Here is a 288,358-nt window from a genome sequence, read left to right as displayed (position 1 = left end):
TAATTGCATTCATCGAGAGAAAAAGCACAACTGGTATTCAAAATGATTAAGTATGCAGATATATACAATAATTTTATATATTGAAAATCATATAGTTGATTATATTTTAATACCTGGATATTATTTTTGAATGAAGTTTTAACAAAAACCAAAGAATGATATAAATGCATAAAAGTCTAAAGAAATACAGATATATACAAAACTGGTTACCTTGCCTGACCTGTGATGGCGCAGTGGATAAAGCGTCGACCTGGAAATGCTGAGGTCGCCGGTTTGAAAGCCTGGTCTTGCCTGGTCAAGGCACATATGGGAGTTGATGCTTCCAGCTCCTTCCCCCCTTCTCTCTCTCTGTCTCTCCTCTCTTTCTCTCTCTCTCTCTCTCTCTCTGTCTCTCCCTCTCCTCTATAAAAAAATGAATAAATAAAAAATTAAAAACAAACTGGTTACCAGTTATATGATATTTTCAGCTATAGAAACAAAAATTTATTATTAGTATGTTGAAATGACTAATATTTATAATAATGTAATTCAATATGACTTTAGGAAAGTAAGGTTATCTCTAGAATAAATTTTCAGCATATTCTAGGCCAGCAAAAACAAACAGTTTTTATTAAACCAAATATGTACTTTTCACTATACTATTAAAATGAATATTTTTAAATAACCTGAAAGGATTATTTTGTCTAAAAGTTCTTTTTTTTTCTTTTTCTTTTTCCTTTCCTTTTCCCTTTCTTCCTCCCTTCCTTTTCCTTCCACCCTTCTTCCCTTCCTTCCTTCTCTCTTCCCTTCCTTCCTTCCTTCCTTCCTTCCTTCCTTCCTTCCTTCCTTCCTTCCTGTGGACAAGTCCTGCCAGGGGTGAGGACAACAGAGACGCAAAGACCCGACTCTGGGAACCAGGTTCAGTGACACAGATCCACTTTATTCAGGAAATAAACTAGCTTATATACATGGGTTCAGCCAATAGGGTGTTACAGCATGTCCTTCACAGCCAATGGCTGAAAAGATCAGGGAGCTGAGTGGTTAACACTAAGTCACTTCCTTAAAGCAGGTGAGCTCCCTTCGTGGGTGTGCCCAGGAGGGTTCTGGGAGCTGGAGTATTCTCACAGTATTGCATCAGCCACAGCTGCTAGGAATGCGCTCTATGCTCCACCCACACCTTCCTTCCTTCCTTCTTTCCTTCCTTCTTTTTTTTCTTTCTTCCTTCTTTTTTTATGTGGTCATTAGTTCACTATTTCAAAATATATTAGGCGTTCATTATGTACCAAGTACTGTGTTAGCATTTAAGAAAACATAGATGAAAATATTAAAATTTGTAGGAATTTACAAGGTAGTTAAATGTATGAATTATCCTGTAATTCAATTTCATGAATTATCCAAAACAAAAACATCCATGAGACATACAAATCAAATAACATTATCAGCCAAAACCCAGAAGATCTTTTCTAATCCTGATACACCTTTCAGTAGTTTACAGCTTAAATCTACTAGGACTCATGCTACTACTTGAATTCACTTTAATATGTTTATTTTTGTGTGTGCATATATGTTTCTAATTCTGTTTATTATATATCTAGTCATAAAATTACTGGTTCATAAGTATACTTGTGTTCAATTTTTACTGACACTGTCAAATAATAGTACTAAGAGATGCATTAATTTACATCCCTTGTAGCAGTGTATTAACTATTCAGTTCAATACTTTCTATACATACTGTCTGCTATTTAAACAATGTCAGATATGTTAAATGTTACAGTATGCAATATATTGAGTGGAGTTTTATTTATATAGCATTCACTGTTGATATTTATCCTGAATGTGTCAGTAGTACTTTTTTTATATATTCTCATATATATAAATATATGTGCTATTCATTTTATAGATATACTATGATATGGTTATCTATTCACCTCTTGGTGCAGATTTGGGCTGTTTACAAATTTGAGCAATTATAAATTAAGCTGCTACAACTATTCATACACAGAGTTGTACACATATATTTTTTATATATTTTTCTTTCCCTGCATAAATATCTATGAGTTAAGTATCTGATTCTTTGAAAATGTGATAGTTAAGAGTTTGATGTTTTTATTTTATTTTATTTTTTAGATTTTATTTATTGATTTTAGAGAAAAGAAAGAGAGAGAGAGAGAAAAGTAGAGAGAGGGAGGAATGGGAAGCACCATCTCACCGTTGCTTCTTATGTGCTTTGACCGGGCAAGCCAGGGGTCTCAAATCAGCAACCTCAGCATTCTGGGCCATTGCTTTATTCACTGCGCCACCACAGGTCAGATTAAGTTTCTGATTCTTAAAGCAAGTACATGATTAACTTCATAAAAACCTACCAAACAGTTTTCTAAAGAAGCTACATTATTTTTCATTATCAATCAACAATAACTGAAAATTCAGTTCTTTGTATTTAGCCAAAATACTGCATTCCTAGTGATTTTAACATTGTGTATTATAATCAATGTATAGTAGTATCTAGTTGTTTTAATTAAATTTTAAATGAATAATGACATTAAACAACTTTTTGTATTTTTTGCACTTGTATTATTCCTTAGTGAAGAGTCTCTTTAGATCTATTGTCCAATTATTTTAGTTTTTATTTGATGTTCTATTTTGAGTTATTTAAATATTTAGTGATAAGTCCATTGTGAGATATGTGATTAACAAATATTCTATTCAATCAACTTGCTTATTTTTTTTATTCTCTTAACAATGAGTTTCACAAAGCAAAAATTTTAAATTTTGATGTGCCTAACTCATAAAACCTAAGGTTACATATATTTTCTTCCATATGTTTTATAATTTTACACTTTACATTGTGGTTTATAATCAATTTTGAGTTTACTTTTGTGTGAAGTAAGTATCATAGTTCATTATTTTGGCATATGAAAATCCAATTGTTCTAGCGCTGTTTGTTGAAAAGACATTTTTTTCAGACTTTTCATATTTATAAAAAATTAATTGAGGAGATGGGAAGATGGCAATGGAGTAGGCAGAGGCACAGATGGCCAGCTCTCACCACCAAACTGGAATACAAATCAGTTTAGGAAAAATCAGCGTGAAAAAACAACTCTGGACTACAAGAACAGCTCTCAAAAACCAAGGAGCAAAGAAGAAGCCACAACAAACCTGGTAGGGAGTGCCTGAATCTCCTCTGATTACAGGAACAGAGGGGAGGGGGAGGCTGAGAGCCCAGAGGGGATCTCACCTGTAAAGCCAGTATCCAGGGCCAGGGCCACCATCAGAGCAGCCTGGCCCATGCAGGTTCGCATAGGATTCGGACAGTCGGTAAAGAAACAACGGAGCCACAAACTGGTGGGCCATAGTCTTTAATCCTAGCTTGCACCCGGTGGGCAAGTAAAAAATACACACTGGGCTCCAAAACCCAGTCACATTCAGTGCTCACAAAGCTACTGATTTATCTGAGTTTCCTAGAATCAAAGGTTTCTAGCTCACCAGACTTATTCACCTCTGTTCCCCATCTCCTTCCTTATCCCAGATACAAACTCTACACAAACTGGCATCTCACTCAGCACTCCACCATCTTGGCTGCTTCTCCTGGCCTCCTCCACATGGCCTTTTTTCTGCTCTCCTCTGCTCTCTCTTCTGATGATAATCTCAGGAACCAAGAACCCAAACTCCCGCTCTGTCCCTATTTTATAGTGTAGAAATCCAAACACTTAATCCAATATACAAAATAGGGAAGTCTCTAATACAAAGTCACTTTCTGAGGCATGATTGGATTGTACCGCCCCACATCAAAAAGGGTAGGAAAGGCTTAATCCCAACACCAAGCCCCAGGCTACAAGGATTCTACCTGCCTTTAGCCCACCCCAACACACATTAATATCACCTGGGCAATGGCCTCCTCGTGTTATCTTTAACAAAGTGAGCATAATACATTTTACCTGCCCAACATCACCCAAGGGAAAAGAGCAGAAAATACTGATCACAGCCACTTGCCTGGCAACCAGGGAGCCAGGTGTGTTGAAAAGACCAGCTTATCTCCCAAATGGAAAGGACAGGGAGAGGAACAGACTGTGAGGGGCTAAGGAATGCAGGAAACGAACTGAAAAAGCTGACTCATCTGTGCTGGAGGCAGCCATAGCTGGGGGAGGGACTGAACCTTTCACAAAAAAAGTACTGAATTGCTTCCAGACCAGAGATCTCCAGACATCTCTCCAGCTCCAATCAGTGCACCAAGACAGAGCTGAAAACAAGAAGTGGGGAGGAGGGGCAGTAACTCAGGTCTCCATGGAGATCTGAGATACACCTCCCCCTACTGAAGCTGAGAAAACACCCTGCCCCCAGAGAGATTAGTTGGCTGAAGAGGCCTTCAGAGTCTCAGGTTACATCCATCGCATACCTGGATACACTTTCAAGGAGGCCCCCTGCTGAGATCAATAAACAAGACTATCACCTGTTAAGAAAACAAACAAATCAAGACTTCAAAGCTGCCCAAATCCGAAAATGGATTACAAATAATAGCTGATACCAACTCAAGAAGACCTAGAAATAACACAACTGAAAACTGGAGGCAGACAACACCAAGCCTAGACTCAACTAACTCTACAAATAAAACACCCAAACACAATGAGAAGACAAAAAAGTGAAATCCAAATGAAACCACAAGAGATACCTTCAGGAGATGAACTGAGTGATATGGAAATAATCAAACTTCCAGATGCGAAGTTCAAAATAATGATTGTAAGGATGCTTAGGGATCTTAGAACAACAATGGATGGTTATTATGAACACCTAAATAAAGAAATAGCAAGTATAAAAAAGAATCAGACAGAGATGACAAATACAATATCAGAAATAAAGACCACAATGGAAGGAATTAAAAACAGGATAGATAGAGCTGAGGATCGAATCAGCAAGTTGGAGGACAACTGGAATGAAGGCATGAAAGCAGAGAAGAAAAAAGAAAAGAGACTCAAAAAGTCTGAGGAAACTCTTAGAGAGCTCTGTGACAACATGAAGAGAAATAACATCCGCATCATAGGGGTTTCTGAAGAAGAAGAAAAAGAACAAGGGATAGAGATTTTGTTCAATCATATCATAGCTGAAAACTTCCCTAAATTAATGCAGGAGAAACTCTCACAAGTTTAAGAAGCACAGAGGACTCCATTAAAGAGAAACCCAAAGAAACCTACATCAAGACACATCATAATTAAAATACCAAAGCTAAGTGATAAAGAGAAAATATTAAAAGCTGCAAGAGAAAAAAAAGCTATCATCTACAAAGAAGCCCCCATAAGGATTACATCCTATTTCTCAACAGAAACACTTGAGGCCAGAAGGGAATGGCAAGAAATATTCAAAGTAATGCAGAACAAGAACCTACAACCAAGACTACTTTATCCAGCAAGGCTATCGTGTAAAATCGAAGGAGAAATAAAAAGCTTCCCAGACAAAAAAACAACTCAAGGAATTCATTACAACCAAACCAATGCTGCAGGAAATGTTAAGGGGCCTGTTGTAAACAGATCAAAGTGGGAAAAAAATATAGCAAAAAAAAAGAATATAGCTTTAAAGAATAAAATGGCAATTAACAACTACATATCAATAATAAGCATAAATGTAAATGGATTAAATGATCCATCAAAAGACATAGGGTAACTGCGTGGATAAGAAAACAGGACCCATACATATGCTGTCTTCAAGAGACACACCTTAGAATAAAAGATACACATAGATTGAAGGTAAAAGGATGGAAAAAAACATTTCATGCAAATGAAAATGAAAAAAATCAGGGGTAGCAATACTTATATCAGACAAATTGGACTTTAAAACAAAGGATATAGTAAGAGATAAAGAAGGCCACTACATAATGATAAAGGGAGTAATCCAACAGGAAGATATAACTATTAAAAATATTTATGCACCTAAAATAGGAGCACCTAAATATATAAAGCAGATTTTGTTGGATTTCAAGGGTGAGATCAACAGCAATACTATAATAATAAGGGATTTCAATACTCCACTAACATCACTAGATAGACCCTCAAGAAAGAAAATTAACAAAAAAACAGCAGACTTATTGGACACACTAGATCAACTCGATTTAGTAGATATCTTCAGAACCTTTCACCCTAAAGCAGCAGAATATACATTCTTTTCAAGAGCTCATGGGACATTCTCTAGGATAGACCACATGTTAGGGCAAAAAAGTGCTCTCCACAAATTTAAGAAGATTGAAATCATATCAAGCACTTTCTCCGATCAAAATGGCATGAAACTAGAAATGAACCACAACAGAAAAGCTCAGAAATTCTCAAACACATCGAAACTAAATAGCAGGTTGTTAAATAATGAATGGATTAAAAATGAGATCAAAGAAGAAATAAAATAATTCCTAGAAACGAATGACAATGAGCATACAACAACTCAAAATTTATGGGACACAGCAAAAGTAGTACTGAGAGAGAGGTACATAGCACTACAGGCACACTTTAAGAAGCTAGGAGAAGCTCAAATAAACAACTTAAACCCTGCATCTAAAAGAACTAGAAAAAGAACAGCAAGTAAAGCCCAGAGCTAGTAGAAGGAAAGAAATAATAAAGATCAGAGCAGAAATAAATGACATAGCCTGACCTGTGGTGGCGCAGTGGGTAAAGCATCAACCTGGAAACGCTGAGGTTGCTGGTTCAAAGCCCTGGGCTTGCCTGGTCAAGGCACATATGGGAGTTGATGCTTCCAGCTCCTCCCCCTTCTCTCTGTCTCTCTATCCTCTCTAAAAAAAATAAATAAATAGAAATAAATGACATAGAGGCTAAAGAAACAATACAGAGGATCAATGAAGCTAGGAGCTGGTTCTTTGAAAAGGTAAACAAGATTGATGAACCTTTAACTAGACTCACCAAGAAAAAGAGAGAGAGAACTCAAATAAATAAAATTAGAAATGAGAGTGGAGAAATAACAACTGACACAACAGAAATACAAAATATTGTAAGAAAATACTATGAAGAACTGTATGCCAAAAAACTAGACAACCTAGATGAAATGGACAAATTCCTTAAACATACAATCTTCCAAAAATCAATCTGGAAGAATCAGAAAACCTAAACAGACCGATTACAACAAATGAGATAAAAACAGTTATCAAAAAACTCCCAACAAAGAAAAGTCTGGGGCCTGATGGCTTCACAGCTGAATTCTACCAAATATTCAAAGAAGAACTAACTCCTATCCTTCTCAAACTATTTCAAAAAATTCAAGAGGAAGGAAGACTTCCAAGCTCCTTTTATGAGGTGAGCATAATTCTGATTCCAAATCCAAGCAAAGACAACACAAAGAAAGAAAATTATAGGCCAATATCTCTCATGAATATAGATGCTAAAATCCTCAACAAAATATTAGCAAACCGGATCCAACAATATATGGAAAAAATCATACACCATGATCAAGTGGGAATTATTCTGCAGAGGCAAGGCTGGTACAATATTCGTAAATCAATCAATGTGATTCATCACATAAACAAAAAGAAGGAGAAAAACCATATGATAATTTCAATAGATGCAGAAAATCATTTGATAAAATCCAGCACCATTTCATGATCAAAACTCTCAGCAAAGTGGGAATACAGGGAACATAACTCAACATGATAAAATCATCTATGACAAATACACAGCCAACATCATACTCAATGGGCAAAAATTAAAAGCAATACCCTTAAGATCAGGAACAAGGCAGGGGTGCTCCCTTTCACCACACTTATTTAACATAGTTCTGGAAGTCCTAGCCACAGCAATCAGACAAGAAGAAGAAATAAAAGGCATTCAAGTTGGAAAAGAAAAAGGAAAGCTATCATTATTTGCAGATGATATGATGTTGTATATAGAAAACCCTAAAGTCTCAGTCAAAAAACTACTGGACCTGATAAATGAATTCAGCAAAGTGGCAGGATATAAAATCAATACTCAGAAATCAGAGGCATTTTTATACACCAACAATGAACAGTCAGAAAGAGAAATTAAGGAAACAATCCCCTTCACAATTACAACCAAAAAAATAAAGAACCTAGGAGTAAACTTAACCAAGGAGACTAAAGACTTGTACTTGGAAAATTACAAAGCATTGATAAAAGAAATCAAGGAAGATACAAACAAGTGGAAGCATATACCATGCTCATGGTTAGGAAGAATAAACGTCATTAAAATGTCTATATTAACCAAAGCAATCTATAAATTCAATGCAATACCAATTAAAATACCAATGACATACTTCAAAGATATAGAACACATATTCCAAAAATTTATATGGAACACAAAAAAAACACGAATAGCTTCAGCAATCTTAAAAAAGAAGAATAAAGTGGAAGGTATCACACTTCCTGATATCAAGTTATACTACAAAGCCTTTGTACTCAAAAGAGCCTGGTACTGGCATAAGAACAGGCATATAGATCAATGGAACAGAACAGAGAACCCAGAAATAAACCCACAGTTCTATGGACAACTGATATTTGACAAAGGAGGTAAGGAAATACAATGGAGTAAAGACAGTCTCTTTAACAAATGGTGTTGGGAAATTAGACAGCTACCTGCAAAAAAATGAAACTAGATCACCAGCTTACACCACTCACAAAAATAAACTCAAAATGGATAAAAGACTTAAATGTAAGCTGTAAAATTATAGGCATATTAGAAGAAAACATAGGCAGTAAGCTCTCTGACATCTCTCGGAGCAATATATTTGTTGATTTATCTCCACAAGGAAGTGAAATAAAAGACAGGATAAACAAATGGGACTATATCAAACTAAAAAAGCTTTTACATAGCTAAAGACAACAAGAACAGAATAAAAAGACAAACTACACAATGGAAGAACATATTTGACAATACGTCTGATAAGGGGTTAATAACCAAAAATTATAAAGAATTTGTAAAACTTAATACCAGGAAGACCAACAATCCAATCCAAAAATGGGCAAAAGAAATGAATAGACACTTCCCCAAAGATAGTGAACAGGCATATGAAAAAATGCTCAACATCACTAATCATTAGAGAAATGCAAATTAAAACCACAATGAGATATCACCTCACACCAGTCAGAATGGCACTCATCAACAAAACAACACAGAGTAAATCCTGGCGAGGATGTGGGAAGAAGGGAACCCTCCTGCACTGCTGGTGGGAATGCAGACTGGTGCAGCCACTGTGGAAAACAGTATGGAGATTCCTCAAAAAATTAAAAATTGAACTGCCTTTTGACCCAGCTCTCCCACTGTTAGGAATATACCCCAAGAACACCATAGCACTGTATGAAAAGAAGACATGCACCCCCATGTTTATGGCAGCATTGTTCACAATAGCGAAGATCTGGAAACAGCCCAAGTGTCAGTCAAAGGACGATTGGATAAAAAAGCTTTGGTACATATATACTATGGAATACTATTCAGCCATAAGAAATGATGACATCAGATCATTTACAATAACATGGATGGACCTTGATAACATTATACGGAGTGAAATAAGTAAATCAGAAAAAAACTAAGAACTATATGAATCCATACATAGATGGGACATAAAAATGAGACTCAGAGACATGAACAAGAATGTGATGGCAACAGGGGTGGGGGGGTGGGGGGAGGGGGGATTGGGCGAAGAAGAAAAGAGGGGTTGGGGGAGAGGAGGGGCACAAAGAAAACCAGATAGAAGGTGACAGAAGACAATTTGACTTTGGGGGAGGGGTACACAGCACAATCAAATGTCAAAATAATCTGGAGATGTTTTCTCTCAACATACGTACCCTGATTTATCAATGTCACTGCATTAAATTTAATTAAAAAAATCAATTTTTGTGTGGGTGGGTTTATTTCTGGCTTTTCTATTCTGTCCCATTGATCTGACCCTCCTTTTATAAATACTATATTTTCTTGATTACTATAGCTTCATAGTAAGTCTTGAAATTGGTAAGTATGAGCTGTCAGACAATGCTTTTTCTTTTTTATAGAACTGTCTTGACTATACTAGTTTCTTTGCTTTTCCATATAACTTTTAAAATCAGATAATAGATATCTATAAAATAAACTTACTGTTATATTAAGATTGTAGTCAATCTATAAATTAAGAACAAAGGCCTGACCAGGCAGTGGCGCAGTGGATAGAGCATCAGACTGGGATGCATAGGACCCAGGTTTTGAAACACCGTGGTCGCCAGCTTGAGCATGGGCTCATCTGGTTGGAGCAAGGCTCACCAGCTTGAGCCCAAGGTAGTTGGCTCGGTCTGCTGTTGTCCCTCAGGTCAAGGCACATAAGAGAAAGAGATCAATGAACAACTAAGTTGCTGCAACAAAAAATTGTTGCTTCTTATCTTTGTCCTTTCCTATCTGTCTGTCCCTATTTATCACTCTCTCTGTCTCTCTCTCTCTGTCTGTCATCACATCCTGTTGCCATCACATTCTTGTTCATGTCTCTGAGTCTCATTTTTATGTCCCATCTATATATGGATTCATATAGTTCTTAGTTTTTTTCTGATTTACTTATTTCACTCCGTATAATGTTATCAAGGTCCATCCATGTTATTGTAAATGATCCGATGTCATCATTTCTTACGGCTGAGTAGTATCCCATAGTATATATGTACCAAAGCTTTTTTATCCACTCGTCCTCTGACGGGCACTTGGGCTGTTTCCAGATCTTTGCTATTGTGAACAGTGCTGCCATAAACATGAGGGTGCATGTCTTCCTTTCATACAGTGCTATGGTGTTCTTGGGGTATATTCCTAACAGTGGGAGAGCTGGGTCAAAAGGCAGTTCGATTTTTAATTTTTTGAGGAATCTCTGTCACACACACACACACACACACACACACACACAGAACAAGGAATTGACATTTTAAAATTTCATCTTTCAATACATGTGTACTTTTTTTCATTTTTAAGAAAATTTTTATTGAATTTATTGTAATGCCATTGGTTAATAAAATTATATGGGTTTTCAGTACACAACTCTATAATAGTCATCTGTAAATTGTATATATTTTGTATTCACCACCCCAATTTACGTCTCCTTCCAACACCAATTATCCCTTCTTTACCTTTTTCTACCTCTCCTACCTCTCTTTTCCTCTTGTAATTCCCATTGTTTTCTTACTATAGTTTATTTGATTAATTAATATCATTAGTGTTTGTAATTTTAAGCATACAGATACTATACATATATTTTTGACTTATTAAAGTATTTCATTTTTGGAATGTAATTTTAAAAGGTAATTGTTTTTTAAATTTTAAAATTTCATGTTTCATAAAATTTTGTTAAAGATTGCAGTACTTTTAATATCTGGCCAGAAATTAGTGTGCTTTGACAGTCCCTTCATCTTTTTCTTGGTTGTTTAATGGTTTTTATGGATCATGTCTAGGATATCCTTTAGTTTAAGGCTAGTATTACCTATCACTCAAGGTGTGACTTTTCTGTGACTTTTGTTTAATTCCCAGTTATTTTCAAATTTTGTTACTCTGGCTGGTCAGAACTTGGACTACTCCCACTACTTGGACTGCTCTGAATAAACAGTTATGTTTTAGTTTAAACTTCTCAGTAATATTTCATTATTCTTTAGAAATTTTTGCCCAGTTTTTTGAGGTATATACAAATTTAGATATAAATATATAGATATTGATATTATATATAATAGTTATATAACAATTTCTGGATGGAAATGCCCTCTTATTTCTTCTTAATGATATTTAAAATCTCTTTAAATATTTATGCTGAAAAGTATATTGAATGTAATGACATCTCTCTTTACTTAGTTAATTTATTTTTTAAACATTTTTTTTTATTTTAGTGAGAGAGGAATGAAGAGAGAGAGCGAAGAACATAGATCTGCTCCAGTATGTACCCTGACCAGGGATAGAACCAACAACCTCTGTGTTTTGGGACGTTGCTTCTACCAACTGAGATATTCAGCCAAGGAAGTTTTTTTTCCTTTAAATAATTTTATGTTTACAAGCACATATAGTTATCACTTTCACATCTTTATCCTCTCAAAAGCCCAACATATAATATTAAATCCCATAACTTCTATTTTTTTCACTTATTGTATTATTATTTTCTCTGATTATCTTTTCTGTGTATTTTCTTTCTCCAACCTAAAAACAGGTTCCTTTTTATTCAGGTTGACACGTGTCATTTCAAGCAGTTTCTCAACATTTCCAAGAATCAATATCACTGCATTATTTCTACTGTGATACACACTTCATTTTAGAAGGCATCATAATAGAAATAGAAAATTTGTTTTATGTAGTATGCCAGTGCCAGTTGATTGTTTGTTACTATCTTGAAAACCATATTTAGGAAAAATAAAGAATTTCTGAGGCATATAGAAACTAAAGAACAGAGTACCAGGATGTTTTGTTAATGTCTATCATAATTGTACCAGTAAGAGTAGTTCCAAATATGCTAGTCATATATTAAGTAGAAAGTTCCCTTTTGATAACTCAGACATCTTCTTGATATAAGTTCTTTCTTATAGCTGAACTGTTTAATATGGCAGCCACTAATTAATGTGTGACTACTTAAGTTTTAAGTTTAATGATTTAATATTTAATACAATTTAAAATTCAGTTGCTGAGTTTCACCAACAATAATTCAAGTACTCATAGCTACATAAATTTAGTAGCATCTTATTAGTTAATGCACATATAGTACATTTTTTGTATGACAAGAAGTTTTATCATCTGGTATCTTTTTTTTTTTTTTTTTTTGTATTTTTCTGAAGCTGGAAATGGGGAGACAGTCAGACAGACTCCCGCATGCGCCCAACCGGGATCCACCCGGCACGCCCACCAGGGGGCAATGCTCTTCCCATCCCGGGCGTCGCTCTGTCGTGACCAGAGCCATTCTAGCGCCTGGGGCAGAGGCCAAGGAGCCATCCCCAGCGCCCGGGCCATCTTTTTGCTCCAATGGAGCCTCGGCTGCGGGAGGGGAAGAGAGAGACAGAGAGGAAGGAGAGGGGGAGGGGTGGAGAAGCAGATGGGTGCCTCTCCTGTGTGCCCTGGCTGGGAATCGAACCCGGGACTTCCGCACACCAGGCCAACGCTCTACCACTGAGCCAACCAGCCAGGGCCTATCATCTGATATCTTAAAGAACTAATTTGCATGTGAGTTTGATTGATCTGTAATTGACTCTTTAGTTTAAAATAAAATGTTGAACCAAAAAAGTCTTGAGGGCATATAGATTACATATCTGACAACCTATTTACAATTATCTTTACTTTTCCCTACCAGGTGACATGAATTTTAATAGACTTCTCTACCTTTTATAACTCTTGACTAACAATGTGGAAAGTCATCAGATGTTTCTAAAAAGGAAATTGCTAACAGAATTTTGTGTCAAAATGATAAGCCCTCGTTATCTTAAATACTCTATTTCATCATCTACAAAAGAAATTGCCATTGTGTGTGAATTTAGCTTTACAATTGACATGATTGAGAAGTCCTTCCATTATATATGAATATCATTTTGGACAATGAACTTCTTAATGAAGAGCTCCAGGATATAATGAAAACCAGTCTGACAAAGAGAGTTTTAAAAGAGTTTTAGGAATTTATAATACAGTCAATAAAGGAAATACTACATCAAAGAAATGCAGTTGGTAAATTGAACCTTATCTACATAATTTATATTAAAATACAATGTAAAATATTTAATTTTTAATACACTCCTTTTTGATATGATAAGTATTTCACAACTACTCCTTATTTTAGTTTCTGGATAATCTTCTTTGATGAGTCAGAAAATAGTATTACATTTAAGTTCTAATATTTTCCTCTCTGGGTAGATTCATCCTCATATTATGTGAAAAATTAATTTTTGCTCACCAGGATGAAATTTAAATAAATTATCATGAGAATTTTCAATATTACCTTTTTTATTTCTAAGATACGAAAGAAAAAAATTTTTTTAAATCATTTGCTTGTTAACACCTGCTCTTCCAGTTAAGGATTCCTATAATTTTATTTGAATTAATCACTCTAAAGCTTGTAAATATATCAATTTATTTACTCCAAAATATTTATTGAGTATTTTTCTTACCAATTTTCTACTTAGTTACTTTATTGTCATAGATTAATTTATTTTTAAAATTATTGGCCCTCGGTAGAGCGTCGGCCTAGCGTGCGGAGGACCCGGGTTTGATTCCCGGCCAGGGCACATAGGAGAAGCGCCCATTTGCTTCTCCACCCCTCCGCCACGCTTTCCTCTCTATCTCTCTCTTCCCCTCCCGCAGCCGAGGCTCCATGGGAGCAAAGATGGCCCGGGCGCTGGGGATGGCTCTGTGGCCTCTGCCTCAGGCTCTAGAGTGGCTCTGGTCGCAACATGGCGATGCCCAGGATGGGCAGAGCATCGCCCCCTGGTGGGCAGAGCGGCGCCCCTGGTGGGCGTGCCGGGTGGATCCCGGTCGGGCGCATGCGGGAGTCTGTCTGACTGTCTCTCCCTGTTTCCAGCTTCAGAAAAATGAAAAAAAATAAATAAATAAAATTATTAAAATGTATTGGCATTAAGTACACGTATAATTCTTATGCTCTCAACATACCCATTATTTGCAATAGAATAATGTATGTATCACATTATAATATATAGAAATAAATAATTTATTATGGAATATGGTCCACAGTGAATTAAGTTATCAAAACAGGAATACATTCGGAACTGAGCTTCCAATAAGGGTTTCTGATACAACGGTTTGTTACCCCCCACACCCACAATATACTGGCTCCTAACAAAATCAACTGAGCACTAAATTATTGCAAAAAAGGAATGTGAACTATTTGGGCTTTGATGAACTTAAAAGGGAGTTTATTTATTCTTTTGTCCAATTCTAAGGTTGCCTTCAATATCTGAAAATGGTTCATTTTATTTTTAAAAAATACACATCAAGTATGCTTGATTGCTCTGTACCTGATCTTTTCCTGCTCTGCTTTCCATTAGAACTGACGTTCTCTTCTCTAGCACATTCCTGTTTACCAGATAGGTCTGGTAAATGGAGAGAATTTGTGGAAGATAAAAAAGCAAGGTGATGTGCAGGACGAGTTACCATTACAGACTAGAGTTTCTGATGTCTGCGTGACGCCACTGCTTGGAACTGACCCAACCCGAGGTCTAGGGGGCCCGGCTGCAGCGTCCCGGCCTTGGCTGACTCACTGCTTTCTTTCCAGGCCCCTGATGTTCGCAGGCGGGTCTGCAGCGCCACGAAGGGTGTAAAGGATCCACTGGTGTGTGAGCCTTGAAGAAAGTTTCTAGCATGGGCTGTAGAAGCTTACCCAGGGACAGTGTCCCTTCAGTCACCACCACCCTGGTGACTGAACGACTCGGGTGACTCCTGTTGAGGTGGCCAGGATGGATGCCTTGGGTGCTTCCTGCTACTTCAGGCTGTGACAAGAGCTCTGGCTACTGTGGGTTTTGCTGACAGAAAGGATGCTTTCTATCTCGTGTTGAGCAGATCCCAACTTAAATCTTTCCTGCATTTGCCAGTGCAAACAGCTGTCAACGGAGGAGAAAAACTCAAATTTGGGGAGGGAGGTGCTCAAAATCCATCACCTTTCATGTCTTTATCCTATCTTAGACAAGCAGTTGCTCTTGAAAGGATTCCAATAAAATATATTAAAGCAAAAAAAAAAAAAAAAAAAAAGCAAGGTGAGAGGGAAAAAACATGATCCTCTGTTGTCCTTCCCAGTCACTGTGGCACATTAGGCCACAGTCACAGTCATTCAGTCATGGCCCCAGTTCTGATCATATGGTGCGTTTGTGTTTTAGTACCTTCTGCTGTTTCTCCAACATTAAGGATAAGAGGAGCTTCCTGCTGTTGCTAATCTGTGGGTTCACTTTTAAGGCTTTTTATCACATGAAACTTTATCTTTGTATTAAATTCAGCCAGGATAAAATACTTCAAATAGTTTCTGCTTTCTTTCTTGAACTATTTATGGTACACTTGTTTTAATATTTATACTGAAAAGAAGTATATTTAATTAAAATAAAAAAGGCCCTGGGTTATGAGCAAGATAGGTTCTGTAGCTTTGTTCTTAAGCTGATTTTGTACATAAATTATTATAGATGAGGTAAATTTACCTATTAATGCAATTTCACCTATAAAATCAACTCAGACAGATGTTTGTCTTAATATATTATTTATTTTTACTTTTCTCGGCATATATATACTTAAATATTTTCAAATCTACAGAACCTATCTCATTTGTGACCTGTAGACTGCTTGTATAAGAAATGACATTTTTATTTTTGTCAGCATTTACACCATAATTTATATAACACTGCTATTTAAATATCATTTTAAAATTATTTAGAACACATATAAACACATTTATATAAGCTTTTGATCTCTTTATTTCTATGTAACTAAATATAATATATTCCCTGAATATTTGTTTTATTTATGTCATATGTAAATGTGATATAAGTATTCATATAAATATAAAAACATATATATAGTTCTTAACTTGAATCATAATTTTGTCCTTGAAAATAATACTTCATAATAATTACCTTTCTGTTTTATGTTAACTAACATAAGAATCATGCTTTAGATCAGAGGTCAGAAACCTATGGCTCACAAGCCAGATGTGGCTCTTTTGATGGCTGCATCTGACTTGCAGACAAATCTTAAATTAAAAAAAAATAATAACATTAAAACTATAAAACATTCTCATGTATTACAATCCATTCATTTCCTATCACTCATGTTCATGGTTGCGGGTGGCTAGAGCCAATCACAGCTGTCCTCCGGGACAACACCAAATTTTTATTGGATAATGCATAACATACACTGGTCATTGTGAAGTCAGGATGTAAACTTCCCTCATTTTAATCAAGTAGTCAGCTAGCTAATTGCAGAAACCTTTTTGACGAAGAAGATGGCTAAAAGCAAAAAAGATGAGGATTATTGTACTTTTCAGCAGGAATGGACAGAGGAATTCACCTCTGTGGAGAGAGCAGGTTCTGCAGTGTGTCTAATATGCAATGATAAAATTGTGTCGATGAAATGATCAAATATAAAACGGCACTTTGACACACACCATACTACATTTGCATTGAAATATCCAGCAGGGGACAGCAGGAAAAAAGCATATCAAAAGCTACTATGCACAGGGCAAGCTAGTCAGCAGCAACTCCGTGTTTGGACCCAACAAGGTGACTGGAATTTGGCTAGCTTTGCTGGTGCTTTAGCAATTGTGAGAAACAGAAAGCCATTCACAGATGGGGAGTATGCCAAAACATTCATGCTTGATGTTGCCAATAAACATCTTGACGACTTTTTGGATAAATACAAGATAATAGAACGAATAAAAGACATGCTTCTGTTGGCAAGAACTGTTCACGATCGTACCATCATGATGGCAATTCAAACGGAGGCAACACAAGTGAAGGACATAATGCAACATCATTCTTTTCTCTCGATTTTGATGAGTCAACAGACGTAAGCTATTTATCCCAGTTCAGTGTGATTGCAAGGTATGCTGTCGGTGACACACTATGTGAGCAAAGTCTTGCTGTTTTGCCTATGAAAGAGACAACAAGAGGGGAAGGTTTATTCAAGTCTTTCACTGAGTTCACTAAAGAAAAAACTCTACCAATGGATAAACTTATTTTGATGTGGATTGATTGTGCTCCGTGCATGGTGGGGAAAAACAGACGATTCGTAGTGCTTCTTCATGAACATGAAAAGAGACCCATCCTAAGTTTTCACTGCATCCTACATCAGGAGGCCCTTTGTGCTAAGATGTGTGATGAGCAGCTTAATGAGGCAATGTCGCTGGTCATTCATGTGGTCAACATTATTGTTGCCCAAGCTTTAAATGATCATCAGTTTAAAACACTGCTGGATGAAGTTGGGAATAATTATCCTGGTCTGCTTCTGCACAGCAATGTGTGTTGGTTGTCAAGAGGGAAGGTGCTCAGCTGTTCCGTGGCTTGACTAAGCGAAATCCGGCCTTTCCTGAAATGAAAAACGTCGATTATCCTGAGTTAGCTAACACTGAGTGGCTCCTGAAGATCTATTATCTTATAGACATGACTGAACATCTGAACCAGCTCAATGTGAAAATGCAAGGTATTAAAAAATACAGTCTTATTCCTTCAAGGAGCAGTGTTTGCATTTGAAAACAAACTGGAACTCTTCATCACTGAGATTAAAACAGGTCATTAACTACACTTTGAAAAACTGGGAGAGTTTAAAGATGCATGTACAGCAAGTGACCCTATTCAACATCTTGATCTCCAGCAGCTAGCGGGCTTCACATCTAATCTTCTGCAGTTGTTCAAAGCATGCTTTGGAGAATTTCGTGAGTGCACTCGTCTTTTTAAGTTCATCACCCATCTATCTACACAAGTGTGCAGTGGACAGCACTGACCTGAGTTACATCTCTGGTTTCTCCATCAGAGATTTTGAGCTACAAGCTGCTGACCTGAAGGCCTCAGACATGTGGGTAAATAAGTTCAAGTCACTGAATGAAGATTTGGAAAGACTTGCACAACAGCAAGCAGAGTTGCCAAGTAAACTCAAGTGGGGAGAAATGAAAAAACTTCAACTCAGGGATCAGCTGATTGTCAAAACTTGGAATGCGCTTCCCATCACATACCACACACTGCAGCATGTCAGTATTGCTGTGCTGACAATGTTTGGCTCTACGTATGCATGTGAGCAGTCTTTCTCACATCTAAAAAAACGTTAAGACTAACCTATGATCACATTTAACAGATGGAAGTCTCAACGCCTGCACGAAGCTTTACCTCACCATGTATCAACCAGACTACAAAGCCATCAGCAAAACCATGCAGCACCAGAAGTTGCATTAATGGTAAGAAGTAGTTAATTCATCATTGGTTAGCAATAGCATAACAATGTTATTAAAAGGAATTCAGAGACTTATTGTATTTTAAAAATGTTGGTCTTACATAAAATGCACGCATTTACTTGTATTTAGTGTTAAACATATTGTATGGCTCTCACGGAATTACATTTTAAAATATGTGGCATTCATGGCTCTCAGCCAAAAAGGTTCCTGACCTCTGCTTTAGATAAATTGTGTGGCTAATGAAGACAGATTTTTAAATTTTAATATTGTTAAATTTCTAATTTGTACACTATTGCTATAAGTAGAGTAAAAGAATAAATAAGTACATTTATAACAATTTCTTATTGAATCTTAAAATAGTTCAACAATGTGAAACTGTGAGGCCTGACTGGAGAATGTGTGATGTCTACTAGCACACATAGAAGCATTCTGTTGGAGGGACGGTGTTCCAGGGCAGATGTATCCTTTAACCTCACAGTATCTGTTCTCAAACTCTACAGGTAGAATAAAAAAAAAAAAATGTTCTTCAAATTCACAAAATCCTAAAATGATAGAAACAAACCAATAAAAATTAAATAAAAAACAGAACTATTTTATAAATTGTGTTATCCTTCCATTTTAAGTGAATTTATTGTCATTTATGGAAGTAATATTACTTAGAGTAAGATAAATTATTAAAATTAAGCATTTATAAATATATTAACACTAAAGATAGTGCAAAGTAAAAATTATTTTTATAAATATGAATATCTTAACGGTTTATGAACAACAGAGGTGTCAGGAAGGATGACATGATGTACAAGAGTTAGTATTATTGTTTTCTCAATAAATGATGAAAGGAAAAAATTTGTATAATGTGACTGAGGATCAAAAAAAAAGATTAATGAATTTTTATTTTTATTGCATTTGTTTTTTATGGCAATGGCTTCATATGCCAAGAACAGTTTTATTCCCAGCATTTATTTGTATTTCATCCCTCCCACACTCAATGTTTATAGAACCTCTAGAAGTCTTCATAGGCAATTTGAAATACTTATGATTGAAGCTCTTAAAGCTTAAAAGATGAAATACAATTGTTAAAAATCTATTTAGATATTTGCACTAAGGAATCCAGGAGCACAATTTTATAATCCAATAAACCTTTACCCTTTCCTCAATAGTAGGGAGAACAGAGGTAATGTGGACCATTTAAAAATGAATTTATTATCTAAAGGCTAAAGTTTAGAATTTCAGAATCTGAATAATACACAAAATAATTAATGTGGTATATTTTATACGTAACATATTTTTGCCTAAGTTTTCATATTTATTTTTAATTTTCTATTCAATAGTCCATATATTCAATTAACTCTGTTTTCCAATCATAAATTAACTGAAGTTATTCTTACAGAATTACTATTGTCAAAGATGACAATACATATACTTTCTGTGATCAAATTTTCAGGATTTCAGACAAAACAGACTACTCACTCTTTGAAACTCCCTCATATTTTGCTTTTATACTTCCATCTCTCCTAGATTTCCTCCTGGGTTTTTCCACTTCTAAGTCTCTTTTACTAACTTATCCTCATGTGCTCATTCCCTCGGTATTGGTATTTCTTAGGACTTTGTACTAAGCTTCACATATTCTTTCTATTTCTCTAGACAACCCTATTCTCTCTCAACTCTGCGCCTTACTCTCCTGACCTTGAAACTTTACTTTCATCTGTTACTGAATAATTCCACTTGGATATCATAGTGTAATGGTGAATGAACATACTTTATTACTTACATTAATTAGTCTGTGTAGTCATAGAATAGAGCCAAATAAGAATGTACTAACAAAGTAAGTTATAAAAGAATTTTTGTAAAATGTTAAAACTGGTTTGCTACTTTTATGACCATGATTTAATATTACCAATCTGTGATCAAAGTTATGTATTTGCTAATAAATAAAAAATATGTAATCAACACATACTTTCACCTCTGGCCAAATTCTCATTACAGTTGAACAGCGGGAATTATCTGACTCCAACTCAGCCCCTTCCCCTCATTCCCACCATGCTGAGACTTATACTTTTGATTTCTGAACAAGGCCAAAAGGACAACCTGAGTGCAAGAATGTGTGCAATGACTCCAGTTTATGAGTGATTTGCTAGCTTCAGTTACAGTTACAAGGCCAAGAACTATGGAAGTCCAAACAGCCATGAAAAAAAAAAAAAAATCCCTTTCTCAAGAGAAACTGCATCTCTGCCCTCCTCCTCCCGAATTCCCCAAATCCTTTATATACTCTATCCAAAATATGTGAGCTGTTAAAATGGGTTTTTGGAGACAGGAGGCCCTTCTCCTTCTCAAGTGGCTGGTACTTGAATAAACTTCTTTCCTTCTCATCAGCATTTGTTTCATGAGTCTGGCTTTTCATGGCTGGCTGCCACACCTGTAGGTCATTTCTCAGTTTCAATAGGTACCTCAAATATTAATTTCCTAAAATGGGACATAACACTTTCTATCCAAAGCTATCAGGAACAAACTCTTGCTTTTATTAAGGAGAAATAAGACAGGCGTTTATTAAAACACTTGTCAGTTCATGTGGTTTGACTTAGGACAGAAAAACCTTAGTTTTCTGTGGAATAGTATACAGTCAGAGTTGATTCTTCAAGATTGAGATCTTAAATGCCAAAAAGGCTCAGGGCTTAGAGGATACTATGTAGACAAATAGGTAGTCCCATATCTGGTTTTAATGACAAATTCCATCTGTTAGTTGTGAAACACGTTTAATACCCATGCATCCTTTAAAAATAATATAAATGGAGTCTCAACAAAATGGAGTCTGCACCGGCATCCCAGCGGAATGGCCTTGCACGTCTTACTCCTCAAATCTTTGGAATTCTTGAACTGAGCAAAATAACCTTTGGATGAGGCCAAACCACCATAATATTTTGAACAACTATTTCAAACAGAAAAGCAGACATTCTAACTACCTGACTGAAAATTAAAGACATCATGTAGATTCAGCACAACCACGCGTGGTAAAAGAAAAACAGCTTATTTTCACTTGTAACATTTCTTACTTGACTTATTAACGCCAATAGAAAGAAACTGATTCCTTTATTTATATACTTATATCTCTTTTTGTATAAACACCCCTTGCCTTCACTTCCTCCTAAGAACACCGAATTTCTGCCCAAATCAGTGCTTATCAGAATTGTTGTTCTTTTTAATTTCAAATAAACACTTGTTGCTTCTCACTTTGGCTTCTATTGTTAGGCTAATACATCCAACCTTTACATTTCAGTTATACCCAAACATTATTGAACACATTCCTAGTCTCTCACGTACACAAAGTACAGAAGTAGATTAACTTCACTTTTTTCCTTTAGTATGCAGAATTAACCAAAATAGAAGTGTTTTTGAAAGTAACATTTCTTCTATTTATAGATAAATACAAATGTAAAATTCAGGCTTACTATGCATAATTACAATTTACTTACAAATTTTATAGTAAATAAATATTACTTTTAAGAGAAAATTGTAAATGTCTTTTTTTTCTATGATCTTGTGCTATTTAAATTTCTCAGAATTTTATCAAAATACAGAAAACTACATTCAGTGGTGATATGTGTTCACCATGACCATAGGTCAATCAAAACAGACTTTCTCTGGCTTGCCTCCCTTGGTCAATTTTTATTTCACATTTTAAAGGTAGTGGGAGTTCTAGGCAATTTGCTCAGCGCAGAGAGTGGCAAGGGTACAGGGGCACATAGAGGAGCTGACCCAGAAAGAAAACAGGAGATATTTTCTGAACATCTTAAAACTCTGTAGGGTTTTGGAAAGCTGACACCAAATCCAATGCACAGTGATATAATTTTAGCAATGTCTACTGACATAGCAGTCAGTCAATCTGAATGAAACTATGGGTCACAAGGGAAATGTTCCTCTAAGAAGCACATATTAAAGTCACTCAGCTGTTCTGAAATAGGCTTACTGACAATGAGGAGTATCAGTTATCCAAGGTTTAAAGTCAGTGATACAAATTGAACGGCAATATATGTGGCTTGTAATGTCTTCTTTAAAAGCCTGAGAAGGTTTCTTAGCAATTAAGTATACTTATAATTTAATAGCATGAATTGATTGTTTCAATAGGAAATCAGGGCCTATATGATTAATCTAGTAAATTAAAAAAAATATATAGTGTCTTTCAACTAATTTGGTATGAAGAATTGAAAATCGGTTGGCAATAATTTTAATTTTTTTTTCCAAAGTGAGATGCTGGGGGCGCAGACAGACTGACTCCCGCATGCACCAGAACAGGATCCACCCAGCATACCCACCAGGGGGTGATGCTCTGCCCATCTATGGCATTGCTCCCTTGCAACCAGAGCCATTCTAGCACCTGAGACAGAGGCCATGGAGCCATCCTTAGCGCCAGGGCCAACTTTGCTCCCATGGAGCCTTGGCTGTGGGAGAGGAAAAGAGAGATAGAGAGGAAGGAGAAGGGGAGGGATGGAGAAGCAGATGGGTGCTTTTCCTGTGTTCCTTGACCGGGAATCAAACCTGGGGTGCCCTACTGTTGAGCCAACTGGCCAGGGCTGTTTGGCAATAATTTAAAGAAAATATTTTAAGGAAATATTAATACAAGATTTTATAAACAATAATACATAGTTGAAAACAATGATTTTAGTGAGACAAGAAAGAAGAGAGAAAGACAGACAAGAACATAGATCTGTTCCTGTCTGTGCCCTGAGGATCGAACCAGCAACCTTTGTGCTTTAGAATAACACTCTAACAAACTGAGCTATCCAGCTAACGTAATACATGTGTATTTAATTGAAAACTAAATAAACTGACAAACTTTTCTAAGTGTTTGCACAATTTACATTCACACCAGTATTGTATGGTCCCTTTTCTTTTTTAGCCTCACTGACATTTGATATAGTCAGTATTTTCACTTTGGCCTTTGAAGAGGTATAACTGACTTTTCATTGTGATTTTAATTTGCATTTCTCTAATCATTAATAATATTAAGCATCTTGCAATGTACTTATTTTGTACCTTATTTTGAGATTTTTCTTATATATTTTTGACACATGTACCTTATTATATATGTGATTTGCAAATGTTTCTTCAGTCTGTGACCTGACATAATTATCTGAACATTTTCCTTTAAAGAGCAGAAGCTATTAATTTTGATGAAATTCAATTTAGCAATTTGTATTTTATGGACTGTGCTCTTTATTTCAAATCTAAGAATTTTTTGTCTAATCTCAAGGTTACAAAGGTCATATTCTGTTTTCTTCAAAATAATTTAGTTTTAAATTTTATATTTTGATACAATTATTATCCACTTTGAGTCCTTTTGTGTACATGATGTGATGTTTGAAGTTCATTTTTCTGAAATATTCTATTGTTCCAGAATCATTTGTTGAATACCTTATACATTTTGCTAGATACATTTTAAAGATTTGTTACTGAATGCTTAAATGCTTAGGATTGTTTTGTATATTTGCTGAATTGACCTCTTAAACATTCAGACAGTTTGTAATCCTGGAATATTCTTTCATCTGAAATTTTCTTACATATTAAAATAACTACTTCAGCTCCCTTGTGACTACTATTAATATGGTATAGTTTTTCATATTTTCACATATAACTTACCTTTATTTTCTATTTCTATTGGCTTTTTCTTGTAGGGAGCATATAGACAATTTTTGTTTTTTAATCAATCTGATTATCTCTGCCTGTTAATTGGGGCACTGGATCATTTACCATTAATGCAACTTTCTATATGACTAAATTTAATTCTTTCAGCTTATTCTTTGTTTTCTATATGCCCCATAAGTTTTTTGTTTCTATTTTCCTTTAGTTCTAATTTATTTTTGGATAATTGAGTATTTTTTTATGTTTCTGTGTAACCAGCACTTTTGGCTTATTAGCTAAGAATAATTTTTTATTTTATTTTAGTGGTTAGTTTAAGATTTATAGTATACCACTTTAACTTATCAGAGTTGAAACTTCAAAGATAGTTAACCATTCAGCATATAAAACCAGTATAGCAGTAGATTTCCATTTCTTTCTTTTCTAACCTTTGTATTATAGCTGTCACACACTTTACTTCTACATGTATTAAAAAACCACACTGTTCTTATTTTTGTTGAATCAATGCTATTTTAAATACATTTAAATAATTAAATATTATTTAATATTTTAAATATTAAAAGCATATATAATAATATATGAATAAAATTAAAATCTATATAATGTTTTCCTATTTGTTTCCTTGTTTACATCCATATATCCTTCTGCTATCAGTTTTCTTTTGCATAAAGATTACATCAATATTTCTTGTAATAGTGGCAATACTTTCAGTTTTTGTATACCTGACATAGTCTTCTTTTTGCCTTCATTTAAAAAATATTTTTTGCGGTATATATAATAGAATACTAAATTGACATTTACTTCATTATATTTTCACTTCTGTTTTTAATAATAAGTCTGTCATTTTTATGTTTGTTCTTTGAGAGATATCATATCTTTTTTGTCTGGTTACATTTAAGATTGCCTCTTTATCACTGATTTTAAGAAATTTGAGTTAGATATATATAGGGTATAATTTTTATGCCTTTTATGGTTAAAATTTTTTCTCTCCTCCTTTCACTTATTTTCTTAAGGAACTCCAATTATACATATATTTTGCAACTTGCATTTTACTGTAGTAAAATGATTTTTTTTTCTTGATCATCCCCAGGGGAGGGCTTGCTTTCTGTCTTTATTTTATTTTTTATTGTTATTTACTCATTTCATAATAAATTATTTTTGCAGTATTTATTGTATTTCTTATCCCAGACATTATAGTTTTCATCTCTAGAACTCTGATTTGGGTATTTTTAAATATTTTTTTCTATGTACTATGTTTGAGCTTTAACTTTTTGAACAATTGGAATACAGTTGTAATATCTGTTCTAATGACATTACAGACGTAGTCTGATATTTCTAAACCTGTGTTACTTCTGAGTTAGCTTTGATGGATTGAATTATTTCCTCATTTAGCCTTATTTTTTTCAATGAAAATCTGTAATGTTTTATTGAATTTTAGAGGCTGAATTTCACCTTGTTGAGTGTTGAATATTATTATCCCTATAAATATTCTTGAGTTTTTTTGTTTTTTTTTAAGATAGTAACTTAAAAAAAAAAGATCTTTTTCAGGGCCTGCTTTTAAAATTTACTAGATGTAAACAAAGTAGTGTTTTGTTTAGGTATAATATTTTCCACCTACTAAAACAAGCTCCTTAAGAGTTGTAGGGAAAAGAGCTGTAGTCAGGCCTTGACCATCAGCATTACAGGAGTTTTGTGGATTATGAAAAAGCCCATTCTGGCTGGTGGAAACAGGGGCTATTCCCAGTATCAGGTACAGTACTCTCTAATCATTTGTATCTCTAAACAGCTTTGAGGTGTTTGTTTCCTTTCCCAGCCACTGCAAATTAACACACACACACATATATATATATATATGTGTTGATCACTATTCAGTTGAACTCCTGAGGGTTCTCTCCTGCAGATTTTCAGAGTTCTCCTTTTGTGCAACTCCCTGCTCTTCATTTCTCTGCTGACCTTTACCCACTTATCTCACCAGATTATGTTTTGTCTCCTTAACTGAGAGAGAGCACCAGGCTCCATCAGACCCCAAAACCCTAAAACCCTTTACTGTAGTTTAGAAACTCTCTAGGCAGTAAACCAGGGTAATTATAGATCTCACCTTGTTTGCTGCTCATATCTCTGGGATTACTGTTCTTTGTTGCCTGATGTCTAAAGTTATGCACATGATTCTTTCTTATAATCCGTCTGTTATTTTAGTTGTCTCATGTGCAATAAGTCTGGCTCTGTTATTATAATCCTGATTTAAAGCAGAAGTTTCATATCTATTAATTTCTATAATCTTTAAAATTGACACAAGACTAGAAAAGTCACTTAGAAAATTTATATTTTAGCCAGAATTTTACTCTTAATGTTAGCATACACACTCATGACAGTCAATTTTATGTCTACTTGAATGGCCTAAAGAATGTCCAGATAGCTAATAAACATTATGTTGAAGTGCATCTGTGAGGATTTTTCTAGAAGAGTTTAGCATTAGAATCTCTAGACTGAGTAAAGATGATGTCTACCTGTGAGGGTAGACATCATCCAATTTGTTGAGGGGCTGAATAGAACAAGATGAGTGACGCAGGGGCAATTTCCTCTTTGCTTAGGTTCTGTCCTTGCCCTTGAATATCTCTGCTCCTAGTCGTCAGAGCTTTTGGATTCAGACGGGCTCACACAATCAGCTTCCCTGCTTCTTAAGCCTCCAAATCAGATGAATTACAGCACCAGCCTTTCTGGTTCTCCAGCTTACAGAAGGCAGAAAATGGGACTTTTCAGACTTGACTTCACAATGATGGGAGCCAACTTTTATAATGGAGCTCCTGGTATATATATATCAGCTATATATATATATATATATATATATATATATATATATATACACACACATACATATGTATATATCCTAATGTCTGTTACTCTGTACTACCCAGACTAATATCATATCTTGACCACATCTTGCTTTTGAAAAAAATAAGAATTCTAGAAGAATCTCTAAGGAGTGATAGAACTGGTCATACTGAAGAATTTAGCATGATGAAAATGCTTGGAAAGTTAATCGTTCCAGGAACCTAAAAAGTAAATAAGTTTGGTGTAATGTGGAATAAAAATAAAATATACTACCAAAAAGTTAGAACATGGTTCTGGCCGGTTGGCTCAGAGGTAGAGCGTCGGCCTGGCGTGCGGGGGACCCAGGTTCAATTCCCGGCCAGGGCACAAAAGAGAAGCGCCCATTTGCTTCTCCACCCCCCCCCTCCTTCCTCTCTGTCTCTCTCTTCCCCTCCCGCAGCCAAGGCTCCATTGGAGCAAAGATGGCCCGGCGCTCGGGATGGCTCCTTGGCCTCTGCCCCAGGTGCTAGAGTGGCTCTGGTCGTGGCAGAGCGACGCCCTGGAGGGGCAGAGCATCGCCCCCTCGTGGGCAGAGCATCGCCCCTGGAGGGCGTGCCGGGTGGATCCCGGTCGGGCGCATGCAGGAGTCTGTCTGACTGTCTCTCCCTGTTTCCAGCTTCAGAAAAATACAAAAAAAAAAAAAAAAAAAAAGTTAGAACATGAATCGTATACATAGATACTCAGAAAATTATTTTAGATTTTGAATCTATTAAATCTAAAACAAAGGTATATATTTTAGAATATTATCTGAATTTTATGAGGGTTGGAGAGATAAACATATAAGGATTTTCTCCAAGGCTTATGGAATTCATCTTTAGAAAAAATGTGTCATTTTTAGAGATTGTAGTAAGGTTTAACAGAACATATTCTCAGGAACACTTTAGTTTAAGGGATCTTCTGACAGTGCCTATAGTAGGTACTTCTTTATGTGACACTAAAGTGTCTCTACATCTATATGATGTTCTAGAATTAAGTGAATTGAAATTACCTAATGAAATAAAACTTTACTACAATCCACACAACTCTTTTTTTTTTTTTTTTTCTGTATTTTTCTGAAGCCGGAAACGGGGAGAGAGAGTCAGACAGACTCCCGCATGCGCCCGACCGGGATCCACCCTGCAGGGAGGCGATGCTCTGTCCCTCTGGGGCATCGCTCTGTTGGGACCAGAGCCACTCTAGAGCCTGGGGCAGAGGCCAAGGAGTCATCCCCAGCGCCCGGGCCATCTTTGCTCCAATGGAGCCTCGTCTGCGAGAGGGGAAGAGAGAGACAGAGAGGAAGGAGAGGGGGAAGGGTGGAGAAGCAGATGGGTGCTTCTCCTGTGTGCCCTGGCCCAGTATCGAACCAGGACTTCTGCATGCCAGGCCGACGCTCTACCACTGAGCCAACTGGCCAGGGCCCACATAACTCTTAAATCAGTACTTTTACTTATTGTCTTGAAGTTGGGATGGACTTTTCAAATAATTGTTATAATATTTATTAAAATTTTAACTAGATTTAAAAATTAATTAGACATTATCATAAAATCACAAAGTATTAATATTTTAAAAAATCATTTCACTACATATCAAAAAACAAAAAAGAAATAAAAAAGCAAGAAGTCTTCAGAAAAATCATTATATATATCAATTTTTAAACATCTTCCTGTTTCCCCTAGGGGTTTCAATATGTATTTTAAATTATTATAATAACCTCAAACTTATATTATTTCAATATGTATATAATGTAAAAGCTTTTCAAGTACAATTTTTATTTCTTTTTTCTTATATATTCTACTATTTTTTGTCATGTGTTTTACTCTCAATATTATAATTGACATAATACAGAGTTAGTATTTTTATTTAGGCAATCAATTGCTTTAGAACAATAAAAATAATTGGGGTTCTTAATTTATATTTTATTTTTTCTTGTGCTCTATTTCATTGTGTATTTCATTTTCTATTTTTAATTTCTTTTTGTCTTAAGAAATTTTTTTAACATTTATTTTAAGGCAAATCCATTAGCAGTAAATGAACTCTTCCAGCATATGTCTTTATTTCATTGATATTTTTTATCTGTGTATTCAATTTGTAGATTGTTGGGCTGACTTTTCTATTTCAGTTCTTTTAAGATTTTATATTATTAAATTCTGGCTTGCACAGTTGCTGACAGATAGGTTATTATTAAGTTTGTTTGTTTTTTGTTTCCAGCTTAGAAATGATACTTTTTCTTCCACTTGTGGATGAATTAAAATCTCTTTTTTATTTTTTTTATTTAATTTTTTTCTTTACAGACAGAGAGAGAGAGTCAGAGAGAGGGATAGATAGGGACAGACAGACAGGAATGGAGAGAGATGAGAAGCATCAATCATCAGTTTTTCGTTGCAACACCTTAGTTGTTCATTGATTGCTTTCTCATATGTGCCTTGACCGTGGGCCTTCAGCAGACCAAGTAACCCCTTGCTTGAGCCAGCTACCTTGGGTCTAAGCTAGTGAGCATTTTTAATTTTGCTCAAGCCCGATGAGCCCGCGCTCAAGCTGAGAACCTCAGGGTCACGAACCTGGGTCCTCAGCATCCCAGTCCAACACTCTATCCACTGCGCCACCGCCTGGTCAGGGAAGATCTCTTTTTTCTGTTGTTGTTGTTGTTGTTATGAGAGGAAGGGAGATAGTAAGACAGACTGCTGCGTGTGCCCCAACCTGATTCACCTGGCACAACCATCTGGGGTTCATGTTCAAATCAACACAGCTATCATTAGTGCCTGAGGGTGACAAGGTTGGAGCAATGGAGCTATCCTCAGTTCCTGGGGCCACGCTGAAACCACTTGAGCCACTGGCTGCGAGAGGAGAAGAAAAAGGGAAGGGGGAGAAGAAGGAGTAGACAAGTATATGATTGCTTTCTCCTGTGTGCCCTGAACGGGAATTGAACTCAAGACATCCATACAGTGGGCTGACACTCTATTCACTGAGCCACTGGCTAAAACTAAATTTTTTTTTGTCTTTGGTTTTTAGCAGTTTAACTATTATTATTCTCAGTGTCTATAACTTAATCTTTGTTTAATCCTTCTAGGGAGTTTCTGAGCTTATTGGATCTAAGATTTGTTTTCTTTCAAGGCTATACAAAATTCTGTTATCTCTTTAAATATGTATGTATTATTTCCATCCCATTACCTTTGTCTTCTTTTTCTAGGATTCCAATAAGAAGTATTTTAGTCTATTTTATATTATCACTCAATTCTTAAATCTCTGAGGTTTTTGTTTGTTTTGCTTTGCTTTTTTTCCTTTTATGCTTATTTCAATAATTTGTATTGGCCTACTATAAAATTTGTTGATTCTTTCCTTATCTCTGGCTAGTTTGGTACTGAGCTTTCTGATATAATTCTTTATCTCTGTTGTCATGTTTTCATTTAATTCTAACTTTTGCATTTGCCTTATTTATTTATTTTTTTATCTCTGGGAAATTCCCCATTTGTTCTTAGAGGGCATCTATACATTTATGTTTCACTTGGTTGTTTACCATTTTAATCATTATTATTTTTAAATATTCATATGTATATTCTATCATCGGGGTTATCTCTGAGTCTGATTCTGATGCTTTTTTCTTTTAATCTTTGAGAGGGTGTGTTTTGTTTTACTTGTACTTGCTTTATGTGAGTCTCCGGATTTCTAAAAAAATGCAATGTGTCAGATATAAAAGAATAATAACTCATGAGATAATTATTTATGCCCAGAAGTTTTGTTTTCATTCTTCATATTATTATTAGTTTCCTAGTAGTGTAGGCAGGGGCAAAGATTGAGTTAATGTATTCAGTCTATGACCTGGGTTGGTTTTCTGTAATTATCAGTGAAGTTTATTATTAAAATTCCACCAGCATTAGACTGTGATTGTCTCCTGCCTGGTGTGGAGCTTGCAAGTCTGGAGGGTACATCTCAGTGCTCTTGCTGATTCATTTGTTTTCAACAGTCTCTTCACACCAATGATACAGATAGGACCCTCTTCACATTCTTGCTACTCATAAAAACATAGAACGCCATTGCTTGTGGCCAGCCACAAAATTCATGTTGGAGGCAGAAGGTGATTCATAGCACCTGTGAGTCAGCCTCAGAGTCATAGTCAAAAGTGGGGCATTCTCAGCACTTCCTAAATCTCACTTTCAGGAGCTAAATTACGTCTTTTATATGTAATAGGTTTTTGCAAGAAATAATTTCTTCCCCTCTACCTTCTTCAATAGTAACAATCCCTTGTATCATTAAAATTTTTTCATCCTCACTTATAATGGCAAACAAATTTACTTTAATTTCCTTTCCCTTCTTTAGGGGCAGTATATCTTTGCCTGAGACCACTGGCAGGAGGTTTTCAGCTCTCCATAGTAGTAACACATCTATACATTTACTAATTTGAGCTCATGGGCCCCAAAATACTCCCTGTCACTGTGATAGGGCAGAATTATTGTGCTTCCACTTCCACACTTATCCTCAGAAACAGTAACCTCTGCCTGGACCCAGGGCCAGAGGAAGTAAGGCTAATGTGGAGTTTCTTGAGGTTCTCTAAAGGCTGATGTGTATTTTAGTCCCTATTCTTAAGAAACAGTGGACTTCCACCTGTATTTGTGGCACCGGGAAAATTTTCTGCCCCTTCATCAGTAACTTGTTTTTTGACTCCTAAGAAAGAAGCAAGTGTTCATGTAATCGCATATTTTATGTCTTCATTTTTCTTATTTAAATAATGATGAGTTGAATTGAGTGATTGATTATTTTCAATTTAAGCCTCTTCCAGCTCTGACATTACGTTATTTTTCTTAAGTCTTAGGTTGACATTTCAGCATTAAATCAAGTGCAGATAGTGATCAGTTATGTGAATAGCATTTTGATTGAGAATAAAAGTGCCAATATATTTGGGACATTAACCTTCTTGGCACTATATGGCATAATTCAGAATGTAAAATCCTGTCTAGACTTAACAAAAAATGGCTATTCAAGCTATTATGCCCCTTTAACAAAATGCCACTCTTAATGCTTATACTCTGGTATCTAGAATATTATAATAATTACATATCTGATCTTCCTCATTTATGCTCTGCCCTCTTCAAAATGTTCTTTTAACAATTACATTGACTGATTATTGTCTTTCAAACAATTGTAGATCTATATTTCCTTCATAAATTTATTGGGGTCAACTCTACCTTTAAATTATTCCTTAGAATTTTTATCCCTTTCAAAACCCAGTTGAGCTGAAATATTTCTAATAAATCTTTCCTATGGCACAACAAAGCCTGATTTTATTACCTTGCTCTTTTTCATCTTTTTTATTCATGAATTCTGATATTTAAATACCCATGTATATATTTTTTCAATCTGCATATAAAATATTTTCAGTCTGAGCATAAAATGCCCTCACTTAAAAACACATACTACTAGATACAGTTAACTATTACATATCATTTATGTGTATACACAGCCTAGCATGACAAAAACAACATCACCATTTTATAACACAGTTTTCCTGCTTGTGTTAAAATGTGGTAAATGTTTATTGAGAAATATCTTCATGTCAGACACTGATTTGTTTAATATACATCACAATATACAAGCTGAATGGGTGTTGTTATTTCTCTTTTTTCAAGTAAGAATATTGAGTTTTAGAGATGTTGATTAATTTGCCTACATAACATATGGAAAATTGAAATTCTGAAACTTTCACTGTGCTGAACATATTATCAGAAAATAAATGCTCGCCAAATGTGTTTACCAAGCCATCGTAGGTGTAAAGAAACCTCTGAATTGCTAGGCTCAAGTTCAGTACAACTCTGAGGTAGTGGTTAATATGGGAAAAAGTTTTCTATATCATATACTTCAACTTATATGCTTTATTTTAGATGACATAATATCAAAATAATGTTGGTATTTCAAGTCAACTCCAACACTTCAGCCAATTTATTTTTTATTCATGGTTCTAAATTTGTGTTAAAGATATGTGTCAAATAATATCTCTAATTTTAGTTAGATCAACAGAAAATATTTCTGATGTTTCATTATAATAACAGAAGAGCAAAACATTTCTCTCCCTCAGAACTGCCTCACCTAAAGTGTAATATTTTGCTAGAATGACTTGGTGTTAAAATAGCTAACCACAGTTTATAGAGCTTTAACACTGATATATAGGCACAAACAAGGAAGGAATCCACTGAGAATCCCTGCTATGCAGTCAGGAATCTCCACCATCTACATTCAGGAAGGGGTGGGAGATTGACCACACAGGTCAGTGTAAAAGCACCTGTGAAGGGGGGGAGATGCTTAAGGTCCTTCAGTGTTTCTCTGTTTTTCTCAGATATTTCCACAAAAAGAGTATTCCACTTTGTAGGAATATTTCACTCAAGAAAAACAAGTATTAAGATCTTTTTGTAAATTTATGTTTACATTTAAAGAGCAAAGCTTTGTTTCATGTTTAATTTATTTAGCTACCACTGTAGCTAACAATGCATGTCGAACACTTTTTTTTCCCCTAATCTTATAGAGACAGACAATAGTATTTATGGAGAACCAGTTACCTCTTGGGTAGTTTAGGAAGAACTTAAAAAGAATGGCCCCAGGAGAAACTCTTTGATCTTATAACATTCTGTCATTAACTTATGTTTGTATAGCATCTCATTAAATATAAATGTAAGCAGAGGTTAGATAATTAATTTGAAGCATTGAATCACTATTAGAAAAAATGCTAATAGATAAGAAAATTAGGTCAGCATTCTTTGAATTTTATTCTATTATGCTTTTCATTTTCTTTAATGTTTCACTTATATGAGCTTTCTTTAATGTTTCACTTATATGAGTTTCACAATGTGTTTTGGACTAACTTGTTGTAAAGTACCAATCCTCAATTCCGCAGGTTTTCGTAGAGATACCAAGTCCAGATGAGTTTTTAAAAGTTTTATTAAAGGAGGAAATTTATTAAATATGCTGGTCGCATATAGTTTACACGGGGCATGTGTCTGATTAATATTCTAGGGGTTTGTTTAATACTCTTAATTATACATGGGTGGGGAAAAAGCCTAACATCATGGCATAAGCTTATAACCTTTGTTCAGAGATATATACATTAACTACATGCTTTCAGGAGGGGAGGGGTAGTTTCCATGGGAACAAATGCCTATAAATGGGCCATTAATATAAGAAAAGGTTTAATTTACTCTTTCTCTCCCTGCACCTGGCTAGCTATTCACTCGCTTCCTTATAGGTGTGGGGAGGGAACATCAGAGAATCCAGATCTCCTTCCCCTCTGCATTTACAATACAATGTTATCAGCCATACTGGTTTTATGTTAATCACATAAGCATAGAAATCCCATTTACAAAATCTCTCTGTGCCTAGCCCAAATTAATAAAATATTCTTTAAGCTTCCTAAAATATTGATACTAATTCTGTAATTTTTGATATCTTACAACAAACTAAGTTGATTTTTTAATATATTTATTACTAGTAATAAAAATACAATAACAGGGCCTGGCCGGTTGGCTCAGCAGTAGAGCGTCGGCCTGGCTGCGGAAGTCCCAGGTTTGATTCCCTGCCAGGGCACACAGGAGAAGCACTCATCTGCTTCTCCACCCCTCCCCCTCTCCTTCCTCTCTGTCTCTCTGTTTCGCTCCCGCAGCCAAGGCTCCATTGGAGCGAAAGATGGCCCGGGCACTGGGGATGGCTCCTTGGCCTCTGCCTCCGGTGCTAGAGTGGCTCTGGTCGCGACAGAATGATGCCCCGGAGGGGCAGAGCATCGCCCCTGGAGTGTGTGCCGGGTGGATCCCGGTCAGGCGCATGCGGGAGTCTGTCTGACTGCCTCCCCATTTCCAGCTTCGGAAAAATACAAAAAAAAAAAAATACAATAACAATGATAAACAAATTGACCAGTTCCATAAATATTTCCTAAGAAATCTGAAAATGGGACTGTTCACAGCTTTATATTACTCTTCTTGGGGAGATGTGGCTAGATAATATGAACAAACTGTATAAAAAGTTTTTTATACTTGTCTTGCATTTTTTCATTCTGGTAAAATATTCAAAATATGAAAACTGTTTTTTAAACCATTTTTAAGTATACAGTTCTTTGGCATTAAGTATATTCACATTTGTTGGCCAAATAAGTTTGTAAATAGGATTTTTGTTTGCTGGCTTATAGTTTGCATTGGGGGCTGGGCAATCCCAGATATAGTGGTCTGTGAGGTTGTAGGTCGGCCCCCTGCTTGGAGGGGCCATAGTCTTGCTAATGTTTACTGGCAGGGAGATTTTGCCCCCACCACTGAGAGGTATGGGAAGATTTCTTTTTTTCCTTCTCCCTGATCCCTTGCCTTCCATGGGAAAAGTGGGTTTTCTGTTTTTACCTTGGCTTTTCTTGTGGCTTACCTGTCTTGGTGAGACACCAATAAACAGAATGGCCCACCATCCTCTGACTCCACTGTTTCTTTACCATCTGCCTGAATTCAATAAGAACCTGCTTGTGAATGGCCATGGTGGGGGTGAAGGCTCCTGACCTTACAACACTGTTATGCAACAATCTCCCAACATGCATTTTTCCCTTTTTATCTTCTCCAACTAAAATTCTATTAACTGTTAAACACTGACTTCCCATTCTCCCCTACCAGCTCCTGATTACACCATTCTCCTTTTTTGTCTCTGAAAATTTGACTATTCTATAACTCATGTAAGTTGACTAATCCAATATTTGTCCTTTTGTGACTGGTTTATTTCACTTTGCATAATGTCTTCAAGGCTCATCCACATTGTAGCATGTGTTACCTTTTCCTTTCTTTTTATGGCTGAATAATATTCTACTGCATGTATTTACCATATTATGTTTATTCATCTGTCAGTAGTCACTTGGATTGCTTCCAACCCTTAGCTATTATGAATAATGCTACTATAAACTTAAGTGTAGAAATATCTGTTGAAGTCCCTGCTCTTATTCTTTTGTATATTTGCTTGTATTAAAATCAAAGTAAAATACACAATATTTTAAATGTCTTAAAATAAAATTGTCACTTTAGTAAAACATTAGAAGTATTTTACAGAAAACAAAAAGGAGGAATTAAATCAAAAGCTAATAGTCAATATAAGAGAATTTTACTAGGAGGAAAGAATGAGACTATCAACAGACATTAAAAAGTGGTTTAATTAAAATATAGATAATTTTTTATGTAGTCATATATTTGCCTGTGAACTGGTATTTTATTTAATTTTACTGTTACTGCTTTCTAAAAGTACAGGCAATTTCAGAGTGCTGCTATGCTGTCAAATGAATTGAAACATGACATAGACTTGGATATATTGACCTTGAGAGCAAGATAAGTGGTATTGAGTGCAATTATGAATTAGCATATGATAACAAAGTCATCTTTCAAAATAGAGAAAAATATATTATACTTAGTTTAGAGATTCAATGATATCATCTAATTAAATTATCACTTAAAACTGCTGGGCAATAAACAGTGAGAGAAAAAAACTCAAACAATAGCATTTACAATAATATCTAAATGTATAAAGTACTTTTTAATAAATCTACAAAAGATGGAAAATGTTGACACACTAAAACATAAAATATTGCTGAGTAGAAAGATAATTTAAATAAATGAAGTTTATAGGTCATAAGACTCAATTTTCTCTGTCTCTCTCTCTCTCCTTTTTTATTTTTTTTTTATTTTTTTATTTTTAGAGACAGACCAAGGAAGGGGAAGAAAAGAGGAAAGGGAAGCATCCATTTGCTGTTCCACTCAGTCATGCATTCATTGGTTGCTTCTCATGTGTGCCTTGACCAGGAATCAAAGCCACAACCTTCTCTTTTTGGGATGATGCTGTTAACTAATTGAGGTAACTGGCCAGAGCCACAATATTTTTAAGATATCTAATCTTCTCAATATGATCCATAGCAAATGCCAATGAAAATTTGAGATTTTTTTGAAATCAACATATTGACTCTAAATTTCACATAAAAATGCAAAGGACCTAAAATTCCAAATAACTTTGAAAGATATAAAATTTAGATAATTAACTTATTATAAGTTATAACTATCAAGCTAGTGTAGTAATAGTGTAATAATAGACCGGCTAAAGAAACAGCATAGTGAAACACCAGAAAAAATGCATTCATACATGGACATTGATTTTGAACAAAGGTTCAAATATATTTAAAAGCATAATGAGAATATTTTAAATACATGATACTGAAACAATTTTATATAGATGATATAGATGTAGATATAAAGACAGATAGATGATTGATGATGGTAGATATATAGATGATAGATGATAGAGAGATAGGTAGATAGATAGATGATAGATAGATAGATGATAGATGATCTCAGGGTTTACACTTGAGAGGCATGAATGAAGGCAGATTACAAAGGGGCAATAGGAAGCTTTGGGTAAGAAATATGTTTCTTACCTTATTCATCAAAATTCATTTGATTGTACACTTTAAATGTATGCAATGTGTTATACATAAGTTATATATAAATAAAGCTATAAATTGTTTTCAAAGTATATATTTTACTGTATATAATGAATGATCCATAAATAAAACAATAAAAATGTTATTTATAAAGTTAAAATATATATAAATATAGACAAGATATACCATTCTGGGCTATTCTTACTATTGAGGGGCATTTGTATGTATAGTAGCATGGAAAGAAAAAATATTTTTATCTTGTATAGAAGCAAAGTGTTTCTGTTTAATGGAACAGAAAACATTTAAAGATTAGTACTTATGGTCTTGTTAAACACTAACTAGTTTTGTAAATAACCGCTAAATTTGGAAATTTTAGCTATAAACAACTAATTACTTAAATGTTTGTTGGAATAATTTTACTGTGTTATTAGAAACCTCATCATTCAGTGAGTTGAATAATATTTTTGGTACATGTTTATTTATATATACTTTTTCAGTAGAGCCTTAGTTATACCATTTAAGATGTTATAGCTTGACACATGAAATAGCACCTGAAATATGACCTGTTTTAATGTTTCAACTGTAGGGTCACTCTTTGTACAATTTTAAGTTTAAGTTTTATTAGCTATAGCAAATGTGCAATGTATTACTTTAATAACAAAAGTGACTTTTGGAAGGTGTTAAAAAAACTGGGGTGAAGCTAGAATCTCAGGCTGTATTGATTTTGTATAAGATAATCTAATTTATTTGAATTTGTGGCATAATAAATGGTATCTTATACTTTAGAAATAAGTATAAATATATTAAAAATTATTGTAATAGAAATTTCTATATGTTTAAGTCTATTATTTTGTTGGAGTTTTGATCAGCATAAGAAACAATAATAATTTTATATAATCTTGTTGTACTGCCAAATTACAATGCAATAACTTTCACTTTACACTTTTGGAAAACCAATTTCAAATTTCCAGCTTCCAGTAGGTTCCTATTATGACTTGAACTAAAATGACATACCAAAAGCCAAGGTCCTTACAATAAGTCATATATATATATATATATATATATATATATATATATATATATATATTTTTTTTTCCCCTTAGTCAGCTTGTATAAAGTCCAAGTAAATGTCATATATTTATGTTTTAACAGGAAACTTTACTTTTATGTTTTTATACTACTAAAAAGCAGGGGTTAAGTTGAATTGAACTATTCTCATAAATCACATAATAGAAAATAATTTCCTCTTTATATTAGCACCTAAAGTTTTTTATTTAAAGAGTTTATCATTCAAGCTGGTATAGTGTGGTGGTTAAGAGTATAAGATATTGAGTAGAGTGACGTCACGGAAATGGCGCCGTGAGAAGCGCGTCCGACAGCTCTCCCCTAAATCACAACAAATTTATCAACTAGAAACAGAAAAATTTATCCTCGGAGCATTCCGGAGTTCCACACAAACTGATAGCGAAAGGACTGTTATCACTTGAATCTGAGAGACGAGGGTGTGGAGGAAGCTACCGCAGCGACGCTCATTCAAGCCGCGAGGGAGTGCGCCTGCGGTGAGTCAGCCCATATACTTGGGAACCGCGAGCCACCGCAAGCGGCCGATGCGAGCCGCCACCGCGAGCCGCCGCGAGCCCCCGCGAACCGCCGCTGCGAGCGGCCGCCACGAGCCGCCGCCTTGAGCTGCCGCGAGCAGCCGCGCGCGCGCCCGGTCCGGTTGAGCACCGCTGACGTTCCCAGCGGCCCACACACTGCGAGTGGGGGTCGCCGGCCACCGGTGCCCGGAGCGCCTCATTCGCGCACGTGCCTTGGGCATTCCACGCGCCCAGGGTGCCCTGCTGGCCCGCACACCCAGGGGGCTCCATTATCCTGCGCCTGGTGCGGTCCAGCCGCCAGCGGCGGGGCGAGCGGGAGAGGCTTGGGAGATTCTCTCCGTGGGCGGGGCACCTCACCCAGCCATTCAAGCTAACAATCAAGCGTTGGGGGAGGGGCGCACACAGGCAGCCTAAAATACCTTCAGAAGCACAGCTGCGACCCAATCACTGAAATTAGCTTAACACATAAAATCTGCGCACCCTCGGTTCTAATTGATAAGATCTCTCTCAGTTCAGCGATCCAAGACAAGAGGCGTGATATTTTTTAGTGCCTCTCGCTAAAGGGGCGGGGGCAACTTCTGATTGATAGAGCCTCCATATTCAGGGATAAACGCTAACAAGAAGGACTTGGCAGATAATAAGGTCTATACTACACTAGTCGTAAGCAGAGACTAGTGCCTCTTCTTCCCTGCAAAAACAGGCTACAACGTGTGGAAAGCCTGGGTTGAGAGGTCCAACTAAATGATAGGCGCTGAACAGTCACCTTGACAACAATTGACTCCCACCCCCGCCTGATTACACTGGAGGCCCTGACTGTCAGAGCCTTTCCCAAAGCCTTGCACTGAGTGGGGATAGAGTGGGGATTTCCCAGCTCTTTGAGCCTCTTACTCCCCAGGCAGAAGCAGTTGCAGCCTTATAGCTGGATCACCAGGCTGCTAATTCAGAAAGGGGGGACTAGGAGAGAGAATCCAGGAAAGCAAACTCTCTCATCGTTGGACCCTGCAAACGCCAACAAGCCTTTACTTCCAGCAAGACTAAAGCCAATTATATGACATTGCTATAGAATCCCATCAACTGCAAATCCCTACCTAAGAGTGACACAGGGGCAGAGCCTGGGGTACAGAGTCACTGACTAGGAAGAGGGAGAGAAAAGAAAAAGGAAGAAGTTAACCTCTCAAAATCAAGAAAAACCCACAGACTTTACAACTTGATCCACTAATTTTTTGTTGTTGTTGTTGTTATTTGTTTCTTCAATCTTTTTGCCTTTATTTCCTCCACCTCGGTCCCTCTATTCTCTGCCCATCTTATGCTTCCCCTTTCTTGAACTACACTACCCATGAGTGTTGCATTTTATTTTTCTTCTTCATCCTCACCCTCCTTTAAGGTTATACTCCAAAACACTTAACTCTCACTCTCTCCTCTTTTGTTTTTTTTTTGTCTTGCTTTCTTTTGTTTTTTTCTCCTCCTATTTTATTTCTTCCTTCGTTTTTCTCTTTTTCTTATTTTATCCTTTCTATTCATTTTTTCTTTTCTCATTTTACTTTCCTCCCATATAATCCTCAATCACGAACAAATTAGTTAATTTGGGACTCAAAGCTTTTTTTTGGCTTTATTTCTCTTTTTTGCTTTTGTTTTTATTTTATTTTTCTCTTGTTTGTTTATTTTTGTTGCATTTTGGGTCCTCCCAACCAAAGGTCTCCATTGTATTTAGTCTTCGCTCCACTTAATACAACAGATTTTTACTTATTATTTTTATTTTTCTTCTTTATTATTCTTTTTTGGTCCTTTTTTCTGATTCCCTCTTATCCCTCTCATTGTATCTCTTAGTTGACCATCACTTACAAGCAAATCATCTTATGCTTGTCTAAGATTTTCTTCCTTTTTTTTTTTTTTTTTTTTTTTTTTTGCATTTAGTAGGTCCCTACTCCCTTTTTTTTGCCCCTTGAACTCTTCACCCCAAATCAGGCCCTCCATTATAGGCACGATATTTCCCTGAGGAGGGGAGAGGAGGGAAAGAGAAGAGAGAAAAAAAGGGGGAAATAATAAATTATTACTGATTTTTTTGTGGGGTGTTTTACCCTTTTTTTTTTTCTTTTTCTTTTCTTTTTTTCTTTTTACTCTTTATTAATTCTAATTAGTGCTATCAATAAGACCACCCTCAGATGCCGATAAGAAAGAGGAAATCGAATATTATGGATACAAAAGAAAGAGAGGTAACACAAATAGATGTGGAAAAATCTATGGAGAAAAGACTTAACATATTGGAAGCCTTGGAGCTAAATGACAGAGAATTTAAAATAGAAATCTTAAAAATACTCAGAGATATACAAGAAAACACAGAAAGGCAATATAGGGAGATCAGAAAACAACTCAATAAACACAAAGAATATATTACCAAGGAAATTGAAACTATAAAAACAAATCAAACAGAAATGAAAAACTCAATTCACGAGCTGAAAAACGAGGTAACAAGCTTAGCTAACAGAACAGCCCAGATTGAAGATAGGATTAGTGAAATAGAAGACAAACAACTTGAGGCACAACAGAGAGAAGAAGAAAGAGACTCAAGAATAATAAAAAATGAGAAAGCCCTACAGGAATTGTCTGACTCCATCAGAAAGAATAACATAAGAATAATAGGTATATCAGAGGGAGAAGAGAAAGAAAATGGAATGGAGAATATACTCAAACAAATAATAGACGAGAACTTCCCAAGCCTGTGGAAGGAACTAAAGCCTCAAATTCAAGAAGCAAACAGAACACCAAGTTTTCTTAACCCCAACAAACCCACTCCAAGGCACATCATAATAAAGATGACACAAACCAATGACAAAGAAAAAATTCTCAAGGCAGCCAGGGAAAAGAAGAGTACAACATATAAAGGAAGGCCTATTAGATTATCATCAGATTTCTCAGCAGAAACTCTACAAGCTAGAAGAGAGTGGACCCCAATATTTAAAGCCCTGAAAGAGAGGAACTTTCAGACAAGAATACTATACCCATCAAAGCTATCCTTCAAGTATGAAGGAGATATAAAAACATTCACAAATACAGAAAAGATGAGAGAATTTATCAACAGAAAGCCCCCACTCCAGGAAATACTAAGGGGGGTTTTCCAAACAGATTCAAAGAACAAAAGAAAACAACACCACAAGTAACAGCTCCACCAAGAACACAATAAAACCAAACTTAAACTGTGACAACAAAGGAAAAAAAGGGGGGAGAGGATGGAGATTAACAGTAGCAAAGGATGATGAAGTGCAGAAATACTTATCAGATAGGGTACTACAATGAATATGGTAGGTACCCTTTTCATTACTTAATGGTAACCACCCTTAAAAAAACCACCACAAAAACACTTGACTTAAAAAAGGTAGCAACAGAGGAAAGAAGTATGGAACACAAACAAACAAAAACAAATGATAGAAAAACAAAAGAGAAGAATCAAACTAGATACAAAACTAACAGAAAGCAATTTATAAAATGGCAGTAGGGAACCCACAAGTGTCAATAATTACACTAAATGTAAATGGATTAAACTTACCAATAAAAAGACACAGATTAGCAGAATGGATTAAAAAAGAAAATCCAACTATATGCTGCCTACAAGAAACACATCTAAGCAACAAGGATAAAAACAAATTCAAAGTGAAAGGCTGGAAAACAATACTCCAAGCAAACAACACCCAAAAAAAAGCAGGTGTAGCAATACTCATATCTAATAATGCTGACTACAAGACAGAAAAAGTACTCAGAGACAAAAATGGTCATTTCATAATGATTAAGGGGAAGTTGAATCAAGAAGACATAACAATCCTTAATATATATGCACCAAACCAAGGAGCACCAAAATATATAAGACAGCTACTTATTGACCTTAAAACAAAAACTAACAAAAATACAATCATACTTGGAGACCTCAATACACCGCTGACGGCTCTAGATCGGTCATCCAAACAGAGAATCAATAAAGATATAGTGGCCTTAAACGAAATACTAGAACACCTGGATATGATAGACATCTACAGGACATTTCATCCCAAAGCGACAGAGTATACATTTTTCTCTAGTGTACATGGAACATTCTCAAGAATTGACCATATGTTGGGCCACAAAGACAATATCAGCAAATTTAGAAAAATTGAAATTGTACCAAGCATATTTTCTGATCATAAAGCCTTGAAACTAGAATTCCACTGCAAAAAAGAGGGTGAAAAACCCACAAAAATGTGGAAACTAAACAACATACTTCTAAAAAATGAATGGGTCAAAGAAGAAATAAGCGCAGAAATCAAAAGATATATACAGACAAATGAAAATGAAAATACGACATATCAGAATCTCTGGGATGCAGCAAAAGCAGTAATAAGAGGAAAGTTCATATCACTTCAGGCCTATATGAACAAACAAGAGAGAGCCGAAGTAAACCACTTAACTTCACACCTTAAGGAACTAGAAAAAGAAGAACAAAGACAACCCAAAACCAGCCAAAGAAAGGAGATAATAAAAATCAGAGCAGAAATAAATGAAATAGAGAACAGAAAAACTATAGAAAAAATCAATAAAACAAGGAGCTGGTTCTTTGAAAAGATCAACAAAATTGACAAACCCCTGGCAAGACTCACCAAGGAAAAAAGACACAGGACTCAAATAAATAAAATCCAAAATGAAAGAGGAGAGATCACCACAGACATCATAGAAATACAAAGAATTATTGTAGAATACTATGAAAAATTATATGCCACCAAATACAACAATCTAGAAGAAATGGATAAATTCCTAGAACAATACAACCTTCCTAGACTGAGTCATGAAGAAGCAGAAAGCCTAAACAGACCAATCAGCAGGGAGGAAATAGAAAAAACTATTAATAATCTCCCCAAAAATAAAAGTCCAGGCCCAGACGGTTATACTAGTGAATTCTATCAAACATTCAAAGAAGACTTGGTTCCTATTCTACTCAAAGTCTTCCAAAAAATTGAAGAAGAAGCAATACTTCCAAACACATTTTATGAGGCCAACATAACCCTCATACCAAAACCTGGCAAGGATGGCACAAAGAAAGAAAACTACAGACCAATATCTCTAATGAATACAGATGCTAAAATACCAAACAAAATACTGGCAAACCGAATACAACAACATATTAAAATAATAATACATCATGATCAAGTGGGATTCATCCCAGAATCTCAAGGATTGTTCAACATACGCAAAACGGTTAACGTAATACACCATATCAACAAAACAAAGAACAAAAACCACATGATCTTATCAATAGATGCAGAAAAGGCTTTTGATAAAATACAACACAATTTTATGTTTAAGACTCTCAACAAAATGGGTATAGAAGGAAAATATCTCAACATGATAAAGGCCATATATGATAAACCATCAGCCAACATCCTATTAAACGGCATAAAACTGAGGACTTTCTACCTTAAATCAGGAACAAGACAGGGTTGTCCACTCTCTCCACTCTTATTCAATGTGGTACTAGAAGTTCTGGCCAGAGCAATCAGACAAGACAAAGAAATAAAAGGCATCCATATCGGAAAAGAAGAAGTAAAGGTATCACTTTTTGCTGATGATATGATCCTATACATCAAAAACCTGAAGTACTCCACAAAAAGATTATTAGAAACAATAAACCAATATAGTAAGGTCGCAGGATACAAAATTAACATACAAAAGTCCATAGCCTTTCTATATGCCAACAATGAAATATTAGAAAACGAACTCAAAAAAATAATCCCCTTCACGATTGCAACAAATAAAATAAAATACCTAGGAATAAACATAACAAAGAACATAAAGGACCTATATAATGAAAATTACAAAGCATTGTTAAGGGAAATCGAAAAAGATACAATGAGATGGAAAAATATTCCTTGTTCTTGGATAGGAAGAATAAATATAATCAAAATGGCCATATTACCCAAAGCAATATACAAATTTAATGCAATTCCCATCAAAATCCCTATGAGATTTTTTAAAGAAATGGAACAAAAAATCATCAGATTTATATGGAACTATAAAAAACCCCAAATAGCCAAAACAATCCTAAGGAAAAAGAATGAAGCTGGGGGCATTACAATACCTGACTTTAAACTATATTATAGGGCCACAATAATCAAAACAGCATGGTATTGGCAGAAAAATAGACACTCAGACCAATGGAACAGAATAGAAAGTCCAGAAATAAAACCACATATATATGGTCAAATAATCTTTGATAAAGGGGCCAACAACACACAATGGAGAAAAGAAAGCCTCTTCAACAAATGGTGTTGGGAAAACTGGAAAGCCACATGCAAAAGAATGAAACTCGACTACAGCCTTTCCCCGTGTACTAAAATTAATTCAAAATGGATCAAAGATCTAAATATAAGACCTGAAACAATAAAGTACATAGAAGAAGACATAGGTACTAAAATCATGGACCTGGGTTTTAAAGAACATTTTATGAACTTGACTCCAATGGCAAGAGAAGTGAAGGCAAAGATAAATGAATGGGACTACATCAGAATTAAAAGTTTTTGCTCAGCAAGAGAAACTGATATCAAAATAAACAGACAGCCAACTATATGGGAACTGATATTTTCAAACGACAGCTCAGATAAGGGGATAATATCCAAAATTTACAAAGAACTCATAAAACTCAACAACAAACAAACAAACAATCCAATAAAAAAATGGGAAGAGGACATGAACAGACACTTCTCCCAGGAAGAGATACAAATGGCCAACAGATATATGAAAAGATGCTCAGCTTCATTAGTTATTAGAGAAATGCAAATCAAAACTACAATGAGATACCACCTCACTCCTGTTAGATTAGCTATTATCAACAAGATGGGTAATAGCAAATGTTGGAGAGGCTGTGGAGAAAAAGGAACCCTCATTCACTGTTGGTGGGACTGTAAAGTAGTACAACCACTATGGAGGAAAGTATGGTGGTTCCTCAAAAAACTGCAAATAGAACTACCTTATGACCCAGCAATCCCTCTACTGGGTATATACCCCAAAACCTCAGAAACATTGATACGTGAAGACACATGTAGCCCCATGTTCATTGCAGCACTGTTCACAGTGGCCAAGACATGGAAACAATCAAAAAGCCCTTCAATAGAAGACTGGATAAAGAAGATGTGGCACATATACACTATGGAATACTACTCAGCCATAAGAAATGATGACATCAGATCATTTACAGCAAAATGGTGGGATCTTGATAACATTATAAGGAGTGAAATAAGTAAATCAGAAAAAAACAAGAACTACATGATTCCATACATTGGTGGAACATAAAAATGAGACTAAGAGACATGGACAAGAATGTGGTGGTTACCAAGGGTGGGGGGGGGGAGGGAGTACATGGGAGGGAGGGAGGGAGAGAGTTAGGGGGAGGGGGAGGGGCACAGAGAACTAGATAGAGGGTGACGGAGGACAATCTGACTTTGGGCGAGGGGTTTGCAACATAATTTGATGACAGAATAACCTAGACATGTTTTCTTTGAATATATGTACCCTGATTTATTAATGTCATCCCATTACCATTAATGAAAATTTATTAAAAAAAAAAAGATATTGAGTAAAACAACATATGCATAATTTATAACATGTACAAATGATCTATAATTTATTTAATTTCTAAATTTAAATTTTTAGTTTATAATAATTGTACTTATCAGGTAATTTATGAAACTTACATAAAAATTAGTCCTTTTTCTAGTTAGATACTTGAAAATGAATCTCAAAATAAGTAACTACAAACAAAATATTGGATAAATACATGTAGTATAAACTATATATATATTATATATATAATGCATGTGTATCTGACATAAAAAAATTAATGAGAACCAATACAAAGTTACAGAAACTATTGTAAGTAAGCTGTCAATATATTTTTATGTTGAGGAGATCTTGAGTTTCTGATTTCCTGGTTGCTTGGAGAACAGAGAATAGAATATTAAAATTTTTTTTTTCCAAATAGGTGTTTAATACACATAAAGCTGAAACTTTCCATAAAATATATTTTCAAGAACTAGGTAAATGAGAAATTTAACTAAATTATGGAATGGCATTACAAGAAAATGTCTCCACCTTGGAACTGAATATGAAGAAATAAATTACTTCTGAAATTTCAAAATATAATATGCCTTACATGGAGGATATTTTATGCAACTTTATACTACCTAGTCTAAAATACCTCAAGCAAAATAATACAAATTAAAGTGTTAGCAGTTTGGTAGTGCTTTCAAAAAAAATGGCTGGAGCAAGTCTTCCATTTCTGTGAAGGCGTCAACTTCTACACAGTCCTCAAAAATTTCCTGTGGATAATTTTTTTAAAGAATATAACAGCTCGTTGTTACAACAAATATTCAGCATAAAAGAATCTTAGGATGAACAATAACAAGTGATATCAGAAAAAAGATACACAAACATTTTAAGACAAGAGATATATCAGAAACTAAATATTAAACAAATCTGTTTATATGTTCCAAAACAGAAGAGAATCTTGAAAATATCAAATACAAGAGTCTGTAAGGAACTACTAAAAAGTTTTAAAAGTAAAAATTAGTAATTGTTGATATAATTATATTATGTAAACAATAACTATATTATTGTTTATTATAAAACATAACTATTATAATTAAAAACATAACTATTATAATTAAAAGCAAAGGCAAAACTCTGCTTCCAAGTAGCATATTACATATCATAACATGCCAACATTCTAACTGATATTACTAAAAAAAAGTGAAATAAATTTACAAAAATTATATTTTAGTCCTTAGGGAACTATGGCAGCAAGAACTAAATTATTTTAAAATATCAGAGAGAAAAACTTCTGAAATTATCTATTACTTCTATATATTTTTTCCTCTTGGACATTTCCTAATTATAGTCATCATCTGAAATTATGTCTTGACTTGGGAAAACAACTCATGGTGTTATAAGTAACCACCAGTGAATCTTTCAGTGGTTATAAGGGACTGAAATACAATCTGCAACAACGTAGTGACTTGAAACTAACTGATTTGCTCATAGGTCATGGTGGATCTGCGTGGGAGCCTGAAAAATTAGGCCAAATGTATATAAAATCATGACAGAAAGAAATCTACCTTCTTTTGACGCATATAAAACAAAATCACCAGCCAGAGGGAAAAGATAAAAGACCTACTTCAAGCACACAGCTGGTTTTTCACTCAAGAAATTTGTCATACTTTGAAATTGAGTGGCCAGGAGTCTAAAAAGTTGAACTAAAAATTGGAAGGGCAAAATTATATTTCTCACAGATGGTTAGAGATGAGGAGAGATAAACTTGTGAACACTTACATAAACCCTGGAAGGTCACATACTATAAAAAGGGGTAAAGCAGAAGTATACTAGCCTTCGTCAAACTGGAAATAAAACACACAGAACTCAATACCTGATTGTTTTAAGATGATCAGTTTCTCATAGTGTTATTATATGAATGGACGAGCCTTCCTCGAGGAACAGGAAGTTTAATTATATAAAAATTATCAAATAGATAATCTTGAAAAAGATGTAGAAACCTATATCTGACAAAGATGAATTAACTGGTATTAGGATTGACCTCCTTCAACAACAACAAAAAATAGATGAATATGCATTTTCAAACATTAGACAGCCATAAGACCAAGACAGGGATCCCCTATCTTCTAACTAAGATGCAGTTTCCAGACTCAGCACAAGGAGGGGGGAGCAGAACATGGAAAATCATTGAGGTTAGGAGGCAAAGTATAGGTTTTGAAAAGCCTGAACTAGCTGATTTTTAGAAAAAATAGAACAAAGAAGAGTGAGTTATACAGAAAAATAATAATAATAAAATAGAAAGGTAAAAAATCTACATTGATGTCCCTAGAGAATGTGACCGAACACCAAAGTATAATGCACAGGTCGAAACATCACACAGCTTCACAGGGACTGCTGGGGCATCAAAAACAATTTGGGAATTGCCCACAAGCTTTAGAAACTTTTAAGTCCTATATTTATATTATAATAAACACAGGTAACTACATATATTCTAAGAGTATTTATTTTCTGTGATGATTTTGTACTTGTTTAACATACTGCAGTAATAAAGTGGGTGGGAAAATTAAAAAAAGATACTTTAATACAAAGTCCAGTTGAGCTTCCCATTAGAGTATGTGACCTATGTAAACAAAAAAAAAAATGTCTTATTTTCTTGCTGAATCATTAATGTGATGATTTGATAAAAAATATGTGTTTGGTACAATAAATATACTCACTCTCGTCCAGTTGTATTATCGACTATTTGTTCTAGCCTCCATCACCAAATTTCTTAAAATATTCCCCACTTATTAAAAGAAATTCTTAGAAAAATTAAGTGATTTAGCTAGGTCACACATTTATTAATTGAAACCAAAGTTCAAATTCATGTGTCCTCAAATTGTACCTGAACGTTTTACTACATTCCACTTTTGTATTAGATTATTTATGTGTGTATTTACCAATAGGCACAGTCTAGACAGTTGATTCATTAAATAGATCCTAGTCAAAATAAAACTTTTAAGACTATCAATATTGTACCATTCAGGGACATAAAAAGCCAACTCAAAATTAGGCATATGAGTGCATATGATATTTGGCTAAAACTCTTGCATTTTCCATATTGTCAAGAAAATACTAACTTTTAATTTACCTCTTAACTTGCCTTTTTAAGAGTATATTATTAAGTTAGTAAAATTTGTTTGATGATGATTTACATAATATGAGTACTTTCGTTTTTTATTTTACATCATAAGTAGTTATTGTTGATGATCAATGACTTCAGCTGATTTTTCTATTTGTTATTCAAAACACAACATATGATAAACTTAATTTTTAAAATTAAATATATTTGTAAACTCTGTTCAGCAAATTATTACAAATGCTACAGTCTGGCATACCTTATAAGTAGGATTTTCATTATAAATAGTTAAATTAATTCAAATATTTATAGCATTTTTAACAATAAAGAAGACAAAATGTTAAAATTTTGATGAGTTGCCATTAAACAGATTGGATAATTATAATTGAGAACTGCTAAACATGGCTGCAATATGATTTTAAGAAACATACACACTAAACCAGGAGAGGAGGTTGAGTACACTGAACCTAACAGCTATCTCTATCACAGGTGATTGTTTTCAGCACTCGTGTTTTCTCTCCACAGTTCACTGTCCAAATATTTCTTAAAATCTTCTTTTCTCTCCTTCTTTATAACATCGTCTACATTTAAAAATTACTATATTGGCCCTGGCCGGTTGGCTCAGTGGTAGAGCGTCGGCCTGGCGTGCAGAAGTCCTGGGTTCGATTCCAGGCCAGGGCACACAGGAGAAGCGCCCACCTGCTTCTCCACCCCTCCCCCTCTCCTTCCTCTCTGTCTCTCTCTTCCCCTGCCGCAGCCGAGGCTCCATTGGAGCAAAGATGGCCCGGGCGCTGGGGATGGCTCCTTGGCCTCTGCTTCAAGCGCTAGAGTGGCTCTGGTCCCGGCAGAGTGACGCCCCGGAGGGGCAGAGCATCGCCCCCTGGTGGGCATGCCGGGTGGATCCCGGTCAGGCGCATGCGGGAGTCTGTCTGACTGTCTCTCCCCGTTTCTAGCTTCAGAAAAATACAAAAAATAAATAAATAAATAAAAATTACTATATTGCTTACCTGTATTATTGTAATAAGTGCCAACTTTTATTTGCCTCTAATATTTGAGTTAATATTTTATTATCTGCAAAAGTGTGTTAACTTCCCAAAATTTATGATGTTTCTATTGCGCAGATATTTCGACAGTTTTCAATTCCCTATAGTTAAGAAGTCTAGGCTTCTGGGTCAGGCAAATCGGGTGTATCAAATGTTATTTCTGCTTATTATCCCAGTGTACTCTCTATTATAGGTACTCTATACTTCCTTTACAATTTTCCTAGATTTCTTAGAATATTTTATCCTCCCAAGTATGATTTTTAGGCAAGCACGAAAACTAGTGAACCAAGGGCTTGTACATATTTCTCTCTTTGCCACTATACTGAGGGATATTTAAAATTAACAAGATATATTACTATCCATATACACTAAGTACTAAGTGAAGGGTTTCTTTCAACTTAGTAGATTTTGAATATATGTATTTTAAAAGTGTGAGTATATAACTACCACAAAAAAGGGAAAAACATTCCAGGACACAGACAACAGTGTGGTGACTGGGAGGGATGAAGGTGGAGGAGGGTATAGCAGGGGAAAATGGTGATGGATAAAGACTTGACTTGGAGGGTTGAACACACAATACAGTTTATAGGAGTACTGTAGAATTGGGCACCTGAAACTTGTATAATTATGTTGACCAGTGTCACCCAAATAAAAGAGAAAATGATTGAATGCACACACATAAGAATGTGGTCTAGTGCCTGGCTGTTGGCACAGTGGATAGATCATCCCCCCAGAGTGCCAAGTTGTCTAGTTTGATCCACTCCACTTTACTGATAGAGTCCCAGTCGAACTATGTCTGGCAGCAATCAGTGGCACCACTAAATGGAACAACAAGTTGATGCTTCTCTCTTTCTCTCCATTCCTCTCCTCTCCAAAAATAAATAAACAGCTCTGGCTGGTTGGCTCAGCAGATTAGATTCCTGGGCAGGGCACACAGGAGAAGCGCTCATCTGCTTCTCCACCCTTCCCCCTCTCCTTTCTGTCTCTCTCTTCCCCTGCCGCAGCCAAGGCTTCATTGGAGCACGTTGGCTCCGGGCATTGAGGATGGCTCCATGGCCTCTGACTCAGGTGCTAGAATGCCTCTGGCAGCAACAGAGTAACACCACAGATGGGTAGGGCATGCTGGCTGGATCCTGGTCAGGCGCATGCGGGAGTCTGAATGCCTCTGGCTTCTCACTTCAGAAAAATACAGAAATAAATAATTAAATAAATATTAATTATTTATTAAAATTATTACATATACATATACATATATGTCACTTTTTACATATAAATATATAACATATATATATCACTTTAAAACTAAATAAACTACCTGATTTGTGGCACAGCGACTAAAGCGTCAACCTGGAATCCTGAGGTTGCTCATTCAAAACACAGGGCTTGCCTGTCAAGCCACATATGATAAGCAACTACTATGAGTTGATGTTTCCTGTTCCTCCTTGGCTACCCCTTCTCTCTCTTTTTCCTCTCTCTAAAGTCGATAAAAATTTTTAAAAATCTTTAAAATGGATAAATTTACCATAGTAAATCCTCTTATTTTCATCAATATGTTAATGAATTTTACATGACTTTGAACTGAAAACTAATAGTTTTTTGAGCCATCTCACCAATTTATAGGGTCACAAGGTACCAAAGAGCTATGCAAGTCATATTCTTAGGTAAAACTGATTGTTCAATGTTTTGCCAAATATAGTTACTGTTAAATTCTTAATACCAGCAGCATTTTCAACATAAAACTAAAATTTAGAATTCTTTTTAAAGTATTATATATTCAAAAATCATAAACATGAACATAAAACTAAAATTTAGAATGCTTTTTAAAGTATTATATTCAAAAGTCATAAACATGCCACCAACTATGAACGTAATATAAAGTGATGGAAACTCATTTTCTTTTATCATAACAAGTGATTCAGCAAAGGATTGATTATTCCAAGCAATTTCAAGGTTATAGCTAGCACCAATGTCGTTAAAATGAAGTAACTGAAAATTCAGCAATGTTTAATTCAGTTGTTAGTCAATTTAACCTAGAATTTCCTGATTTCTGTGTTTGTAAAATTCCAACAATTTCAATATTGAATTAATAAACTTTGTATTCTAATAGAAGATAGCAATGCAGTAGAAAGAAAAAAGAAATAGCAAAGTCAATTCAACAAGAGGACATTTGATCATCTTTATTATTTCCCACAAGTTCTCTTACCTTTCTGTCTTTCTCTGTACAAAATGATTTAACATGTTATTTAACCCAACATGTTGCCCTTCAGAAAAATTTTCACCTCATTAAATACATTTTCAGAGGTTTTATAAATATATTCATTTTAATGTCAATATGTCCGTGAGTCTCCTTTATAACTTTACCTTGTAACTTTTTAAATATTTAATATTTTATTTTAGAAAATGTTTTAAATTTGTAGAAAATTTACAAGTATGGTTCAGAAAGTTCCCACAATCTGATCCTATTTGAGAATGCAGTGATGAAAGTGTTGTCCATGTAACAAATCCTGGTGTTGGTTCTTTACTTTAGAATAAGGCCGATGGTAGGAAAAACAATCACAGAGTTTGGCTTATTAATAACAGTGGGAATGGCAGATAACCAAAGTAGCAGAGGCCAAATGACAACACTTAATTGCCAGAAGTTCTGGTGCCACAATTTATCATAGCATATGGCAAGGTTGGAGGGGCTGCCTTGTAGAGTGTTCTGAAGAAGGTTAATAGAACGTGGTGTTCTGTCTTAGAGACAAGGAGCGCACAAAGCAAATAACATCTACAAGTAGAAGAATACAAAATTAGGAGCAAGAAGTTTAGAGCAATTGCCCTATAATAAGCTGCAATCTCCTTGTTAGTTCCTTAGCTTAAACCAGTTTTCAGATCTGGAAATCACTGACTGAAAAGGAGGCCAGGACCCAAGATCAATGGCCCTATACCCACCACAGCAAATATACCTTGTAGTGATTTTCCATCTCAGCCCCAAAGGAACCTGCAGCCATTCATTCAATTGAATTTTCATGGCAACTGGTAAAGAGCTGGACATTTTAAGATTTACACAATGGGTCTGATACATCAATTCCACTCCTTCTTAGAGTAGGAACATATAAGGGCCAAGGAATAAATGGAGTCCAGTTAAAGTTCATGGTTCAATGACCTAGCAAGTTGTCATTTCCCCAGGCTCCAAATATATAATACTTGCACTGGGTCCTTGGTGTGTGTGATAAGAGCTGTCAGAGAAAGACAGGCCAAATAAAATCTCTGAATCTATTCCTCCCAAAAGCCAAGAAGGAAGTGGAAATGGTAATGAACTAGTCTAGCTTCAGTAGAAAGCAAAAGTATTCAAGAGGTAGACTACTACTCAACAAATTAGCAATCCAAATCACAGCTACCCTAAAGAACATTGTTTTGTTGTTAAAAAAAGATTAATAAGGCCTCAAGTATATTATCTGTGGCCATTGATGTGACAAACATATTATTTTCTTTTCAAATCAGAAATGAATATCCGAAACACTGTCCATTCTGTTTAATGAACAAACATATTTTTATTCACAATGTGAAACAGGGTTATGCTAAATCTCTTTCCCTCTCCCATAATACAATCACAAAAGCTCTAGATCACATACATATCCTGAGAAATATCAGAACATTAAGTTAATCTAATACATCAATAGTGTTATACTTAAAGTGACTTAATATACTAGATACCATGGTAAATGACCTGATGCTAAATATAAACCCTGCAAATTTTCAGGGACTTGCTATTTTAGCAAAAACTTTAAGGAGCCAGCGGTTAGGGCTGTAGGACAATCCTACCAAAATAAAATAAAAATTGCTGCATCTCTAAGTTTTTATATGTTAATTTGAACTTGATATATATTTTTCTCAGTTAAGAATTAGAATAACAATATTCATATTCTTACACTTACAATAAAGACCGAGGGGAAATTAGTCTGATCTAATAAAAATATACATGCAATTTGCTAACTCATGCTTCTTTATTAAACTTTTCTGATTTGGATATCCAAATAAATATACATTATAATTAAATTATATCAAATGGCATTAATTGAATTAAGGATGTAATTTTTACAATTTTAGGTTAACTTGTAATCAAAAACTAAATTATTCTGACTTTTGTTGGCTAAATTATCATAAAAATTACTTTTTCAATTTATTAGCATCTCACTGTGTTTGGATTATCAAACACAAATATTATTTACTGCTCTTCAAACTAATTTACCAATGAAACTGGGTTTCCAATGACAAATTTTCTAACCATTACCAAATATAAATCCAAGTAGATTTGCTTTTATTACAGTAATGGTAGAAATAAATTTTACTCTGGGGATTCAGATATTTCTGGGACATTCTAAGGTTCCATAGATATTGATCAGGTTCAGTGACCTCAATTTTTTAAAATGAAGAAAAATTGTTTATAAGAAGAATATAATAGATAGTGGTAAAACTAGGCAAAAAGTCTAGTTTCTTTTTAATTCTACTATTTACATTAAATTAGACTTGACCAGGATTATTGACTTCAAGATGGTTTGAAGAGAAAAATTCATATTTTCAATTTTTTTTTAAAACAATTCATTCAAAGATGCTTTTATAGCTGGAAACATCATTCCACATCTATGACTATAGCCCCAATACATATTTTCTAATCCATCAATCTGCCCCATAAAAATTGTTTTATTAGCACTTATTTTACTATACTGTAATTAACCCTTTAATTTTCTGTCACTAACTGCAATATAAACATTGACAACTTTTAATGAGATTTAATTGGAACACAAATAAATATTTTTTTAATAATTTCATTTTTTTTAATGGGGTGACATCAATAAATCAAGATACATATATTCAAAGATAACAAGTCCAGGTTATCTTGTCGTTCAATTATGTTGCATACCCATCACCCAAAGTCAGATTGTCCTCTGTCACCTTCTATCTTGTTTTCTTTGTGCCCCTCCCCCTCCCCCTTTCCCTCTCCCATTCTCCACTCCCTCCCGTAACCACCACACTCTTATCAATGTCTCTTAGTTTCACTTTTATGTCCCACCTACATATGGAATAATGCAGTTCCTGGTTTTTTCTGATTTACTTATTTCGCTTCGTATCATGTTATCAAGATCCCACCATTTTGCTGTAAATGTTCTGATGTCATCATTTCTTATGGCTCAGTAGTATTCTATAGTGTATATGTGCCACATCTTCTTTATCCAGTCATCTATTGACGGGCTTTTTGGTTGTTTCCATGTCCTGGCCACTGTGAACAATGCTGCAATAAACATGGGGCTGCATGTGTCTTTACGTATCAATGTTTCTGAGTTTTTGGGGTAAATACCCAGTAGAGGGATTGCTGGGTCATAAGGTAGTTCTATTTTCAGTTTTTTGAGGAACCACCATACTTTCTTCCATAATGGTTGTACTATTTTACATTCCCACCAACAGTGTATGAGGGTTCCTTTTTCTCCACAGCCTCTCCAACATTTGTTATTACCTGTCTTGCTAATAATAGCTAATCGAACAGGTGTGAGGTGGTATCTCATTGCAGTTTTGATTTGCATTTCTCTAATAGCTAAAGAAGATGAGCATCTTTTCATATATCTGTTGGCCATTTGTATTTCTTCCTGGGAGAAGTGTCTGTTCATATCCTCTTCCCATTTTTTTATTGGATTGTTTGACAAATAAATATTTTTAAATTAATTAATTGATATAGTTTCTGCCATTTTTTATAGTTTATGAAAATTAAAGGGCTATTGACAGGAAAGAAATATTATTTCTTAGATTTTTGTTTGATTCAATATTTAAAATTTTTACATTAATAATTTTTATTTTACAGAACCTCAATTTTATATGTAAGATAATCTGTCTCTCCATTCCATACACCCCATGAACCAATTTCTATTTCCAAACATAATTTAAGGAGACTATAATGCCTTGTGTGAAAAACATATTTTCTGAACAAATCTTAAGTGACCAATAACCAGGCAAGTTATTTTATATTCATTATGGCTATTGAAAATACAGCACAGCCTGAACAGGAGGTGGTATGGTACATAGAGCATCAGACTGGGACACTGAGGACCCAGGTTCAAAACCTCGAGGCCACCAGCTTGAGTGCGGGCTCATCCAGCTTGGAGCACGGGCTCATCCAGCTTGGAGCATGGGTTCACCAGCTTGAGCGCAGGTTGCTGGCTTGAGCATGGGATCATAGACATGACCCTATGTTCACTGGCTTGAGTCCAAAGGTCTCTGGCTTGAAGCTCAAGGTCGCTGACTTGAGGCCAAGGTCTCTGGCTTGAGCAAAGAGTCACTTGCTCTGCTACAGCTCCCCTCCTGTCAAGCCACATATGAGAATGCAATCAATGAACAACTAAGGAGCTGCAACAAAGAATTGATGCTTCTCGTCTCTCTCCTTTCCTGTCTGTCTGTTCCTATCTGTCCCTCTCTCTCTGATCCTCTATCTTTGTAAAAAAAAAAAAATACAGCACAAAAGCAATATATGAAAATATGGTTAACAAGGAATTTTATCCTAAATTATATGGACAAAAGAAAAGACAATGTTGTTATTGGTTGTAGGCATGCCCATTTTTACTAGTGTGTGTATAAATATCAATTAATATACATGAATAACAGTAGATTAAAATAAAGTGCTAGAAAATATTCAAAATAAACATAAAAGATACTAGAAATTAATTTCAAAAAATTTGGACTCTGGGCAGTTGGCTCAGTGGTAGAGCATTGACCTGGCCTGTGGATATCCTGGGTTTGATTCCTGGGTTTCATACTGGGTCAGGGTACACCAGAGAAGAAACCATCTGCTTCTCCGCTCCTCCTCCTCCACTTATTTCTTTCTCTCTCTTTCCCTCTAGCAGTAATTGCTTGACTGGTTCGAGCACATTGACTGGCAGTTGAAGATGTCTCTGTGAAGCCTCCACTTCAGGTGCTATAAATAGCTCAGTTGAAAGCATCACCACAAATGGGCAGAGCATGTCCCCAGATGGGTGTTGTCAGGTGGACCCAGGTTAGGGAGCATGCAGGCTCTGCTTCTCTACATCCCTTCCTCTCACTTGGAAAAGAAGAAAAATTTAAAAATATATATATTTTTCAAAAAATTCTATAATTGTTAGTATTGATGGCCACAGAGAGTCATGGCCAATATTGTTCTAATCATACATAGAATCAGAATATCCTCTTCTACAAGGGGATTACTTTCTTTTTTCAATCACAGGTTTCTTTGTCTATACTATGATTAATCAGAGAATGTGTGAATTATCTTGGAGCTATATAAATGCTTCTAAAATTGAGTCCTTTACTTAGTAGTTCTTATCACTTAATCAATTCTATTTTTACTAGCTAATATTTCCATGCATTTTAGAAACACTTTTGCAGAAAATTCAAATGCATGCATGCAAATTAGAACATGAATAAAGAATAATTTTCTACAGAATTATGACCTAATCTTTACTTGCATTTGCAACATTGTATCCTGTGGTCCTTGAAATGAATATTATTTTGAGTTACACAGCACTGTTTTTTTGTTAGAGAAAGAGACAGACAGATAGGAAGAGAGAGAGATGAGAAGCATTAGCTTGTAGTTGCATCACTTTAGTTATTCACTGATTGCTTGTAATACATGCCTTGACGATGATGGGTGGTGAACAGGGAGGCCCCAGCCAAGTCATTGACACCTTGCTCAAGCCAGTGATGCCTTGCTCAAGCTAGTGACATTGGGTTTCAATCCAGTGACCTTTAAGCTTAAGCCAGCAACTATGGGATTTCAATGATCTCACATTCAACCTTGCGACCCCTCACTCAAGCAGGCAAGCCAGTGCTCAAGCTGATAGCATATGCTCAAGCTGGCAACCTTGGTTTCCAACCTGGGACCTCAGTGTCCCAGGTCAATACTCTGTTTACTACCTCACCACACAAGTCAGGCTACACATCACATTTTTTCAAAATAGCATTCTAGCAATAAATTTCAATGTACAAAGTAAGAATTCTCCTATTTACCCTCATAGAGAAGGTGTATGGCTTGACCAGGCAGTGGCACAGTGGGTAGAGCATCAGACTGGGATGCAGAGGATGCAGGGCATCGGCTTGAGCATGGGTTTATCTGGTTTGAGCAAGGTTCACCACCTTGAGCCCAAGGTCACTGGCTTGAGCAAAAGGTCACTTGGTCAGCTGTAGCCCCCCACACACACACACACCAGTCAAGGCACATATGAAATAAAGCAGTCAATGAACAACTAAGGAACCGCAACAAAGAATTGATGTTTCTCATCTGTCTCTCTTCCTGTCTGTCTGTCCTTATATGTCTCTCTCTCTGTCTCTTTCTGTTTCTGACGCCCCACCCCCACCCCACCCCCAAAAGGTGTATGTTTGTTATAGCTGTATTACAAAGCAGCACTGACTGGCTGGGTTTATTTTCTCACAGTTTTAGAAGCTAGCACTCTGAGATCAAGATGTCAACAGGGTTGGTTTCATCTAAATACTCTCTTTGACTTCTGGGTAGCAGTCTTCTACTTTTTATCTTCTTTATCTTCACATGATCTTTCTTCCTGTTTATATCTGTGTCCTAACTTCTTATTCTTTTTAAGGACTCAAATCACATTGGATTATAACTCACCCTAAGGACCTTATTTTACTATTTTAAAGATATAATCTCTAAGTACAGTCATATTCTCAGGTAGTGGAGGTAGGACTTCAATATAGAAATTTTTGTTTTTTTGGAGGGAAGCACAAATTACCTCATTATGAAACCAGAATACTTGGCCAATGCTGCCTGCCACCTGCATATACAATAAATATAGATAAGAATTAAATCTTTAAAAGCACTTTATTCAGATAGTCAAAATCTGAGAAGACAGCAGACTTCAAGTCCGAAGAACTACCTTAATATCCTGTTTGCAATCCTTTCTTATAGGGTTCAGAGGCTGTTAGTAATATGCAAGGGCAAAAAGTTCCATGCAGTCAGTCACCTAGACAAGAAAGTAAAGAGGTGCTTGGTACTTGAGATAATCAGCCATCTGTTTTCTTTCTCTACCTTCAGGCTCTTCCCAGATGCTGGCTTCCAAAATCACTTTCAAGGCCCTCCTCCAAAGATAAACTCACCGCATTTCAAAGGGGAAAGCCAGGGAACCATTAAAAGAGAACAGAGAGCAAATGTACCTATCAACTATTTTTTAACACTTATATAATTTTTTATTGATTATAACTGAAAAAACTATTAATGAAACCACATTTCAAACTCTTGAGTTTCTCTATCAATAATAGGAGGTTATATATCTTCAACAAACTGTCAAAGACAGAAAATGTCAGAGCCACAGTGATATTATTCTCTGTAGCAATGTCTCCTTCTTTATTGATCTTTTTGGGTAACATAGGTTAATACAATTATATAGTTTTTGTTGGAATCCATGGAGTCTGAAAAGACCAGAGTAACAGGCTTTATAGAAAGGAAAAAAGGAACCCTGTCGGGCTGACTTGCAAGGGAGAGTTGCGTGCGCACCACCAGGCACAGCCTAGGACTGGGTTTTAAGGGTTTTGGGGAAGGGGAGTGAGATGGGTTGTGGGGCATTAGACCAGTGGCTGCTGGACCAAGGAGGGTCTTTTATAGAAGTTTGCCGGGACTTTAGGGCTTGTGACATTAGACATTCCTTTGTGGTTGGTCATTTGCTGCAAGCTCTGAAACAGACTTACTGGCAGGGTTAAAGAAATGAAATTTAAGATTCCTGACTATTTGATATATAAAAAGAGAGAGAGAGAGAGAGAGAGAGAGAGAGAGAGAGAGAGAGAGGTTCCTAGAGAGGCCTCAGGGAAAAGGGACAGAGGTCATTTTCTTCTGTAACTTTTTCCTGCTGAGTAGGGGCGGTGACGTGTTATGGCCTCTCTAAGAATTACTCTCAGAGGGGTAGAGAGATGAAGTGATGGCTTCTTGTCGGGTAGGGGTGTATTTATAGGGTTTCAGATTTTTCTGTTTCACAAGGGCAGGTTTCAGGGTTGGTGTGTAGGGTTAGGTGGATTTTTCCAATATTCTGATTGGGGAAGGTCTGCATGTGGTTCTGTAAGAAACTAGTGAACAAATATAAGAGGTAGGGTTCAAAAGTTAGAAAAATAAAAGGAGAGTGAGTGGAATAATGAAAATTAATATTCAAGACACCCAGTTTGTGCTAAACCACTGATTCTATGACTCGGTTTGTTTTTTACAAATTTTCTAGGCTTCAGAGAGAGAGAAAGTGAGAAAAAGACAGGGCAGTGGCCAGTACTCCTACCCCTAGACCTATTTTTATAGAAATTCTTAAAGCAACAAGAGGAATTACTTGTAGAGCTCGTTTGGTCCTTAGATTGAAGGATAATGTACTAGGTACTGGAAGAGGCTCATGCGGTGGGATTAGGTTACTATTTGGGGTGAGATAGATTAGGATACAGGTTTCTGTTCAATTAGTAAGGAGACACATATAGCTGTTGGTCCCACACAAGTAGAAAGGCCCTGATTGGGTAATACATGATGAGATATGGATAGAAAATTGATAGACAAGGGGCTGGTTTCATTTCTCTGTTTCTGAGCTCCAGATGGTCAGGGTGGAGGAAAGAGCCATCCCAATAAGTGGGGAGAGTAAAGGATTGTTAGCTAAGGTAACTAATCAAACATTCTTCGAAAACCAGTTTTCTGACTGTTGAAATTCTTTTTCTCTGTACAAACCTCCTACAACCTGCACAAACCTTCTACAACTTACATAAACCCTCAGCTTTCATAATCTTTCTTATTCAGAAATAATTGGCTTTCATAACAACTTGTTTTTTTTCTTTTTCTTTCAAAAGTATTTGCATACCTTATACCTTCTATACAATTCCTTTCTAGTCAGAACTCTTGATTTAAAAATCTTTAATCTTTAGGGACAATTAAGTTGACTTTTGTTTTACGCTAGTTTTCCTTTTCCTAAAGTCTGATTAAAAGAGTCCTTAGTTTCTTCATATATTCACCATACATAGAACAACCAGCTTCTGGATTGTGGTTGGAGTAAGACATGCCCTTTTTCTACTTTAGCAGCAGTGGGAGTTGTCAGGATCACAGTGTGTGGAACTGTCCACATGAAAATCAGACCTTGGGTGATGTAATGCTGGAAGTGCCTCTTGGACAGTCTTTGAACAGTTTGCTGAGTAACCTGTAAATTCTGCAAGTACTTAGGGAAAGGGTGGTTACATTTCTACACTTTGCAGCTAGAGTTTAAATCTTAGTGACCATTGTTTCTAGCTGGAATTAGCAGCAGGTCCCAGTCTACAATAAGCATGGGGCATTGAAATAAGAGAAATAACAGAGATACTATACATTAAATAAAGCAACAAAATTAGACTGTCAATACCCACAGTAGAGATCTTCGAGGGATAAATAAAACTCAAATATTTCAGGGAAGGCATAGTAGATGGTTCTTGTGTTCACACGAAATGAGATCAGTTTATCTGCTACTTGGAAGAAATACCTTAGGCTCGTGAATGATGTCCTTGGGATTTCAGTGGCAATTCCCAGCATACTGGGCAAGGTCAGGTCACAGGTAGCTGGAGCGGGGCTAGAAGAGACTGAACCCTCCCTCCATGGAGCAAGGGGGCAGCTTACCTTCTTGTGTCCCTCTTCCACAGCACAGATGTGTCCCTGGTGGGGCTGGGAAGCCTGACAGGCTTCAATTCAATGATCTTTCTTCTCACTCTTGAAGCAAGGCCCTGATGAAATCCTATGAATCCCTTTAGGGTGCTGGAGATTTTAAGAGCATATGCGAAAAACTGGTATTTCTTTACCTCTTTTGGGCCTTATTTGCCTTTTCTGTTACTCCTTTGGCTATTACAGACCTTAAAAGCCATGCTCAGAAGATCTCACTGAGGGGCTTGACTAAGAGAGCAAAATTGGGAATTCAGTGTCTAAAAAAGCCTATTAAACTAAGGAAAGAAAGAATTTGATCTGTGGTGGTAGATGGTTGGAGACTGCAGAGGGTCTGAGTTCAATTTAGGGTGAGATTTCAGGTGGTGGGGGTTAAGGCGATGTCTAGATAGACTATGGACTAAGAGTGAAGTTGAGCCTTAGCAGAGAAGACACAATATCCCTTCATAGTGAAGAATTTAAGAAGGGTGGTCGTGTGTCTCCTTAAGACAGGCAGGGAGGGGCTGCAGAGGAGTAGGTTATCTACATGTTGTAAGAGAGTACTAGTTTTGAGATTGCATGTTGTTAAATCCTGAGCTAGTGCCTGCCCAAACACATATGGGCTGTTTCTGAATCCCTGGGGTAAGACAGTTCAAGTAAAGGTAAACAGAAAGTAAGAGTCAGGGTGTAGAGGAATGGTAAAGAAGGCATTCTTGAGGTCTAGGACTGTGAAGTGAGTGGTGTTTGAGGAAATGTGTGACAGTAACTTGTAGAGATTAAGGACTACTGGATGGAGGGGAACTAAGGCCTCATTGATTAGGTGTAAGTCTTATACAAGGTGATAAGCTCCTGAGGGTTTTTGAATAGGAAGTATAGGGGTATTACAGGAAGAGTCCATGGGGATGAGTAAGCCTTGATTTAAGAGGTGGGTTAATAGACAACTCTGCCTTTTCAAGCTTTTCAAGATGGCAGGAAGCTGTCAGCATAGGGGGGAGGAAGAGATAAAGCAGACAGATGTACAGTGTGAACAGCTGGATGGAAAGAAGGAGGGTTAGAATGTGCAGGAGGAGAAGGAGGAGGTTAAAGTGCTAGTGGTGGCACCACGTGGTCAGAGGAATCAAAAGGATTTAGAGCTCCGAGGAGAGGGGAGAAGACGAAGGGTAGGAAGGCATAGGTGCCTGTGGAGAGGGGGAAATGGGTAAGAAACAGCCGAAACTGATGGGGAGGGGTCAAAGAAAAAAAAGAGATAGCTGAAGCCGGTGGGGTGGGTTATTGGTTGGAGAAGAGAGAGGTGGCACTGCAGTCAGTAAGGAGGGAGGAGGGGTCGGAGAAGAGAGAGGCAGGGCCTGTGAGGAGAGGATTTGCTGCGAAGGAGAGACAGGCACCACCGGATCCGGTGCTTCTAAGGAGGGGGGAGGGGACAAAGGAGAGACAGGCAGAGCAGCAGCCTGTGAGGAGGGAGGAGGGGTTTAAGAACACAGTGGAGAAGGGTGGGACCCCTGGCCAGCAGGGGAAGAGAAAGAGAAAATTGTATTTGCAGGTGAGTGAGAAACAGGATTTAGTATAAAGAGAGGGGACTTTCTGGAGGGAAGAGACCCAAGGGAAAGAGATTTGCAGAGGGACTAGAGAGGGTCCCAAGAGAGGGGTACCCCCAGGGTCAGTCAGGAAGGGGAGAGAATTGAGAGTCTGTGGAGAAGGAAAGATTAGGAGCGGAGATTTTAGGTGAGGTTTCTCTGGCCAAAAATGGCCTGCATGTAGAACAGGCGGCACAGATATTAAGAACAGTAGTAAAGGGGGAAGAAAGCCTGCACATAAGGAATTTCTGAGGCTTTCCCAGTCCAGTGGCAGAAATTATTGAGATTTTTTAAGTGGCATCCTAAAGGAGTAGTCCCGAAAGAGTAGACGAGTAGTCTCTGAGGCCTGAGATTGGAAGGAGCCCATGTTAGGCTGAGAATAAAGAAAGGGAAGTGCGTCCTCAAACTCTTTCAATTATTCTGAGTAGAGTAGAGTGTGGGACGTGAGAAAACCAATTGTCACCGGAGACTTCAGTTCCAGAGAAGTAGAAAGCAACCTGGCTAGGCGCCTAGACTTTTGAGGAAGTCCGTAGAAGCAGGCTGCTCGGAGTAGAAACCTCCCAAACTGTGAACCTCAGAGAGTAGAGTGAGGGTGAGGGAAGGAGAGGAGTCTACCGGAGATTGGGAAAGTGCAGAAATTTCTTACCTTCTGGTTAGGTAGGGGGTTTGAGACAGGGTTGGGTAGCTGGCCAATCAACCTACATTCACACAGCTAAACAGAATCAGGGAGTAAGCCCGGGACAAGCTGACATTGCCCACTGCTTCCCTGGTAGTAAATTTGGCTGGTGAAGGGGATTGTCCAGGTGTCCGGTACCCTGTCCTGGGTTTCAGCACCAAATGTTAGAATGCATGGTGGTTGGAAAAGACCAGAGTAACACAGGCTTTATAGAAAGGAAGAAAGGAACCCTGCCGGCTGACTCACAAGGGAGAGTCACGAGCCAGGCATAGCCTGGGACTGGGTTTTAAGGGTTTTTGGGAGGGGGAGTGAGACAGGTTGTGGGGCATTAGCCCATTGACTGCTGGACCAAGGAGGATCTTTTATGGAAGTTTGCCAGGACTTTACAGCTTGTGACATTAGACATTCCTTTGCGATTAGTCATTTGCTGCAAGCTCTGAAACAGACTTACTGTCAGGGTTAAAGAAATGAAACCTAAGAGTTTTCAAATATACATTTCTATGATACATTATCTACAAATTGTATTGTGTGCCCACTACCCAAGTCAAATTATCTTCCTTCACCACATACTTGACCCCTGTTACCCACTTCTACCTCCCACCCTGCCCACATCCCTCTGGTAACCACCATACTGTTGTTTGTGTCTATGAGTTTCTGTTTGTTTTTCTTGTCTGTTCATCTTACAATGCCTCTTGGTAATTATTAAAGTATAGATTAGGTGTATTTGAATGAAGGAAAGAATAAACTATCAATTATTTCCTAGCACATAGGAACTGAAGATATTTCTACCGATTAATTAGTAACAGATTCTGCCTTACCAAATGCAATTTAAAATTTTCAAGCAAAAAAAAAATGGCTAAAACAAAGCACAGCTTTTTTTTTTTTTTTTGCTTTTTTTTAATGCCTTGCAGCATAGTCCAATTCTTCAGATAACTTGCTCAGTTAGTACCTCAGAGCTATTGAATTTTGGCTTTGTTGTAGTAATTCAAATAATGATGCAGATCTTCATCAGCTTACTATTCAACTAAAGCAATTTATTTTCACTTTGACCTGCCCACCTAATGTTTACTAAATTTGAAACTTTATATTTAGATTATAATCTAGTTGCAGACTTCATATACATTATAATCACTTATATGCAATATTTAAAATAATGTTTGTTATAATATGTGTTTTTTGCCAAATTTCCTAATTTATCATCATTTGAGAGTATTATCATCATTTCCTGATTGTTTCAGGAAATATTATTTGGGCATGTTAATAAAATACAAAGGGTCTGAGATTTTTACCATACTCAACACACTAATATGTTAGCTTGACACAGTTTCATGGATGCTGTTAAGAGTCAGACTCCTGGGGCAGAAACAAAGATATTTTACTCATTGCACAGTAAGCACCATGGGCTTTATGCTCATGGTAGTTCTTCATGTCTTCTTAGTCTCATAGGAGAGATTCAGACAAGCTTATGTGGGTGCTGTGCACAAAATGCTTTTGTGTCACAGCTAAAAATATATAAGTGTAATAAACCCTTGATAACGAACTTCAAGCCAACCTGACTGATCTTTACCCTGGAAAAAGATATGAACAGAAAGTGAATCAGCCCTTTCTTCTGAAAACAAACTATTTATATCATTCAGGTTTTCACTATTCAATAATTTTTGAAAAGATAACATGAAAAGAAAGTTGGTAGTGCTTCTGTTTGCAAGGAATACATAAATGTAAGACAGCCATGGAGAATTGTGTACAAATATGGAGAAGATTAAATTTTAAAAAAATTGTACCTTCTCATGAAAAGTCATGTATCATCTAGAATTTTCCCATTTTGAGTAAATTAGATTCAGTAAAGGAAATAACTCTGCTTCCTCTAAATGCTTCTTTTTAGTACAAGTTTGAATGATTTAAAAAATCATTGTTTTTTTTAAAACATTGTTTAAAAAAATGTTGTTTAAACATTTTTTTTAATGTTTAAACATTAAACATTAAAGTTGTTTCTGAAGTATTCAACCAAAAATAATTAATATGTTGCAACTACATTAATTGCTATAAAGTATATATTTAATTCATGCTCAATCATGTATAAAAAAGCATATAGAAGGTTCTCCATACTTCAAAATTTATTTGAGTAGTTGATTTTGCTTAACTTTTTATCTGAAAGTTGATATTTTGATAAGGTCATATGTGACCATTATTGTTCAAATAATGTTCTTACATTTAGCTAACACATAATATCACATCCCTATTTATTGAGAAAGTATTTTTTTATTTTATCTATTTAACAATAAGCTATAATTTGAAAATAATTAGACATTTATAAAATAAAGATACTATTTTCCCTGTTTCTGTATATACATACTCTAATTTTATGTTGATTTTATAATAAGGTGTCTGTAAGTCATGTGATTAGATGCTCTCAGCAAAATTGTTTTGTACTTAAAGCTTGTGAGGTCAGCAACGTAATTTCTGTAATTTGTTTACCAATGTATACCGCCAATTGGGCAATGATAAATGATGCAATATTCCATCTTAAGATAAAATTGCTTGAGGTTGGAAAAGTTGTGTTTTTGTTTTTGTTTGGTGGAGGGCCTTATAAAGTTATTTTATATTGACAAGTGAAATTCTAAATCTTCACTTCTGCTCTGTAGTAATATTTATCATTCTTTTCAAGTCCAAAAGATTTTCTATTAAAATTCATAGAAATTTTAATTAAAGTTTTATTTTTATGGCCTCCAAATTCAACAAAAAGTCAATATTACATGATGACCAAGTCATATGTCAAAATGTTTCATAGAAAAGTATGTTTTTTCAGCATGAAAGTAGTTTATTCGAGATGCCACTGTGTTATCTGAACATAACTCTTGTAACAATTCTAAATATTTGTTTCCTGTACCTGTTATCTTATTTAACAATATACAGGTTGTAAAACTTTTGATCAAAAACATGTCTTCTCCAATATAGTATATGTTAATATATTGTAGGTTATTTGGTTTTATAAATCTAAATCACACCTAGAAGAAACAGATATTTTTAATTATCCAATTTTTTGAATGTTCAATTTATTTTTAAATTAGTGGGACTCAATCTGCTATAACTTTGATCTAAATCTGTTGGATTACCCAAAAGCAGAAATGTCATAATCTTTATGTATTTTATCACAAATATTTTTATCACTTTAGTATGATAATGGATCATTCTCCACTCAACCCCTATCAAAGCGTGACATTTTTACAATGCCCATTACCTCCGCAGTACACTAAAATTTTATTTATTGGTGCTGTTTTATGGCATGTTTGTCCTTAGGAGGAACTGCGAAATGAGATGAAGAATATTAATGTATTGACTTTCAGTGTAAGTGAATATCTTGTTTGTCATAGTATGAAGATGCAAAGTTAACAACAAAAATGTCAAATTACAAAACAAGAGAAATCCAAAATTTTGCTTATTTAGATATATAAGAAAAAAGACTATAAAAATAAAAGACTAGAAAAGGTAAAAGAGGTGTAAGTCACATTTTTTAAGAAAAAAGGAAAAATATAAACGGAATAGCATAAATGACAGAAATTATAGATAGATTGATTATACACATACATATGATATACATATATCAAGAGATAAACATACCTGATTTAAAAATACGTAAGATTTAGAACAATTCTTTGTAGCAATTTCCAGGGAAATGAAAGATGAGGGGAGTTATTTTAAAATAAATAAACCATGTTGTTTTAATCAGTGTGTGTGTGTGTGTGTGTGTGTGTGTGTGTATGACAGAGAGAGGCCAGATAGGGACAGACAGATAGGAAGAGAGACAGATGAGAAGCATCTATTTTTTGTTGTGGCATCTTAACTGTTCATTGATTGCTTTCTCATATGTGGCTTGAACGGGGAGCTATAGCTGGCCGAGTGACCCCTTGCTTAAACCAGCGACGTTGGGCTCAAGCAGGTGAGCCTTGCTCAAACCAGATGAACCCCCGCTCTATCTGGCGACCTCGGGGTTTAGAAGCTGGGTCCTCTGCATCCCAGTCCGATGCTCTATCCATTGCGCCACTGACTGGTCAGGCTTCATCATTTTGTAATTCTAGCCATTGTCCTCTTTCATATTCTCCTAATTTATATTTATTTCCATATCTAATTATATATTGAAGTTTTAACTGTCCATTGAATTTTGGCTTTAAAAAGTATCATTTCAATTTCTAGGTACATAAAATTGTTGTGGGAAAGTCTGTTGTGTTTGAAATGAGAGAATAATTATTATTGCTAATTGAATATATGATGTAGCTGAAATTACCATCATTTCACTTGTTTTGAAAGTGACTCCTGGTATATATAAAGACCAAAAGATTATCTCAAAAATTTGAGCTGATAAAATGATTAAACACTGATAGGTGACAACCATGGGGCAGACACAGCTAATATGAGAAGTGACAGAAAATACATGCAAGTAATCCATATGAAAGTTGAATATCTAAATAGTATTTAATAGAATAGCATCTATTTGCTATCTAAATAAAAATAGAAGAATGATACACATAATCAAAGCTAGATATTGACAACATTTATTTTCCAAAGTCACCTGCATGCATGTAGAGCATGATAAGAAAAAAGAAGGCAGTATCTGGAAGAAAAATGGGACATAAGAAAACTTTAATGAGCCTTGGCAGGATAGCTCAGTTGGTTATAACATTGTTCTGAAGTGCAGAGTTTGCCAGTTCAATTCTCGGCCAGAACACATACAGGAGAAAACATTCTTCTCTCTTCCCTTCTCTCTCCCTCCATTTCTCTAAAATAAAAAATAAACTAAAACAAACAAAAAAAATTCTTAAAGAATAAAACTCTTCAATGCCTCTAAGGAACATGGAATCTACCCAATTGTAACACCTAAAATTATTGAAAGACACTAATATTACACTTCCAATAATCTTGGGATATAGATAATAAGGTGGGATTTAGTACATGTTTTACCTATGAGGTCCCATATTTTTGCTATGTTGATCAAATATTTAGGGTCCATTGGTCAATGCAATGCATTCATTGTTCATTAACTATAATAATGATTGGTGGGAATTGCTTGAACATTATCTATGATAAATATTCCCTATGATAAACACCAAATGAACGTAATAAAATTAGAATTAGCTGGGTTTTTTTTTACCTCTAATAATACTATATACTCATTTTTTTATTTAAATACTATTAAAATGTAAAACCCTGTATTAAAATGTGAACTCTTTGATGGAAATCAGTGTGTCCAATCAGTCTTTGTATCCCCAGTGTCTAGTTCTGTGCCTGAGACAAGGTACATAGTTAATCTATGTTTAAAGCAATTGAACCCAAGGCCCTGGCTGTTTAGCTCAGTTGTTTGAGCAACCTGTCACAACACCAAGGTTGCAGGTTCAACCCAGGTCAGGAAATTTGCATTCCAAACTTTCCCTACGATAATCTCATTTCTTCTTAAGTCTTCAATGACTGTAATCACTCAGATGATTTCAAAGCTATTTTTTCTAGGGCTCACAATCCACTTAAAGTAGATTTCTCAATTTCTGATTTTAACAGATTTTTACTTATTTAACCAAGAGCAATAAATCAACAAATATCAAACAACATATCCAAAACTGGGCTCATCTCTTGCAAGTATGTTCTTAAAATATTAGTTTGTTAAGGAAGGTATTTCATGGTCCAGATAAAACTTAGGTATTATCAGCTCCCTCTTTATTCTCCCTAAACCATTAATCAGTCATACCATTTACACATTCTATCCCATTGATATATCTGGATACTGTCTTCTACACATATGTCCACTACCTGGTTTGAGACTTGACACTTTTACAGTAATCTTTTAACCAGTTTCTCTGCTTACCTGGAAATATGACTTTAATTTTATCCTACATCTCATTCACCACAGTGTAATAATATCTACTCCTCCTTCTGTCCTGTTTGGGCATAGCTTGTGTCCTGGTCATATTTATCTATTTAGGATTTTCTGAGTGTCTTGTGCCCTTTGACAAATTATGCCTTTTATGCAGTGTTCCCAGAGGTTGGCCTGCTTTACATTCACATTGTTGCTGGCAAGATTTCTAATTAACCTTTCAGGACTCAGCATTAATATCTTTCTCTGATATTTTTCCTAGTACCCTTGGCAACATTTGTTTTCTCCCTTTTGTATTATCAGAGTAATCTGTACAGATATCTACCTTAAGATTTATCAAAACACATTATTGAGGCTTGTTATGTTTCCTTCTTCCTCTCTCATGTTGACGGCTCTGTTATTCTTTGCGGTTCTGTCATGCGTGGACTATGTATTATTCAACATTTTCTCCCCAGGGAAAGGCAGATAACTTCAGATATAGTAAGCTCTAAATTAATGTTTGAAATGTTTTTTGAATGCATGAACATGTGTCTACTTTTGTGTTCCAAATATATTACAATGTGGCCAAACAATAAACCTCTTGAAAATCTACACACCTTTAAAATAAGAAAGCTTTCTTGTAATTTGCTCTGCCAAATATTACTTCTCTTAAAGGATATCCTTTTTTATATGCATAATAAATAGTCAGCTTTCAGACAGCAGTATATTAAATTAGCTTTATCCACATTGGTTTTTCAGTTATTGAGAATTCTATGTCAACCCATTTATATATTAATATGCCAAATATATTTTATAACCTTTTTTATTATACTCATGTTTCCATATCATGTCACATTATTAACAGTACATTGTAAAAATGCACTGAAGAAAAATAGTTCCTTTGAGTTTGATGAATTATAGTCTTATTGTTAAACTCCATCCCACCAACATACATCCCAAAATAGTTCAGAGGGCACAGGAAGCAACTTATGTTGCTTCCACCGATTTATGGATGAGAGGGGGTGGTGGTAGAAGAATCCATTCTTTGGACACCAAACTCAGCCCCCTTAAGGGGTAGAGAGATACAAGACAAGCTGCTTTTTGTGGAGGGATAAATGAAAGGGCTCCTGGCCTAACCACAAGGTTCAGTGAGTGGGGTTTGAAGGGGCAAGGTTGGGGTTTGAATGGGAACTTGGCTGTGGTATCTTCAGTTTCCCCCCACCTAATACTAGCATTTGAGCGTTGTCAGGGACCTGATGGATTCGAAGGGGGCAGGACCAGGGGATTAGTTTTGAGGTCAGAGGTTCTGTTTTCTGGGGTTCGGGGGAGGAGAGAACTAGGCCTGAACAATGCCCTCTGGCTAGGAGGATCCCCTAGAGTCAGAGAGGGGTGGGGTCGCTTTCTCCACCCAGGTGAGGTCAGGGGAGGTTAAGTCTTAGGGAGATTCCAAGTTTAGATGCGAGGGGAACCCAATGACCCTCCACTCCACACCTGTGAGTAATGCCCTCCTTTCCCCCAAAACAGGGCGAGGGAGGAACAATTCCCACATACGATACTGGGAAAGGACTTGTCTCCTTTTCTGTGAAAACGCTTTGTCAAAAGTTATCGTTTGCATAAAGCAGATTCTTGAGAAAAACTGTTTTGGGGGTCATAAAAAATTTGTTCGAGTTTAAAAACAAAACAAAACACTTTATCTATGGGACAGGACTCTCACTTCACTGCTTGTCAGTGCTCAGTTGCTCTTGCAACTTCTGCTGTGGACTATTGCTGCTGCTCCTGAATGCTGGTGGTTTTGAAAGGCAGCACTACAGAATAACCTTTGCCAGGTGTCACCAATCTCAGCCAGAAAGGCTCACCATTTCACTGACTGTAGAAAAGACTTCTAACGGTTTTTCAGAACAACGGTACATCATATGAGGCACTGTGTGTTCCTAGGTACCGTCACAACTGCTTACTGCCATTGCTCTTCTTTCCTTAATGCATCAAAACTCCTGCTGAGGATAAGATCTCCCTCAGGAATCACTGCACTTGAGTCCACTTGCTTCATCATGGTTATTCAAGTATTGGGTGGGTACAGATGCAAATGTTTTTATATACTGCTAGCTTTCACCATGCATTTCACTGCTGTGCTAGAGTTATCTATGTGCTAAGGCGGTAATGCTTTCTGAAGTCTTCATTGTCCTGAAGTGGAGGTGTATTCCACAGAGCAATACTAAAAACCTGTCAAATAGGTTAAATCAGTGTCAGTAGCATACTTTATGCTGCAATGTTACACAGTTCTAGGAACATTTTTAGTATCTGTTCTTGTTCTGTCTCTGCTTCTTCTTCTTAGCAGTCTGTACTCAGATATGAGTTCTTATAGGACTGAGTCAAGAGACATGCTTAAGTCTTAAATATCATGCTATAAATGACTCACTCCATCTTCTATTGATCAAGAAAGCATTTGCTAGCCTGACCTGGCAGTAATGCAGTGAATAGAGCATTGGACTGGAACACAGAGGACCTGAGGTTGTCGGCTTGAGTGCGGGCTCATCTGGCTTGAGATAGCTCACCAGCTTGAGTCAGAAGTCACTGGCTTGACCATGAGATCATAGATATGGGCCCATGGTCACTGCTTGAGCCTGAAGGTGGCTGGTTTGAAGCCCAGTGTCACTGGCTTGAACCCAAGGTCTCTGGCTTGAGCAAAGGGTCACTCGCTCTCCTGTAGCCCCCTGGTCAAAGCACACCTGAGAAAGCAGTCAGTTAACAACTAAGGTGCTGCAATAAAAAAGAATTGATGTTTCTCATCTCTCTACCTTTCTGTCTGTCTATCCCTATCTGTCCCTCTCTCTGACTCTCTCTGTCTCTTTCAGAAAAAAAAGAAAACATTTGCTAAATGTTCTGTGACATATTTTTTATCAGATGAATTAGGAGGAATATAATGTACTATAGCCTCACTACAGGCATTCATTACTACGCACACACAAACATGCACATATATATGTGCTTGGGAAAACCTTTGTAAAATGCTACAGTAAGGGAATCAGAATGTCTTTGTTTAATCCATTGTATTTCATACTTATTTTTTCGCACGATGCTATGAGTGTGTGTGTTTGTATTACCGCAGAGTTAGTGTTCAGTGCAAACACTGGACTGAGGTTTCCCCATGGGGCCTAGTTGTCTTCTTGATAATTTGCTCTGCTAAGACTAATCTCTCATAGGAATATAATTAATTTCTTCTGGATAAAGACTTCTGAGAGTTCCAGCCCACAATGTTGTTTATCAGTTATTGCCTAAGCATGGTTAAAACTTAAAAATTTAAACAAACTAGTATTTTTTTTTAATTTAAGGTACAATCTCTCCCTCCACATACATTCACATGTATATGTATATATGTATATACATGCATACATGTGTATATTATTTATATGTATATAAAATTATGAATATAGTCATGTATATATACAAATATATACATGTACAAACATGTAATATATGTAAACATACATATAATGTTGCTCTTTTGGAAACTACACAAAACAATAAAGGTAATTTTTTTTGTTCTGTAGCTCATCATTGCTTGATCCTGTAGCTAAAAGATAGAAAAAACAAAATTAGCATGCTAATTAGATTTTTCTCTGTTAAAAGTCATGGGGTTAAGAAACTGCAACTTCAGTCCAGTTAATGTCTTGCCCTTTAGTGTAGTCTGTCTTTTCTTTGCCAACTTTGTATCTTTGGTTAGGTTGTACTTTCTATCATTGAGAAAGGAGAGAGGTCTCTTTGATTCCATGCCAGCCTGGAAGGCCTGAAGTGTAGTCTTTCCACAGATGTCCGTTTATAAGATGCATCTGTCTCTCCATCTCATTCTGCCAGCTGGCCTTGGGGAAGCTAGCTGGCGGTGTGCGCAGTCTCAGGCTGCTGGCCAGCAGGCTGCTGCCCCAGCGCACTGGCTTCTAAGCATTATGGCTCATATCCCTTATGGGACCAGAAGAACTTGGGAACACTATAAAAATATTGACTGTAGGGAAGCACTTCACAATACTACATATCAAGACATACTGAATGTTTGACACAAATAATGGCATATGCTTCAGAAACTTTTTTTTTTTTGTATTTTTCCGAAGCTGGAAACGGGGAGGCAGTCAGACAGACTCCCACATGCACCCAACTGGGATCCACCCGGCATGCCCACCAGGGGTGATGCTCTGCCATCTTGGGGCGTCACTCTGCCGCAATCAGAGCCATTCTAGCGCCTGAGGCAGAGGCCACAGAGCCATCCTCAGCGCCCGGGCAAACTTTTGCTCCAATGGAGCCTTGGCTGCGGGAGGGGAAGAGAGAGAAAGAGAGGAAGGAGAGGGGGAAGGGTGGAGAAGCAGATGGGTGCTTCTCCTGTATGCCCTGGCTGGGAATCGAACCTGGGACTCCTGCACTCCAGGCCAACGCTCTACCACTGAGCCAACCGGCCAGGGCGCTTCAGGAACTATTTTAAAGAATAATTCAGACTAATTTTTACATAGTAGTTGTGCATGTATTACACCTCAGCACAGATATCCTGTCATGACTGAGAAAAATATCAAATGCTTATGTTAAAAAGGAAAGGCAGAGATATAATACTCTTTTAGGTAGTGTTTCTACAGAGAGGTTTCAGGGAAAGCCTCACAGAATGTTTGGCTCAGCAATCTTGAGTCCTGCTGCACCTTGCATTTTGCTGAAGAGCTAGAAACTAGAAAACTGGAATCAAGTCCAAGGTTACCCAACCATTCATTGGCAGAAACATTCTATAAACTATTTCAAACAGATGGAAGTTTATATTACCCCCAAGGTTTCCAGGTGAACACGTTCTCCTCCTTTACACTCTAATTTTCCAAGGTTGCCTAAAGATAGTGTTCAAGAAGCTCACCTATTTCTGTATTTCACAGTCAGAGGCAGGCAGTTGTTCAATAAAGTCTAGTTGAAATTTATTCTCTCACTTGTTTGGGAAATAAAAAGGACTACTGTAAGCCAGCTGGTGGCAGGAGAAGCTGAATGCAGAAACTAAATAACACATTTCAAGATTCAAGCCTTGGTTGTACTCTAAAGTTTCTGACATGTTTTCAAACATTATACTAGTCTAATATTAGTTTAGAATTAGCAGCTGTGCATTTTTCATTTGAAGCATTTATAAACATCATATCCAAATAACAAATGTATAAAGCAAAATATAACTTTGGCTCAGCAATATTTCTTTTTGACACCAGCTCAGATAGCTTTTAATCCTCTGTCTTCTCTCATCTGGCTCACATATTCTGCGTTTCTATGTCTTCCTTATGACTAGAAGGTTTTCTGTGTTTTTCCTCCATGTATTAAGGACTCAGTCTCAAGAGACAGATCTATATTGCTGCATATTTATCTGCAGTTTTGTTTATCCCTGTCACTGGGGTGAGGCAAGACAAATGAATTTACTATTACTAGACATTGACAATAGCTATTCATGTCTTTGGTCAAGTTCTAGAGAGATACCTGGAAACATCTAAGGCTTATATTGTAGAAAACTGTATCAGAAATAACTAAACTGTATCAGAAATATTGCTTTACTATTGAAATAAAAAGTGTTTGGACTCTGACATTTGTCTATATTTCTGGGTGTCTATGAGGGCAACATGTGGAAATAGTTTGTAAAATACTTTTCTACAACATAATATGCTACATAAAATTGAGATAGCTTTTTTCCTATCAGGGATGTTTTTTTATTAAAGATATTAGGGTGACATTGGTTAATAAGATTATATAGTGAATTTCTATGACACATGATCTGTATATTGCCTGTGTGACCACCATCCAAAATAAAATTGTCTTCCAATTAGATACCTTTTATTTTATATAAAAAGACCCCTTGAGAAAACCATTGTATCATATATTTAGTATTTTAAGTGTTACGGATAACACTGTCTTCCTCTAGTCAGAAAACCCTTCTTTGTTTTTCTAAAAAAAATATTCTCTTTCATTGAACATTAATGGAGGCCTGTTAGTCTTCACAAGGTGGTGTGGAGCTGTTTCTCCCTGCTCCTCCCCTCGTGACATGACAAGCACAGTTATGATTTCTGGAAATATCACAAGAGTGAACCAAAGAAGAAAGGTGGTAAGAAGGAGAACTTATTTTAGACCTCAGGATGAAGGAATAATAGAGAAGCAAGGTGTCTTGCATACTCCCACCCAACGTAAGAAGGTTGCTTAGGTCGGTGTTTCCTGATCCCTGATGTAGGAACAAAAAGCAATTTAGACAGGCTCTCCTCTTCCTTCTGGATGGAACATGATTCCTTCTGACAACATTATGTAAGCTGATATCAATGGATAAGAAGACCAGTTCTTATACCTGGCAAAGAGAATAGCCAAGGAAACACTCCTTTCCTTACCAGGGCTGAGGATTCCCTTTGTAGACAAGAAACGAAGAGGTCCACTGGTGGGACAGGTAAGAGGAGCTCAGCCACATCAAGCAGCTTGACCCAGGCAGCCTCGTTGTCCCTATGGACCTGAGATTTCTCTCTCACACTCAAGAACAGTAAGATGCATAGGATGCACTTACCAAAACAAGCACCCATGCCTGAAAAGTCCCTTAGGCCCTAAGGCAGTGGTTCTCAAACTTTTTGAAGTTGGGGCACATTTAAAATCCTACAAATAATTGTAGGTGCACTATATACAAATTTCTGAGAAATATATTATAATAATTAAGTCAAATATTTAAAAAATATATGTATAAAGTCCAAGAGTGCTTTTGTGGTAATTAAATGAAATAAATATGACAAAATTAAATTTATTCTGACATTAAAAAACATTTTTATGTTACATTTTTTTTGTTATTCTTTTTAGAATTTATAAAATAGAGGGGTTAATAAATTAAAAAGACATAAAAGTTATATTTTCATATATATAGATACATTCTTAGTAAGATTTAGTAAATTCAGCAGGTTCTGGCACTAATGTGTTAAGTTTTTTCATTCTTGTGTTTATGAGAAACATGAGCATGATGTGTCCTAGCGATTTCTTCAATGTTTGGGCATATATTTGAAAGGAAAACTCTCATTTTTTCATCCATACATTGAAAAATTAATTTCTTTTTACTCTTAATTGTGTTGAGGGTAGAAAATCCTAATTCACATAAATAGGATGTTGAAAATTGTAGTTAAATGTTCAAAGCTTTTTTATATATTGCCACATGTTCTTTTTTTATAGAAATCCAAAAGGCTTCAAGAGAAAATTCCTTATGTTTAATCATCAATCCACGATCAGTGGATATATCTGCCAGTTCTTCTTCTTCTGTTAATGTTAAACCAAAATCACTTGAAGCTTCCATGAATGGGTTTCTAATCTAATCATATTGTTCAGTGTTAAGTGATGGAAAATGCTATAAATTAAATTCTGTTCATCAGCCTTCAAGTCCTATTTTATTTACAATTAACTTTTGCTCACTTCCAAAATTGCATTCTTTAATATTACACTTCTTTTTGAGAAATGTATACATATTATTCAAATGTATTTATCTAAAAATAATATAATGATATGTTAACCAAAAGAGCGGTATTTCCATAACAAAATGGTATAACAGAGTAACTATATTTATTTTTATGTCTGGGCACATGCTGGGAACCAGTGCAGCTAGTCATTCCAGGTCCCGAGTGGGAATGGTGTTGAATTAAGAAAATACGCAGAATTAAGAAAATACAGGGTTGGGAGGGTCCTGTAATTTTTGCTGGCAAGAACAAAGCATGCCCAAAAACCACATCCTGCTTTATTTATAGGGCAAAGTGGGCCATTAGCAAATCAATGAGATTTTTGATAATGTTTCCAAGGCAACCCATAAATTTTACCAAATGCAGAAAACTCCCCCATACATATCATCTTGACACCAAGCAAAGGATAGAAAAACTTGCCTCCAGTCTTTCTGGGGAACATGGGGGGTAGTGTAAATAATCAGGCACCACAGTTTAATAGGCTTTTGCAACTTAATCAGGCAAGTGAGGGGGGGGGGGCTGGGCAGACTGTCAGCTTATAGCCAATTCCTCTCACCTCTGTTCTCCAAAAATCTAAATTTTAAAAAACCTGTTGGTTTTTTGGTCCCCAAAATGCACATATTTCTCTGGACTACCATAGGGTGCACCTAGAAATCTACTTTGAGAACCACTGCCCTAAGGGATGAGATTACCACCCACCACTAAGAGATAGCTGATGACCTGCTTGTAGAAATCCACTCCACTTCTTTAGGCAGAACAGCAGAGCTCAATGAGAGCCTCAACAGTATGAAATAGCAATGAGACCAAACTAACACCCCAAAGACTTTATAATTAAACTGTCATTGGAATTGCAGTGCAAAAACTAGGCCATAGCCTGTCTGCTAAATTTAAACACCATGACATTTTCTTAAAAGAAAATGTTTAAGTAAGGAGAAATAATATATTGAAGGTAGGGAAACATCAAATCAAATGACTGTGGATTTCTCATCTGAAACCATGAAGGTCAGAAGGAAGTTAATGTTTTTTCAAACTCTGCAGAAAAGAAATTATCAACTGTGAATTTATAGTCACTAAAACCCATTCGAAAATGAAGGATAAATAAAGACATTATCAGGCAAAGGAAAATAAAAAGAATCTGTCATTAGCAGAATGACCTTTCAAGATTGGCTAAACACAGTTCCTCAAACAAAAAGGAAATAAGAAAGAGTATGTTGTATCAATTGGAGGTAAGAATAAACAATGGAAAGAACAGGGAGATTTGTATGTACAAAAACTATTATTTTTCCTCGTGAATTTTGTAAATTATACTTTATCATTAAAACAAAAACTAAAACACACCACAGGATACTTAAGACACTGTGCTATTACAGGATGCCAGACGTTCAAGGCTGCACCTTTAACCCATAATGTTGTCCTTATTGATATGTGCCTGTCAATTCCCAATTCCATTTTAGAGTTTGCTTTCTCCAACTGGATCTGACATCATTTGCTGTAGGTCACATTTTTGGGGGGAGAAAATGGAGATTCACATGAGAGTATCTTAAGGTTGAGACCTGTGAGAATAGATGAAGTAATAATGGGCAAAGATAGATATTGAACAAAGACCTCACCTGATCTATTCATAATTCCCCATCTGGAGGCACAGGGCTGAGCCCTTTCAGTCCACACTGTGGCCACTGATTTGATATGATAGAGACTGTTCTCTGGATGGTTTGTAACTTTGTAGAGAGATTTCAAATAGACAGTTATTAAAAATAACTCAACTGAGTCTAAGTGTCATTGTAAGCAGCTCAAGCAGCTCAAGACTGAAGGGGAGCTCCAGTAATGCACCATATTACCTATTCTGTGCCATTTGAGTTTTTGATTTTTTTAAATAAAGAAATTGTACAAAAGTAAGCATTACAAAACAGTTAAAAAAAACTATAACGCTTCCAAATGCAATAATAATTATTGCTTAACTAGTTGTAGAAATAATAGCATCTTTTTTCTGGTCTATTCTACATGTAGTTGAAGGATCTGTATATAGCAGTCTTTTTTAAGGAAGAATGATAATATAGGATCTTAAAATATGTCTATACTTAGCATGACCATGGAAAAGGACTGGGCTACCACATTGCCCATCATTTAGAGAAAAAAATTCTGATCAATCTGTCCATTATCTGAAAAGTTGTCAAAGTCTTTGACTTTCTGGTATGTAATATCATCCGTAAAGTTTGAGAGATAGCAAAGAGTATCTTATTTTCAACATTATATAGTCTTTTTGTATTGTTGCTTATTATATTATAACTAAAAAGTTATCTTCTAATATTAAAAAAGTTCCCATTGATCTTTTATTCACAGTAACTATAGAGTCTAAGAAAGTAGAATGAGTTCTTTTTTCTCTGAAATGCAACATCAAGGAGAAAAATGTCAGCATATTCCATCTTAGACCTTAAAATTTGGTGTTAAGTTAGATATTTATTTATTTCCTAATTAGATGCACACAAGTGATTTCCCAGAGTTCACAATTCTAAATTTTCAGTTCATAAGTGTCTTAAAATAGGATAAACATATTTAAAATTCATATCCAAGAGTAAAATGAACATTTTATTACTTTATTATTAATACACTCAATTTAATTGAAGGTTTAAAATAGCACAACTTTATTAAGTGTTTACTAAATTTCTTAGTCATTCATTTTAATCATTATATTAGAACGCAATTGAAAACAAAATAGTTGCATTACAGAAACTGCTCATACTTTGTTGTTATTTCAGTTGTTTTATTACTTGTCATCACTCATCACAATGGAATAATACAATAAAAACTCTGGAGAAAGGAAGCAAAAGTACTCAAATTAGATTTTAAAATAAGATAGTTTTTACTTACTCTAGAATTCTATTAAAAAATGTATTGAGTTTTGAAACTGTAAACTTTTTAGAAATTTTTCAGGGTAGACAACTATTGCTTTATCTATAAGAGGTGGCACAAATTCACAAGCTGTAGCCTTATTTACAGAAATACCACATTCAGCCAACGACTCACTACAGCTTTAACAACATCTTTAACAAACTCATGCATTGATTCTTTGGAAAAGTTATGGCTGTAATTCTAATTCTTCACTTTGAACATAGGTCCATTCTTTGTATAATATGCAAAAAAGCTGTTAATGGCTAAATAGAATATAATAATAGGTAAAATTACTGCATCTGTATATATCATCTTAATTTGTAATGTCAAATTTATCTTATGTGCATTCAACCTGGATTTATTTTACATGCAGTTTAGTTAAGTATAAGGAAAACTGAGTTCTTTTCTTGAATAAAGCTGAACCATTTTGTTTAGAAAGAGAAATTTTAAAAAAAAGAATAAAATATTAACCTAGGAATCTTATTTTTTACATAAGAAAGTCCAAGGTTACTGAATTCTTGTTCAAATAAGACATGTTACACTATCACATTTTCTTAAACGTTTGAAGAAGAGGTGTATATAATGCATTTCTTAGTTAAGTTTTGTTGAGATCAATGTGGACCTTTGGTTCTCTACAGCAAAATTTCTTAAAATTTTGCTATTTGTCAGCCATAGATATAAAAAGAAAACAACTTTTTTGCCACTTAATTTAGTTCTGATGTATTTGCAAAGTGCCTGACCATTTCTCTATTGTAAGTCTTCATTTAATATTTTTCCTTATTTTATTAAATTTATTCAGGTGACATTGGTTAATAACATTATATAGATCTCAAGTGTACCTTTCTATGACTCATGATCTGTATATTGCATTGTGTGTCACAACTCAAAGTCAAACCACCTTCTGTCACCATCTACCTGGTCCTTTATTCTGTTTACTACCCTTCCATCCCCTTTCTTCTGATGACCACCATCTTGTTGTCTGTGTCTGTGAGTTTCAGTTTTACAGTGAAATCATATGGTTCTTGGATTTTTCAGACTGACTTATTTCTCTTAGCCTGATATTTGCAAGATCCATTCATATTGTTGCTGAAATGTTTAAACATACAGGTCAGCTAAGGGCAATTTAAAAACAGATATTTGAAAGAAAGATAACTATTTCACCTTCTTTTTAAAAATTTTCAGCAGATTCATTTCTAAAGTATTAGTGTTTAAACCTCACATAAGTACTGAAACAATGGTTAAAGTAAAAAAAAAGTGGCATTTTTTGTTAATATAAGAAAAGTGGTATAAGATTTAAGAAGGGATGGTCTATTTATGCAGGTTTTAGAGTCTTTGTCACTTTAAAGTGCTCAATTAAACAAAGAATTGGATATATATTACAAATAGTTTTAGCACTTGAGAAACAAATTCTTTACAAGTACTTCAAACACCTTTGATAGTATTAATTTTGCATTCAATCTAAAGCAATTTATAAATGAGAGCTAGAGTTATGACAAGACAAAATGGGTCAACTTTATCATACAGTTTACTGATTTTAAATACACAATGAAATTACTTATATTGAGAGGCCTGTTGATTTGATTTCTGTAGCAAAAGTTCTTGTTTTTTATTGATTAAGTTTTATATATTGATCTAATTATTGAGTAATTGTGTTCTTATTTATTAAAGAAAGTGCAATTGAATTACTCTAGGAAAGTTTAAATTCTCATCTCCAAGTTTATTGCCATTCTTAATTATATACTCTGCACAGCTGCCAGAGTGACCTTTTTAAAACAAAACTAATCATGTCACTCCCTAGCTAAAAATTCTTCAAGAACTTCCCCACAGTCATCCAACAGAAGTTTAAATTCCATAGTTTGGCCACGAGACAGTTCATGATCTAACTAATGATGGCTGCCTTTTACTGACACCACAACCCCGGGGCAGATTATGAAATCTGCCATGCTCTTTCTGTCATTTGCATGATGCATTCCTCAATCTTTCCGGAACTGTTTTTACACCTACATCATCTTTGTTTCTAATCTGAAGTCTTGCTTTGGACTCCCAACATGACTCTGTCTTTGAATCTTTGTAATTTTCAATGTTCTGTTCTGCATTTTGCATTATTTGTTCTTGATTACACTGGTATAATCCCTTGTCTTGATTCATAGCTTCAGACACACCCGACATTCTTTTAAAAGGGGCATTTAGGTGCCATCATTTCAGCTTTATCTTTCTGCCTCTAACTCACATTCCAAATGCATAATACTGCATGGTATTCTTTTTACTTTTAAATGTAACTTTTCACCTTTATTTTTCAGTTTTTGTTAATCTGATGTTTTAAAGACTTTTCCTCCCTTCTTTGTTACAGGACAACCTGTACAAATATATAGGTTAATATCTATAGTTAACCTCCACAATATCTTTCTTAAGCAGAAACCCATTCTGGTCCTTCTTTCAATAAATATTTATTATCTATATGCCATATATTATTTGTTGGAGAAACTGCAGAGAACAGATTATTCAAATATCAATCCAATGAAGTTTATATTACAATAATGTAACAGACTTATTATACCTATAAATTAATTATATGTGTTCCTAGATGGCCTTAAGAAAAATACTCCCATAGCAGATTGAAGAGTTTATCTTTTTCTTATCACCTATTAATTTTCTTATAGGTAAAAATAAATCTCTAATGTAGTATATATAGGTGATATAAGTTATATTTCTCTATACTAATATGTTATATGCAGTGATGGGAGTCAGTGGTTTGCACCAGTTCAGCAGAACTGATACCTAATTTTGTTGAGTTCAGCAAACCAGTTGTTCAAATGGCACTTATAATTCGGGTTCTCTCTAAGATAGGTGCCTGAGCAGACGCCCAATGTGCAAATCACAAATTTACATTCCTTATTCTTTTTTAATGTTCATCTGTGCAACAGCATATTCTAAGTACCCATAGTAATATTCATTCTGTCCATAGGTGAAAAAATTGCAAGTGAGTCCATCAATAAAGAAGCAATATGAAAATATCTTAAATAACAGTTTGTTTTTTTGTCAGGGATTATTTAATATTTTTTCATTAATATTTTAAAACTCTTATAATTTTTTGTGTACTTTTTATTGTTCTTATTTAAGTATTAAGTGCATAAAATAATAAACTACCTTTCAGTATATTGTTTTTTTTTATATTTAAAACTGTCATTAGTGCAGAGAACCGGTTATTAAATTATTTGAATCCCACCACTGGTTATATGATTGTGACTGATATTTGAAATGAAGCTAAGTATGATTAGACCTCATGTAATATCTTTGTTAGTGATAGAACAGTATGAATTAAAAACATGAAATTCTGAATCTTATATTTTGAGAACAAATGATAAAATGTACTATTTATTCATGAAAAACCTGTGAATTGAATAAAAAGTTGAATATTAAGACCTTCTAACCTTCTGATAAAGTGAAGCCTTAGTGCCAGAGTTAAAAATCAGTGGTTTCACACACACACAACAAGTTGATATTCTGAATTCAAGCCCTTTGGCTGCCATTTTCCTTCATACAGGCATGATAATAGAAGGGATATTACATGAACAGAGCAAACCAAAAAGCATACTTTTCCTTGTACTGTGCTTTCAGAATAGTATGAAAACTCAATTTTCACAAACCAACTAGTCCACATATGTCCGAAATTTTTCTTCAAAAGCATTTTATTTAGGTTATGGCATTTTTTTTAAAAGTACACAGTTATTGATAGTCATTAGGGTGGCTTGAGTTACCAACAAATTGATATGAATATATTTATAAAATAGTTTTTCATTTGAAGTTAAGAAAGGGCATGCCCATTTAATATATTAGAGGTGTGAAAAGACAGAGAGCTGAATCATTTAATAGGTGCTGTCTTTCTGAGATTTCAGTTTAGTGGACATTGCATAGCAAAAACATCAAAGCATGCATAGTTAGTGTGTCATTATAAAGTCCTCAGAGAAAGATGTCACAAAAGGTAAAACAATATACAAGTAGGACTGATTCAGACATTGTTTTAAATCTATCATGTGCCACTTAAAAATAAGAGCATTTTTGGTAAATTAATTGTGCTACCAATTAATTTACCATTATGCAGCAGGTAGTAATTGAACACTTAGTATTGTAAGTATCTCTAATATATAATTAAAGATAATAATCTAGCAGGAAAAAAAACCCATAAGATTTAAATGACTTGATACAGTTGTGGTTAATTTTATGGTAGAGGAGTATATAATTGAGGGTTAAAGGGAAATTGGAAAAAATCAGTGTCCTTGTCTATAAAATGTGTTTAATAGATGCACATACTTCCTAGACTTGTGTGGGGATTACACAAATATGTGTGTGTGTGTGTGTGTATACACACACACACACACACACACACACATACACATATATGAGATAATACTTCAAATACTTCAACACTTTTGGTCTATGCTTAACATATTTCCAAATATAGAACAAATAAATTATGAGAATTATAACAATCATATTTGAGTAGCAAATCTGAAATCAACAGTTAATGACTAACATTTATCATATGGTGGTGAGAAATACTTGGTAGAGATTTCTACTGTTCATTGGAGACTTATGGCACCATCACCACTAGCAGAAGTATAGCAACCTTAACAATGGAGGTTTTTTATTATGGCCTCTAACACAGGGCAAATCTCATAGTCTATATTCACAGGTAAATTACTTTAGTGAGAAAGATGAAAATGTTGGACCCAGGCAAAAGAACTTGAGAGGATAAAATAAATAAAAACTAATTTCAGGGTAACTTAGATCATGCTGTAATAAAAAGCAATGTTAAATTTCAGTATTTTAAAACAGAAAAACATTTAATCAGGCTACATATCTGCTAAGACTTGACCATAGGTCTATACCCCATCTTCCAACAGGAACCAAAATTGAAGCAACAGAATACCAGTTGAGAGTTATCCTGAAATTGATATATCATTTTACTTAATAATTTTTTGTCTAAAATTCATATGGTAAAATGTTTTGTCCTTTCAGATGAAACATAAAGTTCTCTCCAAGGATGGGGATAGAATGAGCATAAACAATATTATTGTCTAACATGAAATTATAAAGTAGAATTTTCTGGACACAAATTAACATAGTCTAACTCTTTTCATAAAGTGCAGAATATGCTTTAATATTATTGTTTTATAATTTTGTCAGTTAATGTTTTATTTTTAGTTTTAAAGGAGTTAAGAAAAGAAAAGTAATGCTAATCTCATGCTATTCTGGACCCATAAAGTGCAAACATTTCATGTGCCATCAGGTTTGTTGCTTAATGTTTGGTACATTAGAGATACCAGTGACTGGCAGGCAGTAGGTATAATGTATGCACATGACCTTGGGAAAATATTGTAAATTTAATTGAAAAAAGTATAAGATCATTTTCCCCATTGATTTATTACCTCTTCAAGTCAGTAAGGATGAATTATAATTATATTTCATAAATAAACTGAGATCTGAGCACTAGTTATATAACATTTTTATAATAATTGATTTGAAATTGTAATACATGTATAAAGCTAATATATTTATCTGAAATTAAAATTATTTGAGAAAACTGATATAAAATCATTATAAAAATAAGTTATAACAACTAGAAAAATCAAGAGATTTTTTTATTTCATGTGAAAATTTTAAAAATATAACTTTCAATAAATTTAATGATACTATGTTTTCAAAGAATCAGGAAGGTAAAGTTATTAAAAACTACTTATAAACTATTTCTAATTCTATAATTTATAAACTGACTAAAAATGAGAACTTCCACACACTTTTATTCCTTTATTTTTCTCATTTTCCGTGTCTACTTTTACTCATTTTCTCTCTTTTTGTTGAGCTCACCTAAGGAAGATATATCAGGTGTTCAGAGCCCAAGAGCTAAACATTGTTTAGTACTCTGAAACATCATTTTTCCTGAACTAAGATGTTTTTAAGCCAAACCTGTGGTGGTGCAATGGATAAGGTGTCAACCTGGAATGCTGAAGTCACAGGTTCGAAATCTTAGTCTTGTCTGGTCAAGGTATATATGGGAATTGATGCTTCCTCTTCCCCCCAGTCCTCCTTCTTTCTGTCAATCTTCTCTAAAATAAATACATATATATTTTTTGAAATTTAAAAAAAAAGATGTTTTTAAGTGTTTAAAAATTTGCTCAGTTATATGTACCCGAGTTTAGCATCTCAAACCCAGTTTGATACTTAAAGGACTCTCTAAAAATCTCTGAGCCTCAATTTGCTAATTTAAAAATAATCAAGATAATTAAACTAATGTTAAGTTTTATTGGGATGCTTTTAGAATTAATGTAGAATATCATTCTAGTAAGTGCCTAGTACATAGTAAGTCTTTGTAAAGAAAAGTTAGTGGCAAATCTTACATCCATTTTCTCTTTCTTTCTCTTTCTCCCTTTCTTTCTTTCTTTTATTCTTTTTTAATTCTTTCTTCTTTTTTTACTCCCTTCCTCCCTTCCTCTCTCCCTCTTTCCCTCCTTCCCTCTCTTTCTCTTCCTCACTTTCTTCTCTCCTTCCTTCCTTCCTTCCTTCCTTCCTTCCTTCCTTCCTTCCTTCCTTCCTTCCTTCCTTCCTTCCCTCTTTCCTCTCTTTCTCTCTCTCTCTCTCTCTCTCTCTCTCTCTCTTTTTCTCTCTTTCTTTCTTTTCTGGGAGACTCTAGGAAGTAAGAAAAAAAATCAGGTCAAATACCCTATAAATCTATTACTGACGGATCCCAAACAATCTTGCTTTACCTATGCAATGCTTTAGCAAAATATACCTAGTTTGTCTCAATTGCTTAGGTAATTAAACCTGAAACTATGAATTTGTGGCACATGATCTCTACAACTTGTCAAGTTAGATGTAAAACAGTCTGAAAATAAAACGAAGATTTTTTTTTAAGTCTCTTTCAATAAGTAATGACAACATATGTCACTTCAAAATCTCATATTTTAATCTGAACCAGAGCACATCTTAAGATGCAAGGTAAGACATAGGGAGATATATTGATGGTCATACACAGCTCTCTATTTTTACATGACCAAAAATTATGTGTCCTTAAATTTGTTTTTAAGGCTTGATCTCAATTTTATATATAATTCTTGTGAACTGTATCTCACAATCTAATCCTCTGCATTATATTAATATTCAAAAATACTAATTATTTTACTCTAAACTAGAACTATTGCAGACACTGTTTAAGTAAGTGGACCAAGTGTTTAATTTTGTCCTCCAGAATATGGGAATTATGTAATTTTCCTAAACAGGTTAAGCTGGTATTGCATAATGCTATAACATAATATACAATATTTCATCTTATACCAAGTTTTATAATAACTTGAGGAGTTGAATATGTTATATTTTAAGTATACAAATATGCAATTAGATGTATTACCAATGACAGATACTTAGACAATACTGAAAAGAAATACGAGAAAATGTTTAAAAACTATTTAGCTTCTTCATTATGTTCTGTTATTTTAAAATATAAATAAGTGACTTAAAATACTAAAACATCTGCTTTGAATATGTGCTAGCACATACAAAAAGTTATATATATGCTAAGGCAAAACAGTTATGAAATAAAGAAAATATTTATGCAAGCAGGGTCATAGAATATTCAGGGTTTATCATTTGACATATTAACTGGCCTCTGGTTTCTTCGCATGCCCATACATTGTTTATTTAATTGAACATTTCCCAAGGGCATATATTCAAATAGAGGAATCACTGACTCTTCCTTTCAAAGCAGGATCAAAGAGCCAATGGAAGAAACTTGTCCAGGCTTACTAATATAACATTTTACATTAATAGTGGTTGTCTTTTAACCCAGGTATTCTCTTCCTATAAACCCAAATCTGAGTTTATTGTAGTTTAATGTAGCCAGTTACTTGTTAAAAGATAAACTAAGTGGGCATATTTTAAAAATGAATAAATATCAATAGAAAACCTTATTTAAGCAAAGTCAGTTGGGAACATGCAGCGCTAACCCATAAGTGGTAAGGAAGGTTCTACCTGTGGGAGAGCAGGGAGAGACGTTTGTAGTTTAAAAACAAATAAAATTAGGAAGTAATTGACTGGCTAAAGTTTAAAGCCTTTTGGCAACTTGTGATTGGTTGTCCTGAAGTTTCAATTTTAGAATCTTGTGACGGCCGTGTTACAGGTTTATGAGGAGGCCACCATGACATTAGAGTATATCGGCCTAATGGCTTCTTCGTTTCATTAATTTAAGACACTTTACCCCAAAGTCTAGCTGCAAAATCCCTAGAGGTTTTCAAAAAGTTAGCATTCTTTAGAAAGTGGCAAGTAAATTGCAAAATACAGTGAAAAAAATTGCTTTTAAAGTATATTTTTTCACCCTAGCTGGTTGGCTCAGTGGTAGAGCATTGGCCTGGCGTGCAGGAGTCCCGGGTTCGATTTCCGGCCAGGGCACACAGGAGAAACACTCATCTGCTTCTCTACCCCTCCCCCTCTCCTTCCTCTCTGTCTCTCTCTTCCCCTCCCTCAGCCAAGGCTCCATTGGAGCAAAGTTGGCTGGGCGCTGAGGATGGCTCTGTGGCCTCTGCCTCAGGCGCTAAAATGTCTTTGGTTGCAACAGAGCGAAGCCCCAGATGGGCAGAGCATCGCCCCCTGGTGGGCGAGCCGGGTGGATCCCGGTCCGGCGCATGTGGGAGTCTGACTGCCTCCCCGTTTCCAACTTCAGAAAAATACAAAAAAAAAAAAGTGTATTTTTTCATAGTTTTATATTTTGCTCTTTATATATATTTATGGGCTGTCCTAATTGTCTCTGTCTTCAGACTTATCTGAGGTGTTAGTGTTCTCCTTTCTCATCTTTACATTCCTTCATCCTTTCATGGGCAGAACAACCTTCTTTCTCCCTTTTTATTATCCTGAAAAATGTTTTGTTGGCTTTTATTATCAGGATTCTTGATTTACAATGCAGACTATAGTAAGCCAAGTTATATAGCCAGAGCCAGGGAGATCTGGGAATGAGAAACCTTATATTTCAGGGAGATTTAGGAATGAAAAACCTTATACTTTACTTGTTTTACACTCAGAAAAAATCAAATAAGATAATTTTCTAACCTCATATAATATGATTTTATCTTCTGTTCTATAACTGATCACAGGTTTTTACTTTAGTTTTTAGAAATTTTAGAGCTGAACTCCAGACCACTTCAATAGAGTTATAAGACATTTTGTTACTAATTTGCTTTAAACCCCAATTTTGTCATTGCTCTAAAATCATCATATTCAGTTTAGTCTTTTACAAACTGTTTTCAAAACTAGTTTACATTAAGTTGAAATAAAAATAAACCAAATCAGCAAAAGTAAACGTAAAAATAGTACACTAATGAATTTTTAAATATATGGAATAGAATAATATCTGACCTTAAAATGTGTATTATCCATTCCAAATTATTTGATTTAATGTTCAATCACAAAATACTTAGAAGATTGGTTCTTTATATTTGACTCATAGACTCTAAAGAATTTGATGGAAGTTCTAATAGTTTCCCTAAAAAATGCATAATCAAAATTTGCATATATGTTTTTTTAAAAAAACTTCCAATATACAACTATAGTTTCAATTTTGTCTCAAAGATCAGCAATTAAATTCCTCACACACTGTCAATGCGATTCTGGAGGGGAAGGTGTGTCTGGGCCTCCACTAAGGCATGTGCAGTGGAAGCCAGAATGGTGACTATACAGGTTTGTCAGTCTAGCCTAGAAGAAAGATTTTATTGGTTAGAGGGAGTATCTAACTAAACAAAATATTTAAAGAAACTATTGGTTAGCTTAGATGAAAGCTAGTCAGTTAAGTCCTTAAAACATCAGCTTAACAGAGATCCAACTATTTTCACACTCCTGCTTGCGAACATACTATGCCATGCTGAGTGGACTGGCAGCCTACAGTCTCCCAAGTACAAATTTAGAGCAACATTCGGACTGGACTGGACTTTGATGTGGGCTAAACCATGGTGCAGACTAGCTGGACTTGGCTTTTTATACTGGGCTCAATGCAGTCGTGACTGGACTTTTTTCTTGTCAAAATGGAGGGAGATGAGACATTAAATACCTGTAAGCAACCTTCTATTTCAATTCTGAATAAATCTTACTGAAACAGCCTAAGCTTCTTTAAGTGGGGGTCCAACAAAATGCCTTTTATACAACATCATACACAAACCACATCAGAACTAGTATCAGAACTGATATCAGTTATATCCAACACTATATATTGTTTACACACATTCAGGTGCACAGTGAGATTAGAAGTATGACAAGAACCAACTTAATGAACCAATAATCAGTAAATCAATTATGGTCAAATCCCCTCACTACCACTCAATATAGACACTTGTGAATTTATTTTGCACAGTGTTTTATCACATTTTTATTTTATTATTTCCTAAATTCCAAATATTTTACTACTGATACTAAATAGCTTCTAAAGGGTATTTTTCATCAAATAATGTTCAGTATCAATAAAAGCTAATGTATATGATCTTCAGTATATTATTTAATATAACATTTATAGTGTGTTATTTGAAATTTCTCTCAGTTTTTTGAGGCATAAAGCAGTGATACTAAATATATTTTATTTGACAAAATATAGACTATTTAGTGTACTAGTCATCAAATAAGAAAAATAATATTATATAAGAAAGTATATTTTTCTATTCTTCCATAAAATTAATACATAGACAAGAAAGTATAACACTTCACCCAGGCCTACCACTTTATACCCATATAAACATAACCAAATTTAAAGAACATATTTACTTTATTGCTTAAATCCAATGATATAATATGGTTTCATCTTCCTTTAAGAATACATTTAAAAATATAGTGCAATTTATTATTTCCCCCTTTCACATTTGAGCAATATTTAAGAAGATTTCATCTAATTGAGCACATGTTGGAGCAAATTTAATAAAAGCATTCTGTAAATGCTTCAGTGGCTAGATGGGAGACAAGCTAAGCAGGCAGTGAAGTGAACATCATTTTGGTTGGGCTCTCCAGGCTAAGAAGTCATTTGCAAGATGTTTTGACTGCTGAGAATGTCAGCCATAATCAATCTTAAAGATAGAAGAAGGCCGAAAATGGGTTAGATAATGTTCAAATTCATTGAAAGATAACTAGTCATAAAAAGCAAGATATGGCTGCATTGCCTAGAAAGAATTTTGGGTACATTTAAGTTCATAAATGGTAAATTTCCAGCTTATTTGAGAAATTTAGTCAATGTAATTATATGATACAGTCATCACCTTCCAGATGTGTGTCTCTAGCTCACAGCTCTTAACTTGGGGGAAGAATTTATTTGATATCTACACACTTCAATACAAACTGGCCTGATTATAACAGAAATACAAGTAATGATAAACATGTGTAAGTCAACTTCTTTCCTATAAGTGGTACCTGGAGATACAAATTTGATTTATTCTGTAACCGAGCTCGTAAGTCAGTCAACTCGTATATCAAACTGCCAATACTGGACCCATGCGCCAAAGCGCCAACTTACGGCAGCCTCCTGAATCATGACTCATATCTTGGAATTTCACTCGAATCTTGAACAAAAATACGAACCGAGTCACAGCTTGTATCTTAAAAAAATTCATATGTTGGTCTGTTCGTATCTCAAGGTACCATTGTATAATTCTTTTTAACAATAAAGTTGTGTTTCTCCTTTATTGTTTAATTCGAGTATTTTGTTTAATCAAATTATTCCCTGGAAGGTACAAAATTAGTATGTCCACTTTTTGAAGGTATATCATCAAGGCAAAAACAATAGAATCTGCTTTCTTCACTAATATGGGAAAGGCAAATTACATTTAAAATGTAAATAAGCGTATGAAACATTTAGTTTTATTAAGTTCAAACATTCTAAATCCCTACAGCTGGATTTCAGTAACAGACGGTAACACTGAGAATATTACAGTTTTTTGGGGGGGAAATAATATTTTAAAATCCAATGATTTATTTTCTCAACTATTTTAAAGATTTTGTCTGCGAACATCTTTACTCAATTTATAGAGATAAAACTTTATTTAACACTCAAAATTAATTAAATCTGTACACATTGAATAGTACTTGGTTGAAGATAATGTATTGGGAATTATGCATACAAAGTATCATTTAATCCTGGTCAATAAGCAGATGAAAGCATTGCTGTGGAGTAACATTTAAGGTCCCATCTGCAGTATGGGGAGTGGTATATTACAAATTAATGATACTACTATAGGAAAGCATTCATGGTTAGTCATTAGAACCTTCTAGGTTGTTTTCAATCAGTTAGAATTTAGGAAAATACTTGAAGCTAGGCTGGGTGAGATATAGTGGAGGATAGAGGTAACAGGAAAAGAAGGTAAATAGTGCATTTTTTCTTCTTCTTAATTTTCCTCTGTGTCTTATAATCACAGTATCAAGTCACTTTATTTATAATACCCCTGTCTATAAATGGGCAGAAGGAGCTATTGTAAAGAAAAGATGAGACTAAGACACACATAAATTAAAGAGATTTTCAGAATTTATGGAGGTCTTCTCCATCATTCTGTCTTGTTCTAAAATATTGTATGTTAATGGAAATTACTAGTAAGCATTTAAATTTGAAGAATTTAATGCTAATATCCCCATTTTGTAATGGCAAAGCCTATTCATTACTTGCTTTATATGTTTTACAAATGAAATTTGCCTAATATCTTACTGTCCCCAAATTAGTGTGTGATTTCTACTTCTTAACACCCATGACAAGTCACTAAACTTGTAAGCACTGGCCTGCAATGATTTGGCTTAATTTGATCTCATTCAAATAGACATTTCACAAAATTTATGGTACTCTTAATTTTCTAAATGAATGGAAGTGTTTTTTCTCTTCTTTATACAAGTATATTTATTTGATCATTTTAGATATTTGTAGATAGAGAGGGTGTCAAAGATTGAGTTAAGGAAATAAAGCTTCTTTTTTTTTCCTGTTCTATTTAATTTTTTTGATAAAGATTCATTGCCTCTACTATTCTATATTATATAAAAATCACTAGCATAGAAACTTAAAACAATTCAGCTAAAGTCTCTTTCCAGGCAATATTATTTCTTTTAAAATGGACTAAAAAAAATTACAGTTAATTGATAACAATGATTGTAAAAAAAATATCTCTACAAACTATAGAGTGTAACTTAAAATGAGATATTCTTTTTCCCTATTGACTTCATTGATTCAGAGAAATAAGTAATTAAGAACTGTGAGTTTGCTGCCTGATCAAATACACTCTTTTATATAACAAATACAGAAAACAACTTTTGAGGCAGTAAAATATAACGGAAAGTACTGAATTCTGATGTCTTGAAGACATTGCCTTTTGTGGCTATTAAAGTTGTTTAATATAGTTTATTTTTCTTTGTGAAATATTGTACTTATGAAAATAGTAAATTAGTCAACAAAATTAATTACTATTAATAAACAGTAAGATTTACATTTGGGTAAAGGATGAGTTTAAATTGTGAACATAATTTTAAAGTAGAAACAATTTTGAGTTCCAGAAACAAAATTAAAATTATTTGAGGTCAAGGTTTGTCATTATATTCACTGCTATTTTTAAACCATTGGAGGAGCTTAAACATGCATTATGCATGCTATGCAGTTTGTTCAATTCAATTATGTCAAGGTTCTAAAAAGAAACCTTTATTAATAGCCAAAATTAACTGTTCTATTTTTTGTTGGAATATTAGTGTATGAGAATCCATGAAAAAAATTAATTGATGGCCCTGGCCGGTTGGCTCAGTGGTAGAGCGTCGGCCTGGCATGCAGAAGTCCCGGGTTCGATTCCCGGCCAGGGCACACAGGAGAAGCGCCCATCTGCTTCTCCACCCCTCCCTCTCTCCTTCCTCTCTGTCTCTCTCTTCCTCTCCCGCAGCGAGGCTCCATTGGAGCAAAAATGGCCGGGGCGTTGGGGATGGCTCCTTGGCCTCTGCCCCAGGCGCTGGAGTGGCTCTGGTCGCAACAGAGCATCGCCCCCTGGTGGGCAAAGCGTCGCCCCCTGGTGGGCGCGCTGGGTGGATCCCAGTCGGGCGCATGCGGGAGTCGTCTCTCCCCGCTTCTAGCTTCAGAAAAATACAAAAAAAAAAAAAAAAAAAATGATGTCAAAGAGTCTTGTCAGGGTAACATCAATAGGAGAAAACTTAAGAATTAAGTTATTTCATGGTTTAAGTATAAAATGTTAAATATTTGGTATTAGATTACTAATAAAAATACACCTAATTTTATGCAAACACACTTAGAATACTCTGAATCTAATGTAAAAAACATAAGGAGCAGAAGGCAGGGATTGAATAGGCTTTTTTAATATAGCTATAAATTTTCAAAAAGCTGAGTTCTTTTCATGGAAAAGTATCACTTTTATATAAAAATTACAAGATGTAGATTTTTTCTCAGAAATTTCTTTCTCCTCTAAAGTACATTTTTCTTTAAAAAATCATGAAATATTCTTGTTCCCTAATCCTTACTTCATTTATGAGATTGGAAGTATAACTTAAAATAATTTCTTTTTTATATTTGTAAAAGTTACAGAATGCTTATTTGGTATGCAGTAAATAAAAAATAAAATTTATATTTAGATAATTTTTGATATACATATATTTTGATATACATATATTTAATTGTGTTATCATAATTTTAAAAATCTGTGTTTCTGACACAAATATTTATTTGAAAAAAAAAAGAAAACAATATGAATGGCAATTGGAAACTAACAGCACAGTAAGATACCATTGGACTATTTGCTAACCACGATAAAACATATTTTTAGTGGAAACTCTGATAAAATTGGAAATCAAAAATTTTCTACAATAAAGTTTAATTTTGTAACTTTTATTTGCTTACTTTTCCAATGACCTGAAATACTATGCAATGATAAATTTATAATTGGGAAAAAATGTTTGTTTTTTTAAGTAACTAAAAGCTATTATTATAAAGCTAAAATTTTCACTCTTGAATTCCTGCTATCAAACTATTCAATATGTAGTAACCTTTTATTTGATGATTATTGCATTTACAAATTAAAGAGGTCTTATCATTTGGGGAAGCTGACGGTGATTATTTATGTAATGCCCATTATTAAATTTGATTGTTAGGAATACTTGAGAGAAGAAATCGGAGACAAAAGAAAGGTCCATCCAGGACTACTGATGTTAAATAATTCCTACACTACTCCCCATTCATCATGTTTTTATTCTTTTAGTCAGCCAGTACTTACAGTTATTCAGAAGCAGAAAAGAAGTTGTGAAGATAAGGGTTAGCCTGACCAGGTGGTGGCACAGTGGATAGAGCATCAGAGTGGGACATGGTGAAACCAGGATAGAAACTCTGAGGTCACCTGCTTGAGCGCGGGCTCATCCGGCTTGAGCATGAGCTCACCAGCTTGAGTGAGTGTTGCTGGCTTGAGCATGGGATTATAGATCTGAGACCAAAGGTCACTGGCTTGAAACTCAAGGTGGCTGGTTTAAAAACCAAGGTTGCTGGCTTGAACAAGGGGTCACACACTCTGCTGTAGCCCTCCAGTCAAGGCACAACTAAGAAGCTGCAAAGAAGAATTGATGTTTCTTATCTCTCCTTTCTTGTCTGTCCTTATCTTTTCTGATTTTCAACTAGAACTTATATATTGGTGTCTCTCAAAATCTTTGTCAAATTTTAGAATTAATCTATATACTCTCTTTGGCTTATTTAATGAACTCATCTGTTTATGACTTTTTATCTACTCCCCAATTCATGTCTCACTTATGACCACTACCCTAAAATCCAGTTGCTTAACAGCTATATATGATTCAAAGACTCTTTAAATTGAACCAGTTCAGAACCAAACACATAGATTTTCCTCACAGCTTTGAGTCTTTTCATGCAATCCTATTTTAACAAATGAAAACATTAATCTAGCTGTTTTGGCATAATCTGAGAAATGAACATTGATTCTTCATATCATATTCATTTCTAATACACATTTAATTGTTCATTTTAGAAGAACATAATTGCGGGTTCTGTTTACAAAATAAATCTTTGTAGGGCCAGTGGCCATGGTCATGGATATTTCCATTGGATTCAAGCAGACGGTAAAGGAACTGTGGAGCCAGAAAATGGTAGGCCATTCCGTTTATTAGTCTTGCAAAAGGCAACAGGTGAGCAAGCAGTGGAAACTGCTTCCCTCTCTCTCTCCAGACTCCCAAAATTAACCAGCAAAATGAGCTGGGGAGAAGGGTAAAACCACTTCACGGGTAAACAATAGCAAACAATGTCCCTGCTAGGAAAACCGCAATTTTCAATCTACTTCTGTGAGGGCAAGCATTAACAGCTTTATATAGACTATCCACACATGGCACTGCCTTGTTCTCATTGCACCAATCAGACAAAATATAAGCAAGCAAGTCTAACACACTTTTTACACACTTGTTTGCCCTACAATCCTCTATAAACGTTTTTTTTTTATTTTCTCACTCACAAATGACAATGAAAAATTGAGAATCTTATGTATTTTACTAACTACTGAGATCTATAGCTAAATTTAAAGTTTGACTAACACAACAAAAGAAAAAACTGATGCAGCTGTTCTGGGGGCTGAGATCTAAAAGGTCTACGATCTGCTGTGGGTTCTTGGCTGCCTGCAAAAATAGATTCAAATACCAGAAAGCTTATGCTTTAAAGTAAAAGTGAGTTTATTAGTGAAGCAATGAGACAGAGAATGTGCTACTTGATAGGCAAAGCAATCCCCGCCACTGGCCTCCCTTAGCAGAATGTGTTTCCTTTATTGAGATTAATTTAATAAGAAAGTAGGGTATTCAATGAAGTGGAGGAATGTTCAGGATCTACCTGAGAAAGTGTGGAGATTTCTTAGAGAATACTATTCTTCATATGAATTAGGAATCCATTTTTCTAGCATTTGATTTCACACTCAGCAAAGTTATAAAGAAATACAAGTATTTTTTTATTTAATATTTTTATAATGACACATTTTTATTTTTTTCCTAAAATTTATACCTTCTAAAGTATAGCAATCATATGATGTGGTTATTTATGGAAACAAAGTCAGACACAAAAAGTAAAGAATCATATGATTTTACTTATATGTGATGTATAAAACCCGAAGCAACAAATAAACAAACAAGAAAAACAAACAAACAAAAACTCAGACACTGACAACTGTAGGAATATGCTATGAAAATAAAAAGAGTTAGAATAACAATTAGAGACAGCAAAGAACCCTAGAGTAAGTGCCCTTAGTGGATAAGATTCCAGAGTTCTTTCTAACCCTGTACTGGAAAGAGTGCATGCTGGAAACAGCAAAACAGCAGAATAAGATTCAGCAACACAGAAATGCTTAGTCATTCAGAACAGAGATTAGAAGTGAGCATGTTCTTTGTTCCTCTTCCCCTGAAAACTTCTTCTGTCTGTTTCCTTGAGTTATTTGTACTGGCTAATAAATATCTGAGTAAGGCTGGGGACAGAGTTTCAGTTCTTCAGTCTGCTGACCATGTTGTTGTCTCCCCTTGGCTCCTCAGAGCCTATCATCTGGTCTCCAAGTAGTTTGTTGCCATCACAACAAGTGATGCTTGGTGTGAGGAATGGGCATGAAATGACAGGTTTGCTACCCCATCATTGCTGCTGTGACAGACAACAGTATGGGTGTTACAAAAAGGGAAATGGGGTGGAAGGTGTAGTAAAGGATATAAGGGGTTAAATATATGGTTACTAAAGATGATTTGACTTTGGGTGGTTGACACTCAATACAATATACAGATGATATATCATAGAAATTTGTACCTGAAGCCTATGTAATCTTATTAACCAATGTTACCCCAGTAAATCTAATAGAAAATAAATAAAAATAAAATTAAAGAAAATATTTGGTCTGAATAGAAAAGCTTCCAAACATAAGAATCAAATGAACAATAATATCTTGACAGAAAAAAAATATCTTTCAGGACAGAAAGGCACAGATTTGATTACATGAAAGAAAGAGGTCCAGGGAGATAACGTGACCTGTCAGAGCTCACTACGTTAGCAAAGTTGCTATAAAACTCATATATAACTCAGAGTCACATATTCTCAGCTACTTTTATTTGTCCCTAAACTTTATAATTGTTCTATTTAAGATGAATTAAATGTGTAGTAAACGTTATTGTTATATTATGGATACTTTTTTTAGCTTGGTAGTGCTCAAATCATTGTAGCTGACTAACATACCATTCATTAAAATTAATATAATTGATTTCAAATAATTCTGGTCTGTGGCATTATTTAAAAGCACCTCTTATAACACAACTTTGAGGGAAAGGCAAAGTAATTGTTTTTATAAAAGAAAAGTAAAATGATTGAAAATTTTAATTCCAATCAAAAGTTAAGTGATGATGTAATTAGACATATCCATATCCAAATACATAAAGATTTTTATATTTCAAGAAAGAAAACTAATTTTCCTAAGGCACAACATGGATTGTGGATTAAGAAGTCACATGTAAATAACCACAGTAGTGCTCTTCATAATCTAAATAAAAATTACATCTTATTTTCATATTGCTAGTAATTTAAAAAAGACATTTAAAAATCATCTCCTTCATGAATTCAAAGTAAGTCTGTAAGTAAAGCACTTTATATAATTATAAAACTTAGAAAAGCTAAGTAATGTGTTTATTAACATAAATATAAATCATCAGGGTCTGGACTAAAACACAAATAATATGATTTGTAACAGTTACTTCTGGAGTAATATTTTAAAAATATATATAAATGTGTCTTATACATAGATAACATAAAAACATGTAATTTTGAAATGTAAATTAAGTGGGGATGCCCTTTATTTCTCATAGCTTGATTGCATAAGTGATTACACATAACTAGAAGTCGTTTACATTATAGAAAGCAATGCCTATTAAATAACTAGTATTTTTCCAATCAGTAGGCTATATTTCAAACATGAATATTGAATTGATCAATTTCAGAAATCCTCTTATCTTCTGTTTTATGCATATAGGTGTAAATTTTCTTTGCAACTGATTATTCAAATTTAACCTAGTTTTGAGAATGCCGTAACTTTTGTCTCTTATGAACCTCAAATAAAAAATTCCTAGCATTGCAATTTATTGTTCTTTCAAAGAAATTAGAGTACAATTTTTTTTTTAAAAAACAATACAACATTCAGTATGATATTAGCTGATGGTTTGTCATATATGGCCTTTATTATGTTGATGTACTTTCTATCTATTCTGATTTTATTGAGTGTTTTGAACATAAAGGAACTTTATATCTTATCTTATCAAATGCCTTTTCCAAAGCTGTTGATAAGATCATATAATTTTTGTTCATTGTTTTACTCATGTGATGTATTATGTTGATTGGTTTTTCTATGTTAAACTATCTTTGTGCTCCTGGTATGAATCTCATTCAATCATGATATACTATTTTTTAATGTGTTGTTGTATTCAATTTGCTAAAATTTTGTTTAGAATTATTGCATCTGTATTCATCAGAGATATTGGTCTGTAATTTTCTTTTTTTGTGTTGTTCTTATTGCAACAGAAAACTAAAATACCTAGGAATAAATTTAATAAAAGATGTGAAGAACCTATATAGTGAAAACTACAAAACATCATTGAAAGAAAGTGAAAAAGACACAATGAAATAAAAAAAATATTCCATGTTTCTAGATTGGAAAAATCAACATAGTTAAAATGGGCATATTACCTAAAGCAATATGCAAATTCATTGCAATTCCCATCAAAATTCCAATGTCATTTTTTAAATATACTTTTTTTTTTTTTAAGATTTTATTTTTATTTATTCATTATAGAGAGGGCAGAGAGAGAGAGAGAGAGAGAAGGGGAGAGGAGCAGAAAGCATCAACTCCCATATGTGCCTTGACCAGGCAAGCTCAGGGTTTTGAACCGGCAACCTCAGTGTTTCCAGGTTGACACTTTATCCACTGCGCCACCACAGGTCAGGCTCTCCAATGTCATTTTTTAAAGAAATAGAACAAAAACTTACCAGGTTTGTATGGAGCTATAAAAAATCCCAAACAGTCAAAGCAATCCTGAGGAAAAAGAATGAAAAAGTATCACATTAACTGACTTCAAATTATACTCTAAAGCCACAGTAATCAAAATAGCATGGCAATGGCAGAAAAACAGACATACAAAACAATGGAACAGAATCTTTGACAAAGAAACCAAAAATGCACAATGGAAAAAAGAAAGTCTTTTCAATAAATGGTGCTAGAAAAATTGGAAAGCAACATGCAAAAGAATAAAACTTAACTATAGTTTGTCCCCATGCACAAAAATTAATTCAAAATATAATAACCAAAATAATAAATAACATAGAAGAAAAAATAGGTACTAAGCTCATGGACCTTAGCCATAGAGAACAATTTATGAATTTGACCCCAAAGGCAAGGGAAGTAAAGGCAAAAATAAATAAATGAGACTATGTTAAACTAAAAAGCTTCTACACACCAAATAAACTGACAACAAAACAAACATACAGCCAACAAAATGGAAGATGATATTTACAAACAACAGCTCTGATAAGGGGTTAATATCTAAAATATATAAATAACTCACAAAGCTCAGCCACAATCAAACAATTCAATTAAAAAAAGGGAAGAGGACCTGAACATACACTCACCCAAGAGGACGCAAATGGCCAACAGATACATGAAAAGATGTTCATCATCACTAGTTAGTCAAGAAATGCAAATCAAAACTACAATGAAATACTATCTCACACCTGTTAGATTGGCTATTATCAACAAGACAGGTAATAACAAGTATTGAAGAAGCTGTGGAGAAAAAGGAACCTCCAATTACTGCTGGTGGAATGCAAATTAGTATAACCATTATGGAAGAAAGTATGTTGGTTCCTCAAAAAATTAAGAATAGGCCCTGGCCAGTTGGCTTAGTAGTAGAGCGTCGGCCTGGCATGTAGAAGTCCCGGGTTCGATTCCTGGCCAGGGCACACAGGAGAAGCACCCATTTGCTTCTCCACCCCTCCCCCTCTCCTTCCTCTCTGTCTCTCTCTTCCCCTCCCGCAGCGGAGGCTCCATTGGAGCAAAGATGGCCCGGGCGCTGGGGATGGCTCCTTGGCCTCTGCCCCAGGCACTAGAGTGGCTCTGGTAGCGGCAGAACAATGCCCCGGATGGGCAGAGCATCGCCCCCTGGTGGGCAGAGCGTCACCCCCTGGTGGGCATGCCGGGTGGATCACGGTCGGGCGCATGCAGGAGTCTGTCTGACTGTCTCTCCCGGTTTCTAGCTTCAGAAAAATACCCCCCCCAAATAAAAAAATTAAGAGTAAAATATATGGCCCAGCAATCCCTCTACTGGGTATCTAACCCCCAAATTGGAAAACATTGGTACATAAAGATACATGCACCATTTGTGCTTATCACAGCATTATTTACAATGGCCAAGTCAAGGAAACAACCAAAGTGTCCCTCAATAGAATATTGGATAAAGAATTGCTGCAGACCAGTGCGGCTTCTAAGAACGGTGCAGAATTAAGGAAACAGACTTATTAAGATAACAAGATGGGGCCGGGAGGACTCTTCAAATGCTGATGGCAACACCCGAGTGCCCCATAGCCCCAGTTTGCTTTATTATATAGCCATATGCAAATCAAGGAAGTCCTTGATACAAAGTTACACATCCAAGGCTAAAACAGGAACTCTCCCAAGGCATAAACAGGAATCCCCCTACCATGCATAAGTGAGATCAACCAACATCTGAACAAACAAAGAGTAAGAGGAAGGTTATGTAAATTGTTTCCAGCAACTTAAGATAGCAAGTGAAGTGGGTGCAAATACTCAGCATCATAGCCAATATGGAGGTGGTGGGGGTAGAACTTAGCCTTTTGCTAAGCCTCAGTCTACAATGGCTTTTTGCCATTTATGGTACACAAAAAAGAATATTGGATAAAGAATATTTAATACATATATGCAATGAAATACTACTGAGCTATAAGAAATGACTACATTGTGACATTTACAACAACATGGATAGACCTTGAGAACATTATACTGAGTAAAACAATTAAATCTGAAAAAGCTAAAATGATTTTACACATAGGCAGGATATAAAAATGAGATTCATGGACATAAATAAAAGTGAAGTGGTTATGAGGTGGAAGGAGAGATGGGGGAGGTGGATGGGAGAGGGGGTGGAGGGAAGGGTGTAAAAAGGGACAAATGTAAGGTAACAGAAAATGATATGACTTTAAGTGATAGGTATACAACAAAATCAACAGTTCAAGTGCTATAGAGATGTTTACCTGAAACTTATGTACTCTTATTGATCAATGTCACCATGTTAAAATTAATTTTCTAAACAAAATTTAAAAATTATATAAAGAATAAGAAAAATAAATAATTATAATGTGTCTTTGTGTGGGTCCTGTTAAGTTCAACTTGTTTGGTACTAGCTGTATTTCTTGGACTCCAGTGTCTTTTTCCTTCACCATGTTAAGGAAGATTTCAGTCATTATTTATTTAAATGGTTCTTGATTCATTGCTTTCTCTCTTCTCTTTCTAGTACTCTTATGATGTGAATGTTGTTATGCTTCATGTTGTCCAAATGTTTCCTTAAACTATCTTCATTTTTAAATTATATTTTTGTTGTTGCTCTGATTGTATTTCCTGCTACTTTGTCTTCCAAATCATTTTTGATTCTCTGCCTCTTTCAACCCACTGTTTATATTTTTTGTGCATACTTTATTTTGATTATTTTATACATATATGCCTTGCAAGTTATAAAGTATTCTAAAACACAAAATATTTGATAGCTATAATAATTTAGTTTTAACAAATATATGAAGTGTTTTCTTTGGGTCTTTAAAAAATCTTCCAGGATAAAGAAAAATAATAATTTCAAATAAGTATAATGCTAGCGTTTCTTATAGAGGAGAGACAGAGCTTTAGAACTGGCATTAGTAAATGGCTATTGATTATAGAGTAAAAAGAAAAACATCCCTCTAAATCTTAAGAAACTTTCAACTTTTCACTAAATCTTCTTATCTAAGTTGCTTCCATGAAACTTTCATAAATATTCTCTCACAATTATGTTGTTTGAAGTTTGAAGAGCTATTTAACACTATGCTTTGTATACTAGAGGAAAAGTTAATAAGAAACAACACCTGAAAAGTCAAATTAATATACGAGATAAACCATTTGAAGAACGTTATATACTATGCACCTCATTGTAGTTTTTGAAAACTTCACTAAGTCTCTTCTACAGTAACCAATTTCTTTTGTCTGCTGTAAGTATATATTTACTCCATTCTAGGTTCAGAACTTTTTCTTGAAAACTCCATGATCAGATTTTTCTTTTTATTTTCCCTATGAAATAGCTGAGAAATAATATGGTGGAATTAATATACCAGCTTTAATTTTATTTCTCTAAAACTAATAATTTATAAATATTTTAATACACTTTTGTTTTAATTAAAGTTAAATCTATTATATTTTAATAAAATATATTTTATGTACCATATATTTAAATATCAGGTAAATTATAAAGACAGAAAAAGTTATACCATGTTAAATATAAATTGATGCTTGACTGATTATATATTATTTTGGTAAGCTTTTTATTTCAAAGTATTGATCATGGATGTATCCTAAATAATTTATAAACTTTTTATTGAAATACTGTCTTAACCTTTATATCTTCTCAACGACCACCAGAAAAGCCGAGATTTAAATAGTGCTTGAATTCAACTAGTTTTCTGGCAAGTAATCCTAGGAAGATGGAATTGCAGATTAGGGAATTGAGGACAGAAAAATAGAAGAGAGAAACCCATTGTTTTAGAGTTCTTTACAATCATGAGCAAAAAATGCTTGGTTCTTTTAGAACAGGGGTCCCCAAACTTTTTATGCAGGGGGCCAGTTCACTGTCCCTCAGACCGTTGGAGGGCCGGACTATAAAAAAAACTATGAACAAATCCCTATGCACACTGCACATATCTTATTTTAAAGTAAAAACACAAAACGGGAACAAATACAATATTTAAAATAAAGAACAAGTAAATTTAAATCAACAAACTGACCAGTATCTCAATGGGAACTATGGTCCTCTCACTGACCACCAATGAAAGAGGTGCCCCTTCTAGAAGTGCGGCGGGGGCTGGATAAATGGCCTCAGGGGGCCGCATGTGGCCCGTGGGCCGTAGTTTGGGGATCCCTGTTTTAGAACATTGTGAGAAACAATCTTGAATGCAGCTTAAAATTTTTTGTGTAAATAATTAAACATCTAAGCATTGGCAATAGTTTCCACACAGCAGAACTAACTGCCTTGCACCTTCACATTGCACTTGTTTAAGTGTTCCATGGGTTGTTCCATACATTTTGGGCCCTTGAATTAGAAAAATTCTATGATGGTTCAGCTGTAATGATGGTTGAGATGCTATATTATGCTTATTTGTGAATTATTGCTATGATGAAGGAATAAAAGGTGGAAGGTGATGTGAATCAGAATACAAGGCATTGTGATACAAAGGATGCATTATGATGAGAAAATCACAGATACTCTAGTAGATTATAAACTACTAAAGAACGTGAGGCCTGGTTTAACAGCTTTGTAACCTAGCAAAGAGTTTATCAGTACATGAAAACTGTTGTTTTTCTAGCTCTACTCCTTATGTTTCTTTCAGATTAATATTTTTATAACTAAACTCTGGTCACCAGCAAGAGACCTTACCTGCATTTTCTTTAAAATAGGCTAAAAGTTATTCCCCTTAGCTTGACATTTAGTTTGCTTGAAAATGTTGCTCTCCTATACTTTCTCAACTATTTCCAATTCCTTATGAATTATCCACCTCTTTTTCTTTACTTTTTATAAGCATTTTAAGAAGACTCAATTAAAACATTTTCTCTATTACACAGATTTAATTATTATAGATGTTGGAAAAGTAAAATGTAATAAGAATGCATTTTGACAAAACAATTCAATTTTGGTATGTTACTTTTGGTGGGTGACTATTTCTGCTATTTTAATAAATGCAGAAGAGAGACTGAGAAAATACCATTTCTCTTCTGATTTTATCATTTTTCTCTTTCTAATAAACTCATCATCATTAAATTTTTCTAGCTATTTATAAGTTAGATAATGGTTGTAGTCTTGCTATTTTTTAAAAGAAATTCAAGCTTACTTTTGCTAAGACATTTTAAATCAAAACACATTAAACTTAGGTAAAATTTGACAAACAACAGGGTTCAGTAATGTTTCTAAAATCTGTGATAAAAACATAGATGTAAGGATGTAATGACATTTTCATATGTGATTTGGAAAGCCAACATTTACTGTAGGCTGTTTAGACCAATCTCATGATATATCAAAATCTTATAAATAAAAAATAAGGTAAAAAAACAAACAAATAAAAAATAAACTCCAGCTTGCTCAAGTATATAAGGACTTCAGAGTGTTTGATCTACTGACATTGTATTGCACATAACATCGTCTTGAATCAAGAGACAACATTCATCCAAGGAAGTGCAGAATTGGCGAAGGCCCATGATATGCACTAGTCCTGGCATAAACCATACCATCCGGAAGTTAACAGTATGATAGCAATGAAGAAGAATCCTTTAAATAAGTAGTTGAGGTCTGAGCTTGTGAGGTGAGGTTATAACTTTTGAAAACTGGACATCATCCTGTAGGAAGTAGTATATAAGCTAAAACGATAAAATTATATTGACTCAGTGAATAGATTGCATGGATTCAAGAAGCAAGAGAAAAAAATAATAGTCATTTTGCTTGCCATCATTCTCATTTATCCTTGGGAATTTGTGCTTTTCTCCAAGCAAATCTAAAACCTAAAAGTCTTAATTCCAGAGAAGAAATGCTTTCACCTTGGCTTCTATTTAATTTCAGGTTCCTTCTGACCAAAAAAAAAAAAAAAAAAAAGAAGAAAAAGAAAAAGAAAAGCTGTCACAGAAAGATGTCATCATCTCCTGGCTACAGTAAATAGTAAATTGTAAATAATTACTATAGTAACTGATGATTAGGGAGATGTATGGATACTGTTACACAATGTAAGCACTGGATCATATGTGTACTACAAAGGTAATCCACAGGAGATGGGTCTTGTTGCTTATCTTTTCAATTTGGACATTAGATGGACAAATGCAGCAGTTAAAAACTTAGAATGTTGTAATGACAGTTCCGAAGATCTTTTTGTCATACCACCAGTAAAACCACCTAGTTTTATATTATCTAGCATACGTACTGACTTTGAATGAAGGAAATTTATAATGAAAAAGATATAGAATAATGCAAGGAGAGATGATGGTATCAACTGAGGCACCAAGACCTGATGTGGGGACAGGAGCCCTACTGTATGTATTCTCTAAGTCTTCCTTTTCAAAGTTTACCCAGAAAAAGTGCAACTTGAATTCTGGAGTGTTGTTCCCAGATACACACAGCAGCAAGAGGATCCTAAAAGAGCAATGGGTGGGGTTTTGCAGGTGATGTATTTCTCCATGCGAATCCCACCTGAGGCACTTCTCCTAACTGTCAAACAGGTTTTGTGTTTATGGTGCACAGCTGAGTACATACCCTGGAATTTCCTTTCACTGCCTCACTGAAAATTAAATGCTTCCCCCAGGGACTCAGTAACTGGTCAACTCTCTCAGTCCCTTATAGCTGTTGTTGCCCAGAGCACTCTGAGTAAACTTGCTTCAGGCAAATCACTGTCTTAGAAAGAAATTGTTTTCCAGGAACACAAAATAAAACAAAAAGCTTTCTAAAAAATGTTGGCAGTACATATTTATACTTGCCATGTATTCACCTCAAAGTTGGAAACAATTTTCTGTCTTCTGTACATACATTTAACATGATCTATGTACATCTTCATAATTAGACTCTAATAATCTCTAAATAATAAAATTATCCCTTAATAGTTATAGCTTTATATTTTATTGTTTCCTATGTCTGTATACTTACATATGCTTCAAAAATTTTTCCTATAATTTATTATTACTTAGATATATTATATGTGCTGAAAAAGTATTATAAATACTTCTGTGATAGTATTCTAAACATTAGAGTACTAACAGATACAGTTGATATCTTAGTGTGTTGTATGTAAGTTGTAAGGCCAGAGGTAAAATCAGAGAGGGAGAAAAAAGTAATTATATGCTTGTGGGCTCTGGAATTCAACTGACTTTAATCTGTTGTGAGGAATGAGATTTAATAATATAACTCTAATTCTCATGAAATAAATCTGTGCTTCCAGGACTTACCTCTATGCTTCTCAAATAAATGATTATTTGTTGAAAAGATAAATACATTAATATTTGATTGAAGAAAGGGAAGACTAAAAACAAATAAAATGGGAATAAAATATATCCAATTATGGTTATATTTTTATAAGATTAACATATTTATAAAAATAGTTTAATTTTTATAATAGTTTTTGAGTTAAATATTATTATTACCCTTACCAGCTGAGAAAAAGGAGTTTCAGAGATTTAAGTAATTTTCCAAAAGTCATAGCTTTTGGAAATTCTAAAAATTATATACTGGTACTTAAGTCCTTACTAGAATTATCTTTCAATTCTAATTATTTTATATATACAGATATATAAATTTGATAGATAGAAATATAAAAAGATGAATAAATGATGGATAGATAGATGAATAGATAGAAGTGCGTATTTTTTAAAAGGACAGTGAGTTTAGAGAGCTACACAGAGTAATAGATTGAAGTGGAATGGAAGTTTGTCATAGAGGAAGAAATAGAAAGAATGAGATGACTCCAAGTGATCTTTTGAAAGAAAACTCACTCAGTTAACCAGATCAATTGGCTGGTTAGTTATCAGGAGTAAAAGCTATAAACTAATCAATGACAATCACACATTTTTAGCCTGGCAGAAGTAGCCAGTGGTGGTTCATAAACAGAACTATGAGAATCAATAAGGCATGGAGTTGATAAGAGTGGAAATAAAAATTACATATAGAATGCTGATTTTAAGTTCAGTTCAGGACCTCTCAATGGAAATTCAGGACAGGAGTTCTAGGGTGATGAGAAGAGAAATAACATTGATATTTAACATTAATATGACCCACATTAATGTTAAAAGTTTAAATATGTGTTTAGGAAGTTTTAATAATCATAGAATTTATAAGGTATTGTGTTGGCATTAAATCAAAAACACTCAACGCAATGAAAGGAAAGCAGCGTGGAGCCGGGATTGTAGTTGTGGATGTTTTTTATTTGAAATAATTATAGATAACACACACACAATATATCTATACTGACTTCAAAAACTCATAATGCCTGAATAAAATTGAGTGTAAACATTTTATAATTTAACAAATTAGTAAAATAAGTAGTTTTTTTATCTATTGCTTGCTGTCATTTTCTAAAATCATGTTTCATCTTATCTGGATCAAAATTGTTTTGACATTGTAATTGCAACATATAAAACAAATAACAAGCTTTTCAAAGAAGAAAAAAATGTGTACTGGCCACAAAATAAATATGAAAAACTTGCATTTTTTTTTCCTTTGGCTTTCTTATAAATCTGTATTTTAATACTGATAAAACATAGGATTAGGATATTCTGCTTCCTTAAAAAAAATACTTTGCTATAGTTCGCATTAGCCTGTGGTTCACTTTAATATTATGCAGAAGAATGTTATTTATATAGTTCCCTTCATTCATGTGACACAAGTTGTCTACACATAAACTCTACATAGGAAGAAATGTGTCAGTTCTGCATTGTGTATAGCCACATGACAAATTCTTAGAGCAAAACAAAAATCTGCTTTCCCACAAAAGTAATATAGCTGTTTAAATGTACCAACTTCAAAATAAATATTTGGGAGCTGTTTTTTTTTTTCCAGTAAGTAAAATTAATTTCCACTACAAGATGATCAGAAATTATATTGCTCAACAAGGTTGATTCTGGATTGCCCCAACCAATTTCAAATAGGATAAACAATGGTATCCAGTGAGGACAATGGACACCCATGACCATCTCAGGGCCACCTTCTTCACTCCTACTGAGCTTACCCTTCTGATTAAATTTTTATTTAGTTACATTTTGGTCAGTACATCACTGTTCTTTCTACTTTCTTATGGATAGAAAATTTATATTTTGAAAAACTATTGCCTATAAATGATGTTGGGCAAACCAATGTGTTTCAAGTTTGTAAAGTTGTTTAGGTTTGCTCGCTTGTATTTTGCATCGTATTGGGCAGCACCATGTGTGTGTAGTCTATGAAAAGGTTGAGGGTGCTTGCCCTCGAGTGGTAGATTAAAAATTGTGGATTCCTTCCTGCTGGGAAGGGGCAATTGTTTGCTATTGTTTGCTGGAGAAGGGTTTTCTTCCCCCAGCCAATTTTTGCTGGAGGGCAGAGAGAGAGAGAGAGACAGAGAGACAGAGAGACAGAGAGAGAAAGAGGCTGTTGAGGCTGATGAATGCCTGTGAGTCTGGACTTTAAAAGTTAAGCGGTCTTCCCTGCCTGTTTGCTTGTCAGCTATTACAAGACCTTAATAAACAGAATGGCCGCCATCCTTAGGCTCCACAGTTCTTTTACCATCTGACTGAATTCAATGCAAACCTGCATAGCCATTGTGGTGGCCCCTGGCCCTATACATGAAGAACACACTGTTTGGTTTTAATCAGACCTGGGTCTTCCACATATCAGCTCCAAAACCCTGGACTTCTATTAATCTTTATCAGCCAAAATTTCCTTATTAATACAATAGTAATTATTAATATTCCACCTCATAGAAAAATATCTTTAACAACATTTAAAATGAAAATTTATAAAAAATACATATGAAAATCCAAGAGTTCAAAAATTTAGGTTTTCTCGTTCTTTGAGAAATTAAGACATACATGACTTTAAAATATTGGCATATTGACAGTTTGAAAGTTTTGTGGATAACAGTTTACCTTAAAAAATATAATTTCCAAAGAAATAGAAATTATATTTAAATACTTAAATATAATTTTGATTTCTATAGGCTTTTTAAAAAAATCTAACTTCATTTACACTGCTTCATTATTTTGCCTTGCTTGTTATAATAATTTTACTGTAAAAAATAATATTAGTTAAAGATTCTATTGAAAATATTCAACATCTCTTGAATAATGACTTGTTAGGGTAAATTTTATGTCTGTAGCTTTCTATTATTTTTATATTTACTTTGTTGATAGAAAATAAAATTACATTGCTTAAATAGCATTTCATATCCAAGACCATTTTTTTCTTCTGAACTTCAGGCTTTCTTTAAATAAAATATTGCTTTTAATAAATAAAATAATTTGGTCTTCAAATATTTTGTGTATGCAACATTGTATTCTAAAGGGCAAAATTAATTTTGCGGGCTACTCAGGGCATATCTACATATAGGTACCTTTTCCTCATTTTTAGCTATGAACCATCTTAGAAAGAACAGAGAATAATTATAAAGGTGTTAAAAATGATCATAATGAAAATATTAAGTTGTATATATAATGTAGAATAAGACCTATTAATATTTTAGTAAGAAAAATTCCAGCACAATTTGCCCAATTCTTAACTGCAAACATCAGCTCTCGATTTTATGTGGCAGAAAATAGATAAGAAATCAAAGTACATAGACAAAGGCTTGAGTTTAGGATTAGTTATCAATTTGAAGACCTGTTAAACTGTGGGCCCACCAGAGAGGTGCTCAGGCTGTAATCTCTGGAAGCTGTGAATGTGTAATGTTATATGTCAAAAAGGACTGGGTTTATTTTATTATACAGATACTCTCATGTATTCTCAGGAAGTGAACCACATAGCTTCTGGAATTTAAATATCTCATTGACTCAAATGGTCTTGACTGAAATATTTCTTTTTGGTTGTTTTTTTCTGAAAATGGCTTTCTTTCAAATTATCCACTTAATCTTCAAAAATGTCATAATAATCTTTGTAGGTACATTTTTTATAGATGTTCTTTCATCTTCTAAATGAGGTAAAATTTAAAAGGAGGATTTATTTGTTCAGTAGTAGATGTTGGTTTTTAATTTTCGTTTCCACATAGGTCATGATGCTTTGTCAGATATGAGGAGTTACATACTAAATTTTCCTGGTGTAATACTGGTCCCATGCTAGTCTGAACTGAATCCTGCTCGCTATGCCAAGTGTAATGCCGGTGGTCGAGGCCAGAATGGTTCACAATATATTTGGGCAGACCACAGAAGAACCACAGAGCAAAAAGGCATTGGGCCATTCCAATTAAGGGATTCTAGCAATAGCAGTTGAGTGAGGAGGCAGGGGAAAACCGTGCCCTCTTGGTGGTGAGCTAGCAATCAGGAAAACTGCCTTCAAGGGAAAATACCCATAGCCTTAAAAAGGCTACACACACACATGGCTCTCTGCCACATGCTCACACACTAATCATGCTAAGTGCTTGCAACCAGAAAACAAGTGAGCAAGCCTAACCACAGCCGTTTTCCTATACTCCACCCTGTTTTGGTTGCTCACCTCACAATCTACATGACTGGTATCTTCCACTATTGTCCTTGTGTGAGGAGTGAGGTACATTACATTTATATTTTACAGATCAAAAATGACAATTAAAGTGGTGAGCCAGACTGCTGCTCAAGACACCCGCATTCTTGGAGGGATGCCCGATTTGATGCTCCAACTCCTGGGCCTTCTACACCAGGGCACTCAAGGCCTGGCTTCCACTGTCCAACAAGGCATTTGCCAACTCTAAGCTATGGATGAAAAGAGAGAGTTGTCAGTACTACCAAGACAGGCAAATCTTTGCCTTCTGGTAGAATATAGATCAGAGTTTTGTCTGAAGACAATACAGTAGAAGTACTTGGAGGCCCACCTCTAACCCCCTAACTCACGGTGCCAACAAGGCCATTGATTGTAGGTGGGAGGCCTGTAGAGACCAGGGCCATGTCCATTGAAGATGTGGGTCTTTAGGAAGGCTGTTGGGGCAGGCAGGAGCACATTGCCTTACCGTCCAAAGCCCAGGTAGAGTAAAGTATCCTCCGTGCATTTCTGCAACTGGATGGGATCAGATGCCTGGTGCAGTAGGGGCTCCACAGGTGCTTCCCACTCTTGTCAGGGGTCTCTACTATTGTACACAATCAGCATGTTCATTCAATAAGGGAGCCAGGAACCCTCTTTTTACAGTCGCTGCTTAAGAGTTCATTATCCGTTCAGTGATTAGTCCACAATAGACAGCACAGCTGTTTGTGCAATTCACCAAGGGTGAAGGTACATTACAGGCAACTGGCCATACAGATCTTTGATAATGAACCTCAGCACCTTTCCATAAGCACTCAGTCTGTTGCCACAAGTCCCATCTATACCCCTAAGAGGTCACATGAATGTCAAGCTTACAGGGCTTGGTGAGGTCAAACACATTCAAGGCCTGTGCTGCCTTGACAGTTCTCTTAGCTGCTGCAAAAGCACTTATATCTACTAAGGCCAATACTTGTTGCACAATAGAAGGAGACCAGTGGGTTACCAATTTTACATAGGGCATTTGATCCTTACCCGTCCCTGTCAAATGGGTCCTTTGGCCCTTCCCTTATTCAAACTGGAACAACAGGGCTTGGGAATCCTTCTCTTTCTCAGCTGCCTCTGACATGTAATCTTGTAGCTGTGCAACAAGAGCACCGACCATTTTCTTGACAGCTGCCAAGGCTGCTCATTTCCCCTGTTTTTGCAGCAGCTGGAACATCTGTCCTGGCCTAAGAAGCCACTAAAGCTCTAAAAGGACTTTATTAGATTAACCATCTAATCTATCCCTATCTGCCCTGGTCGCAATCAAATCTAACCACTTCTATATTCAGGGTACTTTACAGGCCCATTTCTCTTGCTAGGTGGTGGGAGGGCAGAACAGCACAAGCAGTAGCACGCACACCCTTATGGTGCTGCACTGCTTCTAACTCACCCAAATCTGCCACCATCTGTGTAACAGCATTGATGGGCTGCCCCACATAGGAGGCCAAGATAGCCATCAGTGACCAAAAAAGGGTGGATGAGGCACTCTGGAGAATAAGTTCCCTCATCCCTGCTATGAATACTTCCCATGGGACCATAGGTTGAAAGCAGAATTCCTTAGGTTCCAGAGGACCTGCTGTAACTCAATATATGACTGCCATTGACTCACTGCCCCTGGTAAGTATCCAGCATTCTGCCAGGCTCTATGAATGGCAGCCATCAGCCATTCTAATATGGTATGATTTCCTAGGTTGTCATGGCAGTTCTGTAGGTGATGCCTCAAGGAGGACTGTGTGTTAATGGTGGCTAATTTTTCCATCTCTGTTCTGGAGAGAATGGTACCATCTAACCCTCTGTCCCATAAGCACAGCAACTGAGCTGCCAGAGACTCCATGTGATTCTGCCAGAATTTCATGCCTAACTCCATCAACTCTGTTTGAATGTAGGGTTGGATCACAGAGTGCTCCATTATTTTCAGAAGAGGCTGTGCCTGCCCCTAAGTCAAAAAAGATCTCTTGCTTGAATTTAATCTTTTGGATGACCAATGGCTGGGCTCTGAGTCTGCCAATGGCAGTTTCAACCTGAACTTCCTCCTCCTTTCCTCCTCAGAGGAGTTGCAAATGACTACTACTGCTGACTCAGAGCCAGTCTGCTGGCACTAATGCAGCTGCTCCTCCAGTGCCTGTCACTGTCAGCACTCACCCTCAATCTGATAATGAAGCTCTTGAACTGTGCTCCTTTTCCAACAATCGTTCCAGCTCCTGCTGCTGCCATTGCTCAGTCTCCAGCTCACACTGGAGCTCTTAAACTTGGTTAGCCTCTAGCATAGGGCTTTCAGTTTCTGCTCACAGGGCTGTAAAAAACACCCAGTCCAAGGTCCCCAATGTGGTAGTCACAGGAAAGAACATGCTTAAGAATGGCCACTCCTCTATCCCACTCTTCAAAGGTGTTGGTGACTCTATGACTGTCTAAATTGAATCCTGTTTACTACACCAGGTGTAATGTCAGTAGTCAAGAACAAGAATGTTCATACACATTGGATTAAAGCAGGCCACAGAAGTACCATGGAGCCAAAAGGCGTTGAGCCATTCCCACTTATTGGATTCTTGCAAACAGTGGGTGAGTGAACAGACAGGGGAAAGCCACTTCTTGCAATGGCTGGCAAGGAATCAGGAAAACAATACCTGAGGAAAGTATCCATAGCATATGCTTTTTGCCACATGCTCATGCACTAATTATGCAAAGTGCTCGCTGCCATAAAACAAGTGAGCAAGCCTAACTAACCATAACTGTTTTCCCCACAACTAGTAACATTTCTTCTGGTTCCTCCTCTATGAATCAAAAATTTTCAATTCCTCTAGCTGGTTCTGGAGATTCTCAACATAGGTTTTTAGCATCAATTATTTCAGACAGACAGAATCTTTTCTTTTGATGCCTGTTATTAGCAAACCTTTTTATTTATTTTTCTCCATTTCCCTTGCTGACATTTAATTGCTCATCAACCTTTGAATATTATTTTTGTGCTTCACAAGTTTCACCTGCTTGGCCCAATGCTCAAATTCCAGTAATTGTTTGTGTCAATTGTATACATCTGCTAAGGAGAGTGCTCTAATTTAAACTATATCTTCTTATACTTAGTAGCAAGCTGGTGGTTGTACAGTGTGTTTGTCCTGTTTCATCTCAAACTGCTCCCGTTAGTTCCTAGTTACTCACCATTGCTGAGTAGGCTTTTCATATAATAGAACAGCCATTTTAGCTGCTGCCTTAAATAAGCTGGACTCCTTTGCTTTCTTCAGGAGTCACACCTAGGCAGATCTAGCCCTACTCCTCCATGCTACTCCTGCACCACTCAGAAGCCTGCTTCTTTGTGTGTGTGTGTGTGTGTGTGTGTGTGTGTGTGTGTGTGTGTGTGTGACAGAGACATAGAGAGACAGAGAGAGGGAAAGATTGGGACAGACAGACAGGAAGGGAGAGAGATGAGAAGCATCAAGTTTTCATTGAGGCACTCTAGTTGTTCATTGACTGCTTTCTCATATGTGCCTTGACCAGGGGGCAACAATGGACTGAGTGACCCCTTGCTCAAGCCAGCGACCCTGGACACAAGCTAGTGAGCTTTGCTCAAACCAGATGAGCTTGCACTCAAGCTGGCAACCTTGGGGATCTCGAACCTATGTCTTTTGCATCCCAGTCCAATGCTCCATCCACTGTGCCACACCTGGCCAGGCGAGACCTGCTTCTTAGAACACAGCTGAGCTCAGAGTCCTTCCTTGGCTATTTTGTGGTTCAAAAATGACACACAGAACCTCTTTGGTTCCAAGAAACCAACAAAAATCATTTGATTTGTTTTGTTAGTTGTCATGTTCAGGAAGAAAGGTCATCAGTCTGAATTGGAATAGTGGAAGGGGAATTGCACTGAGAGTTCTGAAAGTTTCATGATGCAGTGAGAACTTCTAACATTCCAATTTATCTTTGATTATTGATTCATGTGATTTGATATTTTTCAACATGAAGTCTTAAAAAGTTTATATAAAAATTTATGTTTTATAAATATCTTGTATAATTTAGGCCAAAATCATGGGCTCGTGAAGACACTGATACATTGCAGCGTACAACAAATTGCAGTTTCTCTGCTAAATTAAAAGTTGGTCATTTTTTATGGCTTGTAAGAGTTAGCTGGATTCCAAAGTAAAAACTTCTGAAGACATCACATATCCAAAAATGACTTAATGCTGAGTGACAGTCTGATGAGTCTTTTTCATGAGGAAAAAGAAGAGGTCCATTATTTTTGGCAGAAGTAATTAAGCCTCACTCAATAGTCCTGTTCAACATCTGTGAAAAGTTAGTAGAAGTATTAAAAGAACAAAAGAAAAAAGGCTACTAGGTACAGACTAATGCTGCCTCCAATGTTGTGGCTGAGTAGACAGAAAAACATACAGCTTGAGTTCACTTTCTGAAGACTGTTCATGTATGTACTGAACAAACTGATGTCACAAAGTACACTTCTGTGACCTAAATCTGGGGAAGAGTTTATGACATACATTTGATGCTGGAATAGGTTTAGGTCTGGTTCACAGCAAAACACCAACATTCTTATTTTATGTATTTTCAAAGTCAGTTCATTTTCTCTACTTATATTTTTTCTAACTCTGCTCACTGTGTGTTTTTTAACATATGTCTGTTTTTTTATTAGATGCTATTTGTCAGATGATAAGTTTCTTGGAGGAAAGATATGATTAATTTGTCCTTTATCCAATCAGTACATTAGGAAGAGTTTAATTTTTAATTTGTGTGTGTGTCTGTGTGTGTATGTGTGTTTGGGTTTAAATCAGGGATAGGATTAGGGTAAATGCTACAGTTAGGGTCATAGTCAGGGGTAGAGTTCAACTTAGTGCTGAGGATATTTTTTATGTTTGCACTCACTTTTAGAGTTATAGTTAGCTTTTTGTTGAGGGTTTGAGTTTAAATTAGGGTTAGAGTTAAGATTAAAGGCTAAAAAAAGGTTTATTAAGATGCTGCATGTTTTTTTATAAAAATCATGAACATTTAGGTTTATCTAAAATATTAAATAATATAAATATTTATTATTTTTCTGAGTGGCTATTTAATGCATACATAGGGTTGGAAATAATAAGTTTATAGTTGTTTATATGAAAAATAATGCAGTAATTAATAAATAATAATAGAAGAATAAACTGTGTATTCAATACTATAAGCCTACTTTTGCCTCACTCTGTATTTTACTATTAAAACAAAAATCAAAAATTATATTTTTTATACATCCTAGCTTTATATTTTATTGGGTGTTCTTCATTACATATAAATATGATAAATTCACAATTTATTGTTCAAACTGCAGATAAAATTTTAAGAATAAAAGCAGGAGAAATTTCTGCTCTACTCTTATAAACCTGGGGAATGAGAAAAATCCTACACAGGAATAGTGTCAATACAGTTATTTTTGATCAAGTCCAGTATGTCCTTCTTATCCTAAGAATTTTTCAGGGCATCTTATATAAGAGAGCATTTCCCAAAATATTACATGTTTTCCTTTATGATTCCTAGTCCTTTTCCTTAAAATTGTAACTATAGTATTGTACTATAACTGGTCCATAAAGTACTGGTTTAAGTGCTTCATATATATTAATTTATTTAATAGTCACATAAACTTTGAAATATTTTTATCTGTGATTTATAAACTAGGAAACAGGGATATGAAGAGACTTAGACATGTATCCCATGTCACATAGTAAGTGAAGAAAGGAGACAGTTTGTTTCCAGAATGTGTACTTTAAGCAACCAGATAAAACTGTCTCCACTTTCACACATCTCATTGCTACTTGGCATGTTGCATGTGTGTGTGAATTATTTTCCAATAACAGGATGAGTGCCCTGTAAGCACCCAGATTTTGCTTTTTCTTTTCTTTTTTATTGCTGACCCACATTAAGTAGACTCATAGCAGGCCCTCACATATTTACAAAAAGAATCAGAGAAAAAATGAACCATGATCAATTTTACATCTATATGATTTTCACACACATATATCTCAATAACACTAGTTTATGACTTCAAGGCCTGTAGCCCTGTCTAGTAGGGTCATATAAAGCAAACTGAATCTAAAGTAATCCATCTTGGAAACAAAGTAAAACCAAGTGGGAAATCCAAATTTACTATAAAGAGACTCCATTTAGGATAAATCAGAAAAGAAGTAAGAAGTACATACCAGAATAAAGTAAGAAAGTTTAAAAAAGCATTTTTGAGAAAGAGGGAGATTCCTAAGACTTCTTGTTTGGTAGTCTTTAAGCATATTACTCACATATATATTTTTTATTTTTTGGTATTTTTCTGAAGTGAGAAGTGGGGAGGCAGAAAAACAGTTTCTCACAGGCGCCCAGCTGGCACCCACCCAGCAAGCCCAGTAGGGGGTAATGCTCTGCCCATCTGGGGTGTTGTTCCATTACAACTGCAGCCATTCTAATGCCTGAGGGTAGGCCATGGAGCCATCTTAAGTGCCCGTCCCAACTTTGCTTCAATGGAGCCTTGGCGGCAGGAGGGGAAGAGAGAGATACAGAGAAAGGAGAGGGGGAAGGGTAGAGAAGCAGATGTGTGCTTCCCCTGTATGCCCTGGCCAGGAATCAAACCTGGGACTGCACACTCTGGGCTGACATTCTACCACTGAGAAAACTGGCCAGGGCCTGCCCACACATTTTAGTATAAGCAAAGCAATGCATAAGGTTTCTGAAATAAATTATTTTTATTTTATTCTTATTAAGTATCATTCATTTGTAAGATTTTTATTTATTTATTTTAATTAGAATTATTGGGGTGGCATTGGTTAATAAGTTTATTTCCTTGATTATCTAGGGCTTGATATTCATTGCTCTCACCATTTGTAAGGTTTTAATGTACATAACTTAATAGACTACTTTACATGCCAAATTTATAAATATGTTGATATAGATTATCAAGGAAGAGTATGCTTAAAATCTAGTGATTGGATAACAGAATAAAGTAGTTTTGAGACCACCTGTAAGCATCACCAGAAAAAGAGGTGCTTTTAAAACATAGCTATTTGCTGGTATGTCATTACCTCAGTAATGTTTCTCACAATTCCTTTCACAAATCTGTGTCAGTAAGGTGATAGCTTTGTGCACCAATTTATCATATCCTGACCTGTAGAAGGTGTGAATCAGTAGAAATTCTGGGATCTATGTCTATGAACCCTTATTAGAGCCTAGCAGCCTGATTGTTGTCTGCAGTATTTGGGTGTCTGAGCCACATGGCTTCAGAGCAAAAGGAAGAGACAGAGGGCAGCCATGCTATCAGAATTGCCATCATATGTGGCTTTAGAAATAGTCTCTCATAACCTCTCTTCTAATAAATCTCATATATATAGTTGGTGGTCCCAAATGACTAAAAACAAACAACTCTCATAATATAATTATAGAAGAAAAGCTAAAACTACACATTCTCTGAGAAATACACTAACAGGTGTAAGGTATCTCATTGTAGTTTTGATTTGCATTTCCGTGATAGCTAGTAGTCTTTCAGTTTATTTTAAATGTTATAATTAAATATTAAATTTATTAAAGTGAAAATTTATTTGAGTTGATATAGACTATAATATTAAAGCAAATATGAATAAATAATTCACATTGTATATTTTTATTTTTATTAGTCTTCTGTTGCCCAGTAACAAATTACTACATGCTAGTGGCTTAAAACAACAGACATTTATTATCTCATATTTCTTTGTTGGGATTGCAACCATGACTTCCTAAGTTTTTTTATCAGTGCCTTAAGAGGCTGCAATCAACATAAGAGGCACGAGTTCTATTCTAAGCCTGCTAGTGTAATTTAAAAATAAGTCCAGACTTAGGTAAAGAGAAACTTTATTTAGAAAGAGTATCGCTAGAGGGAGAATGCTCCAATCTCAGGATTTTCACAAATCAATATCTAACAGGAAAAACATTGTTGTTGTTTTAATGTAGAGAAGGGGCTATAGGGCCAGTGAGAAATTTGTGTGGGAGGAAGATGGGTGGTAAAGTGGGGAGGTGGCAATGCAGGATGCTTTAATAAGATATGTTTCAGTAATGGGTTATTCTTGGAATGAGTTTTTAAGGAAGGATGTTCTGTACAATGCTTGCTTAATATTGGGCTCAGTCAAAATTCAAAGGCTTGAAGGTTAGGAGTCAAGTCAATGAGTAAATTCTAGGTAACTGTGAACACTTACTTAGTCCCACCCTCTATAGTTTAAAATAAACAAAATATATTCTTTAACACTATTTAGGATGGAATTACAATCATTACAAATTAAGATTTGCAAAATGTTTTTCAGAGTTGGACTTGACTTCATGTTCTTCTTGGCCTCTAAGTACTAACAAGAATTATTGAAAGATAAATAAAGGGGGAAAAATTAAGATATGATGAGAGGCAGTTGAAAATATTCTTGATTGGACCTGATGAGTTCTTAGATGGTAGAATGAAGACAAAAGTGAATCTAATAAGTTTTCTGGTTGGCAATTGGTATTTTTGGTAATGGCATAGATATCAGGGAAGTTTCAGAGAACATATGTACAATAATCACTTCTGACCATCGCACAAGTCCCCTTGAGAAGCCATATCATGTCAAATGTCATACTATTTTAGCAAACTACTCACTAGATTTATTATATCTCTGGTAACAATGTTGGTGGTTTTATACTGTTGTTCATAGTCCTGGTTATTTTCCAGAGCTGCAGTTATAAAAGTTGTCAATACATAAACTGCTATGGTTGTCAAGTCTTGTAGGAGTAGTTTCAATTTCTTAGACACTTGTTCTAAAGCTTCTTGAGAACATAGTGAAGAAAATCAGCTGTGTCCTTCTTGTGGAATTAGAAATTTACATCTGTATGTATAGGCATAATACATTTTTTTAAAATCTTTGGATTGTCTAGTGCCTGAAAAACTTAAATCAAAAGCAATAAAGTAGTTAAGATAAGAAAAGAATTTATTCTTTAATAAAATTGGATAAGGGCTGATTAGATAAGTCTTATCCAATAGCAAGATCCAGGCTTGTTTCATTTAGTATAATGTTCGCAAGGTAGATCCATGCTGTCATAAATGGCAATATATCATCATTTCTTATGGCTGAGTATATATATAAATGTAAGTGGAGCACAGAACCCATTCCTAGCAGCTGTGGCTGATGCAATGCTGTGAGAATACTCCAGCTCCCAGAAGCCTCTGGGAAAACCCAGGAAGAGAGCTTGCCCACTATAAGGAAGTGACTTAGTGCCAACCATGCAGCTCCCTGATCTTTTTAGCCATTGGCTATGAAGGACATTCTGTAAGACCCGATAGGCTAAACCTGTGTATATAAGCTAGCTTACTTCCTGAATAAAGTGGATCTGCGTCACTGAACCTGGTCCCTGGAGTTGGGTCTCTGCATCTCCATCGTCCTCACCCCCGGTGGGCCTTGTCCAACAGGGACCTAACCAGTATCTAAGGGATGAGTGAGTGACCCTCTGTAATGAGAATCCGCCTCCCACTCACTGCAGGCACAAGCCCTGCATGCCCTATTACAGAGTAGGCAAGTTAAAGTTAGTAAAAAGAAAGTTAGTAAAAAGAATCTTTGTACTTACTGGGAAATCCTCTCTAGTTTCGGTCCATGGCTTGGGGACGCACCTCTCTGAGACCCGAGTGCTTGAGTCTGGGCTGTCCCATGCGTTCGTTTGGCCGGGGTGCATAGGGTCAGGCCTTGGGCATGCTTGTCTAGCTGGTGCTTCTGCTGGAGACCCTCCGTTGGATCTTAGTATCCTGCGGGATGCTTTGCTTCTGCAATCCCTGCTGGGGTTCCATGCCTTGCCTTCCTCAGCTACTAGCCAGTCCCCTCAATCCTAAAAGCCACTGCCCAACTTAAGCCCCCAGAACCAGTTGGGCTCGCATGGGATGCCGACCAATCAATGTGGGTTGAGCAGTGGCTATTGACAGCTCCTAGATTGGGAGGGTTGCACAGGCTAGCACAGCAACAGCTAGAAACTGGACATGTTGGGCCCTCCACCAGTCCTTATAGTTCACCTGTTTTGTGATGCAGAGGAGGGTATCCGGAGGGTAGAGGTTCCTCCACAATTTGGGGGCAATTAGTGAGCATATGGCAAAGATGGGCACTTTGCAGCCAGGCTTGCCACATCCCTCTGCAGTGCCATGGGCAGCCTGTGTCCATCTAGAAGACAAGCCTTATTCTGCTTTTACGGTTCCCTCCACCAACCATGCCCTTCTATCGCAGTGGTATCAATGAATAGTCCTGCTGCAAGGCATGAAAAACAGCCCCACCCTGAATGCCATTGGACTTTCCATCCATTATGCCCTGCGCCTCTGGCAATAGGCTCCTCTCAATATCTTCTCGGATAGTGCCTATGACATACAAACAGTTAAAGGTCTCGCCCATTCCACCTTCCGGCCCAAGCAGATGTTACTAGACAGGGCTCTCAGCCAGCTTGAAGAACTGTTAGAGGAGCGTCAATACCCTTGGTATATTCAGAATCTTCGCTCCCATTCTGGCTTGTCTGGCCCCCTAGCGGCAGGCAACATACAAGTTGATCATCTAGTTTTAACAGTCTCCCCTATTAAGCAAGCCAAACAACTTCATGCCCAGTTTCATAAGTCTGCCTATTCTCTCAAATCTCTTTCCCCATCTCACTCACGCAACCTGCAAATACCTTGTTTGTGTATGTAAACAGTGCAGGCCCTTATTACCCTTAGGCCCCCTACAACCACAGGGTGTCAACCCTCGAGGCTTACAGCCTAATGCTGTGTGGCAAATAGATGTCACTCATGTCCTCCGATTTGGAAAACTCTGCTACATACACGTAGCAGTAGACACCTTCTCTGGAGCCGGCTTGGCCATGGCCCTAGCAGGAGAAAAAAACTACACATGCAATTCGTGCCCTTTGACAGGCCATGCTTTGCCTTGGTGGACCTTAGGAAATTAAAACTGGCAATGGGCCCTGTTTTACCAGCAGCCAATTTAAAACCTTTTGTTCCCAATGGCAAATCACACACCACCTTGGTATTCCTTATAATCCCCAAGGACAAGACATTGTAGAATGGCGACACAGAGACAATAAGCTTCAAATTCAAAAAGAAAGAGGGGATATGACCCGGGCTTTACCCGGAGAAGTGCTTACCAGTGTTGTCTTCACCATTAATTATTTAACTTTTGATTCTGATGGTATAACCCCAGCCTACAAACATTGGGAAGGCCTTCATAGCCACCCAAACCCTTTACTGTTGGTACGCTGGAAGAACCAAGGCATAGTTCAGTGGTGGGAACCACACCCTATTCTAATACAAGGGAGAGGTTATGCTTGTGTTTTTCCAGAAAATAGCCCGCATCCAATTTGGATCCAAGGAAGGAATGTACAGCCACACCTGGTGTCCCAGATGACCCCATCGACAATGCCTCCAACACCTACGAACCCTCCGGTTCAGGAGATGGCCAGCCTCAGCCTTGATGAACGGCTGTCTGGAGAAGGTCCTCAGTGCTCCAGGAGATCTCGTTACCAACGTGCTCATAACATAACCTGGGGAGATATGAAGGTCCTAGCCAAACAGGCTCAAAGATTAGCCCCTGATGGGCCCCCAGGTCCAGGCACTCTGTTCTTCCTCATCTGTGCCATTATCACAGTGAACTCCCAGGTGCGAGGAGATTCTCACATCTAGGCAGCTGTTCCCCACGCTGGCATAATTATCTCTGTTGAAGTTAATAGCCCACAGTTTCTAGCAGTATGTTCCAGTAACTGCTCCCTTAGTCTCCCTTGTGACAATAGTGGCCGGGAATCCCAACAGTAGAATGGCACTGTATGGGGTAACCTCAGTGACCCAATGTTACTTAAGTTTACTCTGAATAATAACACCATCTCGTCTCCTCAGATGGCTGGGTCCTCCTTCGAAATCATACTATGGGGGACTTCGCTGAAAACAGTACTACCAACCAAGGCTCAGTACTTGGCCTAAAAGCCCTCCTCCCCCTTGCTACCAAGAGCTGGGCCCGCCCAACTAACCTTGCCTTCCCAGGGTTGCCTCTTTGCCCCTTCCTGTATGACAAACATCTAAGAACACTCCTAAGAGAAGGAATTCCCTGGAGAGACTGCTGCATTGCCTCTGGCCTGGATGCACAGACCATCAACCTCGGAGTTTGGCATTGGAAGCTGAGAGACGGAATACAACCATTTCAGTATGCAGCCCATGGCAAGCCATCCGTTCCGTGTTTGGACACTGGGACTTTTGTGGGAAGGGAGCGTGCATGGATCTACGTCCATTTTTTACAATCAAAATGGAACTGTATTTAATGGCACCTAGAAGGTCTCTGTAACACAATGGGAGGAAAATGACATCCCGACTCCTAGGAACAATGCCCTGTTTAAGACCCCCATTCTATTTCCTAACTAGTTAAACATTATAGAAGCTTGCCTCATTATTTAATCCAGCTAATCTATTAGCATATAGTATAATAGGTATTATAGTTTTTTTAGTTCTACTAGGGTTCCGTTGCATAATGTATAGCATTCAGAAGCTACAACAACAGCAAGCTGTCATTCATCAAGTCCAATTGACCTTAATTAAAAGAGAAAGGGGTGATGTGGGTGGAGCGCAGAGACTGTTTCTAGCAGCTGCAGCTAATGCAATGCTGTGAGAATACTCCAGCTCCCAGAACCCTCCTGGGCAAACCCAGGAAGGGAGCTCGCCCGCTATAAGGAAGTGACTCAGTGCCAACCACACAGCTCCATGATCTTTTCAGCCATTGGCTATGAGGTATATGCTGTAACACCCTATAGGCTGAACCTGTCTATATAAGCTAGCTTACTTCCTGAATAAACTGGATCTGCATCACTGAACCTGGTCCCCAGAGTCGGGTCTTTGTATCTCTGTCATCCTCACTCCCAGCAGGACTTGTCCACATATAAACATCTTCTTTATCCAATCCTCTATTGAGAGACACTTTGGATGTTTCCATGTCTTGGCCACTGTGAATAATGCTGTGATGAACATGGGGTGCATATGTCTTTGCATACCAATGTTTTTGAGTTTCTTTGGGCAGTTAATCAATAGAGAGATTGATGGGAGATACGGTAATATTATTCATGATTTTTTGAGGAACTACCATACTTTCTTCCATAATGGTTGTACCAGTTAATATTCCCACCAGCAGTGAATGAGGATTTCTTTATCTCCACAGCTTTTTTTTTTTTTTTCTGAAGTTGGAAACGGGGAGGCAGTCAGACAGACTCCTGCATGCGCCCGACTGGGATCCACACAGCATGTCCACCAGGGGGCGATTCTTTGCCCATCTGGGGCGTTGCTCTGTTGCAACCAGAGCCATTCTAACGCCTGAGGCAGAGGCCATGGAGCCATCCTCAGCGCGCAGGCCCACCCTGCTCCATTGGAGCCTTGGTTGCGGGAGGGGAAGAGAGAAACAGAGAGGAAGGAGAGGGGGAGAGGTGGAGAGCAGATGGGTGCTTCTCCTGTGTGCCCTGGCCAGGAATCGAACCCAGAACTTCTGCATGCCAGGCCAATGCTCTACCACTGAGCAAACTGGCCAGGGCCCACAGCTTTTTTAATACTTGTTATAACCTGTCTTGTTGATAATAGCCAAACTAACAGGTGTGAGGTGGTATCGCATTGAAGTTTTTTTTAATTAATTAATTTATTTATTTAGACAATTAAATTTAACAGGGTGTCATTCGTCAATCAGAGTACATAGATTTAGAAAAAACCATCTCCACATCATTTAGACAGTCGGTTATGCTGTATACTCATCACCCAAAGTCAAATCATCTTCCATCACTCTACATTTTGTTTATCTTTAAGGCCCTCCCCTTCCCCCAACCCCCTTCCACTCCTCTCTCCCACTGGTCACCACTGCACTTTTATCTATGTCTATGAATCTGAATTTTGTGTCCCACCTATGTATGGAATTATACAGTTCTCGGCTTTTTCTGATTTACTTATTTCACTCAATATAATGTTATCAAGGTCCATTCATATTGTCAAAAATAATACTATGTCATCACTTCTTATTGCTGAGTAGTATTCTATTATGTATATGTACCACTTCTTCTTTATCCAATCCTGTATTAAAGGGCATTTTGGCTGTTTCCATGTCTTAGCCACCATGAACAATGCTGCAATGAACATGGGGGTGCATGTGGCTTTATGTACTCATATTTTCAAGTTTTTTGGATATACACCCAGCAGAGGAATTGCTGAGTCATATGGTAGTTCTATTCTTAATTTTTTGAGGAACCACCATACTTTCTTCCATAATGATTGCACTAATTTACATTCCCACCAACAGTGTATGAGGGTTCCTTTTTCTCCACAGCCTCTCCAACATTTGTTATTACCTGTCTTGTTAATAATAGCTAATTGAACAGGTGTGAGGTGGTATCTCATTGTAGTTTTGATTTGCATTTCTCTAATAGCTACTGAAAAGGAGCATTCTTTCATATATCTGTTGGCTATTTGTATTTCTTCTTGGGAGAAGTGTCTGTTTATGTCCTCTTCCCGTGTTTTTTATTAAATTATTTGCTTGTTTGTTACTGAGTTTTGTGAGTTATTTATATATTTTGGATATTATCCCCTTATCTGAGCTGTTGTTTGAAAATATCATCTCCTATTTAGTTGGTTGTCTGTTTGTTTTGTTGACAGTTTCTTTTGCTATGCAGAAGCTTCTTAGTCTGATGTAGCCCCATTCATTTATCTTTCCTTTTATTCCCTTGCCTTTGGAGTCAAATTTATAAAATGTTCTCTACTGCCAAGATCCATGAGTTTAGTACCTATGTTTTCTTCTATGTAACTTATTGTTTCAGATCTTATATTTAGGTCTTTAATCCATTTTGAATTTATTTTTGTGCAAGGAGACAAACTGTAGTCAAGTTTCACTCTTTTGCATGTGGCTTTCCAATTTTCCCAGCACTATTTATTGAAGACGCTTTCTTTTCTTTATTGTGAGTTTTTGGTTCTTTTATCAAAGATGATCTCACCATATATATGTGGTTTTATTTCTGGGTTCTCTATTCTGTTCCATTGGGGTGTGTGTCTATTTTTCAGCCAGTACCATTCTGTTTTGATTATCATGGCTCTGTAATATATTTTGTAGTCAGGTATCGCATTGCCTCCAGTTTCATTTTTTCTTTTTCTTTCTTTTTTTCCCCTTAGGTTTACTTTGGTTATTCAAGGCTTTTTATGGTTCCATATAAACCTGATGATTTTTTGTTACATTTATTTAAAAAATGACATTGGAATTTTTATAGGAATTGTATTAAATTTGTATATTGCTTTAGGTAATATGGCCATTTTAACTATATTTATTCTTCCTATCCACAAACAAGGAATATTTTTTCATTTCATTGTGTCTTTTCCAATTTTCTTTAATAGTGCTTTATAGTTTTCAGTATATAGGTCCTTTACATTTTTAGTTTATTCCTCGATATTTTATTTTTCTCATTGCAACTGTAAAGGGGATTATTTTTTGAGTTATTTTTCTGAGGTTTCATTGTTGACATATAAGAAAGCAATAGACTTCTGTATATTAATTTTGTATCCTGTGACCTAATTGTATTGGTTTTTTGTTTCTAATAGCCTTTCTGTGGTGTCTTTGGAATTTTCTATATACAGAATCATATAATCTAAAAAAAAGTGAATTCTTTACTTCTTCTTTCCTAGTATGAATGCTTTTTATATCTTTCTTTTGTCTGATTGCTCTGGCTAGAACTTCTAGCACTATGTTGACAGGAATGGAGAGAGTGGGCAGCCTTGCTTTTTCCTGATTTTAGAGAAAAAGTTCTCAGCTTATTACCATTTAGTATGATGTTAGCTGATGGTCTGTCATAAATGACCTTTATTATGTTGAATTATTTTACTTCTATACCCATTTTGTTGAGTGTTTTAAAAATAAAAGTATATTGTATTTTATCAAATACTTTTTTTGCAACTATTGATAAGATTATATGGTTTTTGGTTTTTGTTTTGTTGATATGGTATATTACATTAATTGTTTCACATATGTTGATCCATCCTTGTGTTTCTGGAATGAATTCCACTTGATTATGATGAATTATTATTTTTTTTTGATATGTTGTTGTGTTTGATATGCTAGTATTTTGTTTAGGATTTTTGCATCTGTATTCATTAGAAATATTGGTATGCAGTTTTCTTTTTTTGTGTTGTCCTTACCAGGTTTTGGTATGAGGGTTATGTTGGCCTCATAAAATGTGTTTGGAAGTATTGTTTCTTCTTCAATATTTTGGAATACTTTAAGAAGAATAGGAACCAAATCTTCTTTGAATGTTTGGCAGAATTCACTCTTATAGTCATCTGACTCCAGAATCAGCTTTTATTTTTGGGGAGGTTTTTGATAGTTGTTTCTATTTTCTCCCTGCTTATTGGTCTATTTAGGCTTTCTACTTCTTCATGATTCAATCCAGGAAGATTGCATTGTTCTAAGAGTTTATCCATTTCTTCTAGATTATTGAATTTGGTGGCATATAATTTTTCATAGTGTTTTACAATAATTCTTTGACTATCTGTGATATCTGCATTGAAATTTTGATTTGTATTTCTCTAATAGCTAGTGAAATAGGCATCTTTTCATATACCTGTTGGCCATTTGTATGTCTCTTTGGAAGAAGTGTATGTTCAGATTCTCTCATTTTCCAATTGGATTGTTTGTTTGTTACTTAGCTTTGTGAGTTCTTTATATATTTTGGATATTAACTCCTTATCAGAGCTATTATTAGTATTTTAAGGTTGTCTGAGGGTTAGAGAGGAGGGTATATCAAAGTGTAGTAAAAATGGTGAGGATAGACCTCTGGCCAGGTGGCTCAGTGGACAAATCATTATCTGGTGTGACTAGATTGTGGGTTCTGTCTCCAGTCAGAGGACATACAAAGAGCAATCAATTCAGTACACAACTAAAATGGAACCACTAACTGGAACCATGAGGCGATGCTTCTCTCTCTCTCAAATCAATAGGAAGAATTTTAAATATAAAGAGGATAGGAGGTAGACAAGGGGATTCTGGGGTGGATATATCTGGTTGAAAGTTACAATTCTCTGTTATCTGCTTGGTCTAAGTTCTCAGGAAGATTTCTACCTCATGGCTGAGAATAAAGAAGTATGTCTAACAGACAACAGTATGTTGGTTACCAGAAGGAAATAAGGGTTATAGTAGGTAGAAAAAGGGAAAGAGGTCAAATATATAGTGAATGAGTGGTGATTTTCAGCAGTTAAACACATAATGCAATATACAGACTGTATGTTAGAATTGTATACTTGAAACCTATATAATTTTATTAACAAATGTCACCCCAATAAATATAATAAAACTAAAAAGAGAAGTCTGTCTATTCCCTCAGAAAGTAGTTCTTGATTTAGTGAGTTTCTCTAGTGATAAAAGTTTGAATCAGTAAGAACAGACTAGTCAGCAAGCAGAAGAAATATGTTGCTGGCTTGAGCCCAGAATTGTTGGCTTGAGCAAGGGGTTATTCTCTCTGCTATAGCCTTCCCTTTTGTCAAGGTATATACCAAAAAAGCAATCAATGAACAACTAAAAGAGTCACATTAAAGAAATGATGCTTCTTATTTCTCTCCATTACTGACGTCTGTTCCTATCTGTCCCTCTCTCTGACTCTCTGTTTCCATCACACACAAACACACACACACACAAAAGGTAAAAAATACTTTTCTTCTTCTCTTCCCACATGATTCTGACATCAGTGGTTTTTCTAAAAAATGGGTCATAATTTTTTGGGAAAAAAAATTAAAAATTAGTTTTGAAGTTGTGCTAATCCATGCACCATTATTTTGATAAGAACTATTGCCTAAAACATAACATTAAAAAGAACCTAAAACCTGCCCTATAGTTCTCTTTTCTTCTTCCATCTGACTACAAATTGCAGTAACTAGAAAAATGTCTTTGATGTAGAGATAAGGGTAGATGTTAAACATGTCAAAATTATGCTGCTAGCCATAGAATCTCCTTATACTTTTGTACTATTATGTGAGAAAAAATAAATGTATTTTTCAGTTTGGGCCAATGTTTTTTTTTGTTATTTTCTTGTTTCAACAGCTTATTCTGTATCCCAACTTATTACCTTCCTACTGTCACAACATGGTCATTCCAAGGGCATGACTGAACATACTAAAATCCAAAGATAATAACAGGCTACAAACATATTAGGCAAAGTGAAGTTTTGTAACATGCAGTTTAAAACTTACACAAGTTTAAAGAACTAATGCTTAACTGAACTACTATGATTACATATCCCTTCATAGTTTAAGGATTCTCACATTGTAACCTAGCAAATCTGTGGAAAACTTATTCTAATCTATTTTATAGTGGCATAGTAGTATAGACATGTAAATAACAAAAAAAATTTATAAGATTTGCTAATAAGAAAATAACCTAAAGACCAAATACTGCATTCCTGTTTGATGGTTTTAGTCTTATTGGATCATTGGTAACTTCAGTAGAAAAAGAGTATTGATTAAAACAAAAAAGAACCATATAAAACAATATATTTTTGTCACACTTCAGAAATACTTATCATCCTTTTTCCTCTTCTCACACAGAAGTAATTCTTAACCATTTTCTAGAGTAAAAATATAACAAATGATAGAAATTTCAGACTGAAAAATGTCTTAGCAAATTAAAATATTACACTATATTTAATACACTAAAAAAAGGAAGGTTATGCAGTCGATCTCATTTGGATAAATTTTCTCTTCCCTTTGTGGAGTCACTGTGATTATTCAGTTGGGTGAAAGTATTACAATTATTATTTTTATCATTGTTGTTTTACAAAAATTAATATACCATATAAAAACATGAGCAAGGAGGGTTTTTATTGATACTTTTGTTTGTTTTTATTCCTACTCTACGAAATGTCAGCACACAAAGAGGAAACCACTTTTTATGCAGTCGTCATTTTATCCAAAGTTCACCAACATGTCATTAACAAAATCATAACACACATTTCAATATAATTATAATTTATTTTTTTTTATTTATTTATTATTTTTTTTTATTAATTCATTTTAGAGAGGAGAGAGAAAGGAAGAGAGAGAGAGGATAGAGAGAAGGTGGGGAGGAGCTGGAAGCATCAACTCCCATATGTGCCTTGACCAGGCAAGCCCAGGGTTTCAAACCGGCGACCTCAACATTTCCAGGTCGACGCTTTATCCACTGCGCCACCACAGGTCAGGCTATAATTATAATTTAAATTAGTTAAATTTATTTATTTTATACATGAACAGATTTTAAATATTAAATAATTGGTTTTTTTGCTGATGGTATGTTAATATATTGATATTTATATATTTATGTAAATATTTACATTTTAAAAGTATTTTGTCATCTAAGAAAAATTTCAAATTAAATTTTTAAAAATTTTACCCCGATCTAAAAATTACTCTTTTTTGTTGATTTTGTATTCATTTTTGTTGAAGTACACTCAGAAAGAACAGAGAGAGTCAACAGAGTATAAGAGAAACAAAGTTCATTAGAACTCCCCCAAAACTGCCTTTTCAAATTAGAATAAAATCATTTCAATGAATCGAAGCATATATCTTCTTAGTTAAGATTATTTTTAGCTGGTCAGAATCAATTGTCCTTAAAATTTATATTCTTATTCATATTTTTTAATAAAATAGAAATTAAAATTAGTTTGCTTCACACTGGATTTAATAGTTGTGACTACCAAAATATTTTAGTAATAATTTAAAATATTAAAAATAATTATGAAATATATATCTTCACTGATTTATAAATTTTTTAATATTGATTTTTATCTATCATATATTTGATATATTTATTTGAGGACTTCATCTTTCATAATGCCTTTTATCTTCAGTTAATAGCAATAACACAAAAAAGAATGATAACAAGAGTAACTGTTTCTTAAGAAATAAATGGGCCACAGCCAGCTATGAAATACTGATAATCGGCCAAGTGGCTGCTCCTTGGATTATCCACTGCTGATTATCATTTGCAGGTCATTAATTATCAAATTAAATTCCTCTTGCTACTGGTTTATTCTCAGCATTTTTTGTTTCTTGATTCTCAGTATATCTTAAAACTACCATCATGTAGCTTCTATTATATTCTACTTAAATGCTTCTTGTTACGTTGAGCAGTAAAAATTCTAATGTCATATGGAATAAATTTCATTGATTCTTTGTCATGGAGGATATCCATTTCTACATTCTTAAAAGTATATATTCTGATTCTCTTTACATATGATTAAACATTTATTTTCCTTATAATTGTCTTCCTCCTTCTCTTACTCATCCTTGTGCACTGGACCCTTTGTAAGCACTGTTGCTTACCCTTATATGTAATTATTCCGTAGTACTTTATATTCAGCGATTTTTTTTCTCACTAATTTTATTTCAGTGTCTATTTCCACAGTTCTTCTGATTACTTCCTTAGAATCTATTTCTAGAACAACATTTTTTATAGAGTGGTTTATAAATATTTTAAAAACTATATAGCTAAGCCTCTCTATATATTTATACATTGATTGGTATGCATTTTAAGCTTAATATATCTCAAGTGGTATGTTTCATTTTGCTCTATCTTTTTCCAAATCAGTGTTTTCTCTTTTAGTGAGATAATCTTGACTTTGTCACCAAAGTTGAAATTTAATGTCTCTCTTAAGTTTTTTTTTCCTCATGCATTCAATTCAAACCAATTAATCAGGAAAACTGAGCTGATTTTACATTGTATATGTCTAAAGAAATATTTCAACCTCCTTATCTCTATTAGTAAAATCATGATTCAAGTCCCATTAATGCTTGTCTGGAGTTCTGTGTCACCTACTCAAATTATCTTTGTTTTGACATTTGTATCTTTCTCAAATCTATTTTCCAGCATTTTTTGTAATGCAAATTACATCCTTTCCTAGCTTAGAAAACTAATAGATACCATTGTTATATATGTAAATACAACTTCTTTACTTGATTTCTGTAGACATATTTATCATCCTTATTCCCCTGCTTATAATCAAAGTAAAAAAATTATAAATCTTTGATCTTCATAAAATATATTTTCCAAAATACTTTTGTTTGAAGCATATGCCTTAATAAGTAGACACATATGGGATAGTTATCTACAATAAGAATTCCATCCCATAGAGTATGCTTAGAATACAGAGAGTATTAGTCACTAAAAGTTCCAGAATGTGCAGCTATTCACTTAATAAAACTAAGAATTGAATAAAATATAAAATAAAGAACAGAAAAGAAAATGATGTCAATCTGACCAAATGGTAGCACAGTGGATAGAGGGTAGGACTGGGATGCAGAAGACCCAGGTTCAAAAGCCTGAGGTTTCCAGCTTGAGTGGGGGCTCACCAGTTGAGCACGGGATCGCTGGCTTGAGTGTAGGATCATAGACATGACCCATGGTCTCTGGCTTAAGCTCAAAGGTCACTGGCTTGAGCCCAAGGTCCCTGGCTTGACCAAGGGGTCACTTGCACTGCTGTAGCCTCCTGGTAAAGGCACATATAATAACGCAATCAATGAACAAGCAATCAATGAACAATTAAGATGCCACAACAAAGAATTGATGCTTTTCATCTCTCTCCCTTCCTGCCTGTCTGTCCCTATCTGTCCCTCTCTCTGACTCTAGCATAAATAAATAAATAAATAAATAAATAAATAAATAAATGTATCATATATAAATAAATGTTGTTATCAGGTTATTGTGTCATATCACTTTCAGAGTTTGGTAAGCCCTTTTTAAAATAAAGAGAATCCTACAGTACCTGTTTGTGTGTGTGTGTGTGTGTGTGTGTGTGTGTGTGTATATGGTATTTGTGTGTGTGTGTGTGTGTGTGTGTATGTGTGTGAGAAAATGATGATTTGTTGGGGGAAGAAAAAAGCAAAACATAGATGATGTCATTTATTCATTCTCTCATTCTTTCACTCAAAATATTTATTGAGGTCCTGGCTGGTTGGGTAGTAGTAGAGTGTCAGCCCAACGTGTAGAAGTACTGTGTTCGATTTTCGGTCAGTACTGTGTTCGATTTTCGGTCAGGGCTTCTCCAACCCTTCTCTTTTTTTCTCTCTCTCTTTTTCTATCTTCCCTCCAACAACCATGACTCGAGTGGTTTGAGCAATTTGGCCCTGGTCACTGAGGATAGCTCCATGGTCTCACTGAAAGTGCTGAAATAACTCAGTTGTCAAACAATGGAGCAGCTGTCCCAGATGGGCAGAGCATCACCCTGTAGGGAGTTTGTGAGGTGTATTCTGGTAGGGGCGCATGCAGAAATTTGTATCTCTGCCTCCCTATCTCCCCATTTCTCACTATATATGTATATATATATATATATATATATATATATATATATATATTTATTTATTATCTTCTATGTGCTAGACACTCTATAGTCAAGAGAGAAGAATCCTGGGCCTTTGAGGGACCTTGCATTTCCATTGTCTCATCTTTCTAAACTGTGTTCCCAAATTGGATTTCTAGTTAGCTTCTGAAGTAAACAAACTAATGTCTTAAATAGTGCAATACACATGAATAGGATTCTATATTTTATTCATGCCATATTCTTTTCTATAATTTCAGGAGGACAAAGGAAATGTTTATTTGGGCTGTCTGAAATACATATCTCAATCCACAACTTATAATTTATTCATGGTTTATATATAACACTATTTTTTAATTAATGTGATAACAAGACCATATCAGTTTTGTCCTTCTTCCCATTTTCTAATACTCCAATGCATATGTGGTGGTGGCGACCTATATATTTTCAACAATGTGGCAAGGGAAACTATGGGATGAAATTATTGCAAAATATCATTGATAATATTGTTTCTAGGCTACATAAATTAACACTTAAGCTCAACTACTACATTGTTGCCTGACTAACTGTACAAACCTCTAGGTCTTCTAAAATATTCTCTAAACTTCCTTCTCCCTCCTGGAGCTCTCTAAAGCTTGGAGACCCAAATTAAGGTGACTATAGAGTCAGTGTCTTAAGTAGGACACGATTTGAATCTGAAAATCTCCTAGAGCTATCCTGAATCATGGATGATTGAGAATAGACTTAGGTAAAATATTTATAATATCTAAGTGAAAATAAATGTAGCTCATCCAAAATCTACATGGATATGACACACTGATAATTTTCTAATAACATAAAAGCTACAGTCTTGCATGACCAGGTGGTGGCACAGTGGATAGAGCATCAGACTGGGATGCAAGGACCCAGATTTGAAACCCCGAGGTTGCCAGATTGAGCGCTGGCTCAACTGGTATGAGTAAGATTCACGAGCTTGAGCCCAAGGTCGCTGGCTTGGCTTGAGCAAGGGGTCACTCAGTCTGCTGTAGTCCCCTCCCCCCGCCAGACAAGGCGCATATGAGAAAGCAATCAATGAACAACTAAGGTGTCATAATGAAGAACTGATGCTTCTCATCTGTCTCCCTTTCTGTCTGTCTGTCCCTATCTGTCCCTCTCTCACTGACTCTGTCTCTGTCACAGAAAAAAGCTGCATTCTTAACACAGTGTACTATCCCACAGTAATGACAAGTCCAATGTAATCATAAGAAGATAAAGTGACTGTGAAGTCCATGAAAGAAACTATAAATTATGGACTATGGTTCACCACAGAGATAGATATGTAATATTTATTGCCTAGTAAAGGTTATTTAGTTATTTATATTCATTATACATATTAATAAACAACTGAGTTATGCATAGTGGTTGACTTTTTATATGTCAATACATGTTGACTTCTGCCAAAGTAGGAAATTAATTCAGAATAAATGACACAAAGGTTCTAACCAATCACTCTTCAATTAAGTATAATCTTTAATCAATTCATCTCTGTCACTGCATTTGTAAACCAAAGTGATTGGTTTACTAAATCATGAATATTACATTTATCACCCACATGCTTTAATAGAAATTTAGAAAAGTCTTCAGGAAGCAGATAGAGAAAAAATTCTTTTTTGTGTGAACTACCAATTTTATGTACAAATCTACAAAATTTCTTTGAAACTAGCTACATATTCTTTCATATTAATTTTTTTTTCACTTACAATTACTTCTAAAATAATGATTTTTTTTAAAACAGAATCCTTTGTTGCAGGATACTTTTCATACATTATTGGTATTTTAATGACTAGTGTTGTAAATGATGTAGTTATTTAAGTCCATATTCAGTAGATACTAACCTGGAAAAGAAATATTTTAGTTATTTAAATAATATACTGTGACCAATTTCAGAAGACAAGAAGGTTTTATTGAAATTATAATTGTTTATATCCTTTTAACTTCATATTATAGCTTTTGTGATTATTACAATAATGAAAATTATGTGTACTCAGTATTAATTGAAAACACACTTTTATCACTTTTTTTGGATTAGGCTTTAGGTATGCTATGGCACATTAACAAGACCTAGTAAGGAATAAGAAAACTGGTACTAGATAGAATTGGTTGGGCTCAACTGTTGGTTCTTTAGACCTGAAAGAATGCAGTTACCCACCCAGTAATTCCAGAAAATTAACTCACAGCCTGGACAAGTTCAGTTCATTTGGAAAAACTGGGAGAAAATATCATTTTCTAGAATTTAGCTTGATTGATAACTTATCACCTACCAAAGACACTATTCCAGAAATCTTAGATTCAGATAGGAATTTCCACCTAGCAAAAAAACTAAAACTGTGTATGGGAAAACATAACAGAAGCCTAGTATTCTTGTTTGGAACAATATGGTAAGGAATAAGAGCAAGCTAATGACTGGGCAGCATGCATCATTCAGGGCTCTACATAAGTATTCCCCATTCCAAATCTGAAGTAAACCTGCCACAAAACTAGAATTCTGATACATTTCACTGCTTGGCCAACATTTGTTCTATAATCAGTGGGGCTTTGTATTCACATGAAAGCTATCAGATATGTACAAATAATTGTATAACAGACCAGAATTTGTTAGAAATAATCATAAAAATACATTACAGTTTAAAATATACAATGTAAAATAAAAAAAAACAGAAATATGCAATCACTTTCAAAAGTGGATGGGGAAAAATGGAGATGTTTTGATAAATACATGATACAATTCTGAAGGACACATAGATGTTGAAAATAGTTTCTCTATTCATGAAAGCAAAATATATTTCTCTTCTTTTTCTCCTCTTTCTTCTCCTTTTCTTTTCTCTTTTTTCCCTCTTCCCAACTCCTCTAGCCCCTTCTCTTTTTCTCTCATTTTGAGAAAATAAACCAAGAAATATATAGATAAAACTATGGCCTAATAAAAATTTTAAATATACCAAGTGTTATTTAACTCTAAAAAACTGTGCATTATTTAATGTTTTTCTGTGGATTTTATTTGGAATGTTTACTTTATGCCATCTAAATATAAACCTAGTACAATACTTTAAATTATTATTACCAGAAATTACATCTAGCAGCATAAATACTGCATGGTTTAACATTGGGAAATATTATGTTTGCTTTATGTTCCGTGACTTTTTTTATGCTTAATGTGAATATGGTTTTTATTTGTTATCTGAATTTACATTCACATTTTTTATATGAAAACACCACATGGATTTAATCAAAGCACTATGTATTATGTCTGTACTTATTTTCAAAGTATGCGTGCCATTATCAGAACATTAACTTTTATGTGTCTTCACCTTAACCTGAAAAAACTGACAAGATTAACATTTTATTAATAGGTACAGTGTTTTCTGTTTAGTACTTTTCTTTTGTATTCTTTGTAAATTCTTAAGCTGGGGTTATCAGTCAGTATTCTACGGGATTGGTTTATGTGTTTGTGGGAGAAATCATATTCAAAATCCATTATGCAGGGTTGCCGCTAGGGAAGCCCAGGCTCACACAGAGCCCTGCTCACTGAGTGGCCTGCCTGTGGTGAACACAGAGGGGTGAGAGTCAGCAGAGGGGGAACGTGTGGGTGTGCCTGAGCCTGCCAGTGAGGGCAGAAGACACCTCTGCTGCTTCATGGATACAGGCCAGCGTGCAAACCTGCCCCAGGTGGGGTGCACCCTTGGCAGTGATCAAAGGAGGGATGGAAACCTGAGCATAAGCTGAGGGGGAATGGGTGTGCAAGCCTGCCAGCGATGGCAGAAGTCGCTCTGGCTGCTACAGGGACCCGAGCCTGTATGCAAACCTGCCTGGGATGCAGGCACACCTTTAGTGGCATTGAAAGCACTGGTGACCTCAGCGGTGATCCAAGAGGGCATGCATGACTGCCCCTCTCCCCAGGGTGCCAGAGAGATCTGAGCCTACCAACGCAGCTCCAGAAGCAGTCTGAACAGGTGCGCAGGCACCTGTGGGCCAGACAAGGGCAGCGCCAATCTTGGAGGTGGACTTTAGCCAGCAGCATCTGAGCCCAAAAGCCCTGAGAAGCAACAGCAGAGGTGGCCTGGTAGACAGACCAAACAACGGAAGCACAGGGGCCACACCTACTGGACCCCTGAGACTACACCCTACTGAGTGCTGAAAAAAAACAACAAAAGAAAAGAAAAGAAAATAAGTAACTAGAATGTCTGGATAGAATGACATCTGAGGCTAAGGAGTAAGCCACATCTAATACTGTACCTAATCACTGAATTACAGTACTAAGCCCAACAAGTAGCCAGCAATAAGAGACATCAGAAAGCGGATTTTAGGGGAACTTGAAAATTTAAAAGAACTTCTCCCAGGCAAAGAGTACATAAAAGCAAGCCTAGGAATGCAGCTGATGTTTACAATGGCACCTGAAACCAGCAGAGGCAGCCACAAGATCTGGATAAACTGTAGCACCCAAAAGGTGGATAAGAACCAGTCTTAGGCAGTGACCCTCACTGATCTGTGCCAGGCTATAGCAAGGGAAGTCCAGGGCAACACAGATAAAATGGGGAGATAGAGAAGTGTAATCCAAATAAATCAACAAGAGAAACCTCCAGAAAATAAACTCAGTGAGATGGCAATAAGCAAACTATCAGATTCAGAGTTTAAAATAATAATTATTAGAATGCTGAAAGATCTTAGAACAACAGTGGATTGACAAACTGTGCACATAAATAAAGAGATAACAAGCATCAAAAAGGACATTGACAGTGGTAGAGCATCGGCTGGCGTGAGGAAGTTCCGGGTTTGATTCCTGGCCAGGGCACACAGGAGAGGCGTCCATCTGCTTCTCCACTCCTCCCCCTCTCCTTCCTCTCTGTCTCTCTCTTCCCCTCCCACAGCCAAGGCTCCATTGGAGCAAAAGATGGCCCGGGCACTGGGGATGGCTCCATGGCCTCTGCCCCAGGCACTAGAGTGGCTCTGGTCACAACAGAGCAACACCCTGGATGGGAAGAGCATCGCTCCCTGGTGGGCGTGCCGGGTGGATCCTGGCCGGGCACATGCAGGAGTCTGTCTGACTGCCTCCCCGTTTCCAGCTTCAGAAAAATACAAAAAAAAAAAAAGACATTAAAATAATAAAGAAGAACCAGTCAGAAATGACAAGTACAATATCAGAAATAAAGACTACTCTAGAAGCAATTACAAGCAGGCTGGATGAAGCAGAGGATCGAATCAGTGATTTAGAAGACAAGATAAACAAAAACACGGAAGTGGAGCAGCAAAAAGAAAAGAGACTGAAAAAAATCTGAGGAAACACTATGAGAGCTCTGTGACAACCTAAAGAAAACAACATCTGCATCATAGGAGATCCTGAAGAAGAAGAGAAAGAACAAGTGATAAAGACATTGTACAATTAAATCACAGCTGAAAACCTCCGTAAACTGATACAGGAAAAAGTCACACAAGTTCAAGAAGCACAGAGAATTCCATTAAGGAGAAACCCAAAGAAATCCACAAGACACATCATAATTAAAATACCAAAGCTAAGAGATAAAGAGAAAATATTAAAAGCTGCTAGAGAAAAAGAGGCTATCATCTACAAAGGAGCCCCCATAAAGATGACATCCAACTTCTCAACAGAAACACTTGAGGCCAGAAGGGAATGGCAAGAAATATTCAAAGTAATGCAAAATAAGAGCTTACAACCCAGACTTCTTTATCCAGCAACACTATCATTTAAAATTGAAGGAGAAATAAAAAGCTTCCCCCACACACAAAAAAACAACAACAAAAAAATCAAGGAATTCATCAGAACCAGACCAATGCTGCAAGCAATGCTAAGGGGCCTGTTGTAAACAGATCAAAGGGAGAAAAGAATATAGTAAAAGAGAAATATAGCTTTAAAGAATAAAATGGCAATAAGCAACTACATATAAATAATAACCTTAATTGTAAATGGATTAAATGATCCAATCAAAATACATAGGGTAGCTGCATGGATAAGAAAACAGGACCCGTACATATGCTGTCTACAAGAGACACACCTCAAAACAAAAGATGCACATGAATTGAAGGTAAAAGAATGAAAAATATTTCATACAAATGAAAATGAAAAAAAACAAAAAACCTGGGGTAGCAATGCTTATATCAAACAAAATGAACTTTAAAACAAAGGCTATAGTAAGAGATAAAGAAGGTCACTATATAATGATAAAGAAAGCAATCCAACAGAAAGATATAACCATTATAAATATCTACGCACCTAATATAGGAGTACCTAAATATATAAAGCAAACTTTGATGGAGATAAAGGGCGAGATCAACAGCAATACTATAATAGTAGGAGATATCAATACCCCACTAACATAACTACATATATCCTCAAGAAAAAAAAACTAACAAAGAAACAGCAGACTTAAAGGACACACTAGATCAACTGGATTTAATAGATATATTTAGAACCTTTCACCCTAAAACAGAAGAATATACATTCTTTTCAAGAGCTCATGGGACATTCTCTAGGATAGACCATATGTTAGGGCAGAAAAGTGCTCTCCACAAATTTAAGAAGATTGAAATTATATCAAGCACTTTCTCCGATCACAATGGCATGAAACTAGAAATGAACCACAACAGAAAAGCTCAGAAATTCTCAAACTCATGGAAACTAAATAGCATGTTATTATAACAATAAGATAAAAAAATTCCTAGAAATGAATGATAATGAGCATACAACAACACAAAACTTATGGGACATAGCAAAAGCAGCCCTGAGTGAGAAGTTCATAGCATTACAGGCATACCTGTAAGAAACTAGAAAAAGCTCAAATAAAAAACCTAACCCTGCATCTAAAAGAACTAGAAAAAAAACAGCAAGTAAGGCCCAGAGGTGGTAGAAGGAAGAAAATAATAAAGATCAGAGCAGAAATAAATGACATAGAGGCTAAAGAAACAATACAGATGATCAATGAAAACACAAGCTGGTTTAAAAATGTTTTTTAATTGTTTTTATTTATTTATTCATTTTAGAGAAGAGAGACAGAGAGAGAAGAGGAAAGGAGTAGGAAGCATTAATTCCCATATGTGCTATGACTGGACAAGCCCAGAGTTTCAAAGCTGCAACCTCAGCATTCCAGTTCGATGCATGAGCCTCTGCACTATCACAGGTCAGACAAGAGCTACTTCTTTGAAAGGGTAAACATGATTGATGAACCTTTAACTAGATTCACCAAGAAAAAAGGAGAGAGGACTCAAATAAATAAAATTAGAAAATAGATTGGAGAAATAACAACTGACATAACAGAAATATAAAATATTGTAAGAAAATACTATGAAGAACTGTATACCAAAAAATTAAACAACCTAGGTAAAATGGACACATTTCTTCAAACATATAATCTTCCAGAATTCAATCTGGAAGAATCAGAAAATCTAAACAGATGGATTACAACAAATGAGATCAAAACAGTTATCAAAAAGCAGCACAAGCCTAAAGTGATTCCTGGTGACCCACTTCTAGAAAGCTCTCCAGCTCCAATCAGCACAAGACACCGGTAAAAACAGGAAGTGAGGAGAAGGGGCAGTAACTCAGGTCTTTATGGAGATCTGAGATACACCTCCCCCTACTGAAGCTGCGAAAGCACCCTGCACCTTGAGAGAAGCTGGCAGATCAAGAGTCTCAAGTTACACCCACAGGCATTCCTGGATACAGTTTCAAATATGCCACCTGCTGAGAACAGTAAACAAGATTACCACCAAGTTAAGAAAACAGAGAAGAAAACAAACAAATCAAGATTTCAAAGTGGCTCTACTAAGTAAGGAGATCACAACTGGAAGAAGCCTATAAGTCATATAGAGAATAAAGGGTAGCCAGAGAAGCATAAGTCATATGCTTCAACAAGGTAAGGCTTCAGAAAAATACCTGGATGAATTTGAAAAAATCAAATTACCAGATGCAGAGTATAAAATAATGATTATTAGGATATTTAAGGATCTCAAACCTACAATAGATGGAGTTAATGAAGACCTCAATAAAGAAATTGTAAGCATCAAAAAGGACACAGAAATCATAAAGATGAACCAGACAGACATGAAAAACACAATATCAGAAATGAAGACTACACTAGAAGGAATTAAAAGTAGGCTAGATGAAGCTGAGGATCAAATTAGCGACTTAGAGGACAAGTTAAGTGAAAGCACGGAAGCAGAAAAGCAAAAAGAAAAGAGAATAAAAAAAGATCAAGGAATCCCTAAGAAAGCTCTGTGACAACATGAAGAGAAACAATATCCTCATGTAAAGGCAGTAGCCACGGCCACAGACGCCTGGCCTATGCAAGGTTGCATTTGACTCGAACAGATGGTAATGCAACAACAGAGCCAATTACTGGTGAGTCATCATCTTTATCCTAGCTTGCACCCAGCGGGCAAGAAATACAGACAGTAAGAAAACACTTTCCTTTCCATTCAGGGCTCCCAAAGCCACTGACTTATCCAAGTTTCCTAGAATTAAAGCTTTCTACCTCACCAGCCTTATTCACCTCTGTTCCCCATCTCCTCTCTGCACAAACTCTGCAGAAACTTGCTTCTCATTCAGCACTCCACCATCTTGGCTGCTTCTCCTCACCTCCACATGGCCTTTCTCTGCTCTCTTTTCTCTGCTCTCTCTTCTAACGCTAATCTCAGGAACCCAGAGAGAGCAAGCTCTCATTCTATACCATTTTATAGTGTAGAAATCAAAACCTTTAATCCAATATACAAACTACAAAGTCTTTGATACAAAGTCAATTAGGGTGGAAAAGGCTTAGTCTTAAAACTAAGCCTTAGGGCAGGAGTTGAGAACCTATGACTCACAAGCCAGATGTGGTTCTTTTAATGGCTGCATCTGGCTCACAGACAAATCTTTAATAAAAAATAATAATAACATTAAAAATATATAACATTCTCATGTATTACAATTCATTCATTTCCTACCACTCATGTTCATGGTTGTGGGTGGCTGGAGCCAATCACAGCTATCCTCTGGGACAACACCAAATTTTTATTGGATAATGAGTAATGTATATGGATTGTTGTATGGCTCTCATGGAATTACATTTTAAAATATGTGGCATTCATGGCTCTCTCAGCCAAGAAATTTCCTGACACCTTCCTTAGGGTATAACAACCCTGCCTGCTTACAGCCTGTCCACCACACCAAATGCAAACTATAAGTGAGCAAACCTATATATCATATTTACAAACTTATTGGACCAACACCACATAATAGGGTTTCCTGATGGAGAACAAGGACTAAAGAAGCTCTTTGAAGAAATTATAAAAATTTCCCTAAATTGATGCAGAAGAGTCACACAAGTTCAAGAAGCAAAGAGAACCTCATTAAAAAAGAACCCAAAGAGAGCCACATGAAGACATATCAAAATACAAAAGCTAAGAGATAAAGAAAATATTAAAAGCTGTAAGAGAATAACAGTCAATCACTTACAAAGGAACAGTCATAAGTATGACATCCAACTTCTCAACAGAAACACTTGAGGCCAGAAGGGATTGGCAAGAAATATTTAAGGTAATGCAGAACAAGAACCTACAACCAAGACTTGTATATCCAGCAACACTATTGTTTAAAATTGAAGGAGAAATAAAAAGCTTCCCAGACAAAAAAAGAAACTCAAGGAATTCATCAGAACCAGACCAATGCAGCAGAGAACAAAATGGGGGGAAGTGTGTGTGTGTATGTGTGTGTGTGTGTGTGTGTGTGTATGTGTATGTGTGTGTATGTATGTATATATATATATATATGTATATATATACATATTTATATATATATTCAGTATATATATATTTGAATATAGACTTAAAGAAAAAATGGCAATAAACAACTACATATCAATAATAACCTTAAATGTAAATGAATTAAATGCTCCAATCAAAATACATAGTGTAGCTGAATGGATAAGAAAACAGGACCTGTACATATACTGTCTGTAGGAGACCCATTTCAAAACAAAAGATACACATAGACTGAAAGTAAAAGCATGTAAAACAGTATTTCATGCAAATGGAAATGAAAAAAGGCTGGGGTAGCAATACTTATATCTGACAAAATAAATTTTAAAACAAAGACTATACTAAGGGATAAAAAGGGTCACTACATAATGATAAAGGGAGCAATCCAACAGGAAGAGATAACCATTATAAATATCTATGCACCTAATGTAAGATCACCTAAATATATAAAGCAGATTTTGATAGACATAAAGAAAGAGATCAACAACAATACTGTAATAGTAGGGGATTTCAATACCCAATTAACACTAATGAATAGATCCTCAAGAAATAAAATTAACAAAGAACAGCAGAATTAAGGGACACACAAGGTCAATTGAATTTAATAGATATATTTAGAACCCTTCACCCTAAAGCAACAGAATATACATTGTTTTCAAGTGTGCATGGTACATTCTCTAGGATAGACCACATATTAGTAATAAAACAAGTCTCAACAAATTTAAGAAGATTGAAACTATATCAATTGCCTTCTCTGACCACAATAGCATGAAACTAGAAATCAACTACAATAGAAAAATTGAAAAATAGTCTAACACTTGGACACTAAAAAACATGTTATTAAACAACAAATGGATCAATAATGAGATCAAGTAAGAAATAAAAAATTTTCTTGAAACAAATGATAATGGGCATAAAAGAATTCAAAATCTGTGGGACACAGCACAAGCAGTCCTCAAAACAGCATGGTATTGGCAGAAAAATAGACACTCAGACCAATGGAACAGAATAGAAAGTCTAGAAATAAAACCACATATATATAGTCAAATAATTTTTGATAAAGGGGCCAACAACACACAATGGAGAAAAGAAAGCCTCTTCAATAAATGGTGCTGGGAAAACTGGAAAGCCACATGCAAAAGAATGAAACTGGACTACAGTTTGTCCCCCTGTACTAAAATTAACTCAAAATGGATCAAAGATCTAAACATAAGACCTGAAACAATTAAGTACATAGAAGAAGACATAGGTACTCAACTCATGGACCTGGGTTTTAAAGGGCATTTTATGAATTTGACTCCACAGGCAAGAGAAGTGAAGGCAAAAATTAATGAATGGGACTACATCAGACTAAGAAGATTTTGCTCAGCAAGAGAAACTGATAACAAAATAAACAGAAAGCCAACTAAATGGGAAATGATATTTTCAAACAACAGCTCAGATAAGGGCCTAATATCCAAAATATACAAAGAACTTATAAAACTCAACAACAAACAAACAAACAATCCAATAAAAAAACGGGAAGAGGATATGAACAGACACTTCTCCCAGGAAGAAATACAAATGGCCAACAGATATATGAAAAGATGCTCATCTTCTTTAGCTATTAGAGAAATGCAAATCAAAACTGCAATGAGATACCACCTCACACCTGTTCGATTAGCTATTATTAACAAGACAGATAATAGCAAATGTTGGAGAGGCTGTGGAGAAAAAGGAACCCTCATATACTGTTGTTGGGAATGTAAAGTAGTACAACCATTATGGAAGAAAGTATGGTGGTTCCTCAAAAAACTGAAAATAGAACTACCTTATGACCCAGCAATCCCTCTACTGGTATATACTCCAAAAACTCAGAAACATTGATACGTAAAGACACATGCAGCCCCATGTTTATTGCAGCATTGTTCACAGTGGCCAGGACATGGAAACAACCAAAAAGCCCATCAATAGATGACTGGATAAAGAATATGTGACACATATACACTATGGAATACTACTCAGCCATAAGAAATGATGACATCGGATCATTTACAGCAAAATGGTGGGATCTTGATAACATGATACGAAGCGAAATAAGTAAATCAGAAAAAACCAGAAACTGCATTATTCCATACGTAGGTGGGTAGGTGGGACATAAAAGTGAAACTAAGAGACATTGATAAGAGTGTGGTGGTTACGGGGGAGAGGGGGGAAAGGGAGAGGGAAAGGGGGAGGGGGAGGGGCACAAAGAAAACTAGATAGAAGGTGACAGAGGACAATCTGACTTTGGTGATGGGTATGCAACATAATTGAACAACAAGATAACCTGGATTTGTTATCTTTGAATATATGTATCCTGATTTATTGATGTTGCCCCATTAAAAAAATAAAATTATTTTAAAAAAAAGAAATAAAAAATTTTCTTGAAACAAATGAAAATGGGCATAAAAGAATTCAAAATCTGTGGGACACAGCACAAGCAGTCCTGAGAAAGAAGTTCATAGCATAGACATACCATAAGAAGCTAGAAAAAGCTCAAATAAAGAACTTAATCCTGCAACTATGAGAACTAGTAAAAGAACAGCAAGTAAAACCTAGAGCAAGTAGGAGGAAGGAAACAATAAAAATCAGAGTGGAAATAAATGACATTGAGACTAAAAAAAAAATAGAAATCAATAAAACCAAGAGTTGGTTCTTTGAAAAAGTAAACAATATTGATGAACCCTTAGCCAGGCTCACCAAGAAAAAGAAAGAAGGACTCAAATAAATAAAATTAGAAACGAGGGTGGGGAAGTATCAATGAACACAGCAGAAATACAAAGGATTATAAGCAAATACTATGAAGAACTGTATGCCAAAAAATTAGACAACCTGAAATGAACAAATTCCTTCAAACATATATAATCTTTCAAAAATAAATCTGGAAGAATCAGAAAACCTAAATAGACTGATTACAACAAATGAGATCAAAACAGTTATCAAAAAACTCCCAACAAACAAAAGCCCTTGGCCAGATGAATTCACAGGCCAATTCTACCAAATATTCAAAGAAGAACTAACTCCTATCCTTCTCAAACTATTTCAAAAAATTCAGGGTGGGAAAACTTTCAAGCTTCTTTTATTAGGTGAGCATAATTCTGATTCCAAAACCAGGCAAAGACAACACAAAGAAAGAAAACTATAGGCCAATATTCCTGAAGAATATATTTATAGATGCTAAAATCCTCAATAAAATATTAGCAAACCAGATCCAGCAATATATTAAAAAAATTATACACTATGATCAAGTGGGATTTATTCTGGGGAGGCAAGGCTGGTACAATATTCACCAATCAATATGATTTATCACATAAACAAAAGGAAGGACAAAAATCACATGATAATATCAATAGATGCTGAAAAAACATTCGATAAAATCTACCACCCGTTTATGAACAAAACCCTAAGCAAAGTTGGAATACAGGGAACATACCTCAACATGATAAGGCTATCTATGACAGGACCACAGCCAACATCATATTCAATAGGCAAAAATTAAGATTAGGAACAAGGTACCACTCTTATTCAATATAGTTCTGAAAGTTCTAGCCAAAGCAATCACACAAGAAGAAGAAATAAAAGGCATCCAAAATGGAAAAAAAAGAAATAAACCTATCATTATTTGTTGATGATATGATACTGTACATAGAAAATCCTAAAGTCAGTCAAAAAACTACTGGACCTGATAAAGGAATTCAGCAAGGTGTCAGGATATAAAATTAATACTCAGAAATTAGAGGCATTTTTATACACCAACAATGATCTGTCTGACAGAGAAATTAATAAAACAATCCCCTTCACTATTAAAACAAAAAAATAAAATACCTATAAGTAAATTTAACCAAGGAGTTTAAAGAATTATACTCATAAAATTATAAAACATTGATAAAAGAAATCAAGGAAGATACAAACAAGTGGAAGCATATACCGTGTTCATGGCTAGGAAGAATAAACATCATTAATATGTCCACATTACCCAAAGAAATTTATAAATTTAATGCAATTCCTATTAAAATACCAAGGACATACTTCAAAGATATAGAACTCATATTCCAAAAATTTATATGGAACCAAAAAAAAGAAACAAAACTCAAAAATCTTGATAAAGAAGAATAAGTGGTTGTTATCACACTTCCTGAAACCAAGTTATACTACAAGGCCATTGTACTCAAAACAGCTTGCTACTGACAAAAAAACAGGTATATAAATAGATCAATGGAATAGAACAGAGAACCCAGAAAGAAAGCCACACCTTTATGGATGGTTGATATTTGACCAAGATGGTAATAGCATACAGTGGAGTAAAGACAGTCTCTTTAACAAATGGTGTTGGAAAAATTGAACATCTACCTGCACAAAAATGAAACTACACCACCAACTTACACCATTCACATAAATAAACTCAAAATGAATAAAAGACTTAAATGTAAGTCATAAAACAATAAGCATCCTAGAGGAAAACATAGGCAATAAGCTCTCCAACATTATTTGCAACAATATATTTTCTGATTTATCTCCACATGCAAGGTTAATAAAGGAAATGATAAAAAAATGGGACTATATCAAACTAAAAAGGTAAAGACAATATGAACAAAATAAAAAGGCAAACCACACAATGGGAGAACATATTCGAAAATATGTCTGATAAGGGGTTAATAATTAAAATTTATAAAGAACTTGTAAAACTCAACACTAGGAAGATAAACAGTCCAATCAAAAAATGAGCAAAAGAAATGAATAGACACTTCTCCAAAGAGGACATACAGAAGGCCAATAGGCAAAAGAAAAAATGCTCAACATCACTAGTCATTAGAGAAATGCAAATTAAAACCACAATGAGATGTCACTTCACACCAGTCAGAATTGCGTTCATAAAAAAAAACAACAACACCCAATAGGTGCTGGCAAAGATGTGGAGAAAAAGAAACACTCCTACACTGCTGGTGCAAATGCAAACTGGTATAGCAACTGTAGAAAACAGTATGGAGGTTTCCCCAAAAATTAAAAATCATATTGCCTTTTGACCCAGCCATCCCACTTTTGGGAATATATCCCAAGAACACCATATCAATGAGTCAAAAGGAGAAATGCACCCCCCATGTATACGGCAGCATTGTTTACAATAGCCAAAATCTGAAAACTGTCCAAGTGTCCATCACTGGATGAGTCGAATAAAAAGCAGTGGTACATATGCACAATGGAATACTATGAGATCATGAAAAAGAAGAAAATGTTATTTTTTGCGACAACATGGATGGACCTATAAACTATTATGTTAAGTGAAATATGCCAGGCAGAGAAAGAAAAATATCATGTGACCTCACTCATGTGAGGAATCCGATGAGCAATATAAACTGAGGAGCAGAATAGAGACAGAGGCAGGATCAAAGGATCCAGATGGAAGCCAACAGAGGAAAAGGGGATGATAGGTAGGATGATAGGATGTGATGAGAGCAGAAAAGCAAATCCTGGAGAAGAGGGGGGCCTTACGGAGAGGGGGACAATGGGGGATGTACTGGGAAACACAGAGGAAGGGAGGATGAATTCGTGGGGAGATTAGAATCTATGTAAACACAATAAATTAATTAAAAAAGGAAACAATCCCCTTCACTATTGCAACAACAAAAAAAGAAATACCTAGGAGTAAAGTTAACCGAGGAGGTTAAATACTTGTACTCAGAAAATTATAAAACATTGATAAAACAAATCAAGAAAGATACAATCAAGTGGAAGCATATACTGTGTTCATGGTTAGGAAGAATAAACATCATTAAAATGTCTATATTACCCAAAGCAATTCATAAATTTAATGCAATACCAATTGAAATACCAATGACATACTTCAAAGATATAGAACACATATTCCAAAAATTTATATGGAACCAAAAAGGAACACAAATAGCCTCAGCAATCTTGAAGAAGAAGAATAAAGTGGGAAGTATCACAATTCCTGATATCAAGTTATAGTACAAGGCTATTGTACTCAAAACAGCTTGGTACTGGCATAAGAACAGGCATATAGATCAATGGAACAGAACAGAAAACCCAGAAATAAACCCACACCTTTATGGACAATTGATATTAGACAAAGGAGGTAAGAGCATACAATGGAGTAAAGACAGTCTCTTTAACAAATGGTGTTGGGAAAATTGAACAGCTACCTGCACATAAATGAAACTACACCACCAACTTATACCATTCACATAAATACTCAAAATGGATAAAATACTTAAATGTAAGCCGTGAAACCATGTGGACAAGTCCTGCCAGGGGTGTGGACAACAGAGACGCAAAGACCCGATTCCGGGGACCAGGTTCAGTGATGCAGATCCACTTTATTCAGGAAATAAACTAGCTTATATACATGGGTTCCACCAATAGGATGTTACAGCTTGTTCTTCATAGCCAATAGCTGAAAAGATCAGGGAGCTGCATGGTTGTCGCTAAGTCACTTCCTTATAGCAGGTGAACTCCCTTCCTGGGTATGCCCAGGAGGGTTCTGGGAGCTGGAGTATTCTCACAGCATTGCATCAGCCACAGCTGCTAGGAATGCACTCTGCACTCCACCAACACCTCCCCTTTCTCTTTTAATTAAGGCCAATTTGACTTGATGAATGACGGCTTGCTGTTGTTGTAGCTTCTGAATGTTACACATTATGCAATGGAACCCTAGAAGAACTAAAACAACTATAATACCTATTATACTATATGCTAATAGATTAGCTGGATTAAACAACAAGGCAAGCTTCTGTAATGTTTGACTAGTTAGGAAATAGAACGGGGGTCTTAAACAGGGGATTCCTCCTAGGGATCAGGATATTATTTCCCTCCCATTGTGTTACAGAGACTTCCTAGGTGCTGTTAAACACCGTTCCATTTTGATTGCAAAAAATGGTCGTAAGTCCATGCATGCCCCCTTCCCACAAAGCTCCCAGCATCCAAACACGAAACAGATGGCTTGCCGTGGGCTGCGTACTGCATATGTTTGCATTCCATCTCTCAGCTTCCAATGGCTAACTCCGAGGTTGATGGTCTGCGCATCTGGGCCAGAGGCAATGCGAGAGTCTCTATAGGGAATTCCTTCATTTGGGAGTGTTCTTAGATGTTCGTCATACAGGAACAGGCAAAGAGGTGACCCTGGGAAGGCAAGGTTAGCAGGGCGGGCCCAGCTGTTGGTAGCTAGGGGGAGGAGGGCTGGTAGGCCACCTACTGAGCCTTGGTTGGTAGTACCGTTTTTCAGCAAAGTCCCTCATAGTAGGATTTCTAAAGAGGACACCCGCGCCCTCCAAGGAGATGGTGTTATTAAACTTAAGTAGCATTGGGTCACTGAGGTTATCCCATATAGTGCCGTTCCACTAGTGGGATTCCTGGCCACTATTGTCACAAGGGAGACTAAAGGAGCAGTTACTGGAACATACTACTGGAAACTGTGGGCTATTAACTTCAACAGGCATAATTATGTCAGGGTGGGAACAACCACCCAGACGTGAGGATCTCCTTGCACCTGCGAGTTCACTGAGATAATGGCACACATGAGGAGAAACAGAGTGTCAGGACCTGTGGGCCTGCCAGTGGCCAATCTCTGTGCCCACCCCACCAAAGCCTCCACATCACCCCATGTTATGGGGCGCATATTCCGGCTGCAAGGTCTTCTTCTGGAGCACTGAGAACCTCCTCCCCTCAGGCGCAGTCGGTGTGGAGATGGTCAGGGCTGTGGGTTTGTACCAGTGAAGACTGAAGCACTTAGTAGGTGCCCAAGAAACCCTGTCAAGTAGGTTGGGGGGGGTTCCTGGGATCAAATTGGCTGAAAAACACAAGCATAATCTCTCCCTTGCGTTAGAAGAGGGTGTGATCCTCACTACTGTGCCATGGCTGGGTCCCTCCAGCAACATTTCAGAGAGAGGGGTGGGGAAGAGAGAGAGAGAGAGAGAGAGATACAGAAAAATAGGCAAGACAGACAGAAAGAAAAAAGACACATGGAGGCGTATAGGCTGGCCTGTGGGTCTGCAGCTGGAACACATGTTGGAGAAAATGGTGTCTGAGAGGCGGGGGTGGTGCCTTGAGCCCCCCCCCCCCCCCCGCAGGGAATGCAGAAGTAATGACTTCCACTCCTTTTGATGGCGCAGTGTCTAATGTATCTAGTTTTGTTTCTGCATGCTTGGGGCTGCAAGTCCATCAAACTGAGTGGCCCAACCCTTTTCTTCCTCTATAGGGGGTGGCAAATATGGAGGTAGGGGTTCCTCTGAAAGAGGAGGAGCCTGCAGGACCTTAGGGACCGGCGGAGAGTCCCCAGCAGGAGCACCGGTCAAGCAGGCGTGTATTGCCAATAACGCAGGAGTAAGGCCGAGAGAGAAGGTTTGCCCCCCATGCACCTCAGCCGAATGAATGCATCGGAGAGCTTGGGCCCAAGTACCTGGGTCCCAGAGGGGTGCATCCTCAATCCAGGGATTGAGACTAGAGAGAATCTCCCAGTAAGTACAGAGATCCTTTTCACAAACTTCAATTTGCCTACTCTGCAATAGGGCGTGTAGGGTTCGAACCTGTGGGGTTTGAGAGTGGGGGAGAAGGTTTCCCATTGCAGAGGGTCACTCACCCATCCCTTGGATGCCAGTTAGGTCCCTGCCCCACGTTTGGGCACCAGTTGTAGACAAGTCCTGCCTGGGGTGAAGACAACAGAGACGCAAAGACCCGACTCTGGGGAATAGGTTCAGTGACGCAGATCCATTTTATTCAGGAAATAAATGAGCTTATATACATGGGTTCTGCTAATAGGATGTTATAGCGTGTCCTTCATAGCCAATGGCTTAAAAGATCAGGGAGCTGTGTGGTTGTCACTAAGTCACTTCCTTATAGTGGATGAGCTCCTTTCCTGGTTGTGCCCAGGAGGGTTCTGGGAGCTGGAGTATTCTCACAGCATTGCATTAGCCACAGCCGCTAGGAATGCGCTCTGCGATCCACCCACAAAACCATAAGCATCTTAGAAGAAAACTTAGGCAGTAAGCTCTCTGACATCTCTCACAGCAATATATTTGCCTATTTATCTTCACTGGTAAGTGAAATAAAAGACAGGATAAACAAATGGGGTTATATCAAACTAAAAAGTTTTTTTTTTTTTAGGGACAGACAGGGACAGAGAAATGAGAAGCATCAATCATCAGTTTTTTGTTGCGCATTGTGACACCTTAGTTGTTCATTGATTGCTTTCTCACATGTGCCTTGACCACGGGCCTTCAGCAGACCAAGTAACCCCTTGCTTCAGCCAGTGACCTTGGGTCCAAACTGGTGAGCTTTGCTCAAACCAGATGAGCCCACGCTCAAGCAGGCAACCTCGGGGTCTTGAACCTGGGTTCTCCCCATCCCAGTCCGAAGCTCTATCCACTGCGCCACCACCTGGTCAGGCTCAAACTAAAAAGTTCTTGCACAGCTAAGGACAATATGAACAGAATAAAAAGGCAATCCACACAATGGGAGAACATATTCAACAGTATATCTGATAAGGGGTTTATAACCAAAATTTAAAAAGAACTTGTAAAACTCAACACCAGGAAGATAAACAGTCCAATCAAAAAATGAGCAAAAAAAAATGAAAAGACACTTCTCCAGAGGACATACAGATAGATGGCCAATAGGCATATGAAAAAATGTTCAACATCACTAATCATTAGAGAAATGCAAATTAAAGCCACAATGAGATACCACCTCACACCAGTCAGAATGTCGCTCATTAACAAAACAACACATGATTTGTACTGGCGAGGATGTAGACAAAAAGGAACCCTCCTGCACTGCTGGTGGGAATGCAGACTTTTACAGCCACTGTGGAAAACAGTATGGAGATTCCTCAAAAAATTAAAAATGGAACAGCCTTTTGACCCAGCCATCCCACTTATCCCAAGAACACCATATCACTGACTCAAAAAAAAAAAATGCACACCCATGTTTATGGCAGCATTGTTCACAATAATGAAGATCTGGAAACAGCCCAAGTGTCCATCAGTGGACGAGTGGATTAAAAAGCAGTGGTATAGCCTACCTGTGGTGGTGCAGTGGATAAAGCACTGACCTGGACTGCTGAGATCGCTGGTTCGAAACCCTGGGCTTGCCCGGTCAAGGCACATATGGGAGTTGATGCTTTCTGCTCCTCCCCCACTTCTCTCTCTCTCCCTCTCCCTCCCTCTCTCTCTCTCTCTCCTCTAAAATGAATAAATAAATAAATATTTTTTTTAAAAAGCAGTGGTATATATATATATACAGTGGAATACTATGGGGCCATGAAAAAGTAGGAAATTTTACCTTTTGCAACAAAATGCATGGATCTGTAAACTATTATGTTAAGTGAAATAAGCCAGGCAGAGAAAGAAAAATATCACATGACCTCACTCATCTGAGGAATCCAAGGAATAATGTGAACTGAGGAATGAAATTAAACCTGAAGGGAGGGGGGATGGAGCTTTTGGGAGGGAAATAAGAGCAATGTTGAGGTGAATATGGGGGAGGGAGGATGCTTTCGGGGAGACAGTAGAATCTATGTAAATGCAATAAATAAATTTAAAAAAATCCATGTGGCAGGGATATGGGATAAATTTCAAGATTCAAAAGCTACAATTTGAGCTTGCAGTCTAGGGACAGAATTTCTTCTTTGGTAAGCCTTACTTGATGCTCTACAATTCAGTGGTTCCCAACCCCCGGGCCACGGACCAGTACAGTCTGTGGGCCATTTGGTACCGGTCCGCAGAGAAAGAATAAATAACTTATATTATTTCTGTTTCATTTATATTTAATTCTGAACGATATTTTATTTTTAAAAAATGACTGGATTCCTTCTGTTACATCCAAGACTCACTCTTAACCTTTTCTCAGTCACGTGACATGTTTATCCATCCTACCCTAAAGGCTGGTCCATGAAAATATTTTCTGACATTAAACCGGTCCGTGGCCCAAAGAAGGTTGGGGACCACTGCTCTATATGACTTTCAACTGATTGTATAAGGCCCACGTATTTTAACAAGGGCAGCTTACTAAAAACCAGCTGATTGAGACGGTAAACACAGGTACAGGATGCTTTCAAGCAGCGCTTAGACGAGTGTTGGATTAAATTGCTGGATACTATGGCTATCACCTGTTGACACACAAAACTAGCACTCACACTTTTCAAACTTCTTTTTTCTGTCATAAAATTTGTGGCATGAGAACAGTTTAGGACTTAAGAGTATGATATCACAACTTCAGAATGTACTAACTCACCTTTGGAATTATAGAGTATTCTAATTGCATTGCAATACAATCTTCAAACCCAGTGTGGGAATATAGGATTCCAAACATGTTTAGGTATACATAAATTGTCCCCTTCATGAGCTCAATCTAGTAAATGAAAAAAATATATATGTGAAATAAAAATTATGTTTCTCCGAGAAATAATAAAATTTTAAAGCAGATAGTATCAAGGGTCAACAAAAACTTTAAGTAAGTGCAAGTTATCATCTCAGGTCGAAAAAAATACTAAGACAAAGGCAGTGGACTCTCATAGATTATTATCAGATAATTATAATAAAATATGCTAATTATACAATTATAGTGGGATACTAACAAAACACAAAGGAAAAAGTGTACAACACAGTCTGGGCAGCAATAAAGCTGCCAAAATAAAGTGAGTCTGGAAAGATTTTCTTTCTTTCTTTCTTTCTTTCTTTCTTTCTTTCTTTCTTTCTTTCTTTCTTTCTTTCTTTCTTTCTTTCTTTCTTCCTAGGTGAGAGGAGGGGAGATAGTGAAGCTGACTCACACATGCACCTTGACTGAGATTCACCAGGTAATCTCCATCTGGGACTACTGCTCCAGTACTGAGTTATTTTTAGTGCCTGGGGCTGATGCACTCCAACGAGCCATCTTCAGCACCCAGGGCCATGCTGTACCCAATTAAACCACTGGCTGCGGGAGAAAAAGAGAGAGAGAAGGGGTAGAAGGAGAGGGAAAATCAGATGGTTGCTTCTCTTGTGTATCTTGACTAAGAATTGAAATAGAATGTCCATATCCTGACTGATGATGCTCTTACCACTGAGCCACTGGCCAGGGCTAGAAAAAAGTTTTCTTAGGGAAGCATAGTGTAGAAGGTTGGCTGAATTCTAGATACAGAGAAATACTTATGCATAATTTGGAGGTACAAGAAAAACACAATGTCTTGGTGGAAAAGCAAGCAGTGTAACAGCATTGGTAGAACGGGTGGTGCTCTGAAAGATCAATGGGAGGTGAGTCCCCTGAGGTTAACAGGGTACCAATTGTCCAAAGACTGCATATTTTGCTAAGAATGAGATTTTTTTTTGTAAGACGTACTACTTATTTGCTATGAAAAAAATATCCTTTAACATTCAAGATACTTTTTGAAACATAAATGCACAGCAATTATAACTATGCAAAATATTTTAAAATACGCATTCTTAAAAATGGAGTAACATAATGTCATATAGCTTCATATTTAAATCAAATATCACATGGATACAGCCAAACCATACATTGACTTGAAGGATGCTATGGCTGTAAAAAATGACAAGATTAGGCATTCGCTGGGTAGCACAGTTGGTTATAGCATCTTTCTTATACACTAGAGTTGCAGGTTCAGTCAACTGTCAAGGCATATACAAGAATCAACCAATGAATGAATAAATAAGTGGAACAATAAATTGATGTTTCTCTCTTTGTCTCTCTCTCTATAAAATCAATTAATTACAATTTAAAAAAATTTTAAATGACAAAGTTATACTTTCCTTTAAAAATTTTTATCTTTCCTTACTATTTCAATAGTTTTTTTCCTTTCCATCAACTAGTTTTTAAATTTAATATATACAAAAAAGTTCACAAAATATACTGTAATGAAGAAACTAGTTCTCATTCAGGTTTTTATAGCATCCCACAAAACCACTATGTGACATCATGCTGCACCTTTCCAGTAATAATTTTGTAGTGTGAAAACCATTGCACTTCCAAGAAGCTGCTTTAAGTAATGTATACAATTGATTAAATCTCCAATTGTCTAAAAGATTTTTTGTAAGAAATAAAATTTTGTTATTGAAATATTAATTGAAGATTAAAGATTAAAATTTCTTTCATGCATTAAATCATTACTTCCTCATTATGTGTTGTATTTTTTCCCCTTTTGTTCCTCACACACTCTATTTCTGCCCTTCACTCCTTCCTCCAAACCTGTTTTCTTCACCATCTCTTTTTTCTTCCTTGTCTTTTCTTCTCAGCAACGCAACACTGGCCAAGACATACTTATCCTGTCTCCCACACTACATGGAGAGCTTAGACTATTTCTGGCCAAGGAATAAATGACATTAAAATCTTAGCAGAGAAAGTCTTCTGTATTCATAAGAACAGAATATTACAGCAGAGTAAAGATCAATTTTATATCTGAATTATTTATGTCTTTCAAAAGAATAATCCTACAATTTTTTTTGCAGAATTTAAAAATGATAAGAAATTGTATTATTTATCCCTTGCTTTTTAAAAAGAATAAATTTAGAATTAACATTTTAGAAAGATTTTCTAGATTTACTAATGCCAAATATATTTTCTTAAACTACACTTACAAATATATTTTAATTTATTCTAACTTATTTTCAAAGCCTATAACTGTATCAAGTAGTTATTATATATTCTTTGTATTTGATTTATGCCTACAGGAACAATTTTGTATAGTATATTTATAAAATATAAGTTTTATTTTTCCCCAACGTTGTTATTTTGAGATAGAATTTATCACTATCATCTTTGTTATCATAATAACTTCATTATGGTAGCTATGGTAGCTAAACTTTACTCATATTGCCTAATTAATTTGCACATATTAGTACATTTATTCTATTTTACCAATAGAAACTCATTCTTAAATATTTAGTGGCTAAATGAATTAACCAATGTAGCACAGTCAATAAGTATAAGGGATGAAAAATTCTAAAGGCCATGCTCAGCACCATTTATAAAGTAAGGTCTGCAAAAATTTCAAAAACATTTCTGATTTATCAATGGTATTGCTTATGATAGTATAATTATGGATTGGTTTTATGGTTATTTTGAGTGAGTGTTATATTATGTAGTATTTTATAAAATTCCTAAATTGAATATATGTTTTCCTATAATAGTTTTTTAAATTAAGACATTAAATTAAATTGACATATTGAAATAGTAAAAGAAGTTCCAACACCTCCAAGTGAAAAGTAATGCATTTTATATATCCATCTCTAAACAAATTATTATTAACTTAAATATTTTTATATTTTATTTCTCCTTGGTTTATAAGGATCTATTATCTTTTAATCTATGTTTTATTGATAAGTAATCCATTTGAAGACATATGATATATTGAGTCCCCAGACTTGCTGTTTTTTTATTTTATTCTAACACTTAGAGAAAAAAATTAACAAAGCAAGAGCAAAGATATATGCAAATTAGCTGATCCACATTTTGTATTTGGATAGTTTAAATATATATATAATATAAATATATCTGTATTTTTAAAAGTGGATGAAAATCATTTAATATAATGAGAAAGTTTCAAGCACTTAGTGAATTGTTAAGGTGGTATAATATAGAAAATATAAACACTTGTTAGATAACAGGGGCAGTGTTAGTGTACTGTGTTCTTCCCCATCATTAAGCTTCTTTCAGTGACCAACAAATTGTGACACAGTAATCAACTTAGAGCCATCATGATAATGCCCTTTAGAGAACACTGAATCAAACAGTTAATTCAAGTGGAACCTCTCTCTGATGCCCCTGCAGCTTGATGTAAAGAAGAAGACATGTTTTCTTAATAACTCAGCAACAACAACAAAAAACTTACTTAAACTGCATAATGTTAAAATGACATACTAGAGAAAATGCTGTGAATTATAAGTGTGGAGAAGATGAGATACATTTTAACTATTGGGCCTGGAAAGATGTAATAGAGAAGTCAACTTTTAGGTAGTTCTTTAAAATAAACTAAAATTTGTAGATTTATCTTACTCTTTATATTTAGAATAGTATTAAATCTTTCATCTAAAGAGCTAGTGCCTCTATTTTAAATAAAACAAGTATAATGAGCAGAAAAGTTGACATTAGATGATATACAGAAGAATGAAAGAGAGAGAGGTGGGTTACAGTTCAATGCACTACTGATACACATCTGCCACTGTGAATGTCATTAGAATCAAATAAATCTTTAAAATTCAACAAGGTTACAATGGTTCATACATTATAATTAACACATTATAATGTTTTGGTGGTTTTTGGAGAATCACTAAATACATTAATTTAAATTTAATTGGCAAACTAATATATAAAATTATGCATATGTAGTAACCTTAGATATATTATTTAGACTAAGCAACTTGAGTTATATGTGTAAAATTTAAGATACTGACATGGATATCTTGCAGGCTGCTGTACTATCACCAATTGAACATTTGAATGCAGCGCTCAAAGGAGCAGTTGCCTCTACTGCTTCATTAATATAATTGGAACCAGGGCTTATTTAACTCTTGCCAAATGATTTCAAAGGGACTGATTGTTTTGTGAGTCTCTTGTAACAGCATTTGAAAACAGAAGGAGGATGTGCATGGAAAACAATTACTGGTGCAGCTGAAATTCCTTACAAATGATAAAATTAAAATTTGACACTAACTAGGTGGCTGCTAAAGCCTTACTTTTTAAAATTAGTGGTCCATTTTTTTTTCTCTTACTTTTCATTAAAAGTCAAAAGTTATGAGAATTGGGACCCAGTGGATGAAATATGTTATGATTTCTACAGTGGTAGAAAAGGTATTTCATTTAAAGTTTTGCAGATAAAAAAGGAGCTTTATAATAAGTCTGACCAAAAGTCACCTCACAGGCTGATTTGATTACAGATTCCTGACTCTGCAGTTCCTGGTGGGTAGACATGCCTCAAGCCTATGAAAAGGTTTATCTTTGCTTTAAGCAAGCCCTGTCCATTGTACTTGTGCATCTAGGTTAACACACTTTTTAAAATACCAGCTTAATCTCTTTTTTTAGACTCCAGAAGGTTGTAACCAGCCTCAAGGGTGTGCATAATCTTGTTAACTACACTGTACCTTAATTTTCCCAACCACCCTCTAACCTTCCTTATGTTTTTTCTTTAATCCAAATGTGTAAAAACCCTGTACAGCTGTCATTCTCATGACCGTTTGAAATCTTGCTTATGACATGTTGTCAATTTGGCTCAAATAAACTCATAAAAATTCCCTATAGATTTGGACTTTTCTTACATCAATAGTTTATACTTCAATTAAAGCAGGCAGTACAAGTCATTTTTCTGGTTAGAAAAATCAAATGGTTCTTAATTTTTTCTGACTTAGTTTAGTTAGCATGATATTCTCAAGGTCCATCCATAATGTTGCAAATTTCATCCAATGTGTTGCAGTACGGCATCTTTTCTTATGGCTGAGTAGTATCCTATGGTTTATATGGACCACATCTTCTCTATCCAATCATCTATCACATGACACTTTGGTTGTTTCTGTGTCTTGTCCACCTTGAGAGTTAGCATATGACCCAACAACCCCTCTTCTGGGTATCCACTTGTAAATTTTGAAAATCTTTATTGTAGAAGATAAACACCTCTCTGTTCATTAAAGCTTTATTCATGGTGACTGAAACTCGAGTTTTTCAACGTGTGACACTTGGGAGATCACAAATAGTAGCCTTGTTCTTTATAGTATATCTCCCTATAGATACACTGTTATTTATATCAGTCTTTTTTAAAGGACATTTTAAATGTTTCCAATCTTTGAATCTTAATGTTTGAATTAACATTCCTTAAATATGTCAATCACACTAGTGTGATTTTATCTATATGTATTAAAGAGGCTAATTTCATACTTTCCATTTCCTTAAGCCACCAATAAACTCTCTGGGTCATTTACTCTCCATTGATTACCTCATTGCAGACAGTATAGAAGGAAGTTCTACTTGGAAAAAATGAAAGAAATAAAACTGGCTTTACAATATATCAAAATAAAAATGTATAACTATATTTATAAGGAAAAAAATTTGCTGTATTTTCAGTGTAAGAGCATATTACCCCAAGCAATCTGCCTTACCTCTATTAATTATACAGTGAATTTAATTGTGTCACTGTCCAAATTCATGTGTGGAAATTTTTTTTAATAATTTTATTTTTTTAATGGGGTGACATCAATAAATCAGGATACATATATTCAAAGATAACAAGTCCAGGTTATCTTGTCGTTCAATTATGTTGCATACCCATCACCCAAAGTCAGATTGTCCTCTGTCAACTTCTATCTAGTTTTCTTTGTGCCCCTCCCCCTCCCCCTTTCCCTCTCCCTCTCCCCCCTCTCCCCCGTAACCACCACACTCTTATCAATGTCTCTTAGTTTCACTTTTATGTCCCACCTACCCACCTACGTATGGAATAATGCAGTTTCTGGTTTTTTCTGATTTACTTATTTCGCTTCATATCATGTTATCAAGATCCCACCATTTTGCTGTAAATGATCCGATGTCATCATTTCTTATGGCTGAGTAGTATTCCATAGTGTATATGTGCCACATCTTCTTTATCCAGTCATCTATTGATGGGCTTTTTGGTTGTTTCCATGTCCTGGCCACTGTGAACAATGCTGCAATAAACATGGGGCTGCATGTGTCTTTACGTATCAATGTTTCTGAGTTTTTGGAGTATATACCCAGTAGAGGGATTGCTGGGTCATAAGGTAGTTCTATTTTCAGTTTTTTGAGGAACCACCATACTTTCTTCCATAATGGTTGTACTACTTTACATTCCCAACAACAGTGTATGAGGGTTCCTTTTTCTCCACAGCCTCTCCAACATTTGCTATTACCTGTCTTGCTAATAATAGATAATCGAACAGGTGTGAGGTGGTATCTCATTGCAGTTTTGATTTGCATTTCTCTAATAGCTAAAGAAGATGAGCATCTTTTCATATATCTGTTGGCCATTTGTATTTCTTCCTGGGAGAAGTGTCTGTTCATATCCTCTTCCCATTTTTTTATTGGATTGTTTGTTTGTTTGTTGTTGAGTTTTATGAGTTCTTTGTATATTTTGGATATTAGGCCCTTATCTGAGCTGTTGTTTGAAAATATCATTTCCCATTTAGTTGGCTTTCTGTTTATTTTGTTATCAGTTTCTCTTGCTGAGCAAAATCTTCTTAGTCTGATGTAGTCCCATTCATTAATTTTTGCCTTCACTTCTCTTGCCTGTGGAGTCAAATTCATAAAAAAGCTCTTTAAAACCCAGGTCCATGAGTTGAGTACCTATGTCTTCTTCTACTTAATTGTTTCAGGTCTTATGTTTAGATCTTTGATCCATTTTGAGTTAATTTTAGTACAGGGGGACAAACTGTAATCCAGTTTCATTCTTCTGCATGTGGCTTTCCAGTTTTCCCAGCACCATTTATTGAAGAGGCTTTCTTTTCTCCATTGTGTGTTGTTGGCCCCTTTATCAAAAATTATTTGACTATATATATATATATGGTTTTATTTCTGGACTTTCTATTCTGTTCCATTGGTCTGATTGTCTATTTTTCTGCCAATACCATGCTGTTTTGATTGTCATGGCCCTATAATAGAGTTTGAAGTCAGGTATTGTAATGCCCCCAGCTTCATTCTTTTTCTTTAGGATTGCTTTGGCTATTCGGGGTTTTTTATAGTTCCATATAAATCTGATGATTTTTTGCTCTATTTCTTTAAAAAATGTCATTGGAAGTTTGATGGGAATTGCATTAAATTTGTATATTGCCTTGGGTAATATAGCTATCTTGATTATATTTATTCTTCCTAGCCAAGAACAAGGTATATTCTTCTATCTCATTATATCTTTTTTGATTTCCCTTAACAATGGTTTATAGTCTTCATTATATAAGTCCTTTACATTCTTTGTTATGTTTATTCCTAAGTATTTTATTTTTTTGTTGCAATCGTGAAGGGGATTATGCTTTTGAGTTCGTTCTCAATTGTTTCATTGTTGGCATATAGAAAGGCTATTGACTTCTGTATGTTAATTTTGTATCCTGCGACCTTACTGTATTGGCTTATTGTTTCTAGTAGTCTTTTTGTGGATTCTTTGGGGTTTTCGATGTATAGGATCATATCATCTGCAAAAAGTGATACCTTGACTTCTTCTTTTCTGATATGGATGCCTTTTATTTCTTTGTCTTGTCTGATTGCTCTGGCTAGAACCTCTAGTACCACATTAAATAAGAGTGGAGAGAGTGGACAACCCTGTCTTGTTCCTGATTTAAGGGGCAAAACCTTCAGTTTAGTGCCATTTAATATGATGTTAGCTGATGGTTTATCATATATGGCCTTTATCATGTTGAGATATTTTCCTTCTATACCCATTTTGTTGAGGGTCTTAAACATAAAATTGTGTTGTATTTTATCAAAAGCCTTTTCTGCATCTATTGATAAGATCATGTGGTTTTTGTTCTTTGTTTTGTTGATATGGTGTATTACATTAACTGTTTTACGTATGTTGAACCATTCTTGAGATTCTGGGATGAATCCCACTTGATCATGATGTATTATTTTTTTAATATGTTGTTGTATTCGATTTGTTAGTATTTTGTTTAGTATTTTAGCATCTGTATTCATTAGAGATATTGGTCTGTAGTTTTCTTTTTTTGTGCCATCCTTGCCTGGTTTTGGTATGAGGGTTATGTTGGCCTCATAAAATGTGTTTGGAAGTATTGCTTCTTCTTCAATTTTTTGGAAGACTTTGAGTAGAATAGGAATCAATTCTTCTTTGAATGTTTGATAAAATTCGCTGGTATAGCCATCCGGGCTGGACTTTTATTTTTGGGGAGGTTTTTAATGGTTTTTTTCTATTTCTTCTCTACTAATAGGTCTGTTTAGGCTTTCTGCTTCTTCTTGACTCAGTCTAGGAAGGTTGTATTGTTCTAGGAATTTATTCATTTCTGCTAGGTTGTTGAATTTAGTGGCATAAAGTTTTTCATAGTATTCTACAATAATTCTTTGTATATCTACGGTGTCCGTGGTGATTTCTCCTCTTTCATTTTGGATTTTGTTTATATGAGTTCTTTGTCTTTTTTCCTTGGTAAGTCTTGCCAAGGGTTTGTCAATTTTGTTGATCTTTTCAAAGAACCAGCTCCTTGTTCTATTAATTTTTTCTATAGTTTTTCTGTTCTCTATTTCTGCTCTGATTTTTATTATCTCCTTTCTTCGGCTGGTTTTGGGTTGTCTTTGTTCTTCTTTTTTTAGTTCCTTAAGGTGTGAAATTAAGTGGTTCACCTGGGCTCTCTCTTGTTTGTTCATATATGCCTGAAGTGATATGAACTTCCCTCTTATCACTGCTTTTGCGGCATCCCATAGATTCTGATATGTTGTATTGTCATTTTCATTTGTCTGTATATATCTTTTGATCTCTGCACTTATTTCTTCTTTGACCCATTCATTTTTTAAAAGTATGTTGTTTAGTTTCCACATTGTTGTGGGATTTTATCACCTAAATTATGGTATTAAGAAATGTGGCTTTTGAAATTCAATTTTGTTTATATGAGTTCATGAGGATGTTTTACTTTAACAAGACTCATTTTTAATTATTTGCTTAACTGTCTTCTTAATTTCAAAGTATTATTTGAGGATAAGGACTACTGAAGTTTTTGGTGCAAGTCTCTCCTGAACAGTTACATGCATCTTGTCTTTAAAGGTTCCATTGGTACCTCAGTGTGTTGTCTCTTACCCTCAGTAAGTCACTCTTTTATTACCCATTTCCCCCATCATAACTACCCACCCCCCAAAAAAATATCATGAGAATGCAGCAATTTTACAAGTTCTAGGAATCTTGTACACATTTTCTCCAACTTACAGCCAGGAACCCAAATCCATATTTTAGTAAAGAGTCTTGTTTAAAGGATTAGTTTTCACAAAACTATAAAACTACAGAAAAAAAACCTAAATGACCTTGGTATGGTAATGTTTTTTAAATATAACACTAAAGACATAATCATATAAAAAATAAACAATACTTTGGATTTTGTTAAAATTAAAAACTTCTGCTCTTCAAAACACAATGTCAGGAGACTTAGAAACCAAGCGACAGACTGAAGAAAATATTCATAATATACACAACTAATAAAGGACTGTTATTCAGAATATACAAGGAACTTTAAATTAAAAATAAAAAAACAATTTGATTAAAAAACAGGCCAAAAACCTTTACAGACACCTTATCAAATAAGGCAAACAGATGGCAAATGAGCATATAAAAATATTCCACATCATATATTATCAGGGAAATGCAAATTAAGACAGTACACACCTGTTGGAATGGCTATAATCTGGAAAATTTATAGCATCAAATGCTGGCCATGATTTATAGCAACAAGAATTCTCATTTATTTGTGTGACCAACATATATTGCTGATTTTTATTTATATATGTGATCAACAAAATATATTCCAAAATGAATTGTTTCTTGGTAATTCAATGTGTCCAATTGAAATAAAATGATATCCATTTGTATTATGAATTCTGATAATTGACAAAATAGTACAATCATTTGGAAATTAGTTTTACCACTTCTTACAGAACCAAAGATATTATTACTGTAAAACCCCGCAGTAGTGTTTCTGTGGTTTTTTTTTTTTAATGAATACTACTAAGTAAAATAATTTAATTTGAAAGGTTATATATTGTATGTTGCTAACTATATGACATTTAAGAAATAGCAAAATAATGGTTACAATTAAAAAATGTTAGTGATTTCCAGGGAGGTGAATGGGTATAGCAGAGAGGATTTACTGTATAGGGAAGTGAAGTAAATACTGTGTATGGAATTATAATGATGAATACTTGCCATTACACATTTCTCTAGACCCCTAGAATGTACAATATCATGAGCAATTAGTTATGTAGACTGTGGACTTTGGGTGGTTATAATGTGTCAAGGTAGGTTTATCCGTGGTAACAAATGTACCACTCTGGTGGTAATGTTGATAATAAGGGAGGCTATGCATATGTGAGGCCACAAAGTATATGGAAAATATCTGCATCTTTTCCTCAATTTTTATGTGAATCGAACACAGCTCTTTAAAAAAATCTTAATAAAAAAGTGTTGAATGCAGCTAAATTAGTGTCTTGAGAGCAATCATAATTTTAATTATGTATATTAGAAAATAAATAAAATGTCTAAGCTCTCCTCTCAATAATTTAGATAAATACCGCTATTAAAATCAAGAAAGCAGAAGAAAATGAAAATATATAAACCAAAATAAAATAGAAAATAGATATCAACTAGATAAAATAGATAAAAAATATTTTTTTAAGAGTAACAAGTAGATAAATCTTTAATCAGATTGATTTAAAAATGTGAGGATATAAATTCCATTACCAACAAAGTAAGAGAAGACACCATTTCAAGCCCTTCTCACACTAAAAATATATAATTGATAGAATATTAAAAATACCTGTTAATACATATGAAAATCAGGTAAAATAGATATATTTCTTGAAAAAATATCTTACCAAAACTTACGGAAGTAGAAATATAAGTTATGAATAATATTATAGTTGTTGAATTTTTATTAAAAAATTCTTGACAAAAAATAACTGCAAACATGGAAAGAAGACATAATATTAATCTTAGTTTTAAGTTTTGAGGCCAGTATAACTCTTGATACTAATGTGAGGACATAACACATATAAGAAAAACAGAGAGAAGTATAACCCATTAAAATAGGTATAAAATCTTATTAAACATTGAGATTGTCTCTATATATATTAATTAAAATTTATTCTAATAATGTAAGTTTTGTTTATTTTTTTGAACCAATCTATGTGCTTATCTATTAAAAAGAGAATAAGGTATAAAAACATAATTATCTCAGAAAAGAATAAATTTATTTGATGAAATTATAGTATCATTATTAAACTTAGCACACTAGAAATAGCAAGAATTATTTTTTTAAAATTTCTGTATAGTTACTATGCAATATTATATTAGTTATATTACTTTCAGGTGTAGCATTTAGTTTTTTGACACTTTTTAAATTTAAATTTTATTTACAAAATTACATTTAATGGGGTAACATTGATCAATAAGAGTACATAGGTTTCAGGTGAATATTTTTATAGCATTTGAACTGTTGATTGTGCTGTGTACTCATCAAAGTCAAATAAATCATTTTTCCATTATAATACATATGTCCCTTATTATTCCTCCCACCTCCTTTCCCCCAAACTCCCTTACCCTGTTAACCACTTTACTTTTATCTATATCCAAGAGTCTTAATTTTATAGCCCAATTTTGTGTGAAATTATATAATTCTTAGTTTTTTTTTATATACTTGACATTTTTACACATTACAATTTGATCATCAAATTTTTTGTTCTCTGTTTCTATGAGTCTAATTCTGTTTTATTACAGAAATAGTTTTAATTTGATAAATCACATAGACTAAACCCTACTGGTTACAACAGAACGACACCCCGGATGGGCAGAGCATCGCCCCCTGGTGGGCCTGTCGGGTGGATCTTGGTCGGGTGCATGCAGGAGTCTGTCTGACTGCCTCCCCATTTCCAACTTCAGAAAAAAAAATACAAAAAAATACAAAAAAAAATAAATTATAAAATTCTTTAATATATAAATTATAACTATATAACTACGCAAGAATTTGCAGATGTGAAGGTCTTAAAGGTGTAATTAGAAGATGAAAGGCATCAGGAACTCATCAATGTGAGAACAGTCAATTCAATCATGAAAGTAGGGCAAGAAAGTGAAAGATGAAAGAGCAGTTTAGAGGAAGTTTTTGTCTCTGATATCCTCAGCTAAACATCCTATTACTAGTAAGAAAACTCTTAGCATGCTTAGTTGTCAAGAAGTTTTATGTATAGATAGTGTGAAGATCAAGGGCAAGCTTGAAACATTGGGGCATTTCTGCATCTGTTTATTTGTTAACAATGTCAACATCTACAGAGTACAGTCTTCTGCTTTTTATCTGTCTCCATTATTTTAACTAGTTATTTTGACCAAATTATTATTACTCTTATATTTATTTCTTGGGATAATACAGGAAAGGCAGTGATGGGACATAAAGTTTTTGTTTAGTCAATATTGGAATGATCCACTTTAGATATTGCTATTGTTGTGTAACATATCATTCAGAAATATTTTTCTTATAAACTGCAAATAAATGACTTACTTAAATATATAATGAAGCAAATAAAATTAACAATTTCAGAGATATCAGGGAAATTATATTATCCATTAAAATAAAAAGGGACACTAAGAGGCAAGAAAGATCTTTTGGAAAATAAATATATATTAGTCAAATTAAGTATAGTAGTATTTGCAGTGCTGCAAAATAAAACAAAAGCGATATTTCTATAAGCAATACACAAACAAAAAAATTAACAATTAGGTGAAATGGATAAAATAACTTGAGAATGAATCCTGTGTTTCAACATTTCGTTAATGACAATTTCAACAAGATAATATAACAAATAATAAGAAGCAAGCAAATAAATGAATAAAAATATAAAGAAGTTTCTAGAACAAAATAATTTCTTAAAAGGGTTGATTGTCAATCCCAGTACAATTTAAAAAAGACTTGTGAATTTATCATGAATTTAGGAGTACAGAAAAAGTTTCTAAAATTTATCAGTGAGTTAAAAGTAATCACACAAAATGGAACAGAATTACAACCACATCAGCCCTCTATATAACAATTCTTGAAAGTTGATTATTATGGATTATGCCTTTTATATTCTAAGGGAAATAATTTTTAATCTAAATTTTTTTTATAATCACAAGACCTTATCAAATTTCAGGGTGAAATAAGAGTGGTTTTTATAGAAGAGTTTAAAAAAATGTAACTTTATTGTACTATCTTTTAGTATATTATGTGAAATTTGATTCAGTAAAGTGAGAAATAAAATATAAAGTATACAGTCATTAGGTCTATGATAAACTGGACCCAACAAAAGAGAAAAAGATGAAGGTAGTCTTAAATTTAATGATCTCCAGAGTACAATGATAAAAGTTATCAAAAAAAATTTAAATTAGTTTTGAAAAGGGCTATATAATATATTTGTTTAGTTTGTATATTTATTTATTAAATGTATAATATGTTCAATATCATTCAGTTAATAAATATATGAATATTACCCCGATTGTCAGTAAGCTATTTAAATAGGTGCAATAAGCCATAGCAATAATTTAACTGAAATTAAGATAGTAATATTTTCTGCTTCACATTATTTTCTAATATTTTTTTTCTTTTTTTTTTTTTTTTTTCTTTTTTCTGAAGCTGGAAACAGGGAGAGACAGTCAGACAGACTCCCGCATGCGCCTGACCGGGATCCACCCGGTACGCCCACCAGGGGCGACGCTCTGCCCACCAGGGGGCGATGCTCTGCCCATCCTGGGCGTCGCCATATTGCGACCAGAGCCACTCTAGCGCCTGGGGCAGAGGCCAAGGAGCCATCCCCAGCGCCCGGGCCATCTTTGCTCCAATGGAGCCTCGGCTGCGGGAGGGGAAGAGAGAGACAGAGAAGAAAGTGCAGCGGAGGGGTGGAGAAGCAAATGGGCGCTTCTCCTGTGTGCCCTGGCCGGGAATCGAACCCAGGTCCTCCGCACGCTAGGCTGACGCTCTACCGCTGAGCCAACCGGCCAGGGCTTATTTTCTATTATTTTTAATTGAAATTCTCATACCATCAGTATTTAAAAAGATGACATTGCAACCATGTTACAAAAAAAGCTTTCCTTAATCTTATATAAATATCAACTCATAGCCTTGGGCTTTCAGTCTCTTTCTCTCTCTCCGTGCTGGCTTTTTTTTCTTATTTTCTTCTCTTATTTTTATTGAATTAAAAATATCTTTCTTCGTATAATTGATTACTATCTAAGTGTGATTTGAAATCACCCAGCTTCATTATGTCACTGACTTCCTGTTGCCACTTACATAAAAATATTTGTCTTTTACTTATTGATTTTTTAAAACACTTTTTTTTAACACTTGACCACTCCCGTCTTCATATGATTTTTCCCTTTGGCTTCCAGAACAACAAAAAAAAATTCTGATTTTTCTTAATGTTGTCATTATCAGGGTAGACTGTGTAGTAAAATATTCGAGAGAGAAGACTCTGGTGCTGTATGAATAAGGTTGGGTCCTGGATCCAACATTTATGAGCTGCAGTTCTTTGATTTTAGGGAATTTACTTAATATCTTTGTTCTTTAATTGCTTCAGATACATAATAGAGATAATATTTGTTCCAATTTGATAGCTGAAGATTTAGTTAGTTAAAATGTGCAAAAGTATTTGATCATTTGTACTAAATAAATGTTTAGACTCCATTTTTTTTCCTGTGCTAGTAGCCTCTGGAGTCTCTGGAAAGTCCAAGCTAAAACTAATACTATTTTGTTTGATAAATGTGAAATATAAGAAAGATAGGATGAATTATCTCACAATTATCAAATTCTGGGTTCTTTCTTTCTTTTTTAATATTTCAGATAAGCCATATTCTGACTGCAATTCACCATATTGCAAACATTAAGTTACTCTAAATTTACAGAGAGAGAGAGAGAGAGAGAGAGAGAGAGAAATCACATTCCTTTCCATTTCTTTAAAAATTTTCAGCAGTTATTTTTGTTTATTTTATTCATTTTCATTTTGTTTTGTTTCATTTATTTTCTTTCTTTCTTTTCTTTTTTTATTGATTTTAATTTATTGTGTTTACATAGATTCTAGTGTTGCCCGGAATGCATCCCCTCTCCCCGTATTCCCTTCAAAATCTCCTTTGCCCCTTCCCCAGAGTGTCCTACCCCATTCCCTTCAACTTTATCCTATCCTATCATCCTCTTTCCCTCTACTCTCTTTTCCTCTGGTCCCTTTGATCTTTCCTCTGTCTCAATTGCATTCCTCAGTACACATTGTTTATTGGATTCCTCAAATGAGTGAGGTCATATGATATTTTTCTTTCTCTGCCTGGCTTATTTCACTTAACATAATAGTTTCCATGTACATCCATGTTGTCGCAAAAGGTAAGATTTCCTTCTTTTTCATGGTATTCCGTTGTATATATGTACCATAGCTTTTTAATCTACTAGTCCACTGATGGACACTTGGGCTGTTTCTAGATCGTTGCTACTATGAACAATGCTGCCATAAACAATCCAATCAAAAAATGGGCAAAAGAAATGAATAGACACTTCTCCAAAGAGGACATACAGATGGCCAATAGGCATATGAAAAAGTGCTCAATGTCACTAATCATTAGAGAAATGCAAATTAAAACAACAATGAGTGTCACCTCACACCAGTTAGAATGGCGCTCATCAACAAAACAACACAATAAGTGCCGGCGAGGATGTGGAGAAAAGGGAACCCTCCTGCACTGCTGGTGGGAATGCAGACTGGTGCAGCCACTGTGGAAAACAGTATGGAGATTCCTCAAAAAATTAAAAATCGAACTGCCTTTGACACAGCTATTCCTTTCCATTTTTAAATCCTAAATACTTCTTTATAGTAGGGCTGTATTTTCTACACATTTATGATCATATTGGCTTAATGTTTAAATCAATTTCCTGGGACAGAAGGGACCAATGAAGCTATTATGAAGAGTCAGGTGATTGAAATTCATCTGTTCTTAATTTTAAAATTGAAGTTAAATTCTAATTCATTTTAATATTAGAATTTTGATTGATTGTAATGTTCAGCCTCAGTAGTCTAATTATTCTGACTGCAGCTTCCTGATGATGTCTCTGAGATTTTCTTTTTTGCAAATCTACTCATATCTTTAATATCAGTTTTCTTTTTCCCTGTAGTATCTTTGCTCTTTTCAATCTATTCACTCTTTGTGAATAATCATGTTATTTTCTAAAGAAACCTGAATTATTATTTGTGGTTAAGAATGTTTTTAATTCCTTCCAAATTTGCAGCTCAGATAGGACTCAGTTCTTCAAACTCATTGCAATATTTTCATGTTCTTCAATTAGTTTGGCAAATTTGATAAGCAAAAAAGAAGTATATGGATTTCAAAAAGCATCCTTAAAAGAAAAGGCATGCACTGATGTTTACCTCCTGCTTTCTGAAACTTGGCACAATAAATCTATCGCAGCTATCGTGTGTGTGTGTGTGTGTGTGTGTGTGTGTGTGTGTGTGTGTGTGTGTGTCAGATAGGGGCAAACAGAAAGGGTGAGAGATAGATGAGAAGCATCAATTCTTTGTTGTGGTACCTTAGTTGTTCATTGATTGCTTCCTCATATGTGCCTTGACTGGGAGGCGACAGCAGACCGAGTGACCCCTTGCTCAAGCCAGCAACCTTGGGTTCAAGCTGGTGAGCCTTGCTCAAACCAGATGAGCCTATGGTCAAGCTGGCAACCTCGGGGTTTTGAAGCTGGGTCCTCTGTGTCACAGTCCAACACTCTGTCCACTGTGCCACCGCCTGGTCAGGCTCTTTTACAACTACATTAAAGCATGAGAGTAAGAGAATAATATTTATGTAGATGATGTTTTGATTTTTATTCTTTATTCTAGTCATATAGTATATTACATTAATTGATATTTGGATATTAAGTAAACTTTTTCCGACCTGGGCCGGTTCACCCCTTCTCAGGCAACCTGGTGGTCCCCCGCTCCTGGGAGGTCACTATATTGATGCCAATCTTAGCGCGGACACCTGATCGGCATCGCGCACTACAGCACAGAACTCCTGGGCTCAAGCTATCCTCCTGCCTCAGCCTCCCAAGTAGCTGGGACTACAAAAGCGCGCCACTGGGTGCGGCTAAGTAAGCCTTTTTTATTCCTCTAATAAATACCACTTGATGGGGGTGTATATTGATTTTTATATACAATTGGATTTGTTTTACTAGAATGTTGTTGAGGATTTTTGTATGTGTATTAATAAAAAAACTTAGTCTGTATTTTTCTTTTCTTATGATTTAAATTTATTTTTATTTTTTTGACATGGTACCAGCGTATACTGGCCTGACAAAAAATGATTTGTGGAATGTTATTTCTTCTTGTAATTTTTTGGAAAGAGTATATGAAGAACTATAAATTCTTTCAATATTTACTAAGGATTGCCATTGAAGACATCAGGTTGGGTTTTTTGTATGGGAAAAAAATTTACTACTAATTTAGGTCTATTCAGATTTTCAATTTTTTCTTGAGTCAATTTTTATAGTTTATTTCTATGAACTTATCTATTTCATACAAGTTCTTTAATTTGCTTCATACAGTTGTTCAGAGTAGTCTCATGAAGCCATTTTTATTTCTGTAAGGTCAATAATAGTGTCTGTTCTTTGATTATTTTTGTAATTTGGATAATTTTGTAATCAATGTAATAAACTTTAGACAATTTTGTTGCTATTACAGATAATCATCTTTTGTTTTCCTTGACTAACTTTATTGTTTCCCTATTCTCATCCTTAATTTCCAATTTAATATGCTTAATTACTTTCTGTTTGTTTTAGATTAGTTTGTTTAAAATTTTAATTTGAAAAGTTAGGTTATCGGCTTGAAATATTTCTTATTTCTTAATATAAGCAGTTATAGCCATAAGACACTCCCTTAGTTGTATTCAATATGTTTGGGTGTGTGTGTGTGTGTGTGTGTGTGTGTATATATATATATATATATATATATATATATATATATATATATATATATATTTGTATTTTTCTGAAGCTGGAAACGGGGAGAGATAGTCAGACAGACTCCCGCATGCGCCAGACCGGGACCCCTCCCATATATATATATATATATATATATATATATATATATATATATATATATTTGTATTTTTCTGAAGCTGGAAACGGGGAGAGATAGTCAGACAGACTCCCGCATGCGCCAGACTGGGACCCCTCCCCCCCCCCCGGCACGCCCACCAGGGGGCGATGCTCTGTCCACCAGGGGGCGATGCTCTGCCCCTCCGGGGCGTCATCCTGTCTCGACCAGAGCGACTCCAGCGCCTGGGGCAGAGGCCACGGAGTCATCCCCAGCGCCCGGGCCATCTTTGCTCCAATGGAGCCTCGCTGTGGGAGGGGAAGAGAGACAGAGAGGAAGGAGAGGGGGAGGGGTGGAGAAGCAGATGGGCACTTCTCCTGTGGGCGATTCCCTGGCCGGGAATCGAACCTGGGACTTCTGCACGCCAGGCCGACGCTCTACCACTGAGCCAACTGGCCAGGGCCTGTTTGGGTATATTTTAATTTTTGTTTTTCTCAAAGCTTTTAAAATTTTTTTATGATTTCTTTTTTAACCCATTATTTAGATAAATGTTACTTTCTACATATTTGTGAATTACCAAATCTCTTTGTTATTGATTTCTAATTTCACTTAATAATGTCAGAGAACACACTTTCATGATTTTAATACTTTCAAATTTTTGAAGATTGTTTTACTGTCTAGACTATGGTCTAATCTATAGAATGTTCCCCGTGCACTTGAGAAAATGTGTATTCTGCTGTCATCAGGTGGAATGCTTTGTTAGGTCTAGTTTTATAATGTTTTTTTTTTCTATTTCAATTTTGATCTTCTGACTGATTGTTTTATCCATTATTTAAAAAGTATCAAAAACTCCAACAATATGATTGAATTGCATATTTCTCCTTTGGTACTATCAGTTTTTACTTTGTACATTTTGAATCTCTGTTGTTAGGAAAACATGTTTATAGAGCTGAGTCCTTATTATAGACTATCTTATCATTTAAAAATGCCTTCCAGTACATCTAAAAATGTGTGGTTATAAAATCATTTTGTCTGACATTGCTACAACACTTGAACTTTCTTATGTTGGCTGTCTACATGCTATATCTTTTCTATTCTTTATTTTCTTTTTACTACTTAAAATATATTTAGAAAACTAAATTTGATGAGGTGTCATTGATCAATAAGAATATATAGCTTTCAGGTAGACATTTCTATAGTATTCAAACTGTTAATTATGTTGTGTACCCATCACCCAAAGTCATATCTTTTTCCGTCACTGTATATGTGTCCCTCATTACTCCTCTTCCTCCCACCACCCTCCTCCACTACCTCCTCCTCTGGTAACCACCTCACTTTTATCTATGAGTCTCAGTTAACTATGAGTCTCAGTTATATATTCCACCTATATGTGAAACCATATAGTTCTTAGCTTTTCTCTGATTTACTTATTTCACTCAGTATTATGTTCTCAAGGTCCATTCATGTTCTTGTAAATGATACTATTTCATCATTTTTTATGGCTGAGCAGTATTTCATTGTACAATATATAAGGACCAGATCTTCTTTCTTTATCCAGTCCTCTATCAAGTGTGATTTTGGTTGATCCCATGTCTTAGCTACCGTGAATAATGTTGTAATGAACAGGAGAGAGCATGTGTCTTTGCATACCAATGCTTTCAAGGTTTTTGGGTAGCTATCCAGTAGATGAATTGCTGGGTTATATGGTAACTCTATTCTTAATATCTTGAGGAACTGTCTCCCATAATGGTTGTACCAGTTTACATTCCCACCAGCAATGAATAAGGCTTCCTTTTTCCCCTCAACCTCTCCAACAGTTATTACCTGTCATGTTGATAACATTCAATCTAACAGGAGTGAGGTCATATCTTATTGTAGTTTTGATTTGCATTTCTCTAATTGCTAGCAAAATAATCATCTCTTCATATTTCTGTTGGCCATTTGTATGTTTTCTTGGGAGAAGTGTCTGTTCAGGTCCTTTCCCCATTTTTTAATTGGATTGTTTGTTTGCTGGTTGCTAAGCTTTGTGAGTTCTTTATATATTTTGGTTATTAACCTCGTATAGAAGCTGTTGTTTATAAACTTTATCTTCCATTTGATTGACTGCTTTTTTTTTTTTGTTGTCAGCTTTCTTTGCTGTACAGAGCTTTTTAGTTTGATATAGTTCCATTTATGTATTATTTCTTTTACTTCCTTTGCTTTTGTGATCAAATTCATGTGGCTTTTCAATTTTCTAAGCACCATTTCCTTAAAAGGCTTTTTATTCTTGATCGTGTGTTTTTGGCTCCATTGTTAAATAATATTTATATTTGTCATATATATGTGGTTTTATTTCTGGGTTCTTGATTCTGTTCTATTGGTCTATATGTCTCTTTTTCTTCCACTGCCATGGTGTCTTGATTATCTTGGCTCTGTAGCATAATTTGAAGTTAGGTAGTGTGATGCCTTTGGCTCCTTTCTTTTTTCTCAGAATTGTTTTGACTATTTGGGGGTTTTTTTATGGTTCCATGCAAACCTTTAGAAAATAAACTAAAAAAAATATTTTTATAATGGCAACTGTAAGGTATTTTTCCCCGCCGAAAAGGAAGGAAGAGGGCCGGAGCCGCAAAATGTGGAATAATAAACGGCTTTATTGGGTACAGAGCGCATATCCCGCCCGGCAAGGTTCCCTGGCCCCGAGGAAAGGAAGATGGAGGAGAGATGGAGGTCAGGGAAGTTGCACGGATTAAACCACGTGGGAGATATTTAAAGGGTCCCTCTAGGGAAGTGGAGCTACTATGACGTGGTAAAATTTCACTGGCTGGCAGACGATCGCTTCTTTCCAAATGGTTCCTGGGAAGCTTCCTTTGGCGGGCTTGATTGTGGGCAGTCCTAGCCAAAGTGGGCGGGTCTGAGTTACCCACGTGACCATCCCTCTATCCACCGACCTTACAACAACAACAACAACAAATACCTCAAATAAACTTAAAAAAGGATGTGAAAGATGTATATACTGAAAAATATTGTACAAAATATTATTGAATGAAATTGAAAAAGATTCAATGAAGTAGAAAAATATTTCATGTTCATGAATTTAAAGATTCAATGTAGTTAAAATGCCCATATCACCCAAAGCAATATCAAAATTTAATGGAACCCCTATTAAAATCCCAGTGTCATTTTTTAAGAAAATAGAACAAAAATTACCTAGTCTTTATTTTCCACAAAATTTTAGTATTATATTTAAAGTGTATCTTCAATAGATAGCATAAATTTATGTCTTGTTTTTAATCCTGACAAACTCTACATTTTGATTGTAAACATTTACATTCAATTATCCCATTTAATTTAAATTTGTCTGCCATTTTTGTTTTTCTTTCCATATGTCTCATGATTTTCTCCTCTCTGTTCTTTTTTTACTCCTTTCTTTTAAGTGGATTTTTTTTAGTGTAGCATTTGAATTTGTTGAGTGGTTTCTCACTATATTTTAAAGCTATTTTCTTTGTGGTTGCTCTATGGCTTACTATATTCATCTTATTTATGATTGATCTCAGATTTATACTAACTTAATACCAGTGAGATGTAGAAATGTTATTCCTATATAACTCTTTGCCTCCCCCCTTATTGTAATGTCACAGTAACACATACCTATATATATATATATATATCACAAATGCCAACATAATTTTTATATTAGTTTTTATAATATTGTATCATCTTAAAACCTGAGAGAATAACCTGATTGCAGTGGTACAGTAGAGGTAGTGTTGACCTGGAATGCTAGGGTTGCAGTTTAGAAATCCTGGGCTTGCTGGGTGAAGGCATATAGAAGAAACAAGTACTACAAGTTGATGCTTCCTGATTCCCTCCCCACTCCTTTCTCTCTCTCACTCTCAAATCAATAAATAAAGTCGTTTAAAGAAGCCAAAATTCCTGGCTGGTTGGCTCAGTGGTAGAGCATCTGCCTGGCATGCGGAAGTCCTGGGTTTGAATCCTGGCCAGGACACACAGGAGAAGCACCCATCTGCTTCTCTACCCTTCTCCCTTGTCTTTCTCTCTATTTGTCTCTTCCCCTCCACAGCCAAGGCTCCATTGGAGCAAAGTTGGCCCAGGCTCAGAGGATGGCTCCATAGCCTCTGCCTCAGGCACTAGAATGGCTACAATTGCAGTGGAGCAACACCCCAGATGGGCCCGAGTATCAACCCCTGGTGGGCATGCTGGGTGGATCCTGGTCTGGCGCATGTGGGAGTCTGTCTGTTTGCCTCACCCCCCCACCCGCTTCTCAAATTGGAAAAATACAAAAAAAAAAAAAAAAGCCGAGAGACCAAAAGAGAATAGAGAATAAGTACTAGTAAACTTTGTTTACTAGTCATCCTTATTTATTCTTGTTGATTTAAATTATCTGTGGCATACTTTTTACTCATTCTAAGATAACTTTGGCCTTACACATACCCTTTGATATTATTAATCAAATATATTATATTTCTATGTGTTAGAGGCATAGCAATATGTGTGTGTATATAATTTCAGACAATCACTTTTTAAATCACTTCAGAAAATAAGGAAAATAGTATACTGCCTTTCATAATTATTGTTTCTAACAATCTTATTTTTTTATTTTTAAATATTATTTTGCATTACTTTTTGAGGACATATGCCTTTACCTAAAAGAATTGCTGTTAAGATTTTTATCAGGTGAATCTACTAGCAAAAATTTTACCAATTTTTGTTTACGTGGGTATGATTTTACTTTTTTTCATTTTAGAAAATTAAACTTTTGTTGCATATACTTTATAAATGACAAGTTTTAGATATTTGCAACACATAATATGTCACTCTAGAATCTTCCCACTTTTATTGTCTCTGAAGAAAGTCAGCTGTTAATCTTATCGAAGTTGTCTTCCATAAGAAGAGCTGTTTTCCTCCAGCTGCTGTCACAATTTTCACTTTGGATTAGGCTTTCAGTGTTTTCTGTGGTATTCCTACATATGTATCTCTTGGGGTTTTTTGGAATGTTTTTGACTGGTAGAATAATATTTTTTATCAAATCTTGAAGGTTTTCAGTCATTATTTCAGCATTTTTTTTCTGCACCATTCTCTCCTCACATTTTAATATTTCAATTACAGTTATATTGGCTAATTAAATGGTCTCACATTCCTCTGGGGTACTATTTATTTTTCCTTATTCTTTTCTCTCTCTCTTTGGATTAGATACAATCTATTGATCTATCATCAAATTTACTTATTCTTATGCCAATTTAAACCTACTATTGATTTTTCTATTTTTAAAAAGTTTATTTACTGTACTTTTCAACCTCCAATTTCCATTTTTCAAATAAAGTCTGTCTCTTTATTTCATAGTTTTTATGTTATGAAATATTGTCATGGTACCTTTCTTCTTTAAGCATGGTTTTATATAGTTCTTATAACATATTTCTAATAGCTGATTTGAACTGCCTATTAAATAGAGCATAATGACTTTGTCACAGGCAGCTTCTGCTTCTGTTTTTCTTTTTCTCTTATATGGATCACACTTTCTTGTCCCTTTCAATGTCTCATATTTTTATGCTGAAAACTGCAAACTTAAAATAATATATTGTGGCAACGCTAAATACTGAAATTCACACTCCACTATTTTTTTTGTGTTTTTGTTTGTTTGTTTGCTTATTTGTTAGTGAATTGAGTGGAAATCTATAGCTCCTGCATTTTGAAGCTTTTGATTTCTATCTTCAGAAGGTACAATCTGGCCTGCACACAGTGACCCTGGAGTTACAATGGTTTTTATCAGGATTCACTTTTTCTCTTTTCCCTTATAGCTAGTGAAGGCAAATGTCTTTTCATATATTGTTGGCTACCTGTATGTCTTCTTAGGAGAAGTGTCTGTTCAGGTCCTCTGCCTATTTTGTAATTGAACTGCTTGTTTGGTGTTTAGTTGTATGAGTTCTTTATATGTATTCTGGATATTAACCTTTTTTCAGAGCTGCTGTTTGCAAATATCATCTGCCATTCAGTTGGTTTCCTTTTTGTTTTGTTGGTAGTTTCTTTTACTGTGAAGAAGCTTTTATAGTTTGATATTATCTTATTTATTTATTTTTGCCTTTACTTCCCTTGCTTTTGGGGATAAATTCATAAAATCCCTTCTAAGACCAAGGTTCATAAGTTTTGTACCTATGTTTTGGGTTTCTATGTCAGAAGGGGGTAGTGTTGAGTCAAGTCTTTTGGGGGGTTTTGTTATGTTGGGGTGGGTTTTTTACTCAGCTTTATTTATATAATGTATGTAAGCTTAAAATGTACTATATAATGATTTTATATGCATATATATAGTGAAATAATTACCACAATGATATTAGTTTACATAGCCTTCACCTCACATAATTATAATTTTTTGTAGTTTTAACATTTAAGTTTTCTCTAAACAACTTTCAAATTTATAACAGTATAATTAATTACAATCACTATGCTGTGCATTAGATATTCAGAATGTATTTATTTTATATCTGGAAGTTTATATGTTTCAACTGAAATTGTCTCATTTTCCCAACTTCCTAACCTCTGGTAACCACTGTTCTACTCTGTTTCTATGAATCTAGTTTTTCAAATTCCAATATGAGTGAAAATTCACAGTATTTACAGTATTCTTTTATCTCTAATTTCACTTTGAATAATGTCCTCAGTTATTATACTCATTCTTGAAATAAATCCTCCATCATCTAATATTTCAGTGGCTGGTTTTCCTATAAGATTTTCATTTTCTTGATAGGTTTTGTATTTCTTCAGGAAAGAGCCAGTAGCATTCCCATGAATGAAAATACATTTCTCATTTAAACATTTTATAATAACTGTGGAAAGGATTAAGCAATTCTAAGCAATTTGATAATTTCTTTGCAAATTAATACTCTCCTATAGTGTATATTTAATGGAATAAAACCTAGAGTAGGTGAGCATTGTGTATGCAAAGGAAGAGAGATAAATATTACTTCAGTCATTTCACAGATCAGCTTTGCATAAGTATAAGCATAACACATTCCATTAGCTCATGGATGCAGTCACTTGTTCTCTACATAAGAGGAATAGTAATTATAGGAACATGAATTTTCTTCTTGTTTTAGATTGCCATAGTTTCATGGATCAAATCCAAGATATTATAAAAATTGAACAATATCAAATTTTTCTGTCTCTTTTTCTCTGTATCTTTTAGATTTTTAAATTTGTTAATCTAGATTTATAGCACTGTAAGCTTTTTCCTTTTTTTCTAGTGAGAAATTATGTGCTTCTGGCTGTGAGACAATGGGTATATTCTATTTTGAACCAATCATTTTCCTTTAATACCTACCACATAGTAAAATAATTTCTTAGTTGACAGAAAACATAGGTCTGAAAATAACATTATTAATGATATCTTGAAAAAACAAAAGGTAGAATAAGACCTTGAAAACACCATACTTGCACTGAAATGGCAAGAAATGTCAATGAAATTCATCAATGAACCTGAATGTTCAACAATAAAAAAATGAATAATATGGTATAATGAAATACTATAAATAATAAGAATGAATAAAATAACAACTACATAAAATAACATTGGCTGAATCTCACAAACAAATTTGAGCAAAGGAGTCAAAAGTTAAATTTATACAGTATGATTTAATTAATATAATGTTCAAAACTAAACTATACTATATAGAAAAAAACCTTTATACAATAAGTAAAAGAAAAACTAAGAGTAATATTATCAAATGACCTGAAATAGTAGTCATATCTAGGGGGTAGTAAAGTTATCTAGAGCAGGGGTCCCCAAACTTTTTTCACAGGAGGCCAGTTCACTGTGCCTCAGACCGTTGGAGGGCTGGACTATAAAAAAAACTATGAACAAATCCCTATGCACACTGCACATATCTTATTTTAAAGTAAAAAGACAAAACTGAAATAAATACAATATTTAAAATAAAGAACAAGTAAATTTAAATCAACAAACTGACCAGTATTTCAATGGGAACTATGCTCCTCTCACTGACCACCAATGAAAGAGGTGCCCCTTCCAGAAGTGCGTCGGGGGCCGGATAAATGACCTCAGGGGGCTGCATGCAGCCCGCGGGCCGTAGTTTGGGGGCCCCTGATCTAGAGTATTAGAGAGAATGCTTTATTATTGAATTTATACTTTATATATATATTTATATATGTGTGTGTACATATATATGTGTATTTATATACTTTATATATATTTATGTATACATATATAGAGAGAGTTTATTGGATTTATACAATCTTTACATATATAATGCAGTTCCTTTTACTGAAAGAAGTAAAACTTTTAAAAGCAAAGAGTTATATCTAAACTTTGGGGTCATATGTAAAAATGAAACCCTGTGGAACTTACTAAGGACATTTTGACACAAACAGACATTTTTGGAAGCAAACAAAAGGAGTTCTAACTCTTACTGTGTTTCTACTTGATCCCCACTGTGTTAAATCTTCATTTTACAAGCTCATGTGTTCTTACATGTACAACTTTGTGTTTGTAAGTACAATGTTTTTTTCATAGTTGTAAGCCTTTGAATTTAATTCTGTTCTTAATGGTGTTTTGTTTCTTTAGAAAGGCATCAGCTTTTACAAAATGGTACCTTTTTAGTAAAAAATACAGACAGTGATGACTTACTTAAGCTTTTTATTTTATAACCATGCTCCCCAAGTGTTCTTGAGAGGGTTGACCAACCTCTTAAAAACCTAAACTTTATAAAGAAAAAGAAAACTGTGTGGTGTCAGTTTTCAAAGAGTAGTTTATTTTTTTTACATAACTTCTTTTACATAACTAGTTTTCAAAGAGTATTTTATTTAGTTAAGAAACATGTTTTTAGTTTTCTTTAAGTGTGGTTGTTTATTTCATTCTCTACCTCATTTTATAGAATTACAAAATTCTTCACATGGAGATGTCTTTTTTATTTTTTATATTTTCACAGTTATAGTACAATGCCTTTGTAAGTGCAGGCATTCTGTTTGCATTTAAAATAAAGTTATATATTTTTAGAAATAAAGTTGAACAAAATTGGTAAAGGACATTCATGAAGCACTCTTAGTCTTTCACTCATAATAATGATTCATCTTCCCAATACAGAGATGTTAAATTGCTTTGTGGATTGCAACTGACTACAGAGTGTTACTCATTACAAATATGAACAACTTATATAATTTTAAAAGTTCTAGCAGCCACATTAAAAAATGATTAAGATAAACATGTTCATTTCATTTGAATAATATGTATCATTTTACCCGATAAGGTTGACTCTAAACAATATGGGTAAGGGCATCAACTCTTCTTACGTTGAAAATCCATGTATAATTTTGACTATCCAAAAACTTGTCATTCTTCTATATTTCAGGAGCATTTGTTCTAGGACCCATGCAGATACCAAAATCTTTGTATGTCAAGTCCCTTTATATTAAGTGCTTTACAACTGTGTTTTAACAGTGTTTTACAACTGTCAGTCCACGGAACAATCCGCCAGACATTTTATGCTGGCCTCAAAAGAGTTACCAGACTGATGTCATATAAAGATTACAGCCCCAGTGATTTTAGTCAAATTCACTTATGCTCAGGGTGATTTTTGCCTTAGCAATTCCCTTTTTTAACCATTCCCCAAGTGTAAAAAAATTGAAAACCACTGGGAGAACAATGCATACAGTCGGCATTCCGCACCAGTGGATTCCCAACTCTAGATAAAAAATTATTTGGTTTGTTGAATCATGAATGCAAAACCAAAGGATACAGAGGTTTAACTTTATTTTTTTTAAATTAATGTATAAGTGGGCCCTTACAATCTCAGATTGTGTTGTTCAAGGATCAACTCTATATTCAAATATTATCTTTTCAATAGAAAAGCTACTAGTTATTTTACATTTATTTTGTATTCAAATTTTCAATTGAGTTTGTTGATTTGAGCATTAAATATTCATCAGAAATATTGGTTCTATATTTAGGTTTCATAAATTTTACATTTGGAAAAATGACTCACATACTCAAGTTTTTAAAACAAACATTTTCTCCAGCAACTGAACTAAGTACATAAAATCATTAATTTATATAGACTTTCATGAAAGGAATGTATAAATTTTTTGAATAAATTGAAATTTAAATAAAAACATACCAGTTTCAAAATTATATCTTTCTAGGTTAAGTAAATCCACTATAAATTTCCATCTCTTTTTAGCTTGGTCACAAAGTATTCCTTTCTTGGGAGTTAAAAATTTAAAATGCTCATAAACTGTGATAAAGAGAAATATAAACCATATCACCATTAACTTCTTTGTTTATTAAATATTTTACAAGAATACTTTTGATTTTAAGAATATTTTTACATTGGAGTTAACTATCAGTAAATCTTTACAAAACTATGCCACAGATCAACAAAATATTTAAATTTATGTTTATTTCTGCAGTTTGGTTAACAGAATGATTTACAAATTTCAGTATATCTAGATTTTCTTCCTAATATAGCTTAAATATCAGACATTGTAATAGAATTTTTTTCACACAAGATTAGAATTAATTTGGATATGTATTAAAAAATTAAAACATTTCTGACTCTAGTTAAATTATTTAGGTTATAAATCTATAAAATTTTAAATAAATTTGGAAGTTCTTTAAGAAAATATATCCAAGAAATTAATATGGAATTGCCTGTCATATAACACAAGTCATTTAAATCTAATGCAAGTAATTAATGATGTCTTATTTTAGGAATTCATTAGATTTGAAATTGTTGGAAAGTTCACATATTCTCTGAAAAATAATTTTGGTTTATTGAAGATATTTTTGCTTTATAAAAAAGTCTTCAGAATATTTTAACAAAATTTTGATAACTGAGAGAATATTTAATATCTCAACATTAGATATGGTCTTTTTAATGTGTCAGGTTGGATAGATAAGACAGTGTTTGTCAATTGCCGGTAATCATAAAAATCAAGGTGGTTAATGCTTTCATGGACTAGCACAAAATCGCTGGCAGACCAGCACTGGTCAGCAAACGGGCGGTTGTAAAACACTGGGCTAAGTAACTCAATCAACTAGATTCAAACAATTAGATTTAGTTGTTGCTGTGAAGGTATTTGGCATTTAATGTAATTAATGTCACTAGATATTTAACCTTAAGGGAAATTATTCTGATTAATCTTTCTGGGCCTGAATAAATTATTTAAAACGCCTTAAAATATGACAATGGTTTCCCCCAAGAGAGATGGAAAGGAAGAGAAAAGCGAGAGAGAGAACGTCCACCTGTGGATGATAGCTTTCACCTTTGCCTGTAGTTTTTTTTTTTTTTAGAGGAAGGATCAGAAAGAGACAGGTACATCTAACTGTCCCTGTATGTGCCCTAACCAAGGAATCCAACCAGCAACCTCCGCGCTGTGGCAAGATGCTTGAACCAATTATTCAGCCCAAGCTTGACTGTAATTTTCTGTAAGTTCCAGTCCGTTGTTGATTTTCCTTTTTTGATTGGCCTGCCCTTTGGATTTGGACTTGTTTAACCAGCTTCCACAATCCTAGAAATAAATGGGAATTATTTTCTCTCTTTCTGTTTCTAGTATAGGTTGGCTCAGTGGTAGAGCGTCGGCCTGGTGTGCAGGAGTCCCAGGTTGGATTCCCAGCCAGGGCACACAGGAGAAGCGCCCATCTGCTTCTCCACCCTTCCCCCTCTCCTTCCTCTCTGTCTCTCTCTTCCCCTCCCTCAGCCAAGGCTCCATTGGAGCAAAGTTTGCCTGGGCGATGAGGATGGCTCTGTGGCCTCTGCCTCAGGAGCTAGAATGGCTCTGATTGCGGCAGAGCAACGCCCCAAGGTGGGCAGAGCTACACCCCAAGATGGGCAGAGCATCGCCCCCTGGTGGGAATGCTGGGTGGATCCCGGTCGAGAGCATGCCGGACTGCCTCCCCGTTTCCAGCTTCAGAAAAAGTACAGGCCTGACCTGTGGTGGCGCAGTGGATAAAGCGTCGACCTAGAAATGCTGAGGTCGCCGGTTTGAAACCCTGGGCTTGCCTGGTCAAGGCAAATATGGGAGTTGATGCTTCCAGCTCCTCCCCCCCTTCTCTCTCTCTGTCTCTCCTCTCTCTCTCTCTCTCTCTCTCTGTCTCTCCCTCTCCTCTCTAAAAAAAATGAATAAATAAAAAAAGTACAAATATATATATATATATATATATATATATATATATATATAGATCTCCTATTGTCTATCTCTAGTCAAACCCTGAGTGTTATATCATCTAAATATATTTTCATTTTTATGAAAGAATTCAAATTATTTTGTTGATGTTCAAAGTTACAGGCTCAGATCCTTTTCAAATTATTTAAATTATTTTGTTGGATATTTAAATCTGATTTTAGACAACTAAGTTTGTCAATGCTTTTGTCTGTTAAGAGAATCTTTTATCAAATTGTCTACACATTTGCTAAAATGTCTCAATATTTTTGTTATACATTTAAAATGTTTTATGCAATATTTATAAACTTTTTTGTTTTGCCTTATTGCAAGAAATTAAAACTGCCATTAATACTAAAACTTGTATTTAACCTTCTACCATTCTCCTTTCCTTTGTTTTACAGTTTTGTAGCAGTTTCTGCTACACCAATTAAGTCTACATTCTGCAGTTGGTCTGTATTGTTAAACTGAAAAATAACAAGCATATTTTAACTAAAGTGATAAATATTTCAATTTAATTGCCAATTCAATTTACAGAAAAATCACTGTAACACTGTATGTTCATATTTGAATAAAAATAATTAAATCGTATGTTACTGCATAGTGTAATGTCACTTGAAGTGAATCAATTTATTCACCTTTAGTTTGGGACATGTTAACTAGTAATAATAGAAGCAACACAGATCTACAATAATAAAACAATAATATCTCACATAATTCAGCAGCTAAAGGAAAATGCATGTGTAACAAGAAAATAAACTTTTGTTCACTTGATAAAAAAAACTACATTGCCCTAGTTTTAAAATTATATTTAAGTAAACCTAAATGAACAAGTCAGTTCCTCCATCACAGTACCAGATTTTAATTGCTCTACAGACAGATAGAATTACTGGCTACTTTATTGGACAACCCAGACCTAAAGGACAAAATTTGCTTCTTCTAAGAACACTTGACACTTAACAACACTGAATTTTCCCTTCCAATCTTGTGTACAACACTAATATTGTTAAAAACATGGAATCTAGAATAAAATTTTCTATGATCAAATCCAAACTCCAAGGATTAGGTAAAGATATAACCAATAAAATAGCTACTACTAAATAACACACTGCTATATCCCTAGTGAGTGCATTAGAACCAGTCAATACAAAGAATGAATAATAACAGGATTGTTTTTCTCTAACTAAAATCGGCCATCTATTTCTAAAATTAATTTAGGATGCAAAATCAAAGACAAAGAAATGCAAAGGCAATTTGAATGAAGAAAAAAGAAGAGCATAATGATCCACAAGAGAAATGTACTAAGATATGATTAAAATCATGTGGTAACTAAATAAAAATGGATCATTACATCAATGATCTAGCTTTATACATTCTGAAACAGGCACATGGATGTGTACAAATTTAGTATGTAACAAATGCAAAAACTCAAATCAATAAAGAAAAGATGTATTACGAAAAATTGTATGATAGTCATTAGCTATTTTACGGGGGAGGGGGAGGAAAAACAAACATTTGCCACCTCATTCATTTTACAGATATGAATTTCAAATCAAGCCCTGGCTGGGTATCTCATTGGTTAAAACACTGTCCTAATATGCTCAGGTTACAGTTTCCTGGGCACATACAAGAATTAACCAATTAATGCATAAATACATGGAGAAATAAATCAGTCTCTCTCTTACTCTCTCTCTCCCTTCCCTCCTTTCCTCTCTCTTTAAAATCAATCAATAAATTTAAAGAAAATTTTCAAATCTATTAAATAATGAAACAAAAACAGAAATTAAACAACAAATTGATGAAAATATGAGAAGTTTATGGAAAACTTTACAATTTTGGAACAGGTGACAATTTGCTAATTAAAAAATATGAGCTATTAAAGAAGAAAAAGAATAGTTTCTCATAACAGAAAGAAAAGATGTTCTACAACTACTGATCCTAGAAATATAACAAAATACAAAGTTATATTATGAATTACTTTATGGCAATAAATTTGACAACTTAAATCTCTATAAAGACACTACCAAATCTCACTAAAAAGAAACTGATAAACTGAATATCCTTATATATTTTAAACATTAAATTTAAAATTAAAAACATTTCCACAAATAAAAGCAGTGCTTTAATTGTTAAATAAATCCAAACAGTTGAGAAAAAAATTCTCACAATTCTACACAAAATCTAGAAATTAGTAAATGAAGTAACACATTCCTTGAATCATATTATATGTTAGCTTCATACTGATATGAAAATTTAGACAAAAATATTATCAGCAAAGAAAACTGCTGACCACTAAATGAAAATGTCCTCAACAAACTGTTTAATCTAGAAATTTTATAGAAAGAATCATGTTATAATAGAGTAGGATTTACTCTATGAATGCAATATACATTCAATATTTAAACAATAATTGTTTTATTATATAAAAAGACAAAATATGAATGGCTATTTCAATAGATATAAATAAAAACATTCGACAAAATTAAGTTTGGTCAATTTGGTAAAATTAAGACAGACATGTACTTATATCTACTTTTCTGAATATTTGCTATAATTTTTAACAATTCAAAAAATGTAAAAATTACTGAAAAATGACATTGATGGGTGGATGCTTAGTGAAATACATGAAAATGTCACATATGAGGGAGGCTTTGCTCACTTGGTTTCTCACTTTTAAACTATGATCACAGAGGTACTACTCAGAGAGAATGTACCTGGAAGACCAATAAGTTTTTCTTCTTTATTTAAAAAACAAGATAACTGAGTGCAGATGTAGGTATACTTGCATATTTCTCCAGAAAATACAACGTTGTGTAATCCAAAGCCAGGAAGAGAAACATATGGGGGGGGATTGAAATAATAGACAGAGATTTAAAGAGAGTGTATGAGAGCATAACAGGCATTGCATTTTGTAATTCATGAACTACTAAAGCATAGTAGAATACATAGGCAGCTGGATTAGTGACCATGAATATTTAGCTTCTATTCACCTATTCTGTCACAGAATTTTTCTCCATCAGTATAAAAATGTTCTAGTAAGAGAATAGAAAAATCAGGTATTTAGGTTTTTCTCAAATTTCTTTTTCTATTTTAAACTATTTATTTATATTTATTTTTGATCAGGCAAGATGAGATAAAAGGAGAGATAGAATGTTATTTTTGAGAAACTGAAAGTTTTAGAAGTTGACTAATTGGAAGAAGGGCATGGCTGACAACTGATGAAATGTGAATGTAGAGACAGTCTGACGAAAGAAAAAATTATCTGAACATCACCACTCTTTCTTCCATAATAAAATTAATATGGATTAAAATGGCAACTACTGCTCAGATTGCAACATCATGTTTCTTTCTCTATTTCGGACACTGAATCTTCCACCCTGAATGTGGAAAACACTTACCTTTTGGATAGTGCCAATGCAGTGATTCACCCATGTTTGTCCAATGCCAATGGAGAGTAATGATGCAGAACTATAAAGCATATGTGTAATTTGTTAGGAACAGAGAAAAAGTATGTGAATAAATATGCTGCACAGGAATGTCTCAAAATCAGGGACAGCAGATGTGCAGAATAGACTACTAAAGCTAACTTTGAAATTCTAAAGCGCAATGTATCAGTCATTAAGCTCTATTTTAATTAAATAACACAAAAGAAATAAACTCTCTACCAAAACCAATTCATATTCTAATATAGGAGCTATAAATACATTTAAATAAAATGATGATTTACATTACTTTATGTAATAAACTCACAACTGTAAAAAAATAAATCATATTAGAGGTTTTACTTCTTGAATAGGCACTTTTATAATGCATCTATGATATACTTAGCTTATTCAGATTGGCATTAAAATAACCAGTTATTAATGGAGATTTCCAGTAAATCGACTGACATAGTGATAGGTATAATGTAAGTATAAATCAATTCTTCCAAGTCGTATTTAAAAAAAAAGGACTGATGAAGAAAGGTTTATGGCTTGCCTGTGCAATTATTTATGGGCAGATTGTTTATGTTTCAGGGGAAGAAAATAACAAATCTTTCAGCAGGCATCTGGACCCATTACTATTTTTATCCTTCTGTGAGAACCACAATTAAGGACATTTTTTTGTCTTGACATTTCGGTACTTTTTTTTTTAAATCAGACACAATTATTTATTTAAGAAGATAATTAGTTGTACATATGATAGCTTTGTTGCAAAATTCCCTGTGCTTCTAAATACATACTCATTTTGTATGTTATATATCATCCTTCTTGGGTTTTGAAATGATTATAAGACTATGGCAAATTAAAATGGAAAAATAGGATCTCAAAAAATAAAAGATCCTATTGCTGAATAATTTTCTATTGTATATAGTATACCACGGCTTGCTTTATTTATTTATTTATTTATTTATTTATTTATTTATTTATTTATTTATAGATGGATACTTGGTCATTTCTATACCTTGGCTATTGTGAATAATGTTGCAATGAACATGGGAGTGAGATATCTCTTTGCAATAGTTGTTTTATTTCCTTTGGATATGTGCTCAGAAGTAGCACTACTGCATCATATAATATTTCTATTTTTAATTTTTTGAGGACTCTCCATTATGTTTTTTCATGGTTGCTGAACCTATTGGACATATCTAGCAAGGGTTCACAAAATTTCTCTTTTCTCCACATTCTTTCTCTCTCTTCTCTTTTTTATGATAGTAATTCTAACTGATGTGAGGTAATATCTCATTGTGGCTCTGATTTTCATTTCCCTAGGGATTAGTGGTGTTGACTATCACTCATGTAAACATTGGTTATTTGGATGACGTCCTTGAAAAAATGTCTCTTTAGTTTCTCTTATCATTTTTATTTATTTATTTATTGCTATTAAGTTGTCTGAGTTTCTTAGGTAGTTTGAATATTTGAATATTAACATTTTATCAGATATATGATTTGTAAAAATTTTCTTCTATTCTTCATGTTGCCTTTTTATTGTGTTGACTTTACTTTGATTCACAGAAGCTTTTTAGTTTGATGCAGTTGCACATATTTATTTTTTCTTTTATTTCCTGTATTTTAATGTCATAACCAAGAAATTGTCACCAAAAACAATGTTGAGGGTTTTTCTCTGTTTCCTTATATGTGTTTTACAGTTTCAGTGCTTATGTTTAAGTCTTGAATCCATTTCAATTTAATTTTTGTCATGATTTATAGCTAATATCTTGGGCCATTGGGGAGATATAATATGCCCACATAATAGGTAACATTCAGAATTTAGAAAGAGACATTTTCAGCATAGGCACATACTATCTTAGTCACTGAGGGAATAAAAATAAGTTTACCTATAGAAGAGATGACAAAAGATTGTTTTATGGTAAGGACAATATGCTTCTGACTTACTGTTTTATATTCATGTGTCTCCCTATTTCATATGCTTACAGTAGAACAGGAGTTTTCAAGGACTTATTATCATAGATTTTCTTACTGATTTTATGTGCCCATTATGTGTTCATTATTGAAAGTGATGAATATTCCCTATCCTTCTGTATATAGGTACACGTTATAGGAATTATGTCTCCTATGATTTAAAACATATAGCCCTAGATATACCTAATATTCAAATAAAAATATTCTAGATAATTAATTATAAATTTGGTAAGGATCATGTGCTACTAAAATAAATAGCATATATTACTATCTGCAAGTTTCTGTTTTATTATATAAGAAATGTGATATTTGAAAGATTTGATAAACTGCTAATTATCTATTTTTTAAAAAAGACCAAAATAGAGGAAAGAGTAGGCTATAAATTATGTCAAAATCATGTACATAGTAATTTTACAACATACAAGTCTTTATAATTTACTTTGGTGTATAGTAAAATGAATTTCCAGTTAATATGCCTGAATGATTTGAAATTCATAGGGCAGCCCATTTTAAAATAGGCAACATTGGCCCTGGCCGGTTGGCTCAGTGGTAGAGCATCGGCTTGGCGTGCAGAAGTCCCGGGTTCGATTCCCGGCCAGGGCACACAGGAGAGGCGCCCATCTGCTTCTCCACCCCACCCCCTCTCCTTCCTCTCTGTCTCTCTCTTCCCCTCCCACAGCTAAGGTTCCATTGGAGCAAAGATGGCCCGGGCGCTGGGGATGGCTCTGTGGCCTCTGCCTCAGGCTCTAGAGTGACTCTGGTCGCAACATAGTGATACCCAGGATGGGCAGAACATCGCCCCCTGGTGGGCAGAGCGTTGCCCTTGGTGGGCGTGCCGGGTGGATCCCGGTCCGGAGCATGCGAGAGTCTGTCTGACTGTCTCTCCCCGTTTCCAACTTCAGAAAAAAAAAAAAAAAATTGGCAACAAATATTATAAGAAATATCTTTGGTGTTTTATTGATACAGATGTGTAATATACAATAGTCTATCTTTTATACATGGTGAAATTAAATGTGAAAAGCTATGTGTGATACACACATACAAGCATATTACATGTCTGTATATATTTTTCTAAGAATTACCAATGCAAATGGATATAGGCTTTAAATACCACATTTCTAATTTACAACAAGGTAAAATTTAGTTTATAAAGGAAACAAACAAATCTACCAAAAGAAAAATAAAATTTATAGACATGGCATTGTTAAATGTTGCTCTATAATTTCACAAGGTATTAATATTTATTGATTATTTTTCAAGGTATTCACAACACATTAGTGTTGCCAACACTTTAATAATACTATATAAAATTGGCTTTATACTATTGACCAATGTTTATAAACTAATTATCCTCTATTGAATGAATTAGGGCTCAAACTTACTTAATTTAAGTACTTCAAGACAGCGTTACCATATATAAATATTATAAAAATATGTCAATATATATTTTATCTCCTATCAGAGCCTTTATAAATAATGAAATATTAGAGCTATGAATCTTCTGAAAACAGTTGTATTTTTGGAAAGCAAAAAAATAGCATTAGGGTGTAAAGATGATTGAAACAAGTGCTTAGCACATTGGTTTATCCTCTGCTGTTGGACAGAATCATAGGTCAGTAAGAATCATCGATACATCAATTGAAGGTAAATTATAATAATCTTGAAATCTAAAAAGCACTTTTGATTTCTCCATTAAACTGTAAATAAATAAAATGTAACACCATTATTCTAAATTAATGTTAAAATGATTAATGACTTAAAGCCTTGAAGTTTATATTTACTGCTATGTCAAATTTCAGTTTATTTCACTTTGTTATATAATATGCTACTATAACGAGTAATCTATATTTTGTTGTGTTAGTGGATACGGTTATTAAAAAGGTGCTTATCAGTGATTGCAATCTATAGGAAAAAAGAAGCATTTTCCCTTTTATATGCTTTCCTGTGGCCTGTGAAAACACATGTAAAGACAAGAATCTTTTGACTGAACAGTGACATCTGAGAAAGTCTTTAAAAATCGTTTTAAACAGTTACAGAGAACAGAAGTATAAATGGTCCACTGGAGGGGGAAAAAAGAGATATGAAAGAAGATTGAGAGCAATAAGATTATAAAATTATAAATTATATATAATTTAATAAGAAATCACTATATATCTGACATTGTTGGAAATGGCTTATTTAACTTGAAAAACACGCTGTATTGTGGTATTTTATTTCCATTTTAAAGATGATAAATTCTCACACAGTAAGCGTTAGAGTTGTACCCTTTAACTAAAAGGAATTGCTTATCTTACCATATCATTTATAATTTTTGTTAAGCACCCACCTTTATGTGAGATTACATATTAGCTTAATGTGTTTTGTAGATCACTTGTTTAAACGCCTTGAAAAATAACTTAGTAAGGTAATGATAATAATTATACTAGAAAATTAATAAAACTACAGTGTTCCTGATGATGACAGTTAAGATACAGTCACAATATCCATGAGGAATACACTCTAACTCCTAAGATAGAAATAAATTTTTGCAATGAAGCATGTTAAAGATTTAGTATGTGAATGCCGTGACTACTTAAAAATGACTTGCATTGATTTGTCTTCTCACATGGAAAAGTAATCCTATTTAAACAGAGTTTTAACATTAATATGCCTTAGCTCCCACCAATAATGAGAATGCCAGGCCCTGGCCGGTTGGCTCAGTGGTAGAGTGTCGGCCTGGTGTGCGGAAGTCCTGGGTTCGATTCCCGGCCAGGGCACACAGGAGAAGCACCCATCTGCTTCTCCATCCCTCCCCTTCTCCTTCCTCTCTGTCTCTCTCTTCCCCTACCGCAGCCGAGGCTCCATTGGAGCAAAAGATAGCCCAGCGCTGGGGATGGCTCTTTGGCCTCTGCCCCAGGCACTAGAGTGGCTCTGGAAGCGACAGAGCGACGCCCCGGAGGGGCAGAGCATCGCCCCCTGGTGGACATGCCGGGTGGATCCCGGTTGGGCGCATGCGGGAATCTGTCTGACTGCCTCCCCATTTCCAGCTTCAGAAAAAAAATAAAAATAAATAAATAAATAAATAAAATTAATGGGAAAAAAAAAAGAATCAGAATGCCTTAAAAAATAAATCTGATCCTGGTCTTTTGGCTCAGTGATAGAGCTGAGCAGCCAGGCATGTGGATGTCCCAGGTTCAATTCTCAGTCAGGGCACACAGGAAAATCAACCATTTGCTTCTTCACCCCTCTCCACTATCTTATCTCTCCCTCTTGCTCTCTTCCTGCAACCATGGCTCAATCAGAGTGTGCTGACCCCAGGTGCTGAGGATGGCTACATGGACTCACCTCAGGCATTGTAATAGTTCAGTTGCTGAGCAATGGAGCAACTGCCCCAGATGGGCAGAGTATATCCTCATAGGAGGCTTGCCAGGTGGATCTCCGTTAGGGTGTATGTAGGAGTCTACCTCCCTGCTTCTCACTTAAGAAAAATAAATAAATCTAATTTGAAAACAATAGATTTTATTTTATTCTATCAGTCAATAGAGCAGCAGTTACAAGGTATTCAAGGTTTGCATGTTCTCTCTTTATTATATACTGATATAGTGAAGAGATTACCTGTGAATGGATTAGAAAGTAAAGGGAGTAAAAGGCAATTGCTGTTCTGCAGTATTTGAACAGTTGCAATTACCTTTCTAATGAGTTTGGACAGAGCCTGAGAGGCAATAGGGACCATGTACTTATACATGTGGGCATAAGATTCTCATAGACAGTCATTCTTAGCCGAGGTTCATTGCTTCTTTCATTATTACAGAAAGTCTTTCTCTTTCCATTTGCATCAAAATGCTCACTCCACTCTAGTGACCTGTCTTTGTTCAACTTGTATCTAATTTTAATACTTATCTTCCATGATTTAAAGGAGCTGTACAAATTGATCTATATGATTTGCATTGCTGTTCAATAACTTAATATTAAAAGTAATTCAAAGTTGGAAGGAAAATGTATTTTTAGTATATGATAAAATTTTTATATAATGTGCTTACTCAGGACCACATCAAATTACTAGTAAACTACATAATAACCATCATTCAGAACCACCTGAAATCTGGCTGAATGGAAATCCTACAACTAGGGAATTAGAGAAAAAGCCACAGAGATTGGTAGGAGGGATGGAGATGTTGAATGGGCTCATATGACAGCAGATAAAAATTGGAAGGGTTATCTCAGCTGCAGAGTGAAGGGTCCCAAGCCCACACAAGGCCTTCATGCCAAGGGTTCTAGTACCAGGAAGAGAAGTTCCCATAACATTTAGCTGCAAAAGCTAGTTTGGATTGAGGCTGAGAAAACAGAAGCCACTGAAGTCCTAGGCAATTTCTCTTAATTAGCCCCCACACAGTCATACACAGACTTACTCTTTCTGAGCTTCAGTGCTGGAGCAGGAGCTTGAAAGGCACAGGAGACATATGGGGAGGAACTAAAGTTGTCAAGCATTAAGAGAAGAGCTGAGGTGAGGGGAGACTTTTCTCCCAGATACAAGTGCTAGAAGAGGCCATTGTTCCTTTGACAAGCCCACCCCCCACAGAGCCTCCAGGGCCTCCAGGTGCCACCATAGCTGAAATCCATTGACATGGCTTACACTGTTACCCCAGCCCCAGTGATTCACTGAGAACCCTGCCCCACACAACTTTCTAGCCCATCCAAGAGGTTTCTAGTGACCTTTTCATATGAATAGTCTATCTTGGCTGATCCTTCAGATTTTCCTAAAATCTCTCAGACAAGCAACATCTGACTTGAGCATGCCCTGTATCTGACTTGAGCATGCACTAGAAGCAACCAGCCTTGGTTCTTAGTTTGGCCTCCCCTGGGTACCTCTAAGCCCAGCACAAGTAGCAGCCATCAGCATGTTACTTTGTAGCTCATGCTGGGTGGGGGTGGTTCCAGACAGATCAGAAGTGGCTAACCTTGGCCTGCACCTTCCAGAAGGCTCCAGAGTCAGTATAACCCATGGGCAACTTTAGACAATGGCAGAACACCACACCGAACCACCTCCATGGAGACACACTCAAGGGGCAGACTCAAAAGGCACAAGAGCCCCACTGAAATAAGTCCTTCCTTATGGGGTAAGCTTCTGTACAGCTGATACTCAACAAAGTTGAGTGGTCAGAAGTCAGTGGTTGGTGACTGCAACCAATCATTGCAGCTGATTAGACTGGAAGTAAATCTTTCCCATTGATGTGCCAAAAGCAATCAAGGCTCAACTATAACAAGACTGTGTACACAGCCCACACTTGGGTAATCAGGGAGACTGTGCCACTGGACCCTTCAAAACACCTGCCACATTAGGCCACTTTACCAAACCAGGGAAACATAAAACAGGTCTACCTAATACATAGATACAAACATAAGAAGGTTTCCAAAATGAGACAAAAAAAAATCTTAAATGAAAGGACAGGACAAATCTCCAGAAAAAGAACTAAACAAAATGTAGAAAATATACTAGATGAAAAATTCAAAACACTGGTTATTAGGATGCTCAATAAACTTAATGAGAACCTCAACAGCATAAAAAGTACTAACTGAAATAAAGAATAATTTACAGGGGACCAAGAGTGGAGTAAATAAAACCAAAAATCAAATCAGTGATTTGGAACATAAGGAGGCAAAAAGCACCCAATCAGAACAGCATAAAAGAACCCCCCCCCCCCACCCAAATGATGAGAGGTAATTAGTCTCTGGGATAACTTCAAGTGTAGTGACATTTGATTCATGGTGGTCCCAGAAGTAGAAAAGAGAGAACAAGCAATTGAATACTAATTTGAAAAAATAATGACAAAATGTCCTTAACCTGGTAAAGGAAATAGACATACAAATCCAGGAAACTCATGAAGTTACAAAAAAGATAAACCCAAAGAGGCCCACACCAAGACATATGTTAATTAAAATGCAAAAGGTAAAGAGAGACTCTTAAAAGCAGCAAACAAAAAGCAGTTAATTACCTACAAGGTTGTTCCCATAAGACTGTTAGCTGATTTACAGACAGAAACTTTGTAGGCCATAATGAATTGGCAAGAAATATTCAAAGTGATGAAAAGCAAAGACCTACACCCAAGATAACTCTACTCAGCAAAGTTATCATTTAGAATTAAAGGACAAATAAAGAACATCCCAGACAAGAAAAAAACTAAAGGATTCATTACCACAGACCATTATAATATGAAATTTAATGTGTCTTATTTGAAAAGAATAAAAATAAATCAAAAATAGGAATAATAAAATGTCAACAAATACATACATGTCAACAATTGACTCTAAAAAACTAAATACATGGATCAGCAGAACATAAACAGATACATAGATATAGACAACATTTTGTTGGTTGCCAGATAGAAGAGGGGCTGAGAGGATGGGTGAAAAGGTGAAAGGATTAAGCACAAACTGTTACAGAATAGTCAAGGGGATGTAAAGGACAGCATATAAAATATAGTCAATAATATTCTGGTAACTGGCCCTGGCCAGTTGGCTCAGTGGTAGAGCATCGGCCTGGCGTGCAGAAGTCCCGGGTTCGATTCCCGGCCAGGGCACACAGGAGAAACGCCCATCTGCTTCTCCACCCCTCCCCCTCTCCTTCCTCTCTGTCTTTCTCTTCCCCTCTTGCAGCGGAGGCTCCATTGGAGCAAAGATGGCCCAGGCGCTGGGGATGGCTCCTTGGCTTCTGCCCCAGGCGCTAGAGTGGCTCTGGTTGCAACAGAGCATCACCCCCTGGTGGGCAGAGCGTCGCCCCCTGGTGGGCGTGCAGGTGGATCCCGGTCGGGCGCATGCGGGATTCTGTCTGTCTCTCCCCATTTCCAGCTTCAGAAAAATACAAAAAAAACAAAACAAAATAAAAACACCCAACTATGTATGACATCAAATGGCTATGAGATTTATAAGGATGATCACATTGAGTTATGTAATGTCTAATCACTGGAACATACACCTGGAATTAATATATTATAATGTATGTCAACTGTAATTAAAAAATTAAAATAAGGTTTAAAATAAAAAACACACAGTGTTATAACATATCCTATTTTTATATATTTAATGTATATTTTGCCATATCTTTTGCTATTAAAATGATTCATACTATTTACATTAGACCTTAAGAGAAAAAAATGTTTTTCTTATAATGAGCTATAATTTATTTGATTATAACTTCTAAAGTGAACTCATTTCTTCATTTCTACATCATTTTTTTTATTGAAAAGAAATGACGTGATTATCCTATATATATGTAAAACTATGACAAGTTTTGGAAAGAAGTTTTCATAGGTAGAATTATAATCTCAATTATATGCTAGCAGTTATGCAAATAATTATTTGTTAATTATATTTATTTTACAAGTTGTAGTCTCTAAGTTTGTATTATCCTTTTTTTCATGCCTAAGTGAACATGTTAAAATTAGTAACTCTGATGTATTTATTATTAAAACAACACAAGCATAGGACTAGAGCTAGAATTTTATTTAATTTTTTCATGCTAAAATAATGAAACTTTGAAAAATGGTATTAGATTGCTTCTAAAAAAAGAGTAAGTAGGACAAATTGTATTAATTATAAATTCATTCTTGTATTAATTATAAATAAGATAAACTTTATTAAGATTTAAAGAAAACCATGGTTTCTTAATAACTTTTTATTTCTGCCTTCCCCCAGCCTCTGGACACCATCAATCTACTCTTTGATTCAATGAAATAGACTATTTTACATATCTAATATAAGTGGAATTGTGCACTACTTGTCTTTCCATGACTAACATATTTCACTTAGCATAATGTCTACAGCATTTATCCATGCATAGCATATTACCTTCTTTATTAAGGCTGTTCATTGTATGGATGTACTACATTTTTTTTATCCATTTAACTATCCACAGGCATGTAAGTTGCTTTCTCATTTTAGCTATTGTGAATAGTGCTGCAATGAATATGGCAGTGCTTATATCTCTTTGAGATCCTAATCTCAATATTTTTGGACAAATAATCAGAAATGGAATTGTTGTATCATATGGTAGTTCCATTTTTAAGTTTCTGAGTAACTTCAATACAGTTTTTTTTATAGTGGCTACATCATATTGCTTAAGATGAATAAATTTGAAAGATCTGTTGTATAATATTGTACCTATAGCCAACCATAATGTATTGTATACTTAAAAATCTGTTAAGAGGGTAGATCTTAGGTGCAAAGGATAAGTGTTTTTGTCAAAATGAAGTAAAGTTTATGAACAAAAACTGGTTTGTGTGAATTAAAATTATTTGGAAATACTGATTGCAGATTGAAAAGTACAATGTATAAGTGAGAAATTTGTGACATGAAATTGCATTACTTAGGAAAGGTATCAGCCATAAGCTCAGTAGCCATCAGTTTAAAGGAACAAAATATTATATTAAAATTTTTAATTATAAGTTACTCTTAATTAGTTAATTTACTAATAGTGATTCTCTGCAAAGGAGCATTTATTTTGTTTCTGTATTTAAGAAGCATTGCAACCTAAAAAAAAAAAATCTAATTGATTTTTTGTATTTTAAAGATATAAAGTGACTTTCTTTTGTTATCATTTTTATTTAAATGTATTTAAAGAAAAGTTGTCAGAAAGTATTTTTTTTAACAAAGTAAACATATGAATATAACCAGCACTCAGAATATTGGCCACATCCTAGGTCAGTGTTCGTATCCCATGTCATCACCACTGCTTTCACCCTCCATCTCCTCATAACCACTCTCTAATGTGCTAACAGCCTTAATTAGTTTTGTGTATTAAAAATAAAACAAACATTGTTTTATTTGAGATATAGTGATTATATATATATATCAATAGCATTTATATACACCTGAAACTAATATATGATAATATTGTATGCCAACTATAATAAAAATAAAGGTTTTCATTTAAAATAAAAAAGATGAGCAATAATACACATTATAGAAGAAAAAGATAAAAAATCAATTTAGCATTCCTGGGATGCTGTATTTTTGGTAAATATAAAATTATAGACCTTCAAAAAATTCTTTAATTGCCATGTGACAATTCTAGTCCAATTTAAGCATAAAAATGTTACATAAATCCCATAGGCATAGGACAGAAATTGATTCTTACTCATGTGTTCATTCACTCATTCATCAAAACTTAGTAGAAGACATTATATGCAAGATTATGTGAACCTGAAAACACTAATAATATTCATTTTCTGACTTCAAGAGGCTCAAAGAGGAGAGATCAGAAAGACAGGTAAATAAATATAATTTAAACAATTAAATACCATAATAGTCTAGGAATATGTAGCAGATGCCAGAGCAAAGAAATATGTTAGAAACAAAATGAAACAATTAAAACTTGAATAATCTTTTAAGATATAATCACTAGATTATTTAGATAAAATTAAAGTAAAAAAGTATTATTAAATTAAATGGATATTATGTGCCATAGATGGTGGCTTAGTGGATAGAGTGGCAGCCTGGCATATGGGCATCCTGGGTTTGATTCTCAGTCAGGGCACACAAGAGAAGTGACCGTCTGCTTACCCTCCTTCCTTTTCTCTCCCTTTCCCCCTCTCATAGCCAATGGCTTTATTGGTTTGAGCATGGCCTCAGGCACTAAGGATAGCTCCACTGGAAAGCATCAGCCTCAGGTACTAAAAGTAGCTTGGTACTCAAGCATCAGTTGCCATGTGAATCCCAGTGGTGGCGCATGTAGGAGTCTGCCTCACTATCTCCTCTCCTCTTACTTAGAAAAAAAGGAAGGAAGGAAGAAAAAAAGAAAAGCCACATGCACAAGAATGAAACTAGACTATTTGTTCCCATGTACAAAAATTAATTCAAAATGGATCAAAAACTTAAATTTAAGATATACATAACAGGTCCTGGCCGGTTGGCTCAGAGGTAGAGCGTCGGCCTGGCGTGTGGGGGACCCAGGTTCGATTCCCAGCCAGGGCACATAGGAGAAGCGCGCATTTGCTTCTCCACCCCCCTCCTTCCTCTCTGTCTCTCTCTTCCCCTCCTGCAGCCAAGGCTCCATTGGAGCAAAGATGGTCCGGGTGCTGGGGATGGCTCCTTGGCCTCTGCCCCAGGCGCTAGAGTGGCTCTGGTCGCAGCAAAGCGACCCCCCGGAGGGGCAGAGCATCACCCCCTGGTGGGCAGAGCGTTGCCCTGGTGGGCGTGCCGGGTGGATCCCGGTCGGGCGCATGCGAGAGTCTGTCTGACTGTCTCTCCCTGTTTCCAGCTTCAGAATAAAAAAAAAAAAAAAAAGATATACATAACAAAAATTACATAGCATTAAATATGTACAAACTATTGGACCTTGGTCTTAGAAATTATATGAATTAGACCCCAAAGGCAAAAAAAGTAAAGGCAAAAATAAATGAATAAGGCTGTATCAAATAAAAATCACCTGTAAAGCAAAAAACCCCCAAAACCCATAAACAAAAACAAGAACAATAAAAACACCAACAACAAAACAAAAAGACACCCAACCAACAGAAGGGAGAATATATATGCAAACAACAGCTCTGAGAAGGTAGAATATCCAAAATACATAAAGAACTCAGACAAACAAATATCACTCAGACAAACAAATATCAAGCCCCCAGGGGGCAACTTTTTTTTTTTTTTTTGTAATAGCTAGAAAAACCTAGTTGGGATGGGTTAAAAGAGCCTGCTGAGAGATAACAAAGCTTTAGAATGATGTCAACATTCCTGCCATGCAAGATGGAACCCAGTGTCCACCATTTATAAAACTAAGCTCTCAATATACAAAACTGCATAATTAGTGCTTGATACTTAAAGTTTTTAATAATTTTTTGAATTATAAAGGATTGGTGTTAGTTCCCTCTTAGGCTAACCTCTACATGAAACATAGCGTTTGCGTAAGGACTGTTTTCTTGGTGTGGTTTTAATTCTCAAGTCAAGCGTTCTTACTTCCTGGAACCTTGTACATATGTGTGGAAGATCTTATAGTTTTCAGTAAATAAAGTGTATAACACACACATATACTCATACATACATATATAAATATATATGTACACACATACATATTTATATATACATACCCATATGTGCATATTTATATATTACATATATAAATATATATATATTTGGAATGAACACATTTATGTATATATTTTTGGATACATTTTTTATACTGAGGCTATTTTCAAAACTTTTACAAAAAATGACAGTGAGGAAGTAAGGTATGGATGATAGATGGATCACCAAATTACCCCTTCTTTATTGCATCAAATACCGTCAACTGAAATAATCACTCTAGGTTTATTTATCATTCTAAAAAGTAAACATGAGCACATGCCTTATTTGATATAAAGAAATATTTCAATAACAGATATTCTTTAGAGATAATGGAAATCCCATAATAAAATAGAGTGAGCACAGACTTTATAATTAGACCTGGGGTCTCAAACTAATTGGATTTGTTTAGAATCTAAATGTTCTAGACCAAATCATTTAGCCATAGTGAGTTTCTGTTTCTTCACCTGTAAATGGAGAAAATAATTCATCTCATATAAATTAGAGTAAAAAAATAATAAAAAAATAATTGATGTGAAATGTCAATTTTTCTTTGGTGTATATAAAACAGGGTTCAGTAAATTGTATCCCTTTATTTTTCTGAATAAATATATAGTAACCAGAGGACAAAGAATATGAAAAATATAAAAATTGCTACCTAGAATATCTTTGGTGTACTCATTCATTACATCTTTTTTTTTAAAGATTTTATTTATTCATTATAGAGAGGGGGGAGAGAGAAAGAGAGAGAGAGAGAGAGAGAGAAGGGGGGAGGAGCAGGAAGCATCAACTCCCGTATGTGCCTTGACCAGGCAAGCCCAGGGTTTTGAACCGGCAACCTCAGTGTTTCCAGGTTGACGCTTTATCCACTGTGCCACCACAGGTCAGGCCTCATTCATTACATCTTAATCATTTGCAGCTTAACAATTTACTTAGAAGATACCACCTTTTACTACTCACTTTCTAAAAAAGTGACAAGTCTACATAAAATAACATACAGGTTCTTTGCTATTTAATTCTCTTGGGATTGATACACATTAATAAAGCAATAAACTTTATAAAATTCTAACATAGGAAAAATAATACATGTTGCAAGTGAAAATACTATTATATTTTAGAGCTCTTCACTTATCTATTTATTTGGAAAATGTTGATATTGGTTCTGTCTTACTCATACAGACATACCGTGTCAGACACTAAAAATAACTTGGGCTTTTGAATAAGAAATGGATCCACTACTCAGTTCACTAAAGAAATTTTCCATGGCTCCTTTAGAACACAGATCAGTTACTCCAATCCTTCCTCTAATATGTTAAAAGATTTTTAGCTCTACCGTAATAGCTAATGTTTAGGTGACCAACTTTTTTTAGAATGAAAAGGACAAAAATAAATTGTAGAAAGCAGTATTGTAAATAAAAGAAACATTTTATTCATTGCAACAATAATATACTATAATATGATAAATGCACAATAAAATATTTGTAATATTTTATATTGTAATTATGCTTACATGACTATTAATTTTTAATAATTGTAAGAAAAAAAGTACTCATTTAGATACAAATACGTCACATCACATGCAATAGATCAATTCTGCATTGATTGATTATGGACATTTATAGATTAATTTTCCAATATCAAAAAGGAGGACATAGGAGGGCACTTTGCATGGGAGGACAGAATTTTCAAGAGAAGAACTTTCCTCCCTAAAGGAGGATGATTGAACACCTTACTAATGTGGTAGGCAAAATAATTCTCCCCACCAAATATAACCCAATCCTAATCTGTGGAATCTGCAAAAATACAGTAAGTTGCAGATGAAATAAAATTGTTAATAAACTAACCTTGAAATTGGATGATTTAGTGGATTTTCCAGGTGAGTCCAATCTAATCATATGAGTCCTTAAAAATGGAAGAAAAGCTAGAACTATAGGTCAGAGAGATATGACGAGGATAACTCAATCCTGGCTTCAAAGGTTGCCTTCTTTGAACATGGAGAAAAGGAGCAAGAAGTCAAGGAACATCAGTGAGTCTAGACACTGGAAATGTTTGTTAGAATACAACATGCAAGGAAGTGGGCATTTTATTCCTAAAATTCTAAGGAACTGAAATCTCCCAGCAACTCAAATATGTAAAAAAAGATTCCTACTACTTTCAACAAGTTAGTCCTCTTAACATTCCAAGAGAGTCTGCTCACAGAAGTTTGAACTTACTTGGAGATTGGTCATCAACCCAAGTATCATCTTTCATTCAGAAGACTCCGGAATAAGGGATATGGCACCTGATTTTTATTCAGAGAATTCTAGCTGGGAGTTATCAGCCCTCTATTCACATTTCTCTGTAAAGTGGCCCAACTTTTTCGATAATATATTGATTCTTTGATTACCTAGCAGCCACCTTCAGGTACTTCAACAGTCATAAACAAACAATGTAGAAATATGGTATTAAGAGACTTACTCAGCTCTATTAAATATTAAAGTTTTCTATACAGCCGAGGAAACATGGAAAGTGTATCCAGTAATCAGAAAAAAAAATAGCTATACTTTGAACTCCCTAAGTCTTAGTTTTGTCCTTTAGAGGATGTTAATGATAGCCAGGAAATGATATTTCTGCTAACCTTCAGTCTCTTTGTGTTTTCTGTTTATTTATTTAGTCAATTCTCCAAGGACTGAATTGATTTCCTTCAGACTCCACAGGTAAAATATCTTTGCAACAAATTTTTCTTTTTTTCCTAATCTTCCCCTTTTTGGGGAGGATGTATTATCAATTGTGACTGATGAGACTTAAAAAAAAATAATAACATCATCACCAAGTCTTGTTCACACCAATATTGGATTGTCAATGCATTTATATAGTCTTATACTGTGTCCTGAAACAAACTTACTTTACTAATGATTCCAAGAATAAAGGCAAGAAATAGACATGTGAAGCATTCCTTTCTGTAGATGCTAAATCTAAAGATGCAGTTTCCTAAATGCCCTTTTTTCCTGCACCAGGATTTTTTTGGTTTACGTATAACTGTGAAAAAATAAATTTACAGTGCTTGTAAGTATTTTTCTCAATGCAAGTTTTTGTTTTGTTTTATCGGTTTCTAGTTTACTTTGTTATATATTGTTTGTCACATGGAAATGTTCTTCATGAATAATTTTTATTCTTCAGTCAGTTATGACATTTAAATCCATAAACTGTCAAAATGTACTTGATAGGCTAGGAACATGCTATTACATTTCCCCAGAGACTCCTCATATAGTAAATAGCATTGGTGTATTTCTAAGGAGAAAGGTTTCTAAAGTGATCTATGGAGCTCAGGCTCTCCCTTAGGCAGCTCCAAATGGATGACAGAGTCACAGGCTTGCTGTCGGCTCTTTCCTCCCCACTGTGCTGCGGAGAATTTAGGTGACTTACCTAGTGTTTTATACAGTACCTACCAAAAGCAGGATGACCCTGTAATCTTAATTTAGCACCTGTTCTCTTAACTATTATTATATATCGCTTTTGCTCATATTATATAACCAATGTCTAAAAGAAACATGAATAATGCCAAGAAATAAAAGGCAAAGGTGGAGGAAAAATTGAAACAAGAAAGCATAAGAAACCGTAGCTAATTCAAATTTTCATTGCTGGAACCCAGTGTTCTTTAGTTTGTTGTTGTGACCACACAGGAGAATTTAGGAAAGAGAAACTATAGAAGAATTTTAATGTGTAGGGAAAGCCAAGATAATGACAAGCCATCTCTGATGTTCGAATCAATTTGAATTTTATTCTGTGGACCATTTAGAGCTGTTAATGCTAAGGAGTTAAAGTTTTGAATTTTTATTAGAACAATAACCCTGATGGCATTATGGAATATTAATGAAGATAAAACAAAAGTAGAGAGAAATCCAATAGGAGGGAGTAGGAGGGTATTAAAGAAATACTTGAAAAAGAGTCTCTGCTATCAGCAAAGACTCGTGATTTTAACTTGTTATTAGGAAACAATGGGATCAATAAATAGGTAATATGTGAAAAAAGTGTGATATTAAATGTATGTTAGGTTTGAAAGGACTGTGAAGCACAGAAATAAATGCCCGATAATTATTAGGATGTATGTGAATGATATACTAAGGATAAAGTTGGGCTGTGAGAATATTTAGGATAGTTGAAGGAACAAGTTTTAATTGAGGTCATGGGTATGGGAAATAAATTTGTGAAATTATTGAAAAAAATAAGAGAAAACCTAAGGGCAGAATCATGTAAATAACATATATTTGAGTGACAGTAGAACAGGGATCATGAAGAAAAGTCAGAAAAAAAACTATAATTAAACGTATCTAGAAAAATCCATAAAAATTTAAAATTATCCTTTAGAAAACCAGCATTAGGATGAAAATATTAGAAGAATGGAATGCTTTTATTTGGAAATGGAATGAATAAATAAACAAAGTGGGGTTAAAAATTATAGCACAAGTTTTTAGGACTGTTAATATGTGTTAAGTGGAGCACAGGATGTCAGATTGTGAACTATGGTTCAGCAAAACTCTACAAGGGAACCCGATATACAGTTTGATACTCACAGGTCCTAAAGAAAGTACACAACATGCCACATGGCGAGGTCAAGGCAGGGTAGAAGCAGAGCAGGACAAGACTGGTCAATTCAAACAAAAATGGGCAAGGTTTTGGTAAGCTCTGTGGGAGTCTTATTAAAGCGGTGAACTAGGGGAGGCCATGGACAGGTGACAAAGGTCCTAGGGAAAGTCATATCAAAAACTTGCATTGTTTGTGACTTTGAGGGCTGCTATCTAAGGCATGTGCTTGCATGAGGAAGTTACTGTCAGTTTAAGCTCTTTATAGGCCACTTGGCCAAACAAAATGATCTCAGCATTAGTCTCAAATAAATTTCAGGGCTGGCTTGACCAGTTGGTGGTGCAGTGGATAGAGCGTCAACTGGGGCGTGGAGGATCCAGGTTTGAAACACCAAGGTTGCCAGCTTTAATGCAGACTCATCGGCTTCAGCGCAGGGTTGTTCATTTGAAGCTCAAGGTCACTGGCTTGAGCAAGGGGTCACTCACTCTGCTGTAGCTCCCTGGTCAAGGCACATATGAGAAAGCAATCAGTGAACAACTAAGGTGCTGCAACAAAGAATTGATGCCTCTCATCTCTCTCCCTTCCTGTCTGTCTGTATCTGTCTGTTCCTCTCTCTGTCTCTCTCTCTCTCTGTGTCTCTGTCACATAAAAAAGAAAAAAAATTTAGGGCTGGCTATATAATTTGCAGGGCTTAGTCTAACATCAAAATATGAGCCTCTAATTTTAAAATCCAAGAAACATATTTCTAATTGTACTTAAAAAATATAAAACAATTTTTCCCATTGTCTCACTCTTTCGATTGTCATGGTGCTTTAAACTTTTTAAAATACTTTTAATAATTTTATAAGTTTTTTAATTTCCTATATATTTTCTTTCTTTTTTTCAAGTGAGAGAAGGAGAGACTATGAGACAGACTCTTGTGTAGGTGCTGACAGGTGTCCATCCAGACAACCCCTATCTGGGGAGATGCTGGAATCAACCGAGCTATTTTTAGCACCTGGGATGTGGCTAAACCAATCAACCACTGGCTGCAAGAGGGAAAAAAGGTAGAGAAGGAGGAGAGGGAGGGTAAGAGAAGCAGATGGTTGCATCCCTTGTGTGCCCTGACCAGAGATCAAACTCAGATATTCATATGCTGGGCTGATGTTCTATTCACTGAGCCAGTTGGACAGGGCATCTATTTTTAATTAAATTATTGGGGTGACATTGGTTAATAGAATTCTATAAGTTTCAGGATTATCATTCTATAATTTATCACCTGTACATTATTTTGTATGTTCACCACGCCAAGTCATCTTTACATAGTGTAATTTTAATTTTAAGTTCAAATACATATAAAAGCAACTGACTTATAATATAGAATAACCAAATTACACATTTTACATTTTGTAGCTCATAAATACACAGGTATGTTTTTCTTACCAGAACCATAGAAATGCTCCATCAAACTAACTCAATTATTTGCATTTTACTTACTTATTTATTTATTTATTTATTTATTTATTTATTTATTTAAGTGAGAGGCGGGAAGACAGACTCCACATGTGCCCTGACCAGGATCCACAGGGCAAGCCCACTAAGGGGCAATTCTATGCCAACTGAGGCGTGGCTCTGTTGCTTGGACCAAGTAATTTCAGCACCAGAGGTAAGGCCATGGAGCCATAGTCAGTGCCAGTGCCAAATTGCTCCAACCATTTGAGCCATGGATGCAGGAAGGGAGGGCGGGTGAGGTAGAGGTAGAGAGAGAGAGAGAGAGAAAGAGAGAGAGAGAGAAAGTGGGAGGAGGGGGTATTGGAGAATCATATGATCGCTTCTCTTGTGTTGCCTGACCAGAGTTGAATCTGATGTCAGGCCAGCGCTCTACTGCTGAGTCAACCAGCCAGGGCCTATATTTTATTTCTTGATTTATACACCTTCTATCACATTCTGTACCTTCAGCATTCTGATGAGTATAGAAGGAAAAGAAACTAGAAGTTACCTTTTATGCGACTGGCACATACTTTAGGTATCTTTTCTGTGCATGTTCTTGTTTAATTGTCTCATAGACTTTATTGAGAAAGCACAGTTCAAAGATCAAGTTGTGAAGAATTAAAAAACAGCAAAGTAGAGGCCTTGGCTGATTGGTTCAGTGGTAGCAGAGTGCCTGCCTAGCCTGTGAAAGTCCCGGTTTTAATTCCCTGTCAGGGCACACAGGAGGAGTGCCTATCTGCTTCTCCACCCTTCCCCTTCTCCTTTCTCTTTATCTCTTTCTTCCCCTCCTGCAGCCAATGCTCCATTGGAGCAAAGTAGGCCCCGGAGCTGAGGATGGCTCCATGGCCTCCGCCTCAGGCACTGGAATGGCTCCAATTGCAATGGAGCAACGCTCCAGATGGACAGAGCATCGACCCCTGGTGGATATGCCAGGTGGATCCCATTCGAGTGCATGAAGGAGTCAGTCTCTGTCTCTCCACTTCTCACTTGAGAAAAATACACACACACACAAAAATAAAAGAGTAGAATATTAAACCAAGTGTGAGACCCTTATGAGTGCAGAGCCTTGTGCCAATGCATAGGCCACATGGTCACAAAGGTAGCCCTGAGAAGGCAGGAGAAACCATGGAAAGTTGAATGATGTGCATTTTTAAACCTTATTTGAGTTTTTTACTTTTTATTTGCTTACCAACTGGTTACATGTGACTGTAGTAGATTCCGTGCCTATTTTCTCTGCTTCATCTAGCTACCTATAGGATAATTTAGTATCCACTTTTGATTGTTTTTCTGATTAGAGACAATATTTACATATAAGATGAATGATATATTTATTACAGATTATTTTGTTGTTGTTTTTTTTTAATAAATTTTTATTAATGGTAATGGGATGACATTAATAAATCAGGGTACATATATTCAAAGAAAACATGTCTAGGTTATTTTGTCATCAAATCATGCTGCAAACCCCTCGCCCAAAGTCAGATTGTCCTCCGTCACCCTCTATCTAGTTCTCTGTGCCCCTCCCCCTCCCCCTAACGCTCTCCCTCCCTCCCTCCCATGTCCTCCCTCCCCCCCCCACCCTTGGTAACCACCACACTCTTGTCCATGTCTCTTAGTCTCATTTTTATGTTCCACCAATGTATGGAATCATGTAGTTCTTGTTTTTTTCTGATTTGCTTATTTCACTCCTTATAATGTTATCAAGATCCCACCATTTTGAATTTCAAAATTTTTTCTATTTTGGTAAAGCTAAAGGGCAAATGTTAATGTTAAACTGAATATGCTATTCCAAATATTAAAAAAGAATCCAGTTTTACTAGCATGTTTAAATAATTATATAATAATCACTTACTTTCTGAAAGAAAAAAAGTGGCAAAGATTCTGTGAGATAGGGTTTTACAGTTAATTCCTTGATGTTAACAGCACTTTAAATCTTAGTTGACTATTTTACTTAATAAAGAAATGACTTTTTGGAAGCTATGCACTAATTTAAATTTAATGAACTTATACTTTGCAAGAAACCTGTTTGTCTATTTTTATACTTACAGTTAAAATAGTTGTGCTGAGTATAGAAAATAAGTGACAAATAAGATTGTCCACTTAAAATTGATACATTTTACTTATTTTTCTTGCAGGTAGACTAAATTATGATATAGAAACATTGATTAAACTGACAAATATTTATGACAAAATGTAACTTTGATGAAAATTATTTACAGTGATACACAATGCAGAATATATTTTTTCTTTATTTCCTCCTTTATATCATTGTATTTGGAGACTTCAGTTAGATGTGTATGTTGGAGTGAGCAATTTATCCTGTCATTTTCTCCTAAACTGTTTTTGATATTCAAACTATTTACAAGATTTCCAAAACAGTAATTTTGAAAATTCAATAATCATGAAAAAGAAGGCAGTAGACTTTTTCCAGCTGAATGTTGCTCTCAGACATCAATGAAGAAAACAAACCCTTTTGTGACAGAACACAACTTCACAGATATGTCCTTACCCACTGATTATGTTGTTCGTTAATTATTAATAGAACCTAATCATGATATTCTTTCATTCGCTTACTTTCTATAATTAAAACAATAGATTAAAATTAGTATTTTCAAGGAAACTATTGTATTTATTTTATTCATTTACATTTTTTTTCTTCTTTTCCAAGTGAAAGGAAGGGAGCTAGAGAGACAGACTTCCTTATGTGCTCAGACAGTGTTCTACCTGGCAACCCCCATCTGGAGCAGATGCTTTACCCATCTGGGGCCATGCTCACAACCTGGCTAGTTTTAGAGCCTGAAGTGGAGGATCCATGGAGCCATTTTAAGAGCTTGAAACAACTGACCCATGGCTGTGGGAAGGGAAGAGAGAGAGAGAGAGAGAAAAAAAAGGGGGGGGATCAGAGGGCTGGAGAGACAGTGTCGCTTCTCCTTTGTGCCCTGACAGGGAATCAAACCCAGGACATACAAATGCTAAGCCAATGCTCTACCACTGACCCAACCAGCCAAAGCTTAAATCTTTAAATGTACCTAAATGTATCATAGTCAAATGCTTAAGCTACCAATAAAAATAATAATAAAAGTAACCAGAGGAAAAATATCGACATCATAAGGAAAAATGACTACTGTTATCATTGACTTCTCTTTTTTTAAAACATTTTATTTATTCATTTTAGAGAGGAGAGGGAGAGACAGAGAGAGAGAAGGGGGGGGAGCTGGAAGCATCAACTCCCATATGTGCCTTGACCAGGCAAGCCCAGGGTTTCAAACCGGCGACCTCAGCATTTCCAGGTTGATGCTTTATCCACTGCACCACCACAGGTCAGGCCAACTTCTCATTACAAAAAAGGGATGCTAAAAAAAAGTGATATATCTTTAAATGAGAAAGAAAAGTAAATGTTAATAAATAAAAAATTTTTAGATCAGTGAAATATTTAACAACAAAGGAAAGACAGTCTCATTATGAAGTGTATTAACCCTTCATCATATATCAATTACAAACACTGAACCAAACACACAATAAATAAAATCCAATAAAAGTAGCCTTTTGAAGTGGAGAATGAAGAAAATCTCCCTGTGATAAGGTATATCTGAAACTCAAACAGAAGGCATCAGTCTTCTTAAGGAGTCAGAGAACAGAATGTAATCTTATAAGAAAATCTGGAATATGGGGGGGAATTCAAGAAAAGAAAATTTAAGGGATAATCTCCAAAATCAGTATATGAACTAACCCCAAAACTTGGACTGTCCCCAGTACTCTTTGTTAATACTGAAAAGTGCAAGAATTATAGGAGAAAGCAATAGTTGTAATGTGGAAAACATTGAGCTGAAGGCCAAGAGTTTAAATACAGCCAGGTTAACTATTAAAATAGAAATCAGAGATTTACAAAAAATTATAGTAGCATCTGGAGTATCTCCAATCTATCACCATGTCTTGTATATAAGAAAAATTACTAGAGAAGTGAATAAACAGTAACTGTATATTCCTGGTTAAGCAAAATCAGTCAGTGGAAACTTGGAATTAGGGAGCAAGAATTTTAAAACAGGCATTTCACATATATTTAGAGACTTAAAGGAAAATTTCCCATAATATATAAACAGGGGAAAAATTTCAGCTAGTACATGTAAACCATAGTCAAAAAGTCTTAAGAATGAAAGGGACTATATATAATGTAGAAAAATCTTACTGGATGAAACTAACAATAAATTGTAGGTGGTGGGACAGTCAGCAAACTTGAATATAGATTAAAACAATTATTTATTCTGAAGAACAAAAGAAAAATTAACAAAATAAATATCGCACCAGGAAAGATTCCTTAGTCTTCCTTCTGCTTCAGCATAGCATTTCCCACTTACCAGTATTAGAAACACCATCTTGTTCTTTAAATGCAGAGCGTAGCCAGCTCTAGGAAGAGATTTATGGCAATGGGTATCAAATAACTCCTTAAGTGGATCTGGATCTGACTTTTAATCTATTCTGAATTTACCTATTGATTTAAATTATACACCTTTACTGCTAGTTAAGTTGATATTACAAATAGAGGCAGTTTCAGGACTGCAAGGCTCTATTGTTATAACATTACTCAAGCTTAAAGAAGATTGTAAATATAAATGTGTGGGAGTGTAGAATTTCAGATTTAACCAAATCCTTTACAACCTAATCTTGTGTCAAGAAAATCAAGGCACCTAGATATTCAAGGCACCTATAAATTCAATAGAAATTTATAGTTCAGAAGTTTCCAAAGAGGAGAGTAGTATGAGAAAAATTGAGTAGTTGTAGGAAAGTCTGAGAAACAGAGAAACATAATTATCAACTTCACTGTAATTAAATAAATCTATATGAGTTTGGATTTCCATTTGTGAAATTAGCTCACAGACTGCAACAAATCTATCTCCATATTCCTCAAGAAATCTGTTCAAAATTTAAACAACCAATATATTTTTTCCTAACGAAAATAGATAATTATAAAATCATGGAATAACAAAGAAACTTCAAAATGAACTTAGTAATTGAATTTTTACAGATTAGAAAGCCTAAGTACTGGAATGGATTTTAAAGGAAAACTTACATATATACATACACAAAGGAAGTATATTTCTAAAACAGAATTCAAAAAACTTATTTTACTCACACACGCATTGTGATATGAATTTGCAAACAATTTTGTTTTCAGCAATAGAAAAATAAATTGCACTGACACACAATTGCGTACAATTTTCTTTAACTTTATAAAATGACATAATTATATATATATATATATATATGTAGAGATGGAGACAGCATCAATGCATTAAAAAAAACTATTATAGTGTAGAACTCTTTACAGTCATTTGTGCAAAGGCATGGCAATCAACATCAGGAGGAAAACCTAGCCTTTCAATATAATGAAAAACAACATATAAAGTTTTATACCATATAATCTACATTGAAATTTTAAGTTTAGCTGGCAACATCTTCAATTTATTTTATTATATTTCTGATTTTGATGAGATCATAGCATTGTTACTGGAACAATCAGGATTCATGTTGTCTGTGGTTTTTGTTTTGTTTTGTTTTGTTTTGTTTTTTTGGTGCCAATTTTATGAGAAACAGGATCTGAGCAGGTATAAGAGCGTCTTCAGTTCAAATTGAAGCAACTTGAGAAGGCACGGAACTCTTGTCCAAAAAGAACTGACTTAACACTCTCCTGGTGCTAGTGGTTTTTATAGGGTTCAAGGACTGTTAGTAATGGTACAAGGGGAAAAATAATGCAGTTAGTCATGTAACAATGTGCAGGAGGTAGGGGTTCAGTTGCAGAAACATCTCCTCTGCAAGTTCTTCTGACATAGCACAGGCCTAATCAGCATGATCTTATCTAGTGTCTTTGACATTGCTCCAGAACATCTGGGGTCATAGTGCTTCTGGCACCTTCTGCAAGAGAACTTTAGGTATTTCTTAGGCAACAAAATAAAGATTTAGGTTTGTGAACTAAGCTCCTAGTTATGTACCGTGGCTCCTAGCTATGTTTCTTGCAGAAAATTCTGTGACTCAACCTTTACAAGAATTATAATTTAACCCCTTATAAAAATGCTCTTTAATTTTTGCATGAAAATAAAAATGGTTCAAAGCTTTAATGCTGATTTTGATCTAAGCATCTTTTTAATACTCTTATAAAAATACAAAAAGAATGAGCTTGGAAATGATGTGTTAAATGGAATAGGTATCATATATATTATTGAGTTTAAAATATTTGTTATATAAATGTGCTATGGGTTTGTTTATTAGCATCAGATAAAGTAAAGTAAACAAAACGTATTTTCACAGCTATAAAAGGATTTTTAGACATATGATAATATAGCTAAAATTCTAAAATACAAAGTGACACTTATATAAAATGAAGATAAATCGTTTATTAGAAAAGTTTAAAATCAATACAAAATATATAAAATATGTTATGAATCTGGTGCTAAATATTTTTAAATGTCAAATAATTAAATTACCAGTTCACTAGATTTAAAAAAATATTACTATTACTGATTTAAAACATCACTTCTAAATAAACTATGATGTATATAAATTAAAGAAATTACTACTTAGTGATAAACTGATTTTCTAAAGCATCTTTTATCTGAACTAAATGGTTTAGTATTTTGTACTTTATGTACCAACATATTATCAAATTAGAAGAAGCAGAATAGAACTATTATTTCCACATTAATATTTTCATATTATGTAATAAAATGTGACTAGGCTTTGCAATTTAAAAATAGGTTAAATCAGGATGTATAATCTGTTGTCTAACAATTAAAAGAAGTAAATGGTGCAAGGTAAGAGAATCTGAATTCCTTTGAAATGTATTCATCATGTCTAGAAGGAAAGATTTTTAATAGAAATGTCAAGCTTTTAAAATTAGATAGATTTTAAATTGAACATTAACATAGAACAAAAGAGTATGCAAATATAATACCAAATATTTAAGATAATGGAACTATTTACCATGAAATTATTATTGTTTTATTAGCAGGAAGATATAATTAAGAGGATAATATTGGAAGCAGAAAGACTTGAAGTGAAAGTTTCATGCCAGCTACTTGATGAGGTGTAACTTTGTTGATTAAAGAGACAATAGAAAACTTAATGTGAATGTAGTTCTGGTTTGTGATAGAAAGGCAGAGTGGATACTGAAGTTGGTACTGAGAGAATCAGCAAAAACAAAGAAAAAAGAACATGCATTTTGTGTGATAAAAATAATGCAAAGCAATGACATGGACTGGGATTGAGTTTTTTGGATGTGATCTGTTATCAGGGAGAAAGTGGAAATGACTGGAGAGGAGTGGCATTTTAAGATAGGTTTGCTGTCTGTATGAACATTTTAGAGTGTAGGACAAGACAGAAATCATAGAGGACGTAGTATTGTTTTTACAATTCAAAGACAAAGTAATAAAACCAAAGGTTGTGATTTTGATGGAGGACTGGAATGAAGGAAGGAGACAATGTAATGAATAAATCTAGTTGACCAACCTTTCAAAGGAAGAAATAATTAATTTATTAACACTAATTTAGTAATACCTGTAATGAATTTAGGTGATGAAGAAAAGGAAACTTAAAACATATCCCTAGTTGAAGAGGTAGAATATATGACTAATATTCTGTCACCATATACTTGTCTCTCTTTATTTACTACACCACTGATCTCTTTTCTTCTGGAAACCACCATACTGTTTTATGTAGGGAGGTGGGTACACAATGCAATATACAGAATGTATTGAAATTGTAGACTCGAAACATATAATTTTATTAACCAATGTAACCCCAATAAATTTAATTTAAAAAAAATTAAAAGTAATCACCTGCTAAAATGGCAGATTGATTTTCTGTTCCAAGATCTCCTATGTGTTCTCTTTCCAGGTATAGATACATTTGGCACTCACTTTGAAAGTTATTGCTAAAATGCAGAATACTTTCAAACATTTTCAGAAAGATTTACTTTTAAAATTATTTTAGTAGGGAGAATTCTAAATTTTTATTCTAGAAATAATTTTTTATTTTAAAATATAGTTTATTTTTTTGTTTTATTTAGAAAATTAAATTTAATAGGATGGCATTGATCAATAAGATGACATAGGTTTCAGGTAAACATATTTATAGCATTTGAACTGTTGATTACATTGTATATCCATCACTCAAAGCCAAATAATTTTCTGTCACCTTATATTTGTTCCTCTTTACACCGTTCCTCTTACCCCCTCTCTTATAACCCCCTCTCCAGGTCCCCCTCCCCCTGGTAACCATTTAACTTTTATCTATGTTCATGAGTCTCATTTCAACTTAAAGATCAGTCAACAATTTCAAAACATTCAAACGTGCTACTCTATAGACTCAACCAAAATGAAATGAATAAGCGATTTAGCAAATAACTCTAAACTGCAGATTTTATTTCCTCTGAGAAGGCCCTGGCCGGTTGGCTCAGCGGTAGAGCGTCGGCCTAGCATGCGGAGGACCCGGGTTCGATTCCCGGCCAGGGCACACAGGACAAGCGCTCATTTGCTTCTCCACCCCTCCGCCGCGCTTTCCTCTCTGTCTCTCCCTTCCCCTCCCACAGCCAAGGCTCCATTGGAGCAAAGATGGCCCGGGCGCTGGGGATGGCTCTGTGGCCTCTGCCTCAGGTGCTAGAGTGGCTCTGGTAGCAACATGGCGACGCCCAGGATGGGCAGAGCATCGCCCCTGGTGGGCGTGCCGGGTGGATCCCGGTCAGGCGCATGCGGGAGTCTGTCTGACTGTCTCTCCCTGTTTCCAGCTTCAGAAAAATGAAAAAAAAAAAAAAGAAAAGGCATGCAATTTTTGCTCCTTTTTAAAATTTTTACTATTACTTAAAATTGTGTGTCTATAATGAAATATTATGTGCTATGAGTACATATTACATACTTTATCTTTCATTTTTATAAATTCTTCCTTCTGATTGCTTTGAATTATTCTCCTTTTTCTTAAGGATAGATACATAGGTTATTAATTTGAAATATTTCCTCTTTTATAATATAAGCATTTAGTGTTATATATATCTATGTTATAACCACTTGAGTTGCCTACCACATAATATGCTATGTTGTATTATTACTTGCATAAAGTTCTATGCATCTTTGAAAATATCTTTAAAAATTTCTCTTTGACCCATGAATTGTTGCTGTTTAATTTTCAGGTGTTTTAAAATTTTACTGTTGTTTCTCTGTTTGATTTCACGTGATTTTATATGCCTTATATTATTTATATCTTTAAATGGTCTTTTTTGGTGTTCTGTGGATCCTTGGGGAAAAATTTTATATTCATATATTTTGTGGTTAGCCAAAATATTCCCTTAATGTCATTGGGATCCTATTGGTTGATGATGTTGTTCAGTTCTCCTATATAATTGCTAATTATTTGCCTATTTATTTTACTAGTTACTGTGAGAGCTGTGCTAAATGTACTCTTCCAATCTCTTTTACATGTTGTACATGAAATATTTAAAGTAACTACTTATACTGTATGTTTAAGTCTCACATTTATTATGTTTTGCTTATTTTTTATTCTTTTGTTTACCTTTTCAGCTTTCCAGTGTTACATAATTTTTTTTGTCAAATTCCATCTTTTTAATTTATGGTGTTTTTTAATACATCACTTTGTATAGTTTTCTTAGTGGTTGCTCTAAGGGTATCGTGCACATACATAATTTGTAACAAAACTTACTCTTTACTTTTAATGAATGTTGAGATCTTATTTCTACTTAGTTTTTTATTCACCTGATTTCCTCAATACAGTTGTCTCAATATATCTTATATATGCATTAAACAATACATACATAGCACATTAAATGCCATCATTTGCTTCAACTATCAAATATGATTTAAGAAATTTAGGAGAATGATCATCTGTTATTTTTACTCTTCGAGTCCCTCTTATTTTGCTCTTATTTATTTATTTTTAGAGAGAGAGGAGAGACAGGAACAGATAGCATGGGAGAGAGATGAGAAGCATCAACTTATGTCGGTTTAGTTGTTCACTGGTTTCTTTCTCATATGTGCTTTGACTGGGAGACTCCAGCTGAGCTAGTGACCTCTTGTTCAAGACAGTGACCATGACGTCATGTCTATGATCCCATGCTCAAGCCAGCAAACCTGCACTCAAGCTAGTGAGCCTGCTCTTAAACCTGATGAGCCCACGCTCAAGCCACCAACTTCAGTGTTTCAAACCTATATCCTCAGCATCCCACGCTGATGCTTTGTCCACTGTGCCACAGCCTGGTCAGGCTTATTTTCTTTTGTCATATAAGCCTACTGCTTATCATTACTTATCTAATTAGTGAGCTTCCTTTAGACATTCTTTAAGGATAGGTCTTCTAGTGACAAATTATCATAACTTTTCTTTCTCTAGTAGTATCTGTATTTCTCTTTTATTACTAAAAAATAGTTTTACCAAATAAATTTTTAGTGGGCTGTTCTTTATGTTAAGCAGTTGAAAATTATTGTCTTGTCTTCATGGTTTCAAATGAAATATCTGCTGTTATTCTAATTTATATGTTCTTATAAGCAATATGTTACTTTTTTCTGGTTGCTTTAAACATTTTTTAAAATTTATGTTTAAACCAGAAGTTTAATTATGATGTGTTTATTAGTCCCCCCTTAACTGCAAGGGATACTGCAAAGCCAGTAACCATGGCCACCATCAAAGCCACCTGGCCAGTGCAGGTTGGCATTTGATTCGAACAGACAGTAATGAAACAATGGAGCCAAGAACTGGTGGGCCATTAGCTTTAATCCTAGCTTGCACCCAGCAGGCAAGAAATACATACAAGTGAGAAAACACTCTGTTTCCATTCAGGGCTCCCAAAGCCACTGACTTATCTGAGTTTCCTAGAATGAAATGTTTCTACATCACCAGCCTTATTCACCTCTGTTCCCCATCTTCTTCTCTCTGCACAAACTCTGCACAAACTGGCTTCTCCTTCAGCACTCTACTATCTTGGCTGCTTCTCCTCCCCTCCATGTGGCCTTTATCTGCTCTTCTCTCTAATGCTAATCTCAGGAACCGAGAGAGAGCAAGCTCCCAGTCTGCCCCATTTTATAGTGTACAAATCAAAACCTTTAATCCAATATACAAACAACAAAGACTCTGATACAAAGTCACTTAGGGTGGGAATGGCTTAGTCTTAAAATTATGCCTTAGGGTATAACAACCCTGCCTGCTTACAGCCTGTGCCCCACACCCAATGCAAACTATAAGCAAGCAAACCTATATATCCTATTTACAAACATATTTGACCAACAGATACATTCCAAGACACCAAGTGGATGCCTAAAATCAGAGATAATAACAAACTCTATATGTACTATATTTCTATACATACATACTTTTTATAAAGTTTAATTTATATATTCACAAAAATGCTAAATTAATAAATAGTAATAAAATTAAAAATTTTAACAATATATTACAATAAAAGTTATGTGGACATGCTTCTGCCTCTCACACAATGTCTTATTATATCCACCCTTCTTCTGGTGATAATATAAAATGACACAATGCCTACGTGATAGATAAAGTGAGGTCAATGAGGTAGGCATTGTGACATAGTATTATACATAAGAGTTTAACATATTAGTCCAAACAGTAAACAATTTAAAGGAATGTTTAATGGAAAACTACCCTGCCATAAGGAAAGATGAAATACTGCTATTTGGAGCAATATGGATGAATTTTAAAAATATGCTAAGTAAAATAAGCCAGACAGAAAAAAAGCAGGAACCATATGATTTCACTCATCTGTGGGATATAACTAAAAGCAACAGATTAGGAACAAGAAAAACAAAAGCTCATAGACACAGTAAACAGTACAGTGGTTAGTTAGCACAGAGGTAGTCAACCTTTTTATACCTACCGCCCACTTTTGTATCTCTGTTAGTAGTAAAATTTTCTAACTGCCCACTGGTTCCACAGTAATGGTGATTTATAAAGTAGGGAAGTAACTTTACTTTATAAAATTTATAAAGCAAGTTAAAGCATATAATAATAATTACTTAATAAGTACTTTATGTCAGATTTTTGCTAAGATTGGCAGAATAAATCTTTATAAAACAACTTACTATAGTTAAATCTATCTTTTTACTTATACTTTGGTTGCCCTGATACTGCCAACCATGAAAGCTGGAATGCTTACTAGTGGGTGGTAGGGACCAGGTTGACTACCACTGGGTTAGCAGAAGAAAGGGGAGATAAGGGAATAGTAAAGTATAAAGGGTCAAATGACAAAGTAAGATCTGACTTTTGGTGGTAAACACAATTCAATATACAGATGATGTATCATAGAATTGCATACTTGAAACATATGCAATTTTATTAACCAATGTTACTCCAATAAATGTAATTAAAGATACTTTAAAAATCCTTATTGAGACATTGATTTTGACAGGAACTGTAACTATTTTATTGTTATAAACAGAAAATGAAATAGCATAATATAAATAAGAATTTCCTTTTTCTTTTTGTTTTTTTTTAAACTTTTTTAAAGGACTTTATTAATATTTCAGAGCGAGAGAGTGAAGGGGGAGGAGCAGGAAGCATCAACTCCCATATGTGCCTTGACCAGGTAAACCCAGGGTTTCAAACCGGCGACCTCAGTGTTCCAGGTCGACGCTTTATCCACTGCGTCACCACAGGTCAGGCTAAATAAGAATTTAATACAATACAATATTGTATTGAATAATACAATATTCAAAATCAGTAAAAAAATACTTTATTTCTCTCATTTTCTATTAATAACAGAATCCTCAACCTGTGGCTTTATAACTTTCTCAAAGTTGAATGTTTTAAGCTATTATTTCTTCAAATATTTTTTCAGTCTCACATTTTTTCTCATCTCTTTCTGGAATACCAAAATATAAGTGTTAGTTCTTATGTTCCACAGGACCCAAGACTCTGTTTATTGCGTTGTCATATTTTGTTTTCCATTGTTCAGATTAATTAATTTATATTGATCTGTTAAAAGTTCATTGTTTTTTCTGTAATTTTCACTATTTTAGAGATTATATTATTCAGTATTTTTAAATCTGTTGTTTCCAATTTGTTGTTTAAAAATAACGTATTTCTTTGTTGAAAGGTTCTGTTTTTTTTTGTTTTGTTTCAGAAGAGTGTATGATTGGATTGCTCAATCATACTTGTGATAACCACTTTAAAATTTGAGTGAGATAATTCCAAAATCAAATTCACCTTAATGTTGGCATTAATTGATTACATTTTCTCATTAATATTGTGATTTTCCTGGTTCTTGTATAATGAGTGAGTTTCACGTAGCCTATGCATTTTATCTATTATGCAAGAAGACTCTTGATTCTATTTAAATGTTTAATTTTTAACAGATAAATACTTTGTTTAAATTTAACATATCGATTTTGACCTAATGTATGGGTTGTAGTTCCAATGACAATTTAGTTCTCTGAGTCTTTGTAGCACTATTATTATCTTGTTTCACTGGGCTCAGGTGAGATTATTGGGTTAGCCTATGGGAAAGAAGTAAACTTCCTGGTCTCAGTGTCCTTATGTGAGTGGTGATAAATGATAAAACTGCAAGACAAAGAGTGTTTTCCTGACCTCTATTTACACTGACCACCCAATGGCAATGATCTTCCCATTTTATCTTTACCAGTACACTGAGAAGGGAAACACAAGTACAGCCTTATGACACTGATTGGAAGACCAAGAGCTAGGGGATTGAGAGATTTTCTGTTAGGTAGAGGTTCAGAAAATGCTAGAAAGAATTTCCTTCTGCCACTGAGTGGAGGGTTGGTGTTATCTTGCCTGAATTATGCTGGATAGAGGACATGAGTTACTGTGTTTGGGTGACCACTACTCTTATGTAGAGCATTAGATGACATTAGGTGGAGGGCCAGGAGCTAGTGAGCATGATGCCATCTTCAGTGCTATAAGAAGGGCTTTTCTTCTGCCATGCATGTGAGCATGCATAGTTCCACTCTTGTTGCTTTGCAGGTACATCTTCGGACTCAGGATGGCCCATGTTATTTAGGCAGATTCGGAGCACTGTTGACATAGGTATATGTCTTTTAATTAGGTACCTCTTCAAATTCTCTTTGGCCTCTCTATTATTTTGGCCTTTTCTTCTTTTCTCCCTTCCTTTCCTTTCCTTTCCTTTCCTTTCCTTTCCTTTCCTTTCCTTTCCTTTCCTTTCCTTTCCTTTCCTTTCCTTTCCTTTCCTTTCCTTTCCTTTCCTTTCCTTTCCTTTCCTTTCCTTTCCTTTCCTTTCCTTTCCTTTCCTTTCCTTTCCTTTCCTTTCCTTTCCTTTCCTTTCCTTTCCTTTCCTTTCCTTTCCTTTCCTTTCCTTTCTTTCCTTTTTCCTTATTTTCCTTTCTTTTCTTCCTTTTCCTTTCCTTTCTTTTTTCATCCCTTCCCTTCCACCCTCCCTTCTTCCTTTTTTCCTTCTTTCCTCCCTTTTCTTCCTCCCTCCCTCCCTTCCTTCCTTCCTTCCTTCCTTCCTTCCTTCCTTCCTTCCTTCCATTTCTTCATTATGTTGTTTCTCCCTCACTTTCTCCAGCCCTGCTTCCTTTTCTCCCTCCTACCCCCCATCCTTTTATTATTCTGCCAATATCTATTGGATATTCATGTTTGCAGCTCTCCCTGTCACTCAATTTGATCTATATGGGACATTTTTTAAAAAGAAAGAAAGAAATCACCACACTGTTATTTTTTTAAATTCTAACATTTTTAGCCAGCTTACCACTTCTTTCCAAATTTTAGACTATTTTCACCTTTACACTTTTTATGATTATTTAATTACTTTCAGGGCACTTGTATTTAGAGTGAAATAACAAGAAAAACTGAGTCTATGCCTTCTTGTTCCAGAACTGAAAGCACACTTAATCTTTTATATTAAAAAAAAATCTGTGTATGCACAGTCAAGTTGCAAATGGTTATTGTGAAACACCCAAAACAAAAAATAATTGTATTGCAATAGATCCAGATATAATTATTTTAAAATTATGTATTGGGAATGAACAATAAATCCTTCATCTAACGTGTCTCTTCAGAGTTTTATCTTTTCTATCCTAGAGGCAAATCACTTTGATGAATTAATTATATATGAGCTTATGACTTTATTTCTCTATTATGAAAGTATGCACTCACAAACATTGTTTGAAGTTTTAAAAAGATAAGTCAATGGTATCACACTCGGTTTAACATCAGCAGGCAAACGACCAGCCTTATATGTACTCTTCCAGTCTTCTATGGTACTATCACAGAATCACAAGCAATACTGAGGAAATCGATATGTATTTCTCAGATAGCCTTACAGACTAAGAATGCAGCAGATTGGAATAGCCATGGACCTAGGTTATCTATGCCGTGCTTGATGTTGGTTTTACTGGTAGATGCTATACTTTTTGCTTTTTGGTCTTCAATTTGCTAAACATTTATACAAAATGCAAATATCAGAATCCATACTCATATACATCTCCATACTCCAAAATACACATGCCAATCTTAATACAAATATTAGGCCTGGAGATTTCACTGAAAAACAAATGCATTCCACGTGAATCCCCTACCTTTATTTTCTTTGACATTCCTACCTTTCCAGATTCCTTTTATGGACTATTATGAAGTGATTTACTAATAGGTGGTAGTAATAGAGTTGGCTCTGTTGTAGTAAAAAAAAAAAGAGATAAAAATTTTGTTATAATATTTGGAGCATAGATATATAATATAAATTGCACATATTTGGGGTAACATTTGTGATGTACAGTTATAGCTTTAAACTTTTAACTAAAAATTTTGTGTGTACTTGCTTTTATTATTCATAGAGCAGCAAAAAATACAAACTTCAAAATTTGAAACTCTAAGGTTCTAAAAAAGACTTTAACTTCAAAATGACTTGCATTAATAATGTTTGAGCCATCATGCCTTAGAATTCCACTGGGAGATCTCGTCTCTTTTTGAATGTCATGATGACTAAAATCTTCACCCATTTCACCATCCTCATGCTCCACAAATTCTTTGAAATGAAATTTTCTTTGAATTTATTCAGCTATTCTGACTTAAATGGGTTAGATATATTTAGTCATCACCTTACAATTAGGGGAAAATAGCAAACTCACTCCAACCAAAGAATATATCTTTTGTTCTTTTAGCAAAATGTCCCATGACAGCTGTCTGTTGGCACTAAAATTGGCATCATGCTTAGAGCTATGATTGCCAAGAAAAGGAGTTTCCCAGCAACTTATAGTCCCAGTTTCTATAGAGAAATTAATGCCTTTGTGTTAGGGTCAGTCTTTAGTAAGTTCTACATATTTAGGGGTCAAAAATTTTCATAGCTATGGCACTACTTTTGTTTAAGGTTATTTCTGGTTAAGCTCTAAAAAGTCATTCTTTTGGAAGAGGAGATGTTTTCAAATGTGTTGTTTTGATTTCTTTGTAGTAAACACTATCTTACATTTGAACAAGTGTGTTAATACTTTTATTAGTTGATTTTAAAAATATGTTATAAAATCATCCTCACTCTGCCACTGGAAAAAGGTACGGTTGCAGCACATTTATGCAAAATTTATATCACTGTTCATTTCCAAGTCTGGTAAGCACATTAAAGGAAATACCAGTGTTAATGTGACATTTTGACTTTGTGAGTTAGAAGGTCACTTGTGTAATTAATGCTAGGTAAACCCAGAGGACATGCTGTGCTATGGTGATCATTCTAGATACTAACTGTGACTAAAAAGCACAAAGTTGAAGAAACTTATTTAAGAATTATGAAATATTTTATATATTTTATAAATAACATAGACTTTCTTAAATTCAGTACCCTTTCAGAGAATAAGCATGGCCTAATTTGATAAATAATACAAATATTATAAAAAGCACTATGTACATTAATATAAAATATATAACTTAAAGGAAAAATTAGTATTACTGTTATTATTATTAGTGAGAGGAGGGGAGATAGTGAGACAGACTACCACCTGTGCCCTAACTGGGGTCTATCCAGTGAACGCTTCTGGAGCTGATGCTCAAATCAACTGAGCTATTTTTAGTCCTTGAGGTTGACACACTGGGACCAACTGAGCTATCCTCAGCATCCAGCCAATGCTTGAACCAATTGAGCCACTGCCTGTGAGAGGTGAAGAGAGAGAAAAGGGGGAGAGAAAAGGGGTAAGAAGCAGATAGTCGTTTCCTTTGTGTGCTCTGACTGGGAATCAAACCCAGAATGTCCATATGTAGAGTGGGTAGTCTATCCACTGAGAAAACCAGCCAGGGCTGTATAAATATTATTAATGGTATGGTTGATCCTTGTGGTCTCCAAAACTGATACTTTAGTAATAATTTTTACTTTAAAAAGTCTCAAAAATTCTGCTTTTTTTTCCTTTTAATATTTTTGACATCATTAAGAGCCTGAGTAAAATTGAGAAACTCATTGTTCCAGGTTATCAGCAAACATTTATCACACTTTTTTTTTAACTGAGACAGAGAGAGAGTCAGAGAGAGGGATAGTTAGGGACAAGCAGACAGGAAAAGAGACAGATGAAAAGCATCAATCATGAGGGTTTTGTTTTTGGGGTTTTTTTGGCGACACTTTAGGTGTTCATTGATTGCTTTTTTATATGTGCCTTGACTAGGGGACTTCAGCAGACCAAGTAGCCCCTTGCTCAAGCCAGCAACCTTGATTTCAAGCTGGTGAGCTTTGCTCAAACCAGATGAGCCTGTGCTCAAGCTGGCGACCTCGGGGTTTCAAACCTGGGTCCTCCACATCCCAGTCTGATGCTCTATCCACTGTGCCATTGCCTGGTCAGGCTTATCACACTTTTTAGTGAATTGATCTTAATTACAAATTTTACTATTTTTATATTAATTTGTATGCTCAAAATCCATTTATGAAGATTTATAGATTTTTCTGGATTTCATTTTAGGTTCATAAAAATTTAGATAACATAAAGTGATTAGAATAGAAAACCAGTAATAATGAAAAGAACAGCACAAATAAGCAAATATCAGATATTAATTTTAAAGCAGGAGTCAGGAACCTATGGCTCATGAACCAGATGTGGCTCTTTTGATGGCTGCATCAGGCTCACAGACAAATCTTTAATAAAAAAAATAATAACATTAAAAATATAAAACATTCTCATGTATTACAATCCATTCATTTCCTGACGCTCATGTTCATGGTTACGGGTCGCTGGAGCTAATTACAGCTGTCCTCCGGGACAACATCAAATTTTTATTGGATAATGTGTAATGTACATGGGTTGCTGTGAGGTCAGGAAGTAAACTTCCCTCATTTTAATCAAGTAGTCAGCTAGGTAATTGCAGAGACCCTCTTGACAAAGAAGATGGCTAAAAGAAAAAAGATAAGGGGTATCGTACTTTTCAGCAGGAATGTACTAAGGAATTCACCTTTGTGGAGAGAGCAGGTTCTGCAGTGTGTCTAATATGCAATGATAAAATTGCGTCGATGAAACGGTCAAATATAAAGCGGCACTTTGACACACACCATACTACATTTGCATTGAAATATCCAGCAGGGGACAGCAGGAAGAAAGCATATCAAGAGCTACTATGCAGAGGGCAAGCTAGTCAGCAGCAACTCCGTGTTTGGACCCAACAAGGTGACTGGAATTTGGATAGCTTTGCTGGTGCTTTAGCAATTGTGAGAAACGGAAAGCCATTCACAGATGGGGAGTATGCCAAAACATTCATGCTTGATGTTGCCAATGAACTTTTTGATGACTTTTCGGATAAAGACAAGATAATCAAATGGATAAAAGACATGCCTCTGTCGGCAAGAACTGTTCACGATTGTACCATCATGGTGGTAAATCAAATTGAGGCAACACAAGTGAAGGACATAAATGCAGCACCATTCTTTTCTCTCACTTTGGATGAGTCAACAGACGTAAGCCATTCATTCCAGTTCAGCATGATTGCAAGGTATGCTGTCGGTGACACAAGACATGGGGAAAGTCTTGCTGTTTTGCCTATGAAAGAGACAACAAGAGGGGAAGATTTATTCAAGTCTTTCACTGAGTTCATTAAGAAAAAAAAAATTACCTATGGATAAACTTGTTTCAGTGTGTACTGTTGGTGTTCTGTGCATGGTGGGGAAAAACAGAGGATTCATAGCGCTTCTTCATAAACATGAAAAGAGACCAATCCTAAGTTTTCACTGCATCCTACAGCAGGAGGTGCTTTGTGTTTAGATGTGTGGCAAGCAGCTTGGTGAGGTGATGTCACTGGTTATTCAGGTGGTCAACTTGATTGTTACCCAAGCTTTAAATGATCAAAAGTTTAAAACACTGCTGGATGAAGTTGTGAATAATTATCCTGGTCTGCTTCTGCACAGCAATGTGCATTGGTTGTTAAGAGGGAAGTTGCTCAGCCATTTTACGGGTTGTCTGAGCGAAATCCGGACTTTTCTTGAAATGAAAAATGTCGAGCATCCTGAGTTAGCTAACACTGAGTGACTCCTGTAGTTCTACTATATCATGGACACGACTGAACATCTGAACCAGCTCAATGTGAAAATGTAAGGCGTTAGAAATACAGTCTTATCCCTTCAACAAGCAGTGTTTGCATTTGAAAACAAGCTGGAACTCTTCATCGCTGATATTGAAACAGGTCGTTTACTACACTTGGAAAAACTGGGAGAGTTTAAAGATGCATGCACAGCAAGTGACCCTGCTCAACATCTTGATCTCCAGCAGCTAGCGGGCTTCACATTTAATCTCTTGCAGTCATTCCAAGCATGCTTTAGAGAATTTTGTGAGTGCACTTGTCTTTTTAATTTCATCACCCATCACACTAGTGTGCAGTGGACAGCACCAATCTGAGTTACATCCCCAGTGTCTCCATCAGAGATTTTGAGCTGCAAGCTTCTTACCTGAAGGCCTCAGACATGTGGGTGAATAAGTTCAAGTCACTGAATGAAGATTTGGAAAGACTTGCATGACAGCAAGCAGAATTGGCGAGTAAACACAAGTGGGGAGAAATGAAAAAAACTTCAACTCGAGGACCAGCTGATTGTTAAAACTAGGAACACGCTTCCCATCACATACCACACACTGCATCGTGAGAGTATTGCTGTACTGACAATGTTTGGCTTTATATGCATTTGAACAGTCTGTCTCACATTTAAAGAATGTTAAGACCAGCCTACAATCACATTTGATGGATCTAAGTCACAATGCCTGCATGAAGCTTAACCTCATGAAGTATCAACCATACTACAAAGCTATCAGAAAACCATAAAGCACCAGAAGTCACATTAATGGTAAGAAGTACTTTATTATCATTGGTTAGCAACACCATAACAATGTTATTAAAAAGAATTCAGAGACTTATTGTACTTTAAAAGTGTTGATCTTACATAGAATGCACGCATTTACTTGTATTTAGTGTTAAACATATTGTATGGCTCTCACGGAATTACATTTTAAAATATGTGGTGTTCATGGTTCTCTCAGCCAAAAAAGGTTCCCGACCCCTGCTTTAGAGAGAGATTCAGTTAACTCGGAGATTCTTGGATTAAAGAGAATGTATATATGTTTACCAGTGTTATTTCCCCCAAAGCACAGGTCCACATATAGAATGCATAGTTTTATAGACCATATTATAATCAACCATATGTACTTGAGTGATATCAACAAAATAGCAAATTAAGGAACTTAGCACTATGTTTTTCTACAAAATCAATGCACAGATTGCCACAAATTGCCAGAATCAGTTTTCTGAACTAAAGAATCTGTTTAAAAACTTATAACAATTAAGAGAGTGTTTAATGAAGAAAATAACTGCAAAATGTTGATAAGAGTTCTTTGTGGTGTTTTAGTTTACTTTGCTATCATCTCTCCCTTGCAAGCTAGGCAAAGGCCTTAAAGATGGCAGCTCACTTTCTTGGTACAAGTTTCTGGTACCAGAGAGGAGAGGATAGTTATGTATATGGACCAGGGATGTAATATATGACATTAACAGAATAAAGAAAAAGACTCATGACCATTTCAATGGATGCAGAAAAAGTAGTTGAAAAAATCAGCACATTTTAATAACAGAAATATCATGTAAAATAGAAATTGAAGGTAACTTTGTAACATGATAAAGGGTTTTATAAAAAAACCTACAGCTAATATCATACATAATGGCAAAAACCTGAAAGCTTTACTCCACCATCAGAAAGAAAATACAAATGCCTACTTTTATCACTCTATTTAACACTTTAATAAAAGATCTAGCCAGAGCAATGAGGCAATAAAAAGAATTAATATGCATTAACATTGAAAAAAAAGAGGTAGGACAATCTTCATTTGCAGAACACACAAAATCACATATACAATTATACTGCTATTAAATGAATACTCCAATGTTGCAGGATATAAGATCAATATTCAAAATCAGCAGTATTTCTACATATTAGTAATAAACAATCTAAAAAGGAAAATTTAATAACAATATCACTTGTAATATGTTAAAATTAATTAGGACCTCATTTCAATAAAGGGGTTTAGTAAACTTACATCTAAAATGGAAAAAATTGTTGAAATAAATTAAAGAGCATCTAAATATATTAATTCTATTAAATAGAAAGGCATACTGGTTTATGGATTGGAAAATAATATTGTTAATATGGCAATGCTCTCCAAGGTGCTTATAGAGTCATTGGCAATCCTTCTCTGCAGAAAGGGAAAAGCTGATTCTAAAGTTCATATAAAAATGCAAAGGACCATGAAGAGTTAAAACAAACATGAACAACAAACAAAATTGGAGGACTTCACACTTCTTAATTTAAAAAATTATCACAAACCTACGGGAATCAAGATATTTCAGTATTGAATAAGAATAGATATACAGACCAAAGAAATATAATTCAGAAATGAACTCATACATCTATAGCTAATTTTGCACAAGGGTGCCAAGACCATTCAATGGGGAAAGAATAGTCTTTTCAAAAAGTTGTGCTGAGAAAAGTGAATATCTACATGTAAAAGAAAGATATTGGACTTCTACCTTACACAAAATACAAAAGAAAATATTTCAAAATAGATCAAAGACTTGTATAAAAGCTAAAACTTTAAAAAGCTTAGGGGGAAAAAATCCCAGAAGTAAATAGTCACAACCTTGGATTTGGCAAGGGATTACTTGATTTGACATCAAAAGAACAAACAACAAAAGAAAAAATAGATGAATTGGACTTCATCAAAATTTTAAACTCTTGTATATCAAAGGGCATATTCAAAAAAGGAAAAATATAGCCTACAGAATGAGAAAATTATTTGCAATATATATAGGATAAGAGTATAAAATATGCATAGAACTCTTACAACTCAACAATGACAGACCTGAACAACTAAAATATGATACGGGGCTTAAAAATATTTCCCTCCAAAAATTACATGTATATATGACCTGAAAGGATACTCAATGCCATTAGTCATTAGAAAATGCAAATCAATAACATACTGTGATAACCCTTCCTACCCTCTAGGATAACTATAATCAAAAACTGAGAAAATAATAGGTGTTTGTAAGTATTGTTGTTAGGAATATAAGATGATAAAGCCACTGTAGAAAACTGGCTATATCCCAAAAAGCAAACATTAAATGACCATATCATTCTGTAATTTTACTCCTAGATATATACCCCAAATATTTAAAAACCTGTTTAAGCAAGACTTTGAACAAAAATATTTATAATATCAGTATTTATAATAACCTGAAGAACAAACTAAATGCCTATCAAATAAAAATTGATAAACAAACATGGTATATTCATATGATGAAATATTAATCAGTGATAAAGAAAGAATGAAGTACTGACGTGTGTTAAAAAGTGTTTGAACCTTGAAACATTATGTTAAGTGACAGGAGCCAAACACAAAAGATTATTTATGGTATAATTCAGTTTTTATGACCTATTAAGGCAAATACATCAAAGCCGATTAGTGATTGTCAGAAGATGGAGGGCAGGAGGAACAAAAAGTGACTTCTTAATGGGGTTGGAGTTTTTTTAGGGTTGCAAAATGTTCTAGAACTAGAGTTAATGGTTACAATTACTGTGGATGTATTAAAAACTACTGAATTGTACAACTTTTAAATGGTTAAAATGATGAATTTATGTTAATGGAATTTTATCTCATGTCAAATGTTACGTGTATGTGAGTGTATATTGTATAATGATTTAAGTTAAACTGTATCTTGTAATTTTTGTATCTTCCATAAAGTTTACCTTTAATCAATTAGAGAAACCTATAACAGTATATGTAAAGCTAGTATTTTATTTGAAGTGAAGCTGGTGAGGAAACAGAAACAACATGGCTTATTCCAGTAAAGAATGGTAATTAAGAACTTGGAACCCAAATCCTCATGGCTTCAACCTGAAACATATTACTGTGTTAGGTCCCTGCTCCTGGCACTATTTGATTGTTCAACTTTAGGCTAGATACTAATATCTTGTTGTCTTAAAATTGTTACTGTCCTATAAATCAGTAATATTTTAACTTGATTTTAGTGCCCAAAGACAGCCTATCATGATTTAACTATAATTGCATTACAAACATAAAATTTATATCAACATCAGGTGATCTACAATATGAAGTCATAATATTTTAAATTCCTGTTTGCCTCCACAGTTTCCTTCAATGTTATCTTAAATAATGATTTAGTTTCATTAATAACTATTGAATTTTTTTTTTGCTTTTTCTTCACATTAAACTTTAAATAGTGCAAATATATCCATATTCAAACTAATTTAGGCTACAACAGTGAGGCATAACTTAATCTGTGTCTCCTTATTCCTTTTCTTTTTAAATCACCTGTGCACACATCTTTGCTACATGTAGAAAAAGTTCTGATGAGACTTTCTGGGGCAGGGTATTCAGAGAATTTTCTTTGTTCTTATTCTAAGCCAAACCATGAAATTTCTCTGTACAGTTTTCTAAACTTATGCTATATTGTTATCTATAAAATTTGAGACATATGCCCATTTTCTTTCTCTATTTATAATTTTAAAATATAAATAAAGGACATGATTCTGAAAAAGGAGCCCATTGAAAAGACAGATTTAGTGGAAGGCATGAGGTTAGATATCTCTCTTGCTGAATATGACAGAACTAATATCAGTAAACATCCATAGATATCTCTAATTCTACTTTATTTGAACTTCTCTGTTTTATCCATTAAACTAGACTTCCTAAGCAAGCCATAATTTCCATAATTTATTGGCTCTCCCTGTTACTTAATAATTCTGTTTTCCCCTCTTTGATAGTTATCTTTATAGAAACTTTAAGAGTACACAGGCTCACAAAATATTAGACTGTGAGATTACATACACATTGACCAACATTATACCATTATTTAGGTTTTTGCATCTACTAAAATGAAATCCTTACTTCTAGATTTATGTACCAATGTTTTGCTTACATTAATACATCACAAATGATACTCATTTTTAATAATAATTTTTCTAAGTCATTTTTATCAAAATATCCCCTGAAAACTCTGTATTATGAAAATATCTGAAATATAAGGGTTTGTGCCTGACCTGTGGTGGCGCAGTGGATAAAGCGTCGGCCTGGAAATGCTGAGGTCGCCAGTTCGAAACCCTGGGCTTGCCTGGTCAAGGCACATATGGGAGTTGATGCTTCCAGCTTCTGTCTCTCCTCTCTCTCTCTCTCTGTCTCTCCCTCTCCTCTCTAAAATGAATAAATAAAAAAAAAATTAAAAAAAAAATATAAGGGTTTGTGGCACTTCACACCAGTTGCCTTCTTTCATAGGTATGTGTATGTCTTTTACTTCAACAAGAATTTGGTAGTCAATATTTATCAGGTAGTCTCTCTATAAATATAACATTTTTGACAGACATTTAAGTATGTTTATTAGCCAAATTAATTGATAGTTGTTGGAATTTTAGGCAGCAAAGATCTTTTTAATAATATAGAGCAAATTATCACACAGATATACAAGATTGTCTCTAGTATTGGGAATTTTAATAGAGAATGTGTGATTTCTTTAATAGAGTATGTGATTTTAAACAGTTCTTACTAGTGAGATAAGCAAACTAACTATATTAAACCTGTCATCAGTAATATTTCTCTTATTAAAGAAAGTGCTAAAGATTGGCCTTATGTTTTATATATTTTATATACTTAAGTAGTTAACACTACTGAAGTTTTTCAGTTCAGTTACTTTCTTGCTAGCTCACAGACAGTCATTCTGAGCCAATTCTGAAAATTATTACTCATACTTAGGAACAGAAAAAAAATTGAACTCTTTTTTGTAAAAAAATAGTTTATTCCATTTTTATTTTCATGCTTTTAATTTTGTAAAATATAATTCAATTTGACAAGTAATATATGAATGTACTTTTATCGTGTATATAATGTACAGTATATGTCTATATATGTTTGTATATTTTGTATATATGTATATTTGTGTACAGAAATGGATTTATAAATATGTGTGTAAAACTCATATTTTACAACTAACCTTAAAGTTCTACTTGTCACTATATTTTATCTATGGCATAAGACACTACATAAAAGGGTTTTATACTACAGAAATTACCACAGTAAGAATCATCATATTAATGAATATGAAAGCATTCAGGACAAAAAGTGCATTTTCAAATTAGCACATATTTATCATACTCTATAATTTTGTGAGTTTGTATCAGTTGCTTTTCTTTTAAAAAGTTGTATTTAAGGATGATGAAATTAGGTATCTAGTTGCAATATGCACTTGTTTTTGTTGACAATAAATCAATAACTCTTTCTAACATGACTTTTAGAGTAGTAAGAATTCTTGCAGTAATCTACTTTCTCAGTGGCAGAAAGATATCTATGCCTTAGAATCTTTGAAGGTGATACTCAGACAAATGTTGTTCTAGTGAGTGTTTTTTCTTGTCCCAAAAGTGAATGCCCACTTATGCGATAAAGAAAAGCAGTTGTCTTTTTGGAAGGAAGAATAAGAGGGAGTAAGAAAACAAGGCATGCACACTAAACTAAAGCAGGAAAAAGAAATGAGATATTCAGTTTTAATTGGTAGAGAAAATTCAGATGGCAGTTAGAATAGAAATGATTTTATTAGCAGATAAGAAATAGCAACTGGGAAATACATTATATATATGGTCTTTTTTGGACTTGTAACCCTTTGAATTCATTTATATTTTTAATAACTTTGTAGAAAAAATTCTACAAAGTAGGAATTTTCCTCAGATTATAAAGGAAGAAATTGAGGTAAATTAATAAAGTCTCAAACCCTGAAAATGAAAGAATTAGAAATTAACTTTCAGGTCTGCCTGACATCAAAAACTTTGCCTTTTTAATGTTGGGGCAACTTCCAAAGTTAAGCTAAAGTTCTAATATAACAAACAAATAATTTTTTCCCTCTCAATAAATAATATACACAATATACAAATCATGTATCATATAAACCTATATAATCTTATTAACCAATATCACCCCAGTACATTTAATTTAAAAATTCTCTCCCATAGGAAATATACTACAGAAATATGTTTTTACATATTCAAATTTTAAGTTTTTAATGTTTCTTTTTTTTTTTTAATAAATTTTTATTAATGGTAATGGGATGACATTAATAAATCAGGGTACATATATTCAAAGAAAACATGTCTAGGTTATTTTGTCATTAAATTATGTTGCATACCCCTCGCCCAAAGTCAGATTGTCCTCCACCACCCTCTATCTAGTTCTCTGTGCCCCTCCCCCTCCCCCTAACTCTCTCCCTCCCTCCCTCCCATGTCCTCCCTCCCCCCACCCCTGGTAAACACCACACTCTTGTCCATGTCTCTTAGTCTCATTTTTATGTTCCACCAATGTATGGAATCATGTAGTTCTTGTTTTTTTCTGATTTACTTATTTCACTCCATATAATGTTATCAAGATCCCACCATTTTGCTGTAAATGATCTGATGTCATCATTTCTTATGGCTGAGTAGTATTCCATAGTGTATATGTGCCACATCTTCTTTATCCAGTCTTCTATTGAAGGGCTTTTTGGTTGTTTCCATGTCTTGGCCACTGTGAACAGTGCTGCAATGAACATGGGGCTACATGTGTCTTTACGTATCAATGTTTCTGAGGTTTTGGGGTATATACCCAGTAGAGGGATTGCTGGGTCATAAGGTAGTTCTATTTGCAGCTTTTTGAGGAGCCACCATACTTTCCTCCATAATGGTTGTACTACTTTACAGTCCCACCAACAGTGAATGAGGGTTCCTTTTTCTCCACAGCCTCTCCAACATTTGCTATTACCCGTCTTGTTGATAATAGCTAATCTAACAGGGGTGAGGTGGTATCTCATTGTAGTTTTGATTTGCATTTCTCTAATAACTAATGAAGCTGAGCATCTTTTCATATATCTGTTGGCCATTTGTATCTCTTCCTGGGAGAAGTGTCTGTTCATGTCCTCTTCCCATTTTTTTATGGGATTGTTTGTTTGTTTGTTGTTGAGTTTTATGAGTTCTTTGTAAATTTTGGATATTAGGCCCTTATCTGAGCTGTCGTTTGAAAATATCAGTTCCCATATAGTTGGCTGTCTGTTTCTTTTGATATCAGTTTCTCTTGCTGAGCAAAAACTTTTAATTCTGATGTAGTCCCATTCATTTATCTTTGCCTTCACTTCTCTTGCCATTGGAGTCAAGTTCATAAAATGTTCTTTAAAACCCAGGTCCATGAGTTGAGTACCTATGTCTTCTTCTATGTACTTTATTGTTTCAGGTCTTATATTTAGGTCTTTGATCCATTTTGAATTAATTTTAGTACACGGGGACAGGCTGTAGTCGAGTTTCATTCTTTTGCATGTGGCTTTCCAGTTTTCCCAACACCATTTGTTGAAGAGGCTTTCTTTTCTCCATTGTGTGTTGTTGGCCCCTTTATCAAAGATTATTTGACCATATATATGTGGTTTTATTTCTGGGCTTTCTATTCTGTTCCATTGGTCTGAGTGTCTATTTTTCTGCTAATACCATGCTGTTTTGATTATCGTGGCCCTATAATATAGTTTAAAGTCAGGTATTGTAATGCCCCCAGCTTCATTCTTTTTCCTTAGGATTGTTTTGGCTATTCGGGGTTTTTTATAGTTCCATATAAATCTGATGATTTTTTGTTCCATTTCTTTAAAAAATCTCATAGGGATTTTGATGGGAATTGCATTAAATTTGTATATTGCTTTGGGTAATATGGCCATTTTGATTATATTTATTCTTCCTATCCAAGAACAAGGAAGATTTTTCCATCTCATTGTATCTTTTTCGATTTCCCTTAACAATGCTTTGTAATTTTCATTATATAGGTCCTTTACGTTCTTTGTTATGTTTATTCCTAGGTATTTTATTTTTTTTGTTGCAATCATGAAGGGGATTATTTTTTTGAGTTCGTTTTCTAATATTTCATTGTTGGTATATAAAAAGGCTATGGACTTTTGTATGTTAATTTTGTATCCTGCGACCTTACTGTATTGGTTTATTGTTTCTAATAATCTTTTTGTGGAGTCCTTCGGATTTTCGATGTATAGGATCATATCATCAGCAAAAAGTGATAGCTTTACTTCTTCTTTTCCGATATGGATGCCTTTTATTTCTTTGTCTTGTCTGATTGCTCTGGCCAGAACTTCTAGCACCACGTTGAATAAGAGTGGAGAGAGTGGACAACCCTGTCTTGTTCCTGATTTAAGGTAGAAAGTCCTCAGTTTTATGCCGTTTAATAGGATGTTGGCTGATGGTTTATCATATATGGCCTTTATCATGTTGAGATATTTTCCTTCTATACCCATTTTGTTGAGAGTCTTAAACATAAAATTGTGTTGTATTTTATCAAAAGCCTTTTCTGCATCTATTGATAAGATCATGTGGTTTTTGTTCTTTGTTTTGTTGATATGGTGTATTACGTTAACCGTTTTGCGTATGTTGAACCATCCTTGAGATTCTGGGATGAATCCCACTTGATCATGATGTATTATTTTTTTAATATGTTGTTGTATTCGGTTTGCCAGTATTTTGTTTAGTATTTTAGCATCTGTATTCATTAGAGATATTGGTCTGTAGTTTTCTTTCTTTGTGCCATCCTTGCCTGGTTTTGCTATGAGGGTTATGTTGGCCTCATAAAATGTGTTTGGAAGTATTGCTTCTTCTTCAATTTTTTGGAAGACTTTGAGTAGAATAGGAACCAAGTCTTCTTTGAATGTTTGATAGAATTCACTAGTATAACCGTCTGGGCCTGGACTTTTATTTTTGGGGAGATTTTTAATAGTTTTTTCTATTTCCTCCCTGCTGATTGGTCTGTTTAGGCTTTCTGCTTCTTCATGACTCAGTCTAGGAAGGTTGTATTGTTCTAGGAATTTATCCCATTTCTTCTAGATTGTTGTATTTGGTGGCATATAATTTTCCATAGTATTCTACAATAATTCTTTGTATATCTATGATGTCTGTGGTGATCTCTCCTCTTTCATTTTGGATTTTATTTATTTGAGTCCTGTGTCTTTTTTCCTTGGTGAGTCTTGCCAAGGGTTTGTCAATTTTGCTGATCTTTTCAAAGAACCAGCTCCTTGTTTTATTGATTTTTTCTATAGTTTTTCTGTTCTCTATTTCATTTATTTCTGCTCTGATTTTTATTATCTTCTTTCTTCGGCTGGTTTTGGGTTGTCTTTGTTCTTCTTTTTCTAGTTCCTTAAGGTGTGAAGTTAAGTGGTTTACTTCGGCTCTCTCTTGTTTGTTCATATAGGCCTGAAGTGATATGAACTTTCCTCTTATTACTGCTTTTGCTGCATCCCAGAGATTCTGATATGTCGTATTTTCATTTTCATTTGTCTGTATATATCTTTTGATTTCTGCGCTTATTTCTTCTTCGACCCATTCATTTTTTAGAAGTATGTTGTTTAGTTTCCACATTTTTGTAGGTTTTTCCCCCTCTTTTTTGCAGTTGAATTCTAGTTTCAAGGCTTTATGATCAGAAAATATGCTTGGTACAATTTCAATTTTTCTAAATTTGCTGATATTGTCTTTGTGGCCCAACATATGGTCAATTCTTGAGAATGTTCCATGTACACTAGAGAAAAATGTATACTCTGTCGCTTTGGGATGAAGTGTCCTGTAGATGTCTATCATATCCAGGTGTTCTAGTATTTCATTTAAGGCCACTATATCTTTATTGATTCTCTGTTTGGATGACCGATCTAGAGCCATCAGCGGTGTATTGAGGTCTCCAAGTATGATTGTATTTTTGTTAGTTTTTGTTTTAAGGTCAATAAGTAGCTGTCTTATATATTTTGGTGCTCCTTGGTTTGGTGCATATATATTAAGGATTGTTATGTCTTCTTGATTCAACTTCCCCTTAATCATTATGAAATGACCATTTTTGTCTCTGAGTACTTTTTCTGTCTTGTAGTCAGCATTATTAGATATGAGTGTTGCTACGCCTGCTTTTTTTTGGGTGTTGTTTGCTTGGAGTATTGTTTTCCAGCCTTTCACTTTGAATTTGTTTTTATCCTTGTTGCTTAGATGTGTTTCTTGTAGGCAGCATATAGTTGGATTTTCTTTTTTAATCCATTCTGCTAATCTGTGTCTTTTTATTGGTAAGTTTAATCCATTTACATTTAGTGTAATTATTGACACTTGTGGGTTCCCTACTGCCATTTTATAAATTGCTTTCTGTTAGTTTTGTATCTAGTTTGATTCTTCTCTTTTGTTTTTCTATCATTTGTTTTTGTTTGTTTGTGTTCCATACTTCTTTCCTCTGTTGCTACCTTTTTTAAGTCAAGTGTTTTTGTGGTGGTTTTTTTAAGGGTGGTTACCATTAAGTAATGAAAAGGGTACCTACCATATTCATTGTAGTACCCTATCTTATAAGTATTTCTGCACTTCATCATCCTTTGCTACTGTTAATCTCCATCCTCTCCCCCCTTTTTTTCCTTTGTTGTCACAGTTTAAGTTTGGTTTTATTGTGTTCTTGGTGGAGCTGTTACTTGTGGTGTTGTTTTCTTTTGTTCTTTGAATCTGGTTGGAAAACCCCCTTTAGTATTTCCTGGAGTGGGGGCTTTCTGTTGATAAATTCTCTCATCTTTTCTGTATTTGTGAATGTTTTTATATCTCCTTCATACTTGAAGGATAGCTTTGATGGGTATAGTATTCTTGGCTGAAAGTTCTTCTCTTTCAGGGCTTTAAATATTGGGGTCCACTCTCTTCTAGCTTGTAGAGTTTCTGCTGAGAAATCTGATGATAATCTAATAGGCCTTCCTTTATATGTTGTACTCTTCTTTTCCCTGGCTGCCTTGAGAATTTTTTCCTTGTCATTGGTTTGTGTCATCTTTATTATGATGTGCCTTGGAGTGGGTTTGTTGGGGTTAAGAAAACTTGGTGTTCTGTTTGCTTCTTGAATTTGAGGCTTTAGTTCCTTCCACAGGCTTGGGAAGTTCTCGTCTATTATTTGTTTGAGTATATTCTCCATTCCATTTTCTTTCTCTTCTCCCTCTGATATACCTATTATTCTTATGTTATTCTTTCTGATGGAGTCAGACAATTCCTGTAGGGCTTTCTCATTTTTTATTATTTTTGAGTCTCTTTCTTCTTCTCTCTGTTGTGCCTCAAGTTGTTTGTCTTCTATTTCACTAATCCTATCTTCAATCTGGGCTGTTCTGTTAGCTAAGCTTGTTACCTCGTTTTTCAGCTCGTGAATTGAGTTTTTCATTTCTGTTTGATTTGTTTTTATAGTTTCAATTTCCTTGGTAATATATTCTTTGTGTTCATTGAGTTGTTTTCTGATCTCCCTATATTGCCTTTCTGTGTTTTCTTGTATCTCTCTGAGTATTTTTAAGATTTCTATTTTAAATTCTCTGTCATTTAGCTCCAAGTCTTCCAATATGTTAAGTCTTTTCTCCATAGATTTTTCCACATCTATTTGTGTTACCTCTCTTTCTTTTGTATCCATAATATTCGATTTCCTCTTTCTTATTGGCATCTGAGGGTGGTCTTATTGATAGCACTAATTAGAATTAATAAAGAGTAAAAAGTAAAAAAAAAAAAAAAGGGTAAAACACCCCACAAAAAAAACCAGTAATAATTTATTATTTCCCCCTTTTTTTCTCTCTTCTCTTTCCCTCCTCTCCCCTCCTCAGGGAAATATTGTGCCTATAATGGAGGGCCTGATTTGGGGTGAAGAGTTCAAGGGGCAAAAAAAAAAAAGGGAGTAGGGACCTACTAAATGCAAAAAAAAAAAAAAAAAAAAAAAGGACGAAAATCTTACACAAGCATAAGATGATTTGCTTGAAAGTGATGGTCAACTAAGAGATATAATGAGAGGGATAAGAGGGAACCAGAAAAAAGGACCAAAAAAGAATAATAAAGAAGAAAAAATAAAAATAATAAGTAAAAATCTGTTGTATTAATTGGAGCGAAGTCTAAATACAATGGAGACCTTGGGTTGGGAGGACTCAAAATGCCACAAAAATAAACAAACAAGAAAAAAAAATAAAAACAAAAGCAAAAAAGAGAAATAAAGCCAAAAAAAAGCCTTGAGTCCCAAATTAACTAATTTGTTCGTGATTGAGGATTATATGGGAGGAAAGTAAAATGAGAAAAGAAAAAACGAATAGAAAGGAAAAAATAAGAAAAAGAGAAAAACGAAGGAAGAAATAAAATAGGAAGAGAAAAAAACAAAATAAAGCAAGACAAAAAAAAAAAAAAACAAAAGAGGAGAGAGTGAGAGTTAAGTGTTTTGGAGTATAACCTTAAAGGAGGGTGAGGATGAAGAAGAAAAATAAAATGCAACACTCATGAGTAGTGTAGTTCAAGAAAGGGGAAGTATAAGATGGGCAGAGAATAGAAGGACTGAGGTGGAGGAAATAAAGGCAAAAAGATAGAAGAAACAAACAACAACAACAAAAAAAAAAATTAGTGGATCCAGTTGTAAAGTCTGTGGGTTTTTCTTGATTTTGAGAGGTTAACTTTTTCCTTTTTCTTTTCTCTCCCTCTTCCTGGTCAGTGACTTTGTACCCCAGGCTCTGCCCCTGTGTCACTCTTAGGTAGGGATTTGCAGTTGATGGGTTTCTATGGCAATGTCATATAATTGGCTTTAGTCTTGCTGGAAGTAAAGGCTTGTTGGCGTTTGCAAGGTTCAACGATGAGAGAGTTTGCTTTCCTGGATTCTCTCTCCTAGTCCCCCCTTTCTGAATTAGCAGCCTGGTGATCCAGCTATAAGGCTGCAACTGCTTCTGCCTGGGGAGTAAGAGGCTCAAAGAGCTGGGAAATCCCCACTCTATCCCCACTCAGTGCAAGGCTTTGGGAAAGGCTCTGAGAGTCAGGGCCTCCAGTGTAATCAGGCGAGGGTGGGAGTCAATTGTTGTCAAGGTGACTGATCAGCGCCTATCATTTAGTTGGACCTCTCAACCCAGGCTTTCCACACTTTGTAGCCTGTTTTTGCAGGGAAGAAGAGGCACTAGTCTCTGCTTACGACTAGTGTAGTATAGACCTTATTATCTGCCAAGTCCTTCTTGTTAGCGTTTATCCCTGAATATGGAGGCTCTATCAATCAGAAGTTGCCCCCGCCCCTTTAGCGAGAGGCACTAAAAAATATCACGCCTCTTGTCTTGGATCGCCTCTTGTCTTGGATCGCTGAACTGAGAGAGATCTTATCAATTAGAACCGAGGGTGCGCAGATTTTATGGGTTAAGCTAATTTCAGTGATTGGGTCGCAGCTGTGTTTCCGAAGGTATTTTAGGCTGCCTGCGCGCGCCCCTCCCTCCCCCAATGCTTGATTGTTAGCTTGAATGGCTGGGTGAGGTGCCCCACCCACGGAGAAAATCTCCCAAGCCTCTCCCGCTCGCCCTGCCGCTGGCGGCTGGACCGCACCAGGCGCAGGATAATGGAGCCCCCTGGGTGTGCGGGCCAGCAGGGCGCCCTGGGCGCGAATGGGGCGCTCCGGGCACCGGTGGCCGGTGACCCCCACTCGCAGTGTGCGGGCAGCTGGGAACGTCAGCGGTGCTCAACCGGACCGAGCGCACTCGCGGCTGCTCGCGGCGGCTCGCGGCGGCTCGCGGCAGCGGCCGCTCGCGGAGGCGGCTCGCGGCGGCTCGCGGGGGCAGCTCGCGGTGGCTTGCGGTGGCGGCTCGCGGCGGCTCGCGGTTCCCAAGTATATGGGCTGACTCACCACAGGCGCACTTCCTTGCGGTTTGAAAGAACGTCCCTGTGGTAGATTTCTCCACACCCTCGTCTCTCAGTTTCAAGTGATAACAGTCCTTTAGCTATCAGTTTGTGTGGAACTCCGGAATGCTCCGAGGATAAATTTTTCTGTTTCTAGTTGATAAATTTGTTGTGATTTAGGGGAGAGCTGTCGGACGCGCTGCTCACGGCGCCATTTCCGTGACGTCACTCGACCTTAATGTTTCAACAGAGATAATTTGATATTCATTTTAGTGTGGCAGCAAGTTTTTATTTAATTATTTTTTACTGAAATTTCACACAAAAAGATAAGATTCTAGTTCAGTTCACTTTGTGTCAGGGTCTGCTCCTCACAACAGGAGTATTCTCTAAATTAATTCTATTTCAATGACTATGCTTTATTCCTTTTCTCTCTTAGCTTCTGACTTTTCAGCTATAATAAATCTGTAGTATTTCTTTAAAAATTTTTTATAACCGGAGACAACTATCCCCTATGGAAATGCCTGAGAGGTAGTAAAAGCTTGTCCAGAGATGAAAAGTCATAGAAGTGACTTCAGTGTATTCATAATTCTAGAGTGTAGTTTCCCAATAAATATCTTAAATAAATTCGATTGTTTTTTTCTTTTCAAACTTATATCCTAGTTTAAAAATTATAAAATCTGAAACCTGTAGGATATGTTAACTAGTGTCACCATAATTAATATAATTAAAAAAAAAAGATTGTAAAAGCTTTCAGTAGTGGCAAAGGCCAAACTGATTTAAGAAATTGGTTTAATATGATTGATCAAACAGATAGTATGCCCGTTTGTAACAAGACAAACCAAGGACAGCTCATAGTATTAGTAATGAACTTTAGCAAAAATGTGTGTAATCATCATTAAAATGCCCTCAATCTCAGTATCTTTCATCACATAGTAAACTACATTCTCTAATGATCAGATCTAGTAATTAAAGTGGTTCACTGCATGATTTCACACATGCTTAATCATTCTATATTATTTTGGAGTGAGGGATAAATTTCCTGGCGCACTAGAGTCTGCATATCAATTGTATATCTGTCATAATTATGCTAACTTATTGTTGGGTATAATTTTCTAAGCCCTGTTAATATTAACGTCTTCTGTTGGCCTTCTTAAACAATCCAAATGTTTTCTCATTTAGAAGTAGATCTCTCTCCCACACAATCACTTTTTTTTTTTCATTTCTTTTCTTGCATAGTAGAAAATTCTAATAGCTAAAGCCAAGTATAAACAGACTAGATGCTTGGCTAAAATCATCTTGACTGTACTACTCTACATTTAGAAAATATCAGCTGTTCCCTCAGTATGAGTGAAACCCATGAACTACACTCACTGTGGGCTCCCAAAGAGATAATAGTGACAGGGAGCTTTAACAAAAAATATATGCAAGTACAGGCTATGGAAACATAAACATTCAAGGAAACATGGATAGCTGTCTTTATGGCACTGCTTCTCAAACTTCAGTGTGCATACAAATTACTTGAGTTCTAGTTAAAATGCCAATTTTGATTCAGAAGGTGGTGTATTTCTAACGAACTCCCAAATGATACTGATGTTGATGTTCCGAGACCACAATATGCTGAAATATTCCTCACATGAAAATAAAGAAATAAACTTATATCTTATTACTTCTACAATTATCTTGGAGTAATATTTGCTTTTGTTAATACTATGTATCCAACATTCTAAATCTCAATACTTTGTTATCTGTCTATTTAATTTTATGTCTTCTTATTCAGCATTAAATCATGCAGAGTTTATTTAAACATCTGGGAACATCTCATGGACTTGAAAACACTAGAGGACAGTGACTTTGTTGATACACTGAATGTTCTCGTAATTCGTTATAATGCCTAGGAGCTGCTCAAAAAATTTTGGTTAAATTATAGGTAAATTATAAATAAAAATATATTTTCGCCCTGGCCGGTTGGCTCAGCGGTAGAGCGTCGGCCTGGCATGCGGGGGACCCGGGTTCGATTCCCGGCCCGGGCACATAGGAGAAGCGCCCATTTGCTCCCCCCCCCTCCATCCTCTCTGTCTCTCTCTTCCCCTCCCGCAGCCAAGGCTCCATTGGAGCAAAGATGGCCCGGTCACTGGGGATGGCTCCTTGGCCTCTGCCCCAGGCGCTAGTGTGCTCTGGTCGCAGCAGAGCGATGCCCGGAGGGGCAGAGCATCGCCCCCTGGTGGCGTGCCGGGTGGATCCCGGTCGGGCGCATGCAGGAGTCTGTCTGACTATCTCTCTCCATTTCCAGCTTCAGAAAAATACAAAAAATAAATAAATAAATAAATAATATAAATATCTATATTTTCTTTGTTTTTTATCTCATTTAATTATTGTTCTAAAATTAGTACTTTTTTCAGTTCCTTTGGAAGAGTAGTATATGAAATGGGAATATCCAGCACAGAACAAGGGGATATTATGGTGTAACAGGAAGGTAGTACAGCCATTGGTTGAGAGCACAGATTCTGGAGTCAGAGAAGTGGTTTCATTCCTAACTCTAATCTCTAATAATTACTGCCGTTGTGACCTTATATAAGTAATATAATCTATTATTGTTCCAGATTCTTAATTTATAAGTTGAGAATAAAAAAATGCACTTATATTTAAACTAAACAATTTATATAAAATACTTAAGCAAGTGCTTGACCAATAACATCCAATTCATAATAACTATTTTTATACCTTAAATATTAACCCTCACTGTTTTGAAATATTTTAATTATGTTCAAAATTAAGATAAAGGTTTAGGTTACTAGATAACTTGTATAACAATTAATAATCCCATAGAGTCACTATATCTTTTTATTTTTAAATTTCATTTATTCATTTCAGACAAGTTTCAGGGAGAGAGAGGAAAAGAGGAAAAGAAGGAAGAGGAAGAAGCACTAACTCCCATATATGCTTTGACCAGGCGAGCTCAGGTTTTCAAACCTGCAACATCAGTGTTCCAGGTCAATACTTTATCGACTGTGCCAATACAGGTCAGGTTCACTATTTCTTTTTGTAAAACTAAGGACTATTTCCAAAAGTTTATTTATTGGAAAAATACACTAGCACTTTATTATTTAAAATCCTATAACATAGGGGTCAAAATGTCAAAATTTAGAACAAGTTAAATGTGCATACTTTTCAAAAGCATTTAAATTACAATTACATATTTAATCTTTACTTTTCACACACAATTGATTTAATTATAAAACTTAGGTGCATTTGTGTTTATATTGGACAATGTATATGTCCTTTCCTTTATGAAGTAATTGACTAGGTTCACTATGATGTATTTTTAAGATAGTTCCCTGATGCTATAATGTACCTTTTCTCCTTCTTGTGGAGCCATCATTACAATGTCACATTAAATTAGTATTGTGGTTGAGCTTTTGTCTTATTTTCAGTTGAATTTTAGAAAAAATGCTTGTAAATGTGTTAAGAAAGGATTGTTTAACACTTGCAACCTTTTAAGACCCTAGAGTCTAGCTTGAAGCTTTTTTAAAAAATAATGGAAAAAGGGAAAGTCATATGTAGATAAGCTTGTGGTAGAAATACATTATTTTTATTCATAAATAAAAATACTCAGTATAAGAAAGTGAAGCGCCCTGGCCAGTTGGCTCAGTGGTAGAGCGTCGGCCTGGCGTGTGGAAGTCCCGGGTTCAATTCCCGGACAGAGCACACAGGAGAAGCGCCCATCTGCTTCTCCACCCCTCCCCCTCTCCTTCCTCTCTATCTCTTCCCCTCCCGCAGCGAGGCTCCATTGGAGCAAAGATGGCCCGGGCGCTGGGGATGGCTCCTTGGCCTCTGCCCCAGGCGCTAGAGTGGCTCTGATCGCAACAGAGCGACCCCCCCTCACCCTACCCCCCGGAGGGACAGAGCATCGCCCCCTGGTGGGCAGAGCGTAGCCCCCTGGTGGGCGTGCCAGGTGGACCCCGGTGGGGTGCATGCGTGAGTCTGTCTGACTGTCTCTCCCCGTTTCCGGCTTCAGAAAAATACAAAAAAAAAAAAAAAAAAGAAAGAAAGTGAAGCAAATGGTTATGATGACTAAAATACCAAACTGTTATGAAGTTTACCTAATTTTGAGCCATAATGTTGGCTTTGCATCTTTGGGCAATTTTTATTGCTTTTTTTGACTTTTTGTTTGATTGATTGATATTGGAATAAATGAATGAATCTAAGGGACCTCTAAGGATTTTTCCTCTAACAATGATCGATCACAAGTTTGCTTTCCCCACTACTTACCCTTCCCAATCTATTATATTAGAAAGTCATTCTATCTCTAAAGAACTTTCAGTTTATCTTCTTACATTTTTTACTGCTACACCATTAGTTCAACTCTCATGTTAGTGATTATTCTAGTAGACTCCCAATTAGTTTTCCCTTACCTACTCTTACCTCAGAAAAATCATTACCCTAGAGCCATTTGAAAATGTTGAATCAGACTATGTCATTTCCTGGGACAAAAGTTCAAGAAACTTCCCAATACATTTAGAAGAGAATGAATAAGACAGATGAGTCCTAGAGATAGGGAAGTCGTTAGACTCCCAGGATGACTAGGAGCTGATGAGTCCTTGAGATAAGGAAGTCGTAAAAACTCCTAAGATAGTTAATGTGACCACATCCTAGGGGATAGATAGGGACATTTCCAGCTGGGGGCTTTCAACTGTATGACTAGTTACTAAGGCACATGACTAAAAATTTAATTTGGAGGAGCCAATTGCTAAACGCCAAATTTGCTTCTGTATGAACTGCTTGCTTGCTACGCTATAAAAACCCCTAGACTGTAGGCGCTCGGTGTGGCTCTTGTGACTACCACTTGAGTTCACCCCTGCACAGGTTAATTTTTCTTTGTTTTGTTTTCTTTTTCTCTTGGCCATAAAACTTTGTCTGAAACTCTCCAAACGTCTCCAGTGTTTGTTTTACCCGGCGAGTACAACAATGAGAAGCATCAATCATTAGTTGTTCATTGCGACACTTTAGTTGTTCATTGATTGCTTTTTCATATGTGCCTTGACCATGGGGCTACAGCAGACCAGTAACCCTTTGCTCAAGCCAGCGACCTTGTGTCTAAGCTCTTGAGCTTTGCTGAAACCAGATGAGCCGGCGCTCAAGCTGACGACCTTGGGGGTCTCAAACCTGGGTCCTCAGCATCCCAGTCCAATGCTCTATCCACTGCACCACTGCCTGGTCAAGCTTGTCTTGCCCTCTTTTACATCATTTATTTATTTCTCTAATACTCTCCCACTCACATTTTATGTCCTAGCCACACTAGACTTAAACTTGCTAAGTCTTCCCTTCTCGAGATATTATGTGGTATTTGCTTTGCATAGAACAGCCTTCCCCTTTATTGTCACAAGACTAGAACCGCCTTATCATAAAGGTCTTAAATTGAATAGCACTTGCTTAATGAGGGATTTTTTGACCATGAAAAGTAAATTGGTAAGACTTTGTCTTCAGCTTTTATTGATAAAAGGTAGCATTTGGAAAATTGTCATTTCCATCTTTACACAAAGAAAAAGTGGTCAGCCCAAAAATCAGGTATCTTTTAGACTTATGAAAGAATTGATTTTGCAGCTTGCAAAATACATCCCCCAAATATGGATAAACAAGCAAATCCAGAAAGTCAGAGCTAAGATCTAGTTACCTAAAGTATAAAAACCCCAATAGAAAAATTTGTGGGAAACTCATGTAGTAATCTTGATGAGTTTGTGAAAGCTGAGTGTGGACCAGTGGGAGATGAGAAAGTCTTAAGAACTGCAGTCCTGAGTGAGGAAGGTTACACTTGATCCCGAGAAACTCTATCATGTTCTCACTATCAAAATGTGAGAAAGATGCCTGGCTCTGCAAGTAAAAGGAGGAAGAATAATCCTTGTGAAAGCCTTGTCTCAGTTTTGATCATCCTATACCTGTCCAGTTTTCAGTAAAAAACTACAAGCTATGTTAAAAGATAAGCAAAACACAGCCTGAAGAGACAAAACAATAATCAGAATCACGCTTAAATATGACACACATGTTAGAATAAGTGAACACAAAATTTAAAATAACTATGATTAATGTTAAAAGTTTCAATAGAAAATAAATTACAGGCTAGGACAAATAGAAATATTAGTAGAGGATGATTATAGTAAGAAATCGTCAAAAGAAAATGCTAGAAACCAAAATGCTGAAACAGAAATGTAGAATGTCTCTGATGGACTCATCAGTACATGGAACATGACTAAGAAATAAATAGTGATATCAGCTTGGAACACTGAGGTCACTGGTTCAAGGCCCTGCATTTGCTTGCTCAAGGAACATGAGAGAAGCAACTATAGTTACTTTCTACTCCTCTCCCTCACTTTTTTTCTCTTTCCTTTCTCTAAAAAGAAAGAAAAATAGAAAGAAAGAAGGAAGAAAGGAAAGAAGAAAGGAGGGAAGGAAGGAAGGAAGGAAGGAAGGAAGGAAGGAAGGAAGGAAGGAAGGAAGGAAGGAAGGAAGGAATAGTAAGCATAAAGACAGATCAATGAAAACTTACAAAAATAAACATTTTACCTAAGAACTGTGGGAGTTTCAAAATGTGTGGTATGTATAATTGCAATATAAGAAAAAGAAAGAGAAATGAAGTTGAAAAAATATTTGAATCATAAGATTAAGAACTTTCTAGAATAAAGGATGGATAATAAGCCATATACTCAGAAAGCTCATAGAATACAAAATAATATAAATACAAAAATGACTACACCTTTGCCCTTGAGGTCAAATTCATAAATTGTTCTCTACAACCAAGGTTCCCTAAGTCTAGTACCTATGTTTTTTTCTATGTAATTCATTGTTTCAGATCTTATATTTAGGTATTTGATTCATTTTGAATTAATTTTTGTTAATGAGATAAACCATAGTCAAGTTTCATTCTTTTGAACATGACTTTCCAACTTTCCCAGCACCATTTATTGGGGCAATCTATACAAAGAAACAAAGATTATTATCAAAGGAATAAGTGAAAATAAAATAGTTGAACTTTTTATTCCTAAAGACTTAAAGAAAATTCCATTTGTTTAAAATAATGAATGACAATGAATTAGATAATTATAATGCATAGATAAATAAACTAAATTGTACCAATGTTACAAAAGACAAAAAAAAAGGAATTGAAAATATTTTGTTATATGGTACCTAAACTAGTCATGAAGCAGAAATGTGTTATTTGAAGGTAGTGTAGGACTAGTTAAAATAACTTTGTGAACTGTAAAAAAACCACTTAAGTTTTGGAAAAAAGTATAACTGATCTACTTTAAAATGATATAAAATAAATCACAAAATATTTAATTCAAACAAAAGAAGACAGAAAACCTCTGAGAATGAACAGAAAAGTTACAAATTTGATAAATGTTAAGTCAAATTTATTATTTTTACATTAAATGTGAATTGCCAAATATACCAATTAAAAAACAAAGATGATATATCATAGAATTTTACACTTGAAAACTATATAATCTTACTAACCAATGTCACTTCAATAAACTTAATTTAAATATATGTTTTTCTGTTTTGTTGGCAGTTTCTTTTGTTTCTTTTGCTGTGCAAAAGCTTTTTAGTTCAATAGAGTATAGTCTCATTCTTATTTTTGCTTTTACTTCACTTTTTTTTTTGGGGGGGGGTAAAATTCATAAAATCCTTTCTAATAGTAAGCTCCATGAGTTAAGAACCCATGTATTCTTCTATGGAATTTATTGTTTCTAATCTTATATTTAGATCTTTAATTCATTTTTTGTTTTTTTGTTTTGTTTTGTTTTGTTTTGTTTTGTGACAGAGAGAAAGTCAGAGAGAGGGATAGATAGGGACAGACAGGAAGGGAGAGAGATGAGAAGCATCAATTCTTCTTTGTGGCACCTTAGTTGTTCATTGATTGCTTTCTCATATGTGCCTTGACCATGGAGCTACAGCAGACTGAGTGACCCCTTACTTGAGCCAGCGACCTCGGACTCAAGAGGTTGAACCTTGCTCAACCAGATGAGCCTACGTTCAAGCTGGCGACCTCGGGGTCTCAAACCTTGGTCCTCCATGTCCCAGTCTGATGCTCTATCCAGTGCACCACTGCCTGGTCAGGCATTGTTAATTTTTGTATACAGGATAAATCGTAGTCTAGTTTTATTCTTTTGCATGTGGTTTTCCATATTTTCTACACTATTTATTGAAGAGGTTTTCTTTTCTCCATTGTGTGTTTTTTGCTTTCTTGTTGATGATTATTTGTCCATATATATGTAGTTTTATTTCTGGTTTCCTGACTCTGTTCCATTGATCTGTATACCTGTTTTCTGCCAATACAAGCTGCTTTAATTATCTTGGCTCTGTAGTATAATTTAAATTCAGGTTGTATGATTCCACTGGCTTTATTCTTTTTTCCCAGGATTGCTTTGGCTATTTGGAGGTTATTTTATGGTTCCATATAAATCTGGTGATTTTTGTTTTCATTTCTTTAAAAAAAAATAACATTGTGATTTTAATAATAATTGAACTAAATCTCCATATTTCTTTAGGTAATATTGCCAATTTAACTAAGTTGTTTCTTTCAATCCTTGCACAGAAAATATTTACCCATTTCTTGTGTTTTTATCAATCTCTTTTCTTAATGTTTTGTAATGTTCAGTGTATAGGTCCTTCACATCTTTTATCAAGTTTATTTCTAAGTGTTTTACTTATTTTGTTAAAATTGCAACTGGAATTGTTTCTTTCTTAAATTATTTTTCTGAAATTTCATTGTTAATATACACAAATGCAGTGAATTTTTATATATTGATTTTGTCTCCTTTAACTGTACTTTGTTTATTGTTTTTCATAGCTTTTTTTTTTGATGGTTTAGTACTCAAAACATATTTTAAAAGCTCCTACAATTCACCAAAAAAACCCCACAGAAATCCAACTAAAAATGACAGAGGACCTAAACAAACACTTCTCCTAAGAAGACTTACAAATGACCAAAATATATATTTTAAAAATGCTCAACTTCACCAGTTATTAAGAAAATGCAGCCTGACCTGTGGTGGTGCAGTGGATAAAGCGTAGACCTGGAAATGCTGAGGTTGCCGGTTTGAAACCCTGGGCTTGCCTGGTCAAGGCACATATGGGAGTTGATGCTTCCTGCTCCTCCCCACTTCTCTTTTTCTGTCTCTCTCTCTCCTTTCTAACATGAATAAATAAAATAAAATGCAAATTAAAATTACATTAAGATACCGCTTCACACTGTTAGAATGGCTAGTATCAATAAGACAAGTAATATAAGCATTGAAGGGGTTGTGGAGAAAAAGAAACCATAATTCTCTGCTGATGGGAATGGAAACTGGTATAGCCATTATGGAAAACAACATGGAGATATCTCAGAAATTAAGAATAGAGTTGTCATATTACCCAGTAACCTTTCTTCTGGCTTAGAATACTTGAAAACATTTATTCTCAAAGATAAATGCATCTTTATGTCCACTTCAGCATTATTAACTGTGACCAAGACATGGAAATAACCAAAGTGTCCTTTGATAGATAATTTGATAAAGAAGATATGGTACATATATACAGTAGAATACCACTCAACCATAAGAAAAGATGAAGTACTACCATTTGAGACAACATGGATGGATCTTGAGAATATCTTGCTAAGTGAAATAAGTCAGACAGAAAAAAGAGCCATATGGTTTCACTCATATGTGGGATATAAAACTGAAAACAACAAATGAGCAAACAGAAAACACAAATTTAAAAACACAGACAACAGTAGAATGGTTACCAGAAGGAGAAAAGTAGGGGGTTAATAAAGTATAAAGGGGACCAAAAGCATGGTAAGAAAAGATTTGACTTTCAGTGGTAAACATACAATGCAATATACAGATGATGTATCATAAAATTGCATACTTAAAATTTTTATAATTTTTATAACCAATGTCCCCACAGTAAATTTAATAAAGAAGGTAAAATAAATAAAATTAACAATCGAGATCCAACTATATGCTGTCTAATAATAAATTTATGTGAAATATAAAGAATCTGGGTGTTTAATATTAAAAAAATAAAAGTAATGTACCATCTCAAATCTTCTAAGCAAAAATAAAGTAGCTATAATAATTTCAGATTTGGTATCCGTAATAAGGATACTATTGAGATAAAGAAGAGAGCCTCATAATGATAAAGATATCACTTCTCTACAAAGATATAATCTTAAAATGCAAACACACTTTATAATATAGCATAAGGTATATGAGCCAAAAACGAACATAAAACAGAGAAATAGATAGGCCTTCAATCATAGTTGGTATATCAAACCTGTCCCCCATCAGTATTAATATATTAAACAGGCAGAAAAATCAATCAGTGTATAGTTGACCTGAATGGCAATATCAATCAATGTGATCTAATTTACATTTATAGAATGTTCCATTCAAAAAAAAAAGAATATACATTCATTCTTCTCAGCTCCCATGGAATATTCACTCACCAAGAGAGAATATTCAATTTTACACTGAATTGTAAAACACATCTTAGTAAATTTAAAATAATAGAAATCATACAATGTATGTTCTTAGAAAACAATGAAATTAAACTATTAATACCTGAAAGTAAGTTGAAAAAACTCAAAATATTTGGTAATTATACAGCACATTTATAAATGACCTATTAGTCAATAAAGTCCCCAGTGTGGTTAAAATAACATTTCACTTAAATGAAAAACAATTAAATTTGTAAGATGCAGATTAAAATAAAAACCATACAAACAGAATTCTTAGATAGAAATGTACAATATTAAAAACATATATTGGAAAATATTTGAAATCATTGAGATAATTGTCTAATAACCTTTATACTTCTAGAATCAGGACAGAACTTGTCAAAGCTTGTTTTTGAGTTAATCTCACTTGCAGCAGGATATTGTTTCAATTAGTTATAACAACCCTAACACTAAAAACATTAAGTGGAAGAAAATATATTCCTGAGAAAGCGTTTTTGGTTGAGCCAAAGCTTAAATGAAGTGCAGTTTTCTTACCGAATCTAAGAGTCAAGCAATCCACTGACAAACATTATGGCACTGACCACTTTCTGTATCCACTATTTTAATAATATTGAGTTAATATTGTAAACTACACAATTTTTCTTATTTATTTTAATTATTTAACTTATATTTATAGGTACATTTTCCTTATTTCCACAGGAATTTTATTTTATATTTTCTCCCTATTCCTATTTGCATTTAGAATGCTTGTTGCAGAAGTAAGCAGACAGATTGAAATTTTGCAAGAGACTTTAAATGCTGCATGCAGCTGAAGCAATGAAGCCTTTAGGGAGCAAGCAGAAGTTCTGGCTAATATAAAGCTCCGGTTATGATCCTATTGTGAAATCGATCTATATATATAAGGGGTACAAAACATCTTAACGACTCAATATAGTCTTTTTAAATGTTTTTCCTGATTTTTAATGTGGCTGCCTGACCTAGTGATCAATAGGATTGATACAGCTCAAGATTATAGCTCCCACCCTTGGATGGCTAAGCATTAATTACAAAGAGACAAAGTGAAAAACATGTTCTGCACTGCCCTGTGTTTTAATTTTTTTTCTTTCTATAAGCTTCCTCAGATAAGTCCTATAGATCCAATTGAGAAGTGTATCGGATTCTTTATATCTATCAAAAAATGTAATCATTGGTTTTAATCTGTCATGACTTCTTTTACATGGTATAACAGTAGAAGAAATGGAAGAATTCTTTATATAGCTGCACAAGAAGATTAACATTAACTGGCCTTTTTCAGAAATTATGTTTTTCATTTCAAGGGTGATACATACTTGTTTAAAAGTTTCCAGCTGTGTAAATAATAATGTTAGATTTCTCTGTACTAAATTGATCCTCTGCCATTTTACTTCCCCATTTGGAGAAAAACTAACACCTACCAGTTTGGTTTGTACACTTTTTACACACACACACACACACACACACACAATGTTCTATATTTATTCAATTATTTAAATAACTGTAAGTTATTCAATGCAATAAAGCTAATATATGTGGGAGCATTTCTATATTAAGTTGCTTTGATAAATGTTTAAACTGCTAAATTCTACAAGAACACATACAAACATTTATGTTTTATATAAGAGTTTCTATGCTATAGGTTCCTGGAAGTAAATTGTGACACTAAATTATCTGTGAATTTATTTAAATTAACAATGACTGAATTGCATTAAGTACAAATTTCCATTGTCTCACCCAGAAAATTTTTGTTTCTTTATATATTTTCCTCCATGTCCTATACAAATTTTTATTTTTTTCTTAAATAACTTACACATTTATTTTTAACTTAATACAAAATATTTTATAATTGCATTGTCATTAATTATTTTTTATTATATGCTAAGTTTTGCTGTAGATATTCCATTTTGTCATAATTGCAGTTAATAGTTGAAGTACCTTATTTTCTTCTTTTTCGAGTGAAAGGAAGGGAGATAGAGAGACAGTCTCCCACATATGTCCCAACAGGGACCCACCTGGGAAACAACCTCTCCCCACTTTCTGGGTCTGATGCTCTGTCCATCTTGGGCCATGCTCACAACCAAGCTATTTTTAGTGCCTGAGGTGGAGGCTCCACAGAGCCATCCTCGTGCCTGGAGCCAGTACGTTTGAACCAATCGAGCCCTAGCTTCAGGAGAGGAAGAGAGAGAAAGAGAAAGGAGCAGGAGGGTTGCAGAAGCAAATGATTGCTTCTCCTGTGTGCCCTGACCAGGAATTGAATCCAGGACATTCACACACCAGCTGATGTTCTACCACTCAGCCAAGACGCCAGGGACAATAGTTTGAATACTTGAAATAATATGGCCTATATCATTTAGCCAGCATTTATTTTTTTAGATTTCTATTTATCTTTTGATTATATAAAATTGCTGAATATAATACATAATTTAGGAATTTTAAAGGAAAGAAGAGAGGGAATACAGTTACTTTAAATCTCAATTTCTTTTAAAAACAAATTTTGGAAAAAAAATGCTTCAAGTATTTCTGATTCAAATGATAGAATTTCTGGGGTTCCTGGAACATAATGGATGGAAAATAATGTTTGGTGATAAATTAAATGAATGACTAGGAAAATGAATATTTCTACAAACCATATTAATACATTGTTGTGACTAAATTGTTTATTAAACACATACACACACACAAACAAAATCTTTTTTTTTTTTTTTTTTTGTCCAGGAAACATGGCTGTACTTTATTTCCAAGTTTTCCTTGCAGTTCTTTTCTTTTTTTTTTTTTTTTTTGTCTTTTTTCCAAGTGAGAGGAGGGGAGATTGAAAGACAGACTCCCACATGCACCCCAACTGGGATCCACCCAACAACCTTCATCTGTGGCCAATACTCTGCCCATCTAGGGCCATGCTCACAACTGAGCTATTTTTAATGTCTGAGGTGGAGGCTCCACTGAGCTACCTCAGTGCCCAGGGCCAACTCTGGAACCAATCGAGACACTGGCTATGAGAGGGGAAGAGATAGAAGGAGGACAGAGAGAAAAAGAGAAAGAGGTGGTCACTTCTTTTGTGTGCCCTGATCAAGAATCAAACCCGGGACTTTCACATGCCAGACTGACACTCTACCACTGAACCAACTGGCCAGGGCCTCTTGCAGTTCTATATATGGCTATATAATTTAGCCCCAGTGGAAGCAAAACACAGGTTCCAAGGTTATTTTTATGGCTTCTTCATTCTGTCTTTTCCCAGACTGCAACCTAAACATAGTGATGACCCCTAATGGAACATGCATTGCCTTAGCTGATGACATAAATATGCAAAGTAACAGAGCTGGCTCAAACTTAAAACACTCACACCCGGAGTTAGATGCAGCATAGGAAAAATAATACATACAGATAAGCAGCGATAAAATGAAACACTCTTGTCATTGGGTTTTTTGGTTACAGTAGCCTGACTCAGTGTAACACTATAACAACACCTAGTTTGGCTTCTCATATTATTACCCAGTTGACTATCCTTTACTTGAAACATCTCTAGCTTGCCTTCATAACACTACACTTCTCAAGCGTCACCTATATGAGTAGCCACTGCTCCTTCATCTCCTTTGTTAATATTACCTTCTCTACTTAAGTTCCAAACCCAGAGCTGACAATTTGTCATCCTTAACCTGTCTACAAAACACTCTAGCCTAAAAATACTTTGTTCATACTTAGGAATCTATATACCACTGTTTATGATAATAGTTCAAATGACATTTCCAGTCATCCTCTGAGTTCAGGATTCATATATTCAACTTCTAACTGAAAAGAGTCAGTAAGGTCTAATACATAAAAGCACGGATTCTGCAACCTACCCATCTCCAACACTTAAAAAAATGTGCTATTTAGGGCAAATCACTTAACCACTTAATGCCCTAGTTTTTTCTTACTATAATATTATGATAAGAATAGGTATTACCTCATGTGGATTTATTGAGGATGAAATGAGTCTATGTAATTTATCCATATGCAAAACACTTTAAAGTGTACCTGTCACAGAAAAATGCATGGAAGTTGTTACGATCTTGAATTTTTCTTGAGATATTCCATTGATACATAAAATTGAACTTTTGATTGTTCCCCAAATCTTTTCCTCAACCTGCTCTAGTATAGTAAATGCCAATCAATTACCCTATTCTTCAAATTAGAAACTTTGGATTCATAAATTTCCTTTATTATGCAAGATATAACTCTATCTCTATCTGTAATACATATACATATATATGCATGATTATTTATACATAATATAAGAATTTACTCTACATACCATTCTTGCTGCATAACTACAAAGTAACAATTTATCAAAAGCTGCCATCACCTTTCCACCAGATTATTGCCTCTATATTGGTATTTTCCCAATAATTCATATGTCATACAATCTATCATCCATGCAATAACAGCTAGAATCATCTGTTTACTGTTTGGTGATTGAGTGCAGGCACATGGCTGCTGTCACTCCAGAATCCAATTATTCCTATTTAATGTAGGTTTCTCAGTTGAGTGGCTGTGCTATGAAGCCTGGTCTCCAGAGAAGAGCTATCACAGAACTGTTCAAGGACAATGGGGCTCCTATTACGAATTTATTTCTCACAGTATTGTTGAAATATATCTTCTGGATGCTCCCTGTGTAAGTGTTAAATGCCAAACAAACTTTAACTTCCCAATCTCCCTATACCTTTGAATCTCTTCTTATGCTTCAAACCAAGACAGGTCTGGCATTTTATCTCACTTCCTGTGAACTCTTTTTTTGTAGGTCTATGTTTCAATCAACCTACCGAACTGTTAGAGCTCTTTCTAACTCCAAGAGCTACAACATCAAATGAAGAATCTCTGGCTAGTGAATCCATATCAATACATCAAAATTTATTTTCCTTCTACCCTCATACTGATGTTAATATCACTGCCCACTTGTTCCCCAGATTTCTGTCTGTATAAGTTTAAAACCCCAAGCAATCCTTTCGGAGTGTGGTGCACTTCTCATGTGTCACAATTCAGGTCATACTTTTAGGAGCTTCCTGAGACTTGAGTGTAGTAATGAGTAAAAGCAAAGAGAGGGGTATAGGTGGGTCCTGGAAAGTCATCATTGTCTTTCAAAACAGATACCTCAGGGAAGATCACTCCAGTTTCCTCAGGAAATGTGAATTGGTGGCTAATTCACCAGGAGTAGAGAGACGTCTTCCACTGAAAAAGAAAATTCATTAGAATTTAGGAACTTGGCTCTGGCAGGTTAGTTCAGTTGGCTAAGAGTGTTATCCTGAAATGACAAGGTTGCAGGTTCAATCCCCAGTCAGGGTACACATGGGAAGCAACCAATAATGCACGACTAAGTGGAACAACAAATGAATGAATGCTTCCCTTTCCCCTTTTATCTCTCTTCCTTCTTCTCCCTGTCTCTTAAAAATAACTAAATAAAAAAAACCCACCAAACAGGCTCAATAGATCTTTTGGTTGGAGCATTGCCCTGAAATGTAGAAGTTGCTGGTTTGAGTCCCCATTCAGGGCACATACAGGAGCAGCTTGATGTTCCTGTCTCGAAAAAGAAAAAAAATTAGGAACTTGATATTTCCAGGTATATTGGGTCTTCCCACACATTCCCATTAGAATTTTAAGGACCTCATTTATTTTTCAGAGGCAGTTAGAGAGAATGCAGTCTTATTATTAGATTAAATAGTAATGGATTTTGAGCTTTTGTTGCAATAGTTACCTTTCATACATCATAGAATTAACATCTCTGCCATGATATACAACTATTTTCTTGCATTTATGGTAGAGCTGCCTTACTAAAGTTCTTTAATTCAATACAGTGTCCTACTTGCAGTCTACTATCAACTTTTTAAATGTGCCATAGTATGTGTAACTTGATGGCTTTGTACATGTTTTCTCTCTTAAATTATTTCTCTCAGATTTTAAACTGGTTTATTTATTCTCATACTTAAAGTTAGTTTTCAGTTTAAATATCAGTTTAAAAGATGTAAGAAACATTGTGTCCATACCATTCTCTTTTCTTTGGAAGAAAATTTCCAATAATTGTATTTCTTTATATATGAGTATCTAATTTCTTTGTTTTGCCAAAAGAAGCATCTTGAGACTTGATATCAATTCCATTTTTCTAAACATTAACACTCAAAATCTTGAACAGTTTTCCATGAAATACAGACCATTGACAAAGATTTATCAGCTGCTTTTGTAAATATGAAACTTGTCATTTTTGAAATTCTGATGATACATTCTCTAGTTTTATTGGAGCCAAGGCTGATCTTGGGGAAAAAAACCCAAAATACTTTTCTACAGAATAATTCAGCATAAAGATTAGCTTAAAATACCAGACAACATGTGGCATAGCTTTTGTTTTCTTTTACCCTTGACATAGCTTTTTGTAATCCCATATGGTTAGAACTGTTAATTATTCCCTGTCTTACTTTATTATGTCTGTTGTGTCTGTTTATATTTCACAGATTCTCAGAGGAAAATGCAATATGCCAGGTGTGATGTTAACAAAATGCATGCACCATATGAAAAATTGTTAGGTATTGTGCAAAATAGATTGCATTATAGGTTATTCCTATGCCAATATCATATATTCATCAAATTTATCTTTTAAGAAAAACACATTGAATTATTTTTTACAATTATTTAAGCCATCATCTTCAGTTGTGTATTTATTTTTTATAGCATTTAAACTAGGCAGGATTTCTTAGACAGTAAAACCTGCTGGTTGTTTGCTATTGTTAACCCTGCATTAGGTGATTACTAGAAACAGAAGCAATGTATATTTAGGCAGTATTTTAGAACATTTTGCTCTTATTTAAACTTCTTTATCATTTAAACTTCTTTATCATTATATATATCTCTCTAACAAGTGTTTAAAGAGTTTGTATCTTTTATTCAGACAACATCTATGTTAAAGCCATAACACCTATGATAAATACCAGGTTTTGCAATTTGACTCAATGTTGAACACCTGAAGACTTACACGAAATCTTATGTATTTTTTTAATTATTAAAGACCTTCTTTCTTTTTGTTAATTATTTCCTATAATAGTATTTTGTTTATTCCATTCCACTCTATAACCAAAAAACAAGATTTGGAAATTTGTTGGAAATCTTCTCTCCCTCGTGAATTATACTTTATTTTTACATTAAGTCTTATTGGTTCTAAGCCCAACATTATTGAGGCTCTTCTCCATCTCTCCGTCTTCATTGCCATAGAATATACTGTAATCAGGATTGCCTATTCACTTTGAATTGATCTCCTCAGTGGTTTCTTTTTTTTTTTTTTTTTTACTTTATCTCACCTTCAATGAATTTAAAATTCTACAGTGATGCTTATATTCAGGTAGAACCAGACATTTTTTTCTCCACTTCTTTTCACTTACTTGAAAGAATGCACAACTCACAACTTCTTTAGTTAGTTCATCAAATTTAGTTCAGAAGGCTCTCTATGGACAAAATATTGGGAAAAAATATGTGAGAGAAAACAGCTAGTTTCCTTCTTCCCCTAATTATTGTACTTGACATTAAGATTATAAAACTAAATTGTCCTGAATTTTAAATTTTTATTATCTACTCTAATTCACTTGAAATTTTTGCATCTTTCCCTAGTAATACTTATACAGGTCTACCGGAAAGTTCTGTCCAATTTTATCACAACAAGTTTTGACACGTAAGCACATGTTTATTTAGCGCATGTGTGCCTCTCTATTTTTATCACTTAATGTATACATACTGACATAGCAAATTAACTAAAACAAAATTGATTCATGTTAGTCTTATGTGTGAAGCGATAGTGTACCCATGGCTACTGATAAAGTTCATTTACACCACTATAATTTTTACGAATTTCAACAAGGCAGAAATGCTACAGAAGCATGTAGAAATTTATTGAAAGTGTTTGGTGAAGGTACAGTTTCTGATAGGACATGCAGAAAATGGTTCAAAAAATTCAAACCAGGTGATTTCAACCTTTCTGATAAGCCATGTTCTGGGTGACCATCTTTGATCGATGACAATGTTGTTAAGACCATGTTGGAGCACGATCTTTTTCTGACAACATCAGAGATCACAGAAAGGCTTAATTCAGCTCAGCAAACCATTTTGGACCGTATTCGGAAGATAGGATTGGTGTGGAAATATTCAAGATGGGTGCCACATGAATTAAGTCAGAAGAATTTGGATGATCGAGTCGTCATATGCATATCTCTGCTTGCTCGGAACAAAATTGAGCCCTTCTTGAACCGGATGATAACTGGGGATGAAAGGTGGATTACCTCTGAAAACATTATAAGGAAAAGGGCATATTATGAACCCGGAAAACCTAGCCCTTCTACCTCTAAACCAAGTTTGACTCTGAATAAGAGAATGTTGTGTATATGGTGGGACATTTGAGGACCAATACATTATGAGCTTTAAAACCGAACAAAAAGCTCAATTTGGAGAAGTATTGTCAGCAACTGGATAATTTAAAGACAGTAGTCCAAGAAAAGAGGTTGGCGATGTTCAATAGGAAGAACATCATACTGCACCATGATATTGCCAGGCCACATGCTGCTTTGGGGACTCGTCAAAAAATTGCAGAACTAGGCTGGGAAATTCTGTCACATCCAACATATTCCCCAGACTTAGCACCCTCCGACTATCACTTGTTTTTGTCCTTACAAAATTTTTTGAAGGGCAAAAAATTCAAAAATGAAGAAGATATCAAACAAGCACTGGTTCAATTGTTCACATCAAAACATAAAACATTTTTCAAAAATGGGATATACAGGCCCTGGCCGGTTGGCTCAGTGGTAGAGCATTGGCCTGGTGTGCAGGATTCCCGGGTTCGATTCCCGGCCAGGGCACACAGGAGAAGCGCCCATCTGCTTCTCTACCCCTCCCCCTCTCCTTCCTCTCTGTCTCTCTCTTCCCCTCCCGCAGCCAAGTCTCCACTGGAGCAAAGTTTGCCCAGGCGCTGAGGATGGCTCTGTGGCCTCTGCCTCAGGCGCTAGAATGGCTCTGATTGTGGCAGAGCGACGCCCCAAGATGGGCAGATCATTGCCCCCTGGTGGGCGTGCCGGGTGGATCCCAGTTGGGCACATGCAGGAGACTGTCTGACTGCCTCCCCATTTCCAGCTTCGGAAAAATACAAAAAAAAAAAAAAAAAGGGATATACAAATTGCCCTCATGCTGACAAGAAATCATTAATAATAATGGCAATTATATTATTTAATAAAGTTTATTGACAGTGAGAAAAATTGTATTTTGTTTTATTCCAAAAACAGACAGAACTTTCCAGTAGACTGTATACGTTCATAAGAAAGTGGCAATCTCACACTTGGAACAGAATTTAAAGCACTCAAGGAAAAGTCTGATATATAAGATGTGAGGAAAATCATACTTTTACTATGGTTCTTAAATTTAGAATGCTAAGTAGATAGCTCATTTTTCTATTCATATAGTTATCCATTTACTCCAAATTTCTTTTAAAAATAGATATCAATTATTTGGCATTCCATTGGCACTGTAAAGAGGGTTATTGAGAGAAACATGATAGTTTGGAGAATTCAAACTTAAGGGTATAGAAAAATAGAGTATACATGGTTAATTCTAAGATCATCTTTCTGTTCCTTAATATGTGAGGCAGGCATAAGTATAAAATATGGAAAGGTAATTTTATGTAATTAGAAAAATAAATAAGAAGAGAAAAATTAATAAAAAGTAGAAAAAGTCATATAGTTTTATTGAAAACAATTATTCAACATTTTGAAACAGAACAATCTGTAAGAGGCCCATAAAATGAATCAAACCAAAAACACTATTTCAAAAGAATATATGCACCCTGTGTTTATTGCTGTGTCATTTACAATTGCCAAGGTTTGGAAGTACTTATCAGTAGATAAGTGGATTAAAAAGCTGTGATATATTTATGCAGTGGAATACTATTAAACCATAAAAAATAAGAAATCTTACCCTTCATAAATGCATGGATGGACCTGGAGATTATGCTAAGTAAAATAAGTCAGTCAGAGAAAGAAAAGTACCATATGATACTACTCATGTGGAATCTAAAAAACACAATGAAGTAACAAGCAAAATAGAGACAGACTCATATAGAGAGCAGGCTGACAGCTCTCAGGGGAGTGGGCTGGATGAGGCAGGGTGAGGGATTGATAAATGGGGGAGGGGGGAAGAAATTGCTTTTTTAAATAGTCCACATAAACCAAATGTGAAAATAATTAAATATTATTAGTAATCAAGAATATTTTTAAAATAATACAATAAAGTACTGTAGAATAAGAACTAGTACTGTCACAGTTATGGCAGAATTAGCATTCTCTCTCCAGTTTAAATTTATTTTTACTACCTGACCAGAAACGCATAAAACCTCACAAGGCAAACTATAAACTCTCTGAAACCAGAAATCTTGAAAATTCAGAAATCTTGAAAATTCAGTTTGGAGGCAAAGTTGGTTCTTGTGTGAATAAGAACAGATTTCAGGGTCTAGCATTCAGATGCCTCTTGGATTCCCAGTGTTGTACTGTATTCTTTTAAAGACCTTATGTGAGTATGCTCTTTGGAATCTTGTGAGTTCTTCATTATTCAAAGCTCTGAATTATTTGCAATATATAGAGAATATAAAGTAGATTAAGCTAAAATTGACATGAATGCCTCAATGAACAGTGATAAATCAATCCTTCAGAGACCATTATGTAATTTTAGTGACAGATTTTATTTTAAAACTAGAGAAAAAGTTTTCAATATAATGTTGATAAAAACTATTAAAATATTACTAAATTAGAATATTAAATATACTTAAACTATATGTAAGTAGTGATGTAACACATACAAATCTTGTAGAAGGTATTACTTATCAGTGTTCTGAAATATTACTAATTTCTACCTCTAATTCAGATCCTGATCTTTATACTGCATGCAAAACTTTAACCCAAGGCTTTAATGTACCATGAAAATTTGTTCCTCTACTTTAAGAGGGACTACATATAACTTACAAACAACAAATACAGTGATAATGAAGATATACATTAGTTTAAAAATAAACAGATTATACAGTAAAGTATGGAAGGAATTCTGAGAAAACTGATTCTGCATTGGTTTTTTAAAGTTTATTATCATTATGCCTTATAAGTGATCAGTTCCTAAGTTACCATGCTCTAAAGAAATTCATGGTAGCCTGACCAGGCAGAGGCATAGTAGATAGAGCATCAGACTGGGATGCAAAGGACCCAGGTTTGAAACCCGAGGTTGGCAATTTGAGTGTGGGCTCATCCAGCTTGAGTGTGGACTCACTGGCTTGAGCGAGAGGTCACTGGCTTGAGCATGAGAACATAGACATTACTACATGGTAGCTTGCTTGAGCCCAAACGTCTCTGGCTTGAAGTCCAGGGTTGCTGGCTTGAGCCCAAGGTTGCTACCTTAATTAAAGGGTCATTCAGTCTGCTGTAGCCCCCAGGTCAAGGCACATATGAGAAATCAATCAATTAACAACTGAAGAGTCGCTACAAAAAATTGATGCTTCTCATTTCTCCTCTCCCTTTCTGACTCTCTGTGTTTCTGTCAAAGAAGAAGAAGAAGAAGAAGAAGAAGAAGAAGAAGAAGAAGAAGAAGAAGAAGAAGAAGAAGAAGAAGAAAAAGAAGAAGAAGAAAAAGAAGAAGAAGAAGAAGAAGAAGAAAATTTATGGCACACTAGCAGAAAGAAATATGGTTTCCTTTTGGTTTGGCTTATTAATTAGTAGAAAATATTCTCAACTCTCATGTGAAAAGAGTAAAGTCTTCCTTAATTGCATGTGTGTTCCCTTAAAATTTTTTATAAATTCTTTAAGGTTTATGCATGTAATCTTTTACAATATGGAAGCAAAGAGTAAAACTTGAGAACATATAAAAGTTCCAATAGATTGTTATCACTTGGCTAATGGAAGACCAAGTATAAGAGAAATTATTTGCTCTTTTTTATTTAATTTCTTTAAGTTTGTAGTTATTATATTATTTCTTAATGTTGTAAATAGCATATTTTAATTATCAGAAAATTCTGAAAGAATAGAACATAAAATTGAGTATATTGTCTATAATTATAAATATCAAGAATAAAATATTATTTAATAATTTGTGAATATAATGAAAATTTTGGCACATTATAATTTCATTCCTTTCTCATTTACTTTTTCCATTTTTTGTTTTTTATTTTTTTATTATTATTTTTTTACTTTTTCCATTTTAAAGTAATTTTATCTTTTATTTTTTTTAAAAATTGTATTGGGGTGATATTTGTTAATAAGATTAAATAGACATTTTTAAATACAATCTTTTTTTTTTTTTTTTTTTTTTTTACGGATACATAGTCAGAGAGAGGGATAGACAGGGACAGACAGACAGGAACAAAGAGATGAGAAGCATCAATCATTAGTTTTTCGTTGCGCATTGCAACACCTTAATTGTTCATTGATTGCTTTCTCATACGTGCCTTGACCGCGGCCTTCAGCAGACCAAGTAACCCCTTGCTCGAGCCAGCAACCTTGGGTCCAAGCTGGTGAGCTTTTTTGCTCAAACCAGATGAGCCCGCGCTCAAGCTGCTGACCTCAGGATCTCGAACCTGGGTCTTCCGCATCCCAATCTGACACTCTATCCACTGCACCACCACCTGGTCAGACTTCAAATACAATCTTAAAAAAATCTTGGATAATGCAGAAGATAATGGACTTGTTGGACAGGATGAGACGGGTGTTAGAGAGTCAGGTTTTCATTCAGCTGCTGGAGTCAGTTTCTTGAAGTAGGCATCAGGGGAAGTTTCCACAGAGCTTTTCTTTTTCTCATCATGAATGGCTCTGTAGCATTTCAGGTTGTCTGTAAGTGTACACTAAACATTGGTGAACCTCTCTGTGTCATATCTTGTTCCTCTAGCTTTGCCATTTCTGCCTCAATGAGACAAAAAGTATCAACTAACTTATTGTAGAAAACTTTTTTAGGTTCTGTAGTTTCTAGGTCCCTGTTTTCTTCCTTAAATGCTATCATCTGCTGCTCTAATTCCATAAAGTTTTCATTTGTTAGTTCTTTGCTATGGGAGCCAAATAAGTCTATGATATCATTTACACTGATGTCCAACTGCAGTAGCCCTTACGGTGCTCCATTTGTAAGTATGAGTTGTACATGAGTCACACGTTTATAACTGCAAGTCATCTTGTACTGTCTTCAGTGTCTTTTTATCTTTTTATTATAGAGTTCAAATTATTTCTACCCTAATGCATACCTGTTTAAACATTTTTTGTCTTAAAAATATAAAACAAGCCACTGGGCCATTAGCTCAAAGGTAAAGATTTGGCTCAGCATGTGGATATCCTGGATTCGATTCCTGGTCAGGGTATACAGGAGAAGTGACATCTTGCTTCTTTACTCCTCCTTTTCACCCTTCTCTCTTTCTCTCTCTCTCTCCCTCTCCTACAACCATGGCTTGATTGGTTCAAGCACATCACCCCGGATGCTGAGGATGGCTTCCTCAAATCTCTGCCTCTGGTACTAAAAATAGCTCTATTGCAAGCATTGACCCAAGAATGGGGTTGCCAGGTAATCCTGGTTAGGGCACATATGGGAGCCTGTCTTTCTATTTCCTCTCCTCTCAATTGGAAAAAGAACAATATACATACATGTGTGTATACATATATATATATATATATATATGTATATATATTATATATATAACCATTTTATATATATACACATATATTTTATCTATACATACTTTTGTATATATACATATATTTTAAATACATATATGTTATATGTATGTATAAATATATAAAAGTTTGTAGATGGATCTGATTGCTTTTATGTCAGGGCTTGTTTAAAGTACCCTAGTTAGGAATTCAATATTTATTGGGGTGATGTACTATAAATGTTTATTACATATTATTTATAAAGTCTTTTTTTTTTTTAAATAACATATTTCACATAAGGAATTCTCCTCTTCCAAACCTTCCCATGACCTCTTTCAAAAATTGAGTGAATGCATTCACATGTTAAATAATATCAAGTGGTATTAAAAATTTTAAGTTGTTACTCAATTGCACTTGCAATTTAATCTCTTCATAATCATTTTATGAGCATTATTATGCAAATGGAGAAGGATTGGATAAAAACAAAAAATAGATTTAATTGGTATATTATAGTAGAATTGTGAAGATAATCTCGATTTTTTGTTAAAATAGCTCTAATTTGTGATAATGGTGATAATAATAGGCAATATATTGAATGAGTACTTTGTGCTACTGTTTTAAATACTTTCAACAAATTAAACCCATATGTATTCTCACCAAATGAGGAAGATGAGGCATAGAAGATAAAATAATATGTTAAAATAGGCAAAGATGATAAAATGAGATATAAAAAATGCAGAAAACAAATTATAAATATGAATTCAAATTGGGTGTGTTTAAGCAACTACTATGTTCTAGAAGTTAAGCAAAGAATGTATATATTTATTATTGCCTTGAGTCTTCAAAATACTTATTCCTCTTTGGTAGAACATAAAATAGATTCATTTTTATACATAAAAGTATGTTTTCTGACCATATTATGGAATAAATTAGTCAGTGAATTATCAGCATGAAAGCTCCCATGCTGATAATAAATAAACTTTTTCAAATTAAAAAGAAGCTATTTTATTTTCTCACTGAACTATGTAGAATATATGTAAAAATTTGAGATATTTTAGGCTTAAAATATGCATGATTTACTGTGGTGGCGCAGTGGATAAAGCATTGACCTGGAATGCTGAGGTAACCGGTTCAAAACCCTGGGCTTGCCTGGTCAAGGCACATATGGGAGTTGATGCTTCCTGCTCCTCCCCCCTTTCTCTCTCTCCCTCTCTCTCTCTCTCTCTCTCTCTCTCTCTCTCTCTCTCTCTCACTCTAACTCTCTCTCCTCTCTAAAATGAATAAATAAATAAATAAAATTAAAAAAATAACTTTAAAAAATATATATACATTATTTATCTTAGATTTATTTTTCATCTCTAGATGATTGATTTGGAGCTTTAAAAATATATTCACTGTCCTTGTTTAATGTTCTTAATATTTTTCATACATTCTTATTTATATAGTTTATTGTTGGAACTATTTTAATGTCTTATTAACTAATTATATAATTGGTTATTTCTTGATTTGTTTTGGTCGATATATTTTTCCTGTATCTTTTCATGTCTGGCAGTTGTTATGAATGACAAAAGTTGTGAATTGATTTATTGGGTGGTGGATATTTCTGTATTCTGATAAATATGATTGAGGTTTGCTCTCTGATGTAATTAAATTACTTGGTTTCAATTTGATTTCTTAAAGTGTATATCAGTCAAGTTTCAACCAGAGAAGTAGCAGAACCATTAAGAGTGAAAATGAAAAATACATAACATATATAGAATAGAAAGAATCACCTTACTCAATTCTAGGGCTAGCTAAGTGGTTTCTATAAAGCTATATTTTCATCTAATGCTGGAGCCTAAATTACGCAGGGTATGCAGTCAGAGGAGAGGCTTAGGAGTAACCTGGAACTTTACAAGGGTTAACCGAAATTCATATCTTTTTTTTTTTTTTTTTTGCCTCTGACCTAGTTGAGAAAGGTTCCTGCATAAGCCAATACTCTTCATCTAATTAAACACACACTCCTGGGCTAGGAGTCAGAGAAATTGAATGGAAATCCTAAGGGAAGAGTGAGAAACTGCAGGTCCAGATGGTACTCTGTGTCAAGTAAATGAGTCAGCAGGTAAGCAACAATATGTGTGTTCTCAGCAGAATGGCTGCTCCCTTTTTTAGCTCTCCAACTCTCACAAGAGAATTACCCATGGAGCCTACACTAACAGGAAACATACTAGTATGCAAATTCTGGGGAATGTTAGAATTTCCAGAACAGCCTTGAGTTGAGTGAAATTTGGTTTTGCTGCAGACACGGTATCCTCTGAGTTCACTACCCAACATGTTATCAATTCCCTGGATGACAGGAACAGAAGTTTTTCTTAAACCTGTTCAGCTTTAGAGATAGGTCCCACTATACTTTTCCAGATGATGTTGATTAGATTTCTCATACACATCTACTGCTTAGTACTCAGCTAAATGTTCAAAGGGACCATTGGCAGATATCTGGAGCCCCTTCCCTGACTTTTCTCTTAGATCAGGCAGTTCTATCACCTCCAATAATCTGTCCTGAGATCATTAGCTGCTTTGGGCCCCTGAAATCTTAACTCAGTCTTCTTAACTCAACCAGGCTACTGCTTGGGTTTGCTCTTCCAGTGCTGTGTCCTGGGAATTATTTTCAGTGAGCGCTGGTGACTGTAGGGCACACCTCATTTCTTTTCCCTCTACTCGGATCCCTGAACTGGTTGGCTGATGTTCAATGTCTGAAAATATTTGTTTTATATACTTTGTCAACATTTATAGTTGTTTTGAGGGGGAAGAAAAAATAAGGACTTATTTTATCTTAGCTGAAAGAAGTATACCTTATCTGCTTTTTTTTTTTTTTTTTTGTGGCAAAGACAGAGAGAGTCAGAGAGAGGGACAGATAGGAACAGACAGACAGGAAGATAGATGAGAAACATCAATTCTTTGTTGCGGCTCCTTAGTTTTTCATTGATTGATTTCTTATATGTGCCTTGACTGGGGGGCTACAGTAGACCAAGTGACCCCTTGCTCGAGCCAGCGACTTTGGGCTCAAGCTCGTGAGCCTTGTTCAAACCAGATGGGCCGGCACTCAAGCTGGCAACCTCGGGGTCTCAAACCTGGGTCCTCCACATCCCAGTCCGATGCTGTATCCACTGTGCCATCGCCTGGTTAGGCTACATCCCAGATTTTTTTTTTTTTTTTTTTTTTGGTCAACGTCCTTTTATTTATCCTCTGCTGTTGATGGGTCCAGAACTCTAAAATTATCTTCCAAACCCAGTGAAACTGTAGTAAGACCACTCTACTTTTCAGAGCTTAGTGTTTTTGCCTTTCACTTGAACTGCCCCAAAATTTGTTTTTCTTGTAGGGAATTATGGTGAAATTTATGATTGCTGAAACTTCCAGTTTTATAGCTCCTCTCCATAAAATTACAAACACAGAACTTTACTTTGTATCTAACAACAACTACCCTCTTTCTTGTAAAACATTTCAGTATCTTGTCTTTTCCTTTAGTCTGCAAATGTCCACAGTGAAAAAGTAGCTGTTAACAACCATAACTCAATTCTTTACAGTTTTGTTCTTTATATAATTATAGCTCCTTTTGTCTTTGTTGTCTATCAGTTTTCAAAAATATTTTAAATATTTTAAAAATAAAATGTAAAAGTGTTCTTAGTAGTTGCATTTTCCAGTCACAACTACTCGATTTAATCAAAAGGAAAAATCATCTGTTACTTTTTAAACTACGTATTTGTTGATATTTAAATATATGTCTTCATAATGCCATATGATTTTATTTATATTTTTATGGTTATTGATATAGTTATAGGTATTTAGCCATTATTAAAATTTGCTGTCACTAGGTCATCTACATATATTGGGTGGTACTTTCTTATTAAAATTTTTAAACGTTGAGACTTTAAATTTATTCAGCTCATAATATATTTTAAAAAGTAACATGAGTCTTATTTTTTTAACATATGGAAATTAAACAAGCATTTATTAAGCCACTACCAACTTCTAGAAGTAAGGCAAATAATGTATATATGTATTATAAACCTGAGTTTTCAAAATTGTCACTTATTATTCTTCAATGGAGCACAAAATAGATGAACGTATATAAAGAAAAGCATAATTTGTACTATATTATAGAATAAGTTAACCAGTGATCTCTCTCAGTCTAATAGAAAGTAGACATTTTTTTTTCAAATTTAAAAAGAGCTACAAAGTTGTTTGTTTTTTTTCTGACTCAACTTTGTAGAGTAGTGTGGACAAGGCCCACCGGGGGTGAGGACAACGGAGATGCAGAGACCTGACTCTGGAGACCAGGTTCAGTGATGCAGATCTGCTTTACTCAAGAAGTAAGCTAGCTTATATACACAAGTCCAGCCTATAGGGTGCTACAGCGTGTTCTTCAAAGCCAATGGCAGAAAAGGTCAGGGAGCTGCCCGGTTAGCACTGAGTCACTTCCCCACAGCGGGTGAGCTCCCTCCTGGGTATGCCTAGGAGGGTTTCAGGTGCTGGAGGGTTCTCACAGCATTGCATCAGCCACAGCTGCCAGGAATACGCTCTGTGCTCTACCTACAGACTAGATGTAAATATTATGAGATGGTATAGGCTCAAAATACACATTTTGATAATCCAAATTAGATGAATAATACAGATTTTGTGCACAAAGCATTTACTCTTTAGAAGGGTAATATTGGATAATAGATGAGCAAAATGCACTGGAGTCATAAAGGGGTGGAAAAGGCAGGAATCTTGATTCTGTTTGCTTTTATAACATTTGCACAGTAGAGAGGTCCCTCAGCTTCTCTGAGTATAAGTAATAACTGTAAAATGATTATGATTAGTGCGTTGTCTGCCTTACAAACTGTTGTAGAAAGTAAATAAGAGAAATATATCAAAGCAATTTATAAACATAAAACTACATTTTATTTTAAGTGTAGCCCTATTCAAATTTTTATCAAGAGAAGAGCATTGGGAACAGTATTTGCCATTATTTAATACTTTTGTAGGAGATGGGTCTGGCAAAAGTCAGTTTCCTCCAGACTAGGCAGTATAAAAATTAAATATATTTATACATAAAATTAGACAGTGAGGTTCTTGCCTATTTTAAACCTCCAATAATGTTAATGCCACAACTCTCAAATTGGGTCAGGTAACTAATTTGCTTTAGAGCTACTTTGAGCTAGAGCTCAGCAGTGAGGAAAGCCTTAGCACACACCTATGTCTTGAATAAGCATTAAGAGTGAAAAATACATATCAGTTCTTTTCCCCAAAGACAGAGGTTTACCAGTCTGATTACGGGAGATAGAAAAAAAAAATCAAAACTTTAATTTCTTAGTTTGTTTTGGATTTCTGTGAGACAGAGCCCAATATATCTTGATATAGAGTGGATATACTTTTTTCATGCTGGATACTATGACTCAATTCTCATAAAGCAGGGAAAATAACATGGCATGCTTCTAATACCTTTGATCCCATTTGATAAAAAACTAAATCTTTAATTTCCCACATTTCTAATAAAAATACTGCTGACTCTGCACCAGAGATTCAAAATTCCCAGAGATCAGGCAGCTAGGATAAAGTTCTCTAGCAGATTCATTGGTGGATCTGTGCTCTTGAGAAAAAGGATGTTTGAGAGCATCAGACTAACCTGGGTTACTTCAGTTGAATAACTTAGAAAAGTAACACTTAAGAACTAATACTTTATCTGAGGCTACAATTTGAAAGGTACTTTTCTTCTTGAACATGCTCTTTGATCTAATATTTCTACCTACACTTTAAGTTAACTATGTTTACAATTAACATTTAAATCAGGTTAAGATACAGGTTCTGGGTATAAACAAACATTATCCATAACTAGGCTCTGCCAATTACTAGGATAGATATTTTTAAGCTAAGGCTCAATTTCTGCATATGCTAAATGGTGGAAAATAAAAACAGCTATCTCAAAAAGCTAATAAAATTGAGGCCATGTTTGTGAAGTCCTTAATAGAGTTGGATGTATGGCATGGATTGAAGTACATCACTGATACATATTATAATAATAACTATATAATTGATAGTAATTATTTTAGAAAGAATATTTTGGGCTCAGTTTTGGGTGTCACTAACAAAAACATTTAACTTATTTTCAAGTTTTATGAAGGTTTGTACTAAATCTTTTAGGCACTACTGATTGGCTAAGGTGTACAAAGAAATGATTTTTACCATTTCAAGTCTCAGTGACAATGTTTTGAATGATGAACTCTTCAAAATGGGGTACTATTGGAACAAGATTTCACATATTGTTAGATAGTCCACATGTTATTCAAAATGTGAAGAAAATAAAATGATAAGTTCAGCATTTAAAAAGCAAAAGTACTGGTTTTAAATAAAATATTTTGATTTAAAATGATGTCAATATATAATAGTCTTATTATTCAAATTAGTCTTGATTTATAACTTTCTGTTAAATTTCTTCAAATAACACCTGTTTCTAGAACAACCTATATGGACATCTTTATCAGTGAACTATATAGTCAGGTTAAACTCTGGAAAAAAAGGGGGGGTAAGCACACACCAATAGGAATATTTTTATCCTCTGTCTCTTGGTTGAAACATTTATTTTATAGTACAAAAAAAGTAAGGAGACCAAGCAGGTAGTAAGAAGCATACTGTATGAATATAAGATGGTCTCTCTCAAATCAATTCTTACTTTAAGAATGGCACTGAGGCCAGACCAGATGGTGGTGCAGTGAATAGAGCATCAGATTGGGACACAGAGGATCCAGGTTCAAGACTCTGAGGTAAGCAGCTTGAGTGTGGACTCATCTGGTTTGAACAAGGCTCACCAGCTTGAGCCCAAGGTCGCTGGTTGAGCAAGGGGTCACTCGGTCTGCTATAGCCTCCCAGGTCAATGCATATGTGAGAAAGCAATCAATGAACAACTAAGGTGCTGCAGCAAAGAATTGATGCTTATTATCTCTCTTCCTTCCTGTCTGTCTGTCCTTATCTGTCCATCTCTCTGACTCTCTCTGTCTCTATCACAAAAAAACAAAGAATGGCATTGAGTGAAAAGTCAATTGTCAAAGTTACGTATAGGAAAAAATAATATAGATTCTATAATTAAGACAATGAGTTCAATCTATAGCTGTTAATGCGAACTAGATGATCATTGCATTAAATATTTTTATTTAAAATTTAAAAACTACTTTTATTTAAATATACCCAAGCTCAATTTTCTTATCTTGTAGGCATACTGACTACAGTAACTAAAATAGCATTAATTAGTATTAAAATACAAGTTTTTAAGCTAGACCATTTCAGAGTGTGTAAATCTGTTTCTGTCACTATCCTTATTAATTGAATATATTACTTTATTTATATGTAAATAAATGACACAGTGCCTGGAAATAAGAATGCTAATACATTTTTGTTACTTTCTGTATATCATGTATGCATAGTTCTATGAAAAGAAAATATAAAAGAGCATAATTATTTGCCTTTTTTATATCTTAACTATTAGACTATGAATTCTCAAACTGAGAAAAAATTTATTTTGTATTTTCAAAGGACTTATTTGAAGACATTTTACACTATATTATGTATTCAATAATGTTTCTTTAAATTAAAAAATGGAAAGAAGTAGACTTTCGATTGATAAACTCCAGGAAATAAATATAGTAAAAGATAAGCACTTTAAAATTCAAGGAATGCTACAAGGAAACAATTACATATGTAAAGCAAGCCAAAGCCTATTTAACTGCTACAAAATTGGCATAAATAAAAATATAATGAATTCAGAGGCATTATTATGAATCAGAATTAGATTAGGAAAAATATTCCACGAGTAGGACCTGGATATATAAAATAAAGAAAAGGGTATTATAACGCACAGAGATGCAACATGTTGGCAGAATAGTTGGATTAACACTGAAATCCTCAAAAGACCAAACTGGAGTTACTACTAAATTTAAAAATAATCATCCTGAGAAACCAACTCAAGACTAAATGAAGAGGAGTCATATAAACAAGGATTCATAGAAGTAGTCACATTAAGAGTGGTAGAAATGGCGGAGACATGAAAAGGGCTGGCTCTGCTCCCACTCGTGAGCGGTGGCTGAAGTTTCAGAAGGATATTTCAGCTGTGAAGGAGGGGGATTAACCCTGAGAAGATGGAGTCTAAACTCCAAGCTGGGCTTCAATGCCTACAGCACCAGAGTCAAGAAGAGGTGTCCACTTATCATTCAACTTTAAAAAGCGGCAGGGTTTCTCTCTGCCTAAAAGAGACATGTGTCCACAGAAACATGGTACCCTCTTAAAAGGCCAATACATAAAATCTTATTCACAACCACATTCCCTGGGCTCAAGCCACCAGGACACCTGTGCTGAGTCATTCTTCAATATCACAGTTTCTTGGGTGAAGCACATCTTTCCATGTGGATCAGCTTAGAAGAAAACAACTGCCACAGCCTTGGGAATCTCTCTTGCCCTGCTCTGTAGAGATTAGACCATGCTGAGGAGTCAGCAAACTTACACAGGGATAAAGTTCTGGAGAGGTTTGTATGGAGCCATAAAAAAACCTGAGTAGCCAAAGCAATCCTGAGAAAAAAGAATGAAGCCAGAGGTATCACACTACCTGACTTCAACTTATACTACAGAACCATGATAATCAAAACCACATGGTATTGACAGAAAAACAGACATACAGACCAATGGACCAAAATTTAAAGCCCAGAAATAAAATTATATTTTTATGAGCCAATAATCTTTGGTGAAGGAGCCAAAAACACATAACGGAGAAAAAAAAAGCCTCTTCAGTAAATAGTGCTAGGAAAATTGGAAAGCCACATGCAAAAGAATGAAAATTGACTACAGTTTGTCTCCTTGCACAAAAATTAATTCAAAATGAATCAAAGACCTAAATATAAGACCTGAAACAATAAATGAGATAGAAGAGAACATAGGAACTAAACTCATGGACCTTGGCCTTAGAAAACAATTTATGAATTTTACCCCCAAAGCAAGGGAAGTAAAAGCAATAATAAATTAATAGGACTATATCAAACTATAAAGCTTTGCATGGACAAAAAAATCAACAACAAAACAAAAAGGCAGCCAACCAAATGGGAGATAATATTTACAAACAATAGCTCCAATAAGGGGTAAATATTCAAAATATATAAAGAACTCACAAAGCTCAGCAACAAACAAGTGATCCAATTAAAAAATGGGGAGAGGACCTGAACATATACTTCTCCCAAGAACACATACAAATGGCCAACAGCTATATAAAAAAGTGCTCAACTTCACCAGCTATTAGACACATGCAAATCAAAACTACAAGGAGATATCACCTCACACCTGTTAGATTGGCTATTATGAACAAGATAGGTTATAACAAGTGTTGGAGAGGTGGTGAAAGAAAAGGAACCCTCATTCACTGCTGGTGGAAATATAAACTGGTACAATTATTATAGAAAAAAGTATGGTGTTTTCTCAAAAAAGTAAGAATGAAACTACCATATGACCCAGCAATCTCTTTACTGGGTGTCTACCTAAAAATCTCGGTACATAAATATTGGTACATAAAGACAGAGACCCCTATGTTCATTTCCATATTATTCAAAGTGGCCAAGATATGGAAACAACCAAAGTATCTTTCTGTAGAGGATTCGATAAAGAAGATGTGGTACATATATACAGTGAAATACTACTCAGCCATAAGAAATAATGACATATTGCCATTTATGACAACATGGATGGACCTTGAGAACATTATAATAATTGAAATAAGTAATCAGAAAAAGCTAAGATCTATATGATTTCACACATAGGTGGGATATAAAACTGAGACTCGTGAACATAGAAAAAAAGTGAAGTGGTTACCAGAAGGAGGTGATGAGGGAGGGGAATAAAGAGGGAGAAATATAAGGTGACAGATAATGATTTGACTTTGTTTATGATTACAAAACATAATCAACAGTTCAAATACTATAGAAATGTTTGCCTGGAAACTATGTACTGTTAAATCAATGTCACCCTGTTAAACTTAATTTTTTAAATAAAATTTAAAGACAGATAACCACCAACACAACAGCTTTTCATTGTATGAATCATAATTATACATATTTGTCATTTCAGCAAAAAAAGTTATTTTTGTATTACATAATTTTATTAATTATTAGTTTATGTGTGCCATGAGATGGGAAAGATTGCAAATCACCAGTGAGAGGATAGTGAGAGGTGTGAAGAGAGAGGAGGTGAGAGAGTGCAGAGATGGCATGCTTTAATTGTTACAAGACCAGTGAGGAGTTCAGATTTTGTTATAAATTTAACAGTAAACCTTTGTAGATTTTAAGCTATAGAAATATATGGTTTGACTTATGTTTTATAAGAATCATCTAGTTTATGGAAAAAAGACTAAAAAGGATAGAGAAAACACATAGCAAGATGGTTAATAGTATGGGGGATAGATGAATTAACACAATTCTATGAAACTTTTATAATCATTTACCAAATTAACTCAGCAAATATTTAGCAATAATTTACTATATAATAATGAGATGAAAATTTAGCACTCCTACTATCAAAGTGATTATAGACTGATACAGGAGCTGGCAATAGAACCCTGTGGCTCTCACTATAAACTCAGAGATTGAAGAAAGACTTTTTGAAGGAAAAGGTGCTTGAGCCTCATTTATGAAGTTTTTGCATAAGTATAACTACAGTAAAGACTGTGCAGTAAGATAATATGAAAAAACATGGATGCGAGAAAAAAGTAGATTTAAAGGACTGCAATTCAATGTATTTATAATCATGTTCAAAAGCTCTAAAAGTAACTTATTTGGGTGCAAATTCTGGGTCCTCCAAGTTCTTGTATAATCTCCGGTCCATTACTAAATCAATGCACTTCAGTTTCATCTGTGAAATTAGAGTAAGTATATACAATAATTTATAATCTCCTTTTGATGATGAAATGCAAAATACTTCAATGGCTGGCAGAGAGAAGGCAATCAACAAATGATAGGTATACTTCTTATGACTGGTACTGTGTGGAGTGTCTTGTAGCAGAAGTTGGTTCTCTGGTTGCGAAAGTGGGGGGCAAAGTAACACAAGGAAGTTTCTGGAGGTAATAGATATTAATTTGTGGTAATGGTATCACAAAACTATGATTTATTAATTTGTGGTAATGGTATCACAATAATATGCATATATCCAAAATCATCAAGTTATATACATTTAAACATAGTTTTTTTGTATATCAAATATATTCCAATAAAGCTATTAAAAAGCTTAAAATAAAATCAATAAGGTTGATAATATGAGTATAAAGCAAACTTTAAATCATAATGAAAATAAATCTTCACACCTTGAACAGGTGGCTCAATGGAAAGAGCATCATCTCAGCATGCTGATGTCCTGGGCTCAAAACCTCAGTAGGGCACATACAAGAAGCAAACAATGAGTGCATAAGTTAGTGAAACAATGAGTTGATGCTTCTCTCTCTCTCTCTCTCTCTCTCTTGCCCTCTCAAATCAATGGAAAAGTTAAAATACATAAATCTTTAAAAAATAAATACATACAAGCAAGGGTCAAAGTAGGAAAGGTTGTATTTGCTATATTAGTAAGTATTGACTTCACCATGAAAACAACTGTTGGTCATTCACAGCTTCTATGCAAATTTATAATAAGACAGACTTCTCAAAGAAACCATCTGTGTCACATTGTTGAAAATGAATTACATAGCAGGACAGCTTTCACCAAGCTGCCCAGTGGGAAATCTATTCTAACTCACATGTGAAATGCCAGAGTCTGCACTAAGACACAGGCTATGAGACAGAAAGAGAACATGCAGAGAAATATTTAGGAGACATACTTTACAGTACTTAGAATTTTATTGAGTTTTTGGAATATTTGAGAAGTTTAGAAAGATAATGAAGATTGGTAAAAATAATAATTGGTTTATTTAGTAATTACTATTGACAGTTCCCTTACATACATAGCAGTTAATTCTCATAATGATCTTCCAAAGCTAGTCTTATTATCATGTTAAAAGTTGAAGGAAGAGAGGCTCGATGAAGTTAATAACTGTCCATGAGACCATACAACTGCTAAATGCTGGAGCCTGTTAAGTTTCAGAGCACATCCAATTTCCACTAAACTCGAGTTCTATCTAATCAGGGGCTAATAGAACTGGATATCCCACATTATAAGAAATGTGGTTGATTAAATTTTGGTCATAGTCAGTTTGAGCTGCTACTAGGACACAAAAATAAAGAAATGAAATATTTGAAGGAAGTGTGAAATTACTGAAAATCTATGAAGATAAGTAACAGATCAAAAAAGTGTAAAGGTAAGGATTTAATTTTGATCTGATTCCAGGTTCATATTTATTGCCTTGGTCTTTTTTCCCCACTCATCAGATTGGTTGTTAATCTTCCCAGGAATGATGATTTTCTCTACCCATTCATCCAGCCAGATGATTCCTTTTACTAGTCTCAGTAATTTGTACAACCTGCTACTAAAAAGCCTTACTCTCATTATAGCTATTTGTTTAGTGTTTCTTTTTCTAAATAGTTTGGAAATGTCTAGAATTTTGGAGCAGTAATATTTATTTTAATTTATATAATCTGGGATACCAGTGCCTCTTTACAGAATAAATTGATTAATGAAACAGTTAAAAATATGTAGTGATCAATAACCAGGAAAGTAGGCTGTTGTATAGCATTATTTTTAAAATAGCACCATTATGACTTCCTGTTCAAAAGACAGGATAGCTATCTGAATTCACAACTCTGCCCTCATGTATGTAAGCTTTGCCCTGCAGAGAAAAAAAAATGTCTTTAGAAGGCTGTGCTGGAGTTCAACCTATGCTGTTTAATATCACAGCATGACTATCACAGCCCATCAGTTTTAAAAGTTAATGTACCATCCTTCACAAGATCCTCTCTCAACTAATATTGCCAAAGGTTAAATGACATTAATAGAGAAGTTCATGACTACATAATGCAGTTTATAATCCTGAGGACATACTTTAGCAGCAACAACTATTCTTCTCACATTTCCCTTGTCTTTTAGATATAAAAATTGCTCTTGTAGAAAATTGTCATTCCCAGATGTACAATTCTTCGTGATGGGGCTTCATGGGACACAGAATAACTGAAACCTGAGTAAAGAAAAAACAATAGTTAAAGAAAGCAACTGCAATCTAAGGACAGCCAAATTCTAACAATGGCTTTTCTTATGTGCTGTCTTCTCCACAAAACAGAGAATGTGAAGGTCTATGGTTTATTTTCTCTGTGTTTCTATGGGTGCATTCTTAGTTTGTCTTGCTTATGTTTGTGTAATATACGTCTTACTGTTTTTCTAGTTATTATATTTCATTTTACTGATAATAATAGATATCAAGTATCTCCAAAATGATCCAGGGCCTCAAGTGACTCCGTCTTTATTGATAATTAAATTTTAGATAGATGTATATGAAGTACTTAAGCTGCCTGAAAATCATTATTGATGACTAAGGCATCTGTTTAACTTTCCATGTACATGCTTACTGTAAGTAACTAAACTAGATATATAAAGTTCAAGAAAAATTTATAGCTCTGCTTATACAGTCTAGAATAAAGGCAAGAGGAAGGAAATTTTTGGTATTCCACTTCTCTGATGTCAGCTGGCCTTGCAGTGAGGAAGATAGCTTATTAATAAATGTTCTATTTATAATCTAATAACTGAGAAGGAAACAAACATTTCTGATATGCAAATAAATTAATTCCTTTTTAATGTTAATTTTACTGATTTTAGAAAGATAAAGGGAAACAGAACAAGACAGAAACATCAATCTGTTCCTATATGTGCCCTGACCGAGGATTAAACCGGCAACCTCTGTGCTTTGGGATGATAATCTTACCAACTGAGCTATCAGGCTAGGGTGCAAATAAATTATTTCACTCCTCCTCACGACAGCATCATGTACTAGAACAGTGGCCCTAATCACTTAATAACATCATTAAAAACTTAAAATACAATAGTATTTGCCAAATTGGAGTTAGAAAATGTCTCTCCAAAATCTATATCCATTCATATATTTCAAAAATTATAATTTCCAGTCCAGGTCATGAACAATGGTTAAAAATTTTTAGAAACAAATGCATAACATAAATACAATTCAAGGTAGTATTAAAATTCAACAGTTCTCAGGCTGCTTCAATGTTTCAAAAATATTCAAATTCTTTATTCTTTTAAGACAAATATTCCTCATTTATTTATTTATATTAAATGACAAAATTATAGCCCTGGCCGGTTGGCTCAGTGGTAGAGCATCGGCCTGGCGTGCAGAAGTCCTGGGTTCAATTCCCGGCCAGGGCATACAGGAGAAGCGCCCATCTGCTTCTCCACCCCTCCCCCTCTCCTTCCTCTCTGTCTCTCTTTTCCCCTCCAGCAGCAGAGGCTCCATTGGAGCAAAGATGGCCTGGGCGCTGGGGATGGCTCCTTTGCCTCTGCCCCAGGCACTAGAGTGGCTCTGGTCGCGACAGAGCGACACCCCGGAGGGGCAGAGCGTCGCCCCCTGGTGGGCGTGTGGGGTGGATCCCAGTCGGGTGCATGCAGGAGTCTGTCTGTCTCTCCCTGTTTCCAGCTTCAGATAAATACAAAAAAAAAAAAAAAAGACAAAATTATGTCAAGAGTACCTCAAGGAAATGGATAGACTTATGTTACTTGAATATAGAGTTCAAAGGTCAATTACTTTATAAAAATCTAGATTAAATAAAGTTACACAGATTCTGTGGTAGCTTGGTAGTATTTCATGATCCTTTGATAACTAACCCCCTAATCATTAGTATGAGTTTCTAATAAATAGTATATGGCAAACTGTATAAATCCCCTAGACTAGTTTATGGTTACTTTAAACAAAAAACCAGCCAGATATATTTCTTTAGTAAAATGGGCTTGTTGAGGAATAACAAAGAATTGTAATTTGGAGCATGTGTTCTAACGGCAAACCATGAGCACCTCCAGAGTAACAAAGGGGAGGAGCACTATTGCAGGGACTTGGGAGCAGCTGAGGTTAAGACAAAATCTATTGGAGGAACCTAACATTCAAAAAGCAGTGACTTTTTATTGCCTAATTTATGGCAGTCTCCCAGTAGCTGAGCTGTTAGTGGGCAAGGAGGAATCTTCTCTTACTTCTAATGAAATAGTAAAGTAGTATCTCTTTCTGTTGGGGTCAGTAGTGTGTGTTGAATGGCATGTGCATGAGTATTTCTTCTTTTTATCTCCTGACCCCATTCTAAATGAGGTTTTCTTATATTAATCATTACAATGTTAAAAGTCAATGAAGCCTCCTCCGTGTTTTATTCTCTCAGATTCCTTGCTTGGGGAGAATGTAACTACCGTGTCCTGAGGACACTTAGACAGATATGTGGAGAGGTCACTGAGGCTGTATGCGGATGATCTACACTGATTTTTCAAGCAGATAAATGAACCCCCTTGAAATCAGATCCTCCAGCTTCAGTCAAGTCTTCAGATGATTTCAAGCCCTAGTCAACATACTGACTCCAATCTCCCAAGAGACTCATTTAGAACCATCTAGCTTAACTGCTACCAGAATCCTGATCCAGAAAACCTGTGGGAGATTTTATGTTTATTGTTTTTTATGCTAAATTTTGAGGCAATGCAGCAATAAGTAATAAACATAGATTGTTTTACTCCAGAACTTCTCAGAACATTTTAATATGTTTTAATTTTAAAGGAAAATCCTACAACACACTATGTAGTAATAATACATTTAATTATAGTACTCATTGCTTGAGTAAATTTTTTGAAATTATAATTTTGAATTACATTATTTGCATAGAAAGATATATGTATAATAACTAATATGTGCCAGTAATTTTATGTGTGTAATACCATTTTGTTCATCAAAGTATTATAATGTACTACTTACTTACTATATTTTAACATTAAATAATGATAAGTTAAAGAGAAATATTTTTTCCATGATAAGCCATAGATATGTTTTTTATGATCTTAGTGTTTTAAACACAAACTTTACTTAATTTAATAACAAAGGGGACAGAGAGGTGAAGTATTTTTTGTTTAATTTTTTAATTGATTTTTGGAAATAGGGGAGAGAGGGAAAGAGGGGGAGAGTGAGAAAGAGGCAGAGAGAAGCGGGAAGCAGCGACTTGTAGTAGTTGCTTCCTGTATGTGCCTCGATCAGGCAAGCCCAGGTATTCAAACCAGTGACCTCAGCATTCTAAGTTGATGCTTTATCTACTGTGCCACTGCAGGTCAAACTAATTATTTATTTATTTATTCATTCATTCATTCATTTTTAGTGAAGGAAGGAAGAAAGAAAGAATGGGAGGAGAAGCAGGAAGCATCAACTCCCATTTGTGCCTTAACTGGGCAAACCCAGAGTTTTGAATCAGTGACTTTAGCATTCCATGTTGATGCTTTACCCATTGTGTCACCAGAGATCAGGCAGATATTCAACTAATTAGCTTTGGACATCAGTTTTTTTAAACTTAAATAGAGGTGGCTGGAATCATTGATATGCATACTCTCTTAATCACCAAAATTCTATAATTGTGCTGTATGAACTGAAAATTAGAAAAAACAAACAACTGTTTCAATTAATATTTTATTTCAGTAGATATAAATATAAAATTTTAAAATAGATTCAGATTTTTTAATGGCCAAAACCTCTAATTTAAATCAAAAGTCAGAGTTTTATATTATTGTTCCAACACTTACCAGCTACCTCACATGCTTACATTGGCAAGGACAAAAACATTTGCTGTTTTATTAAAAACATTATCTCAAACAACCAGAGTCCATAGGTATGCAGTTACAGGTAATTTAGTAGAATGACTTGTTGATGTGAGGTTCTGATCAACTTTTACGTAATTATCGTGACATGTTTTTTATGGTTGCTACATGGACATACCAGCTCACAGCATCATATTTTAATACAAATACATGTAAATCCTAGAAGATGTCTTTATCTTATGTTGGTTATCAGATAAAGAAAAACAATCCGAAGCATCTTCTTTCTATCTCATTAGTTTAGATCAGGGGTAGTCAACCTTTTTATACCTACCACCCACTTTTGTATCTCTGTTAGTAGTAAAATTTTCTAACTGCCCACCGGTTCCACAGTAATGGTGATTTATAAAGTAGGGAAGTAACTTTACTTTATAAAATTTATAAAACAGAGTTACAGCAAGTTAAAGCATATAATAATAATTACGTGCCAAGTACTTTATGTTGGATTTTTGCTAAGTTTGGCAGAATAAATCTTTATAAAACAACTTACTATAGTTAAATCTTTTTATTTATACTTTGGTTGCTCCACTACCACCCACCGTGAAAGCTGGAATGCCCACTAGTGGGCAGTAGGGACCAGGTTGACTACCACTGGTTTAGATTATGTTACCTCTATAATGCCTGATCAGAACAGAATAACTAAGATTGGTGTATAATAATTAACCTTTAACCTTTTGATCTGGGGAGGGACCCATGAAAAATTTATTTTCTCATAACTGGACAGAACTATAGTTGTATTTTTGTGTGTGACAGAGACAGAGGGAAAGACAGAGAGACAAGAAGGGAGAGAAATGAGAAACATCAATTCTTAGTTGCGGCACCTTAGTTGTTTATTGGTTGCTTTGTCATATGTGCCTTGACCTGGGGGGCTACAACAGAGTGAGTGACCCCTTGCTCAAGCCAGCAACTTTGGGCACAAGCCAGAATCCTTGTGCTTGAAGCCAGCCACATTTGGGCTCAAGCCAGTGACTTTGTAATCATGCCTATGATCCCACGTTCAAGTCAGCGACCCGCGCTCAAGCTGGTGAGCCTGCGCTCAAGCCAACAATCTTGGGATTTCAAACCTGGGTCCTCTGTGTCCCAGTTCGACACTCTATATACTGCACCACAACCTGTTCAGGTTATAATTGTATTTTTTTTAAACAAAACTTTGTTGACAGGGACCTACAACCTAGGCAACCAATATCTTCATGTATGTTTGTATGAATAAATGAATTTGAACTTTTTTTACTAATAGAGACTGGCTTTGCCTTTAATTGTTCTAAATTGGTAAAACTGCTTCTGTTGGAAATCTTAGAGTATAACATACTGTATGGTAATTTTCTGAATATATTTCTTCAATTTGCATTTCCTTCTATTTGCATAATATCCCACAGGTTCTTAAGTATACCTGAAAGACAAGTTTATCTACATGTCAAATTCTATTCATATCTTTTACTCCAATCTTGCAACAATTGTGACGTGAAAGCACAGCTTATTGCCTTGCTACAAAGGTCCACATGAGCATAGTTTTATTATTATCTGTGAGGACAGGTGGTTTGAAAGCAGTCTGACACGGTGGTACTCCCAGGAGAATGCTCAGTAAATGCTCCATCATTTACTGAGTGGAACATGAACCGAACAGAGATCACTGCCAACATCAGAAAGTGGCTGCTGTTGCTATTAGAAACACAATTATAAATTCCTGCCTTGAATAAAAGAATTGCTGTTTTAAAACTAGTACCGCTTATGAAAAGGCATATATTCATGGTATGTATTTAATTCAGGGAAGGAAAAAAAATGTGACCTTGGTAGAATTAAATCTTGAGGAATTTTATGAAGGATTCCTGGAGTTATGGTATTGGATTATTGGAATGTCATTTTGTCAGGCATTTGATGAGCTATCTTTTCAGTGGAGAAATGAGATTTCTTTCATTCTAGTTATTTGTATTTTGCTTAGATACCCTTACTTAGTATAGCTACAGGTATTATTTGAATTCAAGAAGTTAAGGACATAGATATAATTAATGTAGAGGAATTAAATTCATACCATAGTATGAACTAAATATGACTTAACAAGCTACCTTAAGAATATATTTATATATCCAATAAAATATACTTAGGAAGCACTAAGTATTTAAGCTCTTTTTTTCCTACCAACTCTCCTTTTAATATGTTGTGTTTTTTTTTTTAATCCAGAAGCATGAGTGACTACAAGACTATATTTTCAAAATGAATTAATCATTAATTCTACTAATGTTTTGGAAAACAAAAGGCCTTTGTTATTATGAATGGCCAGAACTTTTTACTATAAGCTCTAGGGAAATTCACAGTTAGAAAGTGTATGTAGGCTTATTCAAAAGAGACATGTCCAATATTATTTAAAGCAGCGTAGCTTAAACTCACTTGACAAATTAATACTTGAGCCTGACCTGTGGTGGCACAGTGGATAAAGCATCGACCTGGAACACTGAGGTCGCTGGTTCAAAACCCTGGGCTTGCCTGGTCAAGGCACATATGGGAGTTGATGCTTCCTGCTCCTCCCTTCTCTCTCTCTCTCTCTCTCTGTCTTTCTCTCTCTCTCTCTCTCCTCTCTAAAATAAATAAATAAATAAATAAAGTCTTTAAAAAACAAAAAAAAACAAAAAAAAGAAAAAAAAACAAATTAATACTTGATATTCATATCACCTTTAACTCCTGGAAAGCATCAGTTACACTCCCATTCTCTCCAATGAGACAACCAGATCTGTTTTTGTCAAAAATTATTGACCTTTATCTGACCAGGCAGTGGCGCAGTGAATAGAGTGTTGCACTGGGATGCAGAGGACCCAGGTTCAAACCCCAAGGTCACCAGCTTGAGCATGGGCTTATCTGCTTTGAGCAAGGCTCACCAGCTTAAGTCCAAAGTCGCTGTGTTGAACAAGGAGTCACTCAGTCTGCTGTAGTCCCCCGGTCAGGGCACATATGAGAAAGCAATCAATGAACAGCTAAGGTGCCACAATGAAGAATTGATGCTTCTCATCTGTCTCCTTTCCTGTCTGTCTGTCCCTGTCTGTCCCTCTCTCTGTCTTTCTCTGTCAAAAAAAAAAGTTATAGATCTTTAAATTATTAGATTTAATGGGTATTTCTGAAGTATAATCTATGACATGTAAGAAGTCTTTTTTGATAAAGTCACTCTTTCCTCTATTTAAAAATAAACAAAACACCTTTTTTAGCTGGGACTCTCTGTTCTGGTTATCTTTTTATTTCCCAGTAGCTCCTTTTCAGTCTTCTTTGCAGGTTTCATTTTCTTCAGATCTCTTAAAGTTGAAGTGCCTCAAGCGTCAGTGTTGGCCACTTTGTCATTTATTTATGAACATTAAAATGTACATTTATATGTTTATTTTTATAGGTTTTTTATCTCCAGCCCGAAATTAAGAGAGGTTTGTGGAACTGTCATCTTCTCTTTGGGCCCTAATTAAAATCTTTTACTCAACATGATTAGTTGAACAAATCTTGTCCCCTTAAACTTGTTGCATTTGCATATTCCTTTACCTCAGTTGTTCGGAAATCAATTAAACCACACGCTCAAGGCCATCCTTGATCTATCTCTATCTCTCTTCTCCCCCAAGAACCTCTAACCCCCAAGATCATCCTACTGATCATCTTATTCCAAGCTATCATTATCTCTCAGCTCTTGACTAGTGTACTCTAATAACTTCCTAACCATTCTAAGCAAATCATGTCAGCCTTTAGCACAGAACCCTGCATTCTGTAATGGTTCCCCACTTCACAAAGGTAAAAGGGCTACATATAGAACTGGCCCTATCTGAATTTGAACTCCTTTTACCTTTTTGAACTCATATCTCTCCTTCTTATATACTCTATCCAGCCACACTGGCTTCCTAACTATTCCTCAAACAGTATATCCATGTAACACTTTACAGTCTTTGCAGAAGCTAATTTTTCTGCCTAAAAGGCTCGTCACCCACAAATATTATTTGGATTCAAATGACTAGATATTACAAGTATATTTTCTACCTTTGTAAATAATCACTCTTGGATTCACTTTATCAACAACAGGACCAATTACTTGAAATTTTATTTCAGAAATTCTA

The sequence above is a fragment of the Saccopteryx bilineata genome, chromosome 2, assembly GCF_036850765.1.
Source record: "Saccopteryx bilineata isolate mSacBil1 chromosome 2, mSacBil1_pri_phased_curated, whole genome shotgun sequence".
In the NCBI taxonomy this organism is placed as follows: Eukaryota; Metazoa; Chordata; class Mammalia; order Chiroptera; family Emballonuridae; genus Saccopteryx; species Saccopteryx bilineata.
The sequence above is the reverse complement of the archived record's forward strand: the minus strand, read 5'-3'. Positions refer to the sequence as shown.